Genomic DNA, 288,358 nt, shown 5'->3' on the forward strand with positions numbered 1-288,358 from the left:
AGCCCCCCCCCTCGTCACAATGGGATTCGAGAAGCTATTAGCGTCAGATTTTGGAGATCATTATAGCCAAAATTACTTTATTTTCATTCCTGCTATGTAAACAAAGCTTATTTTCGCAAAATATCGCTGTTTAAGATGAAAACATTACTTGGAACTACTTTTGGGTACCCTAAAATTTCAACAATGTGCAAAGTAATGTCTTAAACGGTTCTTCATTTTCGAAATATCAAAGAAAACTCACCTTTCAGATAACAAAGTGAGCTCCCATGAAGCTATTAACACTTCAAATTGTATTTGTCCCCACCGCCAAATACAACAGGTATAGCCCTTACTGTGAAATTCTTACTTACAAGCCCTTAACAAACAATGCAGTTTTAAGAAAATAAGAGTTAAGAAAATATTTACTAAATAAACAAAAGTAAAAATAAAACAGTTACAAAAAAAAAAGAGTTACACAATGAAATACCAATAACGAGGCTATATACAGGAGGTACCTAGTCAATGTGCAGGGTACAGGTTAGTCTAGGTAATTAAGGTAATACATACATGTAGGTAGGGGTAAAGTGACTATGCATAGATAATAAACAACGAGTAGCAGCAGCACTACCCTCTGTAGTGCCTTGCGGTGATGGAACCAGTCAGGATGCTCTCGATGGTGCAGCTGTAGAACTTTTGCGGATCTGAGGACCCATGCCAAATGCCAAACCCATGCCAAATCTTTTCAGTCTCCTAAAGCGTTGTTGTGCCCTCTTCACAACCTCACAATGGTAGGGAGAAGTTGTTGTCATCCTGGCACCACACGGCCAGGTATCTGACCTCGTTAAAGGCTGTCTCATCATTGTCGGTGATCAGGCCTACCACTGTTGTGTTGTTGGCAAACTTAATTATGGTGTTGGAGTCATCCTTGGCCACGCAGTCGTAGGTGAACAGGGACGACAGGAAGGGACTAAGCGGGGCCCCCATGTTGAGGATCAGCGTGGCAGATGTGTTGTTGCCTACCCTTACCATCTGGGAGTGGCCCGTCAAGAGGTCCAGGATCCAGTTTCAGAGGGAGGTGTTTAGTCTCAGTGTCGTTGCTTAGTGATGAGCTTTGAGGGCACTATGGTGTTCAACGCTGAGCTGTAGTCAATGAATAGCATTCTCACGTAGGTGTTTCTTTAGTCCAGGTGTGAAAGGGCAGTGTGGAGTGCAATAGAGATTGCATCATCTATGGATCTGTTGGGGCGGTATGCGAATTGGAGTGGGTCTAGGGTTTCTGGGATGATGGTGTTTATGTGAGCCATGACCAGCCTTTCAAAGCACTTCATGGGCTCAGATATGAGTGCTACGGGTCTGTAGTCATTTAGGAAGGTTACCTTGCCGTTCTTGGGCACAGGGACTATGGTGGTCTGCTTGAAACATGTACAGTAGGTATTACGGACTCGGTCAGGGTCACGTAGAAAATGTTAGTGAAGAGCGCATGCTCTGAGTACACGTCCTGGTTATCCGTCCAGCCCTGCTGTCTTGTGAATGTTGACGTGCTTAAAGGTCTTACTCACATCGGCTACGGAGAGCGTGATCACCCAGTCATCTGAAACAGCTGGTGCACTCATGCATGCTTCGATGTTGCTTGCCTCGAAGCGCACATAGAACGTTTGAACATCTTGAAGAACAATTTGGCCTTAATGGCCATGTACTCTTATAATCTCCACCCGACCACCCCTCATTGCCTGGTTCCTCTCTAGGTTTCTTCCTAGGTTCCTGCCTTTCTAGGGAGTTTTTCCAGCCATACTACTTCTACATCTGCATTGCTTGCTGTTTGGGGTTTTAGGCTTGGTTTCTGTATAGCACTTTGTGACTGCTGATGTAGAAAGGGCTTTATAAATCAATTTGATTCATTGATTGAAGTAATTTAGCTCATCTCGTAGGCTCGTGTCACTGGGCAGCTCGCGGTTCGGCTTCCCTTTGTAGTCCATAATTTTTTGTAAGCACTGCCACACCCAATGAGCGTCGGAGCCAATGTAGTAGGATTCAATCTTAGTCCTGTATTGATGCTTTGCCTGTTTGATGGCTTGTCGGGGGTTGTAGCGGGATTTCTTACAAGTATCTGGGTTAATGTCCCACTCCTTCAAAGCGGCAGCTCTACCGTTTAGCTCAGTGCAGATGTTGCCTGTAATCCATGGCTGCTGGTTGGGGTATGTACGTACAGTTACTGTGGGGACGACGTCATCGATGCACTTATTGATGAAGCCGGTGACTGAGGTGGTGTACTCCTCAATGCCATCGGATGAATCCCGGAACATATTCCAGTCTGTGCTAGCAAAACAGTCCTGTAGCGTACATCTGTGCCATCTGACCACTTCTGTATTGAGCGAGTCGCTGGTACTTCCTGCTTTAGTTTTTGCTTGTAAGCAGGAATCAGGAGGATAGAATTATGGTCAGATTTGCCAAATGGAGGGCGAGGGAGAGCTTTGTACGCGTCTCTGTGTGTGGATTAAAGGGGGTCTAGTTTTTTTTGTAAGGGCTAAAGGACTGTATTATTCTTAGGTTGCTCGTTTGGTTTGGGCGTGCTCGCCTCCGGGCGTCTGTCAGAACGCAATGAAGCCAAACGGTAGACTTGTAGATTACTTGGAGGAATAACAGTATAGTACAGGCAGAGTATGTTCAGGGCTATGGGTTGATCACTATGAAAAGCTCCTGGCTATACCACTGATCTATTGCTGTGGAAGAGTGAATGTGTGGTTTCTCTAGGAGAGAGCAGAATACAAAGTGCCATTAATATCAGGATAACATACATATAAATACAATGAAATTATATGACACTATTTACAATATAAACTATAAAGGCATCATCTATAACCATGTTGCTACATATAAAGGGCTAAAAACTATAGCACCACTAGGGGGCAGTAGTAACACGTTAATGACTAGGCCATTAAAAATGACTGAATGGATGGAATATGACTAACTCCTGTAAGGACCCCGGAAAGGGTGGGACCTAATCCAATTTCCAAAGTAAGATGCTCAAGTGTCATTTTAGGCTTGACCAACTAATAATAACTAACTCTTTTAGCAGGCCAAAAACACTGAAAAGGTACACTAACGCACTATAATACTGAAAATGGTATGTATACACTAATGTAATACACAGTGTAAGAGCACCCTTATAAACAAAATGACTTGTAGAAACGCAACCCGTCATCCACTAACTGAATGCCACTGACGGGGAGCACATGTTACAAACCCCCTGCAGGAATAACCAAACAAAACCCTGTGTACGCATTTACTAAAGGAATGATGCGTCACACCTAGATTGAGAATAGCTCGAGAGGCCACCTTTCATACAAACCCACCGTGTGACTTGTTTACCGACCTGTGTCTGTGCCTGTTTTGCTACGCTTTTACCACGTTGGAGGGTACATCCGTGGCCAGTGGACGGTTCTGAACATAAATGAGTTGTTTGCATCACCGAGCGGTGGTCAGGAAATAATTAAAACCAATTGTTAGATGCTACCACCCCCTTCAAATCAAAACCGATGTCAATGTTTGCGCGCACACGCTCCATTCTACTTCCTGTCTGCGGCAACATGTAAATAAGTCACACGGTGGGCTAGTGTTATACTGCTAGACTGAGATCTTGGTCTAGAAGCTTGGCTAAGTAATATTCAGCTGTCAGAGCAGCTCACAGATCACTGCACCTGTACATAGCCCATCTGTAAATAGCCCATCCAACTACCTCATTATTTATCTTGCTCCTTTGCACCCCAGTATCTCTACTTGCACATTCATCTTCTGCACATCTCAAAATTGACAAACAGTACTATTGCCATTTTATTCTCGTTTTTCAAGCGAAGGGAGTATTTTAAGGGAGTATGCCAGCACACTCTTTCGGTTTGGCTAGCCGAGTTAGGCTAGGTGCCAGCCGAACTGAAGCATGCTGACACCTTAACCCACCACGTGTGGGTGTGTGTGTAAGCAGGGTCAGGCTTGGGTTCTACTTGGATGAGAGACCACCTGGGAATACCAGGGCCCATATTCATAAAACATCTCAGAGTAGGATCTAGTTTTTCCATTTACATCATAATTAATAAGATTAAGATGGACAGAGGGGACCTGATCCTACCCTGAGAAGCATTAATAGGGGTCTGGTAATGTAAACGTTTCCTCTTTTTTCTCTCTTTCCCCAGCAGAGAGCAGTAGAACCCTAGTGGAAGTTTCTTAAAATTATATTTTTTAATGCATCACACAGTCCCGAAATGTGGACAGATAATTATTTGGAGGAACAGCAGGCGGCCAGAGCTTGTCAAACTACAGGAGAGTGTGAAGCTGTCTCCAGAACTCACGCTCATCCTTGACTTCTATCCTTGCTTTTAACAGGGATGGTCAGGGATGAGCACACTGACATCACCCAGTTCTAACCTATACCCTTAAATCACTTGGTCTATATCCCGATATTTAAATCTCTCATTAGTGATTTTTGAAATGTCTGTCCTCTTCTGTATCTGCCCTAGTATCCATTGCATTGTAGTAGCCTTTGTACAGTAAGTGTTTCAGATCTGTTTAGATCCCAATACTAACTTTATTTGAAATGTGATTTTTATACATTGCAGTTGTTATTAAAATACAACAGATTGAAAAGAACAAGATACAATTAAAGAACACTATTTACAATAATAAAAAATGGATGCTACCATGGTTACAGATAATCCTGAATGAATCGTGAATAATGATGAGTGAGACGCACAAATATCATACCCCCAAGAAATGCTAACTTCGCACCATTACAATTAGAGGGGAGGTAATTTTTTTTTTTTGGGGGGGGGGGGGGTATGATATTTGTTCGTCTATAACTTTCTCACTCATTATTATTCACAATTCATTCAGGATAATCCATAATCATGGTAGCATCCACATTCATGTAAAAGTGTTAAGAAACATATTTGGGGAAAAAAATAGCTTTTTGGTCCACCAGCCACTGTGGCAGGTAGATTTAAATATTTACCAGCCAAAACAAATTTTCCCAGCTAAAATTACACCAACAAAACGCACAAAAAAACGATGATCATGCTTTATAATCTTTCTAAAACAATAAATGTATTACTCGTAAGAAGTAATGTGGTATATTATTTAATTTCATTTTTGTGACCTGAGTTTTTTAACCAGAATATCACGGATGAGACAAAAATGTACCGTGGTGACGCAACTCCAGTCATGTTTGTGTCTGCGACATTGAGTCTGACTAGTAGCAGCGCTGTCTTCTCTTCTCTAGCAGTTGAAACTCAAACATTGAAAGACAAATTAGCTTGTGAACAAAACAATGTAAATAAATAGCTAAGATACACAAGGACAAAGTCTCACTGAAGTAGACTTTGGTTTAACCCTTGTGTGGTGGTCATGTTGTTCTTATTCGCCCAATGTTCCACGGTCTGATGGACCCACAACATTTTGGGGTTTTTAAAACAATACAGCCATAACAATTTACGTAAAAATACTTAATATTTAGATGTTGACTTATATCAATTACAAGCAATATAGACAGCATACATGGTTAATATTTGCCATTTACCTCTGATAGATCATGGTATCATTAAAAGCGCTATTCGTTTAATTAAAAAATATATATATAATCAAGACATGGATGGAATAAATCATGTTTATCTTGAACAAATTAAACAAGGTTTTCATCACTACTGATGTTTATTGCTTTGAACTGAACAAAGCAATAAAAGGACAAATTTTACATGCAGTATTTTATGTAAATGATAAATGAGACCCATTGAACACAGTCCCGTCTACACGCTACATGAGGGACAGAGTTTTACTGTGTGTTGCAAATGTATTTCTTGCACTTGATGCATGTGTACTGTGTCTTCCTGTCCTTCTTGGGGCCACACACATCACAGCGCTTCTTCTTGTTGCTACCGGCTGCAATCTAGAATGATGAAAACACTTAGTTCAGCAATTTTACTAACATCTCACTCACATATAGTTACAGCAGACCAAGGTAGGAGAGTCAGACACATCTCACTCACATATATAGTTACAGCAGACCAAGGTAGGAGAGTCAGACACATCTCACTCATATATATAGTTACAGCAGGCCAAGGTGGGAGAGTCAGACACATCTCACTCACATATATAGTTACAGCAGACCAAGGTAGGAGAGTCAGACACATCTCACTCACATATATAGTTACAGCAGACCAAGGTAGGAGAGTCAGACACATCTCACTCATATATATAGTTACAGCAGACCAAGGTAGGAGAGTCAGACACATCTCACTCACATATATAGTTACAGCAGACCAAGGTAGGAGAGTCAGACACATCTCACTCACATATATAGTTACAGCAGGCCAAGGTAGGAGAGTCAGACACATCTCACTCACATATATAGTTACAGCAGACCAAGGTAGGAGAGTCAGACACATCTCACTCACATATATAGTTACAGCAGACCAAGGTGGGAGAGTCAGACACATCTCACTCATATATATAGTTACAGCAGACCAAGGTAGGAGAGTCAGACACATCTCACTCACATATATAGTTACAGCAGACCAAGGTAGGAGAGTCAGACACATCTCACTCACATATATAGTTACAGCAGACCAAGGTAGGAGAGTCAGACACATCTCACTCATATATATAGTTACAGCAGGCCAAGGTAGGAGAGTCAGACACATCTCACTCACATATATAGTTACAGCAGACCAAGGTAGGAGAGTCAGACTCACTCACATATGTAGTTACAGCAGGCCAAGGTAGGAGAGTCAGACACATCTCACTCACATATATAGTTACAGCAGACAAAGGTAGGAGAGTCAGACACATCTCACTCACATATATAGTTACAGCAGACCAAGGTAGGAGAGTCAGACACATCTCACTCACATATATAGTTACAGCAGACCAAGGTAGGAGAGTCAGACACATCTCACTCATATATATAGTTACAGCAGACCAAGGTAGGAGAGTCAGACACATCTCACTCATATATATAGTTACAGCAGGCCAAGGTAGGAGAGTCAGACACATCTCACTCACATATATAGTTACAGCAGACCAAGGTAGGAGAGTCAGACTCACTCACATATGTAGTTACAGCAGGCCAAGGTAGGAGAGTCAGACACATCTCACTCACATATATAGTTACAGCAGACAAAGGTAGGAGAGTCACACACAGACACTTGCAACAACATCACTCACACTTACTTACGGTATTGGAGTTGTTGGTTCTGTGGGTCGGGCGGATGGGGTACCAGCATCCTCCACCTGAATCCTCCTCACGATGGCTGCAGAAGCTGGGGTCCTTGGGATATGTTGCCTCCTCTGGATTTGAGGTCTTACCAATGCCGTGCCCGTCTCCTCTGGGGCTTCACTCTGTTCCAATCTGGGTTCAACACCATCCCGCTGACAAATGCGTTGTACGCCGAGATCCAAGATGTTGAAGAACATCACAAGTGGCCAGCGTAAGGTTCTTCTTTTGCAGCTGTAGCCAGTCACCAGCTTGTCTAAATTGTCCACTCCTCCTTTTGTTGCATAGTAATCCATTATGATTTCTGTTTTTTGATATTCCTGACTACAGATTCTCCCATCCCTATGCAGCGTACTCATTAGTACCACATTTTTGCCTTTCTTTGGCACGTAGGACACTAGGGACGTGTCGGCCGTGAACACCAACTTAGAGGAATTGATAGGCCTGTTCCGTGTATTCAACAGCTGAGGTGGGAGCTCTGGCTTGTTCTTTCATACTGTTCCTACCATCTTCCTCTTGAGGAGCTCCTGTCCCAGCTTGTGCGAAGTAAAAAGTTATCGCATGTGATGTTGTGGCCACGGAGTCCCTGTGTCACATCCAGGACAACATGCATCCCTTGGTTCTTCTCAGGGGCTCCTCCATCTGGCTTCCCCGTATACACTTGGAATTTCCACGCATATGATGAAGCAGCATCACAGGCAGCCCAGATCTTGATTCCATATTTTGCGGGTTTAGACGGTACGTACTGCCTGAAGAGGCAGTAGCCCCTAAATGGCATAAGCTGCTCATCAACAGTAAAGTTGGGCCCAGGGTTGTAAAATAGGGGAAGGCGGTCCACCCACTTGTCCCACACTGACCTGATTGCAGCTAGCTTGCCTCTCTGCCACCGAGCTGGTCTGGTGTCTCGGTTGTCGAAGTGAATAATCCTGGAAATGATGTGGAAATTTTCTAGAGACATTGTTGCACGGAGAAGTTCTCTGACAGTTTCTGCATCCCACAGGGATTGTGCGGATTCCCCATTGGATCTGAAAGCACCAGCAAGGATAAGAACCCCAAAGTATGCATGTAAATGAGTTTGGTCCATCTCCTTACATCGCTCTCCAAAAACACACCTTCCCTCCAAATTAGTGCAGTTCAGAATGATTTTCTGATGGTGTCTGGGATGAACAGTTGAAAAGAAGACTTTATGTCCTGCACATGAATAACCGCCATCCGCGTCGGCCCTGGTTGCATCCTTATCACATTGGCAGCCATGCGAGGTGGCTCATTCCTTGGGCAAGAAGACCATTCAATTTCACAATTTCTTGACATCCATATTTCTCATTCTGCAGGCTGCTGATGAGCTGGTTGCTGACGGGCTGGGCCTGGGGGTGGCTGAGGGTCCATTTCTCATCAATTTCTTCCAACTCACTGTCAGACTCCGAATTGACAGAGACATGATCCTCATATTCAGAAAATTCTTAATCTTCCAAAGTGGAAGACGTTCCTTCCACACTAGCTTCTCTCTCTGCTAAAATGATTTCTAAGGCCCTCTGAGCAGAGATAATTTTTGCCATACTGATTGATTGTGGTAAGGAGCCACACATGCAAAGCTATTTATTTGTTGTGTCCCTCCCCCAATTTGCACCTGGCTGGGGTCGAGTGTGGGAAAATACTGCATTTTTTACAATGTATCAAAATAATGTGTTGTAATAACATTGTGCAGGTTCCCGCAAGACATAGTTTCACACACTACAGAGGGTAAAGAGTGCGATAAAAGCGGGAGACAGGCAGGGAGACAGACAGGTTCTTGGTGCTATGTAGAAACAGCAGGCCAAGGGAGGAGAAAGACAAGAATGAAGACAGAGTGAAGGCACACAGCAAACCTTTTTGTTTCATTTTTACTTGTTTTCACCTACACACACACTTTTTCACAGTGGACCCAAACACCACTTATGTAATATGTGTACAGTGTGCACTCAAGGAAAATGTGTTATTTTACATGTTCTTCACAGAAAATGAGCCAAGGCCAATGAGTCTCAGGTTGAAAAAAGTATTAATTGTATAACTTTTATTTGAATAAACATTGAAAATGGGTCCCATAGACCCGAACACCACACAAGGGTTAAAGTAAATTAGACCAACTTTTATGCCTGTGCGCAGCGTTTCTAAAAATGAAGCTTTCACTCAGATCTTCATATGCCCACAGCCCCCAGCCAAGCAGTGTTGCAGCGTGAGGTGGCATAGGCTATATAGGATAGGTAGTTCTTTGACTTTGTGCGATTTAATTTACCAGGTATGAAACAAACAGGCAGAAATACTTTGAAACAGCTACGGCTGATTTTGTTATCATACTTGACTATTTTTATTCACAAACGCGAGTGAAATGCTCACACTGTGGAGATGTGCCCACCCGCCAATATGGCTAGTGAAATAGACATCTTATCCGCCAATGCCAGAAATCTACCCGCATTTGGCAGGTGTTTATTTTAGGCCCTGAACATTTTCTATTCTTATTTACAATACAAGTGACCTCAAAATGACACCAAAAGGGTCATATTAGATTTTGTAGAACAGTGGAGGCTCCTCAGAGGAGGATGGGGAGGACCATCCTTCTCAGTGAATTTCATTAAAAAAAAAATGTTAAGACATTGAAAAAGTTATCCTTTTTAAATAAAACTATACTAAATATATTCACGTCACCAAATAATTGATTAAAACACACTGTTCTGCAATGAAGGTCTATAGTAGCCTCAACAGCACTCTGCATGGTGTAGCCGGAGGACAGCTAGCTTCCGTCCTCCTCTTGGTACATTGACTTTAATACAAAACCTAGGAGGCTCTTGGTTCTCACCCCCTTCCATAGATTTACACAGTAATTATGACAAGTTCCGGAGGACGTCCTCCAACCTATCAGAGCTCTTGCAGCATGAACTGATATGTTGTCCACCCAATAAAAGGATCAGAGAATTAATCTAGTACTGAAAGCATAAGCTACAGCTAGCTAGCACTGCATGCATGCATAAAATGTGGTAACTGGTTGACTCAAAGAGAGAGAGAGAGAGAGAGAGACAATAGATTAACAGTTTTCAACAAATTAATTTCTTAAAAAATAAAGAAGTAAGAGAGAGAGAGATTTAATATTTTTTTTCCGTTTCAGTTTCACTTACTTAGCTAGCAAATGCAGCTGGCAAGTTTAGTTACTCAAACACCCTGCTCAAACAGAGGGATGCTATGTTAGCTAGCTGGCTATGACTATCCAAAACAACACTGGAACTCTTCCACCACCATAAGACAAGGATATCCCTACCGACCAAGCACTCCCCTGACCCGGACGACACTGGGCCAATTGTGCGCCGCCCCATGGGTCTCTCATGGGTCATCCGCCCCAGCCGGCTGCGACAGAGCCTGGACTCTAACCCAGAATCTCTAGTGGCACAGCTAGCACTGCGATGCAGTGCCTTAGGGGGCCTCCCGAGTGGCGCAGTGGTCTAACTGCTTTCTGACTATATACACTGTAACATTACTGCATGATTGTAGCAGGTTTACTAACACATTAGTTCTATTAGCTATTTTTACTAGGACATTACTTTAGCTAATATGGGGGAAACGATGTAGGCTGTGTGTAGCGGTTATGACACGGTTTGACTTGTAAAGTTTTTTTCGCCTGGTCACATACAGCTGATGTGTTGTTCATTGAAGTCCACAAACAAAGGGAAAAGGTGAGAGGAGGAGAGTGCATAGAGGAAAGAATGAATACAACGTGGCTGCTATGAAACTTAAGTGAACTGTGTTAATGCTTGATCAGGGGTGTATTCAGTCTGCCGATTCTGTTGAAAAACGTTTCTTAAACGGAAGCAAACGAAACGGGGATAAAAATACTTGAATGACAAGAGTTGTGCAAGGCGGTAATGAATGTGTCACTGTCTCTCCATGTGTCACTGTCATCTCAAATTTTTCTCTCGACCTGTGTGCACCTACATTGTAAACTTTCATTCATAGGCTAGGTTGTAGCAACCTCATAATGGGTATAGGGAAAATTAGAGTATCATGTAGTAGTCTAAACCTATCGATGTTACAATGAACTGGGTGAATGGAATATGAATGAGAGTCATCCAATATGCTGTAATAGAAATAAGGCCATGCTCATGAAAAAAAAATGTCCTCCCTCATCATAAACGGCACTGACCGCCACTGGTGTAGAAATGCACTAAATTAGCTTCAGATGCCCAAAAAATTCTCACCAGGTAATGTCCCCCCCAGTGGCGGTCAGTGCCTTTTATGATGAGGGAGGACACTTTTGTTTTTCATGAGCATGGCCTTATTTCTGTTAGAGCATGTAGCAACAAGGTGTAGCCGGAGGACAGCTAGATTCCGTCCTCCTCTTGGTATATTGACTTCTGTTGAGGCTACTGTAGACCTTCATTGCAAAACAGTGTACTTTAATCAATTATTTGGTGACATGTGAATATGTATATAGAGTATAGTTTTATCTAAAAAGGATCCCTTTTTTCAATGTTTTACAATTTATTTTTATGAAATTCACTAAGAGGATGGTCCTCCCCTTCCTCCTCTGAGGAGCCTCCACTGCCCCCCCCCCACCCCCCCACCCCCCCACCCCCCATTTCTAAACCCAAAGCTGTGCCCTTACAAAACCTGGTGATATGAGTGGGCAGCCACCCACACAGACAGTGTGGTGAAGAAGGCGCAAGAGCGCCTCTTCAACCTCAGGAGGATAAAGAAATTTGACTTAACACCTAAAACCCTTACAAACTTTTACAGATGCACAATTGAGAGCATCCTGTCGGGCTGTATCACTGCCTGGTACGGCAACTGCACCGCCCACAACCGCAAAGCTCTCCAGAGGGTGGTGCGGTCTTCCCAACTCATTACAGGGGGCAAACTTCCCGCCCTCCTAGACAGCTAAAGCACACGATGCCCTAACAAGGCCAAAAAGATCATCAAGGACATCAACAACCCGGGCCACTGCCTGTTCATCTCGCTATCATCAAGAAGGCGAGATCAGTATAGGTGTATCAAAGCTGGGACCGAGAGAATGAAAAACAGCTTCTATCTCAAGGCCATCAGACTGCTAAACAGCCATCACTAGCACATCAGAGGCGGCTGCCTATAGACACAGATTAGGAATCACTGGCCACGTTTAGAAATGGATCATTAGCTACTTTTTTTATTTTTTTTATTTTATCCCCTTTTCTCCCCAATTTTCGTGGTATCCAATCGCTAGTAATTACTATCTTGTCTCATCGCTACAACTCCCGTACGGGCTCGGGAGAGACGAAGGTCGAAAGCCATGCGTCCTCCGAGGCACAACCCAACCAAGCCGCACTGCTTCTTTAACACAGCGTGCCTCCAACCCGGAAGCCAGCCGCACCAATGTGTCGGAGGAAACACCGTGCACCTGGCCCCCTTGGTTAGCGCGCACTGCGCCCAGCCCGCCACAGGAGTTGCTGGAGCGCGATGAGACAAGGAATTCCCTACCGGCCAAACCCTCCCTAACCCGGACGACGCTAGCCCAATTGTGCGTCGCCCCACGGACCTCCCGGTCGCGGCCGGCTGCGACAGAGCCTGGGGGCGAACCCAGAGACTCTGGTGGCGCAGTTAGCACTGCGATGCAGTGCCCTAGACCACTGCGCCACCCGGGAGGCCCATTAGCTACTTTAATAATGTTTCCGTATCTAGCATTACTCATCTCATATGTATGAACTGCACTTCACACTATTCTACAGTATCTGGGTGACTTTTAAATTGTCTTTACATATTGCATCACACATTTCATATGTATATACTGTATATATACTACACCACTGACTGTTAAACAGCCATCTTCAGCACATCAGAGGCTGCTGACTATAGACATAGATTAGGAATCACTGGCCACTTTAAGGAAATGAAACACTATCCACTTTAATAATGTCTCCGTATCTTTCATTACTCATATGTATAAGTCACTTTGTCACTTTAATTGTGTGTAAATATTGCATCACCCATCTCATATGTATATAGTGTATTCTAAACTATGCCACTGTATCTTAGCCCAATGCCGCTCTGACATATATTTATATTCTTAATCCATTCCTTACTTATATTTACGTGTATTTTGGGTATATGTTGTGAAACTGTTAGATATTACTTGTTAGATATTACTGCACTGTCAGAGCTAGAAGCACAAGCATTTCGCTACACCTGCAATAACATCTGCTAAACACGTGTATGTGATCAATAAATTTGATTTGATTTCGATTTGACAAGATGTGATTTTTTTTTTTTGCTAACATATGATGGGTCGCCGGTTTGCCTGGCGTGGGTCCCTGGTCAAGAAAAGGTTGAAGACCCCTGCGCTAGTACATTGATCCCATCGAGTATATGTTAGGTAATCTAATCTGTTGTGTATCCATGGTGCTTTGGCGATGGCAAAGCTTCAGCAAGATCACCTTCAAGTGATTTCTGAACTTAATCCCAACAAATGCGTAGAAGACAGGGTTGAGACAGCAGTGGGAGAAAGCAATCAGTCGACACACATAGAACCCATAGTCGAGCCATGTGCTGACCTCACAAGTATTGAAAGGTGCTACGGAGTAGTCATGCAACAACCTCAGAAATATCACCACGTTGTAAGGCGCCCAGCCAAGGAAAAATACTGCCACTAGACTGAAGATCAGCTTCACGGTTCGATTCCTCATGTGTGACCTTGACTTGAAGATTGTCCTCAATATCCTCACGTAGCAGAACCCGATCACTGCAAAAGCAGCCAAGAAGAAGATGTTCTGTTGGTAGCTGCCCACTCTCTTCCACAGCGGATCCCAGTATTCACAGTAAAAATGGATGTCTCCTTCATGGGGGTTCTCTTGGACAGAGCTGAAAATCAAAGCAGGGACGGCCGCCCCAAAACTAACAACCCAGATGACGAGAGAGACTGTGACCCCATAGCAGCCCCTTTGGGAACCATGGTCGGACAGAGGATGCACCACGGCCAGGTAGCGGTGGATAGTCATGATGGTCAGGAACAAAACGCTGCTGTAGAAGCCAGCGTAGAAGACAAAGGTGACGGTCTTGCAGAGGATCCTGCTAAAGGTCCAGCCCCAGATGTGGTAGGCTGCCCAGAAGGGCAGACCAAAGGTGAAAACCAGGTCAGATAGGGCCAAGTTGAGGATGAAGATGTTGGTGAGAGACTTGAGGTTCTCGTACTTGGCAAGGATGGCCAGGACCAGGATGTTGCCCGCTAGACTCAGGATAGTCACCACAGAGAAGAAAGCAGGGGTGGCGATGGAACCAAACTTGACAACGCCGGCTTTGTTACAGACCTCGTCTGTATAATCCTCATCATATTCGTAATCGGTGCTGTTGGTTTCAATAACGCCCATGGCATGGCTGAAATCTTGAAAAGTGAATAGTGCAGATTAAATCAATTACATCACATCTTCATTCACAATACACTGTTTTTAAAGCAGCAATTCAAATAATGTACAATTACAGAAATATAAAAAGGCATAAAAAAGAGAACACCTGAAACTGCAACAATTAAAATGTAAAAACTGTATATTGTTTTCGCTCTATATTTTTGTTTAGGTTTAACTCTAGAATCAAGTTTGGAGAATTTGGCTTACTATACTATTAACCAAATCAAACGTACCTGTAGTACCCGTCATAATGGTTTAGCGTGATGGCCTCACTGTCCCTGCTAGGCTACACAATGATATGAGGACGGGGGAGTTGTGATGAAGGTAAGGTACTGCATCTCTGTTATAAACACCCCCCATAACGTATCTCTTCCTCTACAGCTCCAGTGTAAGGCCGAAAAAAAAAAATCCGATTTGTTATTTTTGGGCCAATATTTGCGGCGCTTTGGTAGTAATGAACTGTCCGCTCTCCCTTTATTATGCACTTTCGGCTTTCTCAAGTTGATGCGCAAGAGACCAAAACCACAGATCAAGCGCTCAGATCATGTTCGAGTCTTGGATTGGACAGTGAAACGCACACCCTCGCACCTGCAGGCGACGTGCAGATGTTTCATTTCTCCCTCATCTGAAACCAGCGCAAATTCCTACTGTTTATGTGTCCAGATTAAAACGTAGGACGTCCCTCATTATAAACAAACAGTCGGTTAAATTAACAGTTAATGGTTAATGCATCAATTTTTTTTTTATTAGAAGCGATTCATAGATGAAACAACAATGTCATTGAACCAATGGACTGGCCAGAGATCAGGGCATTAATCAGCAAAGAGGCAGTGCAGGCTGATTAGTATTTTGGACAACCAAATTGAAGTCAAAATTATTGATGAAATCGAATTGTGTCAGCTGCAGTGGCGATTTTAGCCTGTAAATCTTGGTGTGGGGGGTGGGGGGGGGGGGGGGGGGGGGGGTCGCCCATAGTTGATATGGGTGACTTGCTTAAACAAATGTGGTTTCTACAAACTATGGCATAATGGGGCGACAAGTGGATAAGAGGCAATCAGTAATTTCGATTAAGACATTCATGTGCGAGCTAGGACAGACGTAGTCAATAACTATGTACAGAGACAGAATTCAGAACACGGCGTTCTTACAATGTTCTCCCTGTACACCAAGTTAGAACCGTAGGATAAATAAAGGGTGCATATAAGCAGTCAATGAAAGCTCTTACAATATATGATGATTACATTTCTCAAAAACAGGTAATAGGCTACATTAGCACACCAAGTCAGAAGAGTAGTCAAAATTAAGAGGTGAATATAGACCAAATGATTAGGGTGAGGCACATGGGCTACTAACAGCTTACTACACAGCATACACTTAGTATTATTTTATTAGCTATAGCATACATATCTCCCTGGCATATTACATCATTTATGCAGCAGCATACAAGACAGTTTTGGACACCTTGTTGTGCTGTGTTTACTTGAACAGGAAGATGACACGGCGGTCCTTCGTGGGCAAATTTTGTAATCAAACTTTGTCATCAAAGTCTGACATTCTCTGGATTTATGGGGCTTTCAAGGCAACTGGGAACTCAATAAAAAAAAGGTTAAATCATGATGACGTCAGTGATCTTCAGATCGTAACTCTAGAAAGAGGCCCGAGTTCCCGAATTTACAATTCCGAGTTGGATGAAAGTTCAAAACGTATTTTCCGAGTCGTAGCTCATTTTTCCCGAGTTCCCAGTTGTCTTGAACTCACTTAAGTCAGATTTTGCAGTTCCAAGTTAAGTTGTTTTGAGCACAGCACAAATCATGCTTCATTGATAGCATGTGCAATGTTGAATGTTTATAATTCTAAACTATGAAAAGAGACCCTTAATCTTAGACTTGGTATCACACAGCCACTCCACTGAATAGCAGGCTAATGATTGCTTTGCAATGCTTGCAGTTAGTCACTGATTCATTCCAAACCACTCATTGTTGAATTTGCGATTTCCAACTTGTTGTGTAATGTTTATGTCCAATGGCCGTTGAGCATCGATACGTTTTATCTATAATTTCTCTTCATTATTTCTCTTCATATGACAAGGATTTAAAAGGATTTGCCAGTAGAATGTCAACTTGATTCATGATGATGACTGCTAGCTAAGATTTTGAAAGTATGATATTGACAGTCCAATCAAAGATACTGTAGATATAGCGTGATTTGACGTAATATTATCTGTGGCCAATGACCTTGAGCCTTCTTATCTGACACTCCAATTTAGACCCACTCCAATTTGCTTACCGCCCCAATAGGTCCACAGACGATGCAATCGCAATCACACTGCCCTAACCCATCTGGACAAGAGGAATACCTATGTAAGAATGCTGTTCATCGACTACAGCTCAGCATTTAACACCATAGTACCTTCCAAACTCGTCATTAAGCTCGAGACCCTGGGTCTCGACCCCGCCCTGTGCAATTGGGTCCTGGACTTCCTGACGGGCCGCCCCCAGGTGGTGAGGGTAGGTAACAACATCTCCACCCCGCTGATCCTCAACACTGGGGCCCCACAAGGGTGCGTTCTCAGCCCTCTCCTGTACTGCCTGTTCACCCATGACTGCGTGGCCATGCACGCCTCCAACTCAATCATCAAGTTTGCAGACGACGCTACAGTGGTAGGTTGATTACCAACAACGACGAGACAACCTACAGGGAGGAGGTGAGGGCCCTCGGAGTGTGGTGTCAGGAAAATAACCTCACACTCAATGTCAACAAAACAAAGGAGATGATCGTGGACTTCAGGAAACAGCAGAGGGAGCAGCCCCCTATCCACATCAACGGGACAGTAGTGGAGAAGGTGGAAAGTTTTAAGTTCCTCGGCGTACACATCACGGACAAACTGAAATGGTTCACCCACACAGACAGCGTGGTGAAGATGGAGCAGCAGCGCCTCTTCAACCTCAGGAGGCTGAAGAAATTCGGCTTGTCACCAAAAAACACACATCCTGTCGGGCTGCATCACCGCCTGGTACGGCAACTGCTCTGCCCACAACCGTAAGGCTCTCCAGAGGGTAGTAAGGTCTGCACAACGCATCACCGGGGGCAAACTACCTGCCCTCCAGGACAACTACACCACCCGATGTCACAGGAAGGCTAAAAAGATCATCAAGGACAACAACCACCCGAGCCACTGCCTGTTCATCCCGCTATCATCCAGAAGGCGAGGTCAGTACAGGTGCATCAAAGCGGGGACCGAGAGACTAAAAAACAGTTTCTATCTAAAGGTGGGAAAAGAGAACCTAAGTGTGGTTCTCAATCAGAGACAACGATAGACAGCTCCCTCTGATTGAGAACCATACCAGGCCAAACACATAGAAAAGAAAACATAGAATGAAAACTTAGAATGCCCACCCCAACTCACGCCCCGACCAAACCAAAATAGAGACATAAAAAATGAACTAAGGTCAGGGCGTGACAAGATTACTTGTTAGATATTACTACATGGTCGGAACTAGAAGCACAAGCATTTCGCTACACTCGCATTCACATCTGCTAACCATGTGTATGTAACAAATACATTTTGATTTGATAGTAAACAAATTTGTTCACAACATTGTATAAAAATAAGCTTTTTGTGCATATGGAACATTTCTGGGATCTTTTATTTTCAGCTCATGAAACATGGGACCAACACTTCACATGTTGCGTTTATATTTTTGTTCAGTATAAATGGATTGTCTCGGATTTACCTATAGAATACGAAATGCTCTGAGACCAGGTTTCAACCCACTTCGTGGTCATATTTTCACGGGCAGATGTTGGGTAGAAGTAAACACTTTCTCTTCACCTGTGCAGCTCTGGCTAAAAGCCTATTTTTTTTACAAATCATGCCCGAGTAGGGTGTGGTAGTCCTGAGAAATAAACCAGTCCTACATTAATCACCCCACACGATTTTACTATTTACCTTGTAATACTCTACAACCAAACTATACATACCGAGTCCTCTGCCCTTGGGTCGTCACTAATTACCCCAGCCACAAAGTCATACACACCGCCTATTTCTACAATTTATCTTCTTAAAATCTGATTTTAAATCTATCCCTAACAGCAAACCTTAACCTTAACCACACTGCTAAGTTTATGTCTAACAGTAACTTTAAATGAATACCAAAAAGCTAAAAAAAACAACGATAGGCCTATAGCCAATTTTTACTCTCTGGCTGTGGTAACTAGTGGAAACCCTGCCCTTGTCCTCATTCTCGTATTGTGAGTGGTTGACCTACTTGTCAATCCAGTTATTGTTGCCGCCCCATACATAGCAAGATTGTGTGTGGATGTAAACTATCTGGATTTTCATGGATCACGCAGTTTAACGTACGTTCAAGTAGTTTTCTTTCTTAAATGATCAATGTCTATTTGTTTATATTAATATAAATGTGTTTTATGTACATTCACTTAGAATGAAATAACTGATTTAGGGCTATATACATGCCAAGGACAGACTATCTGGATATAGTCAGATAATAACAACATTATTGGCTATGTGGACATACAAGCCCATTTACAGCCCATTTTATTTAGGGTTTTAGTCAAATGTGTTGTGCAACATAATGTAGTCTAGAGTCAAATGTTTTGTCAATTAGTGTTTTAATTTGAATAGCTATTAAGAATTAAGTACAGTCTATATTTTTTGTAACGTTTGGACGGCTTGTTCTTTTTAAATACAAATCATAATAAGTCCGCTCCCATTTTTTATCGGTTCCCCTTATCCAACAATTAGACAACTATACAACAATGTAGGAATAGTTTCACTTAGTTTACAGTTCCTCCCCACTTCCTCTTTTGGCAACATCGCGGTCTGAGTGGAGCTTTGTTAGTCTCTCGCGTATTACAATCGATCGATGGATTTTCTCATGAATGAAACCCTGTTGTGTGCGAACATAATCAACTTTAAGCGACAAGTAAAATGTTTAAAGGACTAGTGCACAATGTTTTCGCCTTCCGGGGATTGATAGTTAGATATTACCCTGTTCTTACGCAACAGTTTTCAATGATCGCATTCTTGTTGCAGCCACAATAAAGTCTGTTCCACTCAGAGGATACAGCTATGCAATATACAGTTGAAGTCGGAAGTTTACATAAACCTTTGTCAAATACATTTAAATTGAGTTTTTCACAATTCCTGACATTTAATCCTCGTACAAATTCCCTGTCTTAGGTCAGTTAGGATCATCACTTTATTTTAAGAATGTGAAATGTCAGAATAATAGTAGAGATAATTATTTATTTCATCTTTTAATTCTTTCATCACATTCCCAGTGGGTCAAAAGTTTACATACACTCAATTATTATTTGGTGGCATTCCCTTTAAATTGTTTAACTTGGGTCAAATGTTTAGGGCAGCCTTCCGCAAGCTTCCCACAATAATTTGGGTGAATTTTGGCAAATTCCTCCTGACAGAGCTGGTGTAACTTTTTCAGTTCTGCCCACAAATTTTCTACAGGATTGAGGTCAGGGCTTTGTGATGGCCACTCCAATACCTTGACTTTGTCCTTAAGCCATTTTTCCAAAACTTTGGAAGTATGCTTGGGGTCATTGTCCATTTGGAAGACCCATTTGTGACCAAGCTTTAACTTACTGACTGATGTCTTGAGATTTTGCTTCAATATATCCACATCATTTTCCTGCCTCATGATGCCATCTATTTTGTGAAGTGCACCAGTCCCTCCTGCAGCAAAGCACCCCCACAACATGATGCTGCCACCCCCGTGCTTCACGTTTGGCATGGTGTTCTTTGACTTGCAAGCCTCCCATTTTTCCTCCAAACATAACGATGGTCATTATGGCCAAACAGTTTTATTTTTGTTTCATCAGACCAGAGGACATTTCTCCAAAAAGTAAGATCTTTGTCCCCATGTGTAGTTGCAAACCGTAGTCTGGCTTTTTTATGGCGGTTTTGGAGTAGTGGCTTCTTCCTTACTGAGCGGCCTTTCAGGTTATGTCGATATAGGACTCGTTTTATTGTGGATATAGATACTTTTGTAGCTGTTTCCTCCAGCATCTTCACAAGGTCCTTTGCTGTTGTTCTGGGATTGATTTGCACTTTTCGCACCAAAGTACATTCATCTCTAGGAGACAGAACGTGTCTCCTTCCTTGGTGGTATGACGGCTGTGTGGTCCAATGGTGTTTATACTTGCGTGCTATTGATTGTACAGATGAACGTGGTTCCTTCAGGCGTTTGGAAATTGCTCCCAAGGATGAACCAGATTTGTGGAGTTCTACAATTATTTCTAGACTGCCTGATTTTCTTGGTTGATTTCTTTTGATTTTCCCACGATGTCAAGCAAAGAAGCACTGAGTTTGAAGGTAGGCCTTGAAATACATCAACAGGTACACCTCCAATTGACTCAAATGATGTCAATTAGCCCATCAGAAACTTCTGAAGCCATGACATCATTTTCTGAAATTTTCCAAGCTGTTTCAAGGCTCAGACAACTTAGTGTAATTAAACTGCTGACCCACTGGAATTGTGATACAGTGAATTATAAGTGAAATAATCTGTCTGTAAACAATTGTTAGAAAATTACTTGTGTCATGCACAAAGTAGATGTCCTAACCGACTTACCAAAACTATAGTTTGTTAACAAGACATTTTTGTAGTGGTTGTAAAACGAGTTTTAATGACTCCAACCTAAGTGTATGTAAACTTCCGACTTTAACTGTATGTAATACAGTGCACATTTGCACCCATCATGTTAAACTACGTTACTAGGCTAAGATAGATAGAGAGAGAAAGAATGTTGATAAATAAGAAAGGAAGAACCAAAATAAAAGACAGTCACAGCTGAATTAAGAATACGGTGTCTTCGAATTTGCAGGATGCCTAACGGTCGGCCTGCATATTTTATAGACATATTTGCCTTTGTAGCCTGAGTGCCAACCTAATAATATCCACTTCACCTATCGTAGATAAGACTAAGCAAAACTCTCAGTACAGTAAATTATAGGTGTGGAGGTGAGGCAATGGAAGCTGTGGTAAATGGAAAAATCTCTATGTAACCTAACATGCTGACCACACCACCTGCGTTGCCTGAAAGAACGTTGCAAAATAAATGTACACATACATGTTATTCAATAATGTCATCCAAAACGCTCGCACGCGTCAACGGGTGTCTGAGTAGCCAGGCGCTAAAATAGAATTTGGCAAGTCCAGTTGGTGGTGGTAATGCACCTTAAAGTTGGTTGCCAACTGCCATATTAAGTCCACAGAAGAAGAAGACTGAAGGAGGAGAGATTACTAGAAACTAACTAGGTTACACCTTTTATCTCAAAATGGGTCAGAATTCTACAAAGTTCCAGAAATAAAGGACCTTGTGCATTTCAGGTAAAATAACAACCCAATGTTTATATCCCAGGACATATTAGCTAGAAACAGCAAGCTAGCTAAATGTCCATGAATGTTTCATGCGTTTCGACCTGTCCCCAAATGAATATAGTTGGTTCTGAGTTTGTTTTGATATTTCAATCTGCGTGTCTCGATCGCGTCTGGTGTGGATGGACAAAATCAACATGTGTGTGATGGTGCACGCGGACGCATGCACGTGCCCAGTTTAGTCAGCATGTAACGTAGCAGGCATAACAGAAATGCCTGAGCAGAGTTTCATTTTTTATGGCCCTGTCGGGGAAAGTTATCTTCTGCACTGGAGAACCAATCCAGTAAATGTGGAGGAGGAGTTACATGCTGACTACACTGGGCATGTGCGTGCGCACATGTTGATTTTGTCCATCCACACAGGATGAGATCAGGACATGCAGGTTGAAATATCTAAAGTAACTCTGAACCAACTATATTCATTTGAGGACAGGTAGAAACACATGAGACATTCATGGACATTTAGATAGCTAGCTTGCTGTTGCTAGCTAACATTGTCCTGTGATATAAACATTGGGTTGTTATTTTACCTGCCCCAATGCATAGTGCCAACTGTGAAGTTTGGTGGATGAGGAATAATGGCCTGGGGCTGTTTTTTATGGTTGGAGCTAGGCCCCTTAGTTCCAGTGAAGGGAAATCTTAACGCTACAGCATACCATGACATTCTAGACTATTCTATGCTTCCAACTTTGTGGCAACAGTTTGGGGAAGGCCCTTTCCTCTTTCAACATAACAATGTAATAGCTTTTTATTTATTTAACCATTATTTAACTAGGCAAGTTAGGGAACAGTGGCTTAACTGCCTTGTTCAGGGGTCGAACGACAGATTTTTACCTTGTCAGCTCAGGGATTTGATCCAGCAACCTTTCATTTACTGGCCCACGCTCTAACCACTAGGCTACCTGCCACCCCAATGCCCCCGTGCAATGCCCCCGTGCAATGCCCCTGTTCAATGCCCCCGTGCAGTACCCCCGTGCAATGCCCCCGTGCAATGCCCCCGTGCAGTGCCCCCGTGCACAAAGTGAGGTCTATACAGAAATGGTTTGTCGAAATCGGTGTGGAAGAACTTGACTGACCTGCACAGAGCCCTGACCTCAATCCCATCAAACACCTTTGGGATGAATTGGAACACCGACTGCTAGCCAGGCCTAATCGCGCAACATCAGTCCCTACCTCACTAATGGTCATGTGGCTGAATGGAAGCAAGTCCCCGCAGCAATGTTCCAACATCTAGTGGAAAGCCTTCCCAGAGGAGTGGCTGTTTATATCAGCAAAGGGGGGCACAACTCCATATTAATGCCCATGATTTTGGAATGAGATGTTCGATGAGTAGGTGACATACTTTTGGCCATGTAATGTATGTGTACATTTATTTTGCCACGCTTGCGCACGCAATGCAGCTGGTGTGGTCAGTATGTTAAGGTGTCGTGTTGCCTGGTGTCGCCTTGTTAATACAGCGTTTCTAAAAACCAGAGGCGGGACTTGCGAAACAGACTAAGCAGACCAGGCCGGGGTTTGGAGTTTGAGAAGTCAATGAGAGAAGTGAAAAATTCTTCCTTAGTTAATTTTCTTGAAATCTAAAGGCACGACCTAGATTTGAGCCAATGTCTTAACTAGTTGAACATCTTAATACTCCAACCTCGTGAAAGTGACAAACTGACACTCTTTAATTTTTGTCCAAAACATCTTTATATCGAAGAAGTGCTTTTGATTTGACGGCCTGCACATGCGCGGTTCAGTGTGAGATGACCATTAAACCCGCTGACGTGTTTCTGACGTGTTTCTACGCATGAGCTTAGCTAGCCAACGTCGTCATGACGTTCACCTACAAGTGTGATCAGGGATTTCTACTGGAGAAGCAGTTTCTGCCTATCTTCATACTGTACAATCTTTGTTGTTAACGTCCAAATGTGAAAGTTGCGTCACAGGATCTCTTTCCATTTCCCATGAAAACCAGGTGCATCTGTTTGTTCTGGCCCCTCAGAGGGGGATCTCTATGCAACCAGACAGCCAAGAACACCATATTCAGAATCCAAGAACACCATATTCAGAATCCAAGAACACCATATTCAGAATCCAAGAACACCATATTCAGAATCCAAGAATACCATATTCAGAATCCAAGAACACCATATTCAGAATCCAAGAATACCATATTCAGAATCCAAGAACACCATATTCAGAATCCAAGAACACCATATTCAGAATCCAAGAATACCATATTCAGAATCCAAGAATACCATATTCAGAATCCAAGAACACCATATTCAGAATCCAAGAACACCATATTCAGAATCCAAGAATACCATATTCTAAAAGTGAGATCCCTGTGGAACTCATAGAAAGCTCATCTATTTCTTTCTCAGAGTTGTCTTGAGGTAACACTGAGCTCACAGGCTTATGTACCAGCATCAAATATATATATTTTTTTGCCACGACCAAGGTAGGTGGAGTTCAAACCACAAGTTGGGAAACACAGCATGGTCTCCAGCGGTGCTTAGAAATGTGTAATGAAAGTCTATGTGTGTGTTTGACTGTATGTGTGTGTTTGCATGCATGTGTGTGTGTGTGTGTGTGATATAGTGAGTGAATGACAGACAGAATGTGAAAGGGATGTAGTACTGAGATGTTGGGCTGATCCATTTGTAGCCCAGTCGGATTGTCTAACTTGTCTAAATGATCATTATGTAGCTAATAATGGGGGTAGATTTTTGGTCCCAGTCCGCCCGCTGCGTGCGTGTGTGTGTCAGTACATGCTTGTCTTTTGTTCCTGACTGTCCATCTGATTCTCTGATTCAGCAGACTGTTTATCACCCCGTGACCTGGTTGCCATAGAGCCAGTCGGACCATGGCCGGCGGTGTGGGGGAGAGCCAGCTTCAGAGGATTATCAGAGATCTGCATGGTACACTGCCATTGTGTGTTTTTGTGTGCGTGTGCGTGACTGCGTGTGACTTCTCGCGTGTCGGTCCCTTTGTAACATCCAGTGCGTGCGTGCGGGCCTGTGTGATAGTTACAGGGGTAGACCGCCACTGTCGGCTGACATCGAGAGTCAGAGAGGGAGAGAAAGATAGAAAGAGAGTAGGATCACAGAGGTAGAGAAAGTGACAGAAGGGTTACAGTGGCCTAGATGTAACTGGCTTGGCCTCGGCTTCAAGCCTGACAGCATTTCTTTCCACACATTGGTTGTCCGGTCTCCTCATTGGGACGACATCATGGAGCCGACCCTCTCCCCCAGTCCCCGGGGTGTACCCCCCAGGGTGTGGCTGGGGCGACAGAGAGGCCCTGTCAGCATGCAGCGAGAGAGAGAGGGGGTGCTTAGCCTCAGGGTGCACCCGTCACGGGTGTCTTTCCTGTTTTTACGCTGGATGAGAGGCAAGTGGGTAATTGTACTGAGCTGAGATGTGTGAGGAAGGGGTCGTCTGTGTGGAGTTAGAGGTTGTGGGTAGAGGTTGGGGAGACATGCCTGGGTGGATATACTGGGCTTTTGACTCCATCTGCTTTGACCTGTATATGACCTGGAAACCATTGAAATGTATCCAGGGCACTGTGAGGATATTACATCTGACTGTGTGTACTCTATGTTTGGTGCATTGTAATGGTTTCTAGACATTTCAGGGTTTCTGTGCCAACCCAAAACATTCCACAGATACTGTGCCTATTGGCCTAGATCGATTTACCGATTTTTTTATTTAGTTCAGGAGAAAGAGGCTACTAGGTCAGGGACGATCACAGTAATGTGTTTCTCTCAACAGGTAAAGCTTGTGTAGTAGAAATTCAGTTCCTGTCAGCTGTGTATGAGTGAGGGGAATGCTCGTGTAATGTCGATGTACAGTACCAGTCAAAGGATTGGACACACCTACTCGTTCCAGGGTTTTTCTTTATTTTTACTATTTTCTACATTCTACAATAATAGTGTAGACATCAAAACTATGAAATAACACATATGGAATCATGTAGTAACCAAAAAAAGTGTTAATCAAATCAAAATATATTTTATATTTGAGATTCTTCGAAGTAGCCACCCTTTGCCTTGATGACAGCTTTGCACACTCTTGGCATTCTCTCAACCAGCTTCATGAGGTAGTCACCTGGAATCCATTTCAATTAACAGGTGTGCCTTGTTAAAAGTGAATTTGAGGAATTTCTTTCCGTAATGCATTTGAACCAATTGGTTGTGTTGTGACAAGATAGCGGTGTATACAGAAGATAGCCCTATTTGGTAAAAGATCAGTCCATATTATGGCAAGAACAGCTGTGCTGCATCAGATGACCTGGCCTCCGCAATCACCCGACCTCAACCCAATTGAGATGGTTTGGGATGAGTTGGACCACAGAGTGAAGGAAAAGCAGCCAACAAGTGCTCAGCATATGTGGGAACTCCTTAAGGACTGTTGGAAGCTGGTTGAGAGAATGCCAAGAGTGTGCAAAGGTGTCATTAAGGCAAAGGGTGGCTACTTTGAAGAATCTCAAATCAAAAATATATTTTGATTTGTGTAACACTTTTTTGGTTGCTACATGATTACATGTGCATAGCTTTTATGTCTTCACTATTATTCTACAATGTAGAACATAGTAAAAATAGAGAAAAAACATCTGTTTACATCCGTTTGTGTTCTGTGACAGCCTCTGTATTTATCTCGCTCTCGCTCTCTCTCTCTCTCTTGTCCTCTCTCTGAACCACAGATGCTGTTGCTGAGCTCACTAAAGAGTACAGGGAGAATGGGGAGCCAATCACAGATGATAGTCCCAATCTGCAGAAATTCTCCTACAAACTGGAGTACCTTCTACAGGTGAGTCACTCACTGTTCATAGACAGTGGTATAGTACGAACATTGTTTTCCCTTTCTTTAGGTGGGACCAAGGCCCCAAAGCAACATTCAGGACTGGTTAATGAATCCAAAAATCTATAGCACAATCCGTTTTTTTCCCTACCAGACACAGATTAAGCAACATGCTTTTCAGTCCAGGATTAGGTTTAATCTGTGTCCAGGAAATCGCCGCACAGAGTCCAAGTCAAATCAAGTCCAACCTGCTATGCTCACCAATATGGCGTTGTTCAGATCTCTGTACAGTAGGTCATATACAATTTGTCGCTAACACGTCATCTACGCTTTTCAGTTTGACCAGAAGGAGAAGACAACATTTCTTGGCACCAGAAAAGACTACTGGGATTATTTCAGCGACTGTCTGGCCAAGATCAAAGGAGCCAACGATGGTATCCGCTTTGTCAAATCCATCCCTGAGGTATTGAGATCAGCACTTTTAAAAGTCAATTAAAAGGATCGTCAACTGTTATTACACAATGTATAGTAGTAATTCATACGTAATGACGTTCTGTCTTTAGAGTTCTTTACCACCTTTTTATGGGTCACAGCAAACACCACTGTCACCATTTCTTTGTACCCTCTATCTGAAGTTATGTGTACCATTACAGTTTCACCAAATGTTAAATAATGAAGGAACATATTAACTGTATCTACAAATGATCTACCGAATCTACTTTGACACATATTTCCCTTGTGTGATTCAACGGATAATACTCCTGACAATGCAGCTGTCACGCATTACATAATTAACATAGATGCATTCAATAGTCAGTCTCACTGATAAGTAGTTATAAGGGCATGGGGGAATTTAGCATTCTGCTGGGTAGTGGATACTAGCCATGAAAAACAAATCATATTTGTTAACAGGATCTACACAACAGATTTCGTTGAATATGGATGATTGATTATAGACCACTTTTGAGGAATGAAAATGTCTGACGAACTTTGATTTGAACTCTCCCTTTAATGCACACATTCAGCAAACATACGTTAGTTTAAGGCCTCATTGGCAGATGAACAGCTGTCACATATATTTGCTGTACAGCACTGTGAATAGTTCCTGTACTTTTCCTTTCCAGCTGAAGACTTCTCTGGGGAAAGGCAGGGCTTTCATTCGTTACTCCCTAGTGCACCAGCGACTGGCTGACACGCTGCAGCAGTGCCTGATGAACCAAAGGGTGACCAGGTAAAACTCAACCCAGCACTGGATTCACAGAAGGTCATTGGTTGAAATCCCTGCGGCAAAGAGGGGGTCATGTCTCAAATAAATATCATACTTGGGAACTGCAAAGTGAGCAGACACTTTTTTTTCCCAAATCTCAAACCTGACCCCACTCCAGCAACAGTTTTAGGCGTTAAACATGGGTGGGTAGGTCATAGGTTCACGTCTGGGATAGTGTTTGGCTAAATGAAGGGACGTGTTTATGTTACAGACTACTATTCTGAAATCAATTGTTTCAAGTAAACAAAGTTTCCTTCCTTATTCTTGTTAGCGCCTTTCATTTCTCTTTTCCCTTGTGGTGTTTTACTTCTGTAAACGTTTCCCTGTTCCTCAGGTGAGTAAACACAGTACCGGGTCTTATGTTGGCAAAGGTCACTGGAAGCAGTGTCCAGTGGGAGGGGAGTAGACGTTGTCTGACTGAGTATAGATACAGCATTTTGTACCAATCCACTTCTCGAAAAGTTACTTCTCCCGTTGTACAGAACCACGTCTATATGCTCTATGTACTTGTGAAATGTACCTGTGTGTTTGTAAAAGGCATGTCCATTAGTCCAAAAAAGTACTTTTTGTACGTGTCGAAGGGATTTATTATAAGGAACAATCCAAGTGTGTTAGTGAAGGTATTTCTATGGGAATGTATGCACGTGTGTTGTTATGCCTATCTCTCCACTCATTTCCCTGTCTATATGCTTCTCTCCTTCTCCTGGCAGTGACTGGTACTATGCTCGCAGCCCCTTGCTGAAATCCCACCTCAGTGTTGACATCGTAAGTCACCTGTATGAGCTCAACGAGATCCAGTTTGACGTGGCTTCCAGGGGTCATGACCTTGACTCGTCCTGGCCCACCTTTGCAAGGTAACCAATCGCAAAGTCATTATGTTTATAAATGCACCCCATACTCAAGATGCTGGGCATTGGATTGAGGAATTTATCAAATGTAGACACTTGGTGATGTCACCTCATCACATGTGTGTTTTCTGATCTCCAGGAGGACACTGGGCATGCCCAACTCACCTGGCCACATGTGGAAACCACCCAGTCGCAGCTCCAGCATTAACAGCCTGGCCAGCACATACTCACAGGTACTGACACAGCTCCTCAGAGCTTTTACTCTACTGGGACTAATATGGTTCTATAAGGAGCTAGTCATATCTTGTGAGATCATACAGTATTTCTAGTGAAGTCTTAACAATGTGTCAAGTCTGCAGTACTCACTCTAGTACCCTGTTCCTCTAATAACCTCCCCCCCAGCACGCTCATGAGTTCCCCGGCAGTCCTGAGTACGGCCCGGGCATGCTGAGCGAGCTGAACGAGTCGCTGCCTTCCGGCGTGGAGGTGAGCATGTTGGACGAGCTCCGCCTGGAGCTGGACCAGTCAGAGCTGAAACAGCGGGAACTCCAGGACAGGGTGCGCCTGATGGGGGAGGAGGGTGCTGAGCTCAAAAGCGTGGTGGTGGAGCTCCAGAGGCAGCTGGACGTTTCGCTGACCGCACAGGAGGAACAGCAGGGAATGCAAGGGACCCTGAAAACCCTGGAGAGGCGTGAGGAGGCCTTGTCCCGCGAGCTGGAGACCCTGAGGGCTGGGGAGAGGGCCAGGGAAGCAGAACAGCACCACATCCAGGAGAAGCTAGTGGCCGCAGAGGGGAAGAACGTAGAACTAATGGCCAAGCTGGACGGCGTGTTGGATGAGAAGGGCCAGCAGGTGACCAGCTATTTTGACTCAGCACAGAAGATCCACGAGCTGCTGGACAGACTGAAGGAGGCAGAGGGGGGGAAGATAGAGGCTCTGGCAGAGGGAGAGGATAGGAGGAGGCAGGCCGAGAAGCTGGCAGATGAGCTAAGGGTCAAGGAGGTGGCAGCAAAGGAGGATGAGGCCAAGCTTGAGGCACTGTCAAAGTCTGCTGCAGAGGAGAAGTCTAAGTTCGCAGAGTGTGCAGAGGAGCAGTGTAACGCCATTGACAAGCTGCAGGGGGCATTGACTTTGAGGGAGAAGGAGGCCAGCAACCTGCAGAGGCAGCTGCATGACCTCCAGAGTGCTCTGGAAGAAAGGGAGATACATGCCGAGGAGGCCAGGGACAGGGCGCAGGAGGAGAAAGAGGAGATCCAGGGAAGCATGGGCAATCTGAAAGAAGCCTTGGATGTGGAACTCCTCTACCTGAAGAAGCAGTTGAAGACCAGAGAGGCGGAGCTGCTCTCCAGCACCCAGAAGCTCCAGCACCTGGAGGTCCAGAGCCATAGCCTGACCACAGAGCGTGACGGCCTGAGCGCCAACCTCTCAGGACTGGAGTCCAGCGTCAGGGAGCAAGCCAATAGGATCGAGGAGTACAAGACCCAGTGCACCAACCTGATGGAGCTGAACGGGAAGTTGCTGGGCACAGTGAAGAGGAATGAGGAGCTGAAGAAGGAGCTGGCGGAAAGCCGGGTAGCCCTTGAGGGTGAGGTGGCTGCTCTGAGGGCCTCTGACAAGCAGTTGAGGGGCCAGCTGGACGACGCCAAAGTGACTGTGGATGAGAAGGACAGGAGGCTGCGTGAGGAGAACCGGGCCTTGGACGAGAGTCTGCAGAGGGCAGCCATGGCTGCCGAGGTGTCAGATGCCACCGTCAAACGGCTGGAGCAGGAGAACCTAGGCCTGAGGGAGGAGCAGGCCACGGTGAGGGCGGCCCTGAGCTCCATGCAGGATGAGCTGAAGGCCATCCAAGGGCAGATCGGAGAGCTGGAGAAGAGCTTGGGTCGGTCCCGCAGGAGTGAGGCCAGCCTGCAGGAGCAGCTCAAAGACCGGCAGGACCAGCTCGAGAACAAGGAGAAAGGCTGTGTAGAGCTCCAGGCCAGGGTGGAGGCCCTAGAGGCCAGGGGGAGGGCACTGGAGAAGGCTAAGACAGATGCAGAAAAGGCCTGCGCCAAAAAGACAAAGCTGATAGAGAGGGTCACCACCGAGAAGCAGACGGTGGAGAGAACCCAGCTAGTGAGGAGCTCTGCCCAGGCCAAGGAGAGCCAGGAGATAGCCGCCAAAATGACCATGGTAGAGGGCCAGCTGGAGGTGAACATGAAGGAAGTGACCAGGCTCCAGGCGGAAGTGCTGGATCTGAGGTTGCAGCTGAACACCTCTGCGGAGGACAGGATGAGGAGCCAGGCCCAGCTGGAGGTGACGGAGGCCCAGAGAGACGAACTCAGGACCCTAACGGAGCAGCTTAAAGCCCAGACCGAGGCACTCAACCAGAGGCACGTAGCCGAGCTCCTGCAGTACAATGAGAGGGAAGAGGCTCTGAGCAGGGAGCGTGACCGGGTGGAGGCAGCCACCCGGGCAGAATTAGCCTCCTCTGAGGCCTTCGCCAGAGGAGAGCTGGCCACACTCAAGACCCAGAACGAGAGGCTGGCCATAGAGAATGTTGAGACACGCGAGGGCCTCCACCGGGCCAATACAGAGATGGCAGAGCTTGGGATGACCATATGTAGACTGACAGCAGAAAGGGAGGAGGCCAAGGAAGGCTGGGCGGGGGAGGCAGGCAGGATAGGGGAGCTAGAGGAGCGGACGTCCAGGGAGGTGGAGCGGCAGGAGGCCTGCATGGCCGCCCTTCGCCAGGAGAACGCCAGCCTGAGAGAGGAGCTGAGGATGATGGAGAACCTTCCGGCAGCCATGCTGGAGCTCCAGGAGAAGCTGGAGAAGGCGGAGGGCCAGGTGAGGAGCCTCAAAGACTCAAGTCGGGAGGAGATGGAGGCGGTCAAGTTCCAGATGAGCTCCGAGAGCATGAATCATCAGAACCAGATCAAGGTGAGTTTGACTGGAGTTCTGTGAAAAGCGTGTGCCATGGGGGAATCCCGGACAGGAGCAAAATCATATCATTACAGCAGCACATGAAAGGGTAGCTTATGGTGTATTTCCACCCAGTGTTTACCCAAAAGTCTCAGACTTTTCTGTTTCCATCTGCGTGGGTCAGCACCCGTAACTCACTGGGCCATGGCTCAGGCGGACCTGCTCTAACTTGGGGCCAAAGCCAGCCCACTGGTACTTTTCAGCTGACATTTAAATAACAATGACTAACTGTGGACTTTAACACCCAGCGGAGGATGTTGATTCTGCTCTTCACAAGTCCTCACTGTCAGCCCTAGCTATGGAGACACAATTTCCCTAGTATATCATAAGGGTGTATACACTAGTGTAACACTGGTGTTAGTCGAAAAGCAGCATTAAGAGCAATGTGATTAATAAAACAGTTAATGGCCTCTTGGCACCATTAGAACACCTGTGTGTTTTACTCTCCATTAGAACGCCTGTGTGTTTTACTCTCCATTAGAACGCCTGTGTGTTTTACTCTCCATTAGAACACCTGTGTGTTTTACTCTCCATTAGAACACCTGTGTGTTTTACTCTCCATTAGAACACCTGTGTGTTTTACTCTCCATTAGAACACCTGTGTGTTTTACTCTCCATTAGAACACCTGTGTGTTTTACTCTCCATTAGAACACCTGTGTGTTTTACTCTCCATTAGAACACCTGTGTGTTTTACTCTCCATTAGAACACCTGTGTGTTTTACTCTCCATTAGAATACCTATGTGTTTTACTCTCCATTAGAACACCTGTGTGTTTTACTCTCCATTAGAACACCTGTGTGTTTTACTCTCCATTAGAACGCCTGTGTGTTTTACTCTCCATTAGAACACCTGTGTGTTTTACTCTCCATTAGAACACCTGTGTGTTTTACTCTCCATTAGAACACCTGTGTGTTTTACTCTCCATTAGAACACCTGTGTGTTTTACTCTCCATTAGAATACCTATGTGTTTTACTCTATCTATCCAGAGTGTGAATGATGAGCTGGGGAAACTGAGAGTCCAGCTGCCAAAAGAGCAGGAGAAGGTGTCCGGTCTGGAGGCCAAAGTCTCAGAGTTAGAGGTCTGTATCTTCACCTCTTCACATTATTCACATACAGTGCATTCGGAAAGTATTCAGATCCCTTGACTTTTTCCAAATTTTGTTACAATACAACCTTATTCTAAAATATATTAAATTGTTTTTTCTTCTTCATCAATCTATACACAATACCCCATAATGACAAAGCAAAAACAGCTTTCAATAAATTGTTGCAAATTTACAATAAAAAATAAATAAAAATAATCACATTTACATAAGTATTCAGACTCTTTACTCAGTACTTTGTTGAAGCACCTTTGGCAGCGATTACAGTCTTCATTCTTCTTGGGTATGACGCTACGAGCTTGGCACACCTGTATTTGGGGAGTTTCTCCCATTCTTCTCTGCAGATCATGCTCTGTCAGGTTGAATGGGGAGCATCACTGCACAGCTATTTTCAGGTCTCTCCAGTTATGTTCGACCTGGTTCATGTCCAGGCTCTGGGTGGGCCACTCAAGGACATTCAGAGACTTGTCCCGAAGCCACTCCTGTGTTGTCTTGGCTGTGTGCTTAGGGTTGTTGTTCTGTTGGAAGGTGAACCTTCGCCCCAGTCTGAGGTACTGAGCGCTCTGGAGCAGGTTTTCATCAAGGATCTCTCTGTACTTTGCTCCGTGAATCTTTCCCTCGATTCTGACTAGTCTCACGGTCCCTGCCGCTGAAAACATCCCCATAGCATGATGCTGCCACCACCATGCTTCACTGTAGGGATGGTGCCAGGTTTCCTCCAGACGTGACGCTTGGCATTCAGGCCAAAGAGTTAAATCTTAGTTTCATCAGACCAGAGAATGTTGTTTCTCGTGGTCTGAGAGTCTTTAGGTGCCTTTTGGCAATCTCCAATTGGGCTGTCATGTGCCTTTTACTGAGGAGTGGCTTCCGTCTGGCCACTCTACCATAAAGGCCTGATTGGTGAAATGCTGCAGAGATGGTTTTCCTTCTGGAAGGTTCTCCCATCTCCACAGAGGAACTCTGGAGCTCTGTCAGAGTGACCATCGGGTTCTTGGTCACCTCCCTGACCAAGGCCCTTCTCCCTCGATTGCTCAGTTTGGCCGGGCAGCCAGTTCTAGGTAGAGTCTTGGTGGTTCCAAACTTCTTCCATTTAAGAATGATGGAGGCCACTGTGTTCTTGAGGACCTTCAATGCTGCAGCCATTTTTTGTTATTCTTCCCCAGATCTGTGCCTCGACACAATCCTGTCTCTACGGACAATTCCTTCGACCTCATGGCTTGGTTTTTGCTCTGACATGCACTATCAACTGTGGGACCTTATATAGACAGGTGTGTGCCTGTCCAAATCATGTCCAATCAATTGAATTTACCACAGGTGTACTCCAATCAAGTTGTAGAAACATCTCAAGAATGATCAATGGAAACAGGATGCACCTGAGCTCAATTTTGAATCTCGTAGCAAAGGGTCTGAATACTTATGTATAGAAGGAAGGTATTTCTGTTTTTTATTTGTAATCCATTTGCAAAAAAGTCTTAACCTGTTTTCGCTTTGTCAATATGGGGTATTGTGATGATTTTTTTCTTATTTAATCAATTTTAGAATAAGGCTGTAACATAACAAAATGTGGATAAAGTCAAAGGGTCTGAATACTTTCCGCATGCACAGTATGACAAGAGTACAATATAACAGACACAGTCTTCAATCCCTTGTCTTGTCATGTATTTTCTCTGTAATGTCTTTTGTCTGTCATGTCTTTTCTCTGTAATGTATATTTCGTTATATGTCGGAACCCAGTAAGACTAGCTGTCGCCATTTGGCGTCACCATGGGGATCCTAATAAATCACAATCAAGATACAGACAGTAAAACACTTTGGGAAACACTGGCAGAGAAAACAATTATTGGCTAAATGGCATGTCTGTTCAGCACTATCTTTAGACCCAATTGAAATAGCCGACATTCAAATAGCTGAAAGCAAAGAATCAGTGATAAGAATTCGTAAGATGATCAAATAATTGGGTGGATCACAAAGTCAGATGTGTACACGTCCAGCCTGTCTGCTCTGGCGTACGTTTTTACGTTTTCATTAGAGATGCCTAGGAATACATATGAGGGAGGGCAAAGAAATGAATATGAAAGAAGAGCAGGCCTGTACACACCTGACCGGGTTAATTAATACGACACAGAATAGAGTTTGGTGTTCATCAGCCGAGTATGATAAAACAGAGAGCAGAGTGGTCTTAATCTCCTTCCTGTCCTTCCCTAGAGAGGATGTGACACGTTGTAATTAATCTGCCTGTACTGTGCTATGATAATCTGAGTGAAGGAGAGAGATAGGCTGTTCGTTTACAAAGCATCGCTCCTCTGTAGACTTCTTAATCCTTGGTCTGTATTAATTTATCAACCGATCAAACACCTGTTTCTGAAAGCTTGTTGGTTGTATTTTTATAACTACTGCATGTTATGATTATGTTTGATGAAGGGGGTGAATGAGGAGTACTCACGGCTGATTGGAGAGAAGGATGCTCACATCACAAAGTCCGAAGCAGCCATTTGTCAGAGTGAGGGAGAGATTCAGCACCTAAGAGCCTCTGTCACCAGGTAAGGCTATAACCCCGGCATTTACCTATTATACCCCACACAGAAAACAACCTTTCCATTTAGATGAGCTAAGTAGCCCATCTTAAGATATTTTTAAACGCATCGTACAGATTGGACAAGACAATTCTGTCTGCTATTCTCTTATGTAAGTGTATGAGTCAAAGATTATGTCCCTGATTGAGTCTGTAATACCAACATGTTTCAAGCAGACCCCCTTAGTCCCTGTGCCCAAAAACACAAAGGCAACCTGCTTAAATGACTACAGACCCGTAGCACTCACATCCGTAGCCATGAAGTGCTTTGAAAGGCTGGTAATGGCTCACATCAACACCATTATCCCAGAAACCCTAGACCCACTCCAATTTGCATACCGCCCAAACAGATCCACAGATGATGCAGTCTCTATTGCACTCCACACTGCCCTTTCCCACCTGGACAAGAGGAACACCTATGTGAGAATGCTATTCATTGACTACAGCTCAGCGTTCAACACCATAGTACCCTCAAAGGTCATCACTAAGCTAAGGATCCTGGGACTAAACACCTCCCTCTGCAACTGGATCCTGGACTTCCTGACGGGCCGCCCCCAGGTGGTAAGGGTAGGTAACAACACATCTGCCATGCTGATCCTCAACACTGGAGCCCCTCAGGGGTGTGTGCTCAGTCCCCTCCTATACTCCCTGTTCACCCACGACTGCATGGCCAGGCACAACTCCAACACCATCATTAAGTTTGCAGACGACATAAAAGTGGTAGGCCTGATCACCGACAACGACGAGACAGCCTATAGGGAGGAGGTCAGAGACCTGGCCGGGTGGTGCCAGAATAACAACCTATCCCTCAACGTAACCAAGACTAAGGAGATGATTGTGGACTACAGGAAAAGGAGGACCGAGTATGCCCCCATTCTCATCGACGGGGCTGTAGTGGAGCAGGTTGAGAGCTTCAAGTTCCTTGGTGTCCACATCACCAACAAACTAGAATGGTCCAAACACACCAAGACAGTCATGAAGAGGGCACGACAAAGCCTATTCCCCCTCAGGAAACTAAAAAGATTTGGAATGGGTCCTTAGATCCTCAAAAGGTTCTACAGCTGCAACATCGAGAGCATCCTGACTGGTTGCATCACTGCCTGGTACGGCAATTACTCGGCCTCCGACTGCAAGGCACTACAGATGGTAGTGCGTACAGCCCAGTACATCACTGGGGCTTTGCTGCCTGCCACCCAGGACCTCTACACCAGGCGGTGGCAGAGGAAGGCCCTAAAAATTGTAAAAGACCCCAGCCACCCCAGTCATAGACTGTTCTCTCTACTACCGCATGGCAAGCGGTACCGAAGTGCCAAGTCTAGGACAAAAAGGCCTTTCAACAGTTTTTACCCCCAAGCCATAAGACTCCTGAACAGGTAATCAAATGGCTACCTGGACTATTTGCATTGTGTGCCCCCCCAACCCCTCTTTTACGCTGCTGCTACTCTCTGTTTATCATATATGCACAGTCACTTTAACTATACATTAATGTACATATGTACATACTACCTCAATTGGCCCAACCAACCAGTGCTCCCGCACATTGGCTAACCGGGCTATCTGCATTGTGTCCCGCCATCCGCCAACCCCTCTGTACGCTACTGCTACTCTCTGTTCATCATATATACATAGTCACTTTAACCATATCTACATGTACATACTACCTCAATCAGCCTGACTAACTGGTGTCTGCATGTAGCCTCGCTACTTTTATAGCCTCGCTACTGTTTTTCACTGTCTTTTTACTGTTGTTTTTATTTCTTTACTCATCTATTGTTTACCTAATACTTTTTTTGCACTATTGGTTAGAGCCTGTAAGTAAACATTTCACTGTATTCGGCGCATGTGACAAATAAACTTTGATTTGATTTGATACAGTCAACACCATGTAATCGTACACACTCCCTCTTCCATTCTCTTAAAGTAACTGTCCAGTATTTCCAGATTTCTATGCAATATGGCCTATAATTCATTTAAAGTTGTTATTATTAAATATGTTAAAAAGCAGCTTTTATGTGTTGGAAATGTATGGGAGTACCACAACAAAAAAATGGGGTGGGCGTATACCAGTCATTAAAATATTAATGGAAGTAGACCGCTGATTGGCCAGCTCAGCCAACAAGCCAACATGACATCATGCTCTATGAGGAAATAGCAAGCATTTTTTAAATAATCTTTTTGAGATACAAGTTCGAGGTGGGGTTTTTGAAGTGTTTTTTCTCCAATTTATGTTTTGGCCACATATACTAGTATAGGACAAGTCAACAACATTATTTGGGATGAGTTAACAGAATATTAACTTGTACAAATATTCAGTGGACAGTTTAAGCCAATTTATGCTTACTCCAGAAATGCAATCCGGAGGCTCTGTACAGAGAGTGTGATGCAATTGCAGAGCCTCCGGAGGCTTGCGAAGGCCAAATCGAGCTCCGTACTGCGAAGGGCTTCGTATAGCTCCACATTGACATGATTAGTTGATGGTAGGTGGGGGCAGGAGGTCCTGTATAAATACAATCTAACTTCCTTGACAACTTCCTTCACAACAGCTCAGCTCTGCTCCGCGAAGCGCAAGAAATATGAATGCTCTGACTTCTGTGGAGTCCGCATCGCAGTAAATGCTGTACGGCCACTGCAGATGTCGGATTGACCATGCAGAGCCTTGTACTTTAATATTTTTCTCTCCCTTATCTCTCTGTCATTTAGTGCTGAGGAGGCTCTCTCAACGGTCCAGGCGGTGTGTGAGGAGCTAAAGCAGAAACTGGAGCAGGCCGAGGTGGACAAACGTAGTCATTACCTTAGTACGACCGCAGAGATCGACGACCTATACCGAACCAAGAGCACCCTGGAGGAGCGCCTCATCGAACTTATCAAGTACGACCTAGTCCCTCTGCACTATCCTGAGCGCCGGAAGAGAAAGACAAAGCGACAGCTGAGTCTTTGATCTGTAGATCTAAGACAGGCTTTTGTTTAGAAACTGGAAAGGGTGTTGTTGTTTTCTGCCTTCGTTTGGGTGATCAGATAGCAAGGTCTGGTGCTACCCTCTTGGCTGAGTCCTGTGGGGACTGTTTCCTCTGAGGATGCTCTCCCATAGCGAGCACAGTGTGGGTCTTTGTAATGCCATCTCTCAGTCTGACAGTCTCATCTGACGAAAAGGAGGGAGGGAGGGATCTGATGAAAAGGAAGTAGAGAGGAATCTGACGAAAAGGAAGTAGAGAGGAATCTGATGAAAAGGAGGGAGGTAGGGATCTGATGAAAATGAGGGAGAGAAGGATCTAACGAAAATGAGGGGGAGAAGGATCTGACGAAAAAGAAGGAGGGAAGGAATGTAAAAGAGGTGGATTGAGGACCAGGATGTAGGTGAGTGACACAGAGGAGGGTGAAAAAAGGTGAAAGGAGGTTGGGTGGAGGGTGGAGACAAGGGTGGAGGGTGAAAAAAGTTGTTTAGAAACTAAAAGAGACACCTTCTGAAGAGGGAGACAGCGAGAAGAGGGAGACAGCGAGAGGGGGATATTAAAGAGGAAGACAGCGAGAGGGGAATATTAAGGAGGGAGACAGCGAGAGGGGGATATTAAGGAGGGAGACAGCGAGAGGGGGATATTAAGGAGGAAGACAGTGAGAGGGGGATATTAAGGAGGAAGACAGTGAGAGGGGGATATTAAGGAGGGAGACAGCGAGAGGGGGATATCAAGGAGGGAGACAGTGAGAGGGGGATATTAAGAGGGAGACAGCGAGAGGGGGATATTAAGAGGGAGACAGCGAGAGGAGGATATTAAGGAGGGAGACAGCGAGAGGGGGATATTAAGAGGGAGACAGCGAGAGGGGGATATTAAGGAGGGAGACAGCGAGAGGGGGATATTAAGAGGGAGACAGCGAGAGGGGGATATTAAGGAGGGAGACAGCGAGAGGGGGATATTAAGAGGGAGACAGCGAGAGGGGGATATTAAGGAGGAAGACAGCGAGAGGGGGATATCAAGGAGGGAGACAGTGAGAGGGGGATATTAAGAGGGAGACAGCGAGAGGGGGATATTAAGGAGGAAGACAGCGAGAGGGGGATATCAAGGAGGGAGACAGCAAGGGGGGGATATTAAGAGGGAGACAGTGAGAGGGGGATATTAAGGAGGAAGACAGCGAGAGGGGGATATTAAGAGGGAGACAGCAAGAGGGGGATATTAAAGAGGGAGACAGCGAGAGGGGGATATCAAGGAGGGAGACAGTGAGAGGGGGATATTAAGAGGGAGACAGTGAGAGGGGGATATCAAGGAGGGAGACAGCGAGGGGGGGATATTAAGGAGGGAGACAGCGAGAGGGGGATATTAAGAGGGAGACAGTGAGAGGGGGATATTAAGAGGGAGACAGTGAGAGGGGGATATTAAGGAGGAAGACAGCGAGAGGGGGATATTAAGAGGGAGACAGTGAGAGGGGGATATTAAGGAGGAAGACAGCGAGAGGGGGATATTAAGAGGGAGACAGTGAGAGGGGGATATTAAGAGGGAGACAGTGAGAGGGGGATATCAAGGAGGAAGACAGCGAGAGGGGGATATTAAGGAGGGAGACAGCGAGAGGGGGATATTAACGAGGGAGACAGCGAGAGGGGATATCAAGGAGGAAGACAGCAAGAGAGGGATATTAAGAGGGAGACAGCGAGAGGGAGATATTAAGAGGGAGACAGCGAGAGGGGGATATTAAAGAGTAAGACAGCGAGAGGGGGATATTAAGGAGGGAGACAGTGAGAGGGGGATATTAAGGAGGGAGACAGCAAGAGGGGGATATTAAGGAGGGAGACAGCGAGAGGGGGATATCTAGAGGGAGACAGCGAGAGGGGGATATTAAGGAGGGAGACAGCGAGAGGGGGATGTTAAGGAGGGAGACAGTGAGAGGGGGATATTAAGGAGGAAGACAGCGAGAGGGGGATATTAAGGAGGAAGACAGCGAGAGGGGGATATTAAGAGGGAGACAGCGAGAGGGGGATATTAAGAGGGAGACAGCAAGAGGGGGATATTAAGGAGGGAGACAGCGAGAGGGGGATATTAAGGAGGGAGACAGCAAGAGGGGGATATTAAGGAGGGAGACAGCGAGAGGGGGATATCTAGAGGGAGACAGCGAGAGGGGGATATCTAGAGGGAGACAGCGAGAGGGGGATATTAAGGAGGAAGACAGCGAGAGGGGGATATCAAGGAGGAAGACAGCGAGAGGGGGATATTAAGGAGGGAGACAGTGAGAGGGGGATATCTAGAGGGAGACAGTGAGAGGGGGATATCAAAGAGGGAGACAGCGAGAGGGGGATATCTAGAGGGAGACAGTGAGAGGGGGATATTAAGGAGGAAGACAGCGAGAGGGGGATATTAAGGAGGGAGACAGCGAGAGGGGGATATTAAGGAGGAAGACAGCGAGAGGGGGATATTAAGAGGGAGACAGCGAGAGGGGGATATTAAGAGGGAGACAGCAAGAGGGGGATATTAAGGAGGGAGACAGCGAGAGGGGGATATTAAGGAGGGAGACAGCAAGAGGGGGATATTAAGGAGGGAGACAGCGAGAGGGGGATATCTAGAGGGAGACAGCGAGAGGGGGATATCTAGAGGGAGACAGCGAGAGGGGGATATTAAGGAGGAAGACAGCGAGAGGGGGATATCAAGGAGGAAGACAGCGAGAGGGGGATATTAAGGAGGGAGACAGTGAGAGGGGGATATTAAGGAGGGAGACAGTGAGAGGGGGATATTAAGGAGGGAGACAGCGAGAGGGGGATATCAAGGAGGAAGACAGTGTGTGGGATATCAAGAGGGAGACAGCGAGAGGGGGATATTGAGAGGGAGACAGCGAGAGGGGGATATCAAGGAGGAAGACAGCGAGAGGGGGATATTAAGAGGGAGACAGCGAGAAGGGGATATTAAGGAGGAAGACAGCGAGAGGGGGATATTAAGGAGGGAGACAGCGAGAGGGGGATATTAAGAGGGAGACAGTGAGAGGGGGATATCTAGAGGGAGACAGTGAGAGGGGGATATTAAGGAGGAAGACAGCGAGAGGGGGATATTAAGAGGGAGACAGCGAGAGGGGGATATCAAGGAGGAAGACAGCGAGAGGGGGATATTAAGAGGGAGACAGTGAGAGGGGGATATTAAGAGGGAGACAGTGAGAGGGGGATATTAAGGAGGGAGACAGCGAGAAGGGGATATTAAGAGGGAGACAGTGAGAGGAGGATATTAAGGAGGAAGACAGCGAGAGGGGGATATTAAGAGGGAGACAGCGAGAGGGGGATATCAAGGAGGAAGACAGCGTGAGGGGGATATTAAGAGGGAGACAGAAAGAGGGGGATATTAAGAGGGAGACAGCGAGAGGGGGATATCAAGGAGGAAGACAGTGAGAGGGGGATATTAAGGAGGGAGACAGTGAGAGGGGGATATTAAGGAGGAAGACATTGAGAGGGGGATATTAAGGAGGAAGACAGTGAGAGGGGGATATTAAGGAGGAAGACAGTGAGAGGGGGATATTAAGGAGGAAGACAGTGAGAGGGGGATATTAAGGAGGAAGACAGTGAGAGGGGGATATTAAGGAGGAAGACAGTGAGAGGGGGATATTAAGAGGGAGACAGCGAGAGGGGGATATTAAGAGGGAGACAGCGAGAGGGGGATATCAAGGAGGAAGACAGTGAGAGGGGGATATTAAGGAGGAAGACAGTGAGAGGGGGATATTAAGGAGGAAGACAGTGAGAGGGGGATATTAAGAGGGAGACAGCGAGAGGGGGATATTAAGAGGGAGACAGCGAGAGGGGGATATCAAGGAGGAAGACAGTGAGAGGGGTATATTAAGGAGGGAGACAGCGAGAGGGGGATATCAAGGAGGAAGACAGTGTGTGGGATATCAAGAGGGAGACAGCGAGAGGGGGATATCAAGGAGGAAGACAGTGAGTGGGGGATATTAAGAGGGAGACAGCGAGAGGGGGATATCTAGAGGAAGACGGCGAGAGGGGGATATTAAGAGGGAGACAGCGAGAGGGGGATATTAAGAGGGAGACAGCGAGAGGGGGATATTAAGAGGGAGACAGCGAGAGGGGGATATCTAGAGGGAGACAGCGAGAGGGGGATATTAAGAGGGAGACAGCGAGAGGGGGATATCAAGGAGGAAGACAGTGAGAGGGAGACAGCGAGAGGGGGATATTAAGGAGGGAGACAGCGAGAGGGGGATATCAAGGAGGAAGACAGCGAGAGGGGGATATTAAGAGGGAGACAGTGAGAGGGGGATATCTAGAGGGAGACAGTGAGAGGGGGATATTAAGGAGGAAGACAGCGAGAGGGGGATATTAAGAGGGAGACAGCGAGAGGGGGATATTAAGAGGGAGACAGTGAGAGGGGGATATTAAGGAGGAAGACAGCGAGAGGGGGATATTAAGGAGGAAGACAGCGAGAGGGGGATATTAAGAGGGAGACAGCGAGAGGGGGATATTAAGGAGGAAGACAGCGAGAGGGGGATATTAAGGAGGAAGACAGTGAGAGGGGGATATTAAGGAGGGAAACAGTGAGAGTGGGATATCTAGAGGGAGACAGCAAGAGGGGATATCAAGGAGGAAGACAGCAAGAGGGGGATATTAAGAGGGAGACAGCGAGTGTGAGATATTAAGAGGGAGACAGCAAGAGGGGGATATTAAAGAGTAAGACATCGAGAGGGGGATATTAAGGAGGGAGACAGTGAGATGGGGATATTAAGGAGGGAGACAGCAAGAGGGGGATATTAAGGAGGGAGACAGCGAGAGGGGGATATCTAGAGGGAGACAGCGAGAGGGGGATATTAAGGAGGGAGACAGCGAGAGGGGGATATTAAGGAGGGAGACAGTGAGAGGGGGATATCTAGAGGGAGACAGTGAGAGGGGGATATCAAAGAGGGAGACAGCGAGAGGGGGATATCTAGAGGGAGACAGTGAGAGGGGGATATTAAGGAGGAAGACAGTGAGAGGGGGATATTAAGGAGGGAGACAACGAGAGGGGGATATTAAGGAGGAAGACAGCGAGAGGGGGATATTAAGAGGGAGACAGCGAGAGGGGGATATTAAGAGGGAGACAGCAAGAGGGGGATATTAAGGAGGGAGACAGCGAGAGGGGGATATTAAGGAGGGAGACAGCAAGAGGGGGATATTAAGGAGGGAGACAGCGAGAGGGGGATATCTAGAGGGAGACAGCGAGAGGGGGATATCTAGAGGGAGACAGCGAGAGGGGGATATCAAGGAGGAAGACAGCGAGAGGGGGATATTAAGGAGGGAGACAGTGAGAGGGGGATATTAAGGAGGGAGACAGTGAGAGGGGGATATTAAGGAGGGAGACAGTGAGAGGGGGATATTAAGGAGGGAGACAGCGAGAGGGGGATATCAAGGAGGAAGACAGTGTGTGGGATATCAAGAGGGAGACAGCGAGAGGGGGATATTGAGAGGGAGACAGCGAGAGGGGATATCAAGGAGGAAGACAGCGAGAGGGGGATATTAAGAGGGAGACAGCGAGAGAGGGATATTAAGGAGGAAGACAGCGAGAGGGGGATATTAAGGAGGGAGACAGCGAGAGGGGGATATTAAGAGGGAGACAGTGAGAGGGGGATATCTAGAGGGAGACAGTGAGAGGGGGATATTAAGGAGGAAGACAGCGAGAGGGGGATATTAAGAGGGAGACAGCGAGAGGGGGATATCAAGGAGGAAGACAGCGAGAGGGGGATATTAAGAGGGAGACAGTGAGAGGGGGATATTAAGAGGGAGACAGTGAGAGGGGGATATTAAGGAGGGAGACAGCGAGAAGGGGATATTAAGAGGGAGACAGTGAGAGGGGGATATTAAGGAGGAAGACAGCGAGAGGGGGATATTAAGAGGGAGACAGCGAGAGGGGGATATCAAGGAGGAAGACAGCGTGAGGGGGATATTAAGAGGGAGACAGAAAGAGGGGGATATTAAGGAGGGAGACAGCGAGAGGGGGATATCAAGGAGGAAGACAGTGAGAGGGGGATATTAAGGAGGGAGACAGTGAGAGGGGGATATTAAGGAGGAAGACATTGAGAGGGGGATATTAAGGAGGAAGACAGTGAGAGGGGGATATTAAGGAGGAAGACAGTGAGAGGGGGATATTAAGGAGGAAGACAGTGAGAGGGGGATATTAAGGAGGAAGACAGTGAGAGGGGGATATTAAGGAGGAAGACAGTGAGAGGGGGATATTAAGGAGGAAGACAGTGAGAGGGGGATATTAAGGAGGAAGACAGTGAGAGGGGGATATTAAGGAGGGAGACAGCGAGAGGGGGATATCAAGGAGGAAGACAGTGTGTGGGATATCAAGAGGGAGACAGCGAGAGGGGGATATTGAGAGGGAGACAGCGAGAGGGGATATCAAGGAGGAAGACAGCGAGAGGGGGATATTAAGAGGGAGACAGCGAGTGTGAGATATTAAGAGGGAGACAGCAAGAGGGGGATATTAAAGAGTAAGACAGCGAGAGGGGGATATTAAGGAGGGAGACAGTGAGAGGGGTATATTAAGGAGGGAGACAGCAAGAGGGGGATATTAAGGAGGGAGACAGCGAGAGGGGGATATCTAGAGGGAGACAGCGAGAGGGGGATATTAAGGAGGGAGACAGCAAGAGGGGGATATTAAGGAGGGAGACAGTGAGAGGGGGATATCTAGAGGGAGACAGCAAGAGGGGATATCAAGGAGGAAGACAGCAAGAGGGGGATATTAAGAGGGAGACAGCGAGTGTGAGATATTAAGAGGGAGACAGCAAGAGGGGGATATTAAAGAGTAAGACAGCGAGAGGGGGATATTAAGGAGGGAGACAGAGAGAGGGGGATATTAAGGAGGGAGACAGCAAGAGGGGGATATTAAGGAGGGAGACAGCGAGAGGGGGATATCTAGAGGGAGACAGCGAGAGGGGGATATTAAGGAGGGAGACAGCGAGAGGGGGATATTAAGGAGGGAGACAGTGAGAGGGGGATATCTAGAGGGAGACAGTGAGAGGGGGATATCAAAGAGGGAGACAGCGAGAGGGGGATATCTAGAGGGAGACAGTGAGAGGGGGATATTAAGGAGGAAGACAGGGAGAGGGGGATATCAAGGAGGGAGACAGCGAGAGGGGGATATCTAGAGGGAGACAGTGAGAGGGGGATATTAAGGAGGGAGACAGCGAGAGGGGGATATTAAGGAGGGAGACAGCGAGAGGGGGATATTAAGGAGGAAGACAGCGAGAGGGGGATATTAAGAGGGAGACAGCGAGAGGGGGATATTAAGAGGGAGACAGCAAGAGGGGGATATTAAGGAGGGAGACAGCGAGAGGGGGATATTAAGGAGGGAGACAGCAAGAGGGGGATATTAAGGAGGGAGACAGCGAGAGGGGGATATCTAGAGGGAGACAGCGAGAGGGGGATATCTAGAGGGAGACAGCGAGAGGGGGATATTAAGGAGGAAGACAGCGAGAGGGGGATATCAAGGAGGAAGACAGCGAGAGGGGGATATTAAGGAGGGAGACAGTGAGAGGGGGATATTAAGGAGGGAGACAGTGAGAGGGGGATATTAAGGAGGGAGACAGTGAGAGGGGGATATTAAGGAGGGAGACAGCGAGAGGGGGATATCAAGGAGGAAGACAGTGTGTGGGATATCAAGAGGGAGACAGCGAGAGGGGGATATTGAGAGGGAGACAGCGAGAGGGGATATCAAGGAGGAAGACAGCGAGAGGGGGATATTAAGAGGGAGACAGCGAGAGGGGGATATTAAGGAGGAAGACAGCGAGAGGGGGATATTAAGGAGGGAGACAGCGAGAGGGGGATATTAAGAGGGAGACAGTGAGAGGGGGATATCTAGAGGGAGACAGTGAGAGGGGGATATTAAGGAGGAAGACAGCGAGAGAGGGATATTAAGAGGGAGACAGCGAGAGGGGGATATCAAGGAGGAAGACAGCGAGAGGGGGATATTAAGAGGGAGACAGTGAGAGGGGGATATTAAGAGGGAGACAGTGAGAGGGGGATATTAAGGAGGGAGACAGCGAGAAGGGGATATTAAGAGGGAGACAGTGAGAGAGGGATATTAAGGAGGAAGACAGCGAGAGGGGGATATTAAGAGGGAGACAGCGAGAGGGGGATATCAAGGAGGAAGACAGCGTGAGGGGGATATTAAGAGGGAGACAGAAAGAGGGGGATATTAAGGAGGGAGACAGCGAGAGGGGGATATCAAGGAGGAAGACAGTGAGAGGGGGATATTAAGGAGGGAGACAGTGAGAGGGGGATATTAAGGAGGAAGACATTGAGAGGGGGATATTAAGGAGGAAGACAGTGAGAGGGGGATATTAAGGAGGAAGACAGTGAGAGGGGGATATTAAGGAGGAAGACAGTGAGAGGGGGATATTAAGGAGGAAGACAGTGAGAGGGGGATATTAAGGAGGAAGACAGTGAGAGGGGGATATTAAGGAGGAAGACAGTGAGAGGGGGATATTAAGGAGGAAGACAGTGAGAGGGGGATATTAAGGAGGGAGACAGCGAGAGGGGGATATCAAGGAGGAAGACAGTGTGTGGGATATCAAGAGGGAGACAGCGAGAGGGGGATATTGAGAGGGAGACAGCGAGAGGGGATATCAAGGAGGAAGACAGCGAGAGGGGGATATTAAGAGGGAGACAGCGAGAGGGGGATATTAAGGAGGAAGACAGCGAGAGGGGGATATTAAGGAGGGAGACAGCGAGAGGGGGATATTAAGAGGGAGACAGTGAGAGGGGGATATCTAGAGGGAGACAGTGAGAGGGGGATATTAAGGAGGAAGACAGCGAGAGGGGGATATTAAGAGGGAGACAGCGAGAGGGGGATATCAAGGAGGAAGACAGCGAGAGGGGGATATTAAGAGGGAGACAGTGAGAGGGGGATATTAAGAGGGAGACAGTGAGAGGGGGATATTAAGGAGGGAGACAGCGAGAAGGGGATATTAAGAGGGAGACAGTGAGAGGGGGATATTAAGGAGGAAGACAGCGAGAGGGGGATATTAAGAGGGAGACAGCGAGAGGGGGATATCAAGGAGGAAGACAGCGTGAGGGGGATATTAAGAGGGAGACAGAAAGAGGGGGATATTAAGGAGGGAGACAGCGAGAGGGGGATATCAAGGAGGAAGACAGTGAGAGGGGGATATTAAGGAGGGAGACAGTGAGAGGGGGATATTAAGGAGGAAGACATTGAGAGGGGGATATTAAGGAGGAAGACAGTGAGAGGGGGATATTAAGGAGGAAGACAGTGAGAGGGGGATATTAAGGAGGAAGACAGTGAGAGGGGGATATTAAGGAGGAAGACAGTGAGAGGGGGATATTAAGGAGGAAGACAGTGAGAGGGGGATATTAAGGAGGAAGACAGTGAGAGGGGGATATTAAGAGGGAGACAGCGAGAGGGGGATATTAAGAGGGAGACAGCGAGAGGGGGATATCAAGGAGGAAGACAGTGAGAGGGGGATATTAAGGAGGAAGACAGTGAGAGGGGGATATTAAGGAGGAAGACAGCGAGAGGGGGATATTAAGAGGGAGACAGCGAGAGGGGGATATCAAGGAGGAAGACACTGAGAGGGGTATATTAAGGAGGAAGACAGCGAGAGGGGGATATCAAGGAGGACGACAGTGAGAGGGGTATATTAAGGAGGGAGACAGCGAGAGGGGGATATCAAGGAGGAAGACAGTGTGTGGGATATCAAGAGGGAGACAGCGAGAGGGGGATATCAAGGAGGAAGACAGTGAGTGGGGGATATTAAGAGGGAGACAGCGAGAGGGGGATATCTAGAGGAAGACGGCGAGAGGGGGATATTAAGAGGGAGACAGCGAGAAGGGGATATTAAGAGGGAGACAGCGAGAGGGGGATATTAAGAGGGAGACAGCGAGAGGGGGATATCTAGAGGGAGACAGCGAGAGGGGGATATTAAGAGGGAGACAGCGAGAGGGGGATATCAAGGAGGAAGACAGTGAGAGGGAGACAGCGAGAGGGGGATATTAAGGAGGGAGACAGCGAGAGGGGGATATCAAGGAGGAAGACAGCGAGAGGGGGATATTAAGAGGGAGACAGTGAGAGGGGGATATCTAGAGGGAGACAGCGAGAGGTGGATATTAAGGAGGGAGACAGCGAGAGGGGGATATCAAGGAGGACGACAGTGAGAGGGGGATATTAAGGAGGAAGACAGTGAGAGGGGGATATTAAGGAGGAAGACAGCGAGAGGGGGATATTAAGAGGGAGACAGCGAGAGGGGGATATCTAGAGGGAGACAGCGAGAGGGGGATATTAAGGAGGGAGACAGCGAGAGGGGGATATTAAGGAGGGAGACAGTGAGAGGGGGATATCTAGAGGGAGACAGTGAGAGGGGGATATCAAAGAGGGAGACAGCGAGAGGGGGATATCTAGAGGGAGACAGTGAGAGGGGGATATTAAGGAGGAAGACAGTGAGAGGGGGATATCAAGGAGGGAGACAGCGAGAGGGGGATATCTAGAGGGAGACAGTGAGAGGGGGATATTAAGGAGGGAGACAGCGAGAGGGGGATATTAAGGAGGGAGACAGCGAGAGGGGGATATTAAGGAGGAAGACAGCGAGAGGGGGATATTAAGAGGGAGACAGCGAGAGGGGGATATTAAGAGGGAGACAGCAAGAGGGGGATATTAAGGAGGGAGACAGCGAGAGGGGGATATTAAGGAGGGAGACAGCAAGAGGGGGATATTAAGGAGGGAGACAGCGAGAGGGGGATATCTAGAGGGAGACAGTGAGAGGGGGATATTAAGGAGGAAGACAGCGAGAGGGGGATATTAAGGAGGGAGACAGCGAGAGGGGGATATCAAGGAGGAAGACAGCGAGAGGGGGATATTAAGAGGGAGACAGTGAGAGGGGGATATCTAGAGGGAGACAGCGAGAGGTGGATATTAAGGAGGGAGACAGCGAGAGGGGGATATCAAGGAGGACGACAGTGAGAGGGGGATATTAAGGAGGAAGACAGTGAGAGGGGGATATCTAGAGGGAGACAGCGAGAGGGGATATCAAGGAGGAAGACAGCAAGAGGGGGATATTAAGAGGGAGACAGCGAGAGGGAGATATTAAGAGGGAGACAGCGAGAGGGGGATATTAAAGAGTAAGACAGCGAGAGGGGGATATTAAGGAGGGAGACAGTGAGAGGGGGATATTAAGGAGGGAGACAGCAAGAGGGGGATATTAAGGAGGGAGACAGCGAGAGGGGGATATCTAGAGGGAGACAGCGAGAGGGGGATATTAAGGAGGGAGACAGCGAGAGGGGGATATTAAGGAGGGAGACAGTGAGAGGGGGATATCTAGAGGGAGACAGTGAGAGGGGGATATCAAAGAGGGAGACAGCGAGAGGGGGATATCTAGAGGGAGACAGTGAGAGGGGGATATTAAGGAGGAAGACAGTGAGAGGGGGATATCAAGGAGGGAGACAGCGAGAGGGGGATATCTAGAGGGAGACAGTGAGAGGGGGATATTAAGGAGGGAGACAGCGAGAGGGAGACAGTGAGAGGGGGATATCTAGAGGGAGACAGTGAGAGGGGGATATCAAAGAGGGAGACAGCGAGAGGGGGATATCTAGAGGGAGACAGTGAGAGGGGGATATTAAGGAGGAAGACAGTGAGAGGGGGATATCAAGGAGGGAGACAGCGAGAGGGGGATATCTAGAGGGAGACAGTGAGAGGGGGATATTAAGGAGGGAGACAGCGAGAGGGGGATATTAAGGAGGGAGACAGCGAGAGGGGGATATTAAGGAGGAAGACAGCGAGAGGGGGATATTAAGAGGGAGACAGCGAGAGGGGGATATCTAGAGGGAGACAGCGAGAGGGGGATATCTAGAGGGAGACAGCGAGAGGGGGATATTAAGGAGGAAGACAGCGAGAGGGGGATATCAAGGAGGAAGACAGCGAGAGGGGGATATTAAGGAGGGAGACAGTGAGAGGGGGATATTAAGGAGGAAGACAGTGAGAGGGGGATATTAAGAGGGAGACAGCGAGAGGGGGATATTAAGAGGGAGACAGCGAGAGGGGGATATCAAGGAGGAAGACAGTGAGAGGGGTATATTAAGGAGGGAGACAGCGAGAGGGGGATATCAAGGAGGAAGACAGTGTGTGGGATATCAAGAGGGAGACAGCGAGAGGGGGATATCAAGGAGGAAGACAGTGAGTGGGGGATATTAAGAGGGAGACAGCGAGAGGGGGATATCTAGAGGAAGACGGCGAGAGGGGGATATTAAGAGGGAGACAGCGAGAGGGGGATATTAAGAGGGAGACAGCGAGAGGGGGATATTAAGAGGGAGACAGCGAGAGGGGGATATTAAGAGGGAGACAGCGAGAGGGGGATATCTAGAGGGAGACAGCGAGAGGGGGATATTAAGAGGGAGACAGCGAGAGGGGGATATCAAGGAGGAAGACAGTGAGAGGGAGACAGCGAGAGGGGGATATTAAGGAGGGAGACAGCGAGAGGGGGATATTAAGAGGGAGACAGTGAGAGGGGGATATCTAGAGGGAGACAGCGAGAGGTGGATATTAAGGAAGGAGACAGCGAGAGGGGGATATCAAGGAGGACGACAGTGAGAGGGGGATATTAAGGAGGAAGACAGTGAGAGGGGGATATTAAGGAGGAAGACAGCGAGAGGGGGATATTAAGAGGGAGACAGCGAGAGGGGGATATTAAGAGGGAGACAGTGAGAGGGGGATATTAAGGAGGAAGACAGCGAGAGGGGGATATTAAGGAGGAAGACAGCGAGAGGGGGATATTAAGAGGGAGACAGCGAGAGGGCGATATTAAGGAGGAAGACAGCGAGAGGGGGATATTAAGGAGGAAGACAGTGAGAGGGGGATATTAAGGAGGGAGACAGTGAGAGGGGGATATCTAGAGGGAGACAGCGAGAGGGGATATCAAGGAGGAAGACAGCAAGAGGGGGATATTAAGAGGGAGACAGCGAGAGGGAGATATTAAGAGGGAGACAGCGAGAGGGGGATATTAAAGAGTAAGACAGCGAGAGGGGGATATTAAGGAGGGAGACAGTGAGAGGGGGATATTAAGGAGGGAGACAGCAAGAGGGGGATATTAAGGAGGGAGACAGCGAGAGGGGGATATCTAGAGGGAGACAGCGAGAGGGGGATATTAAGGAGGGAGACAGCGAGAGGGGGATATTAAGGAGGGAGACAGTGAGAGGGGGATATCTACAGGGAGACAGTGAGAGGGGGATATCAAAGAGGGAGACAGCGAGAGGGGGATATCTAGAGGGAGACAGTGAGAGGGGGATATTAAGGAGGAAGACAGTGAGAGGGGGATATCAAGGAGGGAGACAGCGAGAGGGGGATATCTAGAGGGAGACAGTGAGAGGGGGATATTAAGGAGGGAGACAGCGAGAGGGGGATATTAAGGAGGGAGACAGCGAGAGGGGGATATTAAGGAGGAAGACAGCGAGAGGGGGATATTAAGAGGGAGACAGCGAGAGGGGGATATTAAGAGGGAGACAGCAAGAGGGGGATATTAAGGAGGGAGACAGCGAGAGGGGGATATTAAGGAGGGAGACAGCAAGAGGGGGATATTAAGGAGGGAGACAGCGAGAGGGGGATATCTAGAGGGAGACAGCGAGAGGGGGATATCTAGAGGGAGACAGCGAGAGGGGGATATTAAGGAGGAAGACAGCGAGAGGGGGATATCAAGGAGGAAGACAGCGAGAGGGGGATATTAAGGAGGGAGACAGCGAGAGGGGGATATTAAGGAGGGAGACAGTGAGAGGGGGATATTAAGGAGGGAGACAGTGAGAGGGGGATATTAAGGAGGGAGACAGCGAGAGGGGGATATCAAGGAGGAAGACAGTGTGTGGGATATCAAGAGGGAGACAGCGAGAGGGGGATATTGAGAGGGAGACAGCGAGAGGGGGATATCAAGGAGGAAGACAGCGAGAGGGGGATATTAAGAGGGAGACAGCGAGAGGGGGATATTAAGGAGGAAGACAGCGAGAGGGGGATATTAAGGAGGGAGACAGCGAGAGGGGGATATTAAGAGGGAGACAGTGAGAGGGGGATATCTAGAGGGAGACAGTGAGAGGGGGATATTAAGGAGGAAGACAGCGAGAGGGGGATATTAAGAGGGAGACAGCGAGAGGGGGATATCAAGGAGGAAGACAGCGAGAGGGGGATATTAAGAGGGAGACAGTGAGAGGGGGATATTAAGAGGGAGACAGTGAGAGGGGGATATTAAGGAGGGAGACAGCGAGAAGGGGATATTAAGAGGGAGACAGTGAGAGGGGGATATTAAGGAGGAAGACAGCGAGAGGGGGATATTAAGAGGGAGACAGCGAGAGGGGGATATCAAGGAGGAAGACAGCGTGAGGGGGATATTAAGGAGGGAGACAGAAAGAGGGGGATATTAAGAGGGAGACAGCGAGAGGGGGATATCAAGGAGGAAGACAGTGCGAGGGGGATATTAAGGAGGGAGACAGTGAGAGGGGGATATTAAGGAGGAAGACATTGAGAGGGGGATATTAAGGAGGAAGACAGTGAGAGGGGGATATTAAGGAGGAAGACAGTGAGAGGGGGATATTAAGGAGGAAGACAGTGAGAGGGGGATATTAAGAGGGAGACAGCGAGAGGGGGATATTAAGAGGGAGACAGCGAGAGGGGGATATCAAGGAGGAAGACAGTGAGAGGGGGATATTAAGGAGGAAGACAGTGAGAGGGGGATATTAAGGAGGAAGACAGTGAGAGGGGGATATTAAGGAGGAAGACAGTGAGAGGGGGATATTAAGAGGGAGACAGCGAGAGGGGGATATTAAGAGGGAGACAGCGAGAGGGGGATATCAAGGAGGAAGACAGTGAGAGGGGTATATTAAGGAGGGAGACAGCGAGAGGGGGATATCAAGGAGGAAGACAGTGTGTGGGGGATATTAAGAGGGAGACAGCGAGAGGGGGATATCTAGAGGAAGACAGTGAGTGGGGGATATTAAGAGGGAGACAGCGAGAGGGGGATATCTAGAGGAAGACGGTGAGTGGGGGATATTAAGGAGGAAGACAGCGAGAGGGGGATATCAAGAGGGAGACAGCGAGAGGGGGATATCTAGAGGAAGACAGTGAGTGGGGGATATTAAGAGGGAGACAGCGAGAGGGGGATATCTAGAGGAAGACGGCGAGAGGGGGATATTAAGAGGGAGACAGCGAGAGGGGGATATCTAGAGGAAGACAGTGAGTGGGGGATATTAAGGAGGAAGACAGCGAGAGGGGGATATCAAGAGGGAGACAGCGAGAGGGGGATATCAAGGAGGAAGACAGTGAGTGGGGGATATTAAGAGGGAGACAGCGAGAGGGGGATATCTAGAGGAAGACAGTGAGTGGGGGATATTAAGGAGGAAGACAGCGAGAGGGGGATATCTAGAGGAAGACAGTGAGTGGGGGATATTAAGGAGGAAGACAGCGAGAGGGGGATATCAAGAGGGAGACAGCGAGAGGGGGATATCAAGGAGGAAGACAGTGAGTGGGGGATATTAAGAGGGAGACAGCGAGAGGGGGATATCTAGAGGAAGACGGCGAGAGGGGGATATTAAGAGGGAGACAGCGAGAGGGGGATATTAAGAGGGAGACAGCGAGAGGGGGATATTAAGAGGGAGACAGCGAGAGGGGGATATCTAGAGGGAGACAGCGAGAGGGGGATATTAAGAGGGAGACAGCGAGAGGGGGATATCAAGGAGGAAGACAGTGAGAGGGAGACAGCGAGAGGGGGATATTAAGGAGGGAGACAGCGAGAGGGGGATATCAAGGAGGAAGACAGCGAGAGGGGGATATTAAGAGGGAGACAGTGAGAGGGGGATATCTAGAGGGAGACAGCGAGAGGTGGATATTAAGGAGGGAGACAGCGAGAGGGGGATATCAAGGAGGACGACAGTGAGAGGGGGATATTAAGGAGGAAGACAGTGAGAGGGGGATATTAAGGAGGAAGACAGCGAGAGGGGGATATTAAGAGGGAGACAGCGAGAGGGGGATATTAAGAGGGAGACAGTGAGAGGGGGATATTAAGGAGGAAGACAGCGAGAGGGGGATATTAAGGAGGAAGACAGCGAGAGGGGGATATTAAGAGGGAGACAGCGAGAGGGGGATATTAAGGAGGAAGACAGCGAGAGGGGGATATTAAGGAGGAAGACAGTGAGAGGGGGATATTAAGGAGGAAGACAGTGAGAGGGGGATATTAAGGAGGAAGACAGTGAGAGGGGGATATTAAGAGGAAGACAGCGAGAGGGGGATATTAAGGAGGGAGACAGCGAGAGGGGGATATCTAGAGGGAGACAGCGAGAGGGGGATATTAAGGAGGGAGACAGCGAGAGGGGGATATCAAGAGGGAGACAGTGAGAGGGGAATATTAAGGAGGAAGACAGTGAGAGGGGGATATTAAGAGGAAGACAGCGAGAGGGGGATATCTAGAGTGAGACAGCGAGAGGGAGATATTTAAGGAGGGAGACAGCGAGAGGGGGATATCAAGAGGGAGACAGTGAGAGGGGGATATTAAGGAGGAAGACAGTGAGAGGGGGATATTAAGAGGGAGACAGCGAGAGGGGGATATTAAGAGGGAGACAGCGAGAGGGGGATATTAAGAGGGAGACAGCGAGAGGGGGATATTAAGGAGGAAGACAGTCAGAGGGGGATATTAAGAGGGAGACAGCGAGAGGGGGATATTAAGAGGGAGACAGTGAGAGGGGGATATTAAGAGGGAGACAGTGAGAGGGTGATATTAAGAGGGAGACAGCGAGAGGGGGATATTAAGAGGGAGACAGCGAGAGGGGGATATTAAGGAGGGAGACAGTGAGAGGGAGACAGCGAGAGGGGGATATTACGAGGGAGACAGTGAGAGGGGGATATTAAGAGGAAGACAGTGAGAGGGGGATATTAAGAGGGAGACAGCGAGAGGGGGATATCAAGGAGGAAGACAGCGAGAGGGGGATATTAAGGAGGAAGACAGCGAGAGGGGGATATTAAGGAGGAATACAGCGAGAGGGGGATATCAAGGAGGAAGACAGTCAGAGGGGGATATTAAGAGGGAGACAGTGAGAGGGGGATATTAAGAGGGAGACAGTGAGAGGGGGATATTAAGAGGTTGACAGTGAGAGGGGGATATTAAGAGGGAGACAGTGAGAGGGGGATATTAAGAGGGAGACAGTGAGAGGGGGATATTAAGAGGTTGACAGTGAGAGGGGGATATTAAGAGGAAAGAACATAAAGCGACAGCTCTCGTCTGCTTATGAATATTCCGTTTTTTTGGTAACTGCAGGTGGGCAATTGCTCTCTCGCTCTTTCTCTCTTTTTCTGTGTCTGGGTGTTTCTCTCACTCTCTCTGTGTCTGTGTCTCTCTCTCTCTCTGTGTTTGTGTGTGTGTGTGTGTGTGTGTGTGTGTGTGTGTGTGTGTGTGTGTGTGTGTGTGTGTGTGTGTGTGTGTGTGTGTATGTGTGTATATGTGTGTGTGTGTCTCTCCATTTGCATAGCTCTCATCTCCTGTAGGGGATAAAACACAATGCCAGATCCCCTGGGGTGTCCTTAATTCACTACAATCTCTTTTGTTTATCTTAATTTACTCCTTCTATTTTTTTTTATTCCAACTGCTCATTGGCAGAGAAACGTACAGTATATCAGAACAGGGGGTCGTTGGAAGTGCATGTAAAATTAGATTAGGACAATATAACCAGAATAGCATGAATAATGATTTTGTTGACTTTATTGAGTTTATTTTTACAGAGACAGTACACATTAATCAACGTTTCAGTAAAGGTGACGGTTTTAGCTCGTTTTCAAACGCAGTCCTTAGGGGTGTTAGAGAGAGAGTCCATGAGCAGGTGGACACTAAGTTTAGTCCTCAAATACCCACAAATCACACAAATGTATGATTCACTGATGAGAAAGAAACCATGCCTGAAGAAAGCTAACTGAGCAGACAATATGCTGATGATCAGAGGGGAACAACCAGACTGATGTAACCGTGTTCTTTTCAACAGCAGGTCCTGCGCTCTAAAGGCATCCGCATGCTTCCCAGCCGGAAGAGTTTGTGCAAATATTATGACATTTTGTGACGTTTTTGTTAGTTTTGGATTTACGTACGTTTTTTTTCCGGTTGTTCAGGCACACAAATTTTTTTCTTGAGGCAAGCCGAAGTTGTTAGCCAAAGTCTACGCCCCTTCATCGGTGATTGGTCAACAATAGGGATTCTTCAGTAAAGTCTTTGTTGTCATTCAACGAGAGACGACTCGTTTTCATGCACATTTAGTCATTGAGAAATACTGTTCTAAACATCTTAGTTAGATGTAAAATCACGTGACTAAGATCTTCTCGTCCAAAACGTCAAAGTTAATGACAGATTTCTTAAATTATCTTAGATTAATTCTGAATATTGTGAGGAAGGGAATGCTGGCTACGGCGTCTCAAAATAGACAAACAGTACTATTGCCGCTTTTTCCGTGTTTTTCAAGTGAATGTCTTTTAAGGGTGTATGTGAGCACACCTGTTCGGTTCAACTAGCCGAACTAGCCGCCAGCGGAACTGAAGCATGCTGACGCCTTAACCTGTGTGTGTTTGTGATCTTTTGGGTCCTTTGTACTTCGATGCTGGATCCAAACATAAAACATCTATTCACAGTGTGTGTGTGTGCTCCTGCAGGGATAAGGATGTTCTGTGGCAGAAATCGGACGCTCTGGAGTTTGAGCAGAAGCTGTGGGCAGAGGAGCGCTTGTTGCAGGACAAGGAGACCACCCACTGCCTGGGCTGCCAGGCCCATTTCACCTGGTGGCTACGCCGACATAACTGCAGGTGGGCACAGAGAGGGCGCTGACTCACTAGATGGCCTTGTTATGTCTTGTTACGGGAACAATAGACAACATGTTAAGCGCTATTAGCAACACAACCAGATAGCAGAGGAAGAGTAGGCCTTGATTTGACTGAGATTTCAACTTGTGTTTTCACACACAATACACTGCCAGTCTTGGCCGAGATTTGGATTAGTGATCAGCGCATGTGTAGTGGAAAAAGGAAGTAAAATCAAATCAAATGTTATTTGTCACATGCGCCGAATACAAAAGGTGTAGACCTTACAGTGAAATGCTTATTTACAAGCCCTTAACCAACAATGCAGTTTTAAGAAAAAAAAAAAAAGAAAAAAAAGTAAGAGATAAGAATAACAAATAATTAAAGAGCAGCAGTAAATAACAATAGCGCGGCTATATACAGGGGGTACCGGTACAGAGTCACTGTGGAGGCTATATACAGGGGGTACCGGTACAGAGTCACTGTGGAGGCTATATACAGGGGGTACCGGTACAGAGTCACTGTGGAGGCTATATACAGGGGGTACCGGTACAGAGTCACTGTGGAGGCTATATACAGAGGGTACCGGTACAGAGTCACTGTGGAGGCTATATACAGAGGGTACCGGTACAGAGTCACTGTGGAGGCTATATACAGAGGGTACCGGTACAGAGTCACTGTGGAGGCTATATACAGAGGGTACCGGTACAGAGTCACTGTGGAGGCTATATACAGGGGGTACCGGTACAGAGTCACTGTGGAGGCTATATACAGGGGGTACCGGTACAGAGTAAATGTGGAGGCTATATACAGGGGGTACCGGTACAGAGTCACTGTGGAGGCTATATACAGGGGGTACCGGTACAGTCACTGTGGAGGCTATATACAGGGGGTACCGGTACAGAGTCAATGTGGAGGCTATATACAGGGGGTACCGGTACAGAGTCAATGTGGAGGCTATATACAGGGGGTACCGGTACAGAGTCAATGTGGAGGCTATATACAGGGGGTACCGGTACAGAGTCAATGTGGAGGCTATATACAGGGGGTACCGGTACAGAGTCAATGTGGAGGCTATATACAGGGGGTACCGTTACAGAGTCAATGTGGAGGCTATATACAGGGGGTACCGGTACAGAGTCAATGTGGAGGCTATATACAGGGGGTACCGGTACAGAGTCAATGTGGAGGCTATATACAGGGTGTTACGGTACAGAGTCACTGTGGAGGCTATATACAGGGGGTACCGGTACAGAGTCAATGTGGAGGCTATATACAGAGTGTACCGGTACAGAGTCACTGTGGAGACTATATACAGGGGGTACCGGTACAGAGTCAATGTGGAGGCTATATACAGGGGGTACCGGTACAGAGTCAATGTGGAGGCTATATACAGGGGGTACCGTTACAGAGTCAATGTGGAGGCTATATACAGGGAGTACCGGTACAGAGTCAATGTGGAGGCTATATACAGGGGGTACCGGTACAGAGTCAATGTGGAGGCTATATACAGGGGGTACCGGTACAGAGTCAATGTGGAGGCTATATACAGGGGGTACCGGTACAGAGTCACTGTGGAGGCTATATACAGGGTGTTACGGTACAGAGTCACTGTGGAGGCTATATACAGGGGGTACCGGTACAGAGTCACTGTGGAGGCTATATACAGGGTGTTACGGTACAGAGTCACTGTGGAGGCTATATACAGGGGGTACCGGTACAGAGTCACTGTGGAGGCTATATACAGGGGGTACCGGTACAGAGTCACTGTGGAGGCTATATACAGGGGGTACCGGTACAGAGTAAATGTGGAGGCTATATACAGGGGGTACCGGTACAGAGTCAATGTGGAGGCTATATACAGGGGGTACCGGTAAAGAGTCAATGTGGAGGCTATATACAGGGGGTACCGGTACAGAGTCACTGTGGAGGCTATATACAGAGGTTACTGGTACAGAGTCAATGTGGAGGCTATATACAGGGGGTACCGGTACAGAGTCACTGTGGAGGCTATATACAGAGGTTACTGGTACAGAGTCAATGTGGAGGCTATATACAGGGGGTACCGGTACAGAGTCAATGTGGAGGCTATATACAGAGGTTACTGGTACAGAGTCAATGTGGAGGCTATATACAGGGGGTACCGGTACAGAGTCACTGTGGAGGCTATATACAGGGGGTACCGGTACAGAGTCAATGTGGAGGCTATATACAGGGGGTACCGGTACAGAGTCAATGTGGAGGCTATATACAGGGGGTACCGGTACAGAGTCAATGTGCTGGTGTACCGGTGTCGAGGTAATTGAGGTACTGGCAGAGGAAGCTGTAATTGTAGTGCTTTTAGAGCTGACTGGACATGTCAGAGAGAGTCAGTGACTTAGTTTTTTTTGTATCGTGGGCTCCACAGACTTCGGTCTGACTGGTAATTTGAATGTACCTCTTGAATTGATGTTGAGTGAAAAGGTGATTCGCTCTATTGCTAACCTTGAACTGTGATACAATAGTTTCCAGAAATTTAGAAAATCTGAGAGGTTTCAGGTTTTGGGTGAATGTTCCACAGTGATATGATACTATAGTACACTCTTCTTGTTTCAGGCTGTGTGGACGCGTCTTCTGCTACTACTGTAGTAACAACTTTGTGATGACCAAGCACAGTGGGAAGAAGGAGCGTTGCTGCAGGGAGTGTTACTCCCAGCACAGCGCCGTGGTGGAGAGGTTCACCGAGGGTGAGCTGAGCCCCTCCGATACCCAGCCACCTCCCCCCAGTTTTGGGCCTCACTCACCCCCCGAACCAGCCCCCTACAAACCCACTCCCAGGGTTAAAGGTGAGATGTACACACATATGCAAACGCACAAATATCATACCCCCAAGACATGCTAATCTCTCACCATTTCAATAACAAGGGAGGTTAGCATTTTTGGGGGGATATGATATTTATGCCTCTGTAACTCATCGTTATTCACGATTCATTCAGGACTATCCATAATCATGGAAGCATCCACATTCATGTAGAAGTGTTCAGAAACATATTATATTCTTAATTACAATAAAAGTTACTCCAAGATGACACAATACATTATTTACCATTCATTTCTATTGGGCACAAAATAATCTGAAACAAAACCAAAACAAACAGCAAATGCATCCAACAAGTTTGTAGAGTCACAAGCTTGATGAGGTCCTTGTGTGCTAGGAATATGGGACTAAAGACTAAACTTTTGACAACTTTAATACACATATACGGGAATTTGCCCCAATACTCCCCTAAAATGGGGGGGACTAGAAAAGTGATGTGGGGTGCCAGCCACCCCTCAGAGTCTGGTTCCTCTCTAGGTTTCTTCCTAGGTTCCTGCCTTTCTAGGGAGTTTTTCCTATCCACTGTGCTTCTACATCTGCATTGCTTGCTGTTTGGGGTTTTAGGCTGGGTTTCTGTATAGCACTTTGTGACACCTGATATAAAAAGGACTTTATAAATATGATTGATTCTAGATTCTACCTTGTTCTTAGCAAATGGGAAACACTTTTAATTCTAATTTCTTAATCTCCATTCTGCTTTACTGCTTTAATTTGAAAATGACAAAACTTGCAGCCGAGATTGCGTTGCCAATCATTGGCATTGTTTTGTCACAATATGGTACTGGGAAGTCAAAAATGTCCGACTACTAGAGAAATTACATTTCAAGAAATCTTTATGGTCCCTAAAGAGCAGTTCTTTTGTGGAAAAGTTACAAAGCGTAACAACAAATCCCAATGACATACATCATCATCACAGTTCTGAAATCTGTCAGACAAGATAGGCAGGGGTGAAAGTTAGTCGGAACGGTCCTGGATTGGCAAAATAAATAGTGGGGGTACGCCGTACCGGTAAAACATGAGCCTTTCACAATATTAACTCCTGTAGAATTAAGTGTTCCTGGCAGTAAAATGATAGACCAAATGTTAATTTTGTCTCGGGAATAGGAGTAGAGAAATATATATATTTTTTTTTCAGCATCTTGAGAGAATGCGAATGTGTGGTTAGGGACCTGGGCCCAGATTCACAGAACACTTTTTATAAATAAATAAGAATAAATCAAGTTTAGAAGATAGGTCGTAAGTGCAAATCCTCAACAATATTTTAAGATTTCATGATTTTCATACAAACTTTTCAAATATCTTCTTATGAACTTCTTAACTATCTTTTTAAGATCATTGTCACTTGGCAATCGATTTAGCTATCTAGCTTGCAATGGCAATCATGTTAGCATATTTCCTATCGTATTTCTTCTTCATTAGAAATAACGCAAAAACATTTCCAATAACTGTTTTGAGGAAGAGAAAATTTGCTTAACTTTCTTCATAAGTCTATAGTAAAGGAAAAAAATGGCAGTTAAGTATTCTTAAGACGATTTTGTGAACCTGGGGACTGTTTGTAGGCTAAATATGCAATTTCAACATAAAAGCTGACAGTATTTCATTTTTATCCACATACAATATGCATCCAAGACCAATTGAAATACTATCAGAAAGATTTTGTATCATTTTCACACCTTTTCATTTCCTTAAAACTGGTCAAACTTTTGAAATTCCCCTGGTCCCTAAATGGCCTCTTTCCGTGAGAGAAGCAGAAATGAAAGAGAAAACGTTACTGATGTCAACTAGATTGTTGATGATGCATTCTTTTCTATCGATTTATGACATTATTCTGGTGATCAAGGCTTTATTTAATATTCTAGAGCGTCAAGTAACGACAGAAGACAAGCTGCATGTATCTAATTATAGACTAACAAGTTGACTTAGAAATAGCCTACCAAATGTCAGAAATTATAAGCAGAAAAATATCTAAATGAGGCTTAAAAGCATTTTTTCCCCCTGCATCGCCTATCGTTCCGCCGTCCCCGAGTAACGTGCGCAGGTAGGCCTACATGTTGCCTGGCTACCCAAACTCCTTGCTACGGCCAAACGCTATGCCACACCCACGGACGTTAGCTTCTTCTCCGCAATGAGTCTGGATCTGAGTACCTCCCCAACGATTTCTAGAACGCAAACACATTCTAACTGTTCTGATTGGACCCAGAAACTGATGGGTTGGGCCAGAGCCAGAACTTTGATACTCTAGTTGATTAGAGATGATCAAATCTCTGATGACTTTGTTTTGTACAACACCCCTCATTTTGAAGTCGCCACAAAAAGTATCTAGCGAACTAAAGTATCTAGTGAACATAATGCAGCGGAATAATTCAGTTTGAGTCGTCAGGCAAGCCGACGACGATTTTCTCTGTCACACACTCAGTCACAATACACTTGCCTGGCTGCAAAAGTGCATTGTGCGTGACGTCAGCAGCAGGCGCTCAGCTCGTGCACAGGCAGCAGCAGGCCAGCAGCAATTTCGGCAAATTGCAAATCATTTTTGGCTGAGTGCAGCAGCAGTAGTACGGGTTCGACGAGGCAAACCCAATGAATATAGTTGGTCACTAATGTTTGATCTTGAACAGAACTTACAACATCAATCAACATGTCTCAATCTAAATTGTACAGCCAGAAGTACAGAAAAGAGTGGGAGTCTGTACCTGAACAAATGTCAAATCATATTTTTTGCTGAGATGGCCAGTCAATTTGAGTAACGTTATTGTGTATTCTACATAATGACGCAGTTTTACGTTATCACGCAATGACATCACAACATCATTTAGCAACTTTTAGCAACAAATCAACCTGCCTCCAGCAACTTACCCTGAAAATGAGTTGGCAACACTGCGTCTACCTCTGAGGATAGTAGACAGGCTGGTAAGTACATCAAGAGAAAAGCCTTGGTGATCACAATCTGTTGTGCATAAACACACACTGGGATCATAACAATCTCTTTTCTCTGTGTAAAACGTGTATGACTGTCTGGTATAGAATAGGCATAGGTTTGACTTCCTGTCATGTCTTATGTAGCTCTTATGAAGGCTTTATGAATGTATACATAAGAGGCTACAGTAAAGTGTTACAGGTACATGACTGGTTTGACGTCCTGTGTCCTGTGCAGTGTCGGACCCCAGCGCCAAGTCTGATGACACGGCCTATGACATCATCACACAGGAGGAAGTGAACGGGACCTATGACAGCGACTCACTGTCCCAAACAACAGGAGGCTCACTGGAGGGAGAACAGGACGCACGGCCACTGAGGGCGCTAGACATGTGAGTGCAACCAGACGTGGACAGATACCTAGCCAAATAAAACACGCACGCGTGTGTACACACACGCACGCACACACGTGCGCGTATACACACACATGGGTAGCGCCCGCGCGCACAAACACACAGCATTCACAGTCCAAGTGTCCAGTCATGACAAACTCTCTCTCAAGCAGTCATGACAAAGTCATGACAAACTCTCTCTCAAATCTCTGAAAGACAAAAAGTTCAGTGTGACCTTCACACATTCTGCTGCCTTCCATTTATGAACACCTGCTGCTGAAATGATTGTAAATGGAAGGCATGAGCAGACCAAGAAGAAACCCAGGAGTAAACAATGGGAGAGAAAATGATGCATCCAGAGGTGCGATTTAAGTGTGATTTCTTATATCATCGTCTCCCATTTTGGAGAATATTCTAATCTCAGATAATGCTTCGGCTTGATTTGACCCTTGTCTGTGAGGGGTGTCGTTATCAAAAAACACACCATGAACAAAGTGAGCGATGTCACCCAAGATCATTCCAAAAAATCGATTTGTGACTCACCGTAGCCATCAATAAGTCACTACCTTTACTTTCATCAGTCATCTGAGAAACCTTCGAAATATCGAACTTTATTTGTCACATTTTCACTTTGTATCCTTCTGGTGATCTAGTCGATCCCCCTACTCACCCAAGCCCTAGCTGTACTGGCCCAGGTTACATATCCACCATAAATACTAGAACCATGCTGGAAAGGACCATGTGAAAGCAAAATGTGGTCCAGCACTGTACAGTTTTGGTCAGTCCCATAGTGTTAATCAGCCAATAGGCACAGCACTGTACAGTTTTGGTCAGTCCCATAGTGTTAATCATCCAATAGGCACAGCACGGTACGGTTCTGGTCAGTCCCATAGTGTTAATCAGCCAATAGGCACAGCACGGTACGGTTCTGGTCAGTCCCATAGTGTTAATCAGCCAATAGGCACAGCACGGTACGGTTCTGGTCAGTCCCATAGTGTTAATCATCCAATAGGCACAGCACGGTACGGTTCTGGTCAGTCCCATAGTGTTAATCAGCCAATAGGCACAGCACTGTACGGTTCTGGTCAGTCCCATGGTGTTAATCAGCCAATAGGCACAGCACTGTACGGTTCTGGTCAGTCCCATGGTGTTAATCAGCCAATAGGCACAGCACTGTACCGTTCTGGTCAGTCCCATAGTGTTAATCAGCCAATAGGCACAGCACGGTACGGTTCTGGTCAGTCCCATAGTGTTAATCAGCCAATAGGCACAGCACGGTACGGTTCTGGTCAGTCCCATAGTGTTAATCAGCCAATAGGCACAGCACGGTACGGTTCTGGTCAGTCCCATGGTGTTAATCAGCCAATAGGCACAGTAGGTATGTGGTTATGAGGAGCTTTGTGGTAAATCAACACTGTCTTTTGTCATGTGATCCGCGACCTGCAGAGGCACAGGAGCAGTGTCCCCAGACGACCCGGAAGAGAATGTACCCACTGTGCAGGACACAGAGATCACCCTTCTCAAGTCTGGAGAAGTCACGTGAGTCTAGAAACTTGCGCGCACAGACACACTTGCACACACACAATCACACACACATGTATGTTGGAAATAAAAGCACTATTACAGCTTCCTCAGCCAGTACTTCCTTTTCCCACAATACCTACCCTGATCACTACACCAAATCCTGGCCAAGACTGGCAGTGTATTGTGTGTGAAAACTCAAGTTGAAATCTCAGTCAAATCAATGGCTTCTCTTCCTCTGCTATCTGGTTGTGTTTCCAGGCTGGTTGTCCCTCTCAGCATCGAAGACATCTCTCAGTTTGGCGATGGCTCCCGAGAGCTCTTTGTCAAGTCCAGTTGCTACAGCGTGATCAACATCGCCGTGGTCGATTGTGGGCCTACCGTGAGCTGGGTGTTCTCCTCGGAGCCCAAGAGCATCTCTTTCAGCATGGTGTACCGTGAGACCGCCGACGTCCCAGTGGAACAGTCCAAGGTAGGACCACTATGGACCAGCTCCGCTCTTAGACCAGTGGTCAGTCACTAACCCTGGACCTAAAGAGCTATTGGAGGTACAAGCAGGAATTTGTGCAGTCTTCAAGACTAAGATTAGTTGAATCAGGGGCTGTTTATATCAAAGTGTCTCATAGTAGGAGTGCTGATCTAGGATCACCCACCCCTGTCCATGTAAGCTTGTTTATTATGATCTAAAAGGCAAAACTGATCCTAAATCAGCATTCATACTGGGATACGCTTGATACATACTGTGTTAGTGCTGGGCCTGTAGCTCTCCAGGGCCATGATTAGGAGGAATGTTGCTGCAGATGATCCCAGTAGCAAATAATAACCCTCGTTGAGTCTAAATAGTGTAGGATGATGTTGCCCCTAGACGCTGATCTTTGGTCAGTTTTGCATTTCCCAAACTAATGTTTAAATTCTGGATTGGGAACAGAAAGATTATTCTAAATCTGTACCTAGAGGAAGCTTCACCTGGGAGCAGTGTAAATGAGAGAGGAGCTCCCCCTGCTGAGAACAGAACTCTTTATTGACCTTTCATCCAAAGTAGAGCAAGCAGCCTGGTGCAGCTCAGGTTGTCCATTACACTCCAGGGACTTAACTATGGACTAGAGGTCGACCGATTAATCGGCAGGGCCGATTTCAAGTTTTCATAACAATCGGTAATCTGCATTTTTTGGGCTCCGATTATGGCCGATTACATTGCATTCCTTGAGGAAACTGCGTGGCAGGCTGACCACCTGTTACACGAGTGCAAGGAGCCAAGGTAAGTTGCTAGCTAGCATTAAACTTATAAAAAACAATCAATCTTCACATAATCACTAGTTAACTACACATTGTTGATGAAATTACTAGTTTAACTAGCTTGTTCTGCGTTGCATATAATGCGGTGCCTGTTAATTTATTATCGAATCACAGCCTATTTCGCCAAACGGGGGATGATTTAACAAAAGCGCATTCGCGAAAAAAGCACAATCGTTGCACGAATATACCTAACCATAAGCATTAATGCCTTTCTTAAAATCAATACACAGAAGTAAAAAAATTTAAACGGCATATTTAGTTAAAATAAATTCATGTTAGCAGGCAATATTAACTAGGGAAATTGGGTTAATTCTCTTGCGTTCATTGCACGCAGAGTCAGGGTATATGCAACAGTTTGGGCCGCCTGGCTCGTTGTGAACTAATTTGCCAGAATTTTACGTAATTATGGCATGTGCAATGTAACAGAAATATGTAGACTTAGGGTTGCCACCCGTTCCATAAAATACGGAACGGTTCCGTATTTCACTGAAAGAATAAATGTTTTGTTTTTGAAATTATAGTTTCCAGATTTGACCATATTAATGACCAGAGGCATGTATTTCTGTGTTTATTATATTATAATTAAGTCTATGATTTGATACTTGATAGAGCAGTCTGACTGAGCGGGGGTAGGCGGCAGCAGGCTCGTAAGCATTCATTCAAACTTTAATGCGTTTGCCATCAGCTCTTAACAATGATTGATTCACACGCAGTTTATAACTTCAAGCCTATCAACTCCTGAGATAATGCTGGCAATACTAAAGTGCCTATTAGAACATCCAATAATCAAAGGTATATGAAATACAAATGTTATAGAGAGAAATAGTTGACGCGTCATAATTCCTATAATAACTACAACCTAAAACTTCTTAACTGGGAATATTGAAGAACTGGGAATATTGAACCACCAGCTTTCATATGTTCTCATGTTCTGAGCAAGGAACTTAAACGTTAGCTTTTTTACATGGCACATATTGTACTTTTACTTTCTTCTCCAACACTTTGTTTTTCCATTATTTAAACCAAATTGAGCATGTTTCATTATTTATTTGAGACTAAATAGATTTTATTTCTGTATTATATTAAGTTAAAATAAGTGTTCATTCGGTATTGTTGTAATTGTAATTATTGCAAATATATATAAAAATCGTCCGATTAATCGGTATCGGCTTTTTTTGGTCCTCCAATAATTGGTATCTGCGTCGAATAATCATATTCGGTCGACCTCTACTATGGACAGGCCTAAATGTAAATGCTTCTAATGGAAACAATTATGAAAAGCAAAATGCATAACCATGGTAACAGGTGAAAGGGAACCCTTTAGAGCATGGGTTCCTAAACCTTTTGGGACTGCCACCGCATTTTGACATCTGAACATTTTCGAGACCCCACCCATTTGAAAAAAATTATGTAATTAACAGCCAATGTAAAAAAAATATATGTATTTGGGGCTATGACAGAAAATGTAAAAACATTCTAACAGTATTTCTGATTGTCTTCTCAACTCATGATCACATACTTTTAATGTGGGGATATGACAGTCAATCGCAAATTAGTCTGACGTAATGTACCTTATCTCACCACCACTAATGAGATGGGTGTGCTTGATGCATGTCGCGTCAGAGCTTCTCAAAGTCAGGGGGCGTGGTCGACAGTGCGCACCTCATCTCTGCTGTTACATCCAACCTGGATCGATATTTGGTTTTAATGCAAGCGAGAGCACTGAATCCAGCTTTACACAGATAAGAGCTGGCGAAGGGTAGCCTACCATGAGTTTTATGGTGCTTTCAAGACAACTGGGAACTCTGAAAAATATGACATCAGTGAACTTTATTATTATTATTATATTTCTTTTTTTACCCCCAATTTTGTCGTATGCAATTGGTAGTTACAGTCTTTTCCCATCGCTGCAACTCCCGTACGGACTCGGGAGAGGTGAAGGTCGAGAGCCGTGTGTCCTTCGAAACACAACCATGCCAAGCCACACTGCTTCTTGACACAATTGGACACCTATGAAATTCTTGTCATATGAAACACGTACACCTGGCAACCGTGTCAGTGTGCATGCACTCGTCCCACCACAGGAGTCGCTAGAGCACGATGGGACAAGGCCAAACCCTCCCCTAACCCAGACGACGCTGGGACAATTGTGCGCCGCGGCCGGTTGTGACAGCCTAGAATTGAACCAGGATCTGTAGAGACACATCTAGTTCCCGAGTTGGAATTCTGAGTTTGATGACCGTTCAAAACTATTTTTCCTAGTCAGAGCTCATTTCTTTTCCGAGTTCCCAGTTGTCTTGAACGTACAGAAGTCGAAAGTCGTAGATTTCTGAGTTTACAGTTCTGAGTACCCAGTTGTTTTGAACGCGTCATTAATGCTCAAAGGGAGAGGGCAGGATATTCCCTTTGAGTCAGGAACCAAAACTTCTCTGTAGTCAGATGGAGCCCCATCTGTGTAAACGCTCACCATTCAAGCTCAATTGTTCGCGTATTTAACTAAACCCGTGCTGTCTGAGGTGAAGAGTGAAATAAAAATAGATTGGCTTATGCAGTACTGCCGTTCAGCTGTAGGCTACAGTTTTATGTGGGCAGTGCTCAGCTGTGGGCTACAGTTTTATGTGGGCAGTGTTCAGCTGTAGGCTACAGTTTAATGTGGGCAGTGTTCAGCTGTAGGCTACAGTTTTATGTGGCAGTGCTCAGCTGTAGGCTACAGTTTAATGTGGGCAGTGTTCAGCTGTAGGCTACAGTTTTATGTGGGCAGTGCTCAGCTGTAGGCTACAGTTTTATGTGGGCAGTGTTCAGCTGTAGGCTACAGTTTTATGTGGGCAGTGTTCAGCTGTAGGCTACAGTTTTATGTGGGCAGTGCTCAGCTGTAGGCTACAGTTTAATGTGGGCAGTGTTCAGCTGTAGGCTACAGTTTTATGTGGGCAGTGTTCAGCTGTAGGCTACAGTTTTATGTGGGCAGTGCTCAGCTGTAGGCTACAGTTTAATGTGGGCAGTGTTCAGCTGTAGGCTACCGTTTTATGTGGGCAGTGCTCACCTGGGGCACCTGCTCCTGCTGACTCCATCAAAGGGTTGGGAATTCTGTCAGGGGTGCGTAACTGGTGGCATGGAAGTCAAACGCAGGAGAGCAGAACTTGGTAAATAGCCGGAGCTATTTAATGTACATAACTACCGGCATACAAATATAACAAAACACATGGGCAACAAAACCAGTATCGCACCAGTCACATAAAGCACACGTACTACAATAAACAATTCCCGACAAGGACATGGGGGAAACAGAGGGAACATATACAGCATGTAATTAGGGAATTGAAACCAGGTGAGTGCGACAATCAGACAAAACAAATGGAACATGAAAAATAGATCGATGATGGCTAGAAGACCGGTGACGTCGACTGCCAAACACCACCCGAACAAGGAGAGGAACCGACTTCGGCAGAAGTCGTGACAGCCCCCAGCCTCTGGAATAGCCTGCCAGAGAACCTGAGGGGGAACAAGAGGCATGGAGAGGCAGCTTTTAGTTACTATGTCCCCAGCCTCTGGAATAGCCTGCCAGAGAACCTGAGCGGGGACCAAGAGGCATGGAGAGGCAGCCTTTAGTTACTATGCCCCCAGCCTCTGGAATAGCCTGCCAGAGAACCTGAGTGGGGCCGAAACTGTGGACATATTTAAAAGAGATCTTACAACACACCTTTTTATCTTTGCCTTAAGGTCGGCAGGTGGCCTAGTGGTTAGAGCGTCGGACTAGTAACCGAAAGGTTTCCAGATCAAATACCTGAGCTGACACAGTAAAAATATGTCGTTCTGCCCCTAAAGGCAGTTAACCCACTGTTCCTAGGCCGTCATTGAAAATAAGAATTTGTTCTTAACTGATTTACTGAGTTAAATAAAGGTAAAAGTTTTTATTGTTATTCTTGTGTTTTTTTATCCTCTTATGTTTGTTGTGTAATAAATAAATATTTTCTTATTGTCATTGTTTTTATCTATGTTTTTTGCTGTAGGTGGCATGGAAGTCGCATTATGTCTGATTTGATTAGGCGGTTGTGGTGTCTTTTTTCTGCTTTACCAAATGAGGAGAAACAAAATTCACACACCAGTCAGAGTTAATCTTAAACTACATTTTTTATATTTTTGCAATAGCATTTGACTTTCAATGATGCACCATCTCTAATGAACCATTGAAAGTGACAACAGAAAAGTACAAAGATCTTTTATAGCCAAGATACACCCCTCTCAACTTACATGACGAACCACAGATCAGAGGAACAGTTCACAAAGGAACTTTATAATTGAGAAAGGAGTATCCTTTAGCCAGATAACATTTGCTATAAATTATCGTTCAGTTTGGTCCCTAAGACGAGGTCCTAATCTCATTCCTGGTACTTCATAGCACAGAACCATTACGTCATCCAATGGCAAAACTCAATAGTCAACTCTAGATACTCCCATCTCAAGTAAACCCCCTCTTGACCCCACTCCTGGACAAGCTCACAGAGGGGAGTGCGTCTCTAGGTCATACACTGTCCCAGGATAAGTGTAAGATGAGAGACATGTAAAAGACAAGACTGACCTCTCCCCTCTCTGGGTCCCAAGTGACTGAGCCCCAGCTGAGGGAAGAAATGCAACTGCCAACACTAGAGTCTATTAGAAATACATTCTAATAAAAAGTATATCACATCAGAATATTATACAGATATGACATCTTAATTACTTATGTTACTCAACTAATTCTGATTCATCCACCACAGGGTTAAAACTCAAGCAGGGAGTTACATTCTGTTTTTCAGGAACTCGGGCTAGTGGCTAGTGTCTAGTGGTTACAATATGGCAGCAACTACAAAGATGATCCTACATCATCACAGAAAACACTGATTGTTTTTGCTCCAATGCAATGTGTAGGGACTGCGTCCTGCTTGTGGAACTGCAAAATACTGTATGTTACAACTGACAATAAATATTTGTGGGAATGTTCGTTTAAATCGTGACAAGGTTTTTATTTCAGCTGTTTAGAAGTACGAGGCAGAGACAGGCTACATACATCATCATGGTTCAGAAGAGGCTGAGTAAAGACTGAAAAGTAAACGGACGGGGAGTGTGAGCAGTAGCTACATAGTGTGTGTAAAATAACACATGACCAGAACGTGATCTGGATCCTTAGCTTTGAGAAAGAGGTTTCCATAGAGACAGGAGAGGGCGGGGGCTAAAACTCTGTATTCGTAGCTATGGCCTATTTTAATAGCAATAAAATAACTTTTGGTTTCGAATGGTCACCTAAAAGAAAGGTTCCCCCACTTCCCAACTCCCAATTCAATGAACCTATCAGATTACAACAAGACTGAAGATTGTGGCCTCTTTTTGAACATGAACTTTAATATCTCAAATATAAACGGCTCCACATCAACAATATTATCACTGAGTGTTATAAGCTAGGAATCCATTGACTTATTCTCGTGTTCTCTTCTCAGGTGCTGATTCCTCTGACTCGCTGTAACTCTCACAAAGAGACCATCCAAGGCCAGCTGAAAGTCAGGAACCCTGGTCTCTACACTCTCATCTTTGACAACTCCTTCTCAAGGTATGATACACTACACACCTTTATTATTAGAATTACCCTGTAGTCAGTCAATACTCTTTACCTCTCCGTGTGCTTGTGTAGAGCAGAACGTTATCCCTTCTCAGCGAACAATAGGCAAAACAGTCACGTTCTTAACCGTAACCATTTCAAACCCTTCAACACACTGAAACCCACCTTCTCATGGCAGTGTGCTTCTGTAGAACATCTATCGCTAGCATCAAGTCAGTCTCCAGTTCCCATGTGCCCTTGTGGTGAAGGATGACAGCTCTCTGAAGCACTGCAGTACTATGAAGTTGCTTGTGAGGGTTTCATTTTGTTGCAAAATGTTATATTGTTCAATTTCTTCACTACAACCCTGACAGGTTCATCTCAAAGAAAGTCCTCTACCACTTGACAATCGAGAAGACGATTATATACGATGGGAGTGATTTCTAAGCCTGGATAATGGATACTAATGCAGGGTGAAGGTTATTTTTTTTTCAAATGCTTATTTGTTTCTGGATGCCCCACCAAGTACAGTATTTTATGTTTGCTTTTGCTCTTTTATTTAAAAAAAAAAAAACAGTTTTTGTTGGATCCCTATATTTTTAACACTAATGTTTTTATGTTTTGAGTGTGTTGGTCATGTTTTAGTTAGAGCACAAACACCTTACAGACATGGTGGTTGTTTTGAACTAATGGACTCTTCACATAGATGTAGGGTCTTAATTTGATTACCCTCTTGCAGGAGAACTTTCATGAAATTCACGAAATGTAAAACCTGTTGTGTATTTGAGGCTTAAAGAGGCTTCTAAAGTTTGTTATTTATACTTTTACATTTCAGATTTGATTTTCCCTTACAAAAATGTATCAAACCCTAAAAAAATGCCCAATAATTATAATCCATATAATAATTCACATTTTCTGTTGCTGCAGGATTATTTTCTTGATGTAGCAAACTGGCTCAAATTTAGATCCTACATCTGTAGGAAAACCAGGAATTGAAAACTTAACCACAGGTGAAGAGTTAAAATGGTAGCCTTATGAGTTCACTACATGGTCTTGTTAAACAGAGATAGAGAGGTTATTGCGCACACATTTATACAATGTTATTAGCTATGATTGTTTTCTATCATGGACTAACACAGTGTCCACAAGTAAGATGACACTTATTGAGCAACTGTTCACATTGTAATCACACAACACAGAGGACAATACTGGACATTATAGCATATTTTTCATGCTACAAAAACATGAATAATGTTACAAAAACAAGTACAGCTAGACTACATTGTGTTTAGGAGGAGGCAGTTACTTTGTGTCATCCTCAAATGCTGCTGGGCTGAAAGGAAGATAATTGTGTGGGAGGAAAATGGCCACTAAGTAATACAAGAGATTGAAAGCTTGCTACCAATTTATTGTGTCTGTGGGAGCTTTTGAAGCCGTCTGTTTAAACGAATTGAAGTCAGACTCATGGGTTATACACTATAGAAGAACTCTCTTCGACCGTTAATAGGCTTTCCTCAAGTTTGTCCATAGTTCAAGATTTCAAATGAAAGACTGCAATATTTATTGTCATGTAAAAAGCACGTGGGGAGCATTTATATCCCAAAAGGATAGTTTTTAAGAAATCAATTTTCAAATGGTTTTGATGCAAAATAATGTTGAATGATAATTTCATTAAGATAACGGAAACATAATCATTTGGTTGTATTACTTCAAGGTTATATTATATAGCACACTATCAACTAACATGATCTATTACTGTGACCTATAAGCTCAATGTCACTTACTGACAAAGCAAGTGCCAACTTTTGCCTATAGGAGATAAGTTCCCTTTCAACATAGTTTTGAATTATGTTTTAATTACAAAAGACACATATAAAACTGCACTTTAAAGATAAAAAATTACGATTTTCCAAGTGCGGATGTACATGTGTTTTGCATAGCCAGTTCTTGCTATAGTTGGCATCTTTGAGAATACACTGCTGGTCCCAGGGCTTATACGGTACTCTTTTGTGTTTAGGCTATCCTCCCTGAGCACCTCAAGGCATAGTGTAGTGTACCATGGCAAGTTTAGGTTTGTGTAAGGTCTCTCTGGATAAGATCTGGATTGAGCATAACAGCAGGCCTATAGATTATATACCATCATAGGAAAATGATTTTGTTATGTTTCGTTATAAGGGATTTTAGAATTGTGTTATAGCCATACATTTTAGATACCGTGTATAAATAGGACCTCCGTTTTTTGTTCTTATAAGGATCCTAAGTGTTGATATTTTCCTTTGTATGTATTATAGTATCTGAAAGCAATAAGGAATGACATCTCAGTCATACCATCAGTCAAGGAGGCGACCAATGTTCTTCCCTAATGAAGCAAGCTCTGGGGTGAATTTTCCTTTAGTACAGATCTAGGATGAGCTTCCCCTCCACCAATCATAACCTTAACCCAAGATCAGATTCTAGGGAAACTTCACTCTACCTACACCAATGGGGCTCAATAGCTACATCGAATGCTGCTTTTACAGAGAACTGTTTTCCATTTATATTGGGAGCATTTCTTTTGTATTTTATAAGTGGTCTAAATGTGTGCAATTTGTATACAAAGCCTCATATTTTCTCTACAGTTTTGCACTTTTGGATGGAATTTAGCAATAATAATGATTTACAATGTCACAAGGAATAGTATTTTGATAGTATTTTCTGGTGTTTGTAAAAGAGATTGTGCAGGGAAAGATATCCTATCTTTTTAAATTATCAAACTGAGGGCTTTCAAGAGTCTGCCACCAGCATCATGTGACTTCAGTGAAATCCACATGACCCTATTCTTTATCTATGCAGTCACTATGATGTAAAAACATGTACAGTTGAACTTTAAAATAAAGTTTGTTAATGATGTCACTTTCTTCCTCTTCCTAACTCCTCACACCTGTTCCAGGTTGGAAGTCTTTAGCCCCGTTTATATCTGGTGCTAACATGCACTGGGTATAACATGCATCTTGTCCACATTCTGATTGTGCTCACAGTTTTAGACAGAAGTATTCAATTAAGATATGCATTGTGATCTGATTGTGATCAGATCTTCCTTACCACCTCCAGAGGATCCATTTTATCTTGTCCATTGACAGGTAGCACCATTGACTTATGGCATCAATAATTGTCGTAAAAAAACATTTTATGTTAAAAGAATATCTGTTAAATAATTTGCTTACAGGGACACAGTGTAACATCTGTAGGAAAACCAGGAATTGAAAACTCTGGTCACAATGCAGACACAGTGGATTTATAAGAGACTAATTTCAATACCATGTCTAGACACGACAAACGTAGAACAGATAGTGATGGATCATATCACCCTTGACTTCCGCTTTTGGACATTAACAAGGCAACACTCAATCCAGGCAGAGCGCTTTTTGTGGTTCCAGGCAGAACCCTTTTTGGTTCTAGGTAGCCCTTTCTTTCTATACGTGTAGAGTGTTTTTCAAAGTCTCAATTCCAATATAGTTTCTGAGGAACCTGCAATCTCTCTCTGGTAATTTGAAGCCTTACATGAGTAGGCTACATAGATTTGTGTGGTGCTATTCAGCGCTGAAGCTTTTTGCATGGACTCTGGGTGTTGCCACTCAAAGCCCAATTCCCCTGCATGCTCCCCTGTTGCGTTTTCAAATCAAATTCCCCTAAAATTGTCACATGCGCTGAATACAACCTTACCATGAAATGCTTACTTACAAGCCCTTAACTCTATTTCTTGAACTGCATTGTTGGTTATTAAGAAAATATTTACTCAATTAAAAACGTACAAAATAAAATAAAAAGTAACACAATAAAATAATAAGTGGCTATATACAGGGGGTACCGGTACAGAGTCAATGTGCAAGGGTACAGGTTAGTCGAAGTAATTTGTACATGTAAGTGTGGGGGGGGGGGGGGGGGGGGGGGGGGCTTGGGAGTAGAAGCTGTTAAGGAGCCTTTTGGACCTAGACTTGGCGCTCCGGTACCCATACCTACATGAAATCATAGACTATCGTATCCACGCAGCTTGGGGGAAGCCGTGACAACAAGATGAGGCGAAAATGTGCATTGATGTGTGCGCCGGAGCTACCAGGCCATCAGAGAATTAAATGCGCATTGTGCTTAAATGTCAATGTATGTATTGACTTCTAAGATTAAAATGAAGAGGCAAATCAACTGTGTACATTCCAGTCTACAGGTGATCTGTCCAAAGTGGAAATGGCCCTAATTACACCCCACACATAATTACAGATATGTCCAATGATGCACAACAAAGGACTGGACTACATTCGGACACGAGGTTTAACGCACATAAAGCGCAGTAAACCCACAATAAAAGTTGACATTGGTGGCGTTAGTTGTGATAATCAAATTTCAAACAGATTCTAGCTTCAGTAATGTGACTTTGTAGTATAGACCGCCGGTGGCACGCGCAGGCTCCTAACGCAGCGGAGAGATGGTTTTAGATGCATCTCTCCCTGTGGTGGGGAGATGGGCTTTCCACTACCTTCTTCAGCGCATGTCATTGGAGACTTAATTAAATAGACGGCATTTCAGTGAGAGTGGACGGTTTACTGAGTTGAACTGACGCATTCAGACAGCATCGAACACTCAAGATGCGTGTCCGTCTCTATTGGATTATTTTCGTGACGTCTTTGGCTCCATCTGTGAGTATTTGAAGTGCTTTCTGCCACAATATGACTTACTGTACACAGATGTTGATGGCCGTATTGTGCATGCATTAGACTCTAAAAGTGTAAACAACTGCCGGAGCATTGACAATTAGGTTACACGCATGTATACACAATATGTTATCGCCTACATGTTTTGGATAACTTAAAATGTCACGTGTATGATGAAGAAATACGCTGTGTACAAAACATTAAGAACACCTGCTCCTTCAATGATATAGACTGACCAGGTGAATCTAGGTGAATGTTATGATCCCTGATCGATGTCCATTGTTAAACCCACTTCAAATCAGTGTAGATTAAGGGGAGGAGACGGGTTAAAGAAGGATTTTTAAGCCATGAGACAATTGAGACATGGATTGTGTATGTGTGCCATTCAGAGGGTGAATGGGCAAGACAAAATATTTAAGTGCCTTTGAACAGGTTATGGTAGTAGGTGCCATGCTCACAGCTTTGTGTCAAGAACTGCAAAACTGCTGGGTTTTACATGCTCAACAATTTCAAGTGTGTATCAAGGATGGTCCACCACACTCAGTGTACACTTTCATGCATCCCTTTATTTCCTTTTTTGAAATATCAAACTTTGATGTAGCTGTATATAAAAAATAAAAAATGACCCCCTTTTTCTACCCAATTTTGTGGTTACGATCTTGTCTCATCGCTGCAACTCCCCAACGGGCTCGGTAGAGGCAAAGGTCGAGTCATGCATCCTCTGAAACGTGATCCGCCAAACCACACTTCTTAACACCCACTCGCTTAATCCGGAAACCAGCTGCCCCAATGTGTCGAAGGAAACACTGTTCAACTGATGACCGATGTCAGCCTGCAGGCAACCGGCCCACCACAAGGAGTCGCTAGAGTGTGATGAGCCCGTTATAATACATTTGAAAGACTGCAAGGCTATATCAAATTTTAAGTGCGTGTCTGTACATGTGTTTTGCGTGCGTTTGCGTGTTTGTCTGTGTATGTGTGTGTTTGTGTGTGTGTGGAGAGGTCTTTCATTGGTGTAATTAAATCCATGGCACGAAAGCCCCATAATGAATGAGTTTGTGCTGACACTGATTGTCTTCTAATAAGCCCTGCTCCTCCATAAGGAAATTATAATTAAAGTTATTCTTCAAGGTTAATGTTAATCACATGGGACTACATGGTATCTGCAGAGTAATGATGTGATTTATTAATGAATGTTGTTTGTGCCACAAGGCAGTCACCCCATTTCCACATTTTGAAGTGTAGCCAGGCTATTAAATGAACTGCATTTCAATTATGAAATTAAAAGTAGCCTGTGTGTTCCCATATAAAAGTAGGATTTGTGTTAGCCTGGTGGTCCCAGATCTGTTTGTGCTGTCTGTTTGCAACCTCCTATGGCTGATGTGTGGCAATGACAATGACCATATAGCCCAATAGTTGACAAGACAACACAACTAGATCTGGGACCACCAGGCTAGGTTTGTATTGAATTGTTGTTGGAATATACTGGTCAAATATGACCATGTTGGCTTTCCTCTTCCTCCACATGGGTGGGCCTATTGTTGCCCTGGGGCCAGTCTGTTTGTGCTATCATGCCAACTCCGTCATGCCAATGATAATGTCGTGTTCAGCTTCTCAATGACAGCTACGTCGTTTGCAAGAGCACAAACAGATGGGACCAGGCTAGGCATACGGTGCTCTGATTTAACTAGATCCAAGGGTGATGTTGTCTCCGTCAAAATGAAATGTGATCAGTGAAGATTAAATGGTGTTCTTGGCCCATTCACGTTTGCAGAGACACCAAATAACCTAGCTCTGGTCCACGACGTTTGTCACGTTCTGACTTTAGTTCCTTTTTTATGTCTTTATTTTAGTTTGGTCAGGGTGTGAGTTGGGGTGGGCATTCTATGTTGTTTTGTTCTGTATGTTATATTTCTATGTGTTTGGCCTAGTATGGTTCTCAATCAGAGGCAGGTGTCAGTTGTTGTCTCTGATTGGGAGCCATATTTAGGTAGCCTGTTTTCTATTGTGTTTTGTGGGTGATTGTTTCCTGTGTTAGTGTTTGCACCATACGGTACTGTTTCGGTTTTCATTTATTCTCTTGTTTGTATTTTGTATTCATTCTTATTAAAAGATATTATGAATACATACCACGCTGCATTTTGGTCCTCCTCTCCTTCCACCAACGAAAGCCGTTACAACGTTAGTGGGAATTTCTCCATGCTCATTAATAACCTTGATTAGGAGCGCACACTAACGAGATGGACCAGAGCTAAAAATAGCCAAGCAAATACTCTATGTTCAGCTTGGAGGGTTATGACTGATTCCACTAGCCATGAGAGTCTGGTTATGAATGAACATACTTTATCTCCAAAGGTTTATGTATGTGACATCTGCCAAATTAAAACCACTGAATGTGTGTTTTACGAGCTGTTTTGTATTACTGTCCCAAGCTAACAATATGACAGTGTTGGTGTCCAGGATCATAATGGACAGAGTTATTACCAAACTGAGCTTGGTGGTGACAACAGTGTGATTACCAAACTAAGTTTGGTGGTGACAACAGTGTGATTACCAAACTAAGCTTGGTGGTGACAACAGTGTGATTACCAAACTAAGCTTGGTGGTGACAACAGTGTGATTACCAAACTAAGCTTGGTGGTGACAACAGTGTGATTACCAAACTAAGCTTGGTGGTGACAACAACAGAGTTATTACCAAACTAAGCTTGGTGGTGACAACAACAGTGTGATGACCAAACTAAGCTTGGTGGTGACAACAACAGAGTGATTACCAAACTAAGCTTGGTGGTGACAACAACAGTGTGATGACCAAACTAAGCTTGGTGGTGACAACAACAGAGTGATTACCAAACTAAGCTTGGTGGTGACAACAACAGAGTGATTACCAAACTAAGCTTGGTGGTGACAACAACAGTGTGATTACCAAACTAAGCTTGGTGGTGACAACAACAGTGTGATGACCAAACTAAGCTTGGTGGTGACAACAACAGAGTGATTACCAAACTAAGCTTGGTGGTGACAACAACAGAGTGATTACCAAACTAAGCTTGGTGGTGACAACAACAGTGTGATTACCAAACTAAGCTTGGTGGTGACAACAACAGTGTGATGACCAAACTAAGCTTGGTGGTGACAACAACAGAGTGATTACCAAACTAAGCTTGGTGGTGACAACAACAGTGTGATTACCAAACTAAGCTTGGTGGTGACAACAGTGTGATTACCAAACTAAGCTTAGTGGTGACAACAACAGAGTGATTATCAAACTAAGCTTGGTGGGGACAACAATGTGATGACCAAACTAAGCTTGGTGGTGACAACAGTGTGATTACCAAACTAAGCTTGGTGGTGACAACAACAGTGTGATTACCAAACTAAGCTTGGTGGTGACAACAGTGTGATTACCAAACTAAGCTTGGTGGTGACAACAACAGAGTGATTACCAAACTAAGCTTGGTGGTGACAACAACAGTGTGATTACCAAACTAAGCTTGGTGGTGACAACAACAGTGTGATTACCAAACTAAGCTTGGTGGTGACAACAGTGTGATTACCAAACTAAGCTTAGTGGTGACAACAACAGTGTGATTACCAAACTAAGCTTGGTGGTGACAACAACAGTGTGATTACCAAACTAAGCTTGGTGGTGACAACAGTGTGATTACCAAACTAAGCTTGGTGGTGGTGACAACAACAGTGTGATTACCAAACTAAGCTTGGTGGTGACAACAACAGAGTTATTACCAAACTAAGCTTAGTGGTGACAACAGTGTGATTACCAAACTAAGCTTAGTGGTGACAACAACAGTGTGATTACCAAACTAAGCTTAGTGGTGACAACAACAGTGTGATTACCAAACTAAGCTTAGTGGTGACAACAGTGTGATTACCAAACTAAGCTTAGTGGTGACAACAACAGAGTGATTACCAAACTAAGCTTGGTGGTGACAACAACAGTGTGATTACCAAACTAAGCTTGGTGGTGACAACAACAGAGTGATTACTAAACTAAGCTTGGTGGTGACAACAACAATGTGATTACCAAACTAAGCTTGGTGGTGACAACAGTGTGATTACCAAACTAAGCTTGGTGGTGACAACAATGTGATTACCAAACTAAGCTTGGTGGTGACAACAGTGTGATTACCAAACTAAGCTTAGTGGTGACAACAACAGTGTGATTACCAAACTAAGCGTGGTGGTGACAACAACAGTGTGATTACCAAACTAAGCTTGGTGGTGACAACAATGTGATTACAAAACTAAGCTTGGTGGTGACAACAGTGTGATTACCAAACTAAGCTTGGTGGTGACAACAACAGAGTGATTACTAAACTAAGCTTGGTGGTGACAACAACAATGTGATTACCAAACTAAGCTTGGTGGTGACAACAATGTGATTACCAAACTAAGCTTGGTGGTGACAACAATGTGATTACCAAACTAAGCTTGGTGGTGACAACAATGTGATTACCAAACTAAGCTTGGTGGTGACAACAGTGTGATTACCAAACTAAGCTTGGTGGTGACAACAGTGTGATTATCAAACTAAGCTTGGTGGTGACAACAATGTGATTACCAAACTAAGCTTGGTGGTGACAACAGTGTGATTACCAAACTAAGCTTGGTGGTGACAACAATGTGATTACCAAACTAAGCTTGGTGGTGACAACAGTGTGATTACCAAACTAAGCTTGGTGGTGACAACAGTGTGATTATCAAACTAAGCTTGGTGGTGACAACAACAGAGTGATTACTAAACTAAGCTTGGTGGTGACAACAACAATGTGATTACCAAACTAAGCTTGGTGGTGACAACAATGTGATTACCAAACTAAGCTTGGTGGTGACAACAATGTGATTACCAAACTAAGCTTGGTGGTGACAACAATGTGATTACCAAACTAAGCTTGGTGGTGACAACAGTGTGATTACCAAACTAAGCTTAGTGGTGACAACAACAGAGTTATTACCAAACTGAGCTTGGTGGTGACAACAATGTGATGACCAAACTAAGCTTGGTGGTGACAACAGAGTGATTATCAAACTAAGCTTGGTGGTGACAACAATGTGATGACCAAACTAAGCTTGGTGGTGACAACAACAGAGTGATTACCAAACTAAGCTTGGTGGTGACAACAACAGTGTGATTACCAAACTAAGCTTGGTGGTGACAACAGTGTGATTACCAAACTAAGCTTGGTGGTGACAACAGAGTGATTATCAAACTAAGCTTGGTGGTGACAACAATGTGATGACCAAACTAAGCTTGGTGGTGACAACAGAGTGATTATCAAACTAAGCTTGGTGGTGACAACAACAGTGTGATTACCAAACTAAGCTTGGTGGTGACAACAACAGAGTGATTACCAAACTAAGCTTAGTGGGGACAACAACAGTGTGATTACCAAACTAAGCTTAGTGGTGACAACAACAGTGTGATTACCAAACTAAGCTTGGTGGTGACAACAGTGTGATTACCAAACTAAGCTTGGTGGTGACAACAGTGTGATTACCAAACTAAGCTTGGTGGTGACAACAGTGTGATTACCAAACTAAGCTTGGTGGTGACAACAGTGTGATTACCAAACAAAGCTTGGTGGTGACAACAACAGAGTGATTACTAAACTAAGCTTGGTGGTGACAACAACAATGTGATTACCAAACTAAGCTTGGTGGTGACAACAGTGTGATTACCAAACTAAGCTTGGTGGTGACAACAATGTGATTACCAAACTAAGCTTGGTGGTGACAACAGTGTGATTACCAAACTAAGCTTGGTGGTGACAACAATGTGATTACCAAACTAAGCTTGGTGGTGACAACAGTGTGATTACCAAACTAAGCTTGGTGGTGACAACAGTGTGATTATCAAACTAAGCTTGGTGGTGACAACAACAGAGTGATTACTAAACTAAGCTTGGTGGTGACAACAACAATGTGATTACCAAACTAAGCTTGGTGGTGACAACAGTGTGATGACCAAACTAAGCTTAGTGGTGACAACAGTGTGATTACTAAACTAAGCTTGGTGGTGACAACAGTGTGATTATCAAACTAAGCTTGGTGGTGACAACAATGTGATGACCAAACTAAGCTTGGTGGTGACAACAGAGTGATTACCAAACTAAGCTTGGTGGTGACAACAGAGTGATTACCAAACTAAGCTTGGTGGTGACAACAGTGTGATTACCAAACTAAGCTTAGTGGTGACAACAACAGAGTTATTACCAAACTGAGCTTGGTGGTGACAACAATATGATGACCAAACTAAGCTTGGTGGTGACAACAGAGTGATTATCAAACTAAGCTTGGTGGTGACAACAATGTGATGACCAAACTAAGCTTGGTGGTGACAACAGAGTGATTATCAAACTAAGCTTGGTGGTGACAACAACAGAGTGATTACCAAACTAAGCTTAGTGGTGACAACAGAGTGATTACCAAACTAAGCTTGGTGGTGACAACAACAGAGTGATTACCAAACTAAGCTTAGTGGTGACAACAGAGTGATTACCAAACTAAGCTTGGTGGTGACAACAACAGTGTGATGACCGAAATAAGCTTAGTGGTGACAACAACAGTGTGATTACCAAACTAAGCTTGGTGGTGACAACAGAGTGATTACCAAACTAAGCTTAGTGGTGACAACAGAGTGATTACCAAACTAAGCTTGGTGGTGACAACAACAGTGTGATGACCAAACTAAGCTTAGTGGTGACAACAACAGTGTGATTACCAAACTAAGCTTGGTGGTGACAACAGAGTGATTACCAAACTAAGCTTGGTGGTGACAACAGTGTGATTACCAAACTAAGCTTGGTGGTGACAACAGTGTGATTACCAAACTAAGCTTGGTGGTGACAACAACAGAGTGATTACCAAACTAAGCTTGGTGGTGACAACAACAGTGTGATTACCAAACTAAGCTTGGTGGTGACAACAACAGTGTGATTACCAAACTAAGCTTGGTGGTGACAACAGTGTGATTACCAAACTAAGCTTAGTGGTGACAACAACAGTGTGATTACCAAACTAAGCTTGGTGGTGACAACAACAGTGTGATTACCAAACTAAGCTTGGTGGTGACAACAGTGTGATTACCAAACTAAGCTTGGTGGTGGTGACAACAACAGTGTGATTACCAAACTAAGCTTGGTGGTGACAACAACAGAGTTATTACCAAACTAAGCTTAGTGGTGACAACAGTGTGATTACCAAACTAAGCTTAGTGGTGACAACAACAGTGTGATTACCAAACTAAGCTTAGTGGTGACAACAACAGTGTGATTACCAAACTAAGCTTAGTGGTGACAACAGTGTGATTACCAAACTAAGCTTAGTGGTGACAACAACAGAGTGATTACCAAACTAAGCTTGGTGGTGACAACAACAGTGTGATTACCAAACTAAGCTTGGTGGTGACAACAACAGAGTGATTACTAAACTAAGCTTGGTGGTGACAACAACAATGTGATTACCAAACTAAGCTTGGTGGTGACAACAGTGTGATTACCAAACTAAGCTTGGTGGTGACAACAATGTGATTACCAAACTAAGCTTGGTGGTGACAACAGTGTGATTACCAAACTAAGCTTAGTGGTGACAACAACAGTGTGATTACCAAACTAAGCGTGGTGGTGACAACAACAGTGTGATTACCAAACTAAGCTTGGTGGTGACAACAATGTGATTACAAAACTAAGCTTGGTGGTGACAACAATGTGATTACCAAACTAAGCTTGGTGGTGACAACAACAGTGTGATTACCAAACTAAGCTTGGTGGTGACAACAATGTGATTACCAAACTAAGCTTGGTGGTGACAACAATGTGATTACCAAACTAAGCTTGGTGGTGACAACAATGTGATTACCAAACTAAGCTTGGTGGTGACAACAGTGTGATTACCAAACTAAGCTTGGTGGTGACAACAGTGTGATTATCAAACTAAGCTTGGTGGTGACAACAATGTGATTACCAAACTAAGCTTGGTGGTGACAACAGTGTGATTACCAAACTAAGCTTGGTGGTGACAACAATGTGATTACCAAACTAAGCTTGGTGGTGACAACAGTGTGATTACCAAACTAAGCTTGGTGGTGACAACAGTGTGATTATCAAACTAAGCTTGGTGGTGACAACAACAGAGTGATTACTAAACTAAGCTTGGTGGTGACAACAACAATGTGATTACCAAACTAAGCTTGGTGGTGACAACAATGTGATTACCAAACTAAGCTTGGTGGTGACAACAATGTGATTACCAAACTAAGCTTGGTGGTGACAACAATGTGATTACCAAACTAAGCTTGGTGGTGACAACAGTGTGATTACCAAACTAAGCTTAGTGGTGACAACAACAGAGTTATTACCAAACTGAGCTTGGTGGTGACAACAATGTGATGACCAAACTAAGCTTGGTGGTGACAACAGAGTGATTATCAAACTAAGCTTGGTGGTGACAACAATGTGATGACCAAACTAAGCTTGGTGGTGACAACAACAGAGTGATTACCAAACTAAGCTTGGTGGTGACAACAACAGTGTGATTACCAAACTAAGCTTGGTGGTGACAACAGTGTGATTACCAAACTAAGCTTGGTGGTGACAACAGAGTGATTATCAAACTAAGCTTGGTGGTGACAACAATGTGATGACCAAACTAAGCTTGGTGGTGACAACAGAGTGATTATCAAACTAAGCTTGGTGGTGACAACAACAGTGTGATTACCAAACTAAGCTTGGTGGTGACAACAACAGAGTGATTACCAAACTAAGCTTAGTGGGGACAACAACAGTGTGATTACCAAACTAAGCTTAGTGGTGACAACAACAGTGTGATTACCAAACTAAGCTTGGTGGTGACAACAGTGTGATTACCAAACTAAGCTTGGTGGTGACAACAGTGTGATTACCAAACTAAGCTTGGTGGTGACAACAGTGTGATTACCAAACTAAGCTTGGTGGTGACAACAGTGTGATTACCAAACGAAGCTTGGTGGTGACAACAACAGAGTGATTACTAAACTAAGCTTGGTGGTGACAACAACAATGTGATTACCAAACTAAGCTTGGTGGTGACAACAGTGTGATTACCAAACTAAGCTTGGTGGTGACAACAATGTGATTACCAAACTAAGCTTGGTGGTGACAACAGTGTGATTACCAAACTAAGCTTGGTGGTGACAACAATGTGATTACCAAACTAAGCTTGGTGGTGACAACAGTGTGATTACCAAACTAAGCTTGGTGGTGACAACAGTGTGATTATCAAACTAAGCTTGGTGGTGACAACAACAGAGTGATTACTAAACTAAGCTTGGTGGTGACAACAACAATGTGATTACCAAACTAAGCTTGGTGGTGACAACAGTGTGATGACCAAACTAAGCTTAGTGGTGACAACAGTGTGATTACTAAACTAAGCTTGGTGGTGACAACAGTGTGATTATCAAACTAAGCTTGGTGGTGACAACAATGTGATGACCAAACTAAGCTTGGTGGTGACAACAGAGTGATTACCAAACTAAGCTTGGTGGTGACAACAGAGTGATTACCAAACTAAGCTTGGTGGTGACAACAGTGTGATTACCAAACTAAGCTTAGTGGTGACAACAGAGTGATTACCAAACTAAGCTTGGTGGTGACAACAGTGTGATTATCAATCTAAGCTTGGTGGTGACAACAACAGAGTGATTACCAAACTAAGCTTGGTGGTGACAACAGTGTGATTACCAAACTAAGCTTGGTGGTGACAACAACAGTGTGATTACCAAACTAAGCTTAGTGGTGACAACAACAGAGTTATTACCAAACTGAGCTTGGTGGTGACAACAATATGATGACCAAACTAAGCTTGGTGGTGACAACAGAGTGATTATCAAACTAAGCTTGGTGGTGACAACAATGTGATGACCAAACTAAGCTTGGTGGTGACAACAGAGTGATTATCAAACTAAGCTTGGTGGTAACAACAACAGAGTGATTACCAAACTAAGCTTAGTGGTGACAACAGAGTGATTACCAAACTAAGCTTGGTGGTGACAACAACAGTGTGATGACCAAACTAAGCTTAGTGGTGACAACAACAGTGTGATTACCAAACTAAGCTTGGTGGTGACAACAGAGTGATTACCAAACTAAGCTTGGTGGTGACAACAGTGTGATTACCAAACTAAGCTTGGTGGTAACAACAGTGTGATTACCAAACTAAGCTTGGTGGTGACAACAGTGTGATGACCAAACTAAGCTTGGTGGTGACAACAGTGTGATTACCAAACTAAGCTTAGTGGTGACAACAGTGTGATGACCAAACTAAGCTTGGTGGTGACAACAACAGTGTGATTACCAAACTGAGCTTGGTGGTGACAACAGTGTGATTACCAAACTAAGCTTGGTGGTGACAACAGTGTGATGACCAAACTAAGCTTGGTGGTGACAACAACAGTGTGATTACCAAACTAAGCTTGGTGGTGACAACAATGTGATTACCAAACTAAGCTTGGTGGTGACAACAGTGTGATTACCAAACTAAGCTTGGTGGTGACAACAACAGTGTGATGACCAAACTAAGCTTGGTGGTGACAACAGAGTGATTACCAAACTAAGCTTGGTGGTGACAACAGTGTGATTACCAAACTAAGCTTGGTTGTGACAACAACAGTGTGATGACCAAACTAAGCTTGGTGGTGACAACAGAGTGATTACCAAACTAAGCTTGGTGGTGACAACAGTGTGATTACCAAACTAAGCTTGGTGGTGACAACAGTGTGATTACCAAACTAAGCTTGGTGGTAACAACAGTGTGATTACCAAACTAAGCTTGGTGGTGACAACAGTGTGATGACCAAACTAAGCTTGGTGGTGACAACAGTGTGATTACCAAACTAAGCTTAGTGGTGACAACAACAGTGTGATTACCAAACTAAGCTTAGTGGTGACAACAGAGTGATTACCAAACTAAGCTTAGTGGTGACAACAACAGTGTGATTACCAAACTAAGCTTAGTGGTGACAACAGAGTGATTACCAAACTAAGCTTGGTGGTGACAACAGTGTGATTACCAAACTAAGCTTAGTGGTGACAACAGAGTGATTACCAAACTAAGCTTAGTGGTGACAACAGAGTGATTACCAAACTAAGCTTAGTGGTGACAACAGAGTGATTACCAAACTAAGCTTGGTGGTGACAACAGTGTGATTACCAAACTAAGCTTAGTGGTGACAACAGAGTGATTACCAAACTAAGCTTAGTGGTGACAACAGAGTGATTACCAAACTAAGCTTGGTGGTGACAACAGTGTGATTACCAAACTAAGCTTAGTGGTGACAACAGAGTGATTACCAAACTAAGCTTAGTGGTGACAACAGTGTGATTACCAAACTAAGCTTAGTGGTGACAACAGAGTGATTACCAAACTAAGCTTAGTGGTGACAACAGAGTGATTACCAAACTAAGCTTGGTGGTGACAACAGTGTGATTACCAAACTAAGCTTAGTGGTGACAACAGAGTGATTACCAAACTAAGCTTGGTGGTGACAACAGTGTGATTACCAAACTAAGCTTGGTGGTGAGATGTGACTACTCGTCTCTTACCTCACTCCATTCCGATGACCCAAGTCCTCTGACTGCAGCATAACGAGAAATAATTCTAAACACTGATAATAATAACAACAACAACAATAATAATTATAATATGGTCTCTCTGTTAATCTGTTCACCCTCTCCCGTTCTCTCTCTCTCTCGCTCTCTCTGTCACACATAAATTAATGTACTGGAGGCTATACATCCCTCTCGCTCTCTTTTTCCTACTTTCATTCCTTCGTTCTCTCACTTCCCCCCCCCCCTCTCTCACACTCTTTGCCTCTCTCCCTCCTCTTCCGCTCTCTCTCTCCCCTCTTTCTCCACTAATGCAATCACAGATTTGGCGAGAGTGGAAAGTTCCATTTACCGTCTGCAGTTATTTGTCAACAGAGCGCTCTTATTTGTCCATCTCTATGGCTACGTTCCAAATGGTGCTACTGTACCTCTCTGCCCCATGGAAACATCTGTAGAATTGCAGGAACACACACACACACACATCTCTCTATCTTACCCTCTTCCCAACAATTGTATCTATACTGTATTTACTCTGCTCGAGTTGAGTGCTTTAGAGAACCCACTTTCTCCTCAATGGAGGTGCAGTCTGTACATAGGGATCCCTACTGTAGTCTACACTGTTGCACAGCCAGAGGAAGCAGCCTAGTACGGAATAAACATATAGCATTGAAGTGTGTGTGCTTCATCTCTAAGCATAATAACTCAAATCCTCTCTCTCTCTCTCTCTCTCTCTCTCTCTCTCTCTCTCTCTCTCTCTCTCTCTCTCTCTCTCTCTCTCCGCTAATGTATTGTGCTTTCTATCTCTCTCTCTCTCTCTCTCTCTCTCTCTGCTAATGTATTGTGCTTTCTATCTCTCTCTCTCTCTCTCCCTCTCTCTCTCTCCCTCTCTCTCTCTCTCTCTCTCTCTCTCTCTCTCTCTCTCTCTCTGCTAATGTATTGTGCTTTCTCTCTCTCTCTCTCTCTCTCTCTGCTAATGTATTGTGCTTTCTCTCTCTCTCTCTCTCTCCCTCTCTCTCTCTCCCTCTCTCTCTCTCTCTCTCTCTCTCTCTCTCTCTCTCTCTCTCTGCTAATGTATTGTGCTTTCTCTCTCTCTCTCTCTCTCTCTCTGCTAATGTATTGTGCTTTCTCTCTCTCTCTCTCTCTCTCTCTCTCTCTCTCTCTCTCTCTCTCTCTCTCTCTCTCTCTCTCTCTCTCTCTCTCTCTCTCTCTCTCTCTCTCTCTCCATATGTTCTTTCATCTTAATTTTCCAGTCAAAAGCTACAGGAGACAATAATTGTGGGGTAAATTGCTTAATAAAATCTCTCTTTAGGCTATTAGCGATGCATTAGGAACAACGTAAGGCATTAACCAGACATTAAAGGCACAGAGCAGTATATACAGTACACTGAGTATACCAAACATTAAGAACACCTTCCTAATATTGAGTCCCTTTTGCCCTCAGAACAGCACCAATTTGTCGGGAATGGACTCTACAAGGTGTCGAAAGCATTCTACAGTGATGCTGGCCCATGTTGACTCCAATGCTTCCCACGGTTGTGTCAAGTTGGCTGGATGTCCTTTGGGTGTTGGACCATTCTTGATACACACAGGAAACTGTTGAGTGTGGGGGGAAAACAGCAGCGTTGCAGTTCTTGACACAAACCGATGCGCCTGGCCATACTACCATACCCCGTTCAAAGACACTTAAATATTTAGTCTTTCCCATTCACCCTCTGAATGGCACTCATACACAATCCATGTCACAATTGTCTCAAGGCTATTTAACCTGTCTCCTCCCCTTCATCTACACTGATTGAATTGGATTTAACAAGTGACATCAATAAGGGATCATAGCTTTCACCTGGATTCACCTGGTCAGTCTATGGCATGGAAAGTGCAGGTGTTCTTAATGTTTTGGATACTATATTTCCTCTGTGGAATTGTGAAAATAATGATAATGCTCTGTTAGTGTAAGAGCTGTTGGAAAAGACCACCTGAAATGTTAGCCTGTTTGGGTGGGATGGAGTTTTGGCCTGCCTGGTGACATCACCAGTAAATTAATTAATAGACCAATAAGAAAAATAGTTCCAAACCTCACTGCCAATAACAGCTAGTTTTCAGTTTTCCCCTCCCCGCTCAGGCCACTTCCAAACAGTCCTAGCAAATTCTTGCTTAAGAAATACATTTTTGTTAAGAAGCTATTTTTGTTTATTTTTGACCATTTTAATTGAAAACATTTACAGTAAGATACTTAATTGTTACCCAGAATTTATTTGATCTATATTTAACTGGGCAAGTCAGTTAACAAATTCTTATTTACAATGATTGCCTACACCAGCCAAATTGTGCACGGCCCTATGGGACTCCCAATCACATCCGGTTGTGATACAGCCTGGAATTGAACTAGGGTGTCTATAGTAAGGCCTCTAGCGCTGAGATGCAGTGTCTTAGACCACTGCGCCACTCGGGAGACCCATATTGACATACAAACTGTTGCATTGAAACTTTAACTGCTCTTTATCCCTAATCCTCTGAAACAGCTCTGTAGTCAGATTGAGGCAGAAAGGCACTGCTAACAAAATAACCAGCTAACTGGGTCAAGTATTAAAAAAAATACTAAAAAGTGTTTTTACTGACAAAGTTGGAAGTTGAGCATTGAACTCCACCATGATATCTGACTGATTTTATTAAATTGTAGCACTTTGCTCTTCACATCAGAACATTTGGTCACATTTGGCAATGCACCCAGAGCGTTGGGACAGTAACCGAAAGGTTGCTCTTTCCAATCATCGAGCTGACAAGGTAAACATCTGTTGTTCCTCCCCTGAGCAAGGCAGTTAGTTAACCCACTGTTCCCCGGGCGCTGAAAATGTCGATTAAAGCAGTCCCTTGCACCTCTCTGATTCAAAGGGGTTGGGTTAAATGCGGAAGAGACATTTCAGTTGTACAACTGACTAGGTATCCCCCTTCCCATACACCCTTAATATGGTATGACATCAGATTGTATTTGTCACGTGCTTTGTAAACAACAGGTGTAGACTAACAGTGAAATTCTTACTTAAGGGTCATTTTCCAACAATGCAGAGTTAAAGATAAGATAAAAATATAAAATCAAATTAGAAATAGTGACACAAGGCATAAATACACAGTGAAGAACTATAACGAGTAAAACTACAGGGAGTACCAGGCTATATACAGGGAGTACCAGTACCGAGTCGATGTGCAGGGGTACGAGGTAATTGAGATATCTATGTACATATTATAAGGATTTGTGAAGCATCTTTAAAGTGCTTATGAAGACTTTATGTTTGCTACATAAAGTCTTTATAAATTGTAATGCCTAAAGTGGGAATGGACGTTTCTATTGGATAGCCTTTATTTGAAGAGTGAAGGATTGACAGGAAACAGGAAAACAAAATGTAACCTTTTTTCAGCGACAAGACTGACATATGGGTGTGTGAATGAGAGAGACCCCGACAAACCTGTGAGTTATCTACACTTTTCTACTCCAGGGAGATTAAGTCGTCGTTGTGCCTCGGCTTATCCAAAGAAATAAAGTCCTTTATCAGAATCAATGTGACCTGGTTTTTCAAAGTGACAACGATCCATTTTATAGCAACTGCCGAAACAGGAGACAAGAACGCCTGGTGGGAAATATTCCCATATGGAGAATTTGACAAGCGTGTTACTGACACACACATGTTGTTATTGTTGATGATATTGTTGTAATGAAGCCAATATGAGCAACCAGTGTAAATGCTCTACACAAACAAGTTCAAAGGTCAATTACAGTAGTGATGTGGTTAGCATTAGCTCTCTTAGCGTTTTCCAACATGGCCGACAACATGACCTGCATATTTTACAAATGTAAACATAAACCCTGAGATTATTTTAGTTGAAGTGACTATGCCACTAGCTACATCATACAGAACACACATTGCTCTCCTCTTCTGATATCCTTTCTTCTCTACTCTTCTACCCAGAGACTTGTAATTACCTAGTCATTAACCCTACTAACCTAACAGTGATCCAGACAAACACAGAGCGACTCTACTCTGCTTATGCTCAGTTCCATATTGATCCAAAGACCCTAGACCCTAACCCCTAGACACTAACCCCTAGACCCTACACCCAAACCCCTAGCCCTACACCTTAATCCTAACCCCTAGACCCTACACCCTAACCCCTAGCCCTACACCTTAATTCTAACCCCTAGACCCTATACCCTAACCCCTAGCTCTACACCTTAATCCTAACCCCTACACCCTAACCCCTAGCCCTACAACTTAATCCAAACCCCTAGACCCTACACCCTAACCCCTAGCTCTACACCTTAATCCTAACCCCTACACCCTATACCCTAACCCCTAGCCCTACAACTTAATCCTAACCCCTAGACCCTAGACCCTAGGCACTACTGTAGATCTGAGAGGATTGGATAGATGGAACCAATAGGCCTATGGCAACCAATCAGAACCAATAGGCCAATGGCATCCAATTAGAACAAATAGACCTATTGCAACCAATCAGAAGCGATTACCGTAATATTGATATGTAGCCAATCCTCTCAGATCAAGACAAGTGTCTAGGGGGCGATATGGAATTCAGAGTGTGTGTCGGTAAAAGCCACGAAACTGTCCGTGTCTGAAATCTGTCTTGCCTACTACTTACTAAAAGTATAAACTAACTATATAAGCTAACGTTTTTGATGCATTTAAGCAAAATTCCCAAAATTCCCGTGCTTAACTTCCCATGGAGAACTTCCAGAAAATTTCGGGACATTTCCAGGAAATCTTCCAACCCTCTGCAACCCTAGTCAAGATCGAGGGAAAGATGAACAGAGCAAAGTACAGAGAGATCCTTAATGAAAACCTGCTCCAGTGCGCTCAGGACCTTAGACTGGGGTGAAGGTTAACCTTCCAATATTACAACGACCCTAAGCACACAGCCAAGACAACACAGGAGTGGCTTCGGGACAAGTCTCTGAATGTCCTTGAGTGGCCCAGCCAGAGCCCAGACATCTCTGTAGAGACCTGAAAATAGCTATGCAGCGACGCTCCCCATCCAACCTGACAGAGCTTGAGAGGATCTGCAGAGAGGAATGGGAGAAACTCCTTAAATACAGGTGTTCCAAGCTTGTAGCGTCATACACAAGAAGAATCGAGGCTGTAATCTCTGCCAAAAGTGCTTCAACAAAGTACTGAATTAAGGGTCTGAATATTTTTGTAAATGTGATATTTCCGTTTTTATTTTTAATACATTTGCAAAAATTTCTAAAAACCTGTTTGCACTTTGTCTTTATGGGGTATAAAAAACAGTTTAATCAATTTTAGAACAAGGCTGTAATATAACAAAATGTGGAAAAAGTCAAGGGGTGTGCGTACTTTCCATCCACACAACTACTCAACATATCCTCAGACTAACAATTCCACAAACATACTCTCACAAACGGAAATGGAAGAAATATGTGTTGTTTCCTCCAGTTCTCCGTTCACGCAGGCACACGCGCACACGAACGCAGGCACACAAAATGTTTACCCTGTACCTCCTTTGCCTTGTAAAGACCACTGTATATATTATACTGCCCATCTAGAAGATAATGGTTTCATATGTCTGGTTACTTTATCTGATCATCCAGGCACCACAGAATCATCCCTGCAGGTGTAACTGAGCCTTAGACGCTTAATATTCAGGCTTTCCTTGAATTGAGTACTGGTTGGTAGGTGATCAAATACTTATGTCATGCAATAAAATGCAAATTAATTACTTAAAAATCATACAATGTGATTTTCTGGATTTTTGTTTTAGATTCCGTCTCTCGCAGTTGAAGTGTACCTATGATTAAAAGATAAAAAAATTACAGACCTCTACATGCTTTGTAAGTAGGAAACCCTGCAAAATCGGCAGTGTATCAAATACTTGTTCTCCCCACTGTAGGTAGGGGTAAAGTGACTAGGCAATGGGATAGATAATAAACAGTAGCAGCAGCGTATGTGATGAGTCAAAAGGGTCAATGCAGATGGTCCGGGTAGCTATTGGTCAACTATTTAACTAACCATTTAGCAGTCTTATAGCTTGGGGACAGAAGCTGTTCAGGGTTCTGTCGGTCTTGTTGGTTCATTTTCCTCTCTCTGACATTAGGGATACAGACTCATTCAATGTCAAGTTGTTTTATGTTCTTTTTTCCCTTGTGAATATGTCATTTAATCTGGGTGCACTTCAAATGAAAAATAAAATGTGCAGACATCTCAGCCAGTAGATAACATTCATTCCTTTCTTCAATAGCCATTCAGGTGGGTTGCAGGAGGGAGACGTGAGTGTTCTTCCATACACTTAAGAAAAGAATGATTGGTTTTGTTTCTAGGGTTTCAACTTTTGGTTCAATATTTGCCTCACTTTCTGTCTCTCTTTCTCTCCCCGACCCATCTCTCTCGCCAGGATCTGTCCAGTCTGCACCCAGACTGCGAGTATATATTACAGCTGGAGAGAGAGGAGCGGTATTGTCTTCAATACATCGCAGAGCATGACAACAACCACAGTACACTAGGTATCCGTGTCATTATCGTCTTAGAATGAGCCATTACATTTTCTCACTCTCCAGTTTACTGCTCATCTCAATGAATAGTCAGTCATAATATGATATACAGTATGTTCACATGTAAACATGAGAGTCTGGCATTGAATAAATGGTTTAGAGACAATAGTTTGTTGGAAGAGCAGATTCTAAAATGATTCTAGTGTAAAAGTAGGAAGTGCATTATAAAATATCAAAAGAGAGGAGCTACAGTGCATAGTTGAGGTGAGCTATCCCTTTAAGGCCTATATACAGTGCATAGTTGAGGTGAGCAATCCCTTTAAGGCCTATATACAGTGCATAGTTGAGGTGAGCTATCCCTTTAAGGCCTATATACAGTGCATAGTTGAGGTGAGCAATCCCTTTAAGGCCTATATACAGTGCATAGTTGAGGTGAGCAATCCCTTTAAGGCCTATATACAGTGCATTCAAAAAGTATTCAGACCCCTTCCCTTTTTTCACGTTTTGTTACATTACAGCCTTATTGTAAAATGGATTAAAATACTTTTTTCCCCCATTATCAATCTACCCCACAATGATAAATAGAAAAACAGGTGTTTAGACATTTTTGCAAATGTATTAAAAATAAAAAACAGAAATACATAATTTACATAAGTATTCAGACCCTTTGCTATGAGACTAGAAATTGAGCTCAGGTGCATCATGTTTCCATTGATCATCCTTGACATGTTTCTACAACTTGGGGTCCACGTGTGGTAAATTCAATTGATTGGACATGATTTGGATAGGCACACACCTGTCTAAATAAGGTCCCACAATTGACGGTGCATGTCAGCGCAAAAACCAAGCCATGAGGTGGAAGTGACCAGGAACCCAATGGTCAATCTGACAGAGCTCCAGAGTTCGTCTGTGGCGATGGGAGAACCTTCCAGAAGGACAACCATCTCTGCAGCACACTACCAATCAGGCCTTTATGGTAGGGAGGCCAGTCAGAAGCAACTCCTCAGTAAAAGGCACATGACAGCCCGCTTGGAGTTTGCCAAAAGTCACCTAAAGGTCTCCAGACCATGAGAAACAAGATTCTCTGGTCTGATGAAACCAAGATTGAACTCTTTGGCCTGAATGCCAAGTGTCATGTCTGGAGTAAACCTGGCACCATCCCTATGGTGAAGCATGGTGGTGGTAGCATCATGCTGTGGGGATGTTTTTAAGCGGCAGGGACTGGGAGGCTAGTCAGGGAAAGATGAATAGAGCAAAGAGATCCTTGATGAAAACCTGCTCCAGAGTGCTCAGGACCTCAGACTGGGGCGAAGGTTCACCTTCCAATTGGACAACGACACTAAGCACACAGCCAAGACAAGGCCGGAGTGGCTTCGGGACAAGTCTCTGAATGTCCTTGAGTGGTCCAGCCAGAGCCCGGACTTGAACCTGATTGAACATCTCTGGAGAGACCTGAAAATAGCTGTGCAGTGATGCTCCCCATCCAACCTGACAGAGCTTGAGAGGATCTGCAGAGAAGAATGGAAAAAACTCCCCAAATACAGGTGTGCCAAGCTTGTAGCGTCATACCCAAGAATACTCAAGGCTGTAATCGCTTCCAGCAAAAGGGTCTGAATATTTATGTTTCTTTAAAACTTGTATTTGCTTTGTCATTATGGGATATTGTGTTAGATTGAGAATAAAACAAATATATATATATTTTAGAATAAGGCTGTAACTTAACAAAATGTGGAAAAAGACTTCCTTTCCGAATGCACTACAGTATGTAGACAAACATAGTGTGCTTAAACTAATAACACAAATTATTGTATTTGTCTTGTCTATATTGAATACATCATTTAAACATTCACAGTGTAGGTTGGAAAAAAGTATGTGAACCCCTAGGCTAATTGGAGTAGGGAGTCAGCTAACCTGGAGTCCAATCAATGAGATGAGATTGGAGATGTTGGTTAGAGCTGCCTTGCCCTCTAAAAACACTCACAAAATTTGAGTTTGCTATTCACAAGAGGCATTGTCTGATGTGAACCATTCCTCGAATAAAAGAGATCGCAGAAGACCTAAGATTAAGAATTGTTGACTTGCATAAAGCCGGAAAGGGTTACAAAAGTATCTCTAAAAGCCTTGATGTTCATCAGTCCACGGTAAGACAAATTGTCTATAAATGGAGAAAGTTCAGCACTGTTGCTACTCTCCCTAGGAGTGGCCGTCCTGCAAAGATGACAGCAAGAGCACAGCGCAGAATGCTCAATGAGGTTAAGAGGAATCCTAGACTTACAGAAATCTCTGGAATATGCTAACATCTCTGTTGACGAGTCTACGATGCGTAAAACACTAAACAAGAATGGTGTTCATGGGAGGACACCACGGGAGAAGCCACTGCTGTCCAAAAAAACATTTCTGCACGTCTGAAGTTTGCATAAGTGCACCTGGATGTTCCACAGTGCTACTGGCAAAATATTCTGTGGACAGATGAAACTACAGTAGAGTTGTTTGGAAAGAACACACAACACTATGTGAGGAGAAAAAAAGGCACACCACACCAACATAAAAACCTCATCCAACTGTAAAGTATGGTGGAGGGAGCATCACGGTTTGGAGCTGCTTTGCTGCCTCCGGCCCTGGACAGCTTGCTATCATCAACGGAAAAATGAGTTCCCAAGTTTATCAAGACATTTTGCAGGAGAATGTTAGGCTATCTGTCTGCCAATTGAAGCTCAACAGAAGTTGAGTGATGCAACAGGACAACAACCCAAAACACAGAAGTAAATCAACAACAGAATGGTTTCAACAGAAGAAAATACGCCTTCTAGAGTGGCCCAGTCAGAGTCCTGACCTCAACCTGATTGAGATTCTGTGGCATGACCTCAAGAGAGCAGTTCACACCAGACGTCCCAAGAATATTGCTGAACTGAAACAGTTTTGTAAAGAGGAATGGTCCAATATTACTCCTGACCGTTGTGCAGGTCTGATCCGCAACTACAGAAATGTTTGGTTGAGGTTATTGCTGCCAAAGGAGGGTCAACCAAAAAAATCGAACATTTGGTATCGTCTTCACCATCACTCCACCTCTCTCTCTCTCTCTCTCTCTCTCTCTCTCTCTCTCTAAGGTTGTCTACCGTTCTGGGACTCTGTGGTGTGCTGGCCATATGCTGCGGTTGGGGAGATGATCAACACAACCTGTCCTGCTGTCTTCTCTTTTTGGGGGAATAACACAGGTGCAGGTGACATTTGTGTATGTGTATGAGTGCACATAGTGGGTGGAGATGTACTGATGTGTATGGGACAGTACTGTATAAAGTATAAATACAATATACAGTACAATGATATCCGTTTTCCACTGGCTTTCAATCCCTGTCAGTCACAGTGACTGACAGCCCCGCCCCTCACGGGGCTTCTGTTTCTCATCCCTGGTGACCCCTAACCTTTGGCCTCTGCCTCAGCAGGGTCAGTCAGCAGAAACTGCACCAGCATCGGATGGTCGCGACCCTTCCCCCCGTACCACACAGCCTGTAGTGTGGATGATGACGTTCCCATTCCAGAGGTGAAAGAGAGTTTAGAGAGAAGGTTCAGGGGTAGGGTTGGAAAGGGAGGGTATATTACTGGAAACTTTTTAAGTTTACCAGTAAACAACCAGAATTTTGGTAACTTTCAAGGAATATATGAATTTATCGATGACATCTAGTTGCTTTTTTGGGTATTTATTACAAGATTATTACAAGCGTCTGTAATTATCTCTGGCCCTCTGTGTGGCCCTATCACATGTAAAATATATATAACATCAAATAAGATTATTTAAACATGTAAAATACAATGATAAAGCTGTTAACATTATCCTAAATTTAAATCATCAATGTAGTGAACACCATTGGTGTTCAGGGTTTCATAGTCAAATAAATAGTATGGTGTTTAATATGTCAATATGTCTTTGTTGTAAATGTTTTGGGGCCAAACTGGTGGCAGTTGTGAAAAAAACCTATAGTTGGAAATCTCATTCAAGTCATGGGACTGATATTATAATCATGAGCAAAAACAATTGGTTTTCTACCCAAAGTTGCAAAGACAATTTTTGTGATCCATTTTATAAAACACAAGAGACCAGCAAAATAGATTAAAGGGTGTGGTGGCAGTAGCAGGAACAACGGCATCTAGTGGGCAAAACGTGGTACTTTCACACTCATTTATGGTAAAGATTGCAAGTGACTTCAATGGCTAATTTCTCTGAACAGGGGGGATAAAAATCACCATGTTCACAGCATTACAAAGGTTGAAATATCAATACTCCAAGCAACAGCTCCATACTACTTTCAATCAATCAAATGTATTTAAAAAGCCCTTCTTACATCAACAGATGTCACAAAGTGCTTATAGGTAAAGCCAGCCTAAAACCCCAAAGAGCAAGCAATGCAGATGTACAGTAGACGCACCATGATGAGGAAAAAAAAACCTAGAAAGGAAGGAACCTGGCTGTGCCTGTGGAGATTATAAGAGTACATAGGGGCCTAGGTCCTCTGCGAGCGAAGAGAGAGATGGAAGAATTAGAGGGAGCATACTTAAGATCACACAGGAAACCAGATAAGACAGAACATTTCACCAGCTAGGACAGACTAACTCTTTGGGGGGGGGGTAACGTCAGTGACTTGACTCCTCCTCAAGACTTGATGCACCCCTCCTAGGGACGGCATGGGAGAGCACTAGCAAGCCAGTGACTCAGCCCCCGTAATAGGGTCAGAGGCAAGGGATCCCAGTGGAGAGAGGGGAGCCAGCCAGGCAGAGACAGCAAGGGTGGTTTGTCACTGCAGTGCCTTGCCGTTCACCTTCGAACCCCTGGGCCAGACTACACTCAATCATAGGACCTACTGAAGAGATGAGTCTTCAATAAAGACTTAAAGGTTGTCAGACAAAGAGAAATAATACTGTATACTGGTTGTTGTGGTGTGGGGGTCTGTGGGTGCTTATTGATCATTTTATTGTCATTTGATCATTGTAAGAAAGACTTATCGTCCAAATCGAATGTTAGGTACTACATTTATTTACAATTATATGAATCCTTTGAATTACAATGGCCAAGTTGGGTGCAATCAATTAGCTTAATGTCTCAGTGATCAAATTATATTTCAACAAAATAGTGTTTCAGGAAGGATTATCTTATCTGTTTCTAATTACAGAAACAATTTCAGAACAATCTGGGTGGGTGTCATGGCTTGCTGAAATGACATGGAATGACCCCAGAGCCTCAAAGCTGATCTAGGATCAGGTACCCCTGTTCATATAATCATACTTATTATGATCTAAAATAGAGAACTGATCCTAAATGAGCACCCGTACTCTGAGAGGCTTCATTAATACAGGTCCTGGTGTCAAGTGGGAGTGCAGATATAAGATGTGTTTGTTTTTAGATCATAATGAACAAAAGTATATGGACAGGGTGAAGCTGATCCTAGATCAGCTCCACTACTCTGAGACTGAATATGGGTTCTGATCTCTATGTGAAACCTATGCAGGACTCCTACTTTGCCACTGTCAAGCTGATCTACACCATCGGCTACGGCACCTCCCTGGTTTTCCTCTCCATCGCCGTGGTGATCCTGTTGCTCTTCAGGTAGGAGGAGGTCAAAGGTCACAACAGGAGATTGTTTTGAGGTCGTTGTTGGGTGAAGAAAAAGAATGGCTAGAATTAGCATACTCTACTGTAATACCAAAGTTGACCTCTGCCATCCAGTGGGTTTTGAGAAGGAGGCAAGGAGAGAGGACGTGATAAAATATGCAATTGAGATTCTCCCAATATCTAGCATGCTTTCCTCCCCTCCTCTCTCCCTCCAGTCATTTTTAGCAGGCTAATCTAATGAAACACTCTTAAACGACAAATCCATAGATGGCCATTTACTCACTCGCTCTCACTCTCTCGCCAAATTCACTCAAATTAATGGTGGTCTCTTTAAGGAATGACAGTAAAAGAGAGACTGGTGTCTTATCTGTCTGGGCTCACACATTGGGGGGTGGCGATATAGTAGTGCCCATGAGCTGGATATGTAATAAACAGATAGGCAGATAATGGCATACTAAAGCTGAGTGGTATAATTTATGATCTCAGTAACAAACACCTGCTAACGCAAGCACTCTCTCTCTCTCTCTCTCTCTCTCTCTGTCAATTCAATTTCAATTTAAGGGCTTTATTGGCATGGGAAACATATTGCCAAAGCAAGTGAAGTAGATAAACAAAAGTGAAATAAACAATTAGCAGTAAACATTACACTTCCAAAATAATAAAGATATTCAAATGTCATATTATGTGCAAATAGTTAACGTACAAAAGGGAAAATAAATAAACATAAATATGGGTTGTATCTACAATGGTGTTTGTTCTTCACTGGTTGCCCTTTTCTTGTGGCAACAGGTCACACATCTTGCTGCTGTGATTGTACAGTCGTGGCCAAAAGTTTTGAGAATGACACAAATATTAATTTTCACAAAGTCTGCTGCCTCAGTGTCTTTAGATATTTTTGTCAGATGTTACTATAGAATATTGAAGTATAATTACAAGCATTTCATAGGTGTCAAGGGCTTTTATTGACAATTACATTAAGTTGATGCAAAGAGTCAATATTTGCAGTGTTAACCTTTCTTTTTCAAGACCTCTGCAATCTGCCCTGGCATGCTGTCAAATAACGTCTGGGCCACATCCTGACTGATGGCAGCCCATTCTTGCATAATCAATGCTTGGAGTTTGTCAGAATTTGTGGGTTTTTGTTTGTCCACCCGCCTGTTGAGGATTGACCACAAGTTCTCAATGGGATTAAGGTCTGGGGAGTTTCCTGGCCATGGACCCAAAATATCGAATTTTTGTTCCCCAAGCCACTTAGTTATCACTTTGACCTTATGGCAAGGTGCTCCATCATGCTGGAAAAGGCATTGTTTGTCACCAAACTGTTCCTGGATGGTTGGGAGAAGTTGCTCTCGGAGGTTGTGTTGGTACCATTCTAAATTCATGGCTGTGTTCTTAGGAAAAATTGTGAGTGAGCCCACTCCCTTGGCTGAGATGCAACCCCACACATGAATGGTCTCAGGATGCTTTACTGTTGGCATGACACAGGACTGATGGTACTGCTCACCTTGTCTTTTCCGGACAAGCTTTTTTTCCGGATGCCGCAAACAATCGGAAAGGGGATTCACCAGAGAAAATTACTTTACTCCAGTCCTCAGCAGTCCAATCCCTGTACCTTTTGCAGAATATCAGTCTGTCCCTGATGTTTTTCCTGGAAAGAAGTGGCTTCTTTGCTGCCCTTCTTGACACCAGGCCATCCTCCAAAAGTCTTCGCCTCACTGCAGATGCACTCACACCTGCCTGCTGCCGTTCCTGAGCAAGCTCTGTACTGGTGGTGCCCCAATCCCGCAGCTGAATCAACTTTAGGAGACGGTCCTGGCGCTTGCTGGACTTTCTTGGTCGCCCTGAAGCTTTCTTCACAACAATTGAACCGTTCTTCTTGAAGTTCTTGATGATCTGATAAATGGTTGATTTGGGTGCAATCTTACTGGCAGTAATATCGTTGCCTGTGAAGCCCTTTTTGTGCAAAGCAATGATGATGGCATGTGCTTCCTTGCAGGTAACCATGGTAGACAGAGGAAGAACAATGATTCCAAGCACCACCCTCCTTTTGAAGCTTCCAGTCTGTTATTCAAACTCAATCAGCATGACAAAGTGATCTCCAGCCTTGTCCTCATCAACACCTGTTTTAACGAGAGTCACTGACATGATGTCAGCTGGTCCTTTTGTGGCAGGGCTGAAATGCAGTTGTCACGGCCGTCGAATGAAGAGGACCAAAGCGCAGCGTCGTGAGCGTACATATTCAAAAACAATAAACAATACCAAAAAACTTCTGTGAAGCTTAAGGCTATAGTGCAACAAACAAAGTCAACTTCCCACACTGAAATAAGGGAAAAGGGCTACCTAAGTATGGTTCCCAATCAGAGACAACGATAGACAGCTGTCCCTGATTGAGAACCATACCCGGCCAAAACATAGAAATACAAAATCATAGAAAACAAAAACATAGAATGCCCACCCCAAATCACACCTTGACCAAACCAAATAGAGACATAAAAAGGCTCTCTAAGGTCCGGGCGTGACACCAGTGGAAATGTTTTGGGGGATTCAGTTAATTTGCATGGCAAAGAGGGACTTTGCAATTAATTGCAATTCATCTGATCACTCTTCATAACATTCTGGAGTATATGCAAATTGCCATCATACAAACTGAGGCAGCAGACTTTGTAAAAATGTATATTTGTGTCATTCTCAAAACTTTTGGCCACGACTGTACACTGTGTTATTTCACCCAATAATTATGGGAGTTTATCAAAATTGAGTTTGTTTTTTAATTCTTTGTGGATCGGTTTAATCTGAGGGAAATATGTCTCTCTAATATGGTCAGGAAGGAGGTTAGGAAGTTAGGAAGTGCAGCTCAGTTTCCACCAAATTTTGTGGGCAGTGTGCACATAGCCTGTCTTCTCTTGAGAGCCAGTAGGAAGGCTATGCACACTGAGTCTGTACATTGTCAAAGCTTTCCTTAAGTTTGGGTCAGTCACAGTGGTCAGGTATTCTGCCACTGTGTACTCTCTGTTTAGGACCAAATAGCATTCTAGTTTGCTCTGTTTTTTGTTATTTCTTTCCAATGTGTCAAGTAATGATTTTTTTTGTTTTCTCATGATTTGGTTGGGTCTAATTGTGTTGCTGTCCTGGGCTCTGTGGGGTGTGTTTGTGAACAGAGCCCCAGGACCATCTTGCTTAGGGGACTCTTCTCAACACATTATTGTTTCTAAACCTGAGGCTCCCCTATTGTTGTACTATTCTCCTTGACCTAATTTGTATGTCTTTCAATTGTTGGTTGAGAAGTGTGGTCCTTTGTCCTGACAGTGTTTTGTGTGTGTGTCCTTTGTCCTGACGGTGTTGTGTGTGTGTGTGTCCTTTGTCCTGATGGTGTTGTGTGTGTGTGTCCTTTGTCCTGACGGTGTTGTGTGTGTGGTCCTTTTGTATTTGTATTTATTATGGATTAGCTGTTGCCCATTAGCTGTTGCAAAGGCAGCAGCTACTCTTCCTGGGCTCCAGCAAAATGAAGGCAGTTATACATTTTAAAAACATTACAAGACATGCTCCAGCTCTGTAGTACTGTGCGCCTCCCATAGTCTGTTCTGGACTTGGGGACTGTGAAGAGGCTTCTTGTGGCATGTCTTGTGGCGTATGCATGGGTGTCCGAGCTGTGTGCCAGCAGTTCAAACAGACAGCTCAGTGCATTCAACATGTCAATACCTCTCATAAATAAAAGTAGTGATGAAGTCCTCCACTTTGAGCCATGAGAGATTGACATGCATATTATTAATATTAGCTCTCTGTGTACATCTAAGTGCCAGCCGTGCTGCCCTGTTCTGAGCCATTTGCAATGGCACCTCTTTGTGACACCTGACCACATGACTGAACAGTAGTCAAGGTGTGACAAAACTAGAGCCTGTAGGACCTGCCTTGTTGATAGTGTTGTTAAGAATGCAGAGCGGCGCTTTATTATAGACAGACTTCTCCCCATCCTAGCTACTGTTGTATCAATATGTTTTGACCATGACAGTTTACACTCCAGGGTAACTCCAAGCAGTTTAGTCACCTCAACTTGCTCAATTTCCATATTATTTATTACAACATTTTGTTGAGGTTTAGTGAATGATGTCCCAAATACAATGCTTTTAGTTCTTGAAATATTTAGGACTAACTTATTCCTTGCCATGCATTCTGAAACTAACTGCAGCTCTCTGTTAAGTGTTGCTGTCATTTCAGTCACTGTGATACAGTAGCTGATGTGTATAGCGTTGAGTCATCTGCATATATACACACCCTGGCTTTACTCAAAGTCAGTGTTATGTCGTTAGAAGACAGCTACCCTGGGGAATTCCTGATTCTACCTGGATGAGAGGCTTCCATTAAAGAATACCCTCTGTTTTCTGTCAGACAGGTAACTCTTTATCCACAATGTAGCAGGGGGTGTAAAACCATAATACATACATTTTTCCAGGAACAGACTATGATCTATTATGTCAAAAGCCGCACTGAAGTCTAACAAAACAGCCCCCACAATCTTTTTATAATCAATTTCTCTCAGCCAATCATTAGTCATTTGTGTACATGTTGTTCTTGCTGAATGTCCTTCCCTATAAGTGTACTGAAAGTCTTGTTAATTTCTTTACTGTAAAATAGCATTTTACAGCATTTCAAACACAATTTTTTCCAAATATTTACTAAGGGTTGGTAACAGGCTGATTGGTCGGCTGTTTGATCCAGTAAAGGGGGCTTTACTATTCTTAGGTAGGGGAATAACTTTTGCTTACCTCCGGGCTTGAGGGCACACACTTTCTAGTAAGCTTAAGTTGAAACTTGTCCTAATGGTGTTGTGTGTGTGGTCCTTTGCCCTGACGCTGTTTTGTGTGTGCGGTCCTTTGCCCTGATGGTGTTTTGTGTGTGTGGTCCTTTGCCCTGATGGTGTTGTGTGTGTGCGGTCCTTTGCCCTGATGGTGTTTTGTGTGTGTGGTCCTTTGCCCTGACGCTGTTTTGTGTGTGTGGTCCTTTGCCCTGATGGTGTTTTGTGTGTGTGGTCCTTTGCCCTGATGGTGTTTTGTGTGTGTGGTCCTTTGCCCTGATGGTGTTTTGTGTGTGTGGTCCTTTGCCCTGATGGTGTTTTGTGTGTGCGGTCCTTTGCCCTGATGGTGTTTTGTGTGTGTGGTCCTTTGCCCTGACGCTGTTTTGTGTGTGTGGTCCTTTGCCCTGATGGTGTTTTGTGTGTGCGGTCCTTTGCCCTGATAGTGTTTTGTGTGTGTGGTCCTTTGCCCTGACGCTGTTTTGTGTGTGTGGTCCTTTGCCCTGACGCTGTTTTGTGTGTGTGGTCCTTTGCCCTGATGGTGTTTTGTGTGTGTGGTCCTTTGCCCTGATGGTGTTTTGTGTGTGTGGTCCTTTGCCCTGATGGTGTTTTGTTTGTGCGGTCCTTTGCCCTGATGGTGTTTTGTGTGTGCGGTCCTTTGCCCTGATGATGTTTTGGGTGTGTGGTCCTTTGCCCTGATGGTGTTTTGTGTGTGCGGTCCTTTGCCCTGATGGTGTTTTGTGTGTGTGTGGTCCTTTGCCCTGATGGTGTTTTGTGTGTGCGGTCCTTTGCCCTGATGGTGTTTTGTGTGTGCGGTCCTTTGCCCTGATGGTGTTTTGTGTGTGCGGTCCTTTGCCCTGATGGTGTTTTGTGTGTGTGGTCCTTTGCCCTGATGGCGTTTTGTGTGTGTGGTCCTTTGCCCTGATGGTGTTTTGTGTGTGTGGTCCTTTGCACTGATGGTGTTTTGTTTGTGCGGTCCTTTGCCCTGATGGTGTTTTGTGTGTGTGGTCCTTTGCCCTGTTGGTGTTTTGTGTGTGTGGTCCTTTGCCCTGATGGTGTTTTGTGTGTGTGGTCCTTTGCCCTGATGGTGTTTTGTGTGTGCGGTCCTTTGCCCTGATGGTGTTTTGTGTGTGTGGTCCTTTGCCCTGACGCTGTTTTGTGTGTGTGGTCCTTTGCCCTGATGGTGTTTTGTGTGTGCGGTCCTTTGCCCTGATAGTGTTTTGTGTGTGTGGTCCTTTGCCCTGACGCTGTTTTGTGTGTGTGGTCCTTTGCCCTGACGCTGTTTTGTGTGTGTGGTCCTTTGCCCTGATGGTGTTTTGTGTGTGTGGTCCTTTGCCCTGATGGTGTTTTGTGTGTGTGGTCCTTTGCCCTGATGGTGTTTTGTGTGTGTGGTCCTTTGCCCTGATGGTGTTTTGTTTGTGCGGTCCTTTGCCCTGATGGTGTTTTGTGTGTGCGGTCCTTTGCCCTGATGATGTTTTGGGTGTGTGGTCCTTTGCCCTGATGGTGTTTTGTGTGTGCGGTCCTTTGCCCTGATGGTGTTTTGTGTGTGTGTGGTCCTTTGCCCTGATGATGTTTTGTGTGTGCGGTCCTTTGCCCTGATGGTGTTTTGTGTGTGCGGTCCTTTGCCCTGATGGTGTTTTGTGTGTGCGGTCCTTTGCCCTGATGGTGTTTTGTGTGTGTGGTCCTTTGCCCTGATGGCGTTTTGTGTGTGTGGTCCTTTGCCCTGATGGTGTTTTGTGTGTGTGGTCCTTTGCACTGATGGTGTTTTGTTTGTGCGGTCCTTTGCCCTGATGCTGTTTTGTGTGTGTGGTCCTTTGCCCTGATGGTGTTTTGTGTGTGTGGTCCTTTGCCCTGATGGTGTTTTGTGTGTGTGGTCCTTTGCCCTGATGGTGTTTGTGTGTGTGGTCCTTTGCCCTGATGGTGTTTTGTGTGTGCGTTCCTTTGCCCTGATGGTGTTTTGTGTGTGTGGTCCTTGGTCCTGACTGTGCTTTGTGTTTGCCCTGAGATCCTTGGTCCTGACTCTGCTTTGTGTTTGCCCTGAGATCCTTGGTCCTGACTGTGCTTTGTGTTTGCCCTGCGGTCCTTGGTCCTGACTGTGCTTTGTGTTTGCCCTGAGATCCTTGGTCCTGACTGTGCTTTGTGTTTGCCCTGAGATCCTTGGTCCTGACTGTGCTTTGTGTTTGCCCTGAGATCCTTGGTCCTGACTGTGCTTTGTGTTTGCCCTGAGGTCCTTGGTCCTGACTGTGCTTTGTGTTTGCCCTGAGATCCTTGGTCCTGACTGTGCTTTGTGTTTGCCCTGAGATCCTTGGTCCTGACTGTGCTTTGTGTTTGCCCTGAGATCCTTGGTCCTGACTGTGCTTTGTGTTTGCCCTGAGGTCCTTGGTCCTGACTGTGCTTTGTGTTTGCCCTGAGGTCCTTGGTCCTGACTGTGCTTTGTGTTTGCCCTGAGATCCTTGGTCCTGACTGTGCTTTGTGTTTGCCCTGAGATCCTTGGTCCTGACTGTGCTTTGTGTTTGCCCTGAGGTCCTTGGTCCTGACTGTGCTTTGTGTTTGCCCTGAGATCCTTGGTCCTGACTGTGCTTTGTGTTTGCCCTGAGATCCTTGGTCCTGACTGTGCTTTGTGTTTGCCCTGAGATCCTTGGTCCTGACCGTGTTCTGTGGTTCTTTCCAGGAGGCTTCACTGTGCCAGGAACTATATTCACATCCAGCTGTTTGTCACCTTCATGCTAAAGGCGGTGGCTGTGTTCATCAAGGACGCCACACTATTCGCCAGCGACGACACCAACCACTGCACCCTCTCCACCGTAAGTCAACCACTGCACCCTGTAAACCATAAATCAACCACTGCACCCTCCACTTCCCACTTCTCTTACCTCTCTTTCTCAATCTTCCTTCCCATGGCCTCTCTCTCTCTCTGATTGTCTCTCTCAATTCCCTCTTCCCTGTTTTTCCCCTCTCTCCAGGCAGCCTGTAAGGCATCAGTGGCCTTCTGTCACTACTGTGTCATGACTAACTTCTTCTGGCTCCTGGTTGAGGCCCTCTACCTCAACTCACTGCTCCTCTCCTCCTTCCACCACTACCGCCGCTGCCTCTGGGGCTTTGGCCTGCTGGGCTGGGGTAAGCACTTTCCACCTCGCCCCTGTCTGTCTGTCTGTAGTAATTACTTTAGTTAATTTAAGAGACATTTGTTTATGTGGCTTGGGTTCGTGGTGTGTCACTATTCAAATCCTGTTTGATATTCCATTATGCGCTTTTAGAATGAATTCAAATGAACTCAAGGTCAAAAAACTGTGCAAAACATCACTTGCTTACTATTTTTAAATGGCACAAATAACTCTCTAGATAGGAGTAAACTTTAATTATGGAACCAATTAAGTTAAACTTAGTGGCCTGTGGCAATTTTCACTGGTATTTTGGACTGGATTAAGTGTTTAATAATATTTTTTCCCTTATGCTGTCTAGTGTTGCATGCTAATTATAGTTATTAATCATCTGAGATAAAAATACATTTTTTTTGATGAGGTGCCTCCTTGATATGCATATGAATCAAGAGATTGCTAATTAATAGTTCTGCCACCATTTCTCCCGCAATCGGATCATGATGCACATTCTACTGAGATGTGAACAGCGGGTGTTTTCCACTCAGTTAATGAAATGCTTAAATACATTACTTTTACCATTTCAATTCTTGGTCCTTAGACATTCAGGTGTATTTAACTGAAGCAGAACGGGGAGTAGGTTACAGAGAAGTTCTAGTAAAACCTGTCCAGCTACTGGAAGTAGTACTTAGTTCTATGTTCTCCATAATTACTCAGTAAGTGCTACATCTCAGCATATAATTGTTACATCCCACCGACTAGTCCAAAATGTACATCTTATTTTCTATAATTACTATATGTCACTCATGTTCAGCCAAAAAGCACATTCCTTATTCCATCTTCACAAACTTTTACATTTGCCTCCACTCATTCCATTAACATTATGATTTTACATGAACATGTTTCCTTTTCAAGTTGATTCTTGATTCTTTGCCTTCATTTTTTAGGTGTACCCATCATCTTCACAGTCATATGGATTGGGTCCAGGGTGTATTTTGAGGATACTGAGTGAGTATTACTCTGTCATTCTCTCACAGTACTGTATAGTGCATTTGCAAAGTATTCAGACCCCTTCACATTTTTACATTACAACCTTATTCTAAAATGTATACAATTTATTTCTTTTCCTCTAACAACACACAATACCCCACAGACAAAGCAAAAACGGGTTACAAAAAAAATACTAAAATACTTTATCTAAACTCAGCAAAAAAATGTACGGCCCTTTTTCAGGACCCTGTCTTTCAAAGATAATTCGGAAAAATCCAAATAACTTCACAGATCTTCATTGTAAAGGGTTTAAACACTGTTTCCCATGCTTGTTCAATGAACCAACAAACAATTAATGAACATGCACCTGTGGAACGGTCGTTAAGACACTAACAGCTTACAGACGGTAGGCAATTAAGGTCACAGTTATGAAAACATAGGACACTAAAGAGGCCTTTCTACTGACACTGAAAAACACCAGGATCCCTGCTCATCTGCGTGAACATACCTAAGGCATGCTGCAAGGAGACATGAGGACTGCAAATGTGGCCGAAGCAATAAAGTGCAATGTCCGTACTGTGAGATTCCTAAGACAGCGCTACAGGGAAACAGGACAGACAGCTGATCGTCCTAGCATTGGCAGACCACGTGTAACAACACCTGCACAGGATCGGTACATCCGAACATCACACCTGCGGGACAGGTAGAAGATGGCAACAACTGCCCAAGTTACACCAGGAACGCACAATCCCTGAATCAGTGCTCAAACTGTCTGCAATAGGCTGAGAGTGTCACACCCTGGCCGTAGAGAGCGTTTTATGTCTCTATTTTGGTTTGGTCAGGGTGTGATTTGGGTGGGCAGTCTATGTTCTATGTTCTATGATTTTCTATTTCTATGTGTTTGGCCGGGTGTGGTTCTCAATCAGAGGCAGCTGTCTATCGTTGTCTCTGATTGAGAACCATACTTAGGTATCCTTTTCCCACCTGTGTTTTGTGGGTAATTATTTTCCGTGTGTGCACCTCGGTTGCGTCACGGTCTTTGCTGTTTACCTGTTTGTTTTTTGGTTGTTTCGGTTTCACTTTCATTAAAAGATGTGGAACTACATGCACGCTGCGCCTTGGTCGATTTATGACAGGGAGTTTGAGGATAGCGAGTGTGACAGAGAGAGGCTGGACTGAGGGCTTGTAGGCCTGTTGTAAGGCAGGTCCTCACTAGACATCACCGACAAAAACGTCACCTATGGGCACAAACCCACCGTCGCTGGACCAGACAGGACTGGCAAAAAGTGCTCTTCACTAACGAGTTGAGGTTTTGTCTCACCAGGGGTAATAGTCGGATTCGCGTTTATCGTCGAAGGAATATGCGTTACACCAAAGCCTGTACTCTGGAGCGGGATCGATTTGGAGGTGGTGGGTCCGTCATGGTCTGGGGCGGTGTGTCACAGCATCATCGGACTGAGCTTATTTTCATTGCAGGCAATCTCAACGCTGTGCTTAACAGGGGGAAGACATCCTCCTCCCTCATGTGGTACCCTTCCTGCAGGCTCATCCTGACATGACCCTCCAGCATGACAATGCCACCAGCCATACTGCTCGTTCAGTGAGTGATTTCCTGCAAGACAGGAATGTCAGTGTTCTGCTATGGCCAGCGAGGAGCCCGGATCTCAATCCCGTTGAGCATTGGGACCTGGGACGTGTTGAATCGGAGGGAGAGGGCTAGGGCCATTCCCCCCAGAAATGTCCGGGAACTTGCAGGTGCCTTGGTGGAAGAGTGGGGTAACATCTCACAGCAAGAACTGGCAAATCTGGTTCAGTCCATGAGGAGGAGATGCACTGCAGTACTTAATGCAGCTGGTGACCACACCAGATACTGACTGTTACTTTTGATTTATTTTGACCCCCGCCCCTTTGTTCAGGGACACATTATTCACATGTCTGTGGAACTTGTTCAGTTTATGTCTCAGTTGTTGAATCTTGTTACGTTTATACAAATATTTACACATGTTAAGTTTGCTGAAAATAAACACAGTTGACAGTGAGAGGACGTTTCTTGTTTTGCTGAGGTTACATAGGTATTCAGACCCTTTGCTATGAGAACTGAAATTGAGTTCAGGTGCATCCTGTTTCCATTAATCATTCTTGCAATGTTTTTACAACTTAATTGGAGTCAACCTCCAATTAAGAGCTCAGAGACAGGATTATGTCAAGGCACAGATCTGGGGAAGGGTACCAAAGTATTTCTGCAGCATTGAAGGTCCCCAAGAACATAGTGGCCTTCATCATTCTTGAAATGGAAGAAGTTTGGAACCACCAAGACTCTTCCTAGAGCTGGCGGCCCGGGTAAACTGAGCAATCGGGGGAGAAGGGCCTTGGCAGTGACCAAGAACCCGATGGTCACTCTGACAGAGCTCCAGAGTTCCTCTGTGGAGATGGGAAAACCTTGCAGAATGACAACCATCTCTTCAGTACTCCACCAATCAGGCCTTTATGGTAGAGTTGCTAGACGGGAGCCACTCCACAGTAAAAGGCACATGACAGCCCGCTTGGGGCAAAGGTTCACCTTCCAACAGCACAACAACCCTAAGCACACAGCCAAGACAATGCAGGACTGGCTTCGGGACAAGTCTCTGAATGTCCCTGAGTGTCTCAGCCAGAGGCCGGACTTGAACCTGATCTCTGGAGAAACCTGTAAATAGCTGTGCAGCAACGCTCCCTATCTAACCTGACAGAGCTGGAGAGGATCTGCAGAGAAGTATGGTAGAAAGTCTTCAGATACAGTTGTGCCAAGCTTTTAGCGTCATACCCAAGAAGACTCAAGGCTGTAATTGCTAACAAAAGGTGCTTCAACAAAGTACTGAGTAAAGGGTCTGAAAACTTATATAAATGTGAAGTTTATTTTTTATTTGCAAAAATGTCTACATCTGTTTTTGCTTGGTCATTATGGGGTATTGTATTGTGTGTAGATTTATGAGGGGGAAAAAATATATTTAATACATTATAGCCTTATTCTAAAACGTAACAAAATATGGAAAAAGTCAAGGGACCTGAATACTTTCCCGAATGCACTGTATAACTGATAACCCGAATCGGGTCCTGTCCTCAATTGAGGCCATTTTCTTTCCCCTGGAAAATGTGCTACTCGCTATTCTCAGTAGGTATGTACCGTCAGTGTTTACATGGATCTATAATATTCACTGAGAAAGACTCTAGTGACTCTTACTCCCACCAGAGAGTTCTGTCTGACCAATCGTTTGCCTCTCCTCCTATAGATGCTGGGACATCAATGAGGACTCCCCCTATTGGTGGATCGTAAAAGGGCCAATTGTTGTTTCTATCGGGGTGAGTAAATACATTTGCTAACTAGCTAGCTATGCTAAACTTGAACGACTGTTATCCGCAGTTTGCATGTCTCTTAGTTGTCAATCAAATACATTTGTCATTGACCAAATGGACGGGGAGGCAGGTAAGTTCCCATTCAGTTGTCAAAACATGGGTTGGGACAAGCATGCATTGGCAGGTAAGCTGCAGAAGGGCGAGCGGGCTACTATTCCACATCGTTTATCAGTGCAATTTTGACGTTCAACTAGCTGAAAAAGTTTGACAGGGTTTATCTAATGTTACCTCGTTAGATTTGAGCTAATCTCGCTCTGGCAAGCATTGGTTGATTTTGTTGTTGATGTGCATAAGCAACTGAGGGAGAGAGTTTACATTCTCATTGTTGTTTGATTAATAGAACTCTGAAGTTCCCAAATGTAAGAGGCATCCCTTTGTATTTACATATTTGCAGAAATCCATTCAGGTGTATTTTGTGGCTTTTGGCAAATGGGTTCCTAAAGTCACTGTTGCTACCGCCTGTAAACACTCTTCAGTTCAAATTTAATGATGTCAGCCCCCTGTGGCAAATGGCTCATTTGCATATAGGCCTATTGTAGCTCTAATTGGTGCGCTATAGCCAGTCTGTGTAGACATATGTTTTCTTTAGGTTTCATTTACAGTACTGTAGTATTTGTATTTTTTTCACCTTTATTTAACCAGGTAGGCCAGTTGAGAACAAGTTCTCATTTACAACTGCGACCTGGCCAAGATAAAGCAAAGCAGTGCGACAAAAAACAACGACACAGAGTTACACATGGGATAAACAAACGTACAGTCAATAACACAATAGAAAAATATGTATACGGTGTGTGCAAATGAAGTAAGGAGGTAAGGCAATAAATAGGCCAATAGTGGAGCGATCGGTAAGCTGCTCTGACAGCTGACGCTTAAAGTTAGTGAGGGAGATAAGTCTCCAACTTCAGCGATTTTTGCAATTCGTTCCAGTCATTGGCAGCAGAGAACTGGAAGGAAAGGAATTAATTGTCCAAACTTTGGCCGCTTTCCCACTCTATATTGCTATAGAATTTTCACAAAGGCCTTACTATATGTCATTCTCAAACATTCTATGGATTTATGAAAATGCCAATTTTTAAGTGCTCGTTTGCCAGAAATTGTTTAAAAAAAATGTCATTCTTCCTGGGGGTGTATATAGACCAATTTGAATAAGATTTCATGTTGCTAAAACACTGTCAGTTCCACTTTAAACAATAAGGCACACGAGGCAGTGCTATATCTTGAATACTGGAAGGTATTCTGTACTGTGATACAGAACTGGTCATCCATTCTAAACAAAATGGTGGCTACGCAGGCTGGATAACGTTCTTGTCACTTGTTAGCTAATTAGCAAACTTCAGCTAACTCATTCACGTCAAACATTGAACCAGTTTTTTCAAGCATAGGTGTGTGTGACGGCCAATACAGCAAGGCTTGGAACGCTGCTCATCCAATCACTATTCCCTTTATAAACTGGGTGGTTCGAGCCCTGAATGCTGATTGCCGTTGTGCCTAAGAACAACCCTTAGTCGTGGTATATTGGCCATATACCACACCTCCTCGTGCCTTATTGCTTAAATAACTTATGGTACAGTATGTCAGCATGGTAGAATTCAATGGCTATAGTTCATTCTTACATGTTCTATGTTTGAGCTGCTTTTGAAAGCAAAAGTCAAATTGAAAACAGTACTGGCATTGTTGAATTAGATTTTCATAACAACAAGCTAGGACTGATGGTTTCGTTATCTAAACTGGCAAGTCTGTTTGGTTACCAAGGCAACTTCAGCGGAGGTTGAAGACATTTCTTGCTGCAAATGTGTTAAATTACAGCCATGGTATAGAAAGGATAATCAACCTGGGTCTTGATGCTTTCTCTGAAAACTAATGCAACTCTTTGGAAGGTCAGTTCCACCAAAGATTTTTTATAACTAAACCAATAGCCCACAGCCTGTCGTTTCCAATGGGAACACGAGTCATAGTGGGCAGAACAAGCAAGAAGGTGGGCCGAGCCCAAAGGGTAAAGTCTACAAAACTTAGTCCACTCTGTTCATAAGATTATAGATTTGTGAACAGAAAACTGTATTGAGATCAAATGTTTCATTGATGAGAAAATGTGCAGAATGTCGGCCAAAATCCATCTGAATCCATCTTTTCCCACTGCCGGCCAATGGGCTTCCTCTCGCTACCATATTTGGTATTGAGTGGAAACGCTAAGCGGGTGCTTCACATTCATACATCCAGTGAAATATCCTTCTCATTGATCTATGGTTCCACTCAGCTAGCGCGTCGTGGAACACCTTCCATGTCACTCATTATTTTCCACAGAACGCATAGCCTTATCCCTTATGTAACAGGGATCTTTTGATTGTTATTTGCCTACTTTTAAAGAAAGTTAATGCTTTATTCTGATATTTCTCCATTGATTTCTGTCAATTCTAGGCAGGGAAAATTGTCCTGAATCCATACCCAGTACAGATTGGTTTTCAGTTGCCATGGCAATGCAAGTTGCAACTCATAAAAGGATGAATATTGTTTAGTTTACTCTTGAATCCCCTTGGAAAGATTGTGTCCAAGTTTGTCTATAGTTGTACTCATGTTGTGTTACTGTAAAGCACTCAGACACTGGATTTAAAAAAAGGGCTTTATAAAATGATTGATACAATTTTTTTAAATCAACAGGTCAATTTCATCCTCTTTCTGAACATCATCAAAATCCTGATACAGAAACTGAACCCTCGTCTGATCCAGTTCAATAACTCCGACCACTATAGGTGAGTTTTTTTTCTTCCATTGGATGATACAAGAATGGATCGATATGATTGGATAAGAAGTTGGGTATCCTAGTGGGGAGATGATTTGATTGGGCAGTTCCAATGGGAAGTTACTGCCTGGAGAAGACAATTATAGGATACAATCTAGATTATATCTACTGTACCATCTATTATGATGTCTGCAACAGATAAATGGGAGATCTGAGTGAAGTCAACTTTCCTAGTCTCCATTTTGAGGAGAGAGACAAAGTCACCATAATCACTGACTGACAGTATTCTGAGTACCTTATGCAATGCAGAAGTAGGTAATGAAGTTAGTTGCTCAAGCACATTCTGGGGTCACTGAAGTCCAGTCCATTTAGACTACAAAGGGAAGCACAGCCGCGAGCTGCCCAGTGACACGAGCCTGCCAGACGAGCTAAATTACTTCTATGCTCGCTTCAAGGCAAGTATGCAAGCATGCATGAGAGCATCAGCAGTTCCGGACGACTGTGTGATCACGCTCTCTGTAGCCGTTGTGAGTAAGACCTTTAAACAGGTCAACATTCACAAGGCCACAGGGCCAGACGGATTACCAGGACGTGTACTCCGAGCATGCGCTGACCATTTGGCAAGTGTCTTCACTGACATTTTCAACCTCTCCCTGTCCGAGTCTGTAATACCAACATGTTTCAAGCAGACCACCATAGTGTTCTTGGGTACAGGGACAAAGGCAACCTGCCTAAATGACTACCGATCCGTAGCACTCACGTCTGTAGCCATGAAGTGCTTTGAAAAGGCTGGTCATGGCTCACATCAAAACCATTATCCCAGAGACCCTAGACCCACTCCAATTTGCATACCGCCCCAACCGATTCACAGATGATGCAATCTCTATAGCACTCTACACTGCCCTTTCCCACCTGGACAAAAGGAACACCTATGTGAGAATGCTATTCATTGACTACAGCTCAGCGTTCAACACCATAGTACCCTCAAAGCTCCTCACTAAGCTAAGGACCCTGGGACTAAACACCTCCCTCTGCAACTGGATCCTGGACTTCCTGACGGGCCGGCCCCAGGTGGTAAGGGTAGGTAACGACACATCCACCACGCTGATCCTCAACACAGGGGCCCCTCAGGGGTGCGTGCTCAGTCCCCTCCTGTACTCCCTATTCACTCATGATTGCAAGTCCAGGCACGACTCCAACACCATCATCAAGTTTACCGATGACACATCAGTGGCAGGCCTGATCACCGACAACGATGAGAAAGCCTAAAGGGAGGAGGTCAGAGACCTGGTCATGTGGTGCAAGGACAACAACCTCTCCCACAATGTGATCAAGACAAAGGAAATTATTGTGGACTACAGGAAAAGGAGGTCCGAGCACACATCCATTCACATCGACGGGGCTGAAGTGAAGCAGGTTGAGAACTTCAAGTTCCATGGTGTCCACATCACCAACAAACTAACATGGTCCAAGCACACCAAAACAGTCGTGAAGAGGGCATGACAAAACCTATTCCCCCTCAGGAGACTGAAAAGATTTGGCATGGGTCCTCAGATCCTCAAAAAGGTTCTACACCTGCACCATCGAGAGCATCCTAACTGGTTGCATCACTGCCTGGTATGGCAACTGCTCGGCCTCCGACCACAAGGCACTACAGAGGGTAGTGTGTACGGCCCAGTACATCACTGGGGCCAAGCTTCCTGCCATCCAGGACCTCTATACCAGGCAGTGTCAGAGGAAGGCCCTAAAAATTGTCAAAGACACCAGCCACCCTAGTCATAGACTGCTCTCTTTTACCGCACGGCAAGCGGTACCGGAGCGCCATGTCTAGGTCCAAAAGGCTTAACAGCTTCTATCCCAAAGTGTTACCCAGACCCCTCTTTTACGCTGCTGCTGCTCTCTGTTTATCATCTATGCATTGTCACATTATCTCTACCTACATGTACATTACCTCGACTAGCCGGTGCTTTCGCACATTGACTCTGTACTGGTACCCCCTGTATATAGCCTCGCTACTGTTATTTTACTGCTGCTGTTTAATTATTTGTTACTTTGATTTTCTATTTTTCTACTTAAGTAAAATATTGATAACCAACAATGCTGTAAGTTAAGAAAAATGTGTTAAGGGCTTGTAAGTAAGCATTTCACTGTAAGGTCTACACCTGTTGTATTCAGCACGTGACAAATAAGATTTGATTTAGAGGATTACTGAAGGGAACGGTCTACTCAGTGGCTTGGCTGCTGCATAGCGCTGGTTAAATATAGTACATTTCAGCAATTAGAGAGAGAACGTGTACGAATTGTAAAGCACTTTTCATGTACACTGTTGGGTGCTCTGTTACAGTTTTAATGAGCCAAGAGGCTTTCTATACATGCAAAACTGCATCAAACTTTGAACTGGAGTCAATTTACTTAAATGAACTGAAATCAAATTATCAGTTCATTTCCATTCAGTTCATTTCATGTGGATGTCGGTCTGCTACCTTCTGTATTCATAGCTGGATTTCACTTCTAAAACTCACATTGCACCACCTTTAACTTTCCCTCACAGATCTGAGAGCACTGGTTTAATAGGTGAAAACAATGGTGGAAAATATACCTATTACTTACCTATCCAGTCTCTTGATATCCAGGAAGGAGAGTAGTCAAGGGCTGAAGGAAACATGTTTTTGTAATGGAATGCTTCCAATGTGGGCAAGGTCTGATTCACCCACCACCGAGTCACTGCAGTGTGTCTGACCTGGAACCTACACCACTTCACCACTCAAGAGGCTTAGTAGATGAATACCTTAATGGAGGGCAGTGCAGAATAATTGACTAGAGCCTTGAAAGCCCTCATGCATATGTAGGCCCTATTATATTCTCAAAGGTCAGTGAAGTAGACTTTAAAAAAAGACATGAATACCTATAATATGATACCAGTATTTTCACACTCGTAAATTGCTTTGAAATCCATTCTTGTACACAATCTCATATACTCCAACATTTCACTACACCCGCTAAATTTGTGTATGCGACCAATACATTTGATAAACATGAACACCCCAGAGCTTATTACTCAAACGTATTCTCTCTTCCCTCTCTGCTAGACGGCTGACTAAGTCAACCCTGCTCCTCATCCCCCTCTTCGGGACCCCCTACATGGTGTTTAACTTCCTACCTGACTACTTCAATGTTAGCGTGCGCCTCTGGATCGAGCTCTGCATGGGGTCCTTTCAGGTACTCTGATCCACACACACCAGGATTTCCGATGGAAAATGTGGCTCCGAACCCTTGACCGGAAGCATTTACATTTACCGGTCATTTAAGAAATGTACCGGATCCATATTGGTTGGGCAACCTGATAAGGGCATCCACTCACTGTGCTCAAAATTCCAGAAGTCACATTTACTTTATGGAAATTCATCTTAACACAAAATATAACGCCGTGCGGCATTCTAACCGAATTCCGATGAGCAATTTGAAGACGTTAGAATAAATAGGTGGAGCATTTATAAAGATAGGGAAGCTAAAAGTTCCCTAAATAGCTTACTCTTCTATACAGAAATAAATATAATCATTCAAAATAGGCTACTACCACCAGAAAGCATGATTTGGCCACAGAGGATCATTGGTTTATTTATTTTTTTAAACTGCTGATTGTTTTGGATCGCATAGCCTACAGTCGGAAGGGCATGCAATTTGGCCAGAGCGCTCAGCAAATACCAAATAGAAAAACAGTTTCGAAAGCGAAATGGCTATTGCTGTAAATATAAGAATGAAGACACTCCAATCGGTCTTTTAATGAGCAAAATTCGCAACTTAATTGAGCGAAAAGTAGCCTCTTATTGGCACCAGCGGAGAACATCGGCTATGCCCCCCTCGGTGAGTGAAGCCTGTCTAGTTGCCTATGCGAGTTTCAATTTACCATTTGAAAAAAAAAAAATATATATATATAATATATATAAAAATATATATATATATTTTTACACACCAATGCTTTTAGAATTGTTGTGCACCGATTTAGCTTAATAAAGCACGTTTCACTCCAGCAGCAACAAACACCTGTTTGATGAGCTGTAGTGGAGACTCGCTACAGCGACTGCTATTTCCATCAATGAATAGGCTAAAATGCATTATTTCGCAATGGAATTTTTTCCCTCTTCTCCTGGACAATAGACCGCTGCCAATTTAATTAATCTGCTTTTATTTTTAATAGATTAAAAGCCAGCCGTTACCGGCTAAAGGAAACACTGACAGTCTTATGAAGTGGATATGTTGCCTCAATGTGTTGTGGCATGTACATCAAATGTAATGAATATTTATATAAATCTAATTTACATAAATTATTCCTGGGATGGATAGCATTTTACAGCCTGTAAAACAAAGTCATCAGAATATTAAAAAAGAGCAGTTACTTACATGAACAATTCTCAAGTTAAGTAAAGCCTGATAATCATAGCATACTAGTTTGTCATTTGTCCTTTTACATAACTTATAAAAAATCTGATCAAATCAAAATTGGATAACATCCCCAAAAATGTTTAAGCTATCACTTGCTCTGCCCAATCATGCCCTCTAGAATGCTCCTCTCCCTCTGTAAGATCAAGTGCTTGATAGAGGGAGATTTGGCCGGCCTGAGTGTTACCAGGCAGAGGTTTCAAATGGTTTCCGGGCCAATCCATCAATTACCTACTGTATTAATAATTCTTCATTCACTTCTCTAACAGTCAGAAACAGCCCGGGCTAGTGGACCAGACAGCTCCGTAAAAACACTTTGTCAATATTTTATCCGAGCTCACATGAGGACAGGGTCTGATCACCTCCAAAACAATGGTCATGTGGTTTGGTAAGAAGAATGCCTCTTTCCCCACCAGTGCGATTACTACTTCTGAGGGTTTAGAGCTTGAGGTATGAGTTGACGGAGGGGAGCCTTGTGAGTTTCTTGAGGGGAGCGACTCAGGACATTTTGAAGTCAGAGGGGAAGCAGCCAGTGGTCAGGGATTCCAGACATGGTCTGGAGGAGGGTATGGGGTCGAGCGGGCAAGTTGTCGGTTGGCCAGATCTCACTAGTCGCAGGATTTCGTCTGGAGAGAGGGGAGAAAGAGGTCAAGGCGTATGGTAGTTCTGTTTGAGTGGGACTATTGGACTCAATAGGCTGAGTGAATGAGGAGTGGATGTTGTCAACCTTCTTTTCAAAGTGGTTGACAAAGTCGTCAGTAGAGAGGGAGGGGGTGGAGGATTAAGGAGGGAGGAGAAGGTGGAAAAGAGTTTCATAGGGTTGGAGGCAGAAGCCTGCAACCTCCGGAAGTTTAGTTTTCCTCCATTTTTCGGTCATCTGCCCGCAGCCGTGTTCAGTAAGCTTGCAATGAGTCACTCAGCCACGAAGCATGAAGGGTCCGAGCCGGCTGGGAGGAAAGGAGACGAATCATAGGATGCGGAAAGGAAGGAGAGTAGGGCCGAAGAGGCAGAATCAGGAGACAGGAAGGAAAATTATTTATCAGAAGGGAGAGATGATAGGATAGAAGAGGAGAGAGTAGTGGGAGAGAACGAAGGTGGTGCCCGTCTGGGTGGTGCCCGTCTGGGTGGTGCCCGTCTGGGTGGTGCCCGTCTGGGTGGTGCCCGTCTGGGTGGTGCCCGTCTGGGTAAGGGCTGAGTGTTTAGGGTTGGAGGAGAGGGAGACAAAGGAAACAAAGTAGTGATCAGAGACCTGGAGGGGGGTTGCCTTGAGATTAGTAGGCAAACATCCTCTAGTAAAGATGAGGTCAAGCGTAGTACCTGCCTTGTGAGTTGGAGGGGATTGGGAAAGGGTGAGGTCAAGGGGCAATGAGGGGAAAGAGAAGGCAGAAGTCAGGAGGTTGAAGTTGCAAAGTAAGAAGTGTGGTGAGCCATTGTCAGGAAATTTGCTTAAAGGTGTCAAGCTCATTGAGGAAATCGCCAAGGGCACCTTGTGGGTGATAGATGACGACAATGTTAAGCTTGAGTGGACAAATGACAGCGACGGCATGGAATTCACATGAGATGGCGGTGAGCAGGCGACAACATAAAATCTCCAGTTAAGAGAAATGAATAGCCCTGTGCCATCACTGTGACGCCCAGATGCTCTTGGACTATGAGAGAAAACGTAGTCAGAGAGCAGCAGTGTTCTCTGGGACGATCCATGTCTCCATCAGGGCCAAACAAGTAAAGGGAGTGAAGGGCAGCATAGGGTGAGATTAACTATGTTCTTGACCGCAGATTGGCAGTTCCAAATGCTGCCAGAGACCTTGAATTCCACATGGGTTGTGTGCACAGGGTACACTAAGAGTTGCAGCCAAGGGGTGGGAACGTTTGTAAAGCCTACAGGGAGAGGAGCGAACAGGTATAGAAAACACACACACACACACTTGCCAAAGCTACAAAAGAGCAAAATGAGAATCTGTAAATAACTTGGTAAGATACTCAAATGAGATATTGGTGGGTAGCCTTCCTCTCTTTCCTTCATTATAACTCTGCAGAACCGTCTTTGTTTCGGCGACGGTCTTAGTTTTGCCGACGAGACTGACACGACCGCCATTTACAGCTGCTGCTGAGAAACCAGGGGAGACTGAAGAACTAACACTAATTGCTAATTGCCAAGCACAGGTGGAGAGCACACCTCCCTGTACTAATTGCTGATTGCCTAGGAGAGGAGAAACCCCAATAAAGCCACTGATTACCAAAACAAGTCACAAATTGCCCTGCCCGTTGATTCTGGTGAATGTGTCAACAATCCTCTGCAAGTTATGAGCAGTAGACAGTTCACACACCAAGTAGGCAACTGGGGAGACATACAGCACTTATGTATGTAAGAAGATGGCCCTAGATAGCAACAAGACAGTACTAGACAACAGTTAAAGACAAAAATTATACTTATCAAATATAGAAAAATAAACCGTTAGGCAACTATGAGAAACTATCATAAATGAGCTCTAATACAGGCTTTGTTCATGGGAAGAGTGAGAAACAGGAAGAAAGTATCATAAATGAGCTCTAATACAGGCTGTGTTCATGGGAAGAGTGAGAAACAGGAATAAACTATCATAAATGAGCTCTAATACAGGCTGTGTTCATGGGAAGAGTGAGAAACAGGAATAAACTATCATAAATGAGCTCTAATACAGGCTGTGTTCATGGGAAGAGTGAGAAACAGCTGAGAACTGATTCATGCCACGTCTTTAGGTTCTAAAGGTGACAGGAAAAGCAGGAGAGTTTAGACAGTGCTTGCGTCCCAAATGGCATCCTATGTGCCCTACTTTTGACCAGATCTCTAGTGCACTATGTAGGGAATACAACCAGTCTCATCAACTAGTTCAACACTAGCATAGCTTACAGATAGCTCATTAACAAGCACGATACATATTTGCGGTCGTTCAGCTGTTGACGCTATGGCTGAATCTGTGCAGCAATATATCATATACCTTTTATGGCTTTATGTGCAATTATACTTGCCAAAATTATACTTCACAATTATACTTCTGGGTACTTAAAATCTATAAATATTGAGTTATTGATTATATATCCTCTGTCTTGTAGGGGCTGATAGTAGCGATCCTCTACTGCTTTCTCAATCAAGAGGTGAGTAGCCTTCACTAACGTTCCAACAATAATAAACACCAACCATTCTGCTTTCGAAATGTTGCTTTGATATAAATCAGAAGCTAATAATGTAATATAAGCCATTGAGCAGATGCCTGTATCCAAAGCAACGTACACAACAATGTTTTAGGTGTTAACATGGGTTACCATTGATCCCGGGGTTATTAACATGGGTTATCATGGATCCCAGGGTTATTAACATGGGTTACCATGGATCTCGGGGTTATTAACATGGGTTATCATGGATATATGGGTTATTAACATGGGTTATCATGGATCTTGGGGTTATTAACATGGGTTATCATGGATCCCGGGGTTATTAACATGGGTTACCATTGATCCCGGGGTTATTAACATGGGTTACCATTGATCCCGGGGTTATTAACATGGGTTATCATGGATCCCGGGGTTATTAACATGGGTTACCATTGATCCCGGGGATATTAACATGGGCTACCATGGATCCCGGGGATATTAATTTGGGTTATCGTGGATATATGGGTTATTAACATGGGTTATCATGGATCTATGGGTTATTAACATGGGCTACCATTGATCCCGGGGTTATTAACATGGGCTATCATGGATCTCAGGGTTATTAACATGGGTTATCATGGATATATGGGTTATTAACATGGGTTACCATTGATCTCAGGGTTATTAACATGGGTTATCATGGATATATGGGTTATTAACATGGGTTACCATTGATCCCGGGGTTATTAACATGGGTTATCGTGGATCCCGGGGTTATTAACATGGGTTACCATTGATCCCGGGGTTATTAACATGGGCTACCATGGATCTCAGGGTTATTAACATGGGTTATCATGGATCCCGGAGTTATTAACATGGGTTATCATGGATCCCGGGGTTATTAACATGGGTTACCATGGATCCCAGGGTTGTTAACATGGGTTACCATTGATCCCGGGGTTATTAACATGGGTTATCATGGATCCCGAGGTTATTAACATGGGCTACCATGGATCCCAGGGTTATTAACATGGGTTATCATGGATCCCGGGGTTATTAACATGGGTTATCATGGATCCCGGGGTTATTAACATGGGCTACCATGGATCCCGGGGTTATTAACATGGGTTATCATGGATCCCGGGGTTATTAACATGGGTTATCATGGATATATGGGTTATTAACATGGGTTACCATTGATCCCGGGGTTATTAACATGGGCTACCATGGATCCCAGGGTTGTTAACATGGGTTACCATTGATCCCGGGGTTATTAACATGGGTTATCATGGATCCCGAGGTTATTAACATGGGCTACCATGGATCCCAGGGTTATTAACATGGGTTATCATGGATCCCGGGGTTATTAACATGGGTTACCATTGATCCCGGGGTTATTAACATGGGTTACCATTGATCCCGGGGTTATTAACATGGGTTACCATTGATCCCGGGGTTATTAACATGGGTTATCGTGGATCTCAGGGTTATTAACATGGGTTACCATTGATCCCGGGGTTATTAACATGGGTTACCATTGATCCCGGGGTTATTAACATGGGTTATCATGGATCCCGGGGTTATTAACATGGGTTATCATGGATCCCAGGGTTATTAACATGGGTTATCATGGATCCCGAGGTTATTAACATGGGCTACCATGGATCCCAGGGTTATTAACATGGGTTATCATGGATCCCGGGGTTATTAACATGGGTTACCATGGATCCCGGGGATATTAACATGGGTTTTCATGGATCCCGGGGTTGTCTCTGGAACACTCTTCACATTTCCTGAAAAAATCGAATGACAAGACCTGCCAAATAAATACAACATCCCCAATGTCGCACCAATGCAATTCCACAAAAATATACAACATTGCTCCAGGGTCACAGTCAATAATGGTTGATCCCTGGCCGTGAACCCACTCTCCGAGGGAGTCTCAGGGGGAGTGGGATATGGAAAAAACACATTTCCAATTCACACATAATACATGCACATGTGTGAAATAGGACAAATGTTAGCACCCACCCACTTGCTGCACATATGAGAGCTTCGGTAGAGAATGTGTGATCAACAAACGGTATGACAGTAGAGATGATCCCTGTTAAGATACCTTGATATTTAAACAATTTCCACTCTTCACCCCCCCCCACCCCCCCGTTATTCATGAGCTGATCTGCCATCTGTATAATCATCAACTTGATTTTGCCAAACATAGGAAATATTCTGTTATTCATTAAAGGAGGTTTCTAGCAAGCTTAGCAACGTTGGTTTGACTGCCATTACAAATGTTGTATGATTGGAAAATGCTATACTCTGGGTGTGCTCTGTGTCGAAATGCGCTGAATTAATTGAGAAACATGATAACGCTATGAATTTATGAAACGTCTGTTTTGCAATTCACAACAATGTCATTGGTGATCAAATATATTTAGTAATGAATGATAGTTACTCTATAAGTTTAATTTGCTCTGAAATCTTTACATAGAGGCGCAGCCAAGCCGACAAAGTGGCGCAGCACCACTCTTATTTGGGGAGAACCCAGTGACCACATCTTGGTTTTAAACGGTGTAGATGGGGCACATCCGTTTTTTGCGGTATTTCCCGAGACTCTAGAGATAAATTTGAATTATTCCCGGTATTGAAACTTGGTAGATGTTCGGGAAAATATTAATCCCTGCTGAGTTTACATCGAGTGCTTAGAAATGAGTTAATTTGGCCCCAGCTGTGTTTTTTGCAGATTTGCACCACTTAATGACTAGCTTGTGTAATTCAGCAATGAAACTCAATGCTGCTGTATATAGAAACACACAATAGTCAATAAGTGATCAATTTTTTTCAATGGATTTCATTCATTAGTTTGTTAATTCGTTAATTTATTCATCCATCCAATCATTTTCAACAACACTGAAACTGGCTGTCGTGATCTGAAGTCTCTCCTACAATGTCTGTGGTGATGTAATCTGAGGTCTTTGTGTGTGTGCATTTAGATCCTATTAAATTACTAGAGGGGCTATGTCATAAAGTTCCATGATGGGGAGAAAATGACAGCCATCTTGGTCAAGGAGATTTCCAAACCAGTCTAATTGGATTGATGAAGAATGCAAAAATCTAAGAAATAAATTGAGAAACCTGTCCAACCAAAAACATAGAGACCCGGAAAACCTGAGTCTACGCCTTCACTATGGTGAATCACTAAAACAATACAGAAATACACTAAGGAAAAAGAAGGAACAGCATGTCAGAAATCAGCTCAATGTAATTGAAGAATCCATAGACTCTAACCAATTCTGGGAAAATTGGAAAACACTAAACAAACAACAACACGAAGAATTATCTATCCAAAATGGAGATGTATGGGTAAACCACTTCTCCAATCTTTTTGGCTCTATAACAAAGAATAAAGAGCAAAAACATATACATGATCAAATACAAATACTAGAATCAACTATTAAAAACTACCAGAACCCACTGGATTCTCCAATTACCTTGAATGAGTTATAGGACAAAATAAAAACCCTCCAACCCAAAAAGGCCTGTGGTGTTGATGGTATCCTTAATGAAATGATCAAATATACAGACAACAAATTCCAATTGGCTATACTAAAACTCTTTAACATCGTCCTTAGCTCTGGCATCTTCCCCAATATTTGGAACCAAGGACTGATCACCCCAATCCACAAAAGTGGAGACAAATTTGACCCCAATAACTACCGTGGAATATGCGTCAACAGTAACCTTGGTAAAATACTCTGCATTATCATTAACAGCAGACTCGTACATTTCCTCAATGAACACAATGTACTGAGCAAATGTCAAATTGGCTTTTTACCAAATTACCGTACAACAGACCATGTATTCACCCTACACACCCTAATTGACAACCAAACAAACCAAAACAAAGGCAAAGTCTTCTCATGCTTTGTTGATTTCAAAAAAGCCTTCGCCTCAATTTGGCATGAGGGTCTGCTATACAAATTGATGGAAAGTGGTGTTGGGGGTAAAACATACGACATTATAAAATCCATGTACACAAACAACAAGTGTGCGGTTAAAATTGGCAAAAAACACACACATTTCTTCACACAGGGTCGTGGGGTGAGACAGGGATGCAGCTTAAGCCCCACCCTCTTCAACATATATATCAACGAATTGGCGCGGGCACTAGAACAGTCTGCAGCACCCGGTCTCACCCTACTAGAATCCGAAGTCAAATGTCTACTGTTTGCTGATGATCTGGTGCTTCTGTCACCAACCAAGGAGGGCCTACAGCAGCACCTAGATCTTCTGCACAGATTCTGTCAGACCTGGGCCCTGACAGTAAATCTCAGTAAGACCAAAATAATGGTGTTCCAAAAAAGGTCCAGTCGCCAGGACCACAAATTCCATCTAGACACCGTCGCCCTAGAGCACACAAAAAACTATACATACCTCGGCCTAAACATCAGCACCACAGGTAACTTCCACAAAGCTGTGAACGATCTGAGAGACAAGGCAAGAAGGGCATTCTATGCCATCAAAAGGAACATAAATTTCAACATACCAATTAGGATCTGGCTAAAAATACTTGAATCAGTCATAGAGCCCATTGCCCTTTATGGTTGTGAGGTCTGGGGTCCGCTCACCAACCAAGATTTCACAAAATGGGGAAAACACCAAATTGAGACTCTGCATGCAGAATTCTGCAAAAATATCCTCCGTGTATAACGCAGAACACCAAATAATGCATGCAGAGCAGAATTAGGCCGATACCCACTAATTATCAAAATCCAGAAAAGAGCCGTTAAATTCTACAACCACCTAAAAGGAAGCGATTCCCAAACCTTCCATAACAAAGCCATCACCTACAGAGAGATGAACCTGGAGAAGAGTCCCCTAAGCAAGCTGGTCCTAGGGCTCTGTTCACAAACACACCCCACAAAGCCCCAGGACAACAGCACAATTAGACCCAACCAAATCATGAGAAAACAAAAAGATAATTACTTGACACATTGGAAAGAATTAACAAAAAAACAGAGCAAACTAGAATGCTATTTGGCCCTAAACAGAGAGTACACAGTGGCAGAATACCTGACCACTGTGACTGACCCAAACTTAAGGAAAGCTTTGACTATGTACAGAGCATAGCCTTGCTATTGAGAAAGGCCGCCGTAGGCAGACATGGCTCTCAAGAGAAGACAGGCTATGTGCACACTGCCCACAAAATGAGGTGGAAACCGAGCTGCACTTCCTAACCTCCTGCCCAATGTATGACCATATTAGAGACACATATTTCCCTCAGATCACACAGATCCACAAAGAATTCGAAAACAAATACAATTTTGATAAACTCCCATATCTACTGGGAGAAATTCCACAGTGTGCCATCACAGCAGCAAGATTTGTGACCTGTTGCCACAAGAAAAGGGCAACCAGTGAAAAACAAACACCATTGTAAATACAACCCATATTTATGCTTACTTATTTTAACTTGTGTGCTTTAACCATTTGTACATTGTTACAACACTGTATATATTTAATATGACACTCGTAATGTCTTTATTGTTTTGAAACTTCTGTATGTGTAATGTTTACTGTTAATTCGTTTTGTTTGTTTCACTTTTGTGTATTGTCTACCTCATTTGCTTTGGCAATGTTAACACATGTTTCCCATGCCAATAAAGCCCCTTGAATTGAATTGAATTGAATTGAATGGCAGTAGAGGCATAGGTGAGGCATTTGATATATCAGAAATTGTGTACTGTAATTATAATCAAGCTGTCATATAATTATATATACAGTATATATGGATTTTATACACTTTCTGTATAAATAGCTTCTAAAATACATGTAAACAGACCATAAATGTTTTAGATACTGTTTTCTTGGAAATCTGTGAGTGGTGTTATATGATACAATATCAGTACTTGTTGCATTTACAACTGGTCTGTCCTATCATCAACTGTTTTGAGCCAGTGTATAGCTGTGGATTGACTTTGAATGGAATGTTGGCATATTGGCAGTTGATTTGAAAAATGTATGGAATCATTCCTCTAAAACTGTCTGGCTAGCTAGCTGATACAGATACAGTGCAGATAAATTCTTCACATTCATCGTTTTGCACAAGTATCTTATCACAGTACTGGCAAATCATGGTTGACCAACTCCTGACTAAAATGGCTGCCCTTTATCCCATCATAAGAAGGTTCTCGTCCATTCTAGTATTCTAATTCCTAATTCTATGGGTGTGTATCTGTTTGTATCAGGTCCAAAAGGAAATCCATATGAGGTGGCTGAGGTGGCAGGATAACAGCTACGGAGTGGTTCTGCCCGGTGCCAAGGGAAGTCAGATGGACACACATTTCTAGTGCCACACTCTTCATCCTCCTCCTCCTTTCTCCAACCTCTATATGTGTGTCTTTCGGCAGGGTTGGAATAAACCAGAAGTTCCCATTGGACAACGGTCCTATTCTTCTTCTAATTCCTGTGGCCTCCACACATTGCTTATATATTTTTAGAAGGAGAGGGTGCTGTACATTGTGTCCCTAAAGCATACAATGTCCTCTCTTCTCATCATCACAATCTCATTGCTAAAGGGACCACCACTGGGTTCATCCATTGTGTCCAGCTTAAGATGAACTGTTGCAGCACTGTGAAATGCCCTTCCTCGTCCTCTTCCTCCTCCTCCTCTTTCTTCTCTTCAGTATCATCTATGGTTAAGTTACAGAGAAGCCTGTCTCTGAGGTACTATACCATCCATCAAGGATTGTATCCCAATTGGTAATGGGACAGCAAATATAGTGTTGATGTTTTTTTTTAACAAAACAAAGTTCAAAAATAATTTATACTGGAAAATAGAGGGTTTTATGTATCAAATGTGTCCCTGTTTTCATGTTTTATGGGAATATTGTTTTATATGTTTGTAGCTTTCTCTCCGTGTTTCAGTGCCTCTGTGTGTGTTTTGCTCTCTCTCTTTCTCTGTGTGTGTTTTGCTCTCTCTCTTTCTCTGTGTGTGTTTTGCTCTCTCTCTTTCTCTGTGTGTGTTTTGCTCTCTCTTTCTCTGTGTGTGTTTTGCTCTCTCTCTTTCTCTGTGTGTGTTTTGCTCTCTCTCTTTCTCTGTGTGTGTGTGCGCATGTGTGTGTATGCATCCATGTCCTATTATCCAATGCTTTAGATTCTGAATACAGTATTAGGTCCCCTGGTGGCCCTTTCATTAGGCTTCTTGTGGCTATTGATGGGTAACGTGCAATGTATACAGGAGTACTGTGTGTCGATGACAATTCTTCCCTGGAGGATATTAAAGTTCATCCTATCCTTTCCTATTGGTCGTAAGCATGAGAAATACACACATGTATGGGCTACAGTACATCACCGCAGGATAATTCCTTAGCCTCTAAAGTGCCAAGAAATATGAAAAAATAGGACCAATTCTGTTTGAATAAAGCTGTGGGCTGAATGTTCTGTTTGAATAAAGCTGTGTGCTTTAACGTGATGTATAATACGACAGAATTGAAAATACTCAGAAATATATGGTGTTTCCTGAGATACAGCTACATTTATACTCGAACAGGTTACTACTGCAAAGAGATGGCATCTGCTAAGAGTATCAATCTCTCGCTGCCCTCAAGTGGTGATTCGTGTTGCAGGACAATTTAGGCAACTTTTTCACAACCTATTTAGAGTCATGGCACAACCTATTTAGAGTCATGGCACAACCTATTTAGAGTCATGGCACAACCTATTTAGAGTCATGGCACAACCTATTTAGAGTCATGGCACAACCTATTTAGAGTCATGGCACAACCTATTTAGAGTCATGGCACAACCTATTTAGAGTCATGGCACAACCTATTTAGAGTCATGGCAACCAGGAGGGTTGCTGGCATGAACATCCCAGGTGCCGCCTACTGCTCTGGTGCCCTTGAGCAAGGCACTTAACCCCTAACATGCTTCTGGGTGCTGCTCTGAGGCTGACCCCGTAGGACTACTGGGTATTGTGACAGCAAAATCATTTGTATCCTATATCTGTTCATTTCAACCCCCTGACAAAAAAAGGAGAACCCTGACAAAATGTCATGCAGGAGTTTGAGCTTCTGTGAAGGAATTGTGCAGGTGGTTTTTTTATATTCCTGCAGGACAAGGTAGGTACCTTTCTGCAGGTCAAGGCTAATTCCTGAAGTAAACTCTGCAGAGGCAGATCCTGCAGTATTGATTTATTCCTGCAAGACACATCAAATTGTATTTGTCACATGTGCCGAATACAACAGGTGTAGACCTTACAGTGAAATGCTTACTTACAAGCCCTTAACCAACAATGCAGTTGTTTAAGAAAATACCCCCCAAAAAAGTAAGAGATAAGAATAACAAATAATGAAAGAGCAGCAGTAAATAACAATAGCGGGGGCTATACACAGGGGGTACCGGTACAGAGTCAATGTGCAGGGGCACCTGTGTTGAGGTAATATGTACATGTCGGTAGAGTTATTAAAGTGACTAGATAATAATAGAGAGTAGCAGCAGCGTAGAAGAGAGGGGGGGGGGGGGGGGGGATGCAAATAGTCTGGGTAGCCATTTGATTAGCTGTTCAGGAGTCTTATGGCTTGGAGGTAGAAGCTGTTTAGAAGCCTCTTGGACCTAGACTTGGCGCTCCGGTACTGCTTGCCGTGCGGTAGCAGAGAGAACCGGTAGCAGAGAGAACCGCACCCTGATCTCTTTCCGTAAAATCTCTGTTTCCCTCTCCAGCGAATGACGGGGATGAGGGCCTGTTCGGGTGTTTGGAGTATATCCTTCCTGTCCGACTCATTAAAGAAAAACTATTTGTCCAATTCGAGGTGAGTAATCGCTGTTCTGATGTCCAGAAGCTCTTTTCAGGTAGAAGAGATGGTAGCAGAAACATTATGTATAAAAGAAGTTACGAATAACGCAAAAAAAATAAAAATAATAATAGCATGGTTGGTTACTAGCCAGTAAAACAGCAGCCACCCCCTGCGGTGCCATCACAACAACAATTCACATTTCTGCAGAAATAGGTCAAATTAAGCCGTAATAAGCAAATTCCTGCAGGAGGAATTTATGCATCTATGCTATGCTTTATAATGCTTTAAAATCATTAGTTTATCTGGTGCCTCTCTCGTTCAACTGACTCACTGACTAGGCAGCGGCTCCCTCTGTGGGCTGTAACAAGCACAACACCCCTTGACACAGATTATCCATTATATTTACCAGATACTCTAGCCAACCCAGTATCACATATTGTGAAATAGACACAAATTGCTCATTGGAAATTCATGACAGGCACACAAAATGTAAAAAAACTTTGTGTGCAGTACACAATGTTATATACATTGAATTTCAATCTCACAGATAAAGAAAGTAGGTTAATTAAGACAGAAACAATGAGTGAGGTTGGTCAGGTGTATAATGCCACTAGACAACTTTACTGATTAACTGAGTGATTAATTGGGACACATCTCAAATTATTAACAGGCAAATCATAACTGCATAGCTTTTGCAGAAACTATTTTCACAAATGTTTTAATTTATAACAGTTTGTGTGTATTGTTTTGATTGCATTGTGTTGATATAAACAAATCATACAACTAACCGTACGTCACAGCGTACATGTAGAGCTAGCTAGAGCACATATGATTTAGTCTTCAATAAATTACTTCATACAACTGCATACACAAAATTATTTTTCATGTTTCTAGTGGTTGTGGTAACTGTGGTGGTGCAAAATCAGATTTCACCTCCCCCAACTAGTTGCAGCCATGCAGTCCCTGGCAACACTGGCACACTGCCCAAAAGCTTCCTGAGCTCATGATGAAGTTGCTGCTCGTGCTGCTCCATTACTAGTGCGCAGGCAATATAGTCCCAGCAACACCTCTATCACACCTACAGGTCTTGAGCAAAATGGTAATCATCTGGATATGTGCGCACCAAAAGTTCAACATTCACCTTCTGCTACCATTTTTTTCAAGTCCTCTATGCATACAGTTTGAGGCATACATTTGATAAAGCCAACGTTTGCACCACACCGAACGCACTGCAATTGCCTCTGCAACACAATGCTACAAGGCAAACACAGCATTCCATACTTCTGGTGTACCAAAATGCAATGACACTATCGGTAACTAGCAAGATGGCAGCTACCACAAAACGATGTATGTAAACTTACGTTGAAAACAACTGTCGGCCATCTTGGATGCTGTCTCCAGTTCTTTATACCTCAGTGATCTATACTTGTGTATCAATTTTGCTGCCAGCAGGTCAAACCACAGAGTTTGACCTCACAAGAACACTTGCGAAGCAGACCAGACCAGGGTTTGAGAAGTCAATTGGCTTGTTCAACGTTGCAACCAACAGTGCAGGCCACTGTCGACTGACCTACAAAGAGCATTGCATCATAAATAACTACTCATTATTATTTGCAGATCAGTTACAATTTACCTATGATACATTAAGGTTTTGATCCCCTCGACATGACCAATGACAGTGGTGAAAAATTCTTCCTTAGTTTCACATTTTCTCGAAATCTAAAGGCACAACCTAAATTCGAGCCAATTGGCATGTTTGAGCGGATCACTTTTGTCATGTCGCCTTCCAAAGTCTGTTGCATTATGGGGATACAAATTGTCAGACTTATGCCTATATGACAACTGCATAATCTTTACAAAAATCATGTGATCAAAGGTCATGAAGTTTTGACTGCAGTCAACTTAACATTTCTGCAGTTGCTCTACACCAACTTCATCCTGCAGCGCCATCGCCTGCATTGTGGGAGATTCTACAGTCAACCAACTGATAATACTATGTACACACATATTTGTGAGTGCATGATATGGAAGTTGAAGACGTTTATTTTGACAAAGAAAAACTTTTATTAACAATGGCAACACTGCCAAGTTGAACTGAGCATTGCTGTTGGAAATCCATATCAGTGTCTGACTTTTGGCTGTCGCAGATGCACCTCCCCCAACTTCACTCATCGACTTTCATCTAGTCAGTTGCTTTCGCCTTACTACTCAAATGAGCCCGTTTGTCACGCCCGGACCTTAGAGAGACTTTATATGTCTCTATTTGGTTTGGTCAGGGTGTGATTTGGGGTGGGCATTCTATGTTTTGTTTTCTATGTTTCTTTATTTCTATGTTTTGGCCGGGTATGGTTCTCAATCAGGGACAGCTGTCTATCGTTGTCTCTGATTGGGAACCATACTTAGGTAGCCCTTTTCCCTCCTTTCAGTAGTGGTTTTTGTTTGAGGTACTATAGCCCTGTAAGCTTCACGGTCATTTTTGTATTGTTTATTGTTTTTGTTGGCGACATTATCCAAATAAAAAGTAATGTACGCTCACCACGCTGTGCTTTGGTCTCCTTCCAACGACGGCCGTGACAGAACTACCCACCACAAAAGGACCAAGCAGTGTGGTAAAAAGGACTGGACATCGGATGACATCCTGGACGGCAAAGGATCCTGGACATGGGAGGAGATCCTGGCCGGAAGGGATCGCCTTCCATGGGAACAGGTGGAAGCAGCCAGGAAGGCGGAGGCAGCTGGTAAAGGGGCCCGCAAAGAGGGTGCCCAGTCCGGGGCCCGCAGCGAGGGTCCCCGCACCAGAGGTGCCACCAAAGTGAGGTGACCTAGTGGTGGAGCGGAGTCTACGTCCCGCACCTGAGCCGCCACCGAGGATAGATGCCCACCCAGACCCTCCCCTACAGGTTCAAGTTTTGCGGCCGGAGTCCGCACCTTTGGGGGGGTACTGTCACGCCCTGACCTTAGAGAGCCTTTTTATGTCTCTCTTTGGTTTGGTCAGGGTGTGATTTGGGGTGGGAATTCTATGTGTTGTTTTCTATGATTTTGTGTTTCTATGTTTTGGCCGGGTATGGTTCTCAATCAGGGACAGCTGTCTATCGTTGTCTCTGATTGGGAACCATACTTAGGTAGATTTTTTCCCCTCCTTTCGTTGTGGGTAGTTAACTTTGTTTGTGGCACTATAGCCCTGTAAGCTTCACGGACATTTTTGTATTGTTTGTTGTTTTTTTTGGCGTCATTCCAAAATAAAAGTAATGTACGCTCATCACGCTGCACTTTGGTCTACTTCTTTCAACGGCCGTGACACAGTTGTTTTAAGTAGTTGAACATAATGGGCGCGTTTCGAGTGGATCACTTGGTCACTGCTTTTCAAAGTGTGTTGCATTATGTGATAAAAATTGTCTGACTTGTGCCTACATGTCGACTGCATGACTGTTACAAAAATCATGTGATCAAAGGTCATGAAAGTTTGACTGCAGTTGCTTTTCACCAACTCCATCTGGCAGCCATCGCCTGCATAGTGGGAGGCTCTATTGTCAACCAATCATTCGAGTATTTTTGTTTGACTCACCCAAACGTGAGCAAAGACAGGACTGGAACAGGAACCAAGTTTGTTGCAACTCATATATAGCTGGTTACAGTGGATATACAAATGCATGTGATATTTGAGGCTCCCTCTCACCAAATGATTGTACACACATATATATATATATATTACAGTTTGTGAGTGATAAGGGTTGGAGACATTAAATAAAAATATTTATAAACGTTGGCAAACACTGCCATGTTGATCTGAGCCTTGCTGTTAGAAAACCACATTAGTGTCTGACTTTTGGCTGTTGCAGAGGCACCTCCCCTGACTTCACTCCTCGACTTTTGTCTACAGTCGGTTGTTTTTAGCCTTAAACCTCTTCTGGCTGCAGGGTGAATATTGAAAAAACTGGAAAATATGCGCACATTTTCAAACGGCCTCTTAAGACATTTTTGATCTTACAATATGCATATATTTACTACTATTGGATAGAAAACAGTCTATAGTTTCTAAAAACGTTTGAATTATTTACTTTTCTGCTCTTTTGCACACCAGTATCTCTTCTTGCACATGTTCATCTGATGATTTATCACTCCAGTGTTAATCTGCTAAATTGTAATTATTCGATTTATTGCCTACCTCATGCCTTTTGCACACATTGTATATAGATTCTCTTTTTTCTACCATGTTATTGACTTGTTTATTGTTTACTCCATGTGTAACTCTGTGTTGTCTGTTCACACTGCTATGCTTTATCTTGGCCAGGTCGCAGTTGCAAATGAGAACTTGTTCTCAACTAGCCTACCTGGTTAAATAAAGGTGAAAAAAAAAAAAAAAAAAAAAAAATTCTCTAAGTTGAACAGAACTATTTTTACAGCCCATTTCCTATCCAGAATTGAGATTTCCAAATGCGATGTCTCTCTTTAAGACCTTGTCTATAAAAGGTCATGTCACTTAGGACCGTAGAAACACGTCACACGCCTTCATCTGGGTGTAATGCGGAAGTGAGAGAAAAAAGCAGTTGAATATCTCTTCCAGGGGCTGAACACAACATCTTCTAGTGAGACCTGCGCAGTTTAATTTTTTTCTGGGCGCGAGGTAGAACCTGGACTCGGCTCCTGGAATACGCTCGTTAAAGGTGAATATGACCTCTGGCTACGATATTATTTGATACATGTCACAAAATCATCCTAAAGTATGTTTTTTCAATATACTTTAATTATATTATTGCAATTTATTCTGGACTTTAGACGTGATGCTTTGGAAGAATTTTTTGAAGAAAGAGAGATTAGCGCCGCACGGCCATTGTGCTTGCTAACCCAAGAGGGAAATAGTTCGTTCTGGAACCCAACTAAAGACTGTACTGGACAATGGACCCCTTTACAACATTCTGATGGAATATCAACAAAGATAAGGACCCAATTTGGGATGCTTTTTCATATATCTGTCGAACTGTGCTATGCTAGCGTTTGACTAGAATCAATGCTGCCGTATGCTAGCTAATGTTGTAAGCTAATATAACGATATATTGTGTTTTCGCTGTAAAACACTTCAAAAATCGGAAATATTGGCTCTATTCACACGATCTTTGTCTTTCATTAGCTATCCACCATATGTTTTTCTGAAATGTTTTATGAGGTGTAATTAGTAGTTGACGTTGGTGTCTGTATTTTCTCTGGCTACTCCCGTGCGATTTCAGACTGTAGCTATGATGTAGCTATGATGGGAGCAGTAATGTAAAACTGATTTATAGCTAAAATATGCACATTTTATGAACAAAACATAGATTTATTGTGTAACATGTTATAGGACTGTCATCTGAGGTAGTTTTTTCTAGGTTGTTTAGGTTGGTTCTAGGTTAGTTAGGTTGACTTGTGCATGCTACTTGAATCATACTTGTGCTGCTGCTACATGTCTGTCCACTTTTTTATTTGGTGGTGAGCTAACATAAATATATGTGGTGTTTTCTCTGTAAAACATTTAAAAAATCGGACATGTTGGCTGGATTGACAAGATGTTTATCTTTCAAATGCTGTATTGGACTTGTTAATGTGTGAAAGTTAAATATTTTAAAAAAATAGATTTTGAATTTCGCGCCCTGCAATAGAGCTGGATGTTGTCATAAGTGTACCGATATCGGGACAGCCCGCCTAACAGGTGCCCCTTGACGTCTAATTAGGACAGTGAAAGATTTAACAAACCTAAATGTCATTAAACCAATTTGTGATAGGACGTGAACAGGTGCACACTTTAGCGGGTATGAGGATAGAACTGGCATACTAATTCCAGTGGTTTAAGACTATGGGGTGTGTTAAACCGAACCCCCATATTACTTACAGTGCGTCAGAAAGTATTCACACCCCTTCATTTTTCCCACATTTTGTTGTTATAGCCTGAATGTATTGATCTAGACACAGTACCCCATAATGTCAAAATGGAATTTTGTTTGTAGAGAATTTTTTAAATTAATAAGTTAAAAGCTGAAATGTCTTCAGTCAATAAGTATTCAACCCCTTTGTTATGGCTAGCCTAAATATATTTAGGAGTAAAAATGTGCATAAATCACATAAGTTAAATGGATTCATTCCGTGTTGAAAAATACTAGTTAACAGGATTTTTGAATAACTACCCCATCGCTCTACCTCATACAGACGTCCCCTGAATGCTAATCCGCTAGCCTGCTAGCCGCGGCACGCTAGCTGTCTAGAGAACATTGGACTGTTAGCTTTAGAGGCCCATTGGAAAAATTCTTTGGCAACTATACCTATTTTGCCAATTTGGCATGGTTTACCACACGGAGCCCTGCTGATCCGTCTGCCGACGTAACAACACGAGGGGGCCACAACAGACTTTCTTCCGTCGCGACGTCCCTTAAAGGCCCTTCTGCTAGCTTGCTATCCCCGGCCCACTAGCTGCCTGAAGCCACTCGCTGGACTCCTATGATCATTCGGCTATGCATGCCTCTCCCTAATGTCAATATGCCTTGTCCATTGCAGTTTTGGTTAGTAATAATTGCCTTATTTCACTGTGGAGCCTCTAGCCCTGCTCAATACGCCTTAGTTAACACTTTAGTTCCACCTCCCACACATGCATTTTTTACATTTACATTTTAGTCATTTAGCAGACGCTCTTATCCAGAGCAACTTACAGTAGAGTGCATACATTTTATTACATTTTTTTTTATTACATTTTTACATACTGAGACAGGGATATCCCTACCGGCCAAACCCAGACGACGCTATGCCAATTGTGCGTCGCCCCACGGACCTCCCGGTTGCGGCCGGCTGTGACAGAGCCTGTGTGCGAACCCAGCCCAGCCTGGGCGCGAACCCAGAAACTCTGGTGGCGCAGCTAGCACTGCGATGCAGTGCCCTAGACCACAGATGCGGTGACATCACCTGGTTTAAATGATATTCTAGAGACAATATCTCTTAATCGTCCCTCTATGCACAGGTTTACACCCACTGTATTCACATCCTACCATACCTTTGTCTGTACATTATGCCTTGAATCTATTCTACCGTGCCCAGAAATCTGCTCCTTCTACTCTCTGTTCTGAACGTACTAGACGACCAGTTCTTTTAGCCTTTAGCCGTACCCTTATCCTACTCCTCCTCTGTTCCTCTGGTGATGTGGAGGTTAATCCAGGCCCTGCAGTGCCTAGCTACACTCCCATTCCCCAGGCTCTCTCATTTGTTGACTTCTGTAACCGTAAAAGCCTTGTTTTCATGCATGTTAACATTAGAAGCCTCCTCCCTAAGTTTTATTCACTGCCCTAGCACACTCTGCCAACCCGGATGTCCTAGCCGTGTCTGAATCCTGGTTTAGGAAGACCACCAAAACCCCTGAAATTTCCATCCCTAACTATAACATTTTCCGACAAGATAGAACCAAAGGGGGTGGAGTTGCAATCTACTGCAGGGATAGCCTAAAGAGTTCTGTCTTACTATCCAGGTCTGGTTCCAAACAATTTGACCATCTACTTTTAAAAATCCACCTCTCCAGAAACAAGTCTCTTACCGTTGCCGCTTGCTATAGACCACCTTCTGCCCTCAGCTGTGTCCTGGACACCATATACGAATTGATTGCCCCCCATCTATCTTCAGAGCTCGTGCTGTTAGATGACCTAAACTGGGACATGCTTAACACCCTGGCCATCCTACAATCTAAGCTTGATGGTCTCAATCTCACACAAATTATCAATGAACCCACCAGGTACTACCCCAAATCCGTAAACACGGGCACCCTCATAGATATCATCCTAACCATCCTGCCCTCCAAATACACCTCTGCTGTCTTCAACCAGGATCTCAGAGATGACTGCCTGCATCCGTAATAGGTCTGCGGTCAAGCGACCACCCCTCATCACTGTCAGACGCTCCCAAAAACACTTCAGCGAGCAGGCCTTTCTAATCGACCTGGCCCGGGTATCCTGGAAGGATATTGACCTCATTCTGTCAGTAGAGGATGCCTGGTTATTCTTTAAAATAAGCTTTCCTCACCATCTTAAATAAGCATGCCCCATTCAAAAAACGTTGAACCAGGAACAGATATAGCCCTTGGTTCACTCCAGACCTGGCTGCCCTTGACCAGCACAAAAACATCCTGTGGCATACTGCATTAGCATCGAATAGTCCCCACGATATGCAACTTTTCAGGAAAGTTAGGAACCAATATACACAGGCAGTTAGGAAAGCAAAGGCTAGCTTTTTCAAACAGAAATTTGCATCCTGTAGCACAAACTCCAAAAAGTTCTGGGACACTGTAAAGTCCATGGAGAATAAGAGCACCTCCTCCCAGCTGCCCACTGCACTGAGGCTAGGAAACACTGTCACCACCGATAAATCCGCAATAATTGAGAATTTCAATAAGCAATTTTCTACGGCTGGCCATGCTTTCCACCTGGCTACCCCTACACCGGTCAACCGCCCTGCACCCCTCACTGCAACTTGCCCAAGCCTCCCCCATTTCTCCTTCACCCAAATGCAGATAGCTGATGTTCTGAAAGAGCTGCAAAATCTGGACCCCTACAAATCAGCAGGGCTAGAAAATCTGGACTATCTCTTTCTAAAATGATCTGCCGAAATTGTTCTAACCCCTATTACTAGCCTGTTCAACCTCTCTTTCGTATCATCTGAGATTCCCAAAGATTGGAAAGCTGCCACGATCATCCCCCTCTTCAAAGGGGGAGACACTCTAGACCCAACTGCTGCAGACCTATATCTGTCCTATCCTGCCGTTCTAAGGTCTTCGAAAGCCAAGTTAACAAACAGATTACTGACCATTTCGAATCCCACCGTACCTTCTCCGCTATGCAATCTGGTTTCCGAACTGGTCATAGGTGCACCTCAGCCACGCTCAAGGTCCTAAATGATATCCTAATCGCCATCGATAAGAGACAATACTGTGCAGCTGTATTCATCGACCTGACCAAGGCTTTCGACTCTGTCAATCATCACATTCTTATCGGCAGACTCAACAGCCTTGGTTTCTCAAATGACTGCCTCACCTGGTTCACCAACTACTTCTCTGACAGAGTTCAGTGTGTCAAATCGGAGGGCCTGTTGTCCGGACCTCTGGCAGTCTCTATGGGGGTGCCACAGGGTTCATTTCTCGGGCCGACTCTTTTCTCTGTATACATCAATGATGTTGCTCTTGCTGCTGCTGATTCTCTGATCCACCTCTACGCAGAGGCATACCATTCTGTATACTTCTGGCCCTTCTTTGGACACTGTGTTAACTAACCTCCAGACGAGCTTCAATGCCATACAACTCTCCTCCCGTGGCCTCCAATTGCTCTTAAATACAAGTAAAACTAAATGCATGCTCTTCAACTGATCGCTGCCCACACCTACCCACCCGTCCAGCATCACTACTCTGGACGGTTCTGACTTAGAATATGTGGACAACTACAAATACCTAGGTGTCTGGTTAGACTGAAAACTCTCCTTCCAGACTCACATTAAGCATCTCCGAACCAAAATTAGATCTAGAATCGGCTTCCTATTTCGCAACAAAGCATCCTTCACTCATGCTGCCAAACATACCCTAGTAAAACTGACTATCCTACCGATCCTCGACTTCAGCGCTGTCATTTACAAAATAGCCTCCAACACTCTACTCGGCAAATTGGATGTAGTCTATCACAGCGCCATCCGTTCTGTCACCAAAGCCCCATATACTACCCACCACTGCGACCTGTATGCTCTCGTTGGCTGGCCCTCGCTTCATATCCGTCGCAAAACCCACTGGCTCCGGTTCATCTATAAGTCGTTGCTAGGTAAAGTCCCACCTTATCTCAACTCACTGGTCACCATAGCAGCACCCGCCCGCAGCACGCGCTCCAGAAGGTATATTTCACTGGTCACCCCCAAAGCCAATTCCTCCTTCGGCCGCCTTTCCTTCCAGTTCTCTGCTGCCAATGACTGGAACGAACTGCAAAAATCACTGAAGCTGGAGACTCATATCTCCCTCACTAGCTTTAAGCACCAGCTGTCAGAGCAGCTCACAGATAATAGGTTTATTCAGAGAGAACAAATCATGCGGGGCGGTTGATGGTTGATGTTCATGCGCCCCTGTCCCCTGTGATTCTCTCCACAAAACAAAGGGACAGGATGTACTTTATAACCCATCCCTAGCCTGTGGTTGACAATTACAACTCCTTGCAATAAAACTGTGCCAATGACCAAACAAGTATCCTATTTCAGGTTGGACCAATGAGAGCGTGCCACACATAGCTATGAGTTCAGGACTGACATTCCTAACAGACGTTGAACTGAAAACCAACTATTTCCATTGATAAGTCCCTACTGAACGTTACTACTCTATTGACTTTTAGTACTCTTGAACTCTCGTTCTCTGCGTTGTGTATTTATCTTCGAAATATTCTTATACTTCTGTAAATGAGACATGTGCAAAAAGTCATAAAAACACGTTTTCACCTTGTCAATATGGAGTATTGTGGGTAAATGGGTGAAACATATTTTAATCCATTTTTCAATTCAGGCTGTAACACAACAAAATGTTGAATAAGTCAAGAGGTATGACTACTTTCTGAAGCCACTGTAGCTTTACTTTAAAGCATTGCTGAGCAATTTGAGTCAAAATAATCAGTTGATAAAAGCAACAGGGTTGAGAAGTTTTATTTGTCACTCCAATGTCTATAACACCTTAAAGAAAGAAAAAAACGTAGCAGAAGCGCTTCAGGTATTCCAAAACAACCACAGGTGCTCTTTGAGGGGAATAGGAAATGAAAAGCATATGGGAAAATTATAACATCAAATAAGTGGCATAAACAATCAAAGTCAAGGAACCTGGTGGGTTTGAAAGTTAGGAAGCCTTTCATTAATGGGCTACAACATTATTAAAATACACTAATGCGTATCGGCTTAGTCCTTCATCAGGGTGTCTGATACAAAGTGAGTCAAGGCTATATAACTGCATCTCCTCCATTTTGTATCAGACGCAGTAAGCCGATACAATTTTAATAATGGTGTAGCCCATAAATTAAAGTATTTTTTTACTTTCAAACCCACGAGTGCCTGGACTTGGATATAACAGTCCAAGGGAAGACTTCTGCAGTCATTTTACATTACCCTACATTAATTACATGGTACAATATCGATGCATTATCAATGACCTGATCCATAGCAAATAAATATCATATACCACTGAGTATTTGAAAAACTCATAAATAACACAATGTCCTTCATTCAATTATGTTTAATATGCACATGGTTAAATAAATACAAACCAATATCATGAGCATTATGTTCACCTGTGCCGTACTCAGTTGGGTACAATGTAGCAACAATTTTGCAACACAAAACAATTCTGAATTCTTTAACAACTTCAGGTACGATCTTCCTGTTTCAAAATGTTTTATCCCATTTCGTGCCAATATAAAAACACACACCTGGTTAAGTACAGTATGTCCCAATTCTAAACATCTGATCATGTACCTGTCAAAATGCCACTCTGTCAAAGAGCACTATTGCAGAAAAGTAACCAAAATAAATGTGTACATTCAATTTCAGAGTATATGTCATACACATTCAGTATGCATATATATGTCCCAGTCAAAAGTTTGGAAACACCTACTCATTCCAGGGTTTCTTTATTGTTACTATTTTCTACATTGTAGAATAATAGTGAAGACATTACAACTAGGAAGTAACACATATGGAATCCTGTAGTAACCAAAAAAGTGTTAAAACAAATCAAAATATATTTGAGATTCTTCAAAGTAGCCACCCTTTGCCTTGATGTCAGCTTTGCACAATCTTGGCATTCTCTCAACCAGCTTCATGAGGTAGTCACCTGGAATGCATTTCAATTAACAGGTATGCATTAAAAGTTAATTTGTGGAATTTCTTTCCTTCTTAATGTGTTTGAGGCAATCGGTTGTGTTGTGACAGGGTAGGGTTGGTATACAAAACATAGCCCTATTTGCCATGATGAAACTGGCTCTCATGAGGACCGCCACAAGAAAGGAAGACCCAGAGTTAACTCTGCTGCAAAGGATACGTTCATTAGAGTTACCAGCCTCAGACATTTCAGCCCAAATAAATGCTTCACAGAGTTCAAGAAACAGACAAATCTCAACATCAACTGTTCAGAGCAGACTGCATGAATCAGGCCTTCATGGTCAAATTGCTGCAAAGAAACCACTAGTAAAGAACACCAATAAGAAGAAGAGACTTGTTTGGGCCAAGAAACACAAAAAATCTGTTCTTTGGTCTGAGGAGTCCAAATTTGTGATTTTTGGTTCTAACCGCCATGTGTGAGAGGCAGAGTAGGTGAACGTATGATCTCCACATGTATGGTTCCCACGGTGAAGTATGGAGGAGGAGGTGTGATGGTGTGGGGGTGCTTTACTGGTGACACGGTCTGTGATTTATTTAGAATTCAAGGCACACTTAACCAGCATGGCTACCACAGCGATACGCCATCCCATCTGGTTTGCACTTAGTGGGACGATCATTTGTTTTTTTAACAGAACAATGACCCAACACACCTTCAAGGTGTGTAAGGGCTATTTGACCAAGGAGAGTGATGGAGTGCTGCATCAGATGACTTGGCCTCCACAATCACCCGACCTCAACCCAATTGAGATGGTTTGGGATGTTTATCTTGTTAAAAAAAAAAAAAAATTAACTAGGCAAGTCAGTTAAAAACAAATTCTTATTTACAATGACGGCCTAGGAAGTGGGCAGAACGACAGATTTTTACCTTGTCAGCTCGGGGATTCGATCGCGCAACCTTTCAGTTACTAGCCCAACACTCTAACCACTAGGCTACCTGCCGCCCTGAGTGAAGGAAAAGCAGCCAACAAGTGCTCAGCATATGTGGGAACTCCTATAAGACTGTTGGAAAAGCATTCCAGGTGAAGCTGGTTGAAAGAATGCCAAGAGTGTACAAAGCTGTCATCAAGGCAAAGAGTGGCTACTTTGAAGAAACTCAAATATATTTTGATATGGTTATCACTTTTTTTGCTTACTGCATGATTCCATGTGCTATTTCATAGTTTTGATGTCTTCACTATTATTCTACAACGTAGAAAATAGTAAAAAAAAAAAATAAAAAAATAAAAATCCTTCAATGAGTAGGTGTCAACTTTTGACTGGTACTGTATATATGAATAATGATAATGCGCTAGCATGGAGGAAGTTGTAACCATATTTTCCGCATTTGGCTTCCGTGTTTTAAAAGCATTCGAAAATGAGGTGGATACATAGCCAATCATTTCAGGTATTGAACTACATTCCTATGGGGAAATGATTTACTTATATTCTGTTGTATTTGGACAAACTTAAAATTGACCCAGCGTTAAGTATGATGTTTCACTGCCGTAACATCAGAAAAACATAATACCTAAAAAAAATGCTATTGAGACCTAATCATACTGTATAGGTCCTTTTTGTGATCAGTCTTTTGTTAGTCTGTAGCTACCACTGCTGCACATAATACTGTAATTGTAAATATAATGATTTAAAACATGAAATAAAAAAGTTCCTGATTATTTTCATCAAACACTAGCAAAAAGTACAAGGTTACTTTTTTGCTATTTACAAATGTTTAGAATGCGAAAAGCGTGACATTTAGTCATCATTGCTTTGAGGTGAAAGTTATTCAAGTATTGCAGTAAAATTGGTAAGAGAAATTATGTATTTCTTTTTTTATGATTTGTACCTTGCATCTGAAAAAAATGCTAAACGTGCGTACACTACTATTAAACTGATCAAAATTGGTAAAAATACAAATTAAGACTTAAAATTAAACAAAAATAAATGCTGCAAGCCATGTAAACTAAGCTGTATATTTGAGTTCAGACAATACGTTCCAGGCCTCCCAAGTGGTACAGTGATCTAAGGCACTGCATCGCAGTGCTAGCTGTGCCACTAGAGATTCTAGGTTAGAGTCCAGGCTCTGTCGCAGCCAGCCCGACTGGGAGACCCATGGAGCAGTGCACAATTGGCCCAGCTTCATCCGGATTAGGGAAGGGTTTGGCCGGCAGGGATGTCCTTGTCCCATCGGGCACTAGCGACTCCTGTGGCGGGCCAGGCGCAGTGCACGCTGACACGGTCGCCAGGTGTATGGCGTTTCCTCCGACACATTGGTGCGGCTGGCTTCCGGGTTAAGTGGGCATTGTGTCAAGAAGCAGTGTGGCTTGGTTGGGTTGTGTTTCGGAAGACGCACGGCTCTCGACCTTCGCCTCGCCCGAGTCCATACGGGAGTTGCAGCGATGAGACAAGACGGTAACTACCAATTAGATACCATGGAATTGGGAAAAAAGGGTTTAAAAAAATTATTACATGTAAAAGACAATACGTTGCAACCTCTGTGCGCCTGTCTATTTCTCTCTAGTCTCTATTATTATAAAGGACATTGAAACACCAGTGCATTACCAAATGCAAAGTAGAAAGCATCTACAATCATATAGTTCATCCTGTAATAGGAAGCCTATTGGCAAGGTGCGTCGAGACTTAACCATTCAGACCAACAGAAAAGTCATTTACAAGCATATTACATCCAATTCTTATCGTACTAATAAAATACATGAACAATACATCTTGATACTTGCAAAATATACATCCAACAACGTTCTTTTTAACCATAATTAAACCTTTGTATATAATTTTAAGACACAGATAAAATTAAACAAAATAAGAGCCCAGTAACACAGGAGGAATTGTCATAAACACACATTCAAAGTACAATCTGAAATCTTTGTCCGCTGTGGACGGGCGTTAAAATGCAAACAAATAATCGATGCTCATAAGCATACACACGCACACAAACAGTTCAATTTGAAACTCTCAAAAACTCATCCCCACACTCTTATTAGCCACGTCAATAACTCTTCCAGAAATGAAACTGCAAATTGCAACTTAAACCCCTGCTGACCTCTGACCTCACACCCAGCAGAAGCCAGTTTAGGAAGCCATCCTGATTACGCCAAATAAATACATTTATTTAGAATGGTCCGTCATAATGTTGAGATGCAAAAAGAATGTTGCTCCGATATGAAAGCGAAGCCTCGGAGGTCTGCGGTTGAGGTGGACGGTGAACGCCTCTCACTTGGAGGAGGAGGCCATGTGTCCGTGCACACGGAAGCGGTACACGCATGTGTACTCCAGGTGACCCCAGTTACTCAGAACGCGCAGCTCCACGAAATAATAGATGGCCCTGGTAGGGTTCTGACAGAGAGAACAGGAAGGGTAAAGGGTTAGAACAAGCAACACAACTGATGACTGAATGGAGGGTCAACAGTAGCTACTAGCTAGGTAGTTAGAACTTCGTTCTATGGTCCTGGTCCAGGTCTATTCCAGGCTTATTTCAGCTATAGTCTGTTGCATAAACATTGAGCCCGACTAATGTCTCACGCCCCCCAAAAATAACCTAGTAATCCTAACCGGAGGTCGTATTCACTAGGCACCAAATGGAAGAAAAACTGAAAGAGGGAGGGACTACCTGAACTTGTCCAATAAGAAATGCTAATTTTCTGTAGCAAATAGTTTTGCTTCATTTTGAAACGGTGTGTACTAATGAATACAACCGAGGCAAAGTTTAAATGATGGGACTCACAGGCAGTTGGAAGGTCTGGATTGCCCCTCCGTGCTGGTCATAAGTGAAGGTTCCCAGCCACGTGCCGTCTTCTGTCTCAGTGGACATACCCTGCACAGAGAGAGAAAGAGATGAGACCGATTTTTAAAGACAGAAATGAGTCATCAGTGTTAAAGATATTCCCCATACTGCTCTAAACATCTCTGTAGGAAATCTTCAACAGTAGATTATGTAGATGTGGCTCTGGGCAAAAGTTGTGCACTGAATAGAGTGTCAGGGAAGGGCTAGAGGTCACAGATGACTCACGTAGACAGAGAAGGCCTTGGGCGCGCTGTCGATGCGTCCGGTGGGCGCGTTGGAGACCGGCAGGTGCTCCAGTGTGACGTGGGTGACGTGGGCAGGATGAGATAGGGCGATGACCAGGGTGCCCTGCGCTCCGTGGAACGCCCAGCACTTCCCAGCTTGCACCGCCTGGCCCTGGATAACAGTGCGGGGGTTCTCAGAGGGGTACCAGAGGGGTACACCCAGGAAGGACACGCATGCCGAGCGGGTACGGTACGTCTCGGAACACCGTGTGCTCACAACACTGGCACCTTGGGACTCCAAGGCAAAGTCTGGCATCCTGTCAGCCAATAGGGGACTGCAGTTCTTCACAACCTCTTTCACCATCTGTGGCTCATTCTGGGGCACATTCTCATGCAGCCATTTGGCCATGGCCTCTTCGAGCTCAGGGGTCAGGTGTGTGTTGGCTGTGGTGGGGTTGGGAGCTGGAGGAGGCTGGTTCTGAACAGAGTAGACCTGCTTCCCCAGCTACACAACACAGACAGACCACATCCATTAGGTTAGGAAGGCTCATCACTTACTGTGTCCCAAACGGCACCCCATTCCCTATATAGTGCACTACCATAGGGCTCTGGTCAAAAGTAATTGTAAGTCGCTCTGGAGGAGAGCATCTGCTAAATGACTAAAATGGGAAATGTAGTGCACTATGTAGGGAATTGGGTGCCATTTTTGACTCACCCATTCACATTTTAGTTATTTAGCACCATCTCTTATGCAGAACCACTTAAAAAAGTGCAAAAGTTCAGTGCTACAAATTTGACTTGAGTTTACGTGTTTTGTGTACTTTACCGTGGCACTCTGGTCCTCCAGGGCAACGACTCTCTGCCTGATGTGTGTGTGTTGGTCCTTCAGCTCGCCCACCTGACTGGTGAAGCCGGCTGTCTGTTGGCTCAAACGATGCTCCCAATCCAGTGGATTCACACTACAAAAGAAAAAAATAGAACTTAATTGTCTAGTGAGAAACAGAGATATTTATTTATCTTCAACCCCCTGGGACAGCAAACTCACAAAACATTTTAAAAGGCTAAGTTAAGATTGGATTTAAGACAAAGTTTTTTTTGCAAACAAGGTTTGGACATTAGATTGGTTAACAGAAAAAGTATAGGAGTATGTTTTCACTCCTTTCAAATCTTCCCAAGTGCCTAGGGAGCATGGGACAGGAGCTAGGGCTAAGGACAGGAGGTAGATGCTAGGAGGTAGGGGCAGAAGCTAGGGAACAGGTTCTGGATTGGGCCGGCTACACACTCACCTGTCCACTCTCACTCTCACGTCCCTCATGTCTGTTCTCACGTCTGCCAAGTCTGTCTGCAGTCTCTCTACCATCTGGTGGGATAGACGAGCACAAAGACTACATCTCAACCATATTCGTAAATATACAACAATTCTATAGAACAAAACATACATATATATACAGTACCAGTCAAAAATTTGGACACTCCTACTCAGTCCAGGGTTTATCTTTATTTGTACTATTTTCTACATTGTAGAATAATAGTGAAGACATCACAACTATGAAATAACACATGGAATCATGTAGTAAACAAAAAAATATATATATATTTTACATTTTAGATTCTTCGAAGTAGACACTCTTTGCCTTAACTCTTGGCATTCTCTCAACCAGCTTCCCCTGGAATACTTTTCCAACAGTTTTGAAGGAGTTGCCACATATGCTGCGCTCCTGAGTGGCGCAGCGATCTAAGGCACTGCATCTCAGTGCAAGAGGCGTCACTACAGTCCCTTTTGAATCCAGGCTGAATCACATCCAGCCGTGATTGTGCGCCGCCCTTATAGGACTCCCAATTAACTCAGCGTCGTCCGGGTTTGGCCGTCACTGTAAATAATAATTTTATCTTAACTGACTAGCCTAGTTAAATAAAGGTAAAATAAAAAAATAGACTGCTTTTCCTTCACTCTGCGGTCCAACTCATCCCAAACAATCTCAATTGGGTTGAGGGCGGGTGATTGTGGAGGCCAAGTCATCTGATGCAGCACTCCATCACTCTCCTTCTTGGTCAAATAGCCCTTACACAGCCTGGAGGTGTGTTGGGTCATTGTCCTGTTGAAAAATAAATGATAGTCCCACTAAGCGCAAACCAGATGGGATGGTGTATCGCTGCAGAATGCTGTGGTAGCCATGCTGGTTATGTGTACTTGAATTCTAAATAAATCACAGACAGTGTCACCAGCAAAGCCTAGAAGGCCAGCATCCTGGAGTCGCCGCTTCACTGTTGACGTTGAGACTGGTGTTTTGCGGGTACTATTTAATGAAGCTGCCAGTTGAGGACTTGTGAGGCATCCGTTTCTCAAACTAGACACTCTAATGTACTCGTCCTCTTGCTCAGTTGTGCATCGGGGCCTCCCACTCCCCTTTCTATTCTGGTTAGAGACAGTTTGCGCCGTTCTGTGAAGGGAGTAGTACACAGCGTTGTACGAGATCTTCAGTTTCTTGGCAATTTCACAAAATGGAATAGCCTTCAATTCTCAGAACAAGAATAGACGGACGAATTTCAGAAGTTATTTATTTGTTTCTGGCCATTTTGAGCCTGTAATCAAACCCACAAATGATGATGCTCCAGATACTCAACTAGTCTAAAGAAGGCCAGTTTTATTGATTCTTTAATCAGCACAACAGTTTTCAGCTGTGCTAACATAATTGCAAAAGGGTTTTCTAATGATCAATTAGCCTTCTAAAATTATAAACTTAGATTAGCTATATAATACTATTTTGATGATAAACACACAACGCAGAGAATGAGGACGAGAGTACTAAACTAAATAGAGTACTATTGTCAATGTAAATAGGAGTTGGTTTTCAGTTCAACAGCTGTTTAGAATCTGTGGAATGTCAGTCCTCAACTCAGAGCTATGTTCTGTACATTGAGTCTGGAGCATTTGACCATTGGCCCAGTTGTACTGCAAGAACTTCTGATTGGTCAACCCCAAGCTAGGTTGGGGGCTTATACATGACATCCTGTTATTTGCTCTGTGGAGAAAAGCTGAGGATAACAGGGGGAATGAACATCTACCTCCCAGCATAGCATCTATGATTTGTCCTTTTCAAATAAATAAACGTTTCTCCCCGATTTGCTTTGGGGTTTGTGTTATTGAAGAATAACAACTGCTAACAACTAACACATCGTGCCATTGGAACACAGAAGTGATGGTTGCCGATAATGGGCCTATGTCGATATTCCATTAAAAATCAGCCGTTTCCAGCTACAATAGTCATTTACAACATTAACAATGTCTACACTATATTTCTGATAAATTTGATGTTATTTTAAATGGATTTTTTTTGTTGCTTTTCTTTAAAAAATAAGGACATTTCTAAGTGACCACAAACTTTTGAACGGTTGTGTGTGTGTGTGTATATATATTATATAAAAAAGAAAACACTATTTCCCAAATACTGCACTATTATAGAGCCCTATAAAAGGAATCCCTATTACACTACTACAGACATCTATAACCAAAACCCTGTTCTCCATACTAGACTGTTATAGGACCTTATGACACCCCATTCCACATAATACTGCACTATAGAGTACTCACCTCGGTTACAAATTTCTGCTTGTCTTCCTTCTTAAGAATTTCTATTTCTCTCTGCGGGAGAACACGTACACAAGTCAGTTAACCAAATAAATACACCCAAATGCAGTATAGTTTGTGCATTCTCTCTTACCAGGATGGTGTTCATCTTGGCTTCCAGAGCAGAATGAAATACCGAAGCTCCATCCTGCAGAAAGAGTTTCAACAAACAAGCTATTAATTGAACAATCCAGGAGTACACATGCAGAGCGTCAATGCAGCATCCTACCAAATCAAGAGAAAGAGAGATTATTGCCGGGTGTGTGGTCCCATCAGATCCTACCATAGCCTTGACAGGCGGAGTGAAGACAGGTGGCGTAGTGAAGACAGGTGGCGGAGTCGGGGTGATGACAGCTCGGTTCAGGGTCATAGTGATAGCATTCAGGGCTGAAGTCAGGGTGGCCCATACCAAGGGGGCAAGGTGCCAGCAGCCTAGCAGAAAGGGGTAGAATAGACTTGAATACACTAAGGAGCACATTATCATACAGGACAGGCTACACAGACAACATTTAGAACATTTTTGCTCGTCAACAATGGGTGTGTGTGTGTTGTACTTCGGTTATTTAAATTGTCAGTAAGTACTATGGTTAGGCATGTCATCTGTGGACAATGTACTGCTGGCACCAATAAAGTAACAGCGCTATTGGTTCTTTTCATGGAAGTTCTATAGAACTATAGACTGTCTGATTCTGTGGTGTGATGTCACTCACCGAAGGTCAAGAGGATGAGGAGGATGGCAATTAGAATGGCCTTCCTCACATCGGCCGGGATAAACGGAGGGGCTACAGGAGGAGACAGAGATAAAGCTAATGCTAACAAACAAGCTACAAGCATAGAGACCGACTAATGCTACACTAGCACACACACACACACACACACACTACTCACCCCAATTGGCACTAGCACTTGTCCTGTTAGTGCCAGATCTCTGGCTGACGCTAACCCTTTGTTCGCCTAAGGAGGAGTCTCCAGAGTATCCTCTGTAACGTCTTGCCTCTGATGAGGAGTAACCAGAGCTGTCTATGGCGCTGCTCCGGGCCTGGTTCAGGCCGGTCTGGCAGGACGAGAAGCCCCTGGGGCTAGGAGCCAGGTTCAGGCTGGGGGCTGGGGCACGAGGTTCCTGGAAGGTCTTCCTCCTCTGAACCAAGCTTGAGACCCCTGAAGGGCAGGGGGTGCGGGGACAAAAAGAGGGAGACGGTTAGTTTTGAATAGCCATAATAGCTAACTACAACCATAGACAAAGAGGCAGCTGCAATACAAAGCTATACTGTACAGTGTATACAGTATAGGCCTAGACAATGAAAGTAACTGAGTGAGTGTCAATAGGACTGTGGATGCAGGAAGTGGTGTGAACCGTACCAATGTAGTCCTCAGCATTGATGGGTGTCTCCACTGTACTACCCTTGCTGCTAGCGGTGCTAGCCACGCTGTTGGCTCGGCTGGATGTACGAGAGGCCGCCACTTTACGACCACCTGTCTTCCTCTTAGTAAAAACCCTTAGAGATAGAGAGAAAGGGCTTTGTTAAAGCAACTTTGTCAGGCCTACTGTATTAGGCTATACGGTACAACATGAAACACAAAACACACCTCACGGGGCTCTCCCTGTAGGAAACTGAGGAGGACTCATCATCGTCTGATGACTGGTGGTAGTATCCCCCTAAAACCAGCCTCATACTGCGCCGCGACATGTCTGACAGAGAGAGAGATAGAGACAGAGACAATACCTCATACAGGATACTGTGTTATACTAACTGCTTTAACTTCTCTGGGATATGTGGGACGCTAACGTCCAACTTGGCCAAAAGCCAGTAAAAATGCGGAGCACCAAATTCAAATATATTACTATAAAAATCTAACTTTCATTAAATCACACATGAGAGACATCAAATTAAAGCTACACTGGTTGTAAATCCAGCCAACATGTCAGAATTCAAAAAGGATTTACGGCAAAAGCACACCAAACGATTATGTTAGGTCAGTACATAGCCACAGAAAAACAGCAATTTTTCCAGTCAAAGAGAGGAGTAACATAAAGCAGAAATAGAGATAAAATGTATCACTAACCTTTGATGATCTTCATAGGACTTCATGTTACACAATACATGTATGTTTTGTTCGGTAAAGTTCATATTTATATTCAAAAATCTGAGTTTAGGCGGAACGCTACTGTCTCACTTGGCCAAAAGCCAGAGAAAATGCAGAGCGCCATATTCAAATAAATTACTATAAAAATCAAACTTTCATTAAATCACACATGAAAGATATAAAATTAAAGCTACACTGGTTGTGAATCCAGCCAACATGTCAGAATTCAAATAGGCTTTTCGGCAAAAGTAAACGATGCTATTATCTGAGGATAGCACCATAGTAAACAGAGAGAGAAGCATATTTCAACCCTGCAGGCGCGACACAAAACGCAGAAATAAAAATATAATTCATGCCTTACCTTTGACGAGCTTCTGTTGTTGGCACTCCAATATGTCCCATAAACATCACAAATGGTCCTTTTGTTTGATTAATTTTGTCGATATATATCCAAAATGTCCATTTATTTGGCGCGTTTGATCCAGAAAAACACCGGTTCCAACTTGTGAAACGTGACTACAAAATATCTCAAAAGTTACCTGTAAACTTTGCCAAAACATTTCAAACTTCTTTTGTAATACAACTTTAGGTATTTTTTAACGTAAATAATCGATAAAATTGAAGATGGGAAGATGTGTTCAATACAGGATTAAAACAAACTGTAGCTAGCCTTCTGGTCATGCGCCACTAACAAACAGGACACAACAAGTGACCCTGATTCAAAATGGCTGTACTTCTTCATTACACAAAGGAAAAACCCTCGACCAATTTCTAAAGACTGTTGACATCCAGTGGAAGCGGTAGGAACTGCAAGAAGGTAAATTCAAAATCTGGTTTCCCAATGAAAACTCATTGAAAAGAGAGTGACCTAAAAAAAAAGACTTCTGAATGGTTTGTCCTCGGGGTTTTGCCTGCTAAATAAGTTATGTTATACTCACAGACATGATTCAAACAGTTTTAGAAACTTCAGAGTGTTTTCTATCCAAATCTACTAACAATATGCATATCTTATCTTCCGGGGATGAGTAGCTGGCAGTTGAATTTGGGTATGCTTTTCATCCAAACGTGAAAATGCTGCCCCCTATCCTAGAGAAGGAGGTGATAGCGTTAGCCCAGAGCTGGTGGTAAGAGAGAGGCTCTCTGACAGATGCTCTCCTGTATAATCTCTAATCCAGTTAATCTACAGCACCTCACACTGCTCTCTCATGCGCACCCCCCCCCCCCCCAAACACACCCCATTGTACAATAAAAGACATCTCAGTAATTAACGTTACAGTAAGGCCTGAATACTACACAGGCAGCATTGGCATAGTCATATGAAAAGGCTAGAGCTATCAAACCCAGATCTGTAAGGTGATTTGCTTAAAGCCTGACAAAGCCAGATCTGGTTAGGGATAAAAACTAACCTTAGAATTTTTTTGTGCGTACTTAGTAACTTACATATTACTCAGTGCAATGCTAACTGTGGCTGTGTAGGAATGAACTTCAACTTTCAAACAGCGCTAGCACGGATTGGAATTAGCTAACTGGCAGAAGGAGAGGTCAGTACAGGTGCATCAAAGCTGGGACTGAAAAACAGCTTCTATCTCAAGGCCATCAGACTGTTAAATAGCCATCACTAGCCGGCTACCACCCAGTTACTCAACCATGCATCTTAGAGGCTGCTGCCCTATATACATGGAATCACTGGCCACTTTATTAACGGAACACTAGTTACTTTAATAAATGTTTACATACTGCTTTACTCATCTCATATGTACAGTAACAGTCAAACGTTTGGAGTCACCTTCTGTATACTACCACTATCTTGTCACAACACAACTGATTGGCTCAAATGCATTAAGGAAAGAAGTTCCACAAATGTAATTTTAACAAGGCACACCTGTTAATTGAAATGCATTCCAGGTGACTACCTCATGAAGCTGGTTGAGAGAATGCCACAAGTGTGCAAAACTGTTAAGGCAAAGGGTGGCTACTTTGAAGAATCCAAATATATTTTGATTTGTTTAACACTTTTTTGGTTACTACATGATTCCATATGTGTTATTTCATAGTTGATGTCTTCACTATTATTCTACAATGTAGAAAATAGTAAAAATAAAGAAAAACCCTGGAATGAGTAGGTGCCCAAACATGACTTGACTTAATGCATTTCAATTAACAGGTGCGCCTTGTTAAAAGTGAATTTGTGGAATTTCTTTCCTTAATGTGTTTGAGCCAATCAGTTGTGTTGTGACAAGGTAGGTGTGGTATACAGAAGATAGCCCTATTTGGTAAAAGATCTTGCCATAATATAGACTTGAACAGCTCAAATATGCAAAGAGAAACTTTAAGACAAAGGTCAGTCAATTCGGAAAATTTCAGTTACCTCTGCTGCAGAGGATAAGTTCATTAGAGTTAACTACACTTCAGATTGCAGCCCAAATACATGCTTTAGAGTTCAAGTTACAGACATCTCAACATCAACTGTTCAGAGGAGATTGCATGAATCAGGCCTTCATGGTCAAATTGCTGCAAAGAAACCACTACTAAAGTACAACGATAAGAAGATACTTGCTTGGGCAAAGAAACACGAGCAATGGACATTAAACCAGAGGAAATTGACAAGTTACGCGGAAGATTAAACTACCAAAGGGACATTAAAAACGGTAACATCTTATGCTTCAGAGTCGTGGCTGAACGACATACAGCTGGCAGGTTATACGATGTACCGGCAGGATAGAACAGCGGCGTCTGGTAAGACAAGGGGCGGCGGACTATGTATTTTTGTAAAAAACAGCTGGTGCACGATATCTAAGGAAGTCTCGAGCTATTACTCGCCTGAGGTAGAGTATCTCATGATAAACTGTAGACCACACTACCTACCTCCATCTGTATTTTTTGTAGCTGTTTACATACCACCACAGTCAGAGGCTGGCACTAAGACAGCATTAATGAGCTGTATTCAGTCATAAGCAAACAAGAAAAAGCTCACCCAGAAGCGGCGCTCCTAGTAGCCGGGGACTTTAATGCAGGGAAACTTAAATCCGTTTTACCAAATTTCGATCAGCATGTTAAATGTGCAACCAGAGGAAAAAGAACTCTGGACCACCTATACTCCACACACACAGACACATACAAAGCTCTCCCTCACCCTTCATTTGGCAAATCTGACCATAATTCTACCCTCCCGATTCCTGCTTACAAGCAAAAATTAAAGCAGGAAGCACCAGTGACTAGATCAATAAAAAAAAGTGGTCAGATGAAGCAGATGGTAAACTACAGGACTGTTTTGCTAGCCCAGACTGGAATATGTTCCGGGATTCCTCCGATGGCATTGAGGAGTACACCACATCAGTCATTGGCTTCATCAATAAGTGCATCGATGATGTCGTCCCCACAGTCACCGTACGTATATACCGCAAACAGAAGCAAAGGATTACAGGCAGCATCCGCACTGAGCTAAAGGGTAGAGCTGCCACATTCAAGGAGCGGGACTCTAACCCGGAAGCTTATAAGAAATCCTGCTATGCTTGCCGACGAACCATCAAACAGGCAAAGCATCAATACAGGACTAAGATCGAGTACACCGGCTCTGACGCTCGTCGGATGTGGCAAGGCTTGCAAACCATTACAGACTACAAAGGGAAGCACAGCCGAGAGCTGCCCAGTGACACAAGCCTACCAGATGAGCTAAACTACTTCTATGCTCGCTTCGAGGCGAATAACACTGAAACATGCATGAGAGCACCAGCTGTTCCGGAAGACTGTGATCAAGCTCTCCGCAGCCGACGTGAGTAAGACCTTTAAACAGGTCAACATTCACAAGGCCACAGGGCCTGATGGATTACCAGGACGTGTACTGCGAGCATGCGCTGACCAACTGGCAAGTGTCTTCACTGACATTTTCAACCTCTCCATGTCCGAGTCTGTAATATCAACATGTTTTAAGCAGACCACCATAGTCCCTGTGCCCAAGAACACTAAGGTAACCTGCCTAAACGACTACTGATTCGTAGCACTCACGTCTGTAGCCATGAAGTGCCTTGAAAGGCCGGTCATGGCTCACATCAACACCATCATCCCAGAAACCCTAGACCAACTCAAATTTACATACCACCCCAACAGATCTACAGATGGTGCAATCTCCATTGCACTCCACACTGCCCTTTCCCACCTGGACAAAAGGAACACCTATGTGAGAATGCTATTCATTGACTACAGCTCAGCATTCAACACCATAGTTCCCTCAAAGGTCATCAATAAGCTAAGGACCCTGGGACTAAACACCTCCCTCTGCAACTGGATCCTGGACTTCCTAATGGGCCGCCCCCAGGTGGTAAGGGTAGGTAACAACACATGCGCCACGCTGATCCTCAACACAGGGGCCCCTCAGGGGTGCGTGCTCAGTCCCCTCCTGTACTCCCTGTTCACTCATGACTGAACGGCCTGGCACGACTCCAACAGCATCATTAAATTTGCCAATGACACAATAGTGGTAGGCCTGATCACCGACAAGACAGCCTATAGGGAGGTCAGAGGCCTGGCCGTGTGGTGCCAGGACAACAACCTCTCCCTCAACGTGATCAAGACAAATGAGATGATTGTGGACTACAGGAAAAAGAGGACCGATTCTCATCGACGGGATGAGTGGAGTGGAGCAGGTTGAGAGCTTCAAGTTCCTTGATGTCCACATCACCAACAAACTAACATGGTCCAAGCACACCAAGAGAGTCGTGAAGAGGGCACGACAAAACCTATTCCCCCTCAGTTGATTGAAAAGATTTGGCATGGGTCCTTAGATCCTCAAAAGGTTCTACAGCCGTAGGCGGTGTCAGAGAAAGGCCCCCCTGTATATAGCCTCGCTATTGTTATTTCACTGCACTCTTTAATTACTTGTTACTTTTACTTTTATTTTTTGAAACTGCATTGTTGGTTAGGGGCTCGGAAGTAAGCATCACTTGTAAGATCTACACCTGTTGTATTCGGCGCATGTGACTAATACAATTTTGATTTGATTTACTATTATTCTACAATGTAGAAAATAGTCAAAATCCAATTAAAACTGTTGAATGAGTAGGTGTGTCCAAACTTGACTGGCACTGTATGTAATTTTCCCCATTCAGTTTCACACAAAACCTTCTCACTGCACTAGCTCAGACCTGTTTTGATTGACAGTTTGCTGGTCCAATCAGAGAGCAGTGTGTGCGTTTCACTACCCAATCTGTTTTTTGCAAATGCGGTACTGTCTCTGGCTGCGTGGAGAGCAATCCACAGAGACAAAACCTGGCAAGATAATTAAGTCAGTCTCAAGTCAAAGTTGAGTCCCGATTCTTGAGGCTCCAAGTCAAGTCTCAAGTTATCAAATTTGTGACTCAAGTCAGACGAGTGCAAGTCATGTGGCTCGAGTCCACACCTCTGGTAACTAGTACTGCAGAGAAGCCAAAATACAGGGTAAAGGCATGGCATAAGGTGTAAGAGGATGTGGTGTGTGGTGAGACAGGAAGTCAGACATGTGAGTGATATGCAAATTCAGACAACAGAGTTGCGAAAAAGGAAGATGGCCCACACTATCCGCAGCTTTGACAACACTACAGTAAACAACAAGTTTAGGTTGCTAGGGCATAGAGCAGTGTATGTCCTTTTCCATGGTTACTGACAGACAAAAAGACACTGATGTAGGTCAAGTGATCAAGTGGGATTGAGCCAACACCATGAGATTGGGTAAAAACATCCAGCCAGCCAGGTTCAAGTAGCCTACATTAATAGCATTCTCATTGTTATGCAATGGAGTCTGGAATACACTACCTTCCTCTGGTGTGAAAATAAGCATTAGCATCACTGAACATATTGTACCATAGGCTAATTCTCTCAAATCCTCTATTCCACTGAAAATGGCGTCTCTTGCCGTCTCAGCGCTTTATCCTGCTTCCCAATCCTCTTCTCATTACAATAGCCTTCAGTTCCCTCCTTCCCTAAGCTCTCCTCACCTCTTTCCTTCCCTGATCCTGCAATCTAATCAACCCCTCTCATCTACAGTGCATTCGGAAAGTACTCAGACCCCTTGACTTTTTCCACCACATTGTTACATTACAGCCTTATTCTATAAATTGATTAAATTGATGAAGCAAAAACAAGTTAGAATTTCTCAAATGTATTATTTGCATAAGTATTATTAACATAAGTATTCAGACCTTTACTTAGTACTTTGTTGAAGCACCTTTGGCAGTCATTACAGCCTTGAGTCTTCTTGGGTACGACGCTGCAAGCTTGGCACACCTGTATTTGGGGAGTTTCTCCCATTCTTCTCAAGTTCTGTCAGGTTGGATGGGGAGCGTTGCTGCACAGCTATTTTCAGGTCTCTCCAGAGATGTTCGATCAGGTTCAAGTCCTGGCTCTGGCAGGGCCACTCAGGGACATTGAGACTTGTACCGAAGCCACTCCTGTGTTGTCCTGGCCGTGTGCTTAGGGCTGTTGTCCTGTTGGAAGGTGAACCTTTGCCCCAGTCGGAGGTCCTGAACGCTCTGGAGCAGGTTTTCATCAAGGATCTCTCTGTACTTCGCTCCGTTCATCTTTCCCTCGAACCTGACTGGTCTCCCAGTCCCTGCCACTGAAAAACATCCCCACAGCATGATGCTGCCGCCGTAGGGATGGTGCCAGGTTTCCTCCAGACGTGACGCTTGGCATGTAGGCCAAAGAGTTCAATCTTGGTTTCATCAGACGAGAGAATCTTGTTTCTCATGGCCTGAGAGTCCTTTAGGTGCCTTTTGGCAAATTCCAAGCAGGCTGTCATGTGCCTTTTATTGAGGAGTGGCTTATGTCTGGCCCCTCTACCATAAAGACCTGATTGGTGGAGTACTGCAGAGATGGTTGTTCTTTTGGAAGATTCTCCCATCTCTACAGAGGAACTCTGGAGCTCTGTCAGAGTGACCATCGGGTTCTTGGTCACCTCTCCGATCAAGGCCCTTCTCCCCAGATTGCTCAGTTTGGCCGTGCGGCCAGCTCTAGGAAGAGTCTTGGTGGTTCCAAACTTCTTAAATTTAAGAATGATGGAGGCCACTGTGTTCTTGGGGACCTTCAATGCTGCAGACATTTTTTGTACCCTTTCCCAGATCTGTGCCTCGACATCATCCTGTCTCGGAGCTCTACGGACAATTCCTTGAACCTCATGGCTTGGTTTTTGCTCTGACATGCACTGTCACCTGTGGGACCTTATATAGACAGATGTGTGCCTTTCTAAAATCATGTTCAATCAATGGAATTTAGCACAGGTGGACTCCAATCAAGTGGTAGAAACATCAAGGATGAGCAATGGAAACAGGATTCTCCTAAGCTCAATTTCGAGTCTGATAGCAAAGGGTCTGAATACTTATAAAAATGTATGGTTTTTTTGCAAACATTTCTAAAAACGTTGTCATTATGGGGTATTGTGTGTAGATTGAGTTCTTTTAAAATTTAAATAAAGCTGTAACGTAACAAAATGTGGAAAAAGGGGTCTGAATATTTTCTTTTTTCGTAGTTTGCTAGCCTATAATTACGTGGGGACACAAATGCAGTCCACACACTACAAAAGAGCATCCTTAGACCTGACACACATACAGGAGAACAGCGGTATAAAATACACATAAACAAAGACACGTGTGTTTCCGTAACAGCTTGAAGCTGATCCTCATTAGTAAATTGGATGATGTTCCTCCTAGAACATCAGAGAGGAGAGTTAGGGTTTGAACGTTATGTGTTCCTGTTAAGGGAGTGGCAGGTCATGGAGGCATTGCTGGCAGAGCTAGCATGACTACTGCCATACACACAGCCAGGCTACATAAGAAAAATAGACCGCAACATACACACACAGAGAGAGAGAGAGACCGGGAAAGAAAAAACCCGGCTGAGTCATTTTAAAAGAAACAGCACATAATTGCCATCTAAATAATAGGGCATGTGTTGACTGTGCCCCTAGAAGCTTGTAAACTGTTTCTCAGAAGTCTGTGTGTGTCAAATATGAACTCATCAGTACGCGTTATGTTTTATCAACAAGATGCTGACACTTCAGCCGCCGTCTCACGGACACAAACAGCATCATCCCCATATGAGAAAAAAGTAATGAATCTGCCTTACAAACTGTTAGTTATAGCACGTCACGAGTTCACAGTATAGCTACTGTAACTAGCTAGTACCATTAAACATGCATAAACAAACTTGGTGTAAACAAACGGATATATTTTGTCCTGACTTACCCGCTTCTTGGGTCGCCATCGTGGGTAAGGCAGAGGCAGAGCGCGAGTTCCTTGTCCCAGGCGGCGAGCTTTCAAATGTAACCCCTCTCAAATGGAACGATAACTTGGCTAATTACAACCAGCAGCCCTATACATTTCCGAACAACAACTTAGTGACAGACAGGACGGGGTATAAAGAGCCAACCCCTTTGTTGGCTCTTCGTAACACTTTCACAAAAAAATATGATACAGTATTTGCTAGCACAAGGCAAACGGGACTCAACCAGAACGTTGCTACTGACAGTTAGGTGGAGGAGGAGTCCGCGGGCCAGACAGACAGTTGCAAAACACCCTCTTATTTTGAGTTAAGGCTTATTAGGAGCTCTCGTCTTTTTTACGCGTCACCCTGTGGCAATATCTGGTCAGCAACAGTTTTCCCCCCTTTCTATTGAATGATTAATTAATAATCGTGGCAACTTTCCTTTGCATCTTGCGAGGTGAAATCAATTAATAAAAGTATGGGAAAATAGGCTAAACATGCGCATATGATAAAACCAAGGACATGACATTTAGAAAATATTACCTAAATCTTGTATAATGTTTTCAGTCTAGTCAGTGAAGAAGATCCCTGACTCTGGTTGTTGTACCGACACTGTCCATATTACATCGACTAATGCCTGACGTCATAATCAAGTCTCAGACAACTGATTATGAAGTCAAACATTGGTTGACTTTAAAAAATATACGTTTGCCTTGCTATCCTTACGTTTTCAAGTTAAAGTTAAATTAATTAATATAAAGTGCAATTTAATATTGAATTGCTTGATGAATAAAAAAAAAACATAACATAAGAGCACGTTCATTATGGACATAGTCGATCCAACAACCCAGAGTCAGTGGCCTTTCCTCTTCTCAATTAAATTTGCTCGACTCCTGCGTCCTCTCTGAGCCGTCCTCTCTGGCCTCACGTTAAAGGTAGTAGAGGAGAGGGAAAGTGTTAAAAAATACGCTTGTATTAAATGAGAGGGCTTGTTTGACATAGCAGTTAACATTGCAGGCAACTGCCGGCAGACTGTTCAACAAAAATAAATATTCATAAATCATAAATAACTACTCCATGTTTTTTGTAGATCAGTCAGTCACGCAAACGACGTTACGAAATAAATGTATAAAGTGATTAAAAACAAATTTAGCTAGTTGTGCAAGACATTTTATAGGCAAACGGATAAGAAGCATATACTTTTTTCTGTTTGCATACTTTTCTACTTCAAGAAATCAATAGCTGATTTAAAAAAAATCATGGGTAACGGCATTACATGGAGTGTCTGGAAGTGGGCGTGTCAACAGAAGTGGGCGGATCAACAGAACAGGATGTATGGAAAAGCGAATCAGTTAATTGGGCAGATTTGTTGCCACTCAATACCGTTTTGCCTGGCTGATTGGGTTGCACAACATGTCGATTGTTGACAACTGTAGCGTTTTAGCTAAACCTAACTCATTTTCTAACGTTAACTTAATTCTCTGATCCTGCCACCTTAATTATCCTAACCTGCTACGTTAGTTATCTTAACCCTATATGTAAACATTACGATGACCCGCGGTGCACCTGGCAATGGCCGGTCTAACCAAAATTGGAGTGCTGATGACGCACCATCTAACTTTACCCACACCAAATAGCCTACACGCCAATCATGCTTTTGGGAGCGGGCAGAAAAAGGTTGTCGATCCACTTAGGGAAAAAGGACAACATCGGAGTTTAATTCAATAGAGAAAAGCTGCAAAATTGAGAGTTTAAAATAAAGAGATGTGAGGGCCAGCAAAGTCATGTTTGGGAATGATTTGGTGAAGTAGCTAAAGAGGATGATAGGAGCGTGATGATTGTGAGGCGGTATACAAATTAGACAAGTCACAAGATGGGGACTTCAAATAGGCCCTTCAAGGGAACTGTAGTCTACTGTTCGGATGGGTTAAATGGAAACTGAAATCTGGACACTGACTGTAGGTCTATAACCTCTCACATCGTCTTAATATCTTTACAACCGGTCAAACGGATGTCATTTGGAAATTTTGCACAGAGTTATGACATTTTCTCCTCAGTCCCTAAATGCCTTTTAGAAGAAGCAGAGCTGGCAGAGAAAAGTTTACTGATGTCAACTAGATTTAAGCATTCATTCGATCATTTGTGAGAAAGGGTTTATTGTAGTCTTCTTGGGCAACATACAGTGCATTCAGAAAGTATTCAGGCCCCTTGACTTTATCAACATTTTGTTACGTGACAGCCTTATTCTAAAAAAGGATTAAATAAAACATTTTCCTCAATCAATCTACACACTATACCCCGTGATGACAAAGCAAAAACAGGTTTTAGCCATTTTTGCAAATGTATTGAAAAAATATGTATATATACAGTTGAAGTCAGAAGTTTACATACACCTTAGCCAAACACATTTAAACTCAGTTTCACAATTCCTGACATTTAATCGTAGTAAAAATTCCCTGTCTTAGGTCAGTTAGGATCACTACTTTATTTTAAGAATGTGAAATGTCAGAATAATAGTATAGAGAATGATTTATTTCAGCTTTCATTTATTTCATCACATTCCCAGTGGGTCAGAAGTTTACATACACTCAATTCGTATTTGGTAGCATTGCCTTTAAATTGTTCAACTTGGGTCAAACGTTTCGGGTAGCCTTCCACAATAAGTTGGGTGAATTTTGGCCCATTCGTCCTGACAGAGCTGGTGTAACTGAATCAGGTTTGTAGGCCTCCTTGCTCACACACGCTTTTTCAGTTCTGCCCACAAATTTTCTACAGGATTGAGGACAGGGCTTTGTGATGGCCACTCCAATACCCTGACTTCGTTGTCCGTAAGCCATTTTGCCACAACTTTGTAAGTATGCTTGGGGTCATTGTCCATGTGGAAGACCCATTTGCGACCAAGCTTTAACTTCCTGACTGATGTCTTGATGTTGCTTCAATATATCCACATCATTTTTCTTTCTCATGATGCCATCTATTTTGTGAAGTGCACTAGTCCCTCCTGCAGCAAAGCACCCCCACAACATGATGCTGCCACCCCCATGTTTCATGGTTGGGATGGTGTTCTTCGGCTTGCAAGCCTCCCCCTTTTTCCTCCAAACATAACAGTGGTCATTATAGCCAAACAGTTCTATTTTTGTTTCATCAGACCAGAGGACATTTCTCCAAAAAGTAAGATCTTTGTCCCCATGTGCAGTTGCAAACTGTAGTCTGGCGTTTTTATGGCGTTTTTTGAGCAGTGGCTTCTTCCTTGCTGAGCGGCCTTTCAGGTTATGTCGATATAGGACTCGTTTTACTGTGGATATACATACTTTTGTACCCGTTTCCTCCAGCGTCTTCACAAGGTCCTTTGCTGTTGTTCTTGGATTGATTTGCACTTTTCTCACCAAAGTGTGTTCATCTCTAGGAGACAGAATGCATCTCCTTCCTGAGCAGTATGACAGCTGCATGGTCCCATGGTGTTTATACTTGCATACTATTGTTTGTACAGATGAACGTGGTACCTTCAGGCGTTTGGAAATTGCTCCCAAGGATGAACCAGACTTGTGGTCTACAATTTTGTTTCTGAGGTCTTGGCTCATTTCTTTAGATTTTCCCATGATGTCAAGCAAAGAGGCACTGAGTTTGAAGGTAGGCCTTGAAATACATCCGCAGGCACACCTCCAATTTACTCAATTGATATCAATTAGCCTATCAGAAGCTTCTAAAGCCATGGCATCATTTTCTGGAATTTTCCAAGCTGTTTAAAGGCACAGTCAACTTAGTGTATGTAAACTTCTGACCCACTGGAATTGTGATACAGTGAATTATAAGTTAAATAATCTGTCTGTAAACAAGTGTTGGAAACGTTACTTGTGTCATGCACAAAGTAGATTTTTCCAAAACTATAGTTTGTTCACAAGAAATATGTAGAGTGGATGAAAAACGAGTTTTAGTAACTCCAACCTAAGTGTATGTAAACTTCCGACTTCAACTGTATATACATTATAACAATAAGTATTCAGACCCTTGCTATGAGACTCGAAATTGAGCTCAGGTGCATGCATCCTGTTTCCATTTATCATCCTTGAGATGTTTCTACAACTTGATTGGAGTCCACCTGTGGTAAACTCAATTGATTGGACATGATTTGGAAAGGCACACCTGTCTATATAACGTCCCACAGTTGAAAGTGCATGTCAAAGCAAAACCCGAGACGGGATGATGTCGAGGCACAGATCTGGGGAAGGGTATCAAAAAATGTCTGCAACATTGAAGGTCCCCAAGAACATAGTGGCCTCCACCATTCTTAAATGGAAGAAGTTTGGAACTACCAAGACTCTTACTAGAGCTGGCCGCCCGGTCAAATTAAGCAATCGGGAGAGAAGGGCCTTGGTCAGGGAGGTGACCAAGAACCCGATGGTTACTCTGACAGACCTCCAGAGTTCCTCTGTAGAGATGGGAGAACCTTCCAGAAGGACAACCATCTCTGCAGCACTTCACCAATCAGGCCTTTATGGTAGAATGGCCAGACTGAAGCCACTCATCAGTAAAAGGCACATGACAGCCTGCTTGGAGTTTGCCAAAAGGCACCTAAAGGACTCTCAGACCATGAGAAACAAGTTTCTCTGGTCTGAAGAAACCAAAATTGAAGTCATTGGACTGAATACCAAGCATCACGTCTGGAGGAAACCTGGCACCATCCCTACGGTGAAGCACCATCCCCACAGCATGTTTTTTAGTGGCAGGGACTGGGAGACTAGTCAGGATCGAGGGAAAGATGAACAGAGAGAAGTATAGAGAGATCCTTGATGAAAACCTGCTCCAGATCGATCAGGACCTTAGACTGGGGCGAAGGTTCACCTTCCAACAAGACAACGACCCTAAGCACACAGCCAAGACAACGCAGGAGGGACTTTGGGACAAGTCTCTGAATGTCCCTGAGTGGCCCAGCCAGAGCCCGGACTTGAACCCGATCAAACATCTCTGGAGAGAGATGAAAATAGCTGTGCAGCAACGCTCCCCATCCAACCTGACAGAGCTTGAGAAGATCTGCAGAGAAGAATGGGAGAAACTCCCCCAATCCAGGTGTGCCAAGCTTGTAGCGTCCTGCACAAGAAGACTTGAGGCTGTAATCGCTACCAAAGATGCTTCAACAAAGTACTAAGTAAAGGGTCTGAATACTTATATATTCCGATATTTCAGTTTTTTATTTTTTATAAATAAAATAAAAAATCTAAAGACCTGTTTTGCTTTGTCATTATGGGTTATTATGTGTAGATAAATGATGGGGGAAAAAACAATTTAATCCATTTTATAATAAGGCCGTAGCAAAATGTGTAAAAAAAATAATTCAGAATGCACTGTATCTAATTATAGACAAGTTGACTAACAAGTAGCCTACCAAAATGTAGGAAATTATAAGCAGAAACATATATAAATTAGGCACAAAAATCATGCACACCCTGTAAAAAAAAATCATTCCGCTGTCTCGGACTGTAGCTTGCAGTTCATTTTCTATATTAGCTGGTTAGGGTCGGGTGGGGGCCTTAGATTTGTACTTTTTCACATATAGTCTTGCTATTTCAGATGGGTTATTAGCAATTGCAGGTGGTTGCAGGTGTAAAAACTGCTGATCTACACATCACTAGCACAGATACGAAGATGAGTTCTCTATCTATCTCTATTGGTAGGATAGCCTACACTTGCCTTCCTCGCTGAAAGGAGGGTATCGATGAGGGGAGAACCGTTTTCCTTTGCTTACTAACAAATTGACACACTCCACCAACACTTATCGGTTTCTGGGTCATGGAGGAAAGAATCCAGAGGAGACAGGACATAGGCTCGCTGCAAGTCTGTTGCTTATGGTATTAATGAAGGTGGGTGGGGACAGGGGTTCCTCTAAGCTATATGGATTGTTTAAAGAAGGTCATACCAAGTGTTATGTTCTGTTAATTACTGATGTCCCCTTTAAGAATGGAGCACCCTCGGTCATGTGCATTTTGCTATTTGATTTGGAATTTTAAGACCCCTTAAAGTATCACGACATGAAAAATATTTTTGTCACCAAACAGTCTCTATATACTTCCATTCTTGTGAGTCTTGTGAGTCCTAGTCCTTGAGCAAAACAACCGACATGTACTTGTTGTGAGAGTCTCACCCACAGGGGGGTCATTTTAGCGTGTAGCCCAAACTGTTAGAACGCTACAGACATAAATTGGCAAATTGACTTCAGAGGAGTCCAAACATGCTTGTGGGGGTCGTATAGCAAAACACCATCGTGTTCGTGAGTCTCATCTTTCCACAGAGGGGATTGAGATGCATCCAATACAAAAAACAGATATCTCTAGTTTGAACAGATGGATTTGTATGGGGATTTTTGTATTATGCTAATTCGATTTCAGGGGGGCCGCGGACATCGACCTTAGGGATTTAAAATAAAGAAATACATTCATAAACTCTTTCCACCTTGCTTTCATTGCGTGTATTTCTGCCTTGGCCACATGATGTCGCCATTTAATAATTCAAACGAGTGAACGCCTTGGCAACGCCCCGCCAAAGATGTTTTACCTCAACCAAGATAGACCACAACCTGTCGTTTCTAATGGGAACAAAGGAGTCATAGTGGGCAAAACAAGCAAGGAGGGGGGCAGAGTCAAGCACGAGCCTGCGAGATCCTATTGGCGCGTTCTAGCATGATTTGCATATTTCCATTAGGGAACGCCTACTCTGAAGTGCGAGTGTGCAAAAACTCAATTACCATTTGCACTCCTCTAAAGAACTAAGGTTTTAATAAACTTTTACAAAGGGTAAAGCCTACAAAACTTAGTCAACTCTGTTCATAATCTAGTTTTGAAAACAGAAAATCAGATCAGCTTTGAAAAAGATCTGAAGTGGAAAGATCTGATATGATTGGTCAAAATGCCAATTAGTGCCTGTAAGACCCACATAGATACATGTATATTTACAATGAGGCCTATTTCTATAGCTTGTAAATGACACAGAGTCGATGGGAGAGGAAACCACTGAGAAAAGTGAAACCACATCTTTATCTCCTCCTGCAACCACTCCCACTTGGAAAAGAAGCGTCCTCCTTGACAAACGGTAGAAGGAAAAAAGGCTTTTCAGAGCAACGACAAGTACCAATGTAAGTAGACTATATTTATCTCTATTTTTCCATAGTCCCGCAACCAGCCATTGTTTACAGACAGACATCTGTTTAATATAATCTATATTGATGTCATTACAACAATTATGGATGAGTAGCCTTTCTCATCCATAATTCTTCGCAGAGTTGAGATGGGATCTGGTTTCAGCGGCTGCGTTCGGCAACAAAGTCCAAATAGGTCCAAAGATGGTGAGGCAATACCTTTCAACAACCCTTCAGCCACTGTTCGGAACTCCAACACAGGGTTTGCTCTGGACCTTTACCGTACACTGAGTGAAAACCATGCAGATGGAAACATATTTTTCTCCCCTCTGAGCATCAGTTCAGCTCTGGCCATGGTCTATCTGGGGGCCAAAGGAAACACCGCCGAACAGATGGCAAAGGTAGCCCTACACACACACACACACACACACACACACACACACACACACACACACACACACACACACACACACACACACACACACACACACACACACCAGCAACCAATTTTGTTCTATGTGTATTTAATCATTTACCAGCCCTGTCTGTCTTTGCCACAGCACTCAACCTGGTAAGTGTGTGTAAGAGATACTACTCACTCATTCTACTATTCCTAGACCCTGTGTCTCGACACTGCCACTGATGTCCACTCTGGTTTTCAAAAACTCAGCTCAAACATCAACAAACCCTCAGCTTCATGCCAATTGAAACTGGTCAACTGCCTGTATGGAGAAGAGACCTTCAACTTCTTCCCAGTGAGTTAGACCAGCTACTTCCCAAATATCTAGCAGCAGTAGCCCTACTGAATATCACTGCCTTGTTTGCAAATGTTGCCATTCCTCTTTCCCCTAACTTGAGAATTGTGTAAATATAGGAAATAAATTGATGACCATTGGAAATATTCTACTCTAGACTCTTTGGTACTACGCCCGGCTGCTTTAGTTGAGAGTGACTCTTTAGGGTTCCTCTAGGAGTTCATTGAAGCCACACAGAAGTTCTACCATGCAGAGCTGAAGGCTATGGACTTCATAGGGGCTGCAGAGGAGTCCAGAGCACAAATCAACAGCTGGGTGGAAAAGAAAACAGACAGTAAGCTGACTGGTGTAAATCAGGAGTGTAAAATATAACTATTGTACATTAATGTAAGGATGTGTCTGCTCCAACTACAGTAGTTGGATCCGTTCATTATTTGTGTTCTTTATCTACAGATAAAATTAAAGTGATGTTGAAACCTGAAGCTCTAAGCAGCATGACCAGGTTGGTTCTTGTGAATGCAGTCTACTTTAAAGCACAATGGATAAGTGAGTTCCATGAAGCTGATACCAGGGAACAAACCTTTCAAGTCAATGAGGTGAGAGAACTACAGTGTCTGAAAATCCTCCATTTGAGTCATAAAAACATACTTCTGAAATCAGTGTGTAAAATCCACTGTCTGCAACAATTGCATAATTGCAACCAGTCCCACCAATTGTTCAAGCCATAAAACTTGTGGAAATACAGTCCTTAAACATGGTTCTGGATTACGTGTGTGTGTGTGTGTGTGTGTGTGTGTGTGTGTGTGTGTGTGTGTGTGTGTGTGTGTGTGTGTGTGTGTGTGTGCACGTGTGCGCGCGTGTGTGTCATTTGTACTGTGATTATTGATGTATGACCCTGTCTCTTTTGTGTGGTTTCAGAATGAGAAAAGACAGGTGCAGATGATGGTTCAAGTCAAGAAGTTACCATACAGCTACATATCCCAGTTCAAACTCCAAATCCTGGAGCTTCCATATAAAGGGGAGGAGCTGAGCATGTTCTTCCTTCTGCCTGCAGATTCCAATTACCCTGACCAGTTACTGGAGGTAGGTGTAACCAAAACCACTATTGACCCAGCCTTTAGCTCTGTCATGACTGTCCATGAGAATCTAAATAGGTCAGATCAGGTTTGCAATGAATAATTTCAATCAGACCCCTTCTCACCCGCAAAGGAAGGGGGAAAAGAGCTAGTGGTGATTAACAACTCACATCCTGTCGTAAATCAAGGGGAGAAGATTCAGGTCTCCCTCTCCAATATTCACTAAAGGCATGTCCTTTGTTTCAAGAGACTATTCCTGACGAAACTCTAACACGTTCAAAAGCAAATACTGGAACAATATTTCTAACATAGAACGTGGGGAATGGTCAGAGGCGATCTACAGAACACTAATGAAATTTTGTTTGTTATTTTGAGATGTCATTAAAAATGTTATGAAGGAAATACTGTAACTTGGAAAGTATACCCACTACATGTATGAAGTTTCCATACTATGCGTTGTGCATGTAATATGCCAAATTATGAAAGTGTTTCTGTTAAGAGAGGAATGTGATTTGAGAAACTATAAGAGATAATTGTTTTACATAAAACTTTGTACAAGTGACAAGTCATGCCCCCCGAGTGAGGTCAGAGAGTTTGTCAGCCAGATGGAACCGCCCCTTTCAAACAAACTGTATAAATGATGAGTCAAGAAATTAACATACTAGACCAGAAAAGCATAAAGCTGCAGCTGCACGTTTAAAGTGGTTTGAACTGTGAATCTCAACACGAGGTAGAGACGATAAAGTCACCTCCCGGACAATCTCTGCTATGTCTGATTAGCTGTCCTAAGTAAAGTATCTTCAAAAGCGAATTTAAGTAGGACCATTCTACTACTCTGCTCAAACCATCGTATTATGCTACTCTCATCACCCCACTGGGAACCATCTACACGTCTGGCTAAGCCTATCTTCAAAGAAGCATCTTCAAGAGCAAATGGAAGAAAAATAAACTCTGTAGTTCTGTTCAGGACTACACGACAAGTCACTGGATACCAGACAACTACAGAGGAGAACAACGGTAGAAGACTTGTTGGAACTCTTTTGAACAATCAGAGCCTTACAAGCGTGCCGCGAAAATGCCCGACTCCCTTTCCAAGAGAGAGATCCGGCGTACCAAGGCATTTAATGTAAATGCATTCATGATTTCTTACTCAAAACAAGCAACGGTTCGTGTGCAAAGTATATGGTTACTGTAAGTGAGAGTAGTTTCTGAAAGTACCAATGTTAAGTGTGTCCCCCTCTCTCCCTCTCTCTCCATCTCTTTTGTAACAAGCAGCCATATTCTTGTCATTCCGCTAGGGACTTGTTTTTTAACATATTAACTGTGTATGTTTATCCTGTGTTACCATTTAATTAGCTAGTAAATAAATAAACCAATTTGTGTAGTACTGAAGTGAGGTTCGGGTTTTTGCAGATGCAAAGAGGTTCCGGCTGTTCAGAATGATGATATGATACGAGGTTATGATTAATAAGTTAACTGTTTATAGATGTGATAGGTAAAGACCTTTTAGAGTTTAATTGGGGAGATGGTAACTCTTTAAAGAACCGCTCTCGTGGTGCCCCAGATCCTAATGAGTTACTCGTTACATGATTAATTTAATTAGGTAACAATTAAACATATTTCAGTAATTTAGATAAATAACAGTCTTCAGATTAATGTTAAAGTCAAGTCACGACAGCTCAGAGAAATATTAGTCTTGTGTTGCGTGGAAGACAATGGTTCAATACTCTGTGGATCATACATCCACAACTTTTCCAGTATGAAGCATAGGATGTTGGTGGCACCTTAATTGGGGAGGACGGGCTCGTGGTAATGGCTGGAGCGGAATCAGTGGAATGGTATCAAATACATCAAACGTGGTTTGATGCCTTTTCATTTGCTCCGTTCCAGCCGTTATTATGAGCCGTCCTCCTCTCAGCAGCCTCCACTCATATGTAGATATAGTGAAAACCTCTGCTGTCATTTAATTGTTTGGAAAGTAATATGTCACAAAGCAAATTTCTCCCCAAACTGACTACAAAAACATATCTTTTCTTACCTTTTAAATGCGTTAACATATGTAAGACTGGCAGCAAGGTTCATATACCGCCAATGTAGAGCTGTGCTGTTTTACATCCAGTGGAGGGGTGGACGCCTCATAATAGTGGCTGGAACGGAGCGAATAGAATAAAACACATTGAAACCATGTGTTTGATGTTGTTGATACTTTTCCATGTATTCCGATGCAGCCATTACCACAAGGCCGTCCTCCCCAATTAAGGTGTCACCAACCTCCTGTGGTTACATCATCCCCTGTTTGTCATTCTCCACTGTCTGACACAGCTGGGGAGAGTGTTGACACCGGAGAGGATCCACAAGTGGACCAGACGGCAGAAAATGGGCACGAGGACCGAAGTCCAGGTTTCAATCCCCAAGTTTAAACTGCAGGAGGACTACCAGCTGAACACACCCCTGGCCTCGCTGGGCATGGTGGATGTGTTCGACCAGGACAGAGCAGACCTATCTGGGATGAGCGCAGCGATGGAAGATGAAGATAGGCTCTACCTATCCACTGTAGCCCACAAGGCCTTCGTGGAAGTGAACGAGAGAGGCACAGAGGCAGGTGCGTCCACAGTGGCAGACGGCATAATGTACGGTTTAAGTAACAAGCATTACTTCACGGCAGACCACCCCTTTATTTTCTTCATTAGACACAACCAGACCCAATCCATTCTGTTTCTGGGCAGGTTCTCCTCACCTGAGGAGGGTGACAGGGAGGGAAGATCTCTGTAGGAAGGGAAAATAATGTTTTGAAAAACATGTTATGTAATGCAAGAGAGCCCTTCACAGTTTAGTTGATTATTGTTGATCTTGTGTACCGAGTCTGTATTTGACCTTTGCTACGTGGATAATGCTGTTATGTATTGTTATGTAATATAGCTCTCTTGTGCTTATAGTTTGTGAAATTTAATGTATTGGAAACCATCAATGATGTAATAAAGTGAAAGTTTCTCTATGTAGATTGTCTACACATGTAAAAATATTAGGAAATAGAATGTAGTAGTCTGTATTGGCATATTGCAAATATTCCCTTGTATAACCTCATTGTACAAACATTTTACATAATCCCATTTACAAAACTAGCCTATCACAGAGACCTTCATTGTGCAGCTATTGCGTAACAAATGTAAGAGTATCCCGGACTGAATTATTGCCCCAGTAAAAGTCAGTCTGAACAGGCTGAGACATCTGGGTCACACCAAACTACAAATGTAAGTACCATTTTAGGAAAACTTTTCCTCACTGGTTTGGCCGGAAAGGCAAGGAATGTGTTTACATTTGTGAAAGCCAGAAGCTGTTGAACTCTGCTCTATATCACTGCAGTCCTCCACGGATTTATGTTCTCTTACAGAATAAGACTTGTTTATTCTAGAGAAAAGTTTACGGTTTTGTCCGCTGACCGCATGTGATCTTCTAATACATGCCTTAAGAGTAAAGGCTTATACTCAGGGTTTCTACTGCTACTGTACGCATTACGAGAGAGTTCAGTGAGGGTTGTCCACCATGTTGGAGGCGTTAGTCTGTCTGGTGGGACAGTGGATCGATACCAAGGGGGTCCTCCTGTTCCTCTTGGTTCTGTTGGCGACCAAGTACATCCATGATCTGCCTCCTAAGAACTACCCACCAGGCCCCTTCCCCCTGCCTTTTGTTGGGAATATGCTGAATATCAGCATCAAGGACCACATAGGCTCCTTTAAAAAGGTAAGGACACGTGAGAGATAAGGTTGTGTGTAATTGCTCAAATTATACACTCTTAGAAAAAAAGGTTACAAAAGGATTCTTTGTTTGTCCACCATAGGAACACCTTTTTTGGTTCCAGGTGGAACCCTTTTTTTGTTCCAGCTAGAATCATATTGCTTTCCATGTAGAACCTTCTGGGGAAAGGGTTGTACATGGAACCCAAAAAGGTTCTACCTGGAACCAAAAAGGGTTCTTCAAAGAGTTATCCTATGGGGACAGCCGAAGAACCCTTTTAGGTTCTAGATAGCAATTTTTTTTCCCACATCTCCATAGGCTTTTCCACAAGAACAAAAAATGCTATACTCAGTGACCAATTGGATCTAGTCATTCTGTAATCATCCGTTTTTATTGTAGATAGCCTATCTAATAAATGATTATGTAATTATTAGTGTGCTTAGTGTGACATGCTCACTAAAGTGTGTTTTCTATAGTTTGTAGAGACCTATGGGGATGTGACTACAGTAGACCTGGGTGGAGGGAACCGCTGTGTGCTCCTCTCAGGTCTCCGAGGCTTTAAGGAAGCCTTTGTGGATCAGGCCGACGCCTTCACCGATCGGCCATCTTACCCCCTGAACGACAGGATAAGCAGAGGCTTGGGTAGGCTAATATGGTAGCTAAATGCAGGGTTTCCCAAACTCCTGGGTCCCCCCCTGGGTACACAAACCAAAATGTGCACCCAGGAGGGGCCCCAGGACAGAGTTTGGGAAACCCTGGTTTAATGAATTGAAATAATTTTGACCATTATGACATTGTGCCACCAGTAAGAGTAATAACACCAATGAGACATTTTTGGTAAATTTTCTAAAATGGAGGTCACAATCCTTTACAAAACATTTACTAAAGTGATATGATTAATCATTTTGCTCACAATGTTATTTCTCTTTATTTAAATTGACACCAAGTGACGCTTTGGATTTAGACACACCACATGATCAATGGAATCCTCACATTTATGACATAATTTTCTTTAATATAGACCCCTCCCCCAATAACAGTTTGCCGCTGGAGAGAATGCACAAGATCCTTGTATATCTTTGTAATCGGGGATTTTCAAGGCGGTAACAACAATGACATAACATTGAAGGAAACACATTCTGCTAGAAAAAAAAGGTGTTTTAATAGCCTTCTTTGTTTTTATTGATCTGTACAATATCTTGAATACTTTTCCCCCCAATGTCTAGCATTCAAAACAATATCTCTAAATCCCCAAAGCATTTCACAACACTTTTACATATCACCAGTGGGACAAGCCAATTAGCTAGCCCCCAGTATTTTCTACAATACATACAAATATATGTTTTTCAGTATAAAGGACTTACATTGGTTTTCGCATTAAATAACAGTTAAATAAAACTGCAGTAGATGTATTATTTGTCACGTTTTTGGCATTTTTGTGTTTTTACAAAATGGTGCCAAAGTTAACGGAAAGCATTTACCACCACAATTCAAGAATGATCCATCAGGCAGTACCACACAGTCATATTATTTAGTCATATTTAATCTTAGTAATTCTGTCATTGTCTCTATGTCTTGACCGGATGATGGTTATCTAGGCCTGATCTCCTCTAACGGTCACATGTGGCGGCAGCAGAGGCGCTTTGCCGTGTCCACGCTCAAATACTTTGGAGTGGGGAAGAAGACCCTGGAGACCTCCATCCTCCAGGAGAGCCACTTCCTGTGTGATGTCTACTTGGCAGAGAGAGGTGAAGTCAGCGTTTATGTTACACTTTTATGGTGCCCAAACCAGGGAATGAACCACAGTCTCAGTTGTTTAACTGGCACTCTTATCCAGAATGGCTAGTTGTTGTATGGTTAATTGCTATCTGGCGTTCAAACCCAAAACGTTGCTATTGTGAAGTCCAGATGTTTCTTAGCTTTAATGTCCAACCGTCTCTGATCAAGGTATCCTCTCTCTACTTGTAAATGAATGCTATGAACAAGCATCTTATTCGCATATTTCCATTAGGGAACGCCTACTCTGTGAAGTGCGCATGTGCAATAACTCAATTCGCCCTTGCACTAGTTCTAAACAATGCTTTATTTTTTGGGCTTTGGCAAAGGGTAAAATCTACAAAACTGAGTCCAATCTGTTCATAACAGATTTTAGTTTTTGGAACAGAAAACTGTATTGAGATCAAATGTTTCATAATGTTGGCCAAAATCCATCTCGGTCCATGATCTCCCAATGCTGGCCACTGGGCTTATCACCGTATTTGTTATTGATTGTAAACGTCAACCAGATTCTTCACACTTATACATCCGGTGAAATATCTGGCTCATTGTTGAATCTGTGTCTAAACTGTCTGAGTAAGACATCTTCATTTATCCACCACCTTTGACCCAACCTCTGAACTGTTTCAGGCCTGCCCTTTAACCCTGAAGACGTCACCAACAATGCAGTGGCCAACATCGTTTGCACCCTGGTGTTTGGTTGTAGGTTTGAATACAACGACCACCACTTCCACCACATGCTGAAATGCTCCGAGGACGTTTTACAGCTGCCTGCTACCTTCTGTGGACGGGTATGGTTACAACGACACAGACGTGTCTGCTATTCTCTGTTGGGTGATCAGTGTATTTCTTTGGCAAAGTGAATTATAGTGCACAGCATCTGCAAGGACACACATTCTCCTCAGGAAATCTACCTTCTCAGGCTAATTTCCTGTTCTTTCGACAGATGTATAATCAGTTTCCCACACTGATGCACTATTTGCCTGGGAGGCACCAATCAGCCTTCATCAACCTTGGTACCATAAAGCAGTTTATCAGAGAGGAAGTAGAGAAACACAAAGAGGACAGGAACCCGTCCAACCCCAGAGACTACATAGACTGTTACCTGGAAGAGATAGAGAAGGTAAAACCACAGCCGGACCTTTTCAGCTCTTTTCTATCTTTAACAGTTACTCCCTGTGATCTACTCTCATCTCTTTAGAATTACGATAGCCGTGTTAATATAGTTTGTCATATTTTGGGCTAATTTCGTCAAGAAAATTGTACATTTGTGGTTTAATATGACTTTGTCAGCAAACTCCCCACAGCTGTTATAGCTGTCGCTTTCCTCATCCTCAGATGAGGTGAGGAGAGAAGGATCTTCTGACCAAAATGCGGAGTCAGGGAAATAAGCCATCTTTATTACAAATAAGACGTCGACTAAACAAAAACAAAACACTTTCAAAACTTACAAAATAACAAAACGTAACGAACGGAACCTGAACATAAACTTACATAGACAAACGTAAACTCACGAACAGGAACGTTACATAAAAACACACGAACAGCCAAACAGCTCCGAAAGTGAATAACATCGACAACGACGAAGACATCACAGGAGACAATCACCCACAAACAAACAGTGAGAATGCCCTACCTAAATATGACTCTTGATTAGAGGAAAACGCAAACCACCTGCCTCTAATCAAGAGCCATACCAGGCAAACCAAAAACAACATAGAAACAGATAACATAGACTGCCCACCCAAAACTAACGCCCTGACCATAAACACATAAAAAACTAACATAAATAGGTCAGGACTGTTACAGTACCCCCCCCTCAAGGTGCGAACGCCGGGCGCACCAGCACAAAGTCCAGGGGAGGGTCCGGGTGGGCAGTTGACCACGGTGGTGGTTCCGGCTCAGGACGCTGTCCCCACACCACCATAGTCACTCCCCTCTTCTGTCTACCCCCACCACTGACCACCCTAAAACTACTTTCCCCAAAATAAACAGCCAGCACCAGGACAAGGGGCAGCACCGGGACAAGGGGTAGCACCGGGACAAGGGGCAGCACCGGAACAAGGGGCAGCACCAGGATAAGGACCAGCACCGGAATAAGGGGCAGCACCGGGACAAGGGGCAGCACCGGGACAAGGGGCAGCACCGGGACAAGGGGCAGCACCGGGACAAGGGGCAGCACCGGGACAAGGGGCAGCACCGGGACAAGGGGCAGCACCGGGACAAGGGGCAACACCGGGACAAGGGGCAGATCCCGGCTGAAGGACTCTGGCAGGTCCTGTTTGGACGGCTCTGGCAGGTCCTGGCTGGACGGCTCTGGCAGGTCCATGCAGGCTGACGGCTCTCGACGCTCATGGCAGGCTGACGGCTCTCGACGCTCATGGCAGGCTGACGGCTCTCGACGCTCATGGCAGGCTGACGGCTCTCGACGCTCATGGCAGACTGACGGCTCTCGACGCTCATGGCAGACTGACGGCTCTCGACGCTCATGGCAGGCTGACGGCTCTCGACGCTCATGGCAGGCTGACGGCTCTGGCTGCTCATGGCTCTCTGACGGCTCTGGCTGCTCATGGCTCTCTGACGGCTCTGGCTGCTCATGGCTCTCTGACGGCTCTGGCTGCTCATGGCTCTCTGACGGCTCTGGCTGCTCATGGCTCTCTGACGGCTCTGGCTGCTCATGGCTCGCTGGCGGCTCTGGCAGATCCTGTCTGGTTGGCGGCTCTGGCAGATCCTGTCTGGTTGGCGGCTCTGGCAAATCCTGTCTGGTTGGCGGCTCTGGCAGATCCTGTCTGGTTGGCGGCTCTGGCAGATCCTGTCTGGTTGGCGGCTCTGGCAGATCCTGTCTGGCTGACGGCTCTAGCGGCTCCTGTCTGGCTGACGGCTCTAGCGGCTCCTGTCTGGCGGATGGCTCTGTAGGCTCATGGCAGACGGGCGGCTTTGCAGGCTCATGGCAGACGGGCGGCTTTGCAGGCTCATGGCAGACGGATGGCTCAGACGGCGCTGGGGAGACGGATGGCTCAGATGGCGCTGGAGAGACGGATGGCTCAGATGGCGCTGGGGAGACGGATGGCTCAGATGGCGCTGGGGAGACGGATGGCTCAGATGGCGCTGGGGAGACGGATGGCTCAGATGGCGCTGGGGAGACAGATAGCTCTGTAGGGAGGAGAAGGAGAGACAGCCTGGTGCGTGGTCTAGGCACCGGCTGCGCTGGAGAGGAGGAAACAGCAGGAGAGAGAACCCGGAAAGACAGCCTGGTACGGGGGGCTGCCACCGGAGGACTGGTACATGGAGGTGGCACCGGGTCTACCGGACCGTGAAGGAGGACACGTGCTCTTGAGCACCGAGCCTCCCCAACCCTACCAGGTTGAATGAACCCCGTAGCCCTGCCAGTGCGGCGAGGTGGAATAGCCCGCACTGGGCTATGCAGGCGAACCGGGGACACCACCTGTAAGGCTGGTGCCATGTACACCGGCCCGAGGAGACGTACTGGAGACCAGCTACGTTGGGCCGGCTTCATGGCACTCGGCTCGATGCCCAACCTAGCCCTCCCAGTGCGGCAAGGTGGAATAGCCCGCACTGGGCTAAGCACGCGTACTGGGGACACCGTGCGTTTTACCGCATAACACGGTGTCTTACCAGTACGACGCCTTCTACCTCCACGGTAAGCACGGGGAGTTGGCACGGGTATCCTACCCGGCTTTGCCACACTCCTCGTGTGCCCCCCCCCCAAGAAATTTTTGGGTCTTACTCACGGGCTCCCAACCGCGTCGTCGCGCTGCCTCCTCATACCAGCGCTCCTGGGCTGTGGCTGCCCTCTTCTCCTCCTTAGGACGGCGATATTCCCCTGGTTGAGCCCAAGGTCCTCTACCGTCCAATATCTCCTCCCAAGTCCAGAAATCCTTATTGCTCCGTCGAGCATTCCCATACCGCTTGGTCTCTGTATTTTGGTGGGTGATTCTGTTATAGCTGTCGCTTTCCTCATCCTCAGATGAGGTGAGGAGAGAAGGATCTTCTGACCAAAATGCGGAGTCAGGGAAATAAGCCATCTTTATTACAAATAAGACGTCGACTAAACAAAAACAAAACACTTTCAAAACTTACAAAATAACAAAACGTAACGAACGGAACCTGAACATAAACTTACATAGACAAACGTAAACTCACGAACAGGAACGTTACATAAAAACACACGAACAGCCAAACAGCTCCGAAAGTGAATAACATCGACAACGACGAAGACATCACAGGAGACAATCACCCACAAACAAACAGTGAGAATGCCCTACCTAAATATGACTCTTGATTAGAGGAAAACGCAAACCACCTGCCTCTAATCAAGAGCCATACCAGGCAAACCAAAAACAACATAGAAACAGATAACATAGACTGCCCACCCAAAACTAACGCCCTGACCATAAACACATAAAAAACTAACATAAATAGGTCAGGACTGTTACAACAGCCTGACAATGCATGATGATTTGCCCTCAACTTGACATCACCTGATGACCATTCCCCCTGCAGAATCAGGATGGGGCGGCTGGCTTCACTGAGGAGAACCTGCTGCACTGCGTGGTGGATCTGTTTGGAGCCGGGACAGAAACAACGTCCAACACCCTTCTCTGGGCAATGCTGTACATGGCCAAGTACCCTGACATTCAAAGTGTGACACTGGCAGGAACACATCTATTAGTATTAAAAAATGTTGGTGTCAAATGGCTGGTTTCCCAGACACAATAGAACATTTTCATTGAGCATGTTTTTAAGTCCAGAACTAGGCTTCATCTGTGTTCAGGAAATAGGCGCTAAGCGTAAACAGGCCCTAACAGTACTCTGTTATATTAGCCTAGTGCTTACCATGAAAATTACTTGTTTTATGGCATGTTAATCCATTATACTGTATGCGCTATGCAGCCATCTGCTGTAGCCAATCATTAACTTCCTCATTCTCCCTCCGTAGAGAAGGTGCAAGCGGAGATCGATGAGGTCATAGGTTCGGCACGCCAGCCCTCAATGGACGACCGAGCCAACATGCCGTATACCTATGCTGTGATCCATGAGATCCAGAGGTTTGGGAACATTGTCCCCTTCACGCCTCCCAGAGTGGCCAATAAGGACACCACCGTGGCGGGGTATCTAGTGCCCAAGGTGGGTGTAGGGTCGATGGATATGTTGTGATTCTACTGCTGGAGTACATGATCAACTGAATGTTTGAGTTGATGCGTGCTGGTTCAATAGTGCATGTTGACACTGAAGGTTTTACTGGCAATGACATTTGACAAATTGACTCTTCTGTTTTGCACAGGGAATGATGGTGCTTCCAATGTTAAAACCAATCCTACAGGACAGAAATGAGTATGCAACCCCTAATCAGTTCAATCCTGGACATTTCCTGGATACAAATGGAAAATTTGTCAAAAAAGACAATTTTATCCCATTTTCTATAGGTAATGTATTATTAACACACATTTGAAGGGGAATGGAAACACTAGGATTTAGAATGGCAGTTAGCTGTAACTGTAAATCGCCATATTAGCATTGTTGCGTCACTGGCAGGAGAGAATTTTGGAACTCCCAAAAATGGCTGAATTTACAGAGTAGCTCCGAGTCTGAGAATGAGTTTATTACAGAGAATTAAACAATGTAGATACAGCACAAAATCCCACTGGATGGTGATGTATTACATCCAGTCAGAGGTTCCTGTCAGTCTGTCTGGATGGTGATGTATTACATCCAGTCAGAGGTTCCTGTCAGTCTGTCTGGATGGTGATGTATTACATCCAGAGGTTCCTGTCAGTCTGTCTGGATGGTGATGTATTATATCCAGAGGTTCCTGTCAGTCTGTCTGGATGGTGATGTATTACATCCAGTCAGAGGTTCCTGTCAGTCTGTCTGGATGGTGATGTATTACATCCAGAGGTTCCTGTCAGTCTGTCTGGATGGTGATGTATTATATCCAGAGGTTCCTGTCAGTCTGTCTGGATGGTGATGTATTACATCCAGGTCAGAGGTTCCTGTCAGTCTGTCTGGATGGTGATGTATTACATCCAGAGGTTCCTGTCAGTCTGTCTGGATGGTGATGTATTACATCCAGGTCAGAGGTTCCTGTCAGTCTGTCTGGATGGTGATGTATTACATCCAGGTCAGAGGTTCCTGTTAGTCTGTCTGGATGGTGATGTATTATATCCAGAGGTTCCTGTCAGTCTGTCTGGATGGTGATGTATTACATCCAGGTCAGAGGTTCCTGTCAGTCAGTCTGGATGGTGATGTATTACATCCAGTCAGAGGTTCCTGTCAGTCTGTCTGGATGGTGATGTATTACATCCAGAGGTTCCTGTCAGTCTGTCTGGATGGTGATGTATTACATCCAGAGGTTCCTGTCAGTCTGTCTGGATGGTGATGTATTACATCCAGAGGTTCCTGTCAGTCTGTCTGGATGGTGATGTATTATATCCAGAGGTTCCTGTCAGTCTGTCTGGATGGTGATGTATTACATCCAGGTCAGAGGTTCCTGTCAGTCTGTCTGGATGGTGATGTATTACATCCAGAGGTTCCTGTCAGTCTGTCTGGATGGTGATGTATTACATCCAGGTCAGAGGTTCCTGTCAGTCTGTCTGGATGGTGATGTATTACATCCAGGTCAGAGGTTCCTGTTAGTCTGTCTGGATGGTGATGTATTATATCCAGAGGTTCCTGTCAGTCTGTCTGGATGGTGATGTATTACATCCAGGTCAGAGGTTCCTGCCAGTCTGTCTGGATGGTGATGTATTACATCCAGAGTTTCCTGTCAGTCTGTCTGGATGGTGATGTATTACATCCAGTCAGAGGTTCCTGTCAGTCTGTCTGGATGGTGATGTATTACATCCAGGTCAGAGGTTCCTGTTAGTCTGTCTGGATGGTGATGTATTACATCCAGGTCAGAGGTTCCTGCCAGTCTGTCTGGATGGTGATGTATTACATCCAGAGGTTCCTGTCAGTCTGTCTGGATGGTGATGTATTACATCCAGAGGTTCCTGTCAGTCTGTCTGGATGGTGATGTATTACATCCAGTCAGAGGTTCCTGTCAGTCTGTCTGGATGGTGATGAATTACATCCAGAGGTTCCTGTCAGTCTGTCTGGATGGTGATGTATTACATCCAGTCAGAGGTTCCTGTCAGTCTGTCTGGATGGTGATGTATTACATCCAGTCAGAGGTTCCTGTCAGTCTGTCTAGATGGTGATGTATTACATTCAGAGGTTCCTGTCAGTCTGTCTGGATGGTGATGTATTACATCCAGTCAGAGGTTCCTGTCAGTCTGTCTGGATGGTGATGTATTACATCCAGTCAGAGGTTCCTGTCAGTCTGTCTGGCGATGTATTTCTTGGACGTGTCACCAATCCTTATGAAGTTACTCGACCAGTCAGCAGCCGATATGCCAGTTAAATAATTGGTGAAATTTTGCTTTATTATAAATTGTTTAAGGTTAATATCAGTAGTGGGTAGGTGCTCAATATATATAATCAGTTTCTTATAACGATGTGTATGACCAGTGCCTTTAGACGACCGGAGTTCGAATCGCAGACAGCGTCATGATTGATGACATCTCATTCTAACCAATAATGGGGCGTGCTCATAAATACATTGTGATTTAGTTTCGGTATCAGACTAACTTCAATGATTTTGTTTGCTTACCATACAGGCTGGCAGTTTATCGGCAGTTCACCCTATGGGCACAAGGGAGAGTTAGACGAGGTGTACGGCATGTGTCGTTTCTTCCTTAAAACTTCTCTGAGATATGTGGGACGCTAACGTCCCACTTGGCCAAAGCCAGTAAAAATGCAGAGCGCCAAATTCAAATAAATTACTATAAAAATCAAACTATCATGAAATCACACACGAAAGACACCAAATTAAAGCTACACTTGTTGTGAATCCAGCCAACATATCTGATTTCAAAAACTATTTACGGCGAAAGCACACCAAACGATTATGTTAGGTCAGTACATAGCCACAGAAAAACACAGCCATTTTTCCAGCCAAAGAGAGAGTAACATAAAGCAGAAATAGAGATAAAATGAATCACTAACCTTTGATGATACTCATCAGATGACACTCATAGGACTTCATGTTACACAATACATGTATGTTTTGTTCGGTAAAGTTAATATTTATATCCAAAAATCTGAGTTTAGGCGGGACGCTACTGTCTCACTTGGCCAAAAGCCAGAGAAAATGCAGAGCGCCATATTCAAATAAATTACTATAAAAATCAAACTTTCATTAAATCACATCACACAATCAAACTTTCATTAAATGTAAGATACCAAATTAAAGCTACACTGGTTGTGAATCCAGCCAACATGTCAGAATTCAAATAGGCTTTTCGGCGAAAGCAAACGATGCTATTATCTGAGTTAGCACCATTGTAAACAAAGAGAGATAAGCATATTTCAACCCTGCAGGCGCGACACAAAACACAGAAATAAAAATATAATTCATGCCTTACCTTTGACGAGCTTCTGTTGTTGGCACTCCAATATGTCCCATAAACATCACAAATGGTCCTTTTGTTCGATTAATTCCGTCGATAAATATCCAAAATGTCCATTTATTTAGCGCGTTTGATCCAGAAAAACACCGGTTCCAACTCGTGAAACTTGACTACAAAATATCTCAAAAGTTACCTGTAAACTTTGCCAAAACATTTCAAACTTCTTTTGTAATCCAACTTTAGGTATTTTGTAACGTAAATAATTGATAAAATTGAAGACTTTTTTGTCCTCGGGGTTTCGCCTGCTAAATAAGTTCTGTTATACTCACAGACATGACTCAAACAGTTTTAGAAACTTCAGAGTGTGTTTCCTATCCAAATCTACTAACAATATGCATATCTTATCTTCTGGGGATGAGTAGCTGGCAGTTGAATTTGGGTATGCTTTTCATCCAAACGTGAAAATGCTGCCCCCTATCCTAGAGAAGTTTTAAGGCGCGCATACCCAGAAGCAAAGGCATTTACATAGGGTTTGAGTTTGAATAAAACCAGTTCATTTAGTAAATCTAGCCTTTTCTTTCAAGATATAGTGCCTGCGCCTTTTGTAAAAATAGTATTAGTTAGCTTGTCCACTATAACAACAGGTTCAAGCGTAACCAGAAACTTGCTTTTAAAATAAAATTACTTTCAACACGCACTAATCCCGTGTCCCGGTCGCTAGAGCAGTGACTTCAACTAGCTGTGGCTGCCATCTATTTGAATAGAATAGTAAATACACTGGGCAGCTAGTTGGCATATGTAACAGTATAGCTTCCGTCCCTCTCCTCGCCCCTACCTGGGCTCGAACCAGGGACCCTCTGCACACATCAACAACTGCCTCCCACGAAGCATCGTTACACATCGCTCCACAAAAGCCGTGGCCCTTGCAGAACAAGGGGAACAACTACTTCAAGGTCTCAAAGCGAGTGACGTCACCGATTGAAACGCTATTAGCGCACCCCGCTAAATAGCTAGCCATTTCACATCGGTTACACATTGTCAAAGCAGACTTAAATAATATATGTCATTTAGCAGATGCCTTTATCTAAAACGAACTGCCTACATGGTAGTGGAAATAGATCATAGAAACAAAATTACAATGTTGATATCATGGATGGTCAGTCCTTGCATCTATAACCCTGTCTATGAATTTGAGAGTGGTTATATTTCTCCAGTCCCATCCCTCAGCTATTTACCGAAAGAGGAGCAGGGAGACACTTTATTGTTTCTACTGCTGATTGCCACTTTAAGATGTTAAGATGCAGATTATATACACACCAAAATATGTTACAGATACTATAAAAATGTCCCATCACTCAGACAGTTAGTGAATACACAGCATCCAGCACAGCATACAGAAAAATCAATCAAATGTATTTTACAAAAGCCCTTTTACAAAACAATAACCACAGTGGTTATACAGGGTGCAACAGTTCAACACCTTAGGAGCAAATGTCAGTTGGCTTTTCATAGCTGAGGATTCATAGGTTGAGAAAGAGAGTTGAAACAGCAGGACGGGACAAGGTAACACATTCGTTGAAACGGGTAAAAAAAATCTGTGGAGAAACAATTCCACTCCGATTCCCTTTATGGATGGGTGTATCTTTGAATTTGCTGTTGAATGGCCTGCTCCTTTCTCCATTTATGGAACACCAGCCCACTCTCCCGAAGTGATCGATAGTATATTTTGGCTCGCACTGTGATGATGACTGTGATTCTGAGCTCTCAGGTTCATACAGCGAGTTATGATCTTCGCTGATCTCACTCTGTCAGCTCCATCTGTGGCGTATAGGGGCAGGACTCGGTTGTCTACTGATGGTCGTGAGCGCAATCTAGCTGGCCCGAGCTCTTTAGTGATGGTCCCGGTGGACCTCTTCTCCATCGCAGCACAGGAACACTCTGGCACCCAGGGTTCAGTTTGGCATGCTGTACTAACTGTTCTTTCCTGTTGGTAGAAAACAATTAAGGCATCTATTAGACTATAGTTATATTCAAGAATCACTGCATATACTTGAAATAAACAATAGCCTTAGAAATTGCATGTACCTCCTCTACCTCCTGCACGGTCTCCTCCAGGATGAAAAGCTTTTCAGGGGTGGGTATAATTTGTGGAACGTTCCAACAGGAATCTATTCCAAAAACGTAGTAAATAACAAGGTTTCCAACAAACAACGTATACAAAGTTGTATAACGGCAGAATATGATACAGGGGAGGGAGTGGGCTATTTAAGTTTTTCACTCAACACGTTTATTCCAACAAATGTCTGTCCTCACTCTGGTAGCCTATGTACAAACATTAAGAATAACCTATGTGGTGAGTTGATGAATATTCGGCAGCATGTTAGTTAACACCACGATCACACAGACAGCGTCATTGCATTTCGGTACACCAGAATTACATTCATTTCCAATGAAACGCTGTGTTTGCCTTGCAGCATTGTGTTGCAGAGGCAGTTGCAGTGCATGCATTGGATTTATTGAACGTATGCGTCAAACTGTATGCGTAGATGGCTTGACAGAAATGGTAGCAGAAGGTGAATGTTGGTGTGTTCGAAGCGCCACTCTCTGACAGCGTCGTTGCGCAAAATAGTATGCAGCATCATCTGAATATGTATGCAACAAAAGTTCAACATTCACCTTCTGCTACCATTTCTGTCAGGCCATTCAATAAATCCAAAGTTTGCACCACACAGAACGCACTGCAACTGCCTTTGCAACACAATGCTACAAGGCAAACACAGCGTTTCATTGGAAATGTATGTACTTCTGTAACGAATGCAAAAGCTGTCGGTGTGATCGAAGCCTCAACACCACAGACAACTTGATGATTCCTGCCAGTGACGCACTGGCGTCAGTCGTTACTATGGCAATTTGAAATGGCGCTGATCATAGCTCAAATAAACCTTGTCCAGGATCAAAATACTAAATGTAGAGATGTGTTTATGTTAAATTCACATGTTTAGTATTAGTGGATTGAATGCATCTCTTTGCTTAGATGTACTTCCTAAAGTGTTTCCATTACCCTTTCAAATGTAAAATGTTAGTGTAATACTGTTAATTCATAACAAAACCCCTTAATTTGTCACCCAAACATGTATCACAAAGCTATCTTCCTTCAATCCTCCCTACCAGAGAAACGATTGTTCAAAATGAAATGTGCTACTGCAGGGTCTTGAGGATACAGTAAACATAATTGTTCAGGTTTTCATTTTCCATATATTCTGCCAAGACACCGAGGGTAGAAGAGTGGAGAACAAACACACACACACACACACTCCATCCTCATGTTAAAAGTGTGTGTGTGTGTGTGTGTGTGTGTGTGTGTGTGTTTATGTGCGCTCTACTCTCTCTCAGGTAAGAGGATGTGTCCAGGGGAGCAGCTGGCCAGGATGGAGCTGTTTCTGTTCTTCACCTTTCTGCTCCAGAGGTTCACCTTCACACCTCCACAGGGCTGGGAGCTGGGCCTGGAGGGCCAGGTGGGCATCACCAGTAGACCAAAGCCCTTCAAAATCTGTGCCTTGCCTCGATGAGACACCTTGGGTGAATCTCTATTGTATTTTGTTGATTCCTTGTGTTCTGTCTCCTTGCCTCCTTCTCAAGATATATTGGAGGAGAAGATCTGAGGGGAGGAACCTCATATATTTTGCTCCAATGTGCCTTGAGAAGGAGACGAGGAGGGAGGATGTGTGGAATCAAGAAAATTTGATTGATATGAATTCCTTGTGCTTTGTGTAGGACTAGGCCCTGCATGAACTGGTTGATGAAGGTGAATAGCATTGTTTGTCAAACCTGTCTAAAATATTATGAATTTTGTATGGTAGTAGAGGTGGAGAGAATTCCAGCATACAGCTGGTGCATCATGACGTTTATATTGTAAGAGTGGTGTATTAGAATTGCATTCAAATTCTTTCTTAATTTTATTTTACTGGAAATGATATTTCTGGAAGACATTGTATACAAAATGTGTTTACTTTACTTATTTACTTCCCTGAAAAACAAAACACAGCATTCTTTTTTAGCTTGAACATACTCTGCTCCTGTAAGGTGCCAGGTAAAGTCAAAATAGCACCTCAACGATATATAATCAGAGTTCAGAATATAGTTCAAAGGTCAGTCAAGGCAAGTCCTTTTTATCTATACTTATCTTAATCATACTTATTTAATATCTTCTGCAATACTGTATATCTCAAATGAACACATGAATGAAAAGCAGTCTCTCCATTTCATAAATCAACAATAAAAATAAAAATAATCCCATTCATTCAGACATGGATTGTCATTATATCTGTACAGCATCAAAATCTATAACCCAAATATAGCACACAACACCTCACTGTACAAAACTATTCATTCCTTGCCTAGTTTGTGTCATTTGACAATTCAAAACAAGACATGGGCTTACTGATGATGAGTGAAACCGTCGCTGTAAATAACTGTCTCATGACCATTCAAAACAGGGTGTATGATTATTATGAGCTTATTGATGATGAGTGAAACTGCTCATGTAATTATGTTAACTGTTACTGTAGGCGTGGGGAAACCATGCCACCTCAATGGATCTGTGCCCTCTCATTGGTGCGGGGTGGCACAGATGTCATGGGGAACGGGTGACAGGGTGATGCCAAAGTTGTAGTTCCATCACTGGCTTCACTCTGGGCGGCATGGAGAACAAGAACCTCTGCATGAAGGTGAAGAAGAGGAATAGCTCCATCCTGGCCAGGCTCTCCCAGGCGCATTAGTTTACATGGAGGAGAGTCAGGAGGGTAGAATTAAGCAATAAGGCTCCTCTGGCATTTGTGGTATATGGCCAATATACCACTGCTAAGGGCTGTTGTTAGGCACAATGCCTCGTGGAGTGCCTGGACACAGCCCTTTGCCGTGGTATATTGGCCATATACCACAACCCCCCGAGGAGCCTTATTGCTATTATCAACTGGTTACCAACGTAATTAGAGCAGTAAAAATAAATGTTTTGTCATACCCGTGATATACGGTCTGATATACCACGGCTGTCAGCCAATCAGCATTCAGGGCTCGAACCACACAGTTTTTAATCAGTATTAGCTAATTACTGTACTTCATTGTGTGACCATAATGCTATAGACTGCAGTTTCTTATGCAGTTTGTGAACTATATCCCTTTATTCTTCATGGTATACTGACAAAATATTTTTTTTATGAATTAGCGTTACATGATTTACACTTCAGACACACCGACAGCGTCATTGTCACACCCTGATCTGTTTCCCCTGCCTTTGTGATTGTCTCCACCCACCCCTAGGTGTCACCTATTTTCCCCATTAGTCCCTGGGTACTTATTCCTGTGTTCCCTGTTTGTCTGTTGCTAGTTCGTCTTGTCAAGTCAATCAGTGTGGTTGTCCGTGCTCCTGTTTTTTTCCCCCTTATTTCTGTTTTTGCTAGTCCTCCCAGTTTTGACCCTTGACTCTGAACCCGCCTGTCTGACCATACTGCCTGCCCTGACCTCGAGCCTGCCTGCCACTCTGTACCTCCTGGACTCTGACCTAGTTTATGATCTTTTGCCTGTACACAACCATTCTCTTGCCTGCCCCTTGGATTATAATAAATATCAGAGACTCGAACTGTCTGCCTTCCATGTCTGCATCTGGGTCTTGCTCGGTGGCCTTATAAGTCATTGCATGTTGGTACATTACATTCATTTCCATTGAAATGCTGCGTTTGCCTTGCAGCATTACATTGCACAGGCAGTTGCAGTGCGTTCGGTGTGGTGCATAACGCTTTGAACACGCTGACAGCGTCGCAAAATAGTACGCAGCATCATCTGGATATGTATGCAACAACAGTTCAACATTCACTGTCTATCATTTCTGTCAAGCCGTCTACACGTACAGTTTGACACATACGTTCGATAAATCCAAGGTATGCACCACACCGACCGCACTGCAACGCAATGCCGCAACGCAATGCTGCAATGCTGTGGTCAGGGAGGGTACTTCAGGTGCTCCACACATTTCCCCCAAGAGATCTGGTGGTCCTCGGAAAGGAAAGAATTGGGATCCACTGCCATAGAGCAGGGGTCGGCAACAGGCGGTGGGCGGGCCAAAAGCATAAAAATTATGTTTCTATTGGGTGAAAAAAATGACAAATCACCAGGAATTCAGACCAAAAAATTATCGAAAAATTCAGCTAAAAAATGTATTGTTATTTTCAAATAAAATCTGTAGTTGGGGTTAGTTCTGGTCAATTTGCAGTGTACAAATGATTATAATTATTTTTTATTCGCTCCAAAATAAATCGTCCCACAATCGTCCCTTGAATTTCCTTCTAGAACTGACTGAATTGAAATGGAATTGACCCAAACTCTGATCTATACTACATAAAACCAAGTCCAGTACTACTTTACTCCTTCATGGCCTTTTCCATCCCACACCAGTGTTTATCTTCATGTAAGCTTGGGTTATGTTCTAGGCTTATGTTTTATAAGTCATGTTTTTCATCTAAGAGATAGATCTCAGCTTGAATTATGACTCAGAAAGGGTTGGTGACCACTGCCCTATATAGTGCACTACTATATAGAGAACAGGGTGCCATTTGGGATGTACACTCTGCTGCGGGAGAGGAGGGCCAGGACTACCAGATACTTTAGTACAGGAGGGGGCAGATGTCATACTCTGTTCTGCTGCGGGAGAGGAGGGCCTGGACTACCAGATACTTTAGTACAGGAGGGGGCAGATGTCATACTCTGTTCTGCTGCGGGAGAGGAGGGCCAGTACTACCAGATACTTTAGTACAGGAGGGGGCAGATGTCATACTCTGTTCTGCTGCGGGAGAGGAGAGCCAGGACTACCAGATACTTTAGTACAGGAGGGAGCAGATGTCATACTCTGTTCTGCTGCGGGAGAGGAGGGCCAGGACTACCAGATACTTTAGTACAGGAGGGGGCAGATGTCATACTCTGTTCTGCTGCGGGAGAGGAGGGCCAGGACTACCAGATACTTTAGTACAGGAGGGGGCAGATGTCCTACTCTGTTCTGCTGTGGGAGAGGAGGGCCAGGACTACCAGATACTTTAGTACAGGAGGGGGCAGATGTCATACTCTGTTCTGCTGCGGGAGAGGAGGGCCAGGACTACCAGATACTTTAGTACAGGAGGGGGCAGATGTCCTACTCTGTTCTGCTGTGGGAGAGGAGGGCCAGGACTACCAGATACTTTAGTACAGGAGGGGGCAGATGTCATACTCTGTTGCCTGGGGGTCTGAGGAGGGGAGCAGCTGAGTGGGGATCAGGTGGGGGCCCGACCCTGGGGGGGGTTTCTTTATGACAGACTAGATCCATGCCTCTGGGTCAGTGCGTGTGTTTATGAGTTAGGCCAAGCTGTCCTTGTTTCAGACAGAGTCATTAAAGAGGGGTTAGGAAAGGGTAGGCCCCAGCCACTGTTGTTGTGCTCGCTGTACAAAAACAGACAAACGCCCCCATCCACATCGACAGGGCTGTAGTGGAACGGGTTGAGAGAAGTTCCTGTGTCCAATCACTAAGTACTTAAAATGGTCCACACACATGCACACAGTAGTGAAGAAGGCATAACAGTGTCTCTTCCCCCTCAGGAGGTTTAAAAGATTTGGCTTTTTTATTTTTTTATTTAACCTTTATTTAACTAGGCAAGTCAGTTAAGAACAAATTCTTAATTACAATGACGGCCAAACCCGGACGAAGTTGGGCCAATTATGCGCCGCCCTATGGGACTCGCAATCACGGCCAGTTGTGATACAGCCTGGAACCGAATCAGGGTCTGTAGTGACGCTTCTACCACTGAGATGCAGTGCCTTGGACCGCTGCGCCACTCGGAAGCCATGGGCCCACAAATCCTCAAAAAGCACCATTGAGAGCATCTTGACTGGCTGCATCACTGCTTGGTATGACAACTGCACCCCCTCGATTGCATGGCGCTACAGAGGGTGGTCTGGACAGCCCAGTACATCACTGGGGCTGAGCTCCCTGCCATCCAGGACCTCTATCAGGCGGTGTGTAAGGAAGGCCCAGAAAATTGTTAAAGCCTCCAGCCACCCAAGCCATAGACTGTTCTCTCGGCTTCCGCACAGCAAGCTGTAACAGAGCAACAAGTCTGACACCAACATGCTCATGAACAGCTTCTATCCCCAAGCCATAAGACTGCTAAACAGCTAACAAAATGGCTACACAGACTATCTTCATTCACCCTTTCATTTTTGCACTGACTCTAGGTACACTCACACTGACACACACTGAGTCTACACACACATATACAATCATCATATACGCTGCTGCTACTCCGTTTATCATACAGTATATCCTGATGCCTAGTCACTAGTGATGGGGGGGGGGGGGGGGGGGGGGATTGATAGTTACATATCGGGAAATTATTTTTAACAATATAGATACAATATCTCAATATAATTTTTGCGCTACTTGGCTGTACCTGCACCAAAACTCCAGTATTTTTCCTTGATAGTTTGTTCTCCATTAGGGAGCCAATTTGTTTTCAGCACTTTTATTGACATGACTGATAAATTAATTATCATGGCTATCTCGTCTCTCTGCAGCAGACGCATATGGTGAGCAATATGTTAGGAACATCGAATCACAATAAATTCACAATACATATAGAATCGTGAAATTCGTATCAGCCTTTAAGTATCGTGATAACAATGTATCGTGAGGTCCCTGGCAATCCCCAGCCCTACTAGTCACCTTACCCCTATACATATCTACCACTCCAGTATCCCTGCACATTGGAAATATGGCATTGGAACTGACCCTGTACATAGCTTACTTAATCGTGCTCTTCTTATTTATATTTCTTGTGCATTTTGTTCTACTTTACTTTATAGTACTACATTTGTACTGCTGATATTGATTACTGATTTGTTGCCAGAAATGAATTTCCCTTTATCTGACAATACAACTTGAAACTGAAAGGCCTTGCAGTAGGACCCAGAGAAGAGAACTCTCAGGCTCTCTTCTACTATTCAAACATCCTCCCCTCCCCTTGCCTTCTCCTTCCTCCCCCTGCCCTCTCAATTCAATTCAATTCAATGAGCTTTATTGGCATGGGAAACATTTGTTAACATTGCCAAAGCAAGTGAAGTAGATAATATACAAAAGTGAAATAAACAATAAAAATGAACAGTTAACATTACACTCACAGAAGTTCCAAAAGAATAAAGACATTACAAATGTCCTATTATGTATATATACAGTGTTGTAACGATGTGCAATTGGTTAATGTACAAAAGGGAAAATAAATAAACATAAATATGGGTTGTATTTACAATGGTGTTTGTTCTTCACTGGTTGCCCTTTTCTTGTGGCAACAGGTCACAAATCTTACTGCTGTGATGGCACACTGTGGTATTTCACCCAGTAGATATGGGAGTTTATCAAAATCAGGTTTGTTTTCGAATTCTTTGTGGATCTGTGTAATCTGAGGGAAATATGTGTCTCTAATATGGTCATACATTGGCAGGAGGCTAGGAAGTGCAGCTCAGTTTCCACCTCATTTTGTGGGCAGTGTCTTCTCTTGAGAGCCAGGTCTGCCTACGGCGGCCTTTCTCAATAACAAAGCTATGCTCACTGAGTCTGTACATAGTCAAAGCTTTCCTTAAGTTTGGGTCAGTCACAGTGGTCAGGTATTCTCTGTTTAGGGCCAAATAGCATTCTAGTTTGCTCTATTTTTTTGTTAATTCTTTCCTATGTGTCAAGTAATAATTTTTTGGTTTTGTCATGATTTGGTTGGGTCTAATTGTGTTGCTGTCCTGGGGCTCTGTGGGGTCTGTTTGTGTTTGTGAACAGAGCCCCAAGACCAGCTTGCTTAAGGGACTCTTCTCCAGGTTCATCTCTCTTTAGGTGAGGGCGTTGGTATGGAAGGTTTGGGAAACGCTTCCTTGTAGAATTGAACAGCTTTTTTCTGGATTTTGATCATTAGCGGGTATCGGCCAAATGCTGCTCTGCATGTATTATTTGGTGTTTTACGCTGTACACAGTGGATATTTTTGCAGAATTCTGCATGCGGAGTCTCAATTTAGTGTTTGTTCCATTTTGTGAATTCCTGGTTGGTGAGTGGACCCCAGACCTCACAACCATAAAAGGCAATGTGTTCTATAACTGATTCAAGTATTTTTAGCCAGATCCTAATTGGTATGTCGAATTTAAGATGACGCCAGAGAAGAAGGCAGACGTTTGACGTGCCCCCAACCGATTGTGTTTTTGTTCATTTATTTGCGTTGTTTGTAACTTTTTTTAAACGTATTTTGTACATAATGTTGCCGCTCCCGTCTCTTATGACCGAAAATAACTTCTGGATATCAGGACTGCGATTACTCACCATGGACTGGTAGAATACTTTGTTTCCTTTAACGAGTCTGATGAGGCCGACGCAAACGATATACTGCTTTTTCGGGAACAGGCCAAGACACCTGTGATTTGCGTTAAGAGGAGGCAGAGAAAAAGGGGCATGAGGGCGGCCTGCCTACTGAGAATTCGTAGGCGATCAAATAAACCCCCACTTCCTTCCAATCTGCTAGCAAACGTGCAATCTTTGGACAATAAAATAGGTGACCTATGCAGAAGATTAAACTACCAATGGGACATAAAAAAATGTAATATCTTATGATTCACGGAGACATGGCTGAATGACGACACTATCAACATACAGCAGGCTGGTTATACGCTGCACCGGCAGCATAGAACAGTGGCATCTGGTAAGACAAGGGGCGGCGGACTATGTCTTTTTGTAAATAACAGCTGGTGCACGATATCTAAGGAAGTCTCGAGCTATTGCTCGCCTGAGGTTGAGTATCTCATGATAAACTGTAGACCACACTACCTACCTCCATCTGTATTTTTCGTAGCTGTTTACATACCACCACAGTCAGAGGCTGGCACTAAGACGGCATTAATGAGCTGTATTCAGTCATAAGCAAACAAGAAAACGCTCACCCAGAGGCGGCGCTCCTAGTAGCCAGGGACTTTAATGCAGGGAAACTTAAATCCGTTTTAACAAATTTCTATAAGGGTGTTAAATGTGTAACCAGAGGAAAACAATTCGGGACCACCCTTACTCCACACACAGAGACACATACAAAGCTCTCCCTCGCCCTCCATTTGGCAAATCTGACCATAATTCTATTCTCCGGGTTCCTGCTTACAAGCAAAAATTAAAGCAGGAAGCACCAGTGACTAGATCAATAAAAAAGTGGTCAAATGAAGCAGATGCTAAGCTACAGGACTGTTTTGCTAGCACAGACTGGAATATGTTCCGGGATTCCTCCGATGGCATTGAGGAGTACACCACATCAGTCATTGGCTTCATCAATAAGTGCATTAATGACGTCATCCCCACAGTGACCGTATGTACATACCCCAACCAGAAGCAAATGGATTACAGGCAACATCCGCACTGAGCTAAAGGGTAGAGCTGCCGTTTTCAAGGAGCGGGACACTAACCCGGAAGCTTATAAGAAATCCAGCTATGCCCTCCGACGAACTATCAAACAGGCAACACATCAATACAGGACTAAGATCGAATCATACTACACCGGCTCTGACGCTCGTCGGCGGTGGCAGGGCTTGCAAACCATTATAGACTACAAAGGGAAGCACAGCTGCGAGAGCTGCCCAGTGACACAAGCCAACCAGACGAGCTAAACTTCTTCTATGCTCGCTTCAAGGAAAATAACACTGAAACATGCATGAGAGCACCAGCTATTCTGGAAGACTGTGTGATAATGCTCTCCGCAGCCGATGTGAATAAGACCTTTGAACAGGTCAACATTCACAAGGCCACAGGGCCAGACGGATTACCAGGACGTGTACTGCGAGCATGCGCTGACCAACTGGCAAGTGTCTTCACTGACATTTTCAACCTCTCTCTGTCCGAGTCTGTAATACCAACATGTTTCAAGCAGACCACCATAGTCCCTGTGCCCAAGAACACGAAGGTAACCTACCTTAACAACTACTGACCCGATCTGTAGCCATGAAGTGCTCCGAAAGGCTGGTCATGGCTCACATAAACACCATCATCCCAGACACACTGGACCCACTCCATTTTGCATACCACCCCAACAGATCCACAGATGATGCAATCTCTATTGCACTCCACACTGCCCTTTCCCACCTGGACAAAAGGAACACCTATGTGAGAATGCTATTCTTGACTACAGCTCAGCGTTCAACACCATAGTGCCCTCAAAGCTCTTCAATAAGCTAAGGACCCTGGGACTAAACACCTCCCTCTGCAACTGGATCCTGGACTTCCTGACGGGCCGCCCCCAGGTGGTAAGGGTAGGTAACAACACATCCGCCATGCTGATCCTCAACACGGGGTCCCCTCAGGGGTGCGTGCTCAGTCCCCTCCTGTACTCCCTGTTCACTAATAACTGCACGGCCTGGCACGACTCCAACACCGTCATTAAGTTTGCCGATGACACAACAGTGGTAGGCCTGATCACAGACAACGATGAGACAGCCTATAGGGAGGAGGTCAGATACCTGGCCGTGTGGTGCCAGGACAACAACCTCTCCCTGAACGTGATCAAGACAAATGAGATGATTGAGGACTACATGAAAAAGAGGACCGAGCACGCCCCCATTCTCATCGACGGGGCTGCAGTTGAGCAGGTTGAGAGCTTCAAGTTCCTTGGTGTCCACATCACCAACAAACTAACATGGTCCAAGCACACCAAGACAGTCGTGAAGAGGGCACAACTAAAACTATTCCTCCTCAGGAGACTGAAAAGATTTTGCATGGGTCCTCAGATCCGCAAAAGGTTTTACAGCTGCACCATCGAGACATCCTGACTGGTTGCATCACTGCCTGGTATGGCAACTGCTCTGCCTCCAACCACAAGGCACTGCAGAGGGTAGTGCAAACGGCCCAGTACATCACTGTGGCCAAACTTCCTGCCGTCCAGGACCTCTATACCAGGCGGTGTCAGAGGAAGGCCCTAAAAATTGTCTTAGACTCCAGCCACCCTGGTCATAGACTGTTCTCTCTGCTATCGCATGGCAAGCGGTACCGGAGCACCAAGTCTAGGTCCAAGAGGCTTCTAAACAGCTTCTACCCCCAAGCCATATTACTCCTGCACAGCTAATCAAATGGCTACCCAGACGATTTGCATTGTATATAGACCGGTATTGTTATTTACTGCTGCTCTTGAATTATTTGTTATTCTTATCTCTTACTTTTTGCGGTTATTTTCTTAAAACTGCATTGCTGGTTAAGGGCTTGTAAGTAAGCATTTCACTGTAAGGTCTTCACCTGTTGTATTTGGCGCACGTGACAAATAACATTTGATTTGATTCACTAAAAAGCTCTGGTGAACACAGAGAATAGTGGAATTGGTGTCATAGACTACTGATAAGGGATAAGAGGCTAATAAGTTCAAAGCTCAGTTGCACTTGACCTACCAGCAGTAAATGATGTGCAAGCAGTAAATGAAAAAAGTAAAGAGCGTACAATATGTTATCACTTCGTTCCAAGATGGTGTAGCAGTTGGACTTCTGTTTGTCTTTTCCCGTCCCGTCCCGTATATATATTTTTTTTCGTATATATTTCTGAAATATTTTTTGTATATTTTGTTATCTCAATTTCCATCTATGGAGTGAACATACTCTCCTGCAACCCGCCTCACACAATGTAGTACGGATCTGCTATTTTTACACTTTTTACCCTGGAACCCCCATCAGGAGCTAGCCAGCTAACTAGCTACTAGCTAATAGTCAGTTAGCCACTACTAGCAGTCATCACCGTTAACTCGGACATCAGCCAGCCTCAGCCTGGTCAATTCCTGCCAGTCTGCACAGCGTGATATCAACCCAGAGCATATCGGACTGCTTTTTCTCAACCACATCTCCGGATTTGTACCGCAAGCTCTGAACCTTTACACCGGATCATCGCAGCTAGCTAGCTGCTATACGAGTGGCTACTGCTGGCTAACGTCTCTGTCCCGAAGTAAGCACCAGTTAGCCTGGAGCTAGCCTCGAGCTAGGCCGATCTCCCGGCTAGCTGAAGAGGTCCATCAGCCAATTCTTGGGCTACAATACCTATTTTGCCAATTGGCCTGGACCCTTTTACTGCCGACACGGAGCCCCGCCGATCCAGCACGACTGGTCTGCCGACGTAACCGTCCGAGGGGGTTTCAACAGGCTCTTCCGTTGCGACGGCCCCCGAAGGCCCATCTGCTTTCCTGCTAACCCCGGCCCGCAAGCTGTCTGAATCGGTGTGTCTCCAGCTTGTCTAGTTACTCACTGGACCCTATGATCACTCGGCTACACATGCCTCTCCCTAATGTCAATATGGCTTGGCTATTGCTGTTTTGGTTAGTGATTATTGTCTTATTTCATTGTAGAGCCTCCAGCCCTGCTCAATATGCCTTAGCTAGCACTTTCGTTCCACCCCCTCAGCTGGTTTAAATGGTGCCTCTAGAGACAAAATCTCTCTCATCGCCACTCAATGCCTAAGTTTACCTCCACTGAATTCACATCCTACCATACCCTTGTCTGTACATTATGCCCTGAATCTATTCTTCCGCGCCCAGAAATCTGCTCCTTTTACTCTGCTCCAAATGCAATAGACGACCAGTTCTTATAGACTTTAGCCGTACCCTTATCCTACTCCTCCTCTGTTCCTCTGGTGATGTAGAGGTTAACCCAGGCCCTGCAGCCCCTAGCTCCACTCCCATTCCCCAGGGGCTCTCATTTGTTGACATCTGTAACTGTAAAAGCCTTGGTTTCATGCATGTTAACACTAGAAGCCTCCTCCCTAAGTTTGTTTTATTCACTGCTTTAGCACACTCAGCCAAGCCAGATGTCCTAGCCGTGTCTGAATCCTGGCTTAGGAAGACCACCAAAAATCCAGAAATGTCCATCCCTAACTATAACATTTTCCGACAAGATAGAACTGCCAAAGGGGGCGGAGTTGCAATCTACTGCAGAGATCTGTCATACTATCAAGGTCTGTGCCCAAACAATTTGAGCTTCAACTTTTACAAATCCACCTTTCCAGAAACAAGTCTCTCACCGTTGCCTCTTGTTATACACCCCCTTCAGCTTTCAGCTATGCCCTGGACACCATATGTGAATTGATTGCCCCCCATCTATCTTCAGAGTTCGTACTGTTAGGTGACCTAAACTGGGACATGCTTAACACCCCGGCCGTCCTACAATCTAAACTAGATGCCCTCAATCTCACACAAATGATCAAGGGACCTACCAGGTACAACCCTGAATCCGTAGCCATGGGCACCCTCTTAGATATCATCCTGACCAACTTACCCTGTAAATACACCTCTGCTGTCTTCAACCAGGATCTCAGCGATCATTGCCTCATTGCCTGCGTGCGTAATGGGTGCCTATGTAACAGTATAACTTTACATCGTCCCCTCGCCCCGACACGGGCGCGAACCAGGGACCCTCTGCACACATCAACAACGGTCGCCCACGAAGCACGGTCGTTACCCATCGCTCCACAAAGGCCGCGGCCCTTGCAGAGCAAGGGGAAACCCTACTTAATGTCTCAGAGCAAGTGACGTAACTGATTGAAATGCTACTAGCGCGCACCCGCTAACTAGCTAGCCATTTCACATCCGTTACACCTAGTCAAACGACCACCCCTCATCACTGTCAAGCGCTCCCTAAAACACTTCAGCGAGCAGGCCTTTCTAATCGACCTGGCCCGGGTATCCTGGAAGGATCTTGACCTCATCCCGTCAGTAGAGGATGCCTGGTTGCTCTTTAAAAGGGCTTTCCTCGCCGTCTTAAATAAGCATGTCCCATTCAAAAAATGTAGAACTAAGAACAGATATAGCCCTTGGTTCACCCCAGACTTGTCTGCCCTTGACCAGCACAAAAACATACTGTGGCGTTCTGAATTAGCATCGAATAGCCCCCGCGATATGCAACTTTCAGGGAAGTCAGGAACCAATATACTCAGTCGGTCAGGAAAGCTAAGGCTAGCTTTTTCAAACAGAAATTTGCATCCTGTAGCACTAATTCCCTCAAAGTTATGGACACTGTAAAGTTCATGGAGAATAAGAGCACCTCCTCCCAGCTGCCCACTGCACTGAGGATAGGAAACATTGTCTATACCGATAAATCTACGATAATGGATAATTTCTATAAACATTTTTCTATGGCTGGCAATGCCCCTGGCTACCCCTACCCCAGCCAACATCTCTGCACACCCTAAAGCAACTTGCCCAAGCCCCCCCTGCTTCTCCTTCACCCAAATCCAGACAGCTGAAGTTCTGAAAGAGCTGCAAAATCTGGATCCCTACAAATCAGCTGGGCTAGACAATCTGGAACATCTCTTTCTAAAAGTATCTGCTGAAATTGTTGCAACCCCTATTACTAGCCTATTCAACCACTCTTTCGTATCGTCTGAGATCCCCAAAGATTGGAAAGCTGCCGCGGTCATCCCCCTCTTCAAAGGGGGAGACACTCTAGACCCAAACTGTTACAGACCTATATCTATCCTGCCCTGCCTTTCTAAAATCTTCGAAAGCCAAGTTAACAAACAGATCCTCTGGCCTCTGGCAGTCTCTACACAGGGTTCAATTATCGGGCCGACTCTTTTCTCTGTATACACCAATGATGTCACCCTTTATGCTGGTTATTCTCTGATCCACCTCTACGCAGACGACACCATTCTGTTTCTATCTGGCCCTTCTTTGGACACTGTGTTAACAAACCTTCAAACGAGCATCAATGCCATACAACACTCCTTCCGTGACCTCCAACTGCTTTTAAATGCAAGTAAAACTAAATGCATGCTCTTCAACCGGGTGTTGCCCGCACCCGCCCGCCCGACTAGCATCATTACTCTGGACGGTTCTGACTTAGAATATATGGACAACTACAAATAACTCGGTGTCTGGTTAGACTGTGAACTCTCCATCCAGACTCACATTAAGCATCTCCAATTCAAAATTAAATCTAGAATCGGCTTCCTATTTCACAACAAAGCATCCTTCACTCATGCTGCCAAACATACCCTCGTAAAACTGACTATCCTACCGATCCTTGACTTCGGCGATGTCATTTACAAAATAGCCTCCAACACTCTACTCAGCAAACTGGATATAGTCTACCACAGTGCCATCCGTTTTGTCACCAAAGCCCCATATACTACCCACCACTGCGACCTGTATGCTCTCGTTGGCTGGCCCTCAATACATATTCGTCGCCAAACCCACTGGCTCCAGCTCATCTATAAGTCTCAGCTCACTGGTCAATATAGCAACACCCACCCGTAGCACGCGCTCCAGCAGGTATATTTCACTGGTCATCCCCAAAGCCAACACTTGCTTTGGCCGCCTTTCCTTCCAGTTCTCTGCTGCCAATGGCAGGAACAAACTGCAAAAATCACTGAATCTGGAGTCTTATATCTCCCTCTCTAACTTTAAGCATCAGCTGTCAGAGCAGCTTACTGACCACTGTACCTGTACACAGCCAAACTGTAAATAGCACACCCAACTACCTCATCCCCATATTGTTATTTATCCTCTTGCTCTTTTGCACCCCAGTATCTCTACTTGCACATCATTATCTGCACATCTATCACTCCAGTGTTTATGCTAAATTGTAATTATATCGCCTCTATGGCCTATTTATTGCCTAACCTCCCTGCTCTTCTACATTTGCACACACTGTACATCGATTTTTATATTGTGTTATTGACTGTACATTTGTTTATGTGTAACTCTGTGTTGTTGTTTTTGTCGCGCTGCTTTGCTTTATCTTTGCCAGGTCGCAGTTGTAAATGAGAATTTGTTCTCAACTGGCTTACCTGGTTAAATAAAGGTGAAGTAAAAAAAATATTGTTGCTCTGATCCTCACATAATTTGAATATAGGCACTTCAAGGGCCAATCAAACTTGGATTTTTTTCCTAGACTTTGCCCTTTGATCTAGGATATCTCATATCTCAATCTGTACTCAAACAATTTTTGGGGTGTTTCATTTAGATTTTTTAAAATTGGGATTTAGAATTTGGGAAATAGTTCTAGATGTGAAATGGCTGTCCTGTACGTGACTGAATCCCTTTAAACGGTATGTAACTACTCCGTTGCACAATGCGGCAGTAGCGTACAGTGACTCAACTAGGTGCCATTATTAAACATAGAAGAAGTACCGGGTCGTCACTAGCTACCATAGCCACAAAGTTATAAACCTCGACCATTTCTGCAATTTATCTTCTTAAAATGTGATATTAAACCTAGCCCTAACCGTAACCCACTGCTAACCTTATGCCTAACCTTAAATTAAGACCAAAAAGGAACAAACAAATAATATTTGTACGATATAGCCAATTTCGACTTTGTGGCTGTGGTAACTAGTGGACACCGAAGTAATGTGACGACATGATAACATCCGGTGAGTGACCTGGTCTGGTCCGTCCTCCAACATCAAATTCATCATCTAACAGTCGGTCATACCAGGTCAAGAGCATAAACGTCATGGTTTTCGAGGAGAAAATGATACTGAACGGGGAACCTGAAGATGTAAGACGTGAACTCACCATGTTCTATTTAATATCTCGTTAAATAATGAACGGGCGCATTTGTTAAAGGCCAAACTTGAGAGAGCCAAAGTGGCTAGCAGATTCGTTAGCAAACTCGCTAGCTAGTTAGCCAATAATCTGCTAGGTTGCTTTCGATCAACCAGTGGCAATAAATAGTACGCGCCAGCTAGCTTAGTATATTGCCCAGTGTGTAACATCGGTGTAATGTTTCGAGTGGTTTAAAATGTGTTTTTCTTTCAGGAAGAGGAGGAAGAGGAGGAGGAGGAAGATATGGTGGTATGAATCGATTTGGTTTGATTCAGCATAATCTGCCCACCTTGCATTTGTTCTAAAACCCACATAATATGTTCTAACATAGCTAACTATATGTCATGTAACTGGAGGGAATTAAGAGCCTGGTTGATCTGTTTGAGCTACAAACAGATCTGAGACCAGGCTAGGGGAATAGATGGTTTGTGTACTTATTGACCTTGGTTTATCTATTCCAGGACCCCCTTGAGGTGGTGCGGGACAAGTGTGCGCAGGCAGAGCACTGCGTCCACGCCAGGGCGAAACTGGAGGACTGTGAATCCAGGGTCGGCTCCAAGTCCGAAACCAGAGAGGACTGCACCGAGGAGCTTTTCGACTTCCTCCATGCGCGGGACCACTGTGTATGTGAGATCTACCCAGACAGGCATTACCAACAGTGAAGAAGGGGGTGCAAGGGAATACATACAAGCAGGCATGAGAGTGCATGTGACTCCATTGATAATTCCTGCAGGTCTTGATAGAGCCAACTCAAATCAAATGTTATTTGTCACATGCTTCGTAAACAACAGGTGCAGACTACCAGTGAAGTGCTTACTTACGGGCCTTTCCCAACAATGCAGAGAAAAAATTATAGAAAAAACACAAGGAATAAATACACAATGAGTAACGATAACCTGGCTATATACACAGGCTACCAGTACCGAGATTATGTGCAGGGGTACGAGCTAATTGAGGTAGATATGTACAGTTGAAGTCAGAAGTTTACATGCACCTTAGCCAATTACATTTAAAATCAGTTTTCACAATTCCTGACATTTAATCCTAGTAAAAATTCCCTGTCTTAGGTCAGATAGGATCACCACTTTATTTTAAGAATGTGAAATGTCAGAATAATAGTACAGTGATTTTATTTCAGCTTTTATTTATTTATCACATTCCCAGGGGGTCAGAAGTTTACATACACTCAATTATTATTTGGTGGCATTCCCTTTAAATTGTTTAACTTGGGTCAAACGTTTTGGGTAGCCTTCCACAAGCTCCTCACAATAAGTTGGGTGAATTTTGGCCCATTCCTCCTGACAGAGCTGGTGTAAATTGAGTCAGACTTGTAGGCCTCCTTGCTCGCACACGCTTTTTCAGTTCTGACCACAAATTTTCTATAGGATAGAGGTCAGGGCTTTGTGATGGCCACTCCAATACCTTGACTTTGTCCTTAAGCCATTTTTCCAAAACTTTGGAAGTATACTTGGGGTCAATGTCCATTTGGAAGACCCATTTGCGACTAAGATTTAACTTCCTGACTGATGTCTTGAGATGCTGCATCAATATATCCACATAATTTGCCTGCCTCACGATGCCATCTGTTTTGTGAAGTGCACCAGTCCCTTCTGCAGCAAAGCACCCTCACAACATGATGCTACTACCCCTGTGCGTCACGGTTCGGATGGTGTTCTTCGGTTTGCAAGCCTCCCCCGCATTCCTCCAAACATAACGATGGTCATTATGGCCAAACAGTTCTATTTTTGTTTCATCAGACCAGAGTGCATTTCTCCAAAAAGTACGATCTTTGTCCCCGTGTGAAGTTGCAAACCGTAGTCTGGCTTTTTTATGGTGGTTTTGGAGCAGTGGCTTCTTCCTTGCTGAGCAGCCTTTCAGGTTATGTCGATATAGGACTCGTTTTACTGTGGATATAGATACTTTTGTACCCGTTTCCTCCAGCGTCTTCACAAGGTTCTTTGCTGTTGTTTTGGGATTAAGTTGCACTTTTCTCACCAAAGTACGTTCATCTGTAGGAGACAGAACGCGTCTCCTTCCTGAGCGGTATCACGGCCCATGGTGGTATGATTGTCCCATGGTGTTTATACATGCGTACTATTGTTTGTACAGATGAACGTGGTACCTTCAGGCGTTTGGGAATTGCTCCCAAGGATGAACCAGACTTGTAGAGGTCTACAAATATTTTTCTGAGATCTTGGCTGATTTCTTTTGATTTTCCCATGATATGAAGCAAAGAGGCACTGAGTTTGAAGGTAGGCCTTGAAATACATCTACAGGTACACCTCCAATTGACTCAGATTATGTCAATTAGCCTATCAGAAGCTTCTAAAGCCATGACATCATTTTCTGGAATTGTCCAAGCTGTTTAAAGGCACAGTCAACTTAGTGAATGTGAACTTCTGACCCATTGGAATTGTGATACAGTGAATTATAAGTGAAATAATCTGTCTGTAAACAATTGTTGTAAAAATGACTTGTGTCACGCACAAAGTAGATGTCCTAACCGACTTACCAAAACTATAGTTTGTTAACAAGAAATTTGGGGAGTGGTTGAAAACGAGTTTTAATGACTCCAGCCTAAGTCTATGTAAACTTCCGACTTCAACTGTACATATAGGTAGGGGTAAAGTGACTAGGAAACAGGATAGATAATAAGGAGTAGTAGCAGAAGCAGTGTATGTGATGAGTCAAGAGTTACTGCAAAAGAGGGTCAACGCAGATAGTCCGGGTAGCTATATGGTTAACTATTTAGTAGTCTTATGGCAGTTCAGGGAAGCAGGTCAGGGTCCTGTTGGTTCCACACTTGGTGCATCGGTACCACTTGCCGTGCAGTAACAGAGGGAACAGTCTGATGTATTGTTTTATTTATTTATAGGGGACAATGCACATTAATCAACATCAATAATGCAACATCCATGTAAATGTGCCGGGGATAGCCAAAAGATAATTTGCATTCGTAGTCCCTGGGCAGTTAAGGACAATTACACAGCCACAATACAAAAACTCACTAAAACAATACAAAATACCAATACATTACATCCAATAATATATCATTCTAACAACAACAACAACACTATCATAAACTAGTCATGTTGGATAGATTTTAGCCATGTTTTCAATTCAAATTTAAAAGTACAATAATCAGTGATTTGGGTACCTGGAGTCTTTGACCATTTTTAGGGCCTTCATCTGACACCGCTTAGAGGTCCTGGATGGCAGGAAGCTCGGCCACTGTGAGGTACTGGGCTGTACGCAGTACCCTCTGTAGCGCCTTGTGGTTGGATGCCAAGCAGTTGCCATATCAAGCGGTGATGCAACCAGTCAAGTTGCTTTCAATGGTGCAGCTGTAGAACTTTTTGAGGATCTGAGGGCACATGACAAATATTTTTAGCCTCCTGAGGGGGAAGAGGCATTGTCATCCCTTCTTCATGGCTGTGTTGGTGTGTGTGAACCATGTTAATTCCTTAGTGATGTGGACACTGAGGAACTTGAAGTTCTCGACCCTCTCCACTACAGTCCGTCGATGTGGATGGGGGCGTGCTTGGCCATCCATTTCCTTTAGTCCATGATCAGCTACTTTGTCTTGCTGATGTCGAGGGAGAGGCTGTTGTCCTGGCAACATACCTGCCTCGTGACTGACATCCTCCCTGTAGTCTGTCTCATCGTCGTTGGTGATCAGGTCTATCACTGTAGCGTCTTCAGCAAACTCAATGATGGTGTTGGAGTTGTGCGCAATCACGCAGTCATGAACAGGGAGTACAGGAGGGGACTAAGCACGCACCCCAGAGGGGACCCCGTATTGAGGGTCAGCGTGGTGGATGTGTTGTTGCCTACGCTCACCACCTGGGGGCGGCCCATCAGGAAGTCCAGGATCCAGTTGCAGAGGGAGGTGTTTAGTCCCAGGGTCCTGAGCTTAGTGATGAGCTTGGAGGGCACTATGGTGTTGAACACTTTGCTGTAGTCAATGAACAACATTCTCACTTAGGTGTTCCTCTTGTCCAGGTGGGAGAGGCTAGTGTGGAGTGCAATAGACATTGCATCATCTGTGGATCTGTTGGGGCGGTATGTGAATTGGAGTGGGTCCAGTGTGTCTGGGATGATGGTGTCGATGTGAGCCATGACCAGCCTTTCAATGCATTACATGGCTACAGATGTGAGTGCTACGGGGCGAAAGTCATTTAGACAGACTACCTTGGCATTCTTGTGCACATGGACTATGGTGGTCTGCTTAACACATAGATATTACAGACTGGTACTGTATGTAGGCTGGAGGTAGATCTCTCTGTCTGCCAAGAATGAACATGACACTGAGGCTGGCTGTCAGACTGACAGAAGTCATATCAGTGGGTTCATCTCAATAGTATATAGTGGTTTCCTCTCCTTGTCTCCTCTCCTTCATCTGTACTGTTCTGAAAACAGTTGACAGAACTGTGGTTGAAACCATACTGTGTGTTTACTTTCACCTGTCCAGTTCCTTCACGTCAGTGCAGATGATGGAGAGGAAACGAGGAGAGAAAGCAATTTAAGACTATTGAGATTCAGTCAGTGTATTCGAGAGATGCGTAGTAGTATACTCGCTCCCTATATCTCTAGGGAAAATAATAGCCTAGTATTACTGTCAGCATTGGGCTACTCATCCAGGTGTACCACCACAACTGATGCATGGGTAAATTAGATGACTCAACATTTGAACTTCTACAAGCAAGATTATATCCAGGAGTCAGTGGATTTACTCTATCGCATGCTCCTCCTTCATTAAGTTCATCATGATTGGAGACGTTAGAATTTGAGAACAGTAGTTGAATAGCAGGATGGAGAAGGCTGTGGAGAAACAGGGACATATGAGTGGACCGAACCTCATTAGGTGATAAGGCTGGGTGCTTTCTATCATCAGACAGGAGGAATGAATAGAAAATAATCCCAACTTTGGAAGGGATAACTAGCTACTTTAGGAGACAAGTGTCACTCACTTTGCATACATTTGTACAAGACAGTTTGCAATAACTTGTCCTTTAATTTCTGTCCTACAGGTGGCTCACAAAGTCTTCCATTCTGTCAAGTAAAGTTCCTCCAGCTCCCTGCACTACTGGCAGAAGTTCCTTGTCAGATATAGACAACTACCATTTAACTTAAGTGACAAGTACCTGGTTTTAAAGGATTCCTCTGAGTCTAAGTTGTAACCTCATACACACTATCTGTTCATGTGAATAAATTATAAATTAAGTGTTGAATCAGTGTTTGTTTTCTGTGGTTGGATTTAATATATTGGATGATGCGTCTAATCTTGTCTATCAGCTGGCGGTATAGCTATTGAGACTGAGCATCAATTTGCATCAATTTGACAAGTGCAGCATACATTAATTTGGTCATTGGTCTAAACTGGATAATTGCAAAGCATTACAATTGTGTTTTATGTTTAGCTTAAACACAATTCCACATAATGAAAACCTCTTGTATTGCATGCCTTCATGCAATCAACAGTCCCTGATAAGATACAATCATACTATATGGCACAAAAGTAGCCTAATGTGCCATGAAATATGTATCACTGGTTCCCCATCCGAATGTCTGTGCCTCTACCGATCGCTACATAGCTACTTCATTGCAGAGAGGACCGTGGCGTGGCGTTTGGCCAGAGCAATGAGACTGGGTAGCCAGGCAACCATCCGAAGGAAAACTGGACCATAGAATTAGGAATTAGAATACTGATTTAATAGGATCTATGAACTGGACCCTCAACTGCGCACTCTACCGTACACAGGCAAAACTAGGCTTCGCCTTCCTCTGCTAGTTAGCTACTTCCTTATTCTGTCTCGAGCCCGTCCGGGAAGGGCTACCGCAATTCGGGGCGTTCCTGCTTCTATAGGGGCTTTATACTTCTATAGGTCATTTTCTAAAATAGGCGTTCGGGGCGGGAGCGCTCAAGTACATTACAGTAAACCCACAGAATAAGAGGTGGGGGCGACAACGGCAGCTTGCTAGTTAGGGCAACGGTAGATAGACACGTCCTTCGCTCCCACAGTTCTGTTAACGATGTCAGTTGTTTGGCAGGCGTTTAGGACTCTGGGTAATAATTAGCGAGTTGGAAAACTCCGGTACACAGCAGGCAGGATAGGTAACGTTAGCTAACACACCGGTGAACCTCGCCCCCGCTTATCGGGCACTGTTTCCCGAAGTTATGTTATTAACGACGGCGAGGACAGGTGTACAGCAAGCGGGAGCGAAGGACATTTTGCTAGCTAGTTAGGACCCCAGTACACAGCAGACGAGATGGCTAGCTAGCTAGCACACCGGTAGACAGTGTACGTCGCCCCCGCCTGTTGGACACTGTTTTCCTGCAGTCCTATTAACGATTGTGAGGGCATGCGTTAGCGAAGGACAGTGGGGGCTAATTAGCTAGGACACCGTTACACAGACGACGGGATAGTTAGCTAGCTAACGAATCGAGGGGAAGTTGGTTTTATATTCACACATTCGCTAAAAGCCATTTAAAAATGTAAAAATCAATAACTTATTCACCGTTTGTCACAGAATCATCAAGCTAGTTATGATTTGTTCTATACATGTCATCCATACTTTTAGAACCTTTGTTTTGAGTAGAAATTCCAGTTTTGACTTGATAGAAGTACATCAAATCTATAAAATGCCATTTAAAGCGGTAAAATCAATAACTAACGTTAGTTCAGTGTTTGTCACAGAAATATCAAACGATGTATTATTTATTCTATACATGTCTAGCATACTTTTTCCAGTTTTGATTTGATAGAAATACATAATCTCAAATATTGCATTTAAAGATGAAAAAATTTACTAAAATTTACTAATTCAGTGATTGTCGCAGAAAAAAGCGAAAATTATCATTTATTTGCGAAACTTGAAAGAAATGTTAATTTCAAGTTTAATTTGTTATATATGAAGTTAGACAATGTTTACAAAGTTGTACAATGTTTACAATCTTACATTGTATGTCAAATGAATGTTTGCATTTTTAGTGCAACAGTTCCACATTTTAAAGTAGTTACAAGGCACACCAGTCGTTTATTTATACGTCTCTAATTTAACAGCAAAGAGGCCCCTTTCAATCATTTTCTATTTTGGCTTTGTTGAAGTTTTTTGTCATCCCAAGACAAACTGAATGGTGCCATCTCTGGCACACAGCATTCTATCTGCAGTATTAAAAACAGGGTTATGTTTATTTACATGTAAATTACAGTTCTGGAATATCCAAATTCTGTTACATGCTTTTTCAATGAGGAACATTTTCAAATTAAATTGGATTTTTGTTCAATTGCAAAATTGACTTTAAATTACATGCATTTGACCACAACCCTGACAGAAGCACATAACTGAGGTGTTAATCATCGTTGAGTATTCAGGCAATATAAATCATATAGTAATAGAGACATACATTTGCAAAAAATGTATGTGTTGATAAAAAAGGTATCACACATCAATGTTGTAATATCAAACATTACAATAATGGCAGTCTTTGAATAAAAATTCCACAAAAAACAAACACAGATGGTCATCATTTTTCTGTGGTTGATGGAAAGCACACATTGAGCAGTCTTGCTTCGCATTGAAGACTGGAAAAAAAGAGGACCACATATGTTATACATTGTTGACACATTTAAAGAAGTTTTCTGGAACCCATAGTTCTAAAAGGTTGTGCTTCAAAGACACAATCTGTCCCTCGGTAGCATACTACATTGTTCTCTCACTATCTCACTATTTTTGATTTATTGCCTACCTCATGCCTTTTGCACACATTGTATATAGATTCTCTTTTTTTTTCTACCATGTTATTGTCTTGTTTATTGTTTACTCCATGTGTAACTCTGTGTTGTCTGTTCACACTGCTATGCTTTATCTTGGCCAGGTCGCAGTTGCAAATGAGAACTTGTTCTCAACTAGCCTACCTGGTTAAATAAAGGTAAAATAAAAAATAAAATCTGTGCTTTGACCACTCCCCACACCTCGTAGCAAAGGGTTCTCCAGAGCGAGGTGTTTTTTTGGTAAAAAAAAAAAAGAACGTCATGCTTTTTCAAGATTAAACGCTCACCAATTGCAACCCTGGAATTGTATTTTAGTGCTAAACAGTGTGAGACAGTGCATTTTTATGAGATTATATTTGCTTCCAATCTGAATATGGTTAGTTGCCAGTCAAATGGTTCCTTGCCTTGAACTGAAATTGGAAGGCTGGTCTACATTGCCAAGACTGCAATATCAAAGTAGGGAGTTCATTGTTCAAGAGAGTAATTCTGCAATTGGCAATGTATGGAATACAAATGGACACATCCAGTTGATCGATGTTCAAAACATTTTTTTACCCACTTTTTCTTTCGTCCCATTTGTTTATGTCCAAATTCCCCTTCTGTCCGGGCAACTCCTCAGCAGGTGTGGAATAGTCGAGGGCGCGCATATGCCTCCTTCAAGCAAGTGTCGGCAGCCGTCCGATTCACCTTTCCACCTTTATTTAACCAGATAGGCTAGTTGAGAACAAGTTCTCATTTACAACTGCGACCTGGCCAAGATAAAGCAAAGCAGTTCGACACATACAACAACGCAGAGTTAAACATGGAATAAACAAACATACAGTCAATAATACAGTAGAGAAAGTATATATACAGTGTGTGCAAATGAGGTAAGGGGGTAAGGCAATAAATAGGCCATGGTGGCAAAGTAATTACAATATACCAATTAAACTCTGGAGTTATAGATGTGCAGAAGATGAATGTGCAAATAGAGATACTGGGGTGCAAAGGAGCAAGATAAATAAATAAATACAGTATGGGGATGAGGTAGTTGGATGGGCTATTTACAGATGGGCTATGTACAGGTGCAGTGATCTGTGAGCTGCTCTGACAGCTGGTGCTTAAAGCTAGTGAGGGAGATATGAGTCTCAGCTCTTCAGTGATTTTTGCAGTTTGTTCCAGTCATTGGCAGCAGAGAACTGGAAGGGAAGGCAGCCAAACCAGGAATTGGCTTTGGGGGTGACCAGTGAGATATACCTGCTGGAACGCGTGCTACGGGTGGATGCTGCTATAGTGACCAGTGAGCTGAGATAAGGCAGGGCTTTACCTAGCAGAGATTTGTAGATGACCTGGAGCCAGCGGGTTTGGTGACGAGTATGAAGCGAGGGCCAGCCAACGAGAGCGTACAGGTCGCAGTGGTGGGTAGTATATGGGGCTTTGGTGACAAAACGGATGGCACTGTGATGGACTGCATCCAATTTGTTGAGTAGAGTGTTGGAGGCTATTTTGTAAATGACATCACTGAAGTCGAGGATCGGTAGGATGGTCAGTTTTACGAGGGTATGTTTGGCAGCATGAGTGAAGGATGCTTTGTTTCGAATTTAGGAAGCCGATTCTAGATTTAATTTTGGATTGGAGATGCTTAATGTGAGTCTGGAAGGAGCGTTTACAGTCTAGCCAGACACCTAGGTATTTGTAGTTGTCCACATATTCTAAGTCAGAGCCGTCCAGTGTAGTGATGTTGGATGGGCGGGCAGCGATCGGTTGAAGAGCATGCATTTAGTTTTACTTGCATTTAAGAGCAGTTGGAGACCACGGAAGGAGAGTTGTATGGCATTGATGCTCGTCTGGAGGATAGTTAACACAGTGTCCAAAGAAGGGCCAGAAGTATACAGAATGGTGTCGTCTGCATAGAGGTGGATCAGAGAATCACCAGCAGCAAGAGTGACATCATTGATGTATACAGAGAAGAGAGTTGGCCCGAGAATTGAACCCTGTGGCACCCCCATAGAGACTGCCAGAGGTCCGGACAACAGGCCCTCCGATTTGACACACTGAACTCTATCAGAGAAGTAGTTGGTGAACCAGGCGAGGCAGTCATTTGAGAAACCAAGGCTGTTGAGTCTGCCGATAAGAATGTGGTGATTGACAGAGTCGAAAGCCTTGGCCAGGTCGATGACGGTTATGATATCATTTAGGACCTTGAGTGTGGCTGAGGTGCACCCATGACCAGTTCGGAAACCAGATTGCATAGCGGAGAAGGTACAGTGGGATTCAAAATGGTCTGTAATCTGTTTGTTAACTTGGCTTTCGAAGACCTTAGAAAGGCAGGGTAAAATAGATATATGTCTGTAGCAGTTTGGGTCTAAAGTGTCTCCCCCTTTGAAGAGGGGGATGATCGCGGCAGCTTTCCAATCTTTGGGAATCTCAGACGATATGAAAGAAAGGTTGAACAGGCTAGTAATAGGGGTTGCAACAATTTCGGAGAGGGTCCAGATTGTCTAGCCTGGCTGATTTGTGGGGGTCCAGATTTTCCAGCTCTTTCAGAACATCAGCTATCTGGATTTGGGTGAAGGAGAAATGGAGGAGGCTTGGGCGAGTTTCTGTGGGGGGTGCAGGGCAGTTGACCAGGGTAAGGATAGTCAGGTGGAAAGAATGGCCAGCCATAGAGAAATGCTTATTGAAATTCTCAATTTTAGTGGATATATTGGTGGTGACAGTGTTTCCTAGCCCCAGTGCAGTGGGGTGCTGGGAGGAGGTGCTCTTATTCTCCATGGACTTTACTGTGTCCCAGAACTTTTTTGAGTTTGTCCTACAGGATGCAAATTTCTGTTTGAAAAAGCTAGCCTTAGCTTTCCTAACTGCCTGTGTATATTGGTTCCTAACTTCCCTGAAAATGTGCATATCACAGGGGCTATTCGATGCTAATGCATTATGCCACGGGCTGTTTTTGTGCTGGTCAAGGGCAGTCAGGTCTGGAATGACCCAAGGGCTATATCTGTTCCTGGTTCAACATTTTTTGAATGGAGCATGCTTATTTAAGATGGTGAGGAAGGCACTTTTAAAGAATAACCAGGCATCCTCTACTGACGGGATGAGGTCAATATCCTTCCAGGATACCCAGGCCAGGTCGATTAGAAAGGCCTGCTCGCTGAAGTGTTTTAGGAAGCGTTTGACAGTGATGAGGGGTGGTCATTTGACCGCAGACCGATTACGGATGCAGGCAATGAGGCAGTGATCGCTGAGATCCTGGTTGAAAACAGCAGAGGTGTATTTGGAGGGCAAGTTGGTTAGGATGATATCTATGAGGGTGCCCGTGTTTACGGATTTGGGGTTGTACCTGGTAGGTTCATTGATAATTTGTGTGAGATTGAGGGCATCAAGCTTAGATTGTAGGATGGCCGGGGTGTTAAGCATGTCCCAGTTTAGGTTACCTAGCAGCACGAGCTCTGAAGATAGATGGGGTGCAATCAATTCACATATGGTGTCCAGGGCACAGCTGGGGTCAGAGGGAGGTCTATAGCAAGCGGCAACTGTGAGAGATTTGTTTCTGGAAAGCTGGATTTTTAAAGGTAGAAGCTCGAATTGTTTGGGTACAGACCTGGATCGTAAGACAGAACTCTGCAGGCTATTTCTGCAGTAGATTGCAACTCTGCCACCTTTTGCATTTCTATCTTGTCGGAAAATGTTATAGTTAGGGATGGAAATTTCAGGGGTTTTGGTGGACTTCCTAAACCAGGATTCAGACACGGCTAGGACATCCGGGTTGGCAGTGTTCTAAAACAGTGAATAAAACAAACTTAGGGAGGAGGCTTCTAATGTTAACATGCATGAAACCAAGGCTTTTACGGTTACAGAAGTCAACAAATGAGAGCACCTGGGGAATAGGAGTGGAGCTATGCACTGTAGGGAAGTGCCACGACCAAGGCTCGAGAAGTTACATACTTATCAAGGTTTCCAAGAGAAAAATACATTTTAAGTCCAGTTGGCGTTTATCACAGTCAGTAAAAGCTGAGTGTTGGAATTATTAGAAAACAGTTTTGTAGACCATCACAGATTGTGCTGTCATTTTGCACATTCTAAAGTTCAAACAAACAGTAACAGAATACCTGAATACTTCTCTGCATGCTTTAGGGCCTAGCAAGCCAAGACCGCTGGACTTGGTGTATGTAGGAGCAATTTATTTTTGTGAATAGGGTGGTGAACCTAATAAAGTGGCAACTGAGTGTAGAGCCTGGTTGAAGTCCTAGTGTTAATGGTTAGTGCCAGTAGATTGCAGAGGGGTTCACATACAGTTCAGAGGCAAATCATAATGTATACATTTGGCCCCAAAACCAAACCAAATGTACCGTCTACTTCTTATATTAGTGCTTTTTTTTGTTATCCACCCTCTGGTATCTTTCAATACCCATGCTAATATATATATATATATATATATATATATATATATATATATATATATATATATATATATATATATATATATATATATATAGTAAAAATGTGTGTTATGGTTCACTCTTAGTTTTCCTTATCTCTGCCGTGGAATGTCCATGTTGATCCTCTTGGTTCTCATGATCCATCCACCTGTCTTCTTTGTTAGTCAGGCCTAACCCCTTCATCCCGTAGTGTCTTCCTGTAATCTAATTTAATATGACTGAAGATGCAGAATTTTCTGTCAGGCCCCTTCTAATAGGGTATAACACTCGTTAGAACTTTGACCACACGCCCTCTATCAAATCAAAACTGGAATTTTTCGTCAACAAAGGTTGTAAAAGTATGCTAGACATTTATAGAATAAATCATACCTAGTTTGATGTTTCTGTGACAAACAGTGAATTAGTTAATGATTTATATTGCTTCAAAATAGCCTTTTATAGATTTTATGTATTTCTATCAAGTCAAAACTGGCATTTTTCCTCAAAACAAAGGTCGTAAAAGTATGCTAGACATTTATAGAATACGTCATATCTAGCTTGATGATTCTGTGACAACCAACTCTACCTCGGTAGCTAACGATACCTAGGACACCCGTAGACAGTGTACTTCGCCCACGCCTGTCGGGCACTGCTTTCCTGCGGTTCTGGTAACCACGAGGGCAGGTGATCGGCAGCCCGGAGCGAAGGACACTACTAACTTGTTAGCTAGCTAGGACTCCGGTAGACCATGTCCTTCGCCCCCGAAAAACTCAGATAATACTGTTATTTCCCTTTTGACATACATTTTAGAAGATGGTGTGCTCAGAACCAATGGGATGCTCGATAGGGGGCGTTTCTGTAGATGCATGAAAAACTACATGTAAGGAACGCCCCGAATTGCGGGCCGCAATCACACATATATGTTTATGATACATGGAACGTTTACCCATTTAGCATTATCACATTAGTTTAGAAAGTCTGTTGTTCAAGGTGGATAGCTTTATAGGCGTCATAGACAGAATGGATAACTATAAACAACTTGTGTTTGGAGCAAAGCCGAAATGGACAGTGATTCTGACAGCCACAGCATGCGGTGCAAGTGCCTTGGTCCTTTTGCTGAAATGGTTTGGACACCAACAGTCGTGGAAGAAAATTCAGAAAGCAAAAGTGCGAAGAGAAAAGTCGCTGCAACGAGCAGAGCATGCTGTCTGTCAGTTCAACGAGTCGGTAAGTTGACTTTAATTTAGCGAAAATTTGCTCGAGAACCCAAGGGTGGATTCTGTCTCTATGAATAGGCTAAGCGAAAGCTAGCTAACAACGTCAGTGAATGGACATTCAACACGACTGATTAGTCAGACACAGCTGTGACTCGAACGTGCTGTCAGCCACTCTAATAATATATCACAACTGATCAAACTCACTCCAAGTTCATGTTCAAAACATTTTTTACTTAGCCATGCATGCATCAAGTGGAAAGAGGAGTAGGGGGTATTCAGAGGACCCCCTGCACGACTAGCCCACTGACTGAGATAACAGGACATTTAATTTTTATTTTCAGAAAGGGGAGTTAGATATCTGGTGGTATAGGCCTACCCAATGTTCATACTCTCCTTCTTTGAATCACATGTCAGCACCCTGAGACAGACACCTCTCTCATCCTCTCACTGTCCCTGGCTGAGCTGTCCAAACAACTGAAGGATGGAACACTAACTCCACAAGCTGTGTTCCACTCATACATGGAAAAGGTAATGCACAATCCAATCAACACCCCCAGTATTCACATATAGCTTATACCAACTATTTCTAATGTGCATGTTGTGGAATTTTGTGGACTGCATCATTTTTATAAAATATAGTTTTGTTTTCATTGCAAGCATTGGTGACCTAGTTTTGTTCCTGCTGGCCCATGTTGACTCTAATGCTTCCCACAGTTGTGTGGAAGTTGGCTGGATGTCCTTTGGGTGGTGGACCTTTCTTGATACACATGGGAAACTGTTGAGCGTAAAAGCCCCAGCAGCGTTGCAGTTCTTGAGACAAACCGGTTTGCCTGGCACCTACTACCATACCCATTCAAAGGCACTTAAATCTTTTGTCTTGCCCATTCACCCTCTGAATGGCACACGCTTAAAAATCCTTCGTTAACCTGACTCCTCTTCATCTACACTGATTGAAGTGGATTTAACAAGGGACATCAATAAGGATCATAGCTTTCACCTGATCAGTCTGTCATGGAAAGAGCAGGTGTTTCAAATGTTTTGTACACAGTTTATGATGACAGGCCTGGATCATTTCTGCATTGTTTACAAAACAAATGCAGCTGTATTGTATAAAACAATGCATGTTGTTGTATTGAAGGCCTATCACCTATTAGGCAACATTTATTGTGGTGTGATAATCAATCATTGTATATAGATTCTCTTTTTTCTACCATGTTATTGACTTGTTTATTGTTTACTCCATGTGTAACTCTGTGTTGTTGTCTGTTCACACTGCTATGCTTTATCTTGGCCAGGTCGCAGTTGCAAATGAGAACTTGTTCTCAACTAGCCTACCTGGTTAAATAAAGGTGAAATAAAAAAAAATAAAAAAAATCTAGCCTGGTCCCAGATCTCTTTGGGATCTGTTTGTGCTCTTGTTACTATGACCATAGGAGTTGACAACATAAACAGACAACACAAACAGATCTGGGACCATGCTACTAGGCCTATCAATCTACTAAAGCAGTCCCATTGATGATTTATCCCATGCTGTTTCCCCACAGACCTTGGAGGTGAATAGGAGACTGAACTGTTGCACTGAGGTCCTGCTGGAACGTTGGGATCAGCTGGAGGATATTGACTCTCACAAGGATGGTCTCCTTTATGGGGTCCCTGTCAGCATCAAGGAAAATATTGGATACAAGGTAGTGTTGATTAGGTGTCATTTCAGTGTGTTTCATTGCCCTTTTCCCCTGTACCTAGGCCTAGTCCTGGACTAAAACATTTTTAAATGGAGATTCTCCATAGAGTATGCTCTTTAGGACTAGGCTTAATCTGTGTCCAGGAAGCTGCTCGACGGTAGGCCTGTCTGTAACATATGTTTGTTCGCTTCTAGTTGACTCTCTCATGACATAAGCCCAATCGGTAACATGGTTCTGGGTTCAGAGTTTGTGCTTCTATACTGAAAGAAAATATAAATGCAACATGTAAAGTGTTGGTGCCATGTTTCATGAGCTGAAATTGCATACGTTGCATTGCATACATTTTCCATATGCACAAAACGCTAATTTCTCTCACATTTTGTGTACAAATTTGTTTACATCCCTGTTAGTGAATATTTATTTTATGCCAAGATAATCCATCCACCTGACAGGCGTGGCCTATAAAAAAGCTGATTTAACAGTCATGTGAAATCCATAGATTAGGGCCTAATTCATTTAAATTGACAGATTTTCTTATGAACTGTAACTCAGTAAAATCATTGTAATTGTTTCTTGTTGCATTTCTATTTTTGTTCAGTATAGTTGAATCTCTCGTGACAATAGCCCTACCAGTAACATGGTTCAGAGATGTGCACGTCTACTGAAATAGTATTTTTTTTACATGAATGATTTCCTTGTTTTAGTTTTTCTTCCTGTTTTTGTGTTTAGGGTCATGACTCTACGTGTGGCGTAATCTGTAAATTGGACCTGCCCGCCACAGGGGACAGTGTGCTAGTTGAAGTGTTGAAGAGACAAGGCGCCATTCCCTTCGTCAAGACCAACGTGCCCCAAGGCCTGCTAAAGTAAATAGTTATTTTAGACTTGTGAATGCAACAAATGAGATTCAGAATATTATTTGGATACCAAACAATGTCAACTGGTGATGAATCGCCACATACACTTGAACTACATTGACACACTGTAGTAGGTGAGACGTGCCAGTTGCACCACAGTAAGCCATGTAATTTAGTGCAAGAGCTTTGACTTGAGTAATGTGATTGAGGAATGTGTGGACGTGGTCCTCGTCAAAGCCCTAAGACCAGGCTAGTCCGCACGCAGAGTAAAGCTGGTTGGTCATCCCATGTGTCATGTGAGAAAGCAGTCCTTTAAATGTGTCCTAAAAATAAGTTTATTGTCCTCATTTCCAGCTTTGACTGTGGTAACCCTATCTATGGGCTGACTCTGAATCCCCACAACCCCCAGAAGACGTCAGGGGGCTCGTCGGGCGGGGAAGGGGCGCTGATCGGAGGAGGGGGCTCGGTTCTGGGCATAGGGTCTGACATCGGGGGCAGCATCCGTATCCCATCATCCTTCTGTGGGATCTGTGGCTTCAAGCCCACGGCCAACAGGCTGAGGTGGGTGGGTGTGTTATTGAGTCTTACTCTTAGTATGTCTGTCAGTGTTCCTTAGTGTTTCTATCAAATGTATCTGTTAGTGAATCTGTGTGTCTCATGGTGACTTGGCCTAACATGTTATCTTTTACAATGCTCATAACCTTGAGCACAGTTCAAAGAAAGAGTACATCACAAGACTCCCAGGCTTGGTTAGATATTGACCCGATGGGCTTGGTTAGATGTTAGATATTGACTGATTTTCTCTGTTCCTTTTAAAAACAAAAAAAATGTAGTTCGCGAGGTGCTAGCTCCTGTGTCCGGGGCCAAAAGTCAGGTACGGCTCAAACATTAAACTTTTATCCCTGCTCATGCATAGTAAATAAATTGATAACATTTTGCTTGACCCCTCTGCCAGTCCTTCATAAGGTCTACAAAAAAGAATTTTCAAAAGAAAAGTGAGCACTGCTTTGATTCTGCGGAAAATATAGTAATTATTTTCAAAGGGTGCTTAATGCATTATATACAGTAACTCTGGTATAGTAACGACATGATAACTAATGGTATTGTTAGCTTTTAGTGACTGACTTTCCACTGTCATGATGACCCAAGTTGTCTGTGTTGTGCTTGTTCCAGTGCTGTCGTCCCTTGGGCCCATGGCAAGAGACGTCGACAGCCTGGCTCTCTGTATGCATGCTCTGCTCTGTGACCACATGTTCATCCTGGACCCCACGGTACCACCCATCCCATTCAACCAACAGGTGGGTTCTCTATCATAGGGAGAAGTTTCACCCAGATGCTGGTCTTGGGTCAGTTTTGCATTTTCCCCACTAATGGTTACGGTTAGGATTGTGGGAGATGATCCGTACATAGGCTCCAGGGTGAAGTTTCTCTTATCATAGAATACATATCATTAGCTAGGTTTCCATCCAATTGGTGACAGATTTTCATGTGAATTGTGTAAAATCTGTATGAAAACAAAACGTGCATTTTCCCCACCAGGGATTTGTTTACATCAAATTGACTTGTTGTGGATAAAAGGCTGTGTTGTGGTGACATAGTGCACATAACTACCTTTTGCGGTTAAATTCCAATGTACTGAATACATTTTTTAAGTTTTATTTATTTAACCTTTTATTTAACTAGGCAAGTCATTTAAGATTTATTTTATTTACAATGACGGCCTACCAAAAGGCCTCCTGCGGGGACGGGTGCTGGGATAATTTAAAAAATATATATATTAGGACAAAATACACGTCACGACAAGAGACAACATTACATAAAGAGAGACATGACAACACAGCACGGTAGCAACACAACATGGTAGCAGCACAAAACATGGTACAAACATTATTGGGCACAGACAACAGCACAAATGGCAAGAAGGTAGAGACAACAATACATCACACAAAGCAGCCACAACTGTCAGTAAGTGTCCATGATTGAGTCTTTGAATGAAGAGATTTAGATAACTTTCCAGTTTGAGTGTTTGTGCCAGCTCGTTCCAGTCGCTAGCTGCAGCGAACTGAAAGAGGAGCGACCCAGGGATGTGTGTGCTTTAGGGACCTTTAGCAAAAGGTGGTTAGGACCTTTAGTGGTTAGAATAGGAAGGGAGGCCAAAAGTCTGTGTAACCAATAGAGTCAGAGTCCCGAGTGTGGGAACAAACAGTCTGTCCCACGGTTGGGTAAAGAAGGTTGGTAGTCAACAAAGCATGCAGGAGTCATGAGGCAAAATGCGCAAGAAAAAAAAAAAATATATATATAACCATTTGGGGGTAGCCATTGTAAGTAAGAGTCACTCGCCCCAGCAGTGCGTGTGTGCTGGATGCGAGAGAAAGCTCAGGTGGGAGTGTGGTGGGGGTACCTGTACCAGGAAGGGGGAGACAGGCCAGGACAGACTGGGAACAGATCGCCAGGTGGAATCCAAGCAACGGTGCAGCAGGCAACGGGAGTAGGTGTCACACCCACTTGGGAGAAGCTTTTATTTCCGGAAGCAGATTTATTGTAGAAAATGCCAGTGGGTGATCTTTAAACAGCAGGAGGGGGCTTCAAAGGGGACTCCTGCCACTTGTTGGGCCCAAAGGCATCGACACCTTTCACTTCACACCTCGGTGCTAATTGAAGTTGTATCTGGTCTGTCCTAGCGAGCCTGGCAGCCTTAACTCCGCATTCATTGTAATGTACTTTTTCTTCTTGGCGTTCAAAATAGCATCAGACCAAACACTACTCCAGGTTGGATGGTGTCCTCAGGTCTCTGCTGTTTGTTTGCCAGAGCACCCTCTGTATAGCTTGGAAAAAGGAAACCTTGGTAGCAGTAATCTCTCTGGTCAATTTTGGCCAAAATTAGGTTGTAGGTTTGGAGTTTTGATCTGGAGCGAAGGCCATGCTGTGGAGAGTAGCATCCTGGATATGTCCCTGCTGAAAAATCCAAGTTTATCTAACTCCAAATCTATCCTTTTGTAAAAAACATGTTGAAAAATGTGAGAGTTCACATGCAGCTGTGTCTCTTTCTCTGGAATACAGAGATGCTACCAAGTTGTGGCGAAATCCTGCACGGAGCCTTCACCGTGCGCGGCCACTTTAAGAGCGTATGAGCAGTAGGAAGGAGGAGATAAAAGAGCTCGTTAAGCTCTTTGGGGAGGAGCTCTTTTGTGGCCTGCTGCTGTGATGAACGAGCCACTCTCCTCTTCCCCCAATGCGCTCTGATCGCTTAACTTTTCAAAATGCAATTTCTGAAAAAGCACAGCTTTGGAAGCTTTGTCCACTTGTCCCTGTCAAAGAGAGGAGGGTGTCAGTTTTCTGTAGGTACACTTTTGATGTAGCTCTGAGATATGGAGCGGCACGAGCAAGAAATGCGCACCGGCTATTGGGAGGGCATAGGCCTCATGGGTAGTAACCTACCACTGCAAAGGACATTCAATGTACTGTTGGATGAATACATGGCTACTAGCAGTGGGTATTATATTTAGAGTTGGCAATGTGGGCTGGTGTGGATGAAATGCCAGGGATAAATTCTTGTCCCAGTCCGCCCCTGGGCACGTGCGCTCTAGCCAACAGCTAGCAGATACACTGAGTGTTCAAAACATTAAGAACACCTTCCTGATATTGAGTTGCACCCCCTCCCCCCTTTGCCCTCAGAACAGCCTCAATTAGTCGGGGCATGGACTCTACAAGGTGTCAACCGTTTCACAGGGATGCTTGCCCATGTTGACTCCAATACTTCCCATAGTTGTGTCAAAATGGCTGGTTGTCTTTTGGGTGGTGGACCATTCTTGATACACACGGGAAACTGTTGAGCATGAAAAACCCAGCAGCGTTGCAGTTCTTGACACAAACCGGTGCGCCTGGCAACTACTACCATACCCTGTTCAAAGGCACTTAAATCTTTTGCCTTGCCCCTTCACCTTGTGAATGGCACACCATACACAATCCATGTCTCAAGGCTTTAAAATCCTTCTTTAACCTCCTCTTCATCTAGAGCAGTGGTCACCAACCAACCTCTGAGTCAAGATCACTTTGAGTCCAAAAGCAAGCCGAGATCTACCGCTCTGATTTAAAAAAAAAAAAAAAAAAAAGTGTGTGTATATATATCTATACTTAAAAAACACACCTATGCAACAAACTATTAAAAACAGTTCTGTAGCATTGAGGTTTGTGCAGTATACCATAGCCAATATGCAGTGGTAATGTATTGGGCCTATGCTTGTATTCCCCTGCCAATATTGCTCTTCTCAGACCATTTTGAAATTATATTTAAACATTTTTGGTATATGATCACTGGTAATAATTTCTCACTGCCCCCCCCCCCCCCCCCCCCTTATAAAAGGGAAAGTTTTCCTTCCAGCTGATGGTGAAACTGAAGTCGCACTGCATTATTTCTGCCTCATGCACCAATTCATGTTACTCAACTGACCAGAGAAAGTTAAATATTCCTAGATTTCAAAAAGACAAAGGCAGATAATAACACTGCAAGCTTATGGAAACACTTTGCTGTACTCATTTATTGAAGCTGAGAATGCACCTTTTTATAGCTTATAAAAGTGTTGAACAAAGTGTTAAATAACATCCTAAACACTTATAAAAACAGTAACTCTTTACGCTATTCTTTGAGTCTCTTTAGTCATGGTTTAAATTATAATTTTTTTAATCTCAGTATCAACTTTTCTGTGCGCCCGTGGCTTGTTTTTACAGTCTGGCTCGAGGAAACTGCAGACACCGTGAACTGAGCTATCTGATTGGCCAGCAGTGGGCCTATAGTTGCGCTTGATTTGCTCTCTGGGCCTGCCGCGTATGTGGAGTTCTACCTTCAGACACATGAAATGGATCAAAATGGGAACATGTTGCCTTCCTGACGCTAGGGCTGCTGAATCAAGTGCACCTAACGCCAACAGCGCTAAACGAAAAAATAAATAGGAAATGTTTGGTGATCGACTACGATTGCCTAGTCGATCGCAATCGACCGGTTGGATAAGTGACAAATAAGGGATCATAGCTTTCATCTGGTCAGTCTATGTCCTAGAAAGAGCAGGTGTTCTTAGTCTACATGATGAGATTATTATGGACAAGAGAGCAACATTTATTTGTCAAATGGCAGCCACGCATCGATCATCATGTTACCAGAATAAGACCCTCAATATTTATTGGAAAGGAGCATCAAGCTCATCACCTTGCACTTTCACCACCCTGTGAAGTTCATCGTAACTTATTTAATCTGTTGTCTAATAAACTGCATGCTTTCCCTACGAGTCGTAGTGGGAGGACCACACGTCATCGCTTGGCTCCAAGTTTATGCCGATATGATGGTTATTCTATAATTATTTGCACATAAGCGCTTACACCGACATTTCTTGCATAATTACTTTTAAAGACACAAAAAGATCCCACCTTGTCTAGCATATTTTGCTTTGTTGACGTTTGGAAAGTTTAGTGACAAATGATCCGTGCCCATCAGGCCTGTCACAAAAATGTACTTTACTCGTATAAAAAGGTTGGATGGAAACGTGATTTGTGGTCCAATAGATATCCCTAAAGAATATAATGGTAGATCCATATTTTTTAGTATTATACTGAACAAAATATAATCGGAACAATTAATTCATATAAGGAAATCAGTCAATTGAAATGAATTCATTAGGCCCTAATCTATGGATTTCGCTTGACAGTGAATACAGATATACATTTGTTGGTCACAGATACCTTTTAAAAAAAGTTAGTATCTGGTGTAACCACCATTTGCCTCATTCAGTGCGACCTATCTCCTTCGCGTATAGTTGATCAGGCTGTTGATTGTGGAATGTTTTCCCGCTGTTCGAGGTGGTGGATGAATGGCACGACAATGGGCCTCAGGATCTCATCACGGGATCTCTGCATTCAAATTGCCATCGATAAAATGCAATTGTGTTCAATGTCCGTAGCTTATGTCTGCCCATACCATAACCCCACCACCACCATGGGGCACTCTGTTTACAACGTTGACATCAGCAAATCGCTTGCCCACACAACGCCATACACGTGGTCTGGAGTTGAGGCCGGTTGGACGTACTGCCAAATTCTCCAAAATGACTTAGGTGGCTTATGATAATTGAATGTTCATTTCTCTATCTGGCAACAGATCTGGAGGACATTCTGCAGTCAGCATGCCAATGGCTCGCTCCCTCAACTTCAGACATCTGTGGCATTGTGTTGTGTGACTAGGGCTGTTACGGTGACCGTATTACCGCCACGAGTCATGAAGGCAGTCAAATTCCACTTGACTGTTTAGTTACGGTAATTAGGCTTCTCCAAGCTCTGATGCTGCTGATGGTCATTAGTAGCCTACCAAACTTGCTAACTGCCTGGTACTCGGCATCCTATTGTCCCTCTAATCAATCTGACATCAATGTAAATGTATTTGAAAATCTAATCAAACACTTCATGAGAGTCCATGAGGTCATGCTGCGCAACATTTCAATAGGCTATGCAATTGTGCGTGAAAACAGAGTGATGGCCTCTACTGAAAAGAGGGGGATCAGCTTTCTATAGGTTAGGGCTACTATATTTATTTTTGAACTTTCCTAATATTAAGCGCATTGCTTATATTTACAACAGGATTATAGCCTACCTGGCTGACATGAAAATAAACCACAGGGAAAGTGTCTTTTTTTGTTGTTGATAATGGTGTTTTTCACTAATGGAACATTTGCCCTTATAGCCTACTACCATGTGCGCATTGCTTCAAAATAAAGACCTGATCGTGTGAGTGAGATGAGAGGTGCTTCGGAGCAGGCAGCATTTAGGGAGAAAGGCTGCAGAATGATTTTTTTAGGGGTGTATTATGGCCACACAAAGGGGATGCCACTGGGAAATTCGAGGCATTATCAAGTGCTTCTCAAATTGTGAATGAGAGACTGACAAAGTGTGCACAGCCGGTACAAAAAAAACATGGGACCAGCACTTTACATGTTGCGTTTTATATTTCTGTTCAGTATATATTACTATATATTACTATTATGTTTGTGTTCAGTATCACTATTATATCACTATTATATTTCTGTTCAGTATATATCACTATTATATTTTGTGATGGAAAGTCTTTCTATCTGCTATATTTTTCCTCTGTTCTCCTCCAGGTATACCAGAGCTCCAAGCCCCTGAGGATTGGTTACTATGAGAACGACGGCTATGCCATGCCCTCTCCAAGCATGGGCCGAGCCCTGAGGGAGACCAAGGCGTTGCTGGAGAAAGCAGGGCACACAGTGAGTACCCCCCAGCCCCAGTCTGATCTATTTGTGATAATCCAGATCAGAGCTTGGTTGAACACTTATCATACAGTGTTGACTTGGTCTGCTGAATGACAGAAACATAAAAATAAGCATCATTAGTTTATAGTTTGATTGATGACTGTATTGATATGTAATTGCAAATTGCATTCCTTTCTCTCCCTCCACCCCTCCATCGTTCGCCACCCCCCCCCCCCCCCCCCCCATCTCTCTCTCTCCAGTTGGTTTCCTTCATACCCCCAAGGCTGAACTATGCCATTCATGAGCTGGTTATCAGGGGTCATTTCGGCGACGGATGTACTACCTTGCTTAGCAACCTGTGAGTCAAATTTCCCTGGGTTCTGTTCAGTAAGGCACACTGTAGCAAAATATTTAGAAACGGAAAAACAAAAATTTGTTTCTCATTAGACAAGTCCATGTTGGTGGGCTCCCGAGTAGCGCAGCGGTCTAAGGCGCTGCGTCTCAGTGCTTGGGGCGTCACTACAGACACTCTGGTTTGAATCCAGGCTGTATCACAACAGTCCGTGACTGGTAGTCCCATACGGCGGAGCTGAATTGGCCCAGCATCGTCTGGGTTTGGCCGGTGTAGGCCATCATTGTAAATAAGAATTTGTTCTTAACCGACTTACCTAGTTAAATAAAAATGTTTTTGTTCCCTGTTTCAACCTGTTTACTTCCATTTTGGGCCTAATGACCCTGGTAATCCCAACGAGTTTAGCAAAACTACCCCAATGAACTTCCCTGGGAGTGAAATGATCTATCCAGTACACAAAAATATGTTGTCAATGAAAGAAACTCTGTTATGTGTGTTATTTCAGGAAAGGGGGTCCTGTCGACCCGTGTCTCAGGGTTCAGATTATCCCCTACAATCTGCCTCGCACTGTGAAGAAAATCCTCTCCATTCTCCTCAAGCCTATAGTAAGTGAAGGGGAAGGTTAAAACAGTGACTGGAGAAACCATTCCCCCGCCCAATGACTCTTTCACAGTTCTGCGTCATTGTAATTCCTGTTGAGGAGTGCCTCTTTCAATTTCATATTCAATTGATGAAACTGTAGCATCAATGCTTTTATTGTATTACTTATTTTGATTATATTCCACAGGCATTTTTCAATTCCAAATACTTTCTGGGGGTTTAAGGAAATTCAGTATAGAGATATAGGGGTCATACATCCGCCAAATGACGTGCCCTCAGGAGTTAACAGGGGTATAGGGGTGTGAAGAGTAGTTTGCATTTGGTTTAAAGTGCTGGAGAATTTGGTCGCCTGGGAATACTTCTGACACGTTTTCCTCCCTCAGTTTCCCCGCATCGCTGCCTCTCTGGATAGCCTGCGTGGATTTGGGTGAGCTGTCTGATCAGCCCTGTTCTCCAGGTTTCTATCAGTTACATGGTTTATGAAATACAGAAGTAACCATAATTAGTTACTCCATCATTTCCTGTTTCACCAGCTCTGTGCAAGACCTGTGGAGACATCACGTGGATGTGGAAGTAGGTAAACATTTGGTAATCAGTGTGGCTCACATATCAGTCTAGAGGTCAACGAAGTGACTGCCGCATGCGTTATATTTTACAGCGACTGCTGCAGCAGAAGCAAACTCTTTTGTAGGCGACTCATGCATGTGCACAGTTTTCTTTTTGATTACGTAGATTAAAAATGATCTGTGTTGCATTCGATTGAACAAGTCACAGATGTTTGTGTATATACAGTGCATTCAGGAAAGTATTCAAACCCCTCAACTTTTTCCACCTTTTGTTATGTTAGAGCCTTATTCTAAAATGGTTTAAATAATACTTTTGTTATGTTAGAGCCTTATTCTAAAATGGTTTAAATAAGACTTTTTTTCCTCAACCTACACACAATACCCCATAATGACAAAGCGAAAATACGTAATTTATATATATTTTTTTTAACTACTTATTTACATAGGTATTCAGACCCTTTGAAATTGAGCTCAGGTGCATCCTGTTTCCATTGATCATCCTTGAAGTTTGTACAACTTGATTGGAGTCCACCTGTGGTAAATTCAATTGATTGGACATTATTTGGAAATGCACACATCTGTCTATATAAGGTCCCACAGTTGACAGTGCATGTCAGAGCAAAAACCAAGCCATGAGGTCGAAGGAACTGTCTGTAGAGCTCCGAGACAGGATTGTGTCGAGGCACAAATCTGGGGAAGGGTACCAAAAAATGTCTGCAGGATTGAAGGTCCCCAAGAACACAAGGCCCTCCTTTCTTAAATGGAAGACGTTTAGAACCATCAAGACTCCCTAGAGCTGGCCGCCCGGCCAAACTGAGCAATCGGGGGAGAAGGGCCTTGGTCAGGGAGAATCAAGATTCTCTGGTCTTATGAAACCAAGATTGAACTCTTTGGCCTGAATGTGAAGTGTCACATCTGGAGGAAACCTGGCACCATTCTTACGGTTGTGGGGATGTTTTTCAGCGGCAGGGACTGGGAGACTAGTCAGGATCGAGGGAAAGATGAACAGAGCGCAGTACAGAGAGATCCTGGATGAAAACTTGCTCCAGAGCGCTCAGGACCTTAGACTGGAGTGCGGTTCACCTTCCAACAGGACAACGACCCTAAGCACACAGCCAAGACAACGCAGGAGTGGCTTCGGGACAAGTCTCAATGTCCCTGAGTGACCCAGCCAAGAGCCAAGACTTGAACCCGATCGAACATCTCTGTGGAGACCTGAAAATAGCTGTGCAGCGACGCTCCCCATCCAACCTGACAGAACTTGAGAGGATCTGCAGAGAAGAATGGGAGAAACTCCACATACAGGTGTGTCAAGCTTGTAGCATCACACCCAAGAAGACTCAAGGCTGTAAGCGCTGCCAAAGGTGCTTCAAATCAAATTGTATTATTCACATGTGCCAGCATCCCGGAGCCGCCTCTTTACTGTTGACGTTGAGACTGGTGTTTTGCGGGTACTATTTGATGAAGCTGCCAGTTGAGGACTTGTGAGGCGCCTGTTTCTCTAACTAGACACGCTAATGTACTTGTCCTCTTGCTCAGTTGTGCACCGGGGGCCTTCCACTCTTTCTATTCTGGTTATAGCCAGTTTGCGTTGTTCTGTGAAGGGAGTAATACACAGCGTTGTACGAGATCTTCAGTTTCTTGGCAATCTCTCGCTTGGAATAGCCTTCATTTCTCAGAACAAGAATAGACTGACGAGTTTCAGAAGAAAATTCTCTGTTTCTGGCCATTTTGAGCCTGTAATTGAACACACAAATGCTGATACTCCAGATATTCACCTAGTCTAAAGGCTTGTTTTATTGCTTTTTTAAATCAGGCCAACTGTCTGTTTCTCAAACGAAGCGGTTGTATGTACTTTGTGCACAAATTTGTGCACAAACATCCCTATTATTGAGCATTTCTCTTTTGCCAAGATAATCCATCCACCTGACAGATGTGACATATATCAAGAAGCTGATTAAACCACAGGATCATTACACAGGTGCACCTTGTGCTGGGGACATTAAAAGGCCACTCTAAAATGTGCAGTTTTGTCACAACCGAATGCCACCGATGTCTCAAGTTTTGAGGGAGCGTGTAATTGGTCTATTGACTGCAAAAATGTCCACCAGAGTTGTTGCCAGATAATGTTAATGTCTGTACCATAAGCTGCTTCCAATGTTGTTTTAGAGAATTTAGCAGTATTTCCAACCAGCCTCACAACTGCAGACCACGTGTATGGCGTTGTGTGGGCGAGTGGTTTGCTGATGTGAACAGAGTGCCCTGTGGTGGTGGGGTTATGGTATGGGCAAGCATAAGCTACGGACAATGAACACAATTGCATTTTATCAATGGCAATTTGAATGCTTAGCGATACCGTGACGAAGTCCTGAGGCCCATTGTCGTGCCATTCATCCGCCACCGTCACCTCATGTTTCTGCATGATAATGCACAGCCCCATGTCGCAAGGATCTGTACACAATTCCTGGAAGCTGAAAATGTCCCAGTTCTTCCATGGCCTGCATACTCACCAGTCATGTCACCCGTAGAGCATGTTTGGGATTCTCTGGATTGACGTGTACGACAGCGTGTTCCAATATCCAGCAACTTCGCACAGCCTTTGAAGAGGAGTGGGACAACATTCCACAGGCCACAATCAACAGCCTGATCAACTCTATGTGAAGGAGATGTGTGGCGCTGCATGGTGCAGTGGTGGTTTTTTGATCCACGCCCCTACCTTTTTATTAAGGTATCTGAGACCAACAGATGCATATCTGTATTCCCAGTCGTGTGAAATCCATATGTTAGGGCCTAAGGAATTTATTTCAATTGACTGATCCTCATATGAACTTTAACTTAGTAAAATATATGCAATTGTTGCGTTTTATATTTTTGTTCTGTATAACACATCTAGCTTTGGTGAGAAGGCTGTGAGCGTCAATGTTCTGAGGGAATTGTTGCTCTCTATCTCTATCTGTTCTCTAAGGACTACATGCATGAGGTGATTGCAGAGTGGAGGAGGTGTGAGCTGGACGTGCTGCTGTGTCCCATGGTTGGTCCAGCCTACATCCATAACTACCCTGGCGAGCTTACCAGTATGTACCCATCTCTCCTCTCTCTGTGGCCAGCTCACCAGTATGTACCCATCTCTCCTCTCTCTGTGGCCAGCTCACCAGTATGTACCCATCTCTCCTCTCTCTGTGGCCAGCTCACCAGTATGTACCCATCTCTGCTCTCTCTGTGGCCAGCTCACCAGTATGTACCCATCTCTCCTCTCTCTGTGGCCAGCTCACCAGTATGTACCCATCTCTGCTCTCTCTGTGGCCAGCTCACCAGTATGTACCCATCTCTGCTCTCTCTGTGGCCAGCTCACCAGTATGTACCCATCTCTCCTCTCTCTGTGGCCAGCTCACCAGTATGTACCCATCTCTGCTCTCTCTGTGGCCAGCTCACCAGTATGTACCCATCTCTGCTCTCTCTGTGGCCAGCTCACCAGTATGTACCCATCTCTCCTCTCTCTGTGGCCAGCTCACCAGTATGTACCCATCTCTCCTCTCTCTGAGGCAAATTAACACCTTATGAAATGGGGTTTAGGTTTGTCTTTTATAGCATAGGAAGTTAATTGTTTTTGCTTAGAGTTGATTTTGTGTTGTCCAAGGACACTTGTATAATTTACTTCGGAGTCACTCAAAGATTTACTTAACCTTTGGGGTTTGAGACTTTTCTTTTGACTTAATCATGCCATATTTTCCAATGCGAAACAAGATAGCGGTGTGATTAAGTTGTTTCTCCTCTCCATCTCTCTTTCCAGGTACACTCACCTACACCATTATCTACAATCTCCTTAATTTCCCTGCTGGGGTGGTTCCTGTCTCCACGGTTACAGCAGAGGATGAGGAAGAACTCAGGCACTACAAGGGAAACTATGGGGACATCTGGGACAAGCTCTACAAAAAGGTAGCCGGAGTCACAAACTCTTCCTCCTAAAATATTTACAGTACATTTAGCCCTTTCCAAACATATTTACCTCTTGACTTGAAGTGGCCATTTTACCAATTGCAGATGGCACAACCTGTATCCTAAGCACATGATACAACACTATGGTCTCATAATTGTTCATTAATGTATGTCTTTATGTAGCTACTAACCTGTGAATCTTAGGCTGCAGTTCCACATGTAACCAGTAGATGGACGTCCTGGTTGTTGTGTTGCAGAGATCAGATCACTGGGCCCATGTTCAAATAGCGTCTCGGAGAAGGAGTGCTGATATAGGATCAGTTTTGCCTTTTAGATTACTAGGGATGGACTGTGGGCAACTTCCTAGATCAGTCCTACTCTGATGAAATTATGTATGTGTACAGGCCCTGATCTGCACATCACTGGTTGGGACTTTTTTGGGATGCTGTGTGTGTCTACAGGCAGTGACTGGTGGAGTGGGGCTTCCTGTGGCCGTCCAGTGTGTGGCCCTGCCCTGGCAGGATGAGCTCTGTCTGCGATTCATGAGAGAGGTCGAGATGCTGGTCAGAGAGGATAAGACATGAGAGGTCGACGGAGAGAGAGAGAATGGTAACGGGGACCTGTTTGATCAAGCAGTTAACTTTTATGTACATAAATGTTACTGAGTTTTAGAAGTAGTAAAAATTCAATATAACATTGTTCTTGTGATGCGAGGTAACTTGAGGAGGCCCCCTGGCCCAGGTAATCCTAAATGTCTAAGAAAGCAGATTGGAGTGAAGACTGATCCAAGTGCACTGAGAAACACTGAGGGTTGTTCTTGGTTGCTATCAGCGCACCAGACCTTTAAATAGGAATTCATCAGTAATTTAAGTACATGGGAAGTAATATTTTCTTACACACTCAAGGAAATTGAAAAATTATGTTTACCTCAGTTGATTAACCCCCCCCCACACACACACACTTATAATTTAAGGAAACAGTAATGAAGTAAGACATTACTTGGTATTTGTCAATTATAATCAACATATGCATTTATCATTATATAGGAAAAATTTGTTTGACTTCTAGCTCTAACTACTAATAGCTACTTTGAGGAAAAGTGTACTTTCTATGCCTGTAATATGTGGTTGTCCCACCTATTTATCTTAAGATGAACGCACTAACTGTGAGTCGCTCTGGATAAGTGTCTGCTAAATGACTAAAATGTAAATGTCTGTTTTTCGTATCTCAAATGAAACAATTATTTAATATAGCCCTCTATGTGATGCCGTTCGTGTGTGCATGCTTTAGGGATGAGCACATTTATCATGTTGAGGTCAATGCAGTGCATGTCTGCGTTATAATATTGTTTATGTACATCTCAATAATGCTGTAATTTTTATACGATCAAAGATGACACTTTTTTTTAAATTGCATCAAACAGAATTATTAAAATCATGTGTTGACTCATTTTCTTTCATTCAATACCATCAATGGTTGACCATCTTGTTCAATAGTGGGATGTGAGACTGAACCCAGGATAATAGTAACAATCTCTGCCACTCTCCTCCCCAGTCAATCACTAACATTCCTATCGTCTAATATCTCAGCATATGTAGCATGAACAGGCACAGCAATATTAAGGGGAGAAATTGTGCTCCCTCTGCCATTTAAGATATGCGGTACTAGCTTGCGTCTCGCTAACATCAGACACTATAGAAAATGAAGATGCGGTCTGGCTCCGTTACTTACAGGCCATCATATGGGACATTTCTAATGATGGAGTGGCGTATACTGTATGTCTCTTCCTATCTTTCCCCATCTGTATTTGTGCTAGCATATACCTTCTGCTGTCCTCTCCCCTTTACGCTGAAGTGTTGCCCCTTTTTTGCCATAGCTCTCCTACTTCTACCTTTCCATCTCTCCCTCCCCGTTTCCACCTTTGCTTCCTCCTCTACCCCCAGCTATCTGTACTCTTCCCCTCTGTCCTATATCCCCTCTTCTTATTGTCTCATTTTACCAATTGCCATCTTTGCCCTCCTTGTCTCTCCTCTCTTCATCTTTGCCCTCCTTGTCTCTCCTCTCTTCATCTTTGCCCTCCCCTATCCATCTTGTTGGCACAGATAATTGTCTGTGAGTGCTTACTGCTTTGCCTCAATAACAGGATGAATCTTTAGTGCAGGGATAGATGGGACATAATGATACAGCGGTTCCATCGGCAGGGCCAGAGCGCCACGGGTGCCGCTTATTGTGAGTTAGCCCCAAGTATTGTAAATATGAGTTTTTTTTTTTTTACACAAATGTACATGTTTTAAACTCTCCTAGGTTGGGGGCCCATTGGGACAGTTTGTTTTTGACCACCACAACAAACTCTTATTCTCTTTTACCATGTGGAATAATATGATCGACCGACGACTGACGTCGACACATTAGACAAGCAAGGAGAGAGTAGATTGAGAGTATTCGTGTTATCTGTGGTACATAGAGTAACGTGTGTGTGTGTTTCTGGCAGTGCCTTTCAGTCAAGGAGCATTAAGCAATGGGTGGGGGGGGGGGGTCTCAGGTCTCTTCAGAACTTGACATTGTTCGCAAATACCTACAGTGACACACTCACTCCATCTCTCTCTCACAACATTACAATTGTTCTACTTAAATGGTTGATTTCAAACTGTTATCAGGATGATGTCATTATTTTTATAATGTTAGCTGATTGTAGTTAATGACTTGTGTGTTTTTAATATAGCTCCTGTAGTGGTTCCCTACTATCATGCTCACAGAGGTAGAAGTACCTGCTACCACACCACACATTCTGCTAATAACAACCCTGTACTGATGATCAACCTATGGTCTGGGCTTGGTTGGACTAAAACCTTTACGGCATTTACTCAGACTGAATCCTGAGGTACGTTGTCCATCTCAGCAGGACTGAGACTAAGGCTGTCCTGATATGGACACTGTACTACTGGGGGGGTTTCTAACAAGAGTTTGAGAAGTTAGAGCTCAACATTCAACTGTGGCTTTATCTGGCTCCAGACCAAGAAAACACAACATATCAGACCATCTAGCAGGGTCCTCATGTCATGACTCAGTGGTTAGAGGTCCAAGCACCTCATTTACAGAAACCTCAGGCTATGAGTTCAGGTACTTCAAAAGCCATACCAACCCATTCACACCCTGCTTGGGTGCAAAACAAAAAAAACGATATCGCCCCAACTAAACTAATATGATTCTGTCTTAATGTGCCATTTCAGGGACGAAGGAGCCCTATGGTCGTTCTAGTGCCGTAGACTCGCAGGTCTTGTCTGTCGCAACATGACTCCTGGCTCCTACATGTTCAAAGTGCTGAGTTCTGCCTCTGAGACCTGAAAGCCACTTCCAAATGGACATCAGAGTGACATTGGCAACTTTTAGGACTTTGGTCCATTTCAACCACCATTACTCTCCAATCAGAAGAGGGAGCATGTGGAGGGAGGAGGAGAGGAATGGGGGAGATTACCAGACAGCTGACATGTGTACATGGAGTAGCACAAGTGGCATAAGGGAGCTTTTTTTCAATGCACCAGCCCAGGCACTGTGCTTCTTCTTGCATAGGGGCTGGGATATCTTGAAAGTATATGCCCGAAAATCTCTGTGACGGGATTAGCCGAGAGTTCTGAATGATTTCCTAAGATCCTGTGACTCAACAATTCCGTGATCCAGGTTCTAGCGGTTTTAAGAGCCACTATTCCAACGTTGAAAAGCTTCCCCTCTGGACAAGGGACACTTTTTTTTTTTTTTTTTTTAAAGTTTGTTCCGCTTCCCTTTCTGCTACTTTCAGGCATTCATCAACCCCTCTCGTCCTCCCCTCCCTCTCTTCTCACTACCTCACCATCACTTCCACCTCTTGCACAATCTGCTAGGTTTGAGAGTTTTTCCTTTCTTCCCTCTGACGGCATGCTTGGCATGCAGCCCTTATAGCCAAATTGGTTTACATTGGGGAGATAAATGCTCTGCAAATGCGCTTAAACACATACAGTCAAAAATGCAGACCGTGCGTGTCAGGATTAGTATCCAAGTCAGGGGGAGAAAGAAGAGCATCTCGGCCATACAAAGCTGAGGAGCCGCTAGTGAAGCCTGCAGATACAGGCCGGCTCATCCACTTTTCAGAGCAGGACTTAGCTTTTGCATGCTAGTCTGTAATTCCGGGAATTGTAAAACTTGTCGGCCAACAATGAAACTCCTTACGCCGTATTGTTTCAAACGGGTGAGCAGACCTGGGCGTTACTATGCGCCGCTGGTGGAGGGAGTCTGGGTGGTTCTTCCGTAGGAGAAGTTGGCCCAGTAGCAGGTCTAGGATCAGTTTGGTATTGGTGATTGCTCTATTGCAGTGGTTTTCAACCGATGTGCCGTGGCACCTTGAGGAACTCTCAGGTGTGCAGCAAACACAAATGGTATGGATTATTTTTGGGAACACACACTTATAAACGTGACCTGTATAATTTTGACTTGGGAGCACCAGTGCCGCTCATATAATACATTGAATGGCACAGCTACATCTGTATCGTTGTTTCAAGTCTGGTACGCTCAGGCTGTTATTTTTGTATAGTTTGAGTGGCGCGCATCACGAACAATCACTTGAATCATTATACTTCGCCTGTGAGAATTGTTAGAACAGACAAGGCAACTAGGCAATTCTTATTAGACAGCTGTACCAAAGCCTATGTCAAAAAAACAAACAGAGCATGGCTTTGTGTGTATGTATTTTTATTTTATTAAACTTTTATTTAACTAGGTAAGTCAGATAAGAACAAATTCTTATTTACAATGACAGCCTACCAGAAGACAAAAGCTCTCCTGCGGGGATGGGGGCTGGGATTAAAAATAAAACATACAATTTAAAAATATAGGACAAAACACACATCACCACAACAAGAGAGACCTAAGAAAACAACGTAGCATGGCAGCAACACATGAAAACACAGGATGGTAGCAACACAACATGACATGTTAGCAGCACAAATCATGGTACAAAGGGCAAGAAGGTAGAGACAACAATACATCACACGAAGCAACCACAACTGTCACTGAGTGTCCTTGATTGAGTCTTTGAATGGTTGCACCTTTACAATGCCAAAAACCTCTTGTCTGTAGCCCAAAACCATTCAAAACGAAGTATCTATTTTAACAGACCTAAAAAATATATATTTCTAGCTCGACAGGACAGAGTTTAGGAAACCCTGCTCTATAGCACAGGTGTCAAACTCATTCCATGGAAGGCCGAGATTCTGTGGGTTTTCACTCCTCCCTGTGTATTTCATTGATGAATTAAGGTCACTGATTAGTTAGGAACTCCCCTCACCTGGTTGTCTAGGTCTTTAATTGAACACAAATTGAAAGGACGTAACTAAAACCAGCAGACGTACAGCCCTCCAGAAATTGCGTTAGACCCCTGCTTTAAAGGGAAAATAGTAGCAGGTCTAGGAAAGTAGTAGCAGCCCATACCCTGACCTTAACCAGGCCTAACCTTAATAACCCTTTGACGTTCTTCTGTCCTTGAAGTCATTGTTTTAAGTCAAGGCTTGTGAGGTTAAGTTGTGAGGAGATGTTGACTTTTTTGGGGGTGACCTTGCTTAATGGAAAGATTCACCCTTTTTGAATGTCATATCATTTTTGTGAATCTGAGCGATGTTCTATCGATTCCCGTGGTAATTTCCTGTTTTCATATTTATCTCAGCTATTGCTGTTCAAGCAGGCAGAAATACATCCGGTATGACAAGTTTTACATCATAACGTTCAAAGTCTGAATTGTTTATTTTAATAGAAGTCAGGAAACAAATGAATGGAGTTTGAGTGAGTTGTGCTGAGAGTCAGCATCTGATCCTCCTCAGTAACTAAGATGTTCTAATTCTAAGGACCTGTGCTGAATGCAAACAAGTGGTCATGTGTGGGATTGTGTCTTTATAACAAAAGTGGTTGTATATTCAGATAGCATTAGTGTTAAACAAGGAGAACTATGTAGAGAGAAGTTCACTGGCAAAGAGCCCCAGACATATGGACCCGGTCCTTGCGGGGGGAGAGTGGGTGGTGTTGAATGGAGCATCGCTAACCTTTGACCCTTGTCATGGTGACTTTTCTCATTCTCAGCGGAGAAGTCGGTGAAGTAATCCTGCAGTCATGGATGTGAATGCATTCATATGTATATGAAGACAGGTAGTCTAGCGCTTAGAGAGTTGGACCAGTATCCGAAAGGAAGCTGGTTCGAATACCCGAGCCGACAACCTGAAATAAAAAATGTGATCATCTGTCAATGTGCCCTTCCGCAAGGCACTTAACCCTAATTTGCTCCAGGGGCGCCGTACTACTATGGCAGACCCTGTAGAAGAACACATTTCACTGCACCTATCCAGTGTTTGTGACAATACATGTTTTTTTTTATATAGTCTGTTCATTGTTATATTGTTATTTCCTCTAGTCATATGCAGAAACACATCCCATCAAGTAAACTATCTATCTGAGTAAATTCAACACAAACCATCTAGTTGAGTACAGATATAGGATCATCATTTGAGCTTGTTTGCTACAGCAGGAAAATAATCTTGCAGCAACAGGAAATGTGGTTTATAATTTAATGGACATTTTTGTAGAGGTAAATGCATTCGTAAGGGAAAATCAAGTCTGAAATATCAGTGGAAAATACGAACTTCAGAAACCTTTTTTTAAACTTCAAGTACCCTACACGTTGAAAAGGACATGCATTGTAGGAAAGTTCTCCTGCAACAGGGTGATCAAATTCAGATCCTACATCTGTATACTCAACTCATCTAATTGGTCACTACTTACTTTCCCGAGTAGACCAGACATCAGTGATTTTACTGTAAAGATCACTGGATTATTCAGACCGCTATAGAGCTCAGACAACTTCATGTATGACGCTATTCATCATTCAACAACAAATGTATTACATGCATGATTGATACAGTTGGATACAAGGGAATGTTCTACGAGAAGTCAACGTTCACAGGACACCTGGTGCTGTTTCTCCTTATGGGGACACTGCCATGCCTGCCTCCTCCCTGTCCGATAGCATCAGTATAACAACCCTCCCTTATGAACAGCCATTGGATTGGGTCTGTGTTTTTGTGCGTGCATGCATGTGTAATGCGGCATCGGGGAAACTCTGGAAATACTGCTTGTAAACTGGGCGCAATGTGTTGTGCCTTCACAGGCTTTGAACTCGAACGCTGAGGGCAAACAAGCTGCGTCAACCATGGACTGAAAGTACAGCTATGCTCGTAAACAATTTATAGTGTTAAAAATTCATAATTGAATTGTTTTTATAAATAATATTTTGTTGCATTTAACTGCCAAAAAATGCTGTTATGTAGGTAATTTCCTTTTAATATGTCATGTCAGAGTTTAGCATGTGGGAGAAGTCAACGCTCAGAGATTATACATTTCCCACTAGAATGTACCCGTTTGAGGGGTGTTCAAGTGGATTTGTCCTAGTCGCTTGCTGGTATTTACCAATTTACGAGATGTTATGAATGCAGCATAACTTCCCAGACTCCAGTCATTCACCCAGCACCCCCCTCCTCCCCCCACCCCTCCCTCCAAATCCATGCCCCCTAGACCTCCCAACACAATACCCCCCTGATCCCAGCACAGTCCCAGCACAACCCAAATAATAGCGCACCATTCATTTAATCATTGTTTTTCCCCCCTCTTTCACTCCCTTTATGGGCCCACTAAAGGTTTTAACTGGGCAGAGAAGGAGGGCTGTCACCCAGGGAACCTTAGCCCATTGATGAAGTGACAGGCGCTGCCAGAATATGATCCTAATCCTGTTTCCAGCATTCTCTTAGACCGCTGGCATCGCAATTCCTCCACACATTCTCTGAGCTGTCAACGAGGAAAATCCCTCCTAATAGCACATTACCCAGATACACATCAAAGAGCTCATGGAAACCTTCCTTCAGCGGCTTAGCAGTGTCGTGTATACACACACACAGCATTCACATTAACCAGTCCACACACAAACTCACGATATACAAATGTGTGTACATGCACAAACCCCACTGATTAACGTAACATGACCACATAATCACACAGGCTTGAACAACCCAATATTTCTCTGGCAGGATTTTTAATATCAACAAATGATTTGAAATGACAGAGGAAGTTTTTTTTCTATAATTTTTATCGTTTTTATGTACTCTGCAACTTGATATCCATCCGTTACATAAGTGGGACAGAGATTTCTGATTTTATGGGTTGAGGGAGTGAGAGGGTGGACCATGGTAAACAGGTGTCTAAACTTTGCTGATTCTAGGAACCCTTTCAGTTCTATTTCATCTTATTCTATTCTTACTTAATCCATCGATATCCCAACCCAAGGTAATCCTTCTTATGGCAAAGCATTCTGTTTTGGTGCAGCCAAACCTTGACTGACAGGGCCGAGAAGGGAAGTGGAGGAGGGGGATTGGGGACTCTTTAGAGCCTGACACTGTGTTTCAGTCATTTCCTTTAGGATTAGTTACTCTGCATTCGGTGGACAAGTGGCATGGGCTGTGTGTGTGTGTGTGTGTGTGTGTTCTGTTTGAGATGAGGGTCCTGAAACCGGGACTTCAGCTCTGTGCATGTTTGCGCCAAATAATTGGGTTTTGGGTGTAACGTGGAAAGTTAATTGTGCATTGTGTTAACAGTAATCATGTATTTGGGAGGGATGCGTAGTTACACTGAACAAAAATATAAATGCAAAATTCAACAATTTCAGTTACAGTTCATATAAGGAAATCAGTCAATTGAAATAAATTCATTAGGCCCTAATCTATGGATTTCACATGTCTGGGGATGCAGATATACATCTTGGTCACAGATACCTTAAAAAAAAAGGTAGGGGCACGGATCAGAAAACCAGAGAGTATCTGGTGGGACCACCATTTGGTTCATGCAGCGTGACATCTCTTTCACATAGTTGATCAGGCTGTTGATTGTGACCTGTAAAATATGTTGTCCCACTCCTCTACAATGGTTGTGTGAAGTTGCTGAATATTTTCAGGAACTGGAATATGCTGTCGTACACGTCGATCCAGAACATCCCAAACATGCTCAGTACGTGACATGTCTGGTGAGAACTGGGACATTTTCAGCTTCCAGGAATTGTGTACAGATCCTTGCAACATGGGGCCGTGCGTCATTCTCAAACATGAGGTGATGGTGCCGGTTGAATGGCACGACAATGAGCCTCAGGATCTCGTCACGGTATCTCTGTGCATTCAAATTGCCATCGATAAAATGCAATTGTGTTTGTTGTCCGTAGCTTACCCTGACTGGGAATACAGATTGTGTGTATGGCGTTGTGTGGGCAAGCGGTTTACTGATGTCAACGTTGTGAACAGAATGCCCCATGGTGGCGGTGGGGTTATTGTATGGGCAGGCCATAACCCCGCCGCCACCATGGGGCACTCTGTTCACAACGTTGACATCAGCTAACAGCTTGCCCACACAACGCCATACATGCCATCTGCCCAGTACAGTTGAATCCGGGATTTATCCATGCACACTTCTCCAGCGTGCCAGTGGCCATCAAAGGTGAGCGTTAGCACACAGTAGTCAGTTACAATGCCAAGCTGCAGTCAGACCGCGGTGAAGATGACGAACACACAGATGCGCTTCCTTGAGACAGTTTGTGCAGAAATTCTTCATCAGTAGTGTGAGTGACTGGTCTCAGATGATCCCACAGGTGAAGAAGCTGGATGTGGAGGTCCTGGGCTGGCGTGTTTACACGTGGTCTGCGGTTGTGAGGCTGGTTGGACATACTGCCAAATTCGGTAAAACAATGTTGGAGGGAGCTTATGGTACAGAAATTAACATGCAATTCTCTGGCAACAGCTCTGGTGGACATTCCTATAGTCAGCATGCCAATTGCACGCTCCCTCAACTTGAGACATCTGTGGCATTGTGTTGTGACAAAACTGCACATTTTAGAGCAGCCTTTTATTGTCCCCAGCACAAGGTGCACCTGTAATGATCATGCTGTTTAATCAGCTTCTTGATATGCCACACCTGTCATGTGGATGGATTATCTTGGCAATGGAGAAATGTTCACTAACAGGGATGTAAACTCATTTGTGCACACATTCAGAGAAATAAGCTTTTTTGTGTGTATGGAACTTTTCTGGGATATTTTATTTTAACTTTTAAAAAAACTTTACATTTTGTTAAATTCCCCAGCAAGAACACAATGTCGCTCAAACAGAAGGGGGAAATAACAGTCACTGACCAACAACCAAAACAAAACGGGTGTGGTTTTAGGAGGGGTTTTGAAAGACACATGGGGGGTGTCCACTGAAAGTTGACTAGCAACAACACCTGGAACCTAGAAGACAACCACCATGAACGCCCACTAAATTTGCACAGGAAGAGGCAAACGAAAGAAAAACCTACACCAAACTTAAAGACAGGAAGCAAACCAAAAAGGTAGAGCAAAACAAACTCATATAAAGGATTGTTTGTTTAGAACTCAAACTAGAGCGCACCAACTAAAAGTGTTAATCCTCCGCATCTATCCAGACAACTGGTACGCTGGGCCAGCCACTCTTAAATAGCACCTGGGACAGCACAGGTGAAACACCTCCCCACTAACGATATGGCAACCAGCACAGGTGTAACACATACTGACTAACGAGGTGACACCAATCGGCGTGCCCTACGTGCTAATGATCTATACGTGCTAAAGTCCAACCTCCAAAACATAAATGCCAAAATCCAAATCCTTTAACAATGTTGCATTTATATTTTTGCTCAGTGTCGTTTTGTATTGTATTAATTCCATACTGAATGGTCTCTCCTATCCTAAAGTTGTAACTTTTAGGAAGTCTTTACGTGCGTGCGGTGTGTGTGTGTGTGTGTGTGTGTGTTCCTACATGTGTGTGCACTCTTGTGCAGATACAGTAGTTTTAAAGCTGTCTTCCCCATACAATACAAGAGTTCAAACCAGTTTGTCCTCTGTAGCCTGTCATGTGTTCACAAAATTGTTTGGTTAAAACCATTCATAAATTGTAATTTGCATAATTTTAATAAACCTCCTAAATAATAATCTCATTAACCAATCAGTCTTCATACATGTGGTTTATTCCCTTGCATTTTAACAGATAAATGACTCACATTTAAGTAAACAATTGAGAAGTACACGTCTGGGATCTACAATGATAAAATACATATACTGTAGCTATGGCCTGGATGCCAGTCCGTTTCTGCTTTAGTCAACAACACCAAGTTTTTTTTTCTTGCTGTCTTTTTAAGGATATACCAACGCTCTTGAAAGCAGAAACAGCCTGGCACCCAGGCGAAAATAACATAGGTTGAACAGTTTCATATTTGAACGTCGCTCTGTTCCCCCTGTAGGATTCCATAGACTAATCTGTATCGAGCAGGTATTGGCTCATTCTACTGGGGGTCCTTTGCATTAAGCCACAATGGAACAATTCAAAAATAGGTTGAATGTTTCTTCTAAGTCCTCCGACACAAAGGAGACACCGACTTATACTCCCTAACCAAGCAGATGGGATGGAAACAAACATGGAGGGGTATTTACAGTACAATGTGGAATAAATTCTTGCAGGTGGGATGTAGCAAAGATCTATTATATTGACTAGATAGTCTAGTGACTGCTCTAACAATGGAAATACATATCCTCGAAGATGGAAGGCAGACGGGAGGAGGCAAGATCAGGTTAGACCATTTTAGTGAATGAAAAGGCAGATACGCATGTGAACAACAGGCACAACTCCTATATAAAGTAATTTACTATGTCTTTTTTCCCCCGAAATGCCACGTGCATCCACTTATATCAGTGCATTCATAACAACCTATCCACTGAAACTTCTATTCAATCAAATAAGCCTCCCGTAGCAAATTAGCAATTACATTTTTTGTTGACCAAATTCAACCCTCATTGACCTCCATACAAAAATTACTCACTAGTTTTGTTTTCGTGGACAGATTTTGGGTGGAGTGAATCATCTTGCTTCGCCTCTTCCTCTCTGGATGTAGCTCTAAAACAGGAAGTACCGTCCATCTGCCAGGTGCAGGGCATTGTGGGATTTGTAGGCTATTGAACTGGCCAGTCTGTCCTGTTGTAAATGTTTGAATGGGAGTTTTCACCTGAGGCTGGAATCTTGATTTAATCTTTGTACCATTTCTATATTTGTGCCGTTGTAATCCCTGTCTCAGGGTGCATGCAAAGCTCATCTTTAATATTATGGTCACCCTCACCACCTCTAGTGTTGAGATCATCAGATATACTGTAGACGGTCATAATGCATTTGCCCCATATGAGATGACGGCTTTGTGATTTAGGAGTGTAGCATTTGAAGTCTCTGATCCAACTGGTTTGGTAGGAAGTATACTGAACAAAAATATAAACCGAACATGCATCAATTTCAACAATTTTACTGAGTTACAGTTCATATAAGGAAATCAGTCAATTGAAATCAATTCATTGGGCCCTAATCTATGGAATTCCCATGACTGAGCATGGGTGCAGCCATGGATGGGCCTGGGAGGGCAATGGCCCAACCACTTGGGAGTCAGGCCCACCCACTGGGGAGCCAGGCCTAACCAATCAGAATGACTTTTTCACCACAAAAGAGCTTTAATTACAGACAGAAATACTCCTCAGTTTCATCAGCTGTCCGGGTGACTGGTCTCAGACGATCCCGCAGGTGAAGAAGCTGGATGTGGAGGTCCTGGGTTGGCGTGGTTACATGTAGTTTGCGGTTGTGAGGCCGGTTGGACATACTGCCAAATTCTCTAAAACAACGTTGGAGGCGGCTAATGGTAGAGAAATTAACATTCAATTCTCTGACAACAGCTCTAGTGGACATTCTTGCAGTCAGCATGCCAATTGCACACTCCCTCAACTTGAGACATCTGTGGCATTGTGTTGTGTGACAAAACTGCACATTTTAGAGTGACCTTTATTGTCCAGCGCACAAGATGAACCTGTGTAATAATCATGCTGTTTAATCAGCTTCTTGATATGCCACACCTATCAGGTGGATGGATTATCTTGGCAAAGGAGAAATGCTCATTAACAGGGATGCAAACAAATTTGAGCACAACATTTGAGAGAAATTAGCTTTTGTGCGTATGGAACATTTCTGGGATATTTGATTTCAACTCATGAAACATGTGCCAACACTTTACATGTTCCATTTATATTTTTTGTTCAGTATAGTAGTGAGATTGCACTGGGTCTATGTATCTCTCCTGCAAGCGTGTCAAATAAGTATAGTCCGGTAGGGTTCTTATCTAATATGCAGTCCCAGTGTACAAAACTGATGCAGTGTCTATAATGTCCAGTCAGTAGAAAGGGTCATAACATCTGACTGTGTCCCAGGTAGCTGCCCTGCCCTGGGGGGGAGGTCAGTCTGGGGGTCAGTTGGGTAGCATGTCCAGGCCCAGGGAGGCAGCGTGCTGCTTGGCCCTCAGACGCAGGTTCTCGATGCTGGTGGTCTTGCTGTTGAGGCTGGGTAGGCTGCTCGGAGGGGCCTGCAGACCCGTCAAGGGGCTGTTCCACACCTGCTGGGCCTGGGACATGGACACTTGGGACATGGACGCCTGGGACAGGGACTGGTAGTAGGATTGGCAGGGCAGAGAGCCCAGGGGGGAGGGCATGTTGACGTTCATGCCCAGGTAGGGCAGTGAGGAGGGGGTACCCATGTCGAAGGAGGGGTAGTGGACCATGTTGTTGGTTGCAGCCATGTGCTGGCGGAACTGCTCCTGCAGACGGAAGAGGCTGAGGGGGGACGAGGCATAGGAGCCTTGGGACACACAACTGCTGCCCACGCCACCGCTAGAGGAGGGGAGGGAGGGAGAGCCCAGGGGAGAGTCTGAGAGAGAGAGATTTTAGTTATAGTTTTTATTATTTTAGAGAGAAAGATTTATTTTCCGCTTTCAAGACTAATTCATAATAATATAGAATACATTGAAGTCCTGCAGATAAGGGATAAGCACACTAACAAAAATTCACATATGTGCCTCCTAAGGAAATCGAGAGTGCATCTACAGTATAATAAACACATATGTCTAATGGCCCATTGTCTATGGGATTTCTCACCTGGTGTGGGGCTGAAGCGTTTGCAGGATGGAGATCCTCCTCCCGGCTGCAGCCCTGCACCCCCCTGCTGCACCTCCCCCTGATGCTGCTGAGTATCCTGCAGCCTCTCCCACATCAGCTCCTCATCTCCTTCACCGTTGTCCTCTGCAGCCGACTCGCTGTCCGAGGCCTCCGGGGAGGTGACGTTCACCTCCACACTCATCTCCGCAGGCTGGGGCCGCATGGTCTCCGAGAGGGAGGATGGAGATGTCTGGGTGGAAGGGTCGGTGGTCTTGACCTCTTCCTCGTCACCTCCCTCTCTGTTGTCCTCCTTCTGTTTCTGGAGCTGCTCCTTCTGCAGGCTGCGCTGCTTCTTGCGGAACTTGGCGCGGCGGTTCTTGAACCACACCTGGTGAGAAGACGGATTTCAGTTGTTATACAGTAATAAACACAATTTCATCACTTTGTAATAAACTATAATTCTCTAATAACCAAGGCTTCTGATAATGTCAATATTGGTGATTTGTTACATGGCTTTGGTTTGTCAAACGTGTACATTTTTTATTCTCACAATATCATTTAAACTAATTGCATTTGAACTCCTTGACAGCGGAACTCAAAAGCATCCACTTGTCATGGTCAGAAGCAAAAAAAGCAGCCGAGATCAGCAACGTTGGAAATCGTTAGTATGGTCCTATGTTCCACCAGGAACATTGGAGATCTTTAGCATGGTCCTATGTTCCACCAGCAATGTTGGAGATCTTTAGCATGGTCCTATGTTCCACCAGCAACGCACAACGGTTAAGTAAGTATTTCTCTTCATCACCCCCACTCCCCTCTTCTACACAACCAATACTGAAAGTTAAGATGCAGGTGAAATAGTTGATTTATTTCGACTAAGTAGTATCCTCACCTGCACACGGGCCTCTGGTAAGTTGGTACACATGGCCAGGCGTTCGCGCATCACCACGTCAGGGTAGTGGGTCTTCTGGAAGGTCTTTTCCAGGGCTTCCAGCTGCTGGGCAGTGAAGGCTGTGCGACTGCGCCGCTGCTTCCTGTGCTGGGAGCCATACCGGGCCTCGAGGATTATGTCTTGAAATGTGCAGCCGTTGAAGGAAAAGAGATTGGGCCAATTTAATTAAGGAACAGGTCAGATAGTGCTCATCAAGAAGCCTTTCTGAAACAATGTAACAATTTATTGCATTGAACTCAAGAACACATTTTGAACATAAGACAACATAATATTTGTCCATCACACAGCATGATAGCCTGATTGTATTGCAAATTTTCCTGACTTATGGACAGATTTACGCAGTAGAATGAGTAAATGTGCAACCAGTTCTTACCAGCCAGTCTCTCTGCCAGCGTGAGCGCGTGCACGGACGGCCGGTAGTCGGGCGCGTGCTGGGCATGCTGCGCCGCCTGCTGGTGAAGATTGTACATGGCATTTAGTGAGTTCATGGCGTGGAGAGAATATCCATTCACTCCGTAGTGCTGCATGGCTGCGTCACCTGTAAATACAGAGGGATAAATTGTTGTTTCAAACAATTCGTTATTGTTGAATTAGTAAAACCAGTAATATCACTGTTTGATTTATGTACCTGTAAGCAAGTCTTGGGCTGCAGATGTAGGCCTAGATTCAAACATCAAGTGGCCTAAATTATTATCGAACATTTTTGTATTACACTTGTATTTATGTAGGCTATGTATTTATATTAAACTTCGTTTTTTATTTCCATTAATTTAAGATGTTTTAAGGTGTTTTATTGTCACATACACCGGATAGGTGCAGTGACATGTGTTGTTTTACAGGGTCAGCCATAGTAGTAAGGCGCCCCTGGAGCAAATTAGTGTTAAGTGCCTTGCTCAAGGGCACATACAGATTTTTCACCTTGTCGTCTCGGGTATTTCAACCAGCGACCTTCCATTACTGGCCCAACACTCTAACCTAGGATACCTGCCGCCCATTTTATTAAAACTGTCAGTGGCTGATTTCAAATAACCTGCATTTGGACATGTTCCAATATTACATCAGTTATTATATGTCTATAACTGTAAATATGTTTCTTTAAGAAGATTCAAGCTGAGAGTGACATTATATGACGGCATTGAGAAACCTAGCCAGCCACTAAACCTATAAACCCCTTTTCCCACGGAGAGCTCGCTATTTAACCAGTCCTTCCCATGAGAGTTCCCCCCACTAAAGCCCGAGGGGCTGTGTGAAATAATTAGCCTACTCTCCTGTGTTATCGCAACATTAATGCTGATATTGATATTCATTCATTTAATGTCGCACTTGACGTTGTGCCTGGATAGCTAAGCGACGTGGGCCTACTAAAAAGGCAAACTATAGGTCCCCTACAGCGCTAGCAGAATTTAATAACGTCAACAGAACACTACACAATGATCAGAAATTAATCAGGGACATTTCTCTGAAAAAGCACACAAAATAAATTGGTGTGACCAGACTCATTTATTAAATGATATTATCATATTTTCATTGAGTCCTATAAATTGCCAAATTATTGTCATTATCCATAATGTGTAGCACAACAGCGTGCATAATAGGATAACTAACCATTTTTATTTTCACAGATTAAGCCTATAGATTACGATAGAAAATTACCCAAGCCTACTGTTGAAAAGGCTCCCTACCACATAAATCAGAAGTTGGTCAGTGCGTTCCGAATTTAATCGCATCCTGGGCATTAAACAAGTCAAAACGAATCGTGTTTTAAGACAAGTTGGCCTAGCTTCATGTGCGTTCATATTGCGTTAAAAACAATTGAACAATTCTGTAAAAAGTATCTAGGCCTACAATAATATTTGTTTGAATATAATTTTAATCCCTCAAAAAGATGGATTAAAATATGCCACATTTGGATTTATTTATTTTCTTCATTTAGTAGGCTTACATCGAGTTGAAACGTATGTCGAAAAGATTATACAGCCTACGGTATTATTTTGTTTTATATGCTCTTGGGGATGAAAAGCCCAAGGGGTGACAGATGGAATTTGTACCCCAACAATAAAGCTAAATACAGTACCAAAATGATAGTATCAGACCGCTATCACGACCTTAACATTTCAGCGTGTAAATGATCATGCAGAAATGTAGAATGCTCGAAGTGACATTATAAAAATTGGTAATAAAAGCTTAATATAATCAGAATAATAATCAGAATAAACGCTCATAGCCTGGATATACCTTATATCAAGTCACGTTCTTATTGTCACCAAATGCAGGAGCATGAACATTTACTAAGATCTGTTTGAATGCTATACAAATCTTGATTTATAATTTATGATGGAAAAATACCTATTATAAATTGTCAAATGTTTTGCCTTGACAATAATACAGTAAGTAGTGTAATGAGGGGGTCATTTCAGACACATTTACAGGGATTATCATAGGCCTAAAATACAGGCTTAAATCATAGGCTTACTTTTTATTGTCATTTATTTTATATATTTTTTAAATATATATATTTTTTACAATGGAATGATTTGCAATAAATTGGAATATGGCATAGGCCATTAGGGAACACTTTACTTTGGCCAGGAACGGGACAGACGGTGCTTATCAAAATATTTATTTAGCTCCCTGAGTATTGGATTTGAATGGGAGCCGTTTCTCCCGGTCTATGGCGGCTCTCGCCCCACTGCCCGGAGGCTTGCAGTGGCGGGTAGATGTAAGGTTAAATATATGCATAGGGAACCCCTGTTGGCTACTCGTCTAATGTAGGTGCAAATAGGTTTCAACTACTAGGTGTGTGTGTGTGATTAATAATGTCCTTTTTTGAATATGACTGTTCCTCATATAAGTGTCATTGCCTGTAGCCTACATATTGTTTACAATTGCTTTATGGAGGTTTTAAATCCTTTTCATCACTCAAAATATGAATCTTTCGATGTGGACAAAGTCAGATAGCCTTGGGGAGCTGTTTTAACAGTCATTATGCTAATTGCCGTGGATTTAGTTCTATCCCAGACACCGTAGAGGCTAAATATCGGCCCGCCGATCTGCCTGTACAGGTGACACACTCTTTCTTCTACATTAACCCTTTATTCAAGTTTTGCCCAAAATTACCCCGGAAGACGTGGATAATTTAAGAAACTATTCCGGAGATTAATTTTTTTTAATTAAATAATGTTGAAGTCTAAATTTCAGTTTAGATCTATCAAATAAAATGTTATTGGTCACATACACATGATTTGAAGATGTTAATGCGAGTGTAGCGAAATGCTTGTATTCCATGCATAATGAGAAGACCCGGGCAATATATTGCTCCAAGGTTTAAATGGAAGAGGTTTAAAGTTGCAAGGAAATGCAATAAAACTGGAATTATGTCAGGCACACATAATTTTACTTTACTAACAGGTCCAACCTGATTCGTTATACAGATGCACGCCTTTCAAAAAGGTCTTACCTCTTACGACGCTGCCCGTGGGGTCTTGGCCTATAGCCTATGTCCGGCTGTTTTCAAATGGAATAATAGCTTTCAAAGTACCACCTTGTGTATTACTTCTCAATTCCGTGCTGTTTAGTCCTGTATACTCATTTCTGAACTCCAAACTCCTCAGGAATACTGTAGTCCGTTTTCTGCGCGCGGTGCTCTCACTCTCCAGTCGTTGGAGAATACGGAGAGCTGCCATCTAACGGGCTCGCGCACGACGATGGGCTTTAAGGAGCTCGAGCGCCTGGTGAGGTCATGCAGGATTTCAAATGGACCTTTGCTGTGTCAACCAAAATAGTTTTTTTCTACTCCAGGCTTTCTCATTACTGATTTAAACTATTAATTTATTTATCATTTCCTGGACATTAATGTTATAATCATAGTATCATTAAGCTTATCAAAATGTCAATATTATTATTATTATTTTCGCCATATAGGCCTACACCAACATATTTTAATTTCATTTTCTTAGGCCATAAACTTTTAATTGTACGTAGAGGCATGTTGCTCAGTCTATATTTTGATATGCAGAAATATAAGTGTTTCTTTGAGACTCATTGTCTTAATTCAAATATACATTTGGTAATTGTTTTGCATGTCGGCCCTTTGTAGTCTACTGTGTGTATATATTTGGTCAATATGCAGTCTATTTTCAAATGGAACACGGAATATTGACTAAAATCTTCCATGTCATGTTGCAAACGCATGTAACATTATAATAGCCTACATATAATCATAGCAATAATAATAGTAATAATAGGTTCATTCAAATCTGTGGTAAATAAGAATTTATGATTGTTCATTCAAGAAGTGCCAATGGCTTCAATGACGCTTTCATTACAATGGTTTGCATGCAGGGTTTGAGGTGTTTAAAGGGATATTAAGTTACTCATGCTTTAATTTTATTTGCTTTTCGACTTTGTCGAGCCACTTGCAGAGGAGACTGCGGTGGAGAGCTGGCTAATAGACGCTAGGGTACTGCCTTTAGAAACTCTCCCGGCCCCAGGAGATTTTAGGTTAGGATTGCGGAGACAAGACGCCATTTCAGCCTCCAAAAAACGGTCTTAAAATGACTGCTACTAAGAGGATTAAAACAATAATGCCCCTCTCTTCTTCAAGGTTTTTAGAAAACATTTATTCTCCTGGAGAAAAACCGTTTAGGCTGGAATTAAGGGCAGCGAAAAGTAGCCTTCTAATCTAGTGCTTGCATATTTTGTTGAATTTCTCCAAGAGAGGAGAGAAAGTGAGGGGGGTGGGATCTTAAACTCAATTTGATCTTTGGCCATATTCATACATAGAAGTTTCGACTTTACACGGAAAGAAAACGTGTTAGCACTCGCGACAAAGTCACAATCCAGTCAAGAGGTGAATTGCCAATAACAACTATGCCGGGGAAATGATTTTAAAAATACACTCAAGGCGAATATGTTGTATTTTATTTGTAGGTCGTGCAATTCTCACATCTTGATTGACTACATGAGACAATTGGGAAATTTATGATGCAAATAGTGGTAACGATATTAAATTGTTGTGGAATGAATAAACCGTTTTGGATTAGCCTGGTGGATTGATCAGGTTGGCAGGACGAGTTACTGCGCGCCCTGGAGATCATTACGCGCAACAGATGGACTGTTCAATATCTCTATAAACCATGTTTATTTGTGATACTTTATCATATTAGGCCTATCTACTACAACAATGATCTAGGCAGATCTAGTAATTTTAATGAGAGGTTTATTCAACATCAGAATGGGTGTTTTGCTGGCATACAGGTATTCTCTTGTTTTAAATCTTTGATTTATTGTCGAAGAAAATTATTCCTGATTTGAGTCTTGATGGGTCATTGTGACTTAATAGCCATGATAATCCCTTATTATAATGATGACAATGATTTAGGCCTAATAGTCATTTTCAATATTCAACGAATAAGACTAACTATAGGGTTAATAGACCTAATGTAAATAACGACAACACGTTTGGCAATGCATCAATAAAGCTGAATTGGGAGTTAATTCGTATAAATGCACATTCGTTTCTCATTGTTTGTTCTTATTTTTGGGAAAGTTTTTATTCCTTCAAGCCGACCCTCTTTTGTCTGCACATATATCACGGAGTATTTGGGTCTGGGAGAGAAATCGGATTAACTTGTGAACTGATGGAAATGAGAACGTAAACGGGAGGCAAATCTGGGCAGTGTCTCTTTGTGGGAACACTTTCTAAAGCAATTAAAGCGAGAAGGTATACCCCTCTGCTGCTCTTCCTCAAATCAGCTTTCTACAGAACTTAATGTGGGCTAATGTCCAGCGCGTCGAAAGGGTTTAAAGCCAAGAGTCATGACGAAGACTAATTTATAATAGGCCTACAGCGATATTTCTCTCTCAATACAATTCAATTTAAGGTCTTTATTGCTCTAGAGCTCATTGTTTTCTGCATACCCGGCATCTGCTCAGTTCAGACTTTATCATGTTGAAGCCTCGAATGATCCGTGTCTTTGCTCTTCATCATCTCTGAATGACGTAGGCCTGCCTGCTTTCAGGATCTAAAACTTTATCCAGTCACATCAGGACTTTGGCAGCACATGGCTTAATAAACTAACTCGAGCGGTGAAACACTAAATGGAAACTAAAATACTTTCGATTACAGTTTAATCATGTTTATTACGCATACGCGTTTGTAATTTTACAGCTCAAAAATAGAGCACATTTTATATTTGATATTTTGCATTAATAGATTGGAAAATTGAGTCTTTCAAAGCACATTGAGCCATTATGAGGTTTTTGCAACTTAATGAATACATTATTATTTTCATCTAATCCTCCCACTTTTCGTCTCTCCTGCTCTCATTCAAGGTTATTCAGGGCTGTGCTCATTTAAGCTAAATGAATCATTTTGATGTATGGGGGAGAATTGACTGCTACCTGGGGACTTGTGACAAGAGTAATAAAGCAACTGACCAAGAGCAATCTTTTAGACATGTTATTAGCAGGTCAGCAGGTTATTAACAGGTTATTAGCTGGCCTTTAAGAACCCCCCCTCCCATGTTAGGTACCTCCCCCTTGTCACGCCCTGACCTTAGAGATCCTGTTTATGTCTCTATTTTGGTTTGGTCAGGGTGTGAGTTGGGGTGGGTATTCTATATTCTATTATTTTTATTTCTATGTTTTGGCCGGGTAGGGTTCTCAATCAGGGACAGCTGTCTATCGTTGTCTCTGATTGAAAAACATACTTAGGTAGCCCTTTTTTCCACCTGTCTTTGTGGGAAGTTAACTTTGTTTCTGGCACATAGCCCTTAAGCTTCACGGTGGTTTTGTATTGTTTATTGTTTTTGTCGGCGTCATTTTCTTAAAAAAAGGAAAATGTCCACTTTGGTCCACTTCCAGCGTCGGCCGTGACACCCCTATGTTAGGTACCTGCTTTATGGGGATAAATCCCCTTTCTTTTTTATAGGAATCTGTGTTATATTAGTTTTGTAAAGTACTATATATGCCACACACACACACACACACACACTGCAAAGGCAAGTCCAGCTGTGTGGCGCCCACCGACACCTCCCTCACACATTCTGTGCTCACTTTGAGGCAGACAAAAGCGAGGCATCAAGGAAGACTCTTGCTGCTCCAGGTGCTTTCAGTCTCCGAGAATGACGGGAGGAAAACTTTGTGAATACTCAGTAAGCCGCCGGCCCATATGGTGTCCCTGACCGCATCCTCAGAGTGTGTGTTGACCAGCTGGCGAGCATCTTCTCAGACGTCTTCAACCTGTCCCTGCCCCAAGAAAAGAGACCACCACCTTCCCAGTGCCCCAAGAAAAAAAAGGTGACATGCCCAAATTACTTTCGCCCCTTTGCACTAACCCCGGTCATCATGAAGCGCTTCGAGAGGCTGGTCATGGTCCAGATCAAGGCAAGCATGCCAGGCACACTAGACCCGCTCCAATTTGCCTACTGCTCCAACAGATCCATGGAAGATGCCATTTCCATCGCTATTCACGTGGCCCTAACACATCTGGACAAGAGGAACACCTATGTCAGAATGCTGTTCATTGACTACAGTTCAGCATTCAACACTATTGTTTCTTCCAAGTATGACACCAAGCTCAGAACCCTGGGACTGGACACCACCTTCTGCAACTGGATCCTGGACTTCCTGACGAGCAGACCGCATGCTGTGAGGATTGGAAACATCTCCTTCACACGGACTCTTAACACAGGTACGAGCAACGACTGCATGGCTTTGCGAGACACTAACTCCAAGGAGGTAAGTGAACTGTCATTGTGGTGCAAGGACAACAACCTCTCCATCAACGTCAGTAAAACAAAGAAGTTGATTGTTGACAACATCACCACTCTTGTCAAGAGGGCGCAACAGCGTCTCTACTTCCGCTGCACCATCGAGAGCGTCCTGAGCGGTTGCAACTTTTTGCATCACGGCCTGCTACGGGAATTGCTCCCTCCACGACTGCAAGGCCCTCCAGCGGGTGGTGAAGACAGCCCAGTACATCACTGGGACCTTGCTCCCACCCATCCAGGACATCTACTCGAAACGATGCCAGTTGAAAGCCTGCAGCTTCATCAAGGGCCCAACACACCCCAGCCGTGAGCTGTTCACTCGCTTTCCGTCAAGACCATATAAGAGCATAAGGTCTGATGCCAACAGGCACAGAGCACAGAGCTGAACTGGACTGACTAACTGCACTGACTCTCCACACCTTACGCACGCACACACACACACAGACATTCACTACCGGTCAAAAGTTTTAGAACACCTACTCATTTAAGGGTTTTTATTTTATTTTCTACATTGTAGAATAATAGTGAATAAATCAAAACTATGAAATAACACATATGGAATCATGTAGTAACCAAAAAAGTGTTAAACAAATCAAAATATATTTTATTTGAGATTCTTCAAATAATCCCCCGTTGCCTAGATGACAGCTTTGCACACTCTTGGCATTCTCTCAACCAGCTTCATGAGGCATTCACCTGGAATGCATTTCAATTAACAGCTGTGCTTTCTTAAAGTTAAATTCCGTAAATTCTTTCCTTCTTAATATCAGGTCTAAGGTAAGACCCAAATGCAGACTGCCGAAGTAACAATGTTTATTACAATTGGGGCAGGCAAATGACAGGTCAAGGCAGGCAGGGGTCAATAATCCAGAGAGGGTGTAAGGCACCGGAACAGCAGGTGGGGTCAGGTCAGGCAGAGGTTTGTCATCCCGAGCAGTGCTGCAAAGGTACAGGCATGGCAGGCAGGCTCATGATCAGGGCAGGCAGAATGGTCAACACCGGGAAAACTAGGAAACAGGAAAAAATTGACAGACAGAACCAGAGGAGAAACTGCTGCTAGCTTTGATGAAACAAAACAAACTGGCAACAGACAAACAGAGAACACCGGTAAAAATATACAGGGGATAATGGGGAAGATGCGTGACACCTGGAGGGGGGTGGACAAGCGCAAAGACAGGTGAAACAGATCAGGGCGTGACACTTAATGCTTTTGAGCCAATAAGTTGTGTTGTGACAAGATAGGAGGGGTATACAGAAGATAGCCATATTTGGTAAAAGACCAAGTCCATATTATGGCAAGAACAGCTCAAATAAGCAAAGATAAATGACAGTCCATCATTGCTTTAAGATATGAAGGTTAGTCAATCTGGAAAATGTCAAGAACTTTGAAAGTTTCTTCAAGTGCAGTCGCAAAAACCCTCAACAGCTATGATGAAACTGTCTCTCATGAGGACCGCCACAGGAATGGAAGGCCCAGAGTTACCTCTGCTGCAGAGGATAAGTTCTTTAGAGTTACCATCCTCAGAAATTGCAGCCCAAATACATTCTTCACAGAGTTCAAGTAACAGACACGTCTCAACATCAACTGTTCAGAGGAGACTGTTTTGAATCAGGCCTTCATTGCTTGGGCCAAGAAACATGAGCAATGGACATTAGACTGGTGGAAATTTGTCCTTTAGTCTGGAGTCTAAATTGGAGATTTTTGGTTCCAACTGCCGTGTCTTTGTGAGACACGATGTGGGTGAATGGATGATCCCCGCATGTGTATTTCATACTGTAAAGCATGGGGGAGGTTGTGTTATGGTGTGAAGGTGCATTCCTGATGACACTGTCAGTGATTTATTTTGAATTCTAGGCACACTTAACCAGCATGGCTACCACAGCATTTTGCAGCGATACGCTATCCCATCTGGTTTGTGCTGAGTGGAACTATCATTTGTTTTTCAACAGGACAATGACCAAACACACCTCCAGGCTGTGTAAGGGCTATTTGACCAAGAAGGAGAGTGATGGAGTGCTGCATCAGATGACCTGGCCTCCACAATCATCCAACCTCAACCCAATTAAGATGGTTTGGGATTAGTTGGACCGCAGGGTGAAGGAAAAACAGCCAACAAGTAATAAGCGTATATGAGAACTCCTTCAAGACCGTTGGAAAAGCATTCCAGGTGAAGCTGGTTGAGAGAATGCCAAGAGTTTGCAAAGCTGTCATCAAGGCAAAGGGTGGCTACTTTGAAGAATATAAAATATATTTTGTTTTAACACTTTTATTGTCACTACATGATTCCATATGTGTTATTTCATAGTTTTGATGTCATTATTTTTACTATTTTCTACATTGTAAAATAATAATAAAGAAAAACCTTTGAGTAGTTGTGTCCAAACTTTTGACTGGTACATACATGCATACATGCTACACACACATCACAACTACTGCTACCAGACTCTTATTATTATTATTATTATTGCGAAATACTGCGCATTTGAAACACCTGTAAATACTGTACTATAAATTGTACCTTCCTGTATTATACTTATGCTAAAATGTTTATTCTAATCTACTGATCCATTTACTTTATGTTCGTATTCGTAACTTTTTCTATTTCTTACTCTTGTTGCATTGTCGAGTAAGCATTTCATTGAAAACTTGAAACACACACATGTTTCATGCATGAAGTACACATTTTAAAATGGGAGTCTAAAGGTAAGTGTTTTCATAGATTTCATGTTGCTTGCAATCATTCACATTCCTTGGTTTCTGGTAGCATTATACTCCTCATTAACAAATCACATTGCTCTCTTGTCTTCAAATCAAATCAAAGTTTATTTGTCACGTGCACCGAATACAACAGGTGTAGACCTTACAGTGAAATGCTTACTTACAGGCTCTAACCAATAGTGCAAAAAAGGTGTTAGGTGAACAATAGGTAAGTAAAGAAATAAAACAACAGTAAAAAGACAGGCTATATACAGTAGCGAGGCTATAAAAGTAGCGAGGCTACACACAGACACCGGTTAGTCAGGCTGATTGTGGTAGTATGTACATGTAGATATGGTTAAAGTGACTATGCATATATGATGAACAGAGAGAAGCAGTAGCGTAAAAGAGGGGTTGGCGGGTGGTGGGTGGCGGGACACAATGCAGATAGCCCGGTTAGCCAATGTGCGGGAGCACTGGTTGGTCTGTCCAATTGAGGTAGTATGTACATGAATGTATAGTTAAAGTGACTATGCATATATGATAAACAGAGTAGCAGCAGTGTAAAAAGAGGGTTTGGGGGGGCACACAATGCAAATAGTTCGGGTAGCCATTTGATTACCTGTTCAGGAGTCTTATGGCTTGGGGGGTAAAAACTGTTGAGAAGCCTTTTTGTCCTAGACGCGGTAGTAGAGAGAACAGTCTATGACTGGGGTGGCTGGGGTCTTTGACAATTCCCTCTGACACCGCCTGGTGTAGAGGTCCTGGATGGCAGGCAGCTTAGCCCCAGTGATCAAATCAAATGTATTTATATAGACCTTCTTACGTCAGCTGATATATCAAAGTGCTGTACAGAAACCCAGCCTAAAACCCCAAGCAGCAAGCAATGCAGGTGTAGAAGTGATGTACTGAGGCATACGCACTACCCTCTGTAGTGCCTTGCGGTCAGAGGCCGAGCAATTGCCGTACCAGGCAGTGATGCAACCAGTCAGGATGCTCTCGATGTTGCAGCTGTAGAACCTTTTGAGGATCTCAGGACCCATGCCAAATCTTTTTAGTTTCCTGAGGGGGAATAGGCTTTGTTGTGCCCTCTTCCCGACTGTCTTGGTGTGTTTGGACCATTCTAGTTTGTTGTTGATGTGGACACCGAGGAACTTGAAGCTCTCAACCTGCTCCACTACAGCCCCGTCGATGAGAATGGGGGCGTGCTCGGTCCTCCTTTTCCTGTAGTCCACAATCACCTCCTTAGTCTTGGCTACGTTGAGGGATAGGTTGTTATTCTGGGATCACACGGCCAGGTCTCTGACCTCCTCCCTATAGGCTGTCTCGTCGTTGTCTGTGATCAGGCTTACCACTGTTGTGTCATCTGCAAACTTAATGATGGTGTTGGAGTCGTGCCTGGCCATGCAGTAGTGGGTGAACAAGGAATACAGGAGGGGACTGAGCACGCACCCCTGTGGAGCTCCAGTGTTGAGGATCAGCGTGGTTGTGTTGCTACCTACCCTCACCACCTGGGGTTGGCCCGTCAGTAGGTCCAGGATCCAGTTGCAGAGGGAGGTGTTTAGTCCCAGGATCCTTAGCTTAGTGATGAGCTTTGAGGGTACTATGGTGTTGAACGCTGAGCTGTAGTCAATGAATAGCATTGTCACATAAGTGTTCCTTTTGTCCAGGTGGGAAAAGGCAGTGTGGAGTGCAATATAGAGTGCATCTTCTGTGGATCTGTTTGGGCGGTATGCAAATTGGAGTGGGTCTAGGGTTTCTGGGATAATGGTGTTGATGTGAGTTATTACCAACCTTCAAAGCACTTCATGGCTACGGACGTGAGTGCTACGGGTCTGTAGTCATTTAGGCAGGTTGCCTTGTGTTCTTGGGCACAGGGACTATGGTGGTCTGCTTGAAACATGATGGTATTACAGACTCAATCAGGGACATGTTGAAAATGTCAGTGAAGACATCTGCCAGTTGGTCAGCACATGCCCGGAGCACATGTCTTGGTAATCCGTCTGGCCCCGCAGCCTTGTGTATGTTGACCTGTTTAAAGATCTTACTCACATCGGCTACGGAGAGCGTGATCACACAGACGTCCGGAACAGCTGATGCTCTCATGCATGCCACAGTGTTGCTTGCCTTGAAGCGAGCATAGAAGGGATTTAGCTTGTCTGGTAGGCTCGTGTCACTGGGCAGCTCTACTCTTTAGCTCAGTGCGAATGTTGCCTGTAATCCATGGCTCTGGTCGGGGTATGTATGTACAGTCACTGTGGGGACGACGTCCTCAATGCAATTATTGATTAAGCCATCGGAAGAATCTCGAAACATGTTCCAGTCTGTGATAGCAAAACAGTACTGTAGTAAAGCATCTGCTTCATCTGACCACTTTTTTTGTAGACCGAGTCACTGGTGCTCCCTGCTTTAATTTTTGCTTGTAAGCAGGAATCAGGAGGATAGAGTTGTGGTCAGATTTACCAAATGGAGGGCGAGAGAGAGCTTTGTATGTGTCTCTGCGTGTGGAGTACAGGTGATCTAGAATTATTTTCCCTCTGGTTGCACATTTAACATGTTTGATAGAAATTTGGTATAACTGATTAAAGTTTCCCTGCATTAAAGTCTCCGGCCATTAGGAGTGCCGCCTCTGGGTGAGTGGTTTCCTGTTTGCTTATTTCCTTATACAGCTTATACCTCAACAAACTCTAACAATGTATCCAGTCTTAGTCTGAGGTTCCGTCCTGTCTTCAACAACCTCTAACAAGGTATCTAGTCTTAGTCTGAGGTTCTGTCTCAAACGGCACCCTACTCCCTACACTTCTGAACAGAGCTCAATGGCCCCATTTGGGCCATCAGAATGGTGGATAATGATACGTCATCTGTAAGTTGAATCGGAAAGTACTGTAGAGGGTGAGGGAAATGATCATTCATAAATAGATGCAGTGTATTTCTGAATCCTTACTGTAAGAAAAATTAAAGGCCCAATGTAATCAAAAGTGTGATTTTTCTGTTTTATATTTCCACATTATGAGGTTGGAATAATAATGTGAAAATTATGATATAGTCCTTTAGGTGTAAGAACTGTTTGAAAAGACTGCCTGAAATGTTTGCCTATTTTGGTGGGAGGGAGTTTTGGCCCGCCTCGTGACCAGAGGAGACTGGTGGGAGGATCTATAGGAGGATGGGCTTTTTGTAGGCTGGAATGGAATACATGAAACGGTATCAAACACATCAAACGTATGGAAACCACATTTGACTCCGTTCGATTCATTCCATTCCAGCCATCACAATGAGCCTGTCCTCCTGTAGCTCCTCCCACCAGTCTCCTCTGCTGGTGACATCAACAGGCGCTAAATGAGTTGATGGACCAATAAGAAAGAGTTTAAAATCTCTCTACCAAAAGCCTCAGCTGAGTCCCCAACAACCGGATGTTCCGGTTTTCAGGGGAAATGTAAAGAGAGCCTGTGACACGACTTCCGCTCTTGGATGTTAACAAGGCGACACTCAGTCTTGGATTGGTCGACCAGTGCAGAAGAGTACCTCCCCCGACAGTTATTTTGATTTTCGTCATGACCAGTATGTAGGGTATATAGTTTATTTTACGCCTGCTACGTTAGGTTACTCTGCCAATAACGTTTCCCCCTCCCCACTCAGACCATTCCCAGACAGTTCTAGCAAAATTCTTACTTGAGAAATTGCTTTTTGCTAAGAAGCTTTTTTTGTTTGTGTTTGACGATTTTAATTGAAAACAATCACAGTACCCAGAAATTATTTAATATTGAGATAAAATGGCTGCATTTGACCTTTAAGAGACAAAAGTGACACTGCATGCTTGCATTCAAAACATATCAAACCATAGAAAATCTGGGCACGTGTTTATCAAGCAGTGCTGATCTAGTGCTGATCTAGGATCAGGTCCTCCCTGTCTATAATAATCATATTCATCATGATCTAAAATATATAACTGATCCTAGATCAGCACTCCTGAGGCACTTTATAAATATGGGCCTTTCATGCCAAATAGTGTCTGCCTACCAAATACTGTCCCTCCCTGAATGGGATTCAGTTAGCTCCTAGCGTCCATTGCCATGTTGATTATTTTAAATATGAAAGATATAAGGCATCATTTTGCCATAGGATTCCTGGGCAGTACAACTCTTAGGGTAACCACAGACCTCATAGCAACTCATCTCAACAGGTGCGTAGGTTGAGAATCATTGGTGTTAATACTCATAATAACTGACGTAAATAGGACCTTGGTGCCCCTATTAGCTCTGTATTTTATAGTGTAACCAGAAAGGTAGAGATAAGTTGATTTTAAGTCATATTGGGTACTAGTAATGGGTACTGGATATTCTGTGTCAATAGCACCCTTGAAGGGTTTGACTCCAATGGACCCTGTAGAACAGGGGTGTCAAACTCATTCCACGGAGGGCCTAGTGTCTGCAGGTTTTTGGTTTTTCCTTTCAATAAAGCCCTAGACAACCAGGTGTGGGGAGTTCCTAACTAATTAGTGATGTTAATTCATCAATCAAGTACAAGGGAGGAGCGAAAACCCGCAGACCGGCCCCCCATGGAATGAGTTTGACACCTGTGCTGTAGAATCTAGATCTGCCTGGAGGGCTGAAGCACTTCTGGTACTTGTTTCTACCTGGTAGTTAATTGCACCCACCTGGTGTTCCAGGTATGAATTAATCCCTGATAAGAAGGAGAGTATAAAAAACAGAAGTGTTTCGGCCCTCCAGGACTGAAATGGGGAAGCCCTGATCAAGATACACCCGTATCACATATCCTACACACCACCATACATGCTACACAGCCACTCTGGCGAACGGTTCCTCTGGCCAACTTGACATATCGAAGTTGGCAGGTTTGTTTCCTCCCTTTCTCCCAAAGCCAGTGTTTGGTTGTCCACCCTCGGGCTACGGCCTAGCACAAGGGTTTCTATTGTGGCAGCCTAATCCAGGGGAGACACAGCTTTAGCAACATGGAGGGATAAAAGCCTATCAAACCACTACTTTATGGGGGCAAATCTTCCCTAATCCTTCGCTTTATCTAAACAAAAGGAGAGAAACAAGAGGATAGAAAGAAATTGTGCAGACACAGGGCAAGACCTGGAGCTTTAAGATGCAAAGAAGTAGTTTCACTGGAGAAGCTAACCATTTCTGACAGGCTTTCACCTCCACACTGACAAAAAACGGACACCAGGATCCCAAAACTACCATAGAGGATTTTGTTCAAGCATAAGATTTAGTACCCCAGATAAAGTCGGGTAAACATTTAAAAGGTATTCTAGAAAACATTATTTAGGCTACACTAAAAAGGTTATTAAATAAGTGATGAGATCTCGCACATTTGTGAGAAAGCGATGTCTAGGCATATGTTAAAAATGACCGATGCTGTGTGATCTAGAGACCCTTTTCATTACTCTTTTCTCAGTTCGAGACCAAGCACTACGGGAACTTTTCTGTCCCAGCTCACACACTGTTTAGTAAATCTGCTTCATCACTCTGAATCCCCAAAACACTCTGACCTGTGTCTAAACCCTCCAACAAATCCACGTTTATATTTGGATCAGCTCATTCTATATCAGAGTGAAATCAGTGGAGTGTATCTAGGATGTGGAGATGTTCCAAAAAATGTTAAAAACATTAACACATCTAGCAGAGTTATGTATCATGTTGCAAAGACTGGAACCACATTCCTCGACTATTATACACCCCTAATTCCATTGTTTTAACAGACCCCCTTGTAAACCAGATGTGCCCCCATCACACAATCTGTGTGTGTCGAGACCAAATCCCCTGACCCTGTTCCATGTCGGCTGCCAATTCCAATTTTCATCTTTGGTCCGCGATGACACGCCCCCGTATAGCATCTGCAAATTACTCTGGGAGTGAGATAGGGAGTTAGGCCTCCATTTTCTGCCGTGGCCCAAACACTCTACAGGAGAACCATTTAGACCCTACTCTGCCAAACATGAGGAAGAGATGGAGAACAAGATGGCTTCTCTGCCAAATGGGTAGAAGAGATAGAAAACAAGATGGCTTCTCTGCCAAACAGGAGGTAGAGATGGAGAACAAGACAGCTTCTATTTGATCCCTGCCCCAGCCAGCAGACTTTCAAACTACCTCTCCATTTTGGATCCATTGGACAAGGAGATGGTCAATGGTCGCTGACTGAAACTCCATTGGACTGAACATCTGACAGAAAAAATAGCCAGACAAGGCAGCAAACATTTTATCCCATAAAAACATACAGAACACATATAACAAAAATTGGCCTACACTTGATTAGATTGACTTCAACTATGTGAGGACTCCACTCCCCAGAGTGCCCCCTGCTGGCCAGAATCAGACCCTCTACTAGTGTGGGGTAATTAGGGGATAATGTGCTGGAGATTCTCTTTATAGACTGGGTGATCAGTGATTCATTACAGGGGATTAGTTAGAACCAGTGAGGGGGAGCAGAGGACACTTACACAGCATGACAAATTGCCAATGGATTTATCTGGGGTAATTAAACTATCAACCAGGGAGAGAGACGTGAGAGAGACTCCACTGGGACTAGCTGTACCCAAGTGTCAGTCACACAGTCACCACAGAAAAGGGGGGAGGGGAAAGGGATAAGCAGACCACCAACAGATTATGTTATGTCAGGCTAGACATAACAGATTATGTTATGTTAGGCTAGACATAATAGATTATGTTATGTCAGGCTAGACATAACAGATTATGTTATGTCAGGCTAGACATAACAGATTATGTGTGTCATTTGGGCTCTGCGTTTATCATAATTAGTGTACACCTCTTTGAAAGGAAAGTTCATCCAACATTCAACATATTGGTTTCCTTACCTGTATTACTTTGTCCTTAGACTGTTTACGGTAAGGAAACCAATACTAGAACTTATCCAAACCACAAACCGTGGATAGATAGGCACAACCATGGCACGGTACAAAAGGAAAACAACAGGATATAATGTGATGCCTAAGACACATTTTTACTTGTAGTCATTAGTGGCCATTGGAATCTATGTTCCTTTTTCCTTCTTCTTCTTTTTTTTGTCGGAATACAACAGGAGGACTTTGTGAAACATGTCTTACGTGTAACGGACATAAAAAAGGACTGGTCCTGTGATATGTTCAGGTTGTCTTCTCTTCATTCTTTCAAATTCCATTTGAACAATTGAATCGAATGAAGTGAGCAGGCTGGGCTGACATGCTTATAGCCTTGCTAGGACTTTCTAAATATGTGCATGCATTTAGAAGATTGTGCTGTTATATATTTCTATTAATATTATCTATTATTGTTACTATTTATTTTTTTCTGACTGTTTTCCATGCTATTTGGTTAGGTCTCTTAAGCATCCTCATAGATATTTATGTTATCATGGGACTGCCCATATTTCCCTCTGGCCAATGCCAATTGGCAGCCAAGGGTTTGCCTTAGGACGCAAAGGTGCGTCATGAGTCAGAGAGATGGTCTGATGGTCTTAGTGACAACAGACCTAGATATGGGGGGAGGCTTTAGTGGGTGGAATATTAGGACAATTGGAGGTTTACAAAGTTGCAGCTACAGTATGCTTAACAGTGCAAATTATTATGGTACAGCTATATGTACACTTAATCATCATGGTGATTTTTAATGGTAAGTTTATAAACATTGGTTGTGGTAAGTATACTTGAAACTTGGGTATCATTATGGTAAGTGGGGAAATAAGTATAGCAAGTTATAATTGTAATGGCTTAGCAGATCGTAAAAAATAAATTTTTACATTGCTAAAAAATAAAGAATATAATGTCTATTGTTTACAGGAAATTCATTCTACAAATATAGATGAGGTTGGGTGGGAAAAGGACTGGGAGGGAGAAATAGATTTTTGTCATGGGCAAAGAAACTCAAAATGGGTGATTATACTAATTAATACAAATTTTGATCCGATTGTGCAAACTGTGCAACCAGATCCGCAAGGAAGATGGATTATTTTAAATATGGTACTGGACCAAAAACAGATCTGGCTAATTAATCTATATGGGCCAAATAATGATGATCCACATTTTTTCGAAAAGCTCACAAGCAACGAAATAATCTATTATTATGGTGGGAGATTATAATACGGTTTAAAGTACCTCAATGGATCGTAAAGGAAATCATTCTACAAACTTTCACCCTCAAGCACTTAAGGAGATCACAAAGATCATGGATACATTACAACTTGTGGATATATGGAGGTTGAAAAACCCTGATCTAGTGAGATCGACATGGAGGAGGCTTAATCAAGCTAGCCGTCTTGACTACTTCCTAGTCTCGTTCTTGCTGGCATCAAAAGTTAAAAAAAATATTAATAGGAGACCGAATGCTATCGGATCTCCATCTAATTAGCCTCCATATAATTCTGACAGAATGTCCACGTGGACGGGGATATTGGACATTTTATCAAAGCCTATTGGATGACATATTGTTCTTAACTAAGACAAAAGACAAAAGAATTAATAATTGACTTTTTTTGTACAACGTAGGTACAGCAGATCCTCTTATTGTATGGGACACTTTCAAATGTACGTTTAGAGGCCATTCAATGGAATACTCATCATTAAAACAAAATAACTTTAGGCCAAAAGAGATTGGGCTAATAAAGAAAATAGAGGAAGTAACAGCACAGATAGATGGTAATGGAAAACAAAAAGAAATGGAGGTACTTATTCAAGAACGATCAAGTGTAATATATTACAAACATAAAGCGAATTGGATGGAAAGTTGTGAAAAATTCCCCAAATTTTTCTTGAATCTTCAACATAGAAATTCTACCAAAAATAATTTACACAAACTTGGAATTATATTTTGAAAGAGATTTTAAGCATATGTTTTCTTTTCAGCCTCCTCAATTTCCACGGAATGATGTTAACTGTAAGGATTTCTATCCTAATAATAATAATAATAATAATGTAAAATGAACAAATTTACAGAAAGACCTGTGTGAAGGCCAAGAGGAACCTTTTGAGGCAATAAAATCTTTTCAATCTGGAAAAACACCAGGGCTTGACGGTATACCAGTAGAGGTATATCAGACTTTTTTTAATGTACTCAAAGATCTATTATTAGCATGTTTTAATTACTCTTATACAAATGGTAGACATTTCGGTACTCAACAAGAAGATCTGATTTCATTACTACTAAAAAAGCACCCAGGTTGTAAGTATAAAGATCCTGTCCCTTTAAAAAACTGGAGGCCTCTAACACTTGTTGTGATGTGAAAATCTGGGCGAAATGCATAGCACATAAAATAAAAATGGTTTTACTAGATATTATTCATCCTGATCAGACAGGTTTTTTACATGGATGATATATTGGATATAATATACGACAAAAACAATTGAACATTACGAAACATCAAAGATACCAGGTCTGGACTTCATAGCAGATTTTGAAAAGGCGTTTGATAAAGTACGACTAGAATTTATATATAAATGCCTGGATTACTTTAATTTTGGTGAATCTCTTATACAACGTGTTAAAGTTATGTACAGCAAACACAGATGTAAAATAGTAAATAATGGTTACTTTTAAAAGGATTAAAACAAGGCTGTCCGTTGTCTCCATATCTATTTATTATGACCATTGAAATGCTAGCTATTAAAATTAGATCCAACAAAAATATCAAAGGGTTAGAAATCCAGGGGAGAAAAACAAAAGTGTCAATGTATGCCGATGACTCTAGTTTTGTTTGGAGAACACACATTTCTCAGCCTTGACGTACAGGTCATGCTCCAGCAGTCGCCCAAGTACCTTACGCACCAGAGACACATGCGCGGCGCGTGTGGCGGAATAGATCAGGATATCATTGATATACACCACCACACCCTGCCCGTGCAGGTCCCTGAGAATCTCGTCTACGAAGGATTGAAAGACGTCTGGAGCATTTTTCAACCCATACGGCATGACAAAGTACTCATAATGGCCAGATGTGGTACTAAACGCGGTCTTCCACTCATCTCCCTCCCGGATACGCACCAAGTTATGCGCTCCTGAGATCCAGTTTTGTGAAAAATCGTGCTCCGTGAAATGATTCCACCGCCGTAGCGATGAGAGATAGCGGGTAACTAAACCCCACTGTGATGGAATTTAGACCTCTATAATCAATGCACGGACGCAGACCTCCCTCCTTCTTCTTCACAAAAAATAAACTCGAGGAGACAGGTGACGTTGAGGGCCGAATGTACCCCTGTCCCAGAGATTCAGCGACATATGTCTCCATAGACACTGTCTCCTCCTGTGACAGTGGGTACACGTGACTCCTGGGAAGTGCTGCGTTTACCTGGAGGTTTATCCCGCAATCCCCTCGTCGATGAGGTGGTAATTGGGTCGCCCTCTTTTTACAGAAGGCGATAGCCAAATCGGCATATTCTGAGGGAATGCGCACAGTGGAAACCTGGTCTGGACTCTCCACCGTCGTTGCACCGATGGAAACTCCTATACACCTACCTGAACACTCCTCTGACCACCCCTTTAGAGCCCCCTGTTTCCATGAAATCCTAGGATTGTGACTAGCCAACCAGGGAATCCCCAGCACCACTCGCAGGCGAATCAATAAGGAAGAGACTAATCCGCTCCCTATGACCCCCCTGCATTACCATGTCCAGTGGAACCGTGGCCTCCCTGACCAGCCCTGACCCTAACGGTCGGCTATCTAGGGATTGCACGTGGAAGGGTTGGCCTATCGGCACCAGCGGAATCCCTAAACTAAGAGCTAGTCCGCGATCCATAAAGTTCCCAGCTGCACCTGAATCGATTAGCGCCTTATGCTGGAAAGAGGGGGAAAACTCAGGAAAAGAGATTAGTATGAACATTTGACCAACAGGTAGCTCTGGGTGAGTCTGGTGCTGACTCACCTGGGGTGTCCGAGAAGTGCTCTTCCTGCCCTCTCGACTCCCAGACGAGCTCCTCCAGGACCGATCGGCAGTGTGCCCTCTCCGACCACAACTGGTGCAGAAGGAGCCCCCTCCTCCGGTTCCCCTAGATGCGACCCCCTCTAATTCCATGGGTGTTGGAGCAGGAGGGCTGGGGGGTGGAACAAACAGGACCCGCTCTGGACGCCCGCGGGCAGCTAGCAGGTTGTCCAGTCGGATCGACATGTCTATGAGCTCGTCCAGGGTGAGGGTGGCATCCCGACAAGCTAGCTCCTTGCGGACGTCCTCCCGGAGGCTACACCGGTAGTGGTCCTGTCGTTCCACCCCGCTCCAGCGGCCAGGGTCCGAAACTCCAGCACGAAGTCCTGCGCGCTCCTAGTCTCCTGCCTAAGGTGGAACAGCCGTTCACCCGCCGCTCGGCCCTCTGGTGGGTGGTCGAACACAGCCTGGAACCGGCGGGTGAACTCAGGGTAGTGGTCCCTTGCGGAGTCTGGACTCTCCCAAACCGCGTTGGCCCACTCCAGGGCTCTGCCCGTCAGACATGAGACGAGGACGCTCACACTCTCCTCTCCAGAAGGAGTCGGGCGAACGGTAGCCAGGTACAGCTCTAGCTGGAGCAAGAATCCCTTGCACCCGGCCGCCGTTCCATTGTACTCCCTCGGGGTGCGAGCCGAAGAGCGCTGGGTCCGGCCGCCGCCGGAGAAGTAGGTAGAGCAGGCGGAGGAGGAGCTGGAGACGAGGTAGGGAGACCACTCCTCTCCCATCGGTCCATTCTCTCCATCATCTGGTCCATCGCCGCCCCTATTCGGTGTAGGATGGCCGTGTGATGGAGGACACGCTCTTCCATAGATGGGAGGGGGGGGGTGCAGCTGCTCCTGCTGACTCCATGCTATGGTGCAGGCTTCTGTCACGTTAGCTAGGAGTGGTGGGTGTGGAGTCAGGCGCAGAGAGCAGAGGTTCCAGAAAAGACGTATTTTTTCCAAAAATGGTCACACCAAAACAACAGGCAAAAATGACCAACAAAACAGGACACCAAACAATCCGTAATGGAAAAGAACACACACCTCCACTGACAGAACAGAAAATAAGCCCGCACAAAAGCAGGTGGGCCTTGAAGGCTTAAATAGCCCAGAATGAACCACAAACAAGGAACAGGTGAAAACAATAAAGACAAAACCAACAGAAAAGGGAAAAGGAATCGTTGGCAGCTAGTAGGCCGGTGACGACGACCGCCGAGTGCCGCCCAAACAGGGAGAGGAGCCACCTTCGGTGGAAGTCGTGACACATTTAGAGAATTGAACCTCATCTCAGCTCCATCAGCTCCATCATTCATTGAATCAGATGGGTCATTCATCACAAAACCGACTGATATTGCCAATTACTTTAATGATTTTTCATTGGCAAGATTAGCAAATTTAGGCATGACATGCCAGCAACAAACGCTGACACTACACATCCAAGTATATCTGAACAAATTATGAAAGACAAGCGTTGTAATTTTGAATTCCGTGAAGTGAGTGTGGAAGAGGTAAAAAAAATTATTGTTGTCTATCAACAATGACAAGCCACGGGGGTCTGACAACTTGGATGGAAAATTATTGAGGATAATAGCAGATGATATTGCCACACCTTCAATTTAAGCCTACTAGAAAGTGTATACCCTCAGGGTAGCAAAAGACCTTCCGCTACCTAAGAATAGTAAAGCCCCCTTTACTGACTCAAATAGTCATCCAATCAGCCTATTACCAACCCTTAGTAAGGTTTTGGAAAACATTGTGTTTGACCAGATACAATGTTATTTTACAGACTTTCAACACGCTTCTGGGGAAGGACATTCAAAAAGCACAGCACTTACACAAATGAATAATGATTGGATGAGAGACATTGATGATAAAAAAATTATGTGGGCTGTTTTGTTAGACTTCAGTACGGCTTTTGATTGATTGATCATAGTCTGCTGCTGGAAAAACGTATGTGTTATAGGCTTTACACCCCCTGCTATATTGTGGATAAAGAGTTACCTGTATGACAGAGCACATAGGGTGTTCTTTAATAGAAGCCTCTCCAACATAATCCAGGTAGAATCAGGAATTCCCTCGGGCAGCTGTCTAGGCCCCTTACTTTTGTCAATCTTTACTAACGACATGGCTTTGACTAAAGCCAGTGTGTCTACGTCAGTGACTACAGAGACTGAAATGGCTGCAACACTTAACAAAGAGCTGCCGTTAGTTTCAGAATGGGTGGCAAGGAAGAAGTTAGTCCTAAATATTTCATAAACTTAAAGCATTATATTTGGGACAAATCATTCACTAAACCCTAAACCTCAACTAAATCTTGTAATAAATAATGTGGAAATTGAGCAAATTGAGGTGACTAAACTGCTTGGAGTAACCCTGGATTGGTAACTGTCATGGTCAAAACATATTGATAAAACAGTAGCTAAGATGGGGAGAAGTCTGTCCTTCTTAACAGCACTATCAACAAGGCAGGTCCCTAGTTTTGTTGCACCTGGACTACTGTTCAGTCGTGTGGTCAGGTGCCACAAATTGGCTCAGAACAGGGCAGCACAGCTGGCCCTTGGATGTACACAGAGAGCTAACATTAATGCTATGCATGTCAATCTCTCCTGGCTCAAGTGGAGGAGAGATTGACTTCATCACTACTTATATTTCTGAGAGGTATTGACACGTTGAATGCACCAAGCTGTCTATTTGAACTACTGGCACAACTTATTGGACACCCATGCATACCCCAGAAGACATGCCACTAGAGGTCTCTTCACAGTCCCTGTTTTGCATGTTATTTTGGCATTAAAAACATGCCACATATCAGTTTGCAAACAATGTAAAAAACAACAACATATCATTGACTTAATAAAGCAGCATAAAAACATGGTCTCTTTTTTGTTTTCTTGAGTAAGGCAAGACTACGTCACCGCCAAGTCTAAGGGTAGACCTCGAAAAATGTTGCGCTTTGGGTGCTGCCATAGAGTTACATTAGAAGTGTCCATCCAAGAAGCCTCAAGGTCATTGGCCACAGATAAAATGATGTCAAATCACGTTATACTGTATGTACAGTAGCTTTGATTGGACTGATCATGTCAACATCATACTTTCAAAATCTTAGCTAGCAGTCATCATCATAAATCAAGTCAACAATCTACTGGCGAATCCTTTTCAATCCTTGTCACATGAAAATAAATAAGGAAGAGAAATTATAGATAAAACATATCGGTGCTCATCGGCAATTGAACATAAACATTACACAACAAGTTGGAATTTGCAAATTCAACAATGACTGGTTTGGAAGGAATCAGTGGCTGTGTGGTCCCAAATCTGGGATTAAGGGGCTCTTTTCCAATTTTAAAATGATAGATATTAAACATTGGCCATGCTGTCAATGAAACCTGATTTATGCCACGCTCAAAACAATTGTTAACTCGGAACTGCAACATCTTGAACTCACTGAAGTCAAGTTAAGTGGGAAGTCAGGAATAAACAAGCTCTGACTGGGAAAATAAGTTTTGAACGGTCATCCAACTCGGAATTGTAAATCCGGCCTCTTTCTAGAGCTACGACCTGAAGATCAATGACGTCATCATGAGTCAACCTTGTTTTTTTAGAGTTCAGAGTTGTATTGAAACACCATAAGAGAATGCCAGAATGATGACAAAATTTGCCCACAAAGTACCGCCACGCCACATTCCTGTTCAAGTGAGCACAGCACAAGAGGGTGAGTCCAAAAATGTATTGTATGCTGCTACATAAATGATGTAATGTGCCAGGGAGATATGTATACTGTAGCTAATAAATTAATATTAAGTGTATGTTGTGTAGTAAGATGTTAGTAGCCCATGTGCCTCACCCTAATAATTTGGTCTATTTACCCCTCTTAATTTTGCCTACTGTTCTGAGTGAGTGGTGCACATGAAGCCTATAACCTGTTTTAAAGAAATTTAATCATCGAATATTGTAAGAGCTTTCATTGTCTGCTTATATGCCACCTTTATTAATCCTACAGTTCTGACTTGGTGTACAGGGAGAACACTGTAAGAACGGCTCATGTTCTGAATTCTGTCGCTGTACATTTCAAAAGGGCTAAACAAATAGTTATATTGACTACGTCAGCTCGCTCATTAAAGTCTTCATCAAAATTACGGATTGCCTCTTATCCTCTTCTCGTCCCCTTATGCCGTAGTTTGTACATCTCAACTGTCATTAGAAACCATATTTGTTTAAGCAAGTCAGCCATATCAGCTATGTTTTCTTAAAAGGCAGTAAATGAGGCTGAATAAACTGTTTCGCTGGCAAGCAAGGTTCCGCTGACTGCCAGGTGTAGCAGCGGTAAGATGTTGGGACTGCTGCTGGGACAGCTTTATGCAGGCCCAGTTTGTGGGCACCATTTGTGGGCACAGTTAGTCACCGTTTTAGTGCAATTAATGTATTGTTTAGTGTTGTGTTGTGTAGTGGTTTTGCTGGCATGCATTCCACTTGTTTTTTCCCACCAAAATGTACATGCTAAAATCGCCACTGCCTACAATCAGCCACAGAACAGAGCTATTTGAAGCTGTCCAAACCCCTATACGCTTCACAGTACAGTGTATTATGGAAGGAACATAAGGGATATATTATTATTTTTTATTTATTTTTATTTATTTATTTATTTAACCTTTATTTAACCAGGTAGGCAAATTGAGAACACGTTCTCATTTACAATTGCGACCTGGCCAAGATAAAGCAAAGCAGTTCGACACATACAACAACACATAGTTACACATGGAGTAAAAACAAACATATAGTCAATAATACAGTGAAAAAGATAAAAAATAAGTCTATATACAATGTGAGCAAGTGAGGTGAGATAAGGGAGGTGAAGGCAAACAGATATATGTATAAATAAATAAAAATATAAAAAGGCCATGGAGGCGAAGTGAGTACAACACAGCAAGTAAAATAAAAACTAAAAAAAACACTGGAATGGTTGGTTTGCATTGGAAGAAAGTGCAAAGTAGAGACAGAAATAATGGGGTGCAAAGGAGCAAAATAAATTAATAAATAAATACAGTAGGTAAAGAGGTAGTTGTTTGGGCTAAATTGTAGATGGGTTATGTACAGGTGCAGTAATCTATGAGCTGCTCTGACAGCTGGTGCTTAAAGCTAGTGAGGGAGATAGGTGTTTCCAGTTTCAGAGATTTTTGTAGTTCGTTCCAGTCATTGGCAGCAGAGAACTGGAAGGAGAGGCGTCCAAAGGAAGAATTGGTTTTGGGGGTGACTAGAGAGATATACCTGCTGGAGCGCGTGCTACGGGTAGGTGCTGCTATGGTGACCAGCGAGCTGAGATAAGGGGGGACTTTACCTAGCAGGGTCTTGTAGATGACCTGGAACCAATGGGTTTGGCGACGAGTATGAAGCGAGGGCCAGCCAACGAGAGTGTACAGGTCGCAGTGGTGGGTAGTATATGGGGCTTTGGTGACAAAACGGATGGCACTGTGATAGACTGCATCCAATTTATTGAGTAGGGTTTTGGAGGCTATTTTGTAAATGACATCACCGAAGTCGAGGATTGGTAGGATGGTCAGTTTTACAAGGGTATGTTTGGCAGCATGAGTAAAGGATGCTTTGTTGCGGAATAGGAAGCCAATTCTAGATTTGACTTTGGATTGGAGATGTTTGATGTGGGTCTGGAAGGAGAGTTTACAGTCTAACCAGACACCTAGGTATTTGTAGTTGTCCACATATTCTAAGTCAGAGCCGTCCAAAGTAGTGATGTTGGACAGGCGGGCAGGAGCAGGCAGCGATCGGTTGAAGAGCATGCATTTGGTTTTACTTGTATTTAAGAGCAGTTGGAGGCCACGGAAGGAGAGTTGTATGGCATTGAAGCTCGCCTGGAGGGTTGATAACACAGTGTCAAAAGAAGGGCCAGAAGTATACAGAATAGTGTCGTCTGCGTAGAGGTGGATCAGAGAATCACCAGCAGCAAGAGCGACATCATTGATGTAAACAGAGAAGAGAGTCGGTCCAAGAATTGAACCCTGTGGCACCCCCATAGAGACTGCCAGAGGCCCGGACAACAGACCCTCCGATTTGACACACTGAACTCTATCAGAGAAGTAGTTGGTGAACCAGGCGAGGCAATCATTAGAGAAACCAAGGCTGTCGAGTCTGCCAATGAGGATGTGGTGATTGACAGAGTCAAAAGCCTTGGCCAGGTCAATGAATACGGCTGCACAGTATTGTTTCCTATCGATGGCGGTTACGATATCGTTTATGACCTTGAGCGTGGCTGAGGTGCACCCATGACCAGCTCTGAAACCAGATTGCATAGCGGAGAAGGTGTGGTGTGATTCGAAATGGTCGGTAATCTGTTTGTTGACTTGGCTTTCGAAGACCTTAGAAAGGCAGGGTAGGATAGATATAGGACTGTAGCAGTTAGGGTCAAGGGTGTCCCCCCCTTTGAAGAGGGGGATAACCGCAGCTGCTTTCCAATCTTTGGGGATCTCAGACGACACGAAAGAGAGGTTGAAGAGGCTAGTAATAGGGGTGGCAACAATTTCAGCAGATAGTTTTAGAAAGAAAGGGTCCAGATTATCTAGCCCGGCTGATTTGTAAGGGACCAGATTTTGCAGCTCATTAAGAACATCAGCTGACTGTATTTGGGAGAAAGAGAAATGGGGAAGGCTTGGGCGAGTAGCAGAGGGGAGGGCAGTGCTGTTGTCCCGGGTAGGGGTAGCCAGGTGGAAAGCATGGCCAGCCGTAGAAAAATGCTTATTGAAATTCTCAATTATAGTGGATTTGTCGGTGGTGACAGTGTTTCCTATCTTCAGGGCGGTTGGAAGCTGGGAGGAGGTGTTCTTATTCTCCATGGACTTTACGGTGTCCCAGAACTTTTTTGAATTTGTGTTGCAGGAAGCAAATTTCTGCTTGAAAAAGCTAGCCTTGGCTGTTCTAACTGCCTGTGTATATTGGTTTCTGGCTTCCCTGAAAAGTTGCATATCACGGGGGCTGTTCGATGCTAATGCAGAACGCCATAGGATGTTTTTCTGTTGGTTAAGGGCAGTCAGGTCAGGAGAGAACCAAGGGCTATATCTGTTCCTGGTTCTAAATTTCTTGAATGGGGCATGCTTATTCAAGATGGTGAGGAAGGCATTTTTAAAAAATGACCAGGCATCCTCTACTGACGGGATGAGATCAATATCCTTCCAGGATACCCCGGCCAGGTCAATTAGGAAGGCCTGCTCGCTGAAGTGTTTCAGGGAGCGTTTGACAGTGATGAGTGGAGGTCGTTTGACCGCTGACCCATTACGGATGCAGGCAATGAGGCAGTGATCGCTGAGATCTTGGTTAAAAACAGCAGAGGTGTATTTGGAGGGCAAGTTTGTTAGGATGATATCTATGAGGGTACCCGTGTTTACGGAATTGGGGTGGTACCTGGTAGGTTCATTAATAATTTGTGTGAGATTGAGGGCATCAAGCTTAGATTGTAGGGTGGCTGGGGTGTTGAGCATGTTCAAATTTAGGTCGCCTAGCAGCACGAGCTCTGAAGATAGATGGGGGGCAATCAGTTCACATATAGTGTCCAGAGCACAGCTGGGGGCAGAGGGTGGTCTATAGCAGGCGGCAACGGTGAGAGACTTGTTTTTAGAGAGGTGGATTTTTAAAAGTAGAAGTTCAAATTGTTTGGGAACAGACCTGGATAGTATAACAGAACTCTGCAGGCAGTCTTTGCAGTAGATTGCAACACCGCCCCCTTTGGCCGTTCTATCTTGTCTGAAAATATTGTAATTGGGGATAAAAATGTCTGAATTTTTGGTGGTCTTTCTAAGCCAGGATTCAGACACGGCTAAAACATCCGGGTTGGTAGAGTGTGCTAAAGCAGTGAACAAAACAAACTTAGGGAGGAGGCTCCTAATGTTAACATGCATGAAGCCAAGGCTATTACGGTTACAGAAGTCATCAAAAGAGAGCGCCTGGGGAATAGGAGTGGAGCCAGGTACTGCAGGGCCTGGATTCACCTCTACATCACCAGAGGAACAGAGGAGAAGTAGGATAATGGTACGGCTAAAAGCTATGAGAATTGGTCGCCTAGAGCTACCAGAGCAGAGAGTAAAAGGAAGTTTCTGGGGGCGATAAAATAGTTTAAAGGAATAATGTACAGACAAAGGTATGGTAGGATGTGAATACAGTGGAGGTAAACCTAGGTATTGAGTGATGATGAGAGAGATCTTGTCTCTAGAAACATCATTGAAACCAGGTGATGTCATCGCATATGTGGGTGGTGGAACTGCAGGGTTGGATATGGTATAGAGAGCAGGGCTAGAATCTCTACAGTGAAATAAGCCAATAAACACTAACCAGAACAGCAATGGACAAGGCATATTTACATTAAGGAGAGGCAAGCTTAATCGAGTGATAAATAAGGGTCCAGTGAGTAGAGGTTGGTTGGGGTCGTGGCGATCCAGACAGCTGGCCGGGTATATGGCTATCGGTAGCAGCATAGGATGGAGGTCTGTTTGTAGATACCTCGTGCGTTTCCGTCGGTAGGTTCCGTGTAGTGGGGTTTTGTTCAGATAGCAGCCGATAAGACAGCTAACGATTAGCGGGCCTCAGATGAGCGTTCAGGTAACGCCGGGACGGAGGTGCCGGTTGGATAAATCCCTCGGGCAGATAACGTCGGCAGTCAGTCGTGAAGGCCCGGTGGGGTTCCGTATCTGCAGCAGCAACAAAGAAACGGGTCCGGATGGTGATGGAACTCCTCAGCTGGCTAGCTCCAGCATGATTTGAGTTAGCTCCGGGGTCGACGTAAGCCAATAGTCACACGGTATGCAGCTAGCTAGCTGCGAAATCAAGGTGCAAGTGTCCAGAGGCTGCGGTTGGAATCCGGGGAAACTGAGAGAAAAAAAAGTCCCGGAATGCTCCGGTCCGAGTCGCGTTGCACAAAAGTGCCGGTAGATTATCGAGCTAGAGGAATAGCTGATGACCGCAAAACGTGGGCAGCTGAAACACCAACGCTAGCCAGCAAACCGGCTAATTTCGGGGCAGCTACAGATTAGCTTCTGGCTAGCTATCGGAGTAGCTTCTGGATTAGCTTTCAGGCTAGCTTCTGAATTAGCCCCTGGCTATCTTCCACGATGGATTTTCAGATTGAGGTAAATAGTACTTATTGTAATTGGTGAAGCGGGTTGCAGGAAAGCTTTTGCAGGAAAGCTTTTGTAGTTGAGTTCTTGGATAATAAAATAAATAAAAGATATGTGAAGAAAAGGTGTAAATATATATATATACAGGACACGACACGACAACACGGAAAAATACGTCTGAACTGCTAAGCCACCTTGGTATTCAAGGGGGGGGGGTTGTTGTTTTTGTTACCCCTTTTTCTCTCTAATTGAGTGATTATGATCTTGTCTCATCGCTGCAACTCCCCAATGGGCTCAGGAGAGGCAATGGTCGAGTCCCCCGAAACATGACCCGCCAAAGCCATGCTTCTTTATCCTCGTTCAGCTAGGGGGCACTATTTTTATGTTTGGAAAAATAACGTTCCCAAGGTAAACAGACTATTTCTCAGGCCCAGATGCTAGAATATGCATATAATTGACAGATTAGGATAGAAAACACTCTAAAGTTTCTAATTTTTCAGGCGAAAACCTGAGGAAATCCAACCCGGAAGTGCCTTTTATTTGGAAAAATCCCTGTTTCATTGTCTGCCCATCCTCCATTTAAAGGGGTATCAACCAGATTCCTTTTTCATTGGCTTCCTCAGGCTGTGACCAGGCTTTAGACATAGTTTCAAGCTTTTATTTTGAAAAATGAGCGAGATTTTCTGAACATAACACGCAAACCAAATGGAGGTTTTTGGTTATAAAAATAATATTTATCGAACAAAAATAACATTTATTGTGTAACTGGGAGTCTCGTGAGTGCAAACATCTGAAGATCATCAAAGGTAAACGATTCATTTGATTGCTTTTCTGACTTTCGTGACCAAGCTAATTTGCGGCTAGCTGTTCTTACTGTTTTGTCTAGTGATTGATAAACTCACAAACGCTTGGATTGCTTTCGCTGTAAAGCATATTTTCAAAATCTGACACGAAAGGTGGATTAACAACAAGCTAAGCTGTGTTTTGGTATATTTCACTTGTGATTTCATGATTATAAATATTTTTATATTTGATTGAATCCCAGGCTGTAGTGGAAGTTGCACCTCAATTTAGCAAGGAACACAGCCGCCACAGGAAAAGGAAGAGATTCCATGATGATACCTCTCAAGAGGAGACAGCTCAGGACAGTGCAGCAATGGTGTTTCGGAACACAGTGTTTTTTTACTGCTATGGACAACATCATAAGTGACTTGGACACTAGGTTCCACACCATTGCAAAAATTGTTCTGCTATTCTGAAAGTTGGGCAGATTAGTGAGGATAAAGTCCCTTCTGTGTGCCAACCACTGATCATGAAGTATTCCAGAGATCTTACACCTGAGTTTCAAAATGAAGTAAGACACCTGAAAACTGTATATGCTGCGACTTACCCCCCTTACTTGTCCACTCTTGGTCTCCTGAATGCAATTTGTAAGATGCAGCTGCAAAGCATTTGTGGAGAAGTGTGCATTGCTTTACGTATATTTTGCACACTGCCCGTGACTGTTGCTGGTGGCGAGAGAGCTTTCAGTAAACTAAAACTGATAAAAAACTATTTGAGGTCCACTATGTCCCAGGACAGGCTTTGCAGTCTTGCCATGCTGTCCATTGAAAGTCAATTAGCTAGAAAGCTGGACTTCAAAGACTTGATCAGTGACTTTGCTAGCAAGAAGGTTTGGCGCTGGGCTCTTGGTGAGTAAGGAGCAAGGGCCAGTGATAACTGTTAAATGGCATGGCTATGGATATTGGATCACTACACACATGATGCCCAAATGCTGAGAACAAGACTGAGAACAGACTGAGAAAAATATATATCTCAAAGTAATGCCTGGATTGCCATACAATTTGTTGTGCACAATCATGACCCCAAGTGGAAGAAATCTATTGATTTGGTGACCTCTTGACCTTTCCTCTAGTGCCACCATCAGGCCTTTTCATTTCCATTTCCATTTTGTTTTCCATTTTCCATTTCCACTTTTACAGCTGCTCATTTTCTAGTTGGTATGTATACTTAGTTCAAAAATCTGCTGCAGATTTTATTATTTTGTTTGTTATATCATTCTATAGATGATAATGTTAATTGATTTTAATTAAAGAGGTTAATGTATATTTAAGTTATATTTATTTTTAAGTTATTCATTAATGTTAAGAGAATTTTCCATCAAGAATTTTTCCATTTACATTTAGACTGTAAAAGGCCTTTAGCACATTTCTTATAGAGGGTATCAGTCTTGCATCAAATAGTGAATTCCACTGTATGAAGAATGTTGCATGCATGTCTGCACGGTGTTATATTTTCACAGCTCACTGTCAGTAAATATCTTACAGTAAATATTGGACTACAAGAGAGTTGCAAGCCTGCAAAGGTAGACTTATTTAAAGCTTCTGGAGTTCTGGAGGTGTGTGTGGGTTCTGGAGGTGTGTAGTTACAGCAACTGAGCAGGGTTGGTGTGGCCTGTGGTGGTGGGGCCCAAATAGATATATTTTTATGGGGGCCAAAATCCCTGTTGGCGCCCCTTCTTACATATAAAACCTAATTTGCTCATCGGAAATTGGGAATAACTCACCACAGTTTAATAAGAACGGTGTGCGTGAAAGGTCGCACATAGCTCTGCAATGTTGTGTTGTATTGGAGAGGGTCTCAGTCTTAAATCCCTTTCCACACACAGTCTGTGCCTGTATTTAGTTTTCATGCTAGTGAGGGCCGAGAATCCACTCTCACATAGGTACGTAGTTGCAAAGGGCATCAGTGTCTTAACAGCACAATTTGTCAACGCAGGATACTCTGAGTGCAGCCCTATCCAGAAATCTGTCAGTGGCTTCTGATTCAATTCTATTTTCACAGAACCGCTTGTTGCAAATTCGATGAGGCTCTCTCTCGATGAGGCATGAAAGGGATAACGAATCCAGTTGTTTGTGTCATCTGTTTTGGGAAAGTACCTGTGTTATTGCACACTCAGCTCACTCAGGTGCTTCACTAGATCACATTTGACATTTTCCGTAAGCTTGAGTTCATTTGCACACAAGAACAATGATGGAAAGACCTGTGTGTTGTCCTTGTTAATGCAGACAGAGAAGAGCTCCAACTTCTTAATCATAGCCTCAATTTTGTCCCGCACATTGAATTATAGTTGCGGAGAGTCTCTGTAATCCTAGATTCAGATCATTCAGACGAGAAAAAACATCAGCCAGATAGGCCAGTCGTGTGAGAAACTTGTCATCATGCAAGCGGTCAGACAAGTTAAAATTATGGTCAGTAATGAAAACTTTAAGCTCGTCTCTCAATTTAAAAAAATGTGTCAATACTTTGCCACTTGATAACCAGCACACTTCTGTATGTTGTAAAAGCATTACATGGGAGCGAGAGTTCAGGGGCCTTGCTTTAACAAAGTTAACCATTTTCACTGTTGTGTCCAAAACGTCTTTCAAGCTGTCAGGCATTCCCTTGGCAGCATTCCCTTCCCTGTCATGGCTTTTGCTCCATCAGTACAGATACCAACACATCTTGACCACTAAAGTCCATTTGATGTCACAAAGCTGTCCAGTACCTTAAAAACATCCTCTCCTGTTGTCCTGGTTTCCAGTGGTTTGCAGAATAGTATGTCTTCCTTAATTGACCCCCATAAACGTAATGGACATATACCAGGAGCTGTGACAGGCCCGCCACGTCTGTTGACTCATCCAGCTGTAACGCATAGAATTCACTGCCTGGTATGCGAAGCAGTAATTTTTTCAAAACATCTCCTGCCATGCCACTGATGTGTCGTGAAACAGTGTTGTTTGATGAAGGCATTGTCTGTATAGTTTTGTTGGCCTTTCCCCCAGCATTGTCCCAGCATGAAGAATTAAGTCCTCCACAATAGTATGGGGCTTGCCTGTCCTATCCACTCGGTAGCTCACCATATAAGACGCTTCTGGCCCCTTCTTATTAATGGTATCTGTTGCTTTTATACATTTCTTACTTAAACTCCCGTGGCTTATTTTTCAAATCGTTTCTAAATGTCTGCTCAAGAGTGAAGGTTTCATCGAGTTGTGAGATAGCACTTTTGAACATATAACACACTGTGGCTGAGGGAAAGGCACTACTCCCAATATAAGTGAACCCAAATCAATGTAGTTCTCATCATGCGCCTCTTTTATGGTCCAACGTCCCTGTCTGTTGTTCGGTGCTTTCCCGGGTAAGGGGGCAGTAGCTCTTCGGCTGCATCAGATTCACAACTGTCAGTGTCCATGCTAGCTGGGCTAGCAACAAATGTAGAATTACTGATGCTAGCATTTGATGTGCTCGTGGAAGCAGAAAAACTTGTGATGTCAACAGGGGCAGGTGTAGTACTGCTGGTAGTAGCAGTACGACCAGTAGAGCTGGTATGTGTCTCTATGGACGTGGGCCTTACTTTTTTTTTTACCATTTATCAATTTTCGAGCAAACGGAATGAGCAGCATCTACTGTACGTTTGGCTACATACAGACCGTTAGTGGAATTCCCGGGAGAGAGTAATGGTTAATGTGATTGGATGTTAATTATTTGACTAGGCTACCTGCATTTGACATTGTGTTGTTATTTCGCTGAACACTAGATGGTTGAATTTTATTTTTGGCAGTGAAACGAGGATACTCAGAAGAGAAAAAAACATCACCCAAATGTACAGCCACGTTGGAAAATCTAAATGGACTGTTTAAAAATGTCAATCACATTTTCATTTTGCGCACCTCCGACAGCATTGCGCGTACCCCTGGGGAATAGCCGAGTTAGCCTGATGGCAGCAGTCTCTCCACAGGGACCTCTAGACCAGCCACTTAACCTGGATACCTGCTCAAGTGGATCACCAGAAACAGGTACAAATGTAACCTAGGAAATGCAGTCTACATTCATTGTAACGAATCACCAGAAACCGGTACAAAGGTAGCCTAGGGAATGTAGTCTACATCCATTGTAATGATCACTGGAAACAGGGACAAATGTAGCCTTGGAAAAGTAGTCTACACCCATTGTAATGTGTGGATTCAAGTTGATTGCAAGAACGATTCTACAGTATGTGTATGTTTGCAGTATACAGAGATCCTACAATTCTTCAATATGCAATTCTATAGCACCACAATCTGGAAGCTCTATCAATCATGTATGCTTCTGTGCATAAACCTCGTTCAGCATAAGATAGCAGCTAGGATCATTAGGCATTTGCTGATATTGTCAGCTCAGCTAAAGCTACTGTAGCTACCCCCATTGTACCAATCTCTGGCTGTACCCAACTGCTCTCCACACCCAATCGAACCACTTAAAGCACACCCACACTTTGCCTGGCTCGAGACTGAAAGGAGTCTTGCTGGGCCCAACTGGCCATGTAAAGGGACTGTGGTTGGCCTGTCAGATCATCACTGGGGACCCCCTCCTTAGATAGTGCCTCCAACACACACACACGCACACGCACGCACGCACGCACGCACGCACGCACGCACGCACACACACACACACACACACACACACACACACACACACACACACACACACACACACACACACACACAGTGGGGTCTAGTAGGGGTAGGCAAAGCTAATGAATAATTGATATCTTTGTTTACTTATTTATTAATTAATGATCAGTTGATTAGCTTCCCACAGAGCTAGAGCATGGTAGGTACAGTGCCTTGCAAAATTATTCACCCCCCCTTGGCATTTTTCCTATTTTGTTGCATTACAACCTGTAATTTAAATCGATTTTTATTTGGATTGCATGTAACGGACATACACAAAATAGTCCAAATTGGTGAAGTGAAATTAAAAAAGAACTTGTTTCAAAAAATTCTAAAACATTACTAACGGAAAAGTGGTGCGTACATATGCATTCACCCCCTTTACCATGGAGCCCCTAAATAAGATCTGGTGCAACCAATTACCTTCAGAAGTCACATAATTTGCTAAATAAAGTCCATCTGTGTGCAATCGAAGTGTCACATGATCTGTCACATGATCTCAGTATATATAAACCAGTTCCAAAAGGCCCCAGAGTCTGCAACACCACTAAGCAAGGGGCACCACCAAGCAAGGGGCACCACCAAGCAAGGGGCACCACTAAGCAAGGGGCACCACCAAGCAAGTGGCACCATGAAGACCAAGGAGCTCTCCAAACAGGTCAGGGACAAAGTTATGGAGAAGTACAGATCAGGGTTGGGTTATAAAATAATATCAGAAACTTTGAACATCCCACGGAGCACCATTAAATCCATTAGTAAAAAATTGAAAGAATATGGCACCACAACAAACCTGCCAAGAGAGGGCCGCCCACCAAAACTCACGGACCAGGCAAGGAGGGCATTAATCAGAGGGGCAACAAAGAGACCAAAGATAACCCTGAAGGAGCTGCAAAGCTCCACAGCGGCGATTGGAGTATCTGTCCATTGGACCACTTTAAGCCGTATTCTCCACAGAGCTGGGCCAGAAAAAAAGCCATTGCTTTAAAGAAAAAAATAAGCAAAATTTGCCAAAAGGCATGTGGGAGACTCCCCAAACATATGGAAGAAGGTACTCTGGTTAGATGAGACTAAAATGTAGCTTTTTGGTCATCAAGGAAAACGCTATGTCTGGCACAAACCCAACACCTCTTCTCACCCCGAGAACACCATCCCCACAGTGAAGCATGGTGGTGGCAGCATCATGCTGTGGGTATGTTTTTCATCGGCAGGGTCTGGAAAACTGGTCAGAATTGAAGGAATGATGGATGTCGCTAAATACAGGGAAATTCTTGAGGGAAACCTGTTTCACTCTTCCAGAGATTTGAGACTGGGACAGAGGTTCACCTTCCAGCAGAACAATGACCCTAAGCGTACTGCTAAAGCAACACATAAGTGGTTTAAGGGGAAACATTTAAATGTCTTGGAATGGCCTAGTCAAAGCCCAGACCTCAATTCAATTGAGAATCTGTGGTATGACTTAAAGATTGCTGTAACCAGCGGAACCCATCCAACTTGAAGGAGCTGGAGCAGTTTTGCCTTGAAGAATGGGCAAAAATCCCAGTGGCTAGATGTGCCAAGTTAATAGAGACATATCCCAAGAGACTTGCAGCTGTAATTGCTGCAAAAGGTGGCTCTACAAAGATTTGACTTTGGGGGGGATAAATAGTTATGCACGCTCAAGTTCTTCGTTTTTTTGTCTTATTTCTTGTTTGTATCACAATTTTTAAAAATTGCATCGTCAAAGTGGTAGGAATGTTGCGTAAATCAAATGATACAAACCCTCAAAAAATCTATTTGAATTCCAGGTTGTGAGGCAACAAAATAGAAAAAATGCCAAGGGGGGTGAATACTTTCGCAAACCACTGTAGGTACTTGTTTTTTTTTGGTCCAATTTATATCATGTCTTTTCTTCTTTTTTTAAACAGCAGATTAAGGGCCATATAATTTTGTTACTGAGTCATTCAAAAGCCAATTTAGACCCATTGTAACATTTTGCACCTACATTAAGACACTGAATGTCTGTAACGATTTGTAGGTATTGGAGTGTATTGGCTGGCCCAGGGGCCTCTTGTGGCTGCCAGTAGAAGGGCCCTTGGGGACCAATCTGACACCTCATGAATATGAATGAAGAAGTAACTGGGTAGAGCCTGGAAATCTGATGACAGTGTAGGAAAATAACATCAATGGGGATATGACTTCTCAGTCCTGTCACAGCTATTATAAAGTGATGTGTGTGTGTGTGTGTGTGTGTGTGTGTGTGTGTGGGGGGGGGGGGGGACGATGACAACCTGTGTGTGTCCCTCCCAAGAGAGGTGTGGGTGTATGTTCCCTTTTCATCATCAGACCTCACGTGGGGATAATTACCCCAAAATCTATATAACTCTCCATCCTACCCCACATGCCTTCATGCATATGTTTTATTTCTCATAGTGAGCTATTAATATGTGTCTTGAAGATAGCGATAGGTGAGATTACGATTTTAACAAGGGAAGAGCATCATTTTGGAGTTTCATGCAGTGTGACATACTTGTATTTGAAAAACACAATACCACTGAGACTGACAGCGTTTGAACAATTTAGTAATTTATGTTAATGACTGTACTTTCCTGTGATTTGGAAAAAGTCAGCAAAATAACAAAATCCAGTCCAGCGAAAAAGCACTAAGAGCTGTATAGGGCCAAAGGCAAACAAGAAAATGCTCATCCAGAGGCTGTGCTCCTAATGGCCAGTGATTTTAATGCAGGAAAACTGAAATCTGTTTTACCAAATTTTTACCAGCATGTCACCTAGAGGGAAAAAAAACCTCTAGATCACCACACACAGAGACGCATACAAAGCTTTCCCTCGCCCTCCATTTGGCACATCTGAACATAACTCTATCCTTCTGATTCCTGCTTACAAGCAAAAACTCTAACATGAAATACCATTTAAGTGCTTAATATGGAAGTAGTAAGATGAAGCGAATGCTAAATTACAGGACGGTTTCATTAGCACAGACTGGAATATGTTCTGTGATTCATCCAATGACATTGAGGAGTTTACCACATCAGTCACCAGCTTCATAAATAAATGCATATTCGAAGTTGTCCAAACACTGATCGTACGTGCATATCCCAACCAGAAGCCAAACATTACAGGCAACATCCGCACTGAGCTAAAGGCTAGAGCTGCCGCATTCAAGGAGCAGAACACTAATCCGGACCCTTATAAGAAATCCCGCTACGCCTTCTGACAAACCATCAAACAGGCAAAGCATCAATACAGGACTAAGATTGAATCATCATACACTGGCTCAGATGCTCATTGGATGTGGCAGGGCTTGCAAACTATCACAGATTACAAAGGGAAACCCAGATGTGAGCTGCCCAGTGACGCAAGCCTACCACACTAGCTAAATGCCTTCTACACCTGCTTCAAGACAAGCAACACTGAACCATGCGCAAGAGCACCAGTTGTTCCAGATGACCGTGTGATCACACTCTCTGTGGCCGAAGACCTTTAAACAGGTCAACATTCACAAGGCCGCAGAGCCAGACAGATTACCAGGACGTATATTCAGCTGACAAGTTTCTTCACTGATATTTTCAACCTCTCCCTGACCGTCTGTAATACCTACGTGTTTTAAGCAGACCACCATGGTCCCTGTGCTCAGGAACGCCAAGGTAACCTGTCTAAATGACTATTGCCCCGTAGCACTCACATCTGTAGCCCTTGAAATGCTTTGAAAGGCTGGTCATGGCTCACATCCACACTATCATCCCAGACACCCTGGACCCACACCAATTTGCATACCGCCCCAACAGATCCACAGATAACGCAATCTCTATTGCACTCCATACTGCCCTTTCCCACCTGGAAAAAAACAAACACCTATGTGAAAATGCTGTTCATTGACTACAGCTCAGCTTTCAACACCATAGTGCCCTCAAAGCTCATCACTAAGCTAAAGACCCAGGGACTAAACACCTCCCTCTGCAACTGAATCCTGGACTTCCTGATGGGCCACCCCCAGGTGGTGAGGGTAGGTAACAACACATCCGCCACGCTGGCCCTCAACACGGGGTACCCTCAGGGGTAGGTGCTTAGTCCTGTCCTGTACTCCCTGTTCACCCACGACTGTGTGGCTTTGTACGACTTCAACACCATCATTAGGTTTTCCGCCAACACTACGGTGGTAGGCCTGATCACCGACCAAACTGGGGCCAAGCTCCCTGCCAACCAGGATCTCTATACCAGGCGGTGTCAGAGGAAGGCCCTCAAAAGTATCAAAGACTCCAGCCACCCAAGTCATAGACTGTCCTCTCTGCTGGGACCAAAAATGTCCTGAACAGCTTCTACACCCAAGCCATAAGACTGCTAATTAGTTAGTCCAGGTAGGTATTTAGTTAACTATTTAACTATCTGCATTGCGCCTTTATGACTCATCACATACGCTGCTGCTACTGTTTTATTATCTGTCACTTTATTCCAAGTTATATGTACATATCTAGCTCAACTACCTCGTACTCCTGCACATATCGACTCGGTACTGTTGTCCCGTGTATATAGGCAAGTTATCGTTACTCATTGTGTATATATTATTCGTTTAATTTTTACGTATTTTACTTTTCTATTATTTCTCTATTTTCTTTCTCGCTGCATTGTTGGAAGTAAGCATTTCACTATTAGTCTATACCTGATGTTTACGAGGCGAATACAATTTGATGACCAATACAATTTGATTTGATTTGACTGCACCGTTGCACTGTGAGAATGCTGTTCATCGGCTACAGCTCAGCTTTTACCACCATAGTGCCCTCCAACCTCTTCACTAAGCTGTGGGCCTTGTGTCTGAACTCCTCCCTGTGCAACTGGATCCTAGATTTCCTGACAGGCCGATCACAGGTGGTGAGGGTAGGCAACAACAATTCTGCCACGCTGAACCTCAACAACGGGGCCCCCCAGGGGTGTGTGCTCAGCCCTCCCTCCTGTACTCCCTGTTCACCCATGACTGCGTGGCAACGCACGACTCCAACTCAATCATCAACTTTGCTGACGGCACGACAGTGGTAGGTCTGATTACCAACAACGACGAGACCGTCTACAGGGAGGAGGTTAGAGCTCTGGCAGAGTGGCGCCAGGACAATAACCTCTCCCTCAACAAAATTAAGGAGCTTATTGTGGACTACAGAAGACAGAAGAGAGAGCTCAACGGGGCCGCAGTGGAGAGGGTCAAAAGCTTCAAGTTCCTCGGCGTGCACATCACTGACAACCTGAAATGGTCCCTTCACACAGACAGCATGGTGAAGAAGGTGCAACAGCGCCTCTTCAACCTTAGGAGGCTGAAGAAATTTGGCTTGGCCCCTATGACCCTCACAAACTTCTACAGATGCACCATTGAGGGCATTCTGTCGGACTGTATCACTACCTGGTTTGTAACTGCTACGCCCTCAACCGTATGGCTCTCCAAAGGGTGGGGCGGGCAGCCCAATGCATCACCAGGGGCACACTGTCATCCCTCCAGGACATCTACAGCACCAAGTGTCAAAGGAAGGCCAAGATCATTAAGGACCTCAGCCACTCGAGCCACGGATTCTTCACTTGGCTACGGTCCGACAGACGGAGACAGCACAGGTGCAGACAGAGAGACTAAAAAACTGCTTCTATTACCAGGCCATGAGACTGTTGAACAGCTTCTATTA

General features: G+C 43.7%; 9 protein-coding genes across 13 annotated transcripts; 6 read left to right on the forward strand and 3 right to left on the reverse strand.

The window, feature by feature from the left end:
* Positions 1–11,846: 11,846 nt before the first annotated feature.
* On the reverse strand, positions 11,847–15,066 carry LOC129866514 (chemokine XC receptor 1-like). The gene is made up of 2 exons (XM_055939295.1): positions 14,868–15,066; positions 11,847–14,612 (listed from the first exon to the last, which is right to left on the reverse strand). The coding sequence occupies exons 1-2, from the start codon at positions 14,881–14,883 to the stop codon at positions 13,576–13,578; spliced, it is 1,053 nt and encodes a 350-aa protein (XP_055795270.1). The 5' UTR covers positions 14,884–15,066; the 3' UTR covers positions 11,847–13,575.
* Positions 15,067–18,919: 3,853 nt separating this feature from the next.
* On the forward strand, positions 18,920–74,791 carry LOC129867386 (FYVE and coiled-coil domain-containing protein 1-like). 2 transcript variants are annotated; one of them, XM_055940752.1, is made up of 18 exons: positions 18,920–18,993; positions 24,855–24,955; positions 26,737–26,843; positions 27,172–27,297; positions 27,959–28,065; positions 28,812–28,955; positions 29,089–29,182; positions 29,352–31,868; positions 32,899–32,991; positions 35,437–35,555; positions 38,288–38,455; positions 57,205–57,354; positions 59,944–60,173; positions 63,360–63,513; positions 64,960–65,052; positions 65,296–65,506; positions 71,802–71,911; positions 72,274–74,791. In XM_055940752.1, exons 2-18 carry the CDS (start codon positions 24,901–24,903, stop codon positions 72,344–72,346), a joined length of 4,551 nt encoding a protein of 1,516 aa, XP_055796727.1. In that variant the 5' UTR covers positions 18,920–18,993; positions 24,855–24,900; the 3' UTR covers positions 72,347–74,791. The 2 variants fall into 2 exon arrangements, with proteins under 2 accessions (XP_055796727.1, XP_055796728.1); XM_055940753.1 differs by having other exon boundaries at positions 18,935–18,993; positions 24,852–24,955.
* A 1,047-nt stretch (positions 74,792–75,838) lies between these two features.
* LOC129867387 (growth hormone-releasing hormone receptor-like) lies at positions 75,839–130,185 on the forward strand. 3 transcript variants are annotated; one of them, XM_055940754.1, is made up of 13 exons: positions 75,839–76,569; positions 94,604–94,712; positions 97,808–97,915; positions 98,141–98,241; positions 100,202–100,299; positions 107,766–107,898; positions 108,058–108,211; positions 109,140–109,200; positions 112,452–112,521; positions 115,231–115,322; positions 118,402–118,531; positions 122,846–122,887; positions 129,133–130,185. In XM_055940754.1, the coding sequence occupies exons 1-13, from the start codon at positions 76,519–76,521 to the stop codon at positions 129,232–129,234; spliced, it is 1,251 nt and encodes a 416-aa protein (XP_055796729.1). In that variant the 5' UTR covers positions 75,839–76,518; the 3' UTR covers positions 129,235–130,185. The 3 variants fall into 3 exon arrangements, with proteins under 3 accessions (XP_055796729.1, XP_055796730.1, XP_055796731.1); XM_055940755.1 differs by having other exon boundaries at positions 98,144–98,241; XM_055940756.1 differs by lacking the exon at positions 94,604–94,712.
* A 12,147-nt stretch (positions 130,186–142,332) lies between these two features.
* Positions 142,333–161,797, reverse strand: LOC129867388 (SUN domain-containing protein 2-like). The gene is made up of 13 exons (XM_055940757.1): positions 161,506–161,797; positions 152,795–152,897; positions 152,567–152,703; positions 152,096–152,365; positions 151,918–151,989; positions 151,491–151,639; positions 151,302–151,355; positions 151,172–151,222; positions 148,866–148,939; positions 148,406–148,538; positions 147,581–148,084; positions 147,296–147,385; positions 142,333–146,907 (listed from the first exon to the last, which is right to left on the reverse strand). The coding sequence occupies exons 1-13, from the start codon at positions 161,522–161,524 to the stop codon at positions 146,785–146,787; spliced, it is 1,779 nt and encodes a 592-aa protein (XP_055796732.1). The 5' UTR covers positions 161,525–161,797; the 3' UTR covers positions 142,333–146,784.
* Positions 161,798–168,526: 6,729 nt separating this feature from the next.
* LOC129867391 (leukocyte elastase inhibitor-like) lies at positions 168,527–173,483 on the forward strand. Of its 2 annotated transcripts, none has more exons than XM_055940760.1 (7): positions 168,527–168,650; positions 168,770–169,054; positions 169,271–169,408; positions 169,625–169,742; positions 169,862–170,004; positions 170,327–170,491; positions 172,807–173,483. In XM_055940760.1, exons 2-7 carry the CDS (start codon positions 168,803–168,805, stop codon positions 173,254–173,256), a joined length of 1,266 nt encoding a protein of 421 aa, XP_055796735.1. In that variant the 5' UTR covers positions 168,527–168,650; positions 168,770–168,802; the 3' UTR covers positions 173,257–173,483. The 2 variants fall into 2 exon arrangements, with proteins under 2 accessions (XP_055796735.1, XP_055796734.1); XM_055940759.1 differs by having other exon boundaries at positions 168,529–168,650; positions 168,796–169,054.
* A 97-nt stretch (positions 173,484–173,580) lies between these two features.
* On the forward strand, positions 173,581–188,772 carry LOC129867390 (cytochrome P450 2J4-like). The gene is made up of 9 exons (XM_055940758.1): positions 173,581–174,225; positions 174,696–174,861; positions 175,818–175,967; positions 176,626–176,786; positions 176,942–177,118; positions 180,520–180,658; positions 180,956–181,143; positions 181,301–181,442; positions 187,860–188,772. The coding sequence occupies exons 1-9, from the start codon at positions 174,028–174,030 to the stop codon at positions 188,033–188,035; spliced, it is 1,497 nt and encodes a 498-aa protein (XP_055796733.1). The 5' UTR covers positions 173,581–174,027; the 3' UTR covers positions 188,036–188,772.
* Positions 188,773–202,868: 14,096 nt separating this feature from the next.
* LOC129867392 (cytochrome b-c1 complex subunit 6, mitochondrial-like) lies at positions 202,869–208,297 on the forward strand. Its single transcript, XM_055940761.1, has 4 exons — positions 202,869–203,019; positions 203,280–203,315; positions 203,528–203,689; positions 208,097–208,297. The coding sequence occupies exons 1-4, from the start codon at positions 202,975–202,977 to the stop codon at positions 208,127–208,129; spliced, it is 276 nt and encodes a 91-aa protein (XP_055796736.1). The 5' UTR covers positions 202,869–202,974; the 3' UTR covers positions 208,130–208,297.
* Positions 208,298–216,102: 7,805 nt separating this feature from the next.
* On the forward strand, positions 216,103–233,150 carry LOC129867393 (fatty-acid amide hydrolase 1-like). Its single transcript, XM_055940762.1, has 15 exons — positions 216,103–216,465; positions 216,870–216,983; positions 218,000–218,140; positions 218,867–219,000; positions 219,346–219,552; positions 219,825–219,865; positions 220,165–220,289; positions 226,137–226,262; positions 226,508–226,605; positions 227,105–227,204; positions 227,583–227,626; positions 227,733–227,772; positions 230,731–230,839; positions 231,556–231,701; positions 232,163–233,150. The coding sequence occupies exons 1-15, from the start codon at positions 216,259–216,261 to the stop codon at positions 232,283–232,285; spliced, it is 1,755 nt and encodes a 584-aa protein (XP_055796737.1). The 5' UTR covers positions 216,103–216,258; the 3' UTR covers positions 232,286–233,150.
* A 9,624-nt stretch (positions 233,151–242,774) lies between these two features.
* LOC129867394 (diencephalon/mesencephalon homeobox protein 1-B-like) lies at positions 242,775–250,430 on the reverse strand. Its single transcript, XM_055940763.1, has 5 exons — positions 250,191–250,430; positions 247,107–247,271; positions 246,674–246,852; positions 245,782–246,169; positions 242,775–245,554 (listed from the first exon to the last, which is right to left on the reverse strand). The coding sequence occupies exons 2-5, from the start codon at positions 247,258–247,260 to the stop codon at positions 245,100–245,102; spliced, it is 1,176 nt and encodes a 391-aa protein (XP_055796738.1). The 5' UTR covers positions 247,261–247,271; positions 250,191–250,430; the 3' UTR covers positions 242,775–245,099.
* Positions 250,431–288,358: the final 37,928 nt, after the last annotated feature.

This window comes from Salvelinus fontinalis, chromosome 12 (genome assembly GCF_029448725.1).
Source record: "Salvelinus fontinalis isolate EN_2023a chromosome 12, ASM2944872v1, whole genome shotgun sequence".
Taxonomy (NCBI): domain Eukaryota; kingdom Metazoa; phylum Chordata; class Actinopteri; order Salmoniformes; family Salmonidae; genus Salvelinus; species Salvelinus fontinalis.

What these genes read in the sequence shown, in the direction of transcription:
- LOC129867386 (XM_055940752.1), top strand. Translation starts at nt 24,901, where the DNA reads ATGGCCGGCGGTGTGGGGGAGAGCCAGCTTCAGAGGATTATCAGAGAT. An exon ending in AACTGGAGTACCTTCTACAG is followed by an intron (nt 26,844 to 27,171) that starts GTGAGTCACTCA and finishes TACGCTTTTCAG; the next exon opens with TTTGACCAGAAGGAGAAGAC. An exon ending in ATCATCAGAACCAGATCAAG is followed by an intron (nt 31,869 to 32,898) that starts GTGAGTTTGACT and finishes CTATCTATCCAG; the next exon opens with AGTGTGAATGATGAGCTGGG.
- LOC129867387 (XM_055940754.1), top strand. Translation starts at nt 76,519, where the DNA reads ATGCGTGTCCGTCTCTATTGGATTATTTTCGTGACGTCTTTGGCTCCA. An exon ending in ACCACTGCACCCTCTCCACC is followed by an intron (nt 107,899 to 108,057) that starts GTAAGTCAACCA and finishes CCCTCTCTCCAG; the next exon opens with GCAGCCTGTAAGGCATCAGT. An exon ending in GTGTATTTTGAGGATACTGA is followed by an intron (nt 109,201 to 112,451) that starts GTGAGTATTACT and finishes CTCCTCCTATAG; the next exon opens with ATGCTGGGACATCAATGAGG.
- LOC129867388 (XM_055940757.1), bottom strand. An exon ending in CAATGCTGAGGACTACATTG is followed by an intron (nt 152,366 to 152,566) that starts GTACGGTTCACA and finishes CCTGCCCTTCAG; the next exon opens with GGGTCTCAAGCTTGGTTCAG. An exon ending in CCAAGATGAACACCATCCTG is followed by an intron (nt 151,223 to 151,301) that starts GTAAGAGAGAAT and finishes GTTCTCCCGCAG; the next exon opens with AGAGAAATAGAAATTCTTAA.
- LOC129867391 (XM_055940760.1), top strand. Translation starts at nt 168,803, where the DNA reads ATGGGATCTGGTTTCAGCGGCTGCGTTCGGCAACAAAGTCCAAATAGG. An exon ending in GGTGGAAAAGAAAACAGACA is followed by an intron (nt 169,743 to 169,861) that starts GTAAGCTGACTG and finishes CTTTATCTACAG; the next exon opens with ATAAAATTAAAGTGATGTTG. An exon ending in AAACCTTTCAAGTCAATGAG is followed by an intron (nt 170,005 to 170,326) that starts GTGAGAGAACTA and finishes GTGTGGTTTCAG; the next exon opens with AATGAGAAAAGACAGGTGCA.
- LOC129867390 (XM_055940758.1), top strand. Translation starts at nt 174,028, where the DNA reads ATGTTGGAGGCGTTAGTCTGTCTGGTGGGACAGTGGATCGATACCAAG. An exon ending in CTGCTACCTTCTGTGGACGG is followed by an intron (nt 176,787 to 176,941) that starts GTATGGTTACAA and finishes TTCTTTCGACAG; the next exon opens with ATGTATAATCAGTTTCCCAC. An exon ending in ACCTGGAAGAGATAGAGAAG is followed by an intron (nt 177,119 to 180,519) that starts GTAAAACCACAG and finishes TTCCCCCTGCAG; the next exon opens with AATCAGGATGGGGCGGCTGG.
- LOC129867392 (XM_055940761.1), top strand. Translation starts at nt 202,975, where the DNA reads ATGGTTTTCGAGGAGAAAATGATACTGAACGGGGAACCTGAAGAT. An exon ending in AGGAGGAGGAAGATATGGTG is followed by an intron (nt 203,316 to 203,527) that starts GTATGAATCGAT and finishes TATCTATTCCAG; the next exon opens with GACCCCCTTGAGGTGGTGCG. An exon ending in TCCATGCGCGGGACCACTGT is followed by an intron (nt 203,690 to 208,096) that starts GTATGTGAGATC and finishes TCTGTCCTACAG; the next exon opens with GTGGCTCACAAAGTCTTCCA.
- LOC129867393 (XM_055940762.1), top strand. Translation starts at nt 216,259, where the DNA reads ATGGATAACTATAAACAACTTGTGTTTGGAGCAAAGCCGAAATGGACA. An exon ending in TCTGTCAGTTCAACGAGTCG is followed by an intron (nt 216,466 to 216,869) that starts GTAAGTTGACTT and finishes ATCACATGTCAG; the next exon opens with CACCCTGAGACAGACACCTC. An exon ending in TGTCCGGGGCCAAAAGTCAG is followed by an intron (nt 219,866 to 220,164) that starts GTACGGCTCAAA and finishes TGCTTGTTCCAG; the next exon opens with TGCTGTCGTCCCTTGGGCCC.
- LOC129867394 (XM_055940763.1), bottom strand. Translation starts at nt 247,260, where the DNA reads ATGCAGCACTACGGAGTGAATGGATATTCTCTCCACGCCATGAACTCA. An exon ending in GCTGGCAGAGAGACTGGCTG is followed by an intron (nt 246,853 to 247,106) that starts GTAAGAACTGGT and finishes GCACATTTCAAG; the next exon opens with ACATAATCCTCGAGGCCCGG. An exon ending in TACCAGAGGCCCGTGTGCAG is followed by an intron (nt 246,170 to 246,673) that starts GTGAGGATACTA and finishes TCTTCTCACCAG; the next exon opens with GTGTGGTTCAAGAACCGCCG.